The 288,358-nt window shown below is 38.1% G+C and overlaps 1 pseudogene; it reads right to left on the reverse strand.

The window, feature by feature from the left end:
* Window positions 1-38,689: 38,689 nt before the first annotated feature.
* Window positions 38,690-40,620, reverse strand: LOC123943676 (annotated as a pseudogene).
* Between the last annotated feature and the right edge of the window lie 247,738 nt (window positions 40,621-288,358).

Genomic DNA, 288,358 nt, shown 5'->3' on the forward strand with positions numbered 1-288,358 from the left:
GTACATAAATGAGTATTTATTTAGATTAAAAAAAGGAAGTCACAATGAATTACTAAAGTCACTTTTTTCTGAGATCCCCATAAACAGTCTATCAGAAATGAAACCTGGCTTCCCCCCTTCCTAGAGAACTCTTCAATGCCTTTAGAGAGCCAAGTTTGCGGGAAGGATGACGCTGGGGCTTCATTCACTTCAAGAAAAATCCACCTCTATACTTTTTGTATGATATAAAAGCATAGACACATAAATGCCTGTTGTTGGTGTAACAATTTCTTTACCTAAAATAAATGATCTTCATTTAATAATGAATAGCCAAACCAATAAATAGATCATTATTCCAGCAACTGAATCACACTTTTCCCTCATTACAGATGTGGCATCTGAAACTCAACCCTTTACCCCCATTCAGTATCTCCCAACATAGCTAGCTCCCCTTTTAGACTGTTCTGTCTTCACTGACACTACTGTCTCCTGAGCACCTGAATTATTGTCCGAACTTCCTGTTCTCCCTGCTTCCATCCTTGCCCCCATTTTTTGTTCTGGACAGAGTAGCCCCGATGTTCTTTTAGAATATAGATCATAGGGAGGGCACGTTTTGCATGGAGCACTGGGTGTTGTGCAAAAACAATGAATACTGTTACGCTGAAAAAATAAATAAATTTAAAAAAAAAAAGAATATAGATCATACTGCACCACTCCTGTCGGCACAATCCTCCAGTGGCTTCACATAGAACAGACCACAGTTTTGGCGCACCTGGGTGGCTCAATGGGTTATAGCCTCTGCCTTTGGCTCATGTCATGATCCCAGGATCCTGGGCTCAGGTCATGATCCCAGGATCCTGGAATCAAGCCCCGCCTCGGGCTCTTTGCTCAGCGGGGAGCCTGCTTCCCCCTCTCTATCTCTTTGCCTGCCTCTCTGCCCACTTGTGATCTCTGTCAAATAAATAAATAAAATCTTTGGAAAAAAAGAACAGACCACAGTTTTTACAGTGGCCTTGTTATGGCTCCAAGTGTTCAGTCTTCAAGAATTTGGTATGTGAAGCTTTCCTCTAGATGGCCACGTGTCTACTTCCTTTGTTTACATGGGCCCCAAGTAAAATGCAGTTTATGCAAGAAGCGTCTCCAGACCAAACCTCTTTATTCAAAACAGCTCTGCACTACCCCCATCTTTCAGTCCCTTCCTTTCCTGTCTTCTTATTAGTTACCATCAGGTAATACCCATTCATTTGTTGACTGTCTTTCCCACTGAACAGAAGCTTTGGGGAGCAGGGATGCCTCATTCTCTGAGGTAGCCAGTGCACATAAAGAGCGCTCTTGTAAATATTGATTGCATGTGAACTGATCGAATGAATGAGCAATCCAAGTTGGATTAGGTACTTTAATTTGTTTAAAGAAGGAGGCTTTTGAGGAAAGAGAGCATTTCCAGATATGCAAGGAAAGGTCAAAGAGACAAGAGAAGTGATTTACCTGGAAGGGAGAGATGAAGACAAACCGGTCACTGGTCAGGCAGCAAGAGACATGCCGGGAAGACAAAGGGACAAGGAAACAACTGCAGCTTATTTTTCTCTGGGGCATCAGGTTTATATGAGAAAACAATCTTAAAATGATTTTTCAACATGTTCCAGTTCAAGATGATGATGGCGGAGGATCCTGAACTTACCCCCAGTGAGAAGCAGGCTGGAGAGAGATTGGGCAGGGTCTTAAACGCCAACATAAGAAGGGTATATTTATCCAATCGTCAAGGATCGATTTGGAGATGTTTTAAAATGCCAATGATATAATCAGAAATGCCTCAGAAGAACTAATCCACAGTTGTGTAATAGACAAATTAAAGAGTGAAGCCATGAGAATTAGAAAGTGGGTTAGACCGTTATTTAAAACAAGAAGTTGCAAGGCTTTGATTTATCTGTAATTTTGAAGAGACTCAGTAGACTGAATGCAAGTATACACAATTAGTCATGTTTTTCCTGGCTACAGGTTAAAACTGCCTTGGAAACTTTCTTAACAATCCCATCCATGCCTGGACCACACCTCATTCAATTAAAGTAGAAGACCTCGTATAAGCCCCATATATTAAGATTTTTTTAAAGCTCCCCAATTGGTTCTAATATGCGGGCAGGATTGAGAATCACAACTAAGAGAGGAATTAATCTCATCACTGGGACAGTGATTCTCAAAGTGCTGGTCTTCTCAGTATCAACTGAGGATTTGCCAGAAATGCAGATTCCTGATTTGTTAGAATTAGAACCCACCCAGGCCTACTGAATCAAAAACTACAGGGCTGGGATCCAGCAGTCTGTTTCTTCACAAATCCCCCTAGTGATTCTGACACACAGTGGTGTTTGAAAACCCCTGGCCTGGGGTTGCCAGATTTAGCAAATAAAATTACAGTATGTCTCCTGGAGCATACTTGTACTAAAATATCATTTGTTGCTTAGCTGACATTCAAATTTCATTGGGCATCTTGTATTTTATCTGCCAATCCTAAACCTAGAATGACATTATTGCAGAAATTATATTTTTAAGCATAAATGCTTGAGGAAAAAAATGGCATCATCAACTAATTAAAGGAGGAGAGGTAACAGAAAGACTTGGCTCTGTTGAGAAGACCATGGATATGGTTGTAAACACCTTGGGATTAAGTTGTCTGGGGAAATCCAGGTGAATGTGTCACATAGAACATATTAGCATATTGGAAATAGGCAGATAGAAATGTTCATATAAATACTCTAAGGAAGGGAGTAATGAAGACAAGGTGTCAAAACCCTGAACTTTAGGGAAACATCTATTTAAGTGAGAGAAGAGAGATTATCAAGCCAATGAGATGAAGAAATCATGTCCTTTTTCATATATTTACCACCAATTTTTTTGGACGATCACTATACTATAGAATACTCATTAACTTTTCAATATATGCAAAGGGTGCTAGTAAGCCCTTTGAAGGCCGGGACCGGAGATCTCATACTTTACAAAAAATTACTCACCATACATACAAGCATATTAATATACACACAGGGTTGAGTCAGTGAGCTTTCAATTAACCTCTTTTAAGTGAATGACTGGATTAACAAGTGGGAATTAAATGAGAAAGAAAGCTGTTTGTGCCCTTACAATATAGCTGGAACAAAAATGTGCCCATCCCAGCAGTATATAATCAGTCTGTGTCAGGCTCAAAGAGCAGCCAGTAGTTTTGCTTCACTGTCTGAAAAAAGAGTCGGGAGAGGGAAGGTTAATGGTGTTCTTTCTATTTAGTACTTCAGGAAGTAACTAAAATAGCCTTACAAACAATGACACAGGATATTCGAATGGAGGCTCGGGTCTGAAAGGACATGAGAAAATTATAAAACCGCCAAGCTGGAAAAATGATGATATATGAAGAGTACTTAGTGCTTTATTTCCTGAATATCCTTGTGTTTTAATGGAATGTTTCTTTCTACACTAATCAATAATGCATTTTGGTGGAATGCTTTTGACTTGAAAATGCAGATGTACTTCTGGCAACCCAGCCTCCACTGGCCTTGTGGTAGGTCGTGTTATCATTAAAAAAGGAACTGGTTGTAAAAATAAGTCTTCATCTCAATGGAAGAATTTATTGCTCCAATAAAAGGAAAGGCCCCCAAGGTTTACGGACTCCACTTTACTGAAGAAAGAGAAAGTAAAGCTTAGGGATTTTTCTGTATTATATGACATGGTAGCAAACGTGGGCAGAGGTAGTGAATAATAGCTAAAGATATTAAAGGACGTTCAGCCCAAGGGGAAAAATACAGGATGGACATTTGGGTTGTTGAAATAAAAATGAACCTCATTTGGGAAGGTGCAAGTGAGAAGTAATTTGAGTCTATTTTACTCTATAGGATCTTAACGGGATATTTCTACTGCTCTAGTAAATCGTTTATTGAAACTGCCTCTTTGGGCAGTATGTTACTTTCCTATTGCTGCTGAAACAAATTGACATGAGCTGAGCGGCTTAAAACAACACAAATTTATTATTTGGCAGTTCTGAATGTCAGAATTCCAAAATGAGGCTTTGCTGGGCTAACATCAAAGTATTGGCCTGGGTGTGTTCCTTCTGGAAGCGCCAGGGGATAATCCAGATCCTTGCCTTTTCCAGTTTGTAGAAACTTTCTGAATTCCTTGGCTTGTGTTCCTTCCTCCATCTCCAGAATCAACAATGGCCAGGAGTGTCTGTCTCACATCGAATCTCTGAGACACCGCCTTCTTCTTGCACATAGAAAGACCCTGGTAACCTAGATGATGACATCATCTCCCCATCCCAAGGTCCTAAACTTAATCACATCTACAAAGTCTCTTTGGTCCTGTCAGAGAACATACTTACAGGTTCCTTGGATTAGTGCGTGGACATCTTGGGAGCCATTACTGTGCCTACCACAGAGAAGTGATATCTTTTGGCATTCCTGTTTGAATGTATACGTTCCTCAGTAAACAGATTCATAAGGAGTTGAGCATTGTGAGACTTTTCAGGTATGAATGATCATTTTAAAGTGTGTCTGTGTTCTTTCTGCTTTATGCCTCGTCAGCAGTCATAAAAATGACCATTAGTATTTAGGCAGTGATATTTCTATTTTCTCAAAGGGCAAGAGAGAAGCCATTTTAGTTCTTTTATAGATCTCAAGGCTATTGAAAAGTCACCAAGACTAAGACCTGATTATGTCCATAAAATATATTTCACATAAAGATGCGCCCGAAGAGGTGTGTAGTGGGAAGGGTAACATTGTATCTGGCCTTGTTTTATATTATCCTCACTCTCATGAAAAACAGGGGTGGGGGAAGTCTCAGAGAAGCAGAGCTGCTAAAAGAGAGAGAAGGTGAAACCATCCACGTTGTTGAAAGGAGATGAGATACTGTGAAATCAGTGATGATCACTGAAGCATCATCAACGTGGAGGGAAGGTCTGAGCACAATAATTAAACCGGGCTGGGTGCAGAGACTATAGCAGCATGTGTCCAATAAGAAACAAGGTATTAAGACTGCAGATGAATGCTTCGTTGGGAGGGAGGAAGAAAGCAGATGGTATTGGAGCAGTGGAGGAGAATTTGTGACTGGATCACTTAAGATAGAGCACCAAGCATCCAGGTCCTCTGCAGTTGTTAAACTAATAGATGAAATAAGCAATGATGATGGTCCTCTGATCAGGGAAAATGTCCAAGCTTTTGACTGGCAGAGTGTACCCAGACACTCAGGTGAGAATCGGGAGGTGTGTTAATAAAAGGAGCACACACAATAGAGAAGACAGGGGTATGAAGGGGAAAGAAACTCAGAAAGGAGGGCAACGGCCAATCGGTTCATCTGGGACCCAAGAGAACAGAATTGGCACAAAAGAAATGCAGCTACAACATGAAAAAGCATGAAGTTGTTAATAGTATCATAAAAGGAAATTAAAGGGGTCAAATCAATGCTTCAAGAGGCAACTTGATAGTAACAGCTCAGATCTTCATATGCGGGGCTCTGTTTTTGAAATAAAATCGGTTAAAACACTCGTAGATTATTCTGCAGGATCAGAGTGGGCTGGGATAGGTAGACCAAAGGCAGAATAAAAAGTGTAACATAGTGAAAACATTATCAGACATAAAACAAAAACAGAAAAGTTTTTTGTCTCATTTAAAAGGCCCCTGAGCAGCAGGGCAAAGTAGAATAACTGGGGGAAAAAAAATGTTTTTGTTCTCTGTAAAATGGAAAGGACTCGAACATGCTTTTGTCTGAGAAGCTATGTTAGTGTAATAATACAAATGTGCTCAGTCTTCTATTCCACAAAAACCAACTGAGGAGAAAATGCATTTATCCCAATTAGAATCTGCAGCAGTGTGGAAGAGAGAGGACATGCTGGCAGACGAACGCATGTCTCTGGAACCAGCAACCCCCATCTGTGTTTGCATAACACACTTTTTGGGTTTTTCAATTTTTGTGGATTTGGTTTATTGGATTGGGAACAATTTTACTTATGCAATAAATTTAATTATGCAATAAAACAAAGATGCAAGCAATACGAAAGTCCTTGAAACATTCCTTTTCACACCAAACACCCCAATCCTGTCATCCTTCCTCAAAGTAAACGTTCATAGGACTCTAGAATGTTTCCTTTTGGGTAATGATCTGCATATTCATATGAAATACATACACAAATACTTACGATGACAGTTAATGAACTTATGCTTATTCTACTTTCATTTTATTTAATAATATGTATTAAATACCTTTTTATCTCTCTCTCCGTCTTAAACCTTCTATGGTATTTCACAGTACCATAATCCATTTTTCTCTATTGATAGACATTATTTAGATTTTTCCAGTATTTTGTCATTATACAAGATATGCTTGCTATGAATGTTTTTTTATATGCACACACACATATATATTTATTTTTTTCTTTGAAGAGCAAATTGCTAGAAGTAGGAGTTTTATGTCAAAGGGTACACACATTTTCTTCTCCTGAAAAAAATGTTTCTCCAGTCATTCTCCAAAATAACAGTAGCAGTTTACATTTCTGCCAAAAGAAATTGAGCATGCCGTCCAAGTCCTTATGAACACTGAGTATCATTGATTTAATGATTTAAAATTTTCAAGTATATTACTAAAGATAGCAAGATATTTATAAATTATCTCACAATAAACAACATATGAAAAAAGTCAAATATAACTGATAAAAATGGTTTAATCATTAGATTTTTAATTTGTAATTACATAGTTATTAAAAGGGTTTAGTGTCTTTCCCAATGTTATTGACAATTTGTCTTTTGTTTTCTGGAAATTGCTTGCTTTATTTTTTACTGATTTTTCTACTAAATTATTTACATTTCTTTCTTAATTGGGAGTGTTTTAGTCAGTTTGGGCTGTCATAACAAAAGACCATAGTATGGGTAGCTTATAAGCTACAGAATTATTTCTCACCATTCTGGAGACCAGAAGTTCAAGACCAGGGTGCCAGCTTGGTCAGGCGAGACCCTCTTCCAGGTCACAGATTTCTCATTGTATCCTTCCATTTTTCATGGTGGAAGGGCAAGGGAGCTTGGTGGGACCTCTTTTTTTTTTTTTTTTTAAAGATTTATTTATTTGACAGATAGAGATTACAAGTAGGCAGAGAGGCAGGCAGAGAGAGAGAGAGGAGGAAGCAGGCTCCCAGCCAAGCAGAGAGCCCGATGCGGGGCTCGATCCCAGGACCCTGGGATCATGACCTGAGCTGAAGGCAGAGGCTTTAACCCGCTGAGCCACCCAGGCGCCCCTCTTTTTTTTTTTTTTTTTTTTAAGTTTTATTTATTTATTTGTCAGAGAGAAGGAGAGAGAGCGAGAGCACACAAGCAGGCAGAGAGGCAGGCAGAGGCAGAGAGAGAAGCGGGCTCCCCGCTGAGCAAGGAGAGCCCATGTGGGACTCGATCCCAGGACCCCCAGATCATGACCTGAGCTGAAGGCAGCCGCTTAACCCACTGAGCCACCCAGGCGTCCCTCCGTGGGGCCTCTTTTATAAGACCACTAATTCCATTCACGAGGGCTCCACCTCACCACCTAACCACCTCCCAGAGAGCCCACCTCCAAACACCATCACCTCCAGCATTAAGTTTTCCACACATCGATCTTGGTGGGACATATTCAGACCATATGGGGACCAATCTCAGTGAAATCTTTGCAGGATGTTTGTCACAATTATTTTATTCACTCTGTCACATCTTGCAGATATTTCCTTCCATTTTCAGCCCGTTTGCTACGTGTTTTTAATTAGTCCTGCATAGTGCACGTCATCAAATATTTTCCAGCATCTATCAGTTAATCGTATGAGTTTTTTCATTACCATCATACCAATCTTTCTCTCTTGAAATAAACCCACCTGTTTTAGTTATTATCGCCAAACAACAAAACATGCCAAATATAGTGGCAAAAACAAACAAAGAAGCATTTTATTGTACTCACGAATTCTGGGGTTTGGGCAGGATGTGGATGGGCAATTCCTTTGCTCCTCATGGCATCAGCTGGGTGGTCCTCAACTGGCAGATGGGCTGGTCGGGAGGTTCCCAAAAGGCTTCACTCCATATCCAATGACTAGAAGATGACAGGAAGGCTAAAGTTACTTGAGACTACTGACAGGGGTACCCACATACATGTTGTCTCTTCACCATGATAGTTGCAGAGTTGTTGGAATTTCTTACATGGCAATTGGCTTCCACCAGTGCAAACATCCCAACAGAAACAGGAAAAGCTACTTGCCTTTTTATGACCTAACTCTGAGAGTCAGACAGCTTCACTTTCACCGTACTGTACTGATGAAAACATTCATAAGCTCCTCTCACCCCTTTACTCCCTGATTCCAGTAAAGGAACATAAAACCCGATCCCTAGATGGAAGTCTTAAAGAAAGCGCAGACGTTTTTAACTGCCGTACTACCTGATCCTGATACAATTTTACTCTATTAGATTCATTTTGGTTATATATCACAAAATATTTTTGTGTCAGTGCTGCTTTGTAAAAATAGCACTTTAGCTGCTTATCTTGTGGCTTTATGGCAAGACCCAAACAGCTCAAAATGATCCAAGGTCATATACCCCTGATTCCTTGGTCTTTTTCTCCTCTCCGGGAGAAGCAAGGATTCTGTTCTGACTTGTCTTCCTCACTCCTACCTGGCTGGAAGCCACAGCAGCTCTAACACTCAGATCTGACCTGGCCATGTGTGCAGAAGCTCACAGTGCCCCTGGAGCTGCCAGAAGAAGCCATAAGAATGGAGTACTAAAAAGCCCCATGGAGGAAACTTTACCTAATGAGAGACAGGAGCGGGGAAGATAGATTAGTTGTCCCTGCTTCCCGCAAAGGATTTCTCTCAGACATAGTTTCATCCGGTCAGTGTAGGGACATTTCAGTGTGATCAAGCAGTTTTTTTTTTTATTTTATTTTATTTATTTATTTAGTTGACAGAGAGAGAGATCACAAATAGGCAGGCAGAGAGAGAGGAAGGGAAGCAGGCTCCCCGCTGAGCAGAGAGCCTGATGCGGGGCTCGATCCCAGGACCCTGAGATCATGACCTGAGCCAAAGGCAGAGGCTTTAACCCACTGAGCCACCCAGGCTCCCCCAAGCAATCAGTTTTGCTTTTGGTTTTTGATTTTGGGTTTTTGGTTTTCTTGGGGGGTTTTGTTTGTTTGTTTTTATAAGTATGGCAAGATTAGTACCATACACTCTGAATTTGCTTTCCCTCTTTCCCACATCCCTTTCCTTTTTTCCTCTACCTGGGATTCTCTGCTTTATATCCCTCAATAAAGCATTAGCACATAGATTTTCTGTAGGCTCTTATTTCTAAAGAATTCAAATTGAGACAGATTTTGCTACCATTATAAAAGTACACGGGGGAGTTTCCATTTTTTCATTTGCTCTGGAACAGTTAGAATAAAATAGAAATAGCTCCTCTACCATTTAAATTTGGGGAGAGAGTGCAATAATTGGTCTCCTCAGGTTTTAAATTCTTTGATCTGATTTTTGGCAATTTATATTTTTCTAGAAAATTGTCCTGAGACTTTCTGCAAGCAACTTGTTACCTGTTAAATATCTGGCTTTTGATAAACTTCTGGGGAAAAGAAAAAAAAAACATGGATTAATACTTATCTTGTCTCTATCATGAGTTAGTATGTCAAGTGGGACAAGTAAATGAACCAATTTATTGGTTGCAATTCATTCATCTGTAAAAATAAGAAATGTAGACTAGAATGTTGCTCTTTTCCTTTTGGCTCCCAAATCGTTGATGCTATATCACATTGGTTCCATGTTATGTGAGGAGCAATGTCAGAGATTCGCACACTGCATGCCAACATATAACAATTCATGTAACCAAGAGAAAACTAATTCATTTCTCAAAAAAACAAAAATAAAAATACTAAATGGAAACTGATTTAGTGATTATCAACCAGAAGAGACATTGAATTCCTAAGGGACGTATATCAGAACCTCACCATCAGATTTTGATAATATTCTTGACATAGCAACACTCCCCTATTAGAATCAGTGCCATGGGAGGACATTATGATCATTGCGAAGTCTCATTGCAAATGTGTTTTTATGAAGAAAAATGTTTGGAAACCTTTATCAGTAGTAATAATGAGGAGAGAGAGAGGGAAGGGGTGGAAATAATATTGATCAAATTAACAAATTATTATAAATAAATATTTATTAAATTAATATTAAATTAATAAAAATATCACGTTTGGGTCACCGTATTATTTATTTAATTCAAAAATAACCCCATGAAATGGATACTACCTGAAATGATCATTCTATTTTTATGATTCTAAAAATACAGATTTCCAGAAGTAGGAGAATAAGAGCAAGTTTTCAACACCAAACTGGAAATAAATTATACACACATACACACACACACACACACACACACACACACACACACGTATGTATATCTGACATTCAAAAGAGAAAAGAGTGTAAATTACATATTAAAACTTTCAACCAAATATAGTGCAAATTGCATTTGGAGACAGACTCTTAAAAAAGTCATCAAAAATGGAGGAAAAAAAATCAAAGATGAAAGTTATCAGAAAAATTTTTAAAAATAAAAGCATGTGTAATCTATAAAGCTTAAATGTATACAAACAGAAAAACAATAGGAATTATAATCCTACTAACCTCAAGGTAGATTAAAAATAAAAGCATTTAAGGGAAACAAAGAAGAGCATTCCATTGTAAAAAGTTTACTGTGAAAAAAAGAAATATCTAATTTTTATGAACAACATAAAACAGAAAGAAGTAAAAGTGAACTGTTAAAAATGCAAAGGGAGGGGATCCTGGGTGGCACAGTCCATTGAGCTGCCAACTCCTGGCTTCACTGGGGCTATGATCTTGGGAGTGATCTCCGGTCATGAGACCAAGCCCCGCTTCAGGCTTGGGCTCAGTACAGTCTGCTTAAGACTCTCTCTCCCTCTCCCCACTGCGTGCTCTCTCTCTCTCTAAAATAAATTAAAACATCTTTAAAAAAAAATACAAAAGGGAAACTGACAAAACCATAGCAGAGAGAGAGGCCCTTGCTTAACTATATGTCTTTATATATCAAGTTGTAGAAAACAAGTACATTTCTGATGTGAATAATACAGCTTCAATCCAAGTTGATCAAACTGAAAACTAAAGACACAGAGCATATTTGAAAGCTGTCAGGAAAAAAGGACATTATGTAAGAAATGTAAAGGACCAGGCATGAAGTTTGACATATAGAGTAGTAAAATATTGACTCTAAATAGGGTTCAGAGTGCATATTGTTAGGGTTTCTCACTCAGCAGAACTGACATTTTGGGTGGGATGACTCTTTGTTCATGGGTCTCTCCACTGGACTGTAGCATTCTTAGTATCATCCCTGAGCTCTATCAGCTAAATTTTTAACAACAAAAAATGTCTCCAGATAAAACCACGTATCTGGACCTGAGGGAGAGGTGAGGCTGGAAATCATCCTTGATGAGAACCACTGTCCTGTATACAGCAATGATTAGAGGTATAGAATCTATAAACAAATACGGACTGTTAAAATATATTCAATAACTCCAACAAAGTCTGGAAAGGAGAAATAGGCAGTCAAAAAATAAAAGGAAAATTGAAAATAAGTAGCAAGATGCTATATTTAAATTAAAACATCAATAATTATATCAAATATAAGTAAAATAACACAACAGAAATTGTCATTATTATACTGACAAAAATTAAGACCCAACTATATGGTTTCTATGTCAAATGCACTTCAAATATAACCCAAATAATTTTAAAATAAAACAATGGAAAAAAGATACCCCATGCAAACAATCAATATAGGAAAGCAGGAGTGATTATATTAATATCAAGCAAGGTGGACTTTAAGATAGTGAATAACAAGATAAAGAATAACTTTTAAAATGATAAAAAGAATAATAAATTACAATAGCCCTAAATATGTACACAACTAATAAGACAAAACCCTATAACAGAGACCATGCACTTAATAACACAAAATTCATGAAATGTAAACTCTATAATGATCATTTCTACCCCATCCTTTCACACTGCCTTGTACATAGTAAATGGTCATCAACACGTCTTGTTAATTTTTAATGTATCATAATTGATTTAACATTATCCTTCAGAGTAAAGTTGTTTCCAATCCTTATTTATTTATTTGACAGACAGAGATCACAAGTAGGCAGAGAGGCAGGCAGAGAGTGAGGGGGAAGCAGGCTCCCCACTGAGCAGAGAACCTGATGTGGGACTCGATCCCATGACACTGAGATCATGACCTGAGCCGAAGGCAGAGGCTTTAACCCACTGAGCCACCCAGGCACCCCAGTTGTTTCCAGTCTCAAGTAGGTTTGTTATAAGTGACTGCAGCATTCCTGGGGTGTCATTCCTCAAACTTTTGTTCTTGATCAACAGGTCTATTCTAGTATCTTTTATGCTATAAATATATATTTTTTAAAGATTTTATTTATTTATTTGACAGACAAAGATCACAAGTAGGCAGAGAGAGAGAGGAGGAAGCAGGCTCCCTGTGGAGCAGAGAGCCCGATGTGGGGCTTGATCCCAGGCCCTGGGATCATGACCTGAGCCGAAGGCAGAGGCTTTAACCCACTGAGCCACCCAGGCGCCCCTATGCTATAAATATTTAATTTGATCATAGAGTCTACACCTGCCTACTTCAGTGCATATTCTTTGAATGAAAGAAATCATGAGATTCTTCTAATTTTTTTTTTTTTTTAGATTACTCAGCAGCCCTTCCTTTTTTTCCTTATGTCCCCTTGACTTTTAAATGTACAGGATGGAAATAATCCTAAAAATGTTACTTATAAACTAACAAAATAGATTTTTGTTTTTCTTTAATATATTATGTGAAGGTCTTCAGAAAGCTAGAGGTAGTTTTTCATTCCCCACATATATAAATAAATATATAAACAAATGAATAAAAATTAGCAAACAGTTAGACATAAGATTGTTTTCTCTATATTACCATGCTATCCCAGTAATGGTAAGAAACCATTATGGCACTCAATAGAGCATTAGAGAAAGAACACTGGTCTTTCTGGAAATCCAAATTTCCAGAAAATCCAAATTTCAGCCCACTTCTGCCATTGCTAGTTTTGGAACTTTGAGCTATTTCCTAAGTATAACTCATTTTATATTTCCTATTTTTAAAAAATTGTTAGAACAGCTTATCCCCAAGGTTTATGGTGAGGATCAAAGAAGTTCCTGGATATAAACATAATTTGTGAATTTTCATCTGATTATAAAATGTCTTCATTTTTTAAAAATTCTGATTTTAAAAGTCAGAAAAACATTAGAGAATCTATATGTTTTAGGATTACTTTTCTGCATACATAACAAAAAATCCGACTAACAAGGGCTTACTAAACCGAGTTTTCTCATCCTCATACACCACCAGCCCATGAGTAGCCTTCTGCTGGCATTTCATGTGAGGCTAGGTAGGACAGAGGCTATTTCTCTGTACTCTGTCCCTCTCCGCCGACTGGCTTCCGGGCTCATGCTTGTGAAGGAAGGCTGCAGAATGGCTACAAAAGTCACATCACTACTGAAGGCAGGAGGGAAAGGCGAAAGGGGTAGGGCCAGCCCCTAACCCTTCTAAAAAAACAAAAGGCTTCCCTGTCACTCCTCTAGTGGATGCATTGGATTAGGTCCCAGTGATCACACTGGTGTCACACATCTCTAGAGGTATCTGCCGGAAGGTACTCTCCAGGTCCTGCATGTGGGCATGTCTCCAGCTCATTGCTGAGATTCTGTGAGCCAAGATGAAAGGCTGTTTAGGAGGCAACAGTGTCAGCCACAGGATCTCCAGGGTGAGAAACATCTCTCTTCAGACCCAATCTCACCACAAAATCCCCGCCCTCCCTCAAAAATCATTTTCTTAACCAGGATAAATTTTGAGCTTCATTGCCTACACTCTCTTCAGCTGACCTCCTTCTACCCTCTGGACTACTTACAAAACCTGAATGCTTTCAGGATTTTCAAATGTTCAACCAGCTAGTCTTCAAGTACTAAGTGGGTTTACTACTTAGTGGCATGAATGTCCTCATTGGATCATTTTATGGGACAGGCTCTAATCTAATATTTAGGTAAGGAGTAGAAAAATGTTCCTAATGTAAAAATCATGACAACCATATATAGTAATGCATGTCATCCTATAACATTTCTTAAAACTTCCTTCTCAGAATAATACACAGTTAATTTTATTATCATTAGAAACATGTGAAGCTTTAACCCATGCTTCAAGGGGTCTTGAGGACATCCTACACCCAGCCCCTGCTCCCTCACTTCTATGTCTTCACAGAGCTCAAACTAACTATTCTTCCTTTGGATACTTACTCTATCCTGGGTACTGAGCCAATATGCATAATTACTTTACCTCTTAGGACCTTAAGAACATGGAAAACTGTACAATACTTTTCATTTTATACAGAAAGAAATGTTTTAAAAGGCGAAGTTATTAGTAAACTGTTAAAGTTCAAGTAGTTTTATCAGTGAGAGTTACAAAGCTTTGTACAAAATTGTTGCAGGAATTATTACCCACTTTTTCCTGAATCTATGGCATTCCCTTGCTACCGTACACTCACATGAGGAAGAACACAGGTAAGATACATAGATCCAACTCCATCTTTTTTAATTTATTCTTTTCTTAAATACATCAGAAAGGTTTCTGTTTACAAAAATGCCATTTTACCTAATGTTAATGCATGCAAAGAGTTTAAAATATCTTTTAAGTAAGAGAAACAGGGAAACGGTAACAGAAATGCTTGTGACTATTCATACTTACTTACCATGACTAATATTATCATCAAATTCATTATCTCACAAATCAAAAATGAGAAAAATATTGAGAAATATTTTGACGTTGCTAGAGATTTTATGAAACGTTAAGAAATATCCTCAAGCCTCAGTAGCCAGGATTATGTTGTGAGAATTGTATTTTGTAAGTGAGTGTAAGTGAATATTTTATCTAAGGAGGCTAGTCAATAGCCAGACTTCTAAAAGCCAGAATGAAATCCCAAAGATTGAATACCTCCAAAACAGCTACAACTTCATTTTGCAAACCTTTTTTGTACATAGTCTAAAGCTCTGAAGAATAACAATACATTTTCAAACATGACAAGTACAATAAAATCCATTTAAAAAGAAAAGCAGAAGTAAGCAAAATTGGTTTCAGATGTGACTCCAAGGTGACTTGTGTAGCTAGTGAAAAGTGAACCAGCTTATTTGATACAAAAATCTGAGATGTGATATACTGCAAACAGCGTGCATTAGAGACTGTCCAATATAGCCAACTTGACCTTGCCACATGTCTTCATGGCCAAGTTTGGAGTTCACCACGCCCCCTCCCCTCCCCAGTTCAACCCCATTCTTCGACAGCGGCAGGACAGATGCAGAACTACAGCGGGTGAGATGCATTTATGAGACATTTATATGCCAAGGGAGACTCTGAAGTGGGAGACTGGGAAGGTAAGAAGCAATCTGGAGATGGAAGTAATTAAAAAATAATGCTGTTTTTCACTGAAAACCATAGAGAGAAATAAATGGCATAAGAGCTTCCACTTTTTAACTAAGGTGTTGTTTGCAAACTGGAGAACTGCTAAAATATTTACATCTTTAAGTGCATGTAGACAGATTTTTCTCCCTTTGCCACTGTCCCCAGAGAAGAAGAGAATATTCTGGAAGCACACTAATACAGATGATTTCAATTTCCAGAGGCTACCCCTGAGGATAACTCTGAAAGAGGTATGAGGTGGAATGAGGTAATCAAAAGTCATCTCTCCTCAGCCCCAACTATATAAAAAAAGAGACTTGGTGTGGCCTTTGACACAGAAAGATTCCTTTGCTACTGTTAGTGTCATCAGGAAGTAATATCTCATAAATACAGACAAACTGCTATGCAAGGACACTAAAAAAAAATTACTTGGTCCAATAAGCCTCAAATTAAATAGCAGAGGTATATTGGTTCTTCCAATGAGCTTAAGGTGATTGGACTGTTCATTCAGTCACTGAACCAATATATTTATTAGCAGCTGCTTTAAGTATAATTATCAATGAATATCTACTTTTAGTGATATATCATATATTAATTTTATCTGTATATATATATATATATACAAGCTATACATATAGATATATAAAGATATATATATATATATAACTTTTATATTCATACCCTTAAAAGGTACTCATTCTCTTCCAAATAAAAGGAGTTCTAGGGCCAGAATTCTGTCTCACTGTCTAGAAAATTAATTGTGTCCATGAGTGAGACACTAGCCAGTCCTGTGTGTGGAGTAACGGGTCCAGAAAACCAGACTTGATCCATGTGGGATTCTCAGACAGAGCTGCCCTCATCCTGACCCTCTTACACATTCACTTTCCACTGAAGCTGCCTGCAGACAAGTCCAAAAATTTCAGGCTCTGCCATTCTTCGGCATCATGTGACATATTCAGAAAGGACAGCACAGCAACTGCTGTTTTGTATTTACTAATGTCATGTTGTGGGTATGACCCAGATACCATCTATTAATGTCATAGTTCAAAGGAGAGGCATCAGCAAAGCATGATTTTACATTCTGCCTCTTAAATTAGTCCCCTCGTCCCTCCTATTTGCCAGACATTCTCTAATGACCTTGCTACCTGCTGATCTTCCAACAAGTAACTGCGTACCAAAAACTGATAAAGATGAACTTCTAATCATGATCAACATCCTCAAAAGCCTGTGGATGCAATTAGGTATCACATGGGGCTTGACAATATCCATCATCAAAACTGCCTTTTCACATATTTCTTTCTCTTGCAGTTTTCATATTTGTCCTAAATTCTTTATCATGAGAACTCCCTTATTTTCTAGCAATTGCTTTGGATCATTTTTTCCCCTTCCTAGCAGTACTCCTTACAATCTCTACATCCTGAAATTTTCCCTTCCATAGGATTATTTCCATACCGAAATGATAGCTCAACCGATAAACCTTGTCATCCATTTAAAACTGTGTTTACAATATAATAAATAAAACAAAAATTGCTTTGGCAGAAATCCCTGTTGGATGATTTTGTGCACCAATAATCCCATCTCCGCCATTTGCATGTAGACAGCTTCAGGTTCTCTCTTCTAGGTTCATCCAGTGTAGGTGAAACTAGGAATTGATTAGAGCATGTCTCTGGTTCCCCGTTATCTGATTGTAGCTTTTCATTGCCTTTGAGCTATTTTACAACTCTATAAATTGTAGATAACAGATAGCAATGGCAAAATAATCCTTGTCTATAGAAATGCAAATAAATTCTGTCTGGGGAAGTTCAGTTGACTTCTCTCTACCCCCCTGTGGAAAAGCCAGTTATTTATCTGTAAATTTATTTCAACATTGATCTACTTCATATAAATTTGTGCATCTTTGACTTTCTTGAACATCTGTCTGATTCCCTAATTAACAATCAGTTAAATAAAATATTTAACTAGTGTTCATGCTATGTCTGATTGAGACCAAAGTTTTACCTTTTTTGAAAAATAATTCCTTAACACTAGGATTCACAGGCCAACCAGCACAGTATAACTTGAAGCCACAGACTGTGAAGACACGAAGAAGAATACACTTATCTAAAATTTATTACCTTTGGTCTGTGTTCATGAAAATGACTGAAAACCCTTTAAAAAATTTTTATGTATAATTTACAAAGTGCACAGAGAGCCAATAACTCAAGATGTTGTCAATTAAAGAAGTTAAAATATAAAAGGTTGAAACATTAAAACAATGAAAATAAATTACCCAGCTCTGTCTTCTTTTCTTTTCTTCCTTTTTATATTCTCCAACCCTCAAGAATTAAAAAAAAAAAAAAATAAAAGAAATGGCCAGAGAATATTCCCTCCTGATTGTATTTAGAAAGAAATGCTAGATACAGGAATGTCCCTCAGTGTATAGCTTTTCAAACAAAAACATTCCATTCAGTTCCTCTGACTCCTTACTGAACCATAGCTGAATGTGATGCATACAGGTTCAGTCTGAGGATCCTGGTCATGGTGGTGTATGGCAGGTAGCACTGGCAGAGGTCAAGGGCTTCGGCTCCAGACAGTGGAAGTTCAGATTCTGGCTCCACGAATTATGTGTGAGTCTAGTCAACTCTTTTGATTCCTCTGAGCTTCAGGTAGTTCTTGTATAAAACTATAATAATAATAATAATGATGATGATGATGATACTGCTTTATAGAACTATCTGAGATTTAATTGAGAAACTACCTATGAAGCTCCAAAAACAAAGCCTGTCATGTGGTAGCCACTCAATAAACATTATTATTACTATTATTATTATTACTATTATAATTATTATTATCCTTTCTTTGATATGCTCCCAAAGAGTTGTTTTAATTTGTTTCTAAAAGCCAACATCACCCACGACATTTCAAAATCACCTAATGTAAAGGAAGTCCTATTATGTACCTACAAGAACACAAAGAAGTTTTATACACATAAAAACAAGAAATAAAGCCTCTAACACACACAAAAGAATAAATTAATTAAAATACTTTGTGTCATAATCTTAATGTCAGGTGAACATGTACATTGGCCATTATAGTGGACTTCTGTAACAACTACTCTGATAATTAAGGAGATATCAGCCAAATAGTAGACTAAAAAATCAGGCTAAATTTAACTTTGTCTTCCTAGACCTTTTATTATTTATTTTTTTAAAAGATTTTACTTATTTATTTGACAGAGAGAGAGATCACAAGTAGGCAGAGAGGCAGGCAGAGAGAGAGAGGGAAGCAGGCTTCCTGTGAAGCAGAGAGCCTGATGCGGGGCTCGATCCCAGGACCCTGAGACCATGACCTGAGCCAAAGGCAGAGGCTTAACCCACTGAGCCACCCAGGTGCCCCTTCCTAGACCTTTTAATCAAAAGTAATGTGTCCTCCCTATTTGGTTGATGTTCCACTGCACTTAAAAATAAATACATAAGTATGGGCACCTGGGTGGCTCAGTGGTTTAAGCCTCTGCCTTCGGCTCAGGTCATGATCTCAGGGTCCTGGGATCGAGTCCCGCATCGGGCTCACTGCTCGGCAGGGAGCCTGCTTCCCTCTCACTCTCTCTGCCTGCCTCTCTGCCTACTTGTGATCTCTCTCTGTCAAATAAACAAATAACAATCTTTAAAAAAAATAAATAAATAAATAAATACATAAGTAAATAAATATTTAAGCTTTATATTTTAAATATATATTAAATTTTATATACTATAAATATATACACACATGTGTATAGGCATATATGAATATATATATATATTTAGATGTATGTATATATATGTACATATATTTATATGTATATATGTATATAAACACCACTGGAAGCAGAATACCTGCTTCTTTGAATAATTAAAAAATTCAAAGAAAAGCTCAGTTTTATAGACAAGACATGGGGTCTAACCAACGGCATGATTTCTGGTCGATAACAAATTCACTCTATTTTAGTTACTCCATTGGTAATAAGCATTCTAAGATGGTCAATTCTTTTAATACGCAGTAAAGATAAATGAGACAAAATATGAAAAAAAATCTGTGATCAATTTGGAAGATAATGTGGTTATAAATCCAAGTTGGCACCACTCTGAAGAACACAAATTTAAGCACTTCGGATGCAATAACTAGATGTTTGATGCAGAAAAGACTCTTATTTCCCACCTGCTCTTTCATCCTATCCCCTTTCCAGGTGTCGCTGTATAATTTTTCTCACAACCAGGCAATTACATCCCCTGAATTGTGTGGTTCATCAGCTAACCATCTGCTTTCTAGAAGCAGTCATGTGCTGGGTTCACAATTTTCTTGATTCAAACCATGAGGAGGATATAGAAATCTCAGGTGCAATATTTGAGGCACTATTTATTCTGGAATAATGAGCTATAAAGATGAAGATTTTTTGACCAACCTTGACTTGCTGGCGAAGTCCTTAGGGCATTGGAGAACAGGGCTGGGGAGGCAAGGAAGGTAGAGATCATGGTCACTTAATATGTACATAGAAATATAAATAAATGTAAGTGACTATTTTTTTCTTGATTGCACTTCCTCCTAGCATCCCAAACTGAACAGGCTGTAAATGTATGCCTCCAGACACCCAGAGAAAAGCAGCAATCTTAATTAGCCAAATTAAAACAGTAAGACACATCCGATTATCCCTTTTTAGTCTAAACCAGCTTCTAAAATGACAACTGATGTGAAAATAATTAAAACAAGACAGACTGGAAAAAGAGGAGAAATAATGTATTTAGATTTTGAAGAGAAGTAATTAGTTTTGGCAGGTTATTTTTTTTATGTAAATTGAAAAATTAGGTCTCCTAGGCAGAGGCGATACATTCAAGTGTCTGCATTTCTGGCACAACACGGGAGAAGAAAAAGTTATAATGAAAAGCAACGAAGATGAATTTCAAGCAAGGAAAAGACTCCTTAAATTGTTACTTTTTTTAAAGGAAGACAGATTCCCAAAGAAAATAGAATTCGTAGAATCTGTCTCAATAGTTCGGTATTGCTGTGGAGGAGAAAACAATCTTACTAATTTCCTAAGGTTGTTTTTCCTCAATGCAGACACAGATTTTTTTTTTTTTTTAATTTAAACAGCTGTCTCTTCCTGTGTCGTTCTGTGTCAACATTCGTTAAGTTATTCTTCCTTCAAACTGTTATTTTTATGTAGCTTTACTTCTCCTTTTCTGCTGCTTCGTTTTCTAGAAACCTAGACCAGTCTTCACTTGATCTTGAACTTGTAATATGCTATCCATTAACTTCTCTTGCCTGGGTTCACCCACACACACGGGCTTCACCCATCACAGACAAAATGATGACTCCAAAATCTATGAACCTAGCATTGTCATCCACACTTAAATATACAGCTACCTATACTGTGCTGAAATATACAGCTCTTCTTGCTGCCTGAATTTACCCATCATTCCTGCGGAAACTATGTGGTACCCTGATAGAAGAATGAACAGGATACATAGGAGATAGGAAGAAGGAAATGGCAAATTCTACTTGATTTGCAGTGCAGATGGGCAGGAGGGGTGTTTGAGAAGAAAAGGTTTCTTTGTAAACAGCTGTTCTTCCAAGCCCCCATGCTCCAATAACCCCTACCACCTTAATAAAAGAGAATTATTTGGGGGATAAATGAAAAAAGAGTCCATTTACCAGCTTCCATGAACCACTAGTGGGATGAAGGTATGCACATAATATACACACACGTTTCTAGTTCAATAAAAACTAGTAATTAAAACCAAGCTACTCCTTTCCTAACAAAGTCTTTAGTTAATTAGATGATTCCCCAGATCTGTATCTAAAATATACACAGAAGTTTTAATGCATATGATGTTATTGAGAATCCTTGGCATTCTATGATTTATGTGTACAAACTGCCATATCCATTTACAACTCAAAGTAATTCAAGTTTATTGGTTTCAATCCAATATGTCTATCGGTTTCAAAATTTCATTGAAGAGTACCTCCAGAAATCTCACATTCTTCTATGATTCTCCATTTGCAATGGGGCAGGTCGGAAGAAAATGAATGAAAGTACTAAAAGAGACCTGTGGTCTGAGGCTGATGGACAAACATGCAATGTACTCGCTGCAGGGTCTTCCCTTCACAAAGGAAAACTGCATTTCCAGCATTCTTGGAGTTCGTCTGACGCTGTGTGACCGACAGTTCATCAGTGGGAATATGAGCCCAAAAAAGGCAGTTAAATGTTGGTGTGTTTCCTTCTTGATCGCCCTCTCATATCTGTACCCTGGAAGCCAACAGCTTGCACAGTGGAATTACAGAGCAGAAGGAGTTCAGACCCTGAGCCATAATTTAAGAGCTGCCAAGGAGGATCAGCTGACCCACGAGTCAGAAATAAATCATTCTTCTGATAAGCCACTGAAATCATGGAGACTTAGTTGTTGTCTCAGAATAGTTAACCTATCCTAACCAACACAATGTTGTAAGAAACTGATCCACCAATACTTTTCCTCCTAAGTGAAATGTAGAAGGAATATCAAAAGATTATCGATGTCTTGGGACACCTGGTGGCTCAGTTTGTTAAACATCTGCCTCTGGCTCAGGTCATGATCCCAGAGTCCTGGGATTGAGTCCAGCAACAGACTCCTTGCTCAGCAGGGGGGGCCTGCTTATCCTTCTGCCTGATGTCCCCCATGCTTGTGCTCTTTCTTTCTGACAAATAAATAAAATCTTAAAAAAGCAAAAACTACTGATATCTTATCAACTGCACATAGTTAATAAGAATGAAAATACTGTATAGAGTTAATATTTCTAACTAGGGCTCTGAGGACAAACGACCTAAGTCCAAAATCTGACTCTGTCTTTTATTAGATGGATGATCCTGGTCAAATTGCTTACCTTCCTTGTACCTCAATATCCTTATCTGTAAAATGGGGACATTATCACTATCTACCTCATATATTTCTATACAGACTAAATGAACTATTTCCCGGAAAGAATCTACCACAGTCCCTGGCACATAGCAAGCCCTATTGATAAATATTTACTGTTACTGTTACTCAGAGATAGACTCATCCACAGTTCTGAAGAAACATGCTTTCCAAATTTAAGTTACTATTTATACAATTGGCTAAATGTTTCAGGGTCCCTTTCAATAGTCTCTACACAGGATAGCTGGGAGGTACAGTCAGGCAAGAAAGGGGGTTTTCTTTTCCTGAGCCCTGAACCCTTCTGACAATGTCTGACTAGAGACCTTACCTAGGCAACTAATGCACTAGATAAATGGCGAGATCCTTCTAATGCCAATGAAGTTTTATAGACAACAACACTGCCTATTTACAACCTCAGTAAAACACTCTACAGTTTTACTGATGCCTCTTAATTTCTGTATTTGTGAAATGGCAGGGAATGAAATAACAGGAAAGGCAAAACACAACATCAGCAACAATAACACACACACACACACACACACACAAAAAACCCAAAACAAACAAACAAACAACAACAAAAAAAAACAATTCAAATGGCCACAAGGCTCATCTAATAAGAGCTTAGGAATAGAACATTTTCTTAAATTCTATACTGCACTACATGCAATTATATGAATTGCATGAACTGCATGAAAAAGAAATGCATCAAGAATTTCAGAGTCTGTATACACGTATTACCATGTTTATACACTTTTTAAAAAGGACAGATATTTACATGTATGGACATAAGAACACCTATTGCCAGGTAGTCCCTCATACCTTTAAGATACTCCTGGGCAAAAGAACCAAGCCGAGGCATATAAGAAACTACTTTTGCAGAAAGGAAACCATTTTTTCAAATATTTTTAAGGTAACTTGAACTTGTTTCCCTATTCTTTTCTATATATATATATATGTATATATATATACACACACATATATATATAATACCTCTTTTCCTAATTTTAAGCATAAACTGACCCTGAACTTAGCAAAATCTGACCTCCTAAAATATATCCATATTAATGATAATGGTGATGATGATGATGATGATGATGAGTTCAATAGTTAAAAAAAATGAATTGACTAGTAATTTACTATTTGCTAGATGATCTATTAAGAGTTTATACTTAATCTTCATTTAATCCTGATAATAATCCTGAAATAAAATATTATCATCATCATTTTATGGATAAGAAAGGTGTGATTTAGAGAAATTAATAAACATATTGAGGTCATACAACTAAAAGTCACACATGTCAGTTGTGGAACTCAAGCCCAGCTCTATTTTCTGTCTACTTAACCACCACAATATATTACCTTCTATTCCCTCGCTCTCCCATTCTCTCTCAGTTATAGCATATTTCTTAATGCATAACAGTTGTGGTATATCTAAATTATACAAAGTGTTCATGAATCACGTCTTCAGAAACATGCTATTTCTTAATTCAAGCAACAGCTCTTTTCACTGCTCTGTAAAAGAAATAAAGGTCACTCACCTCTCCTTGCCTCAGTTTTCTCATGTGTCAAATAGATAAATAATTACTTAATTTTTTTAAAGAGATTTTATTTATTTATTTGAGAGAGAGTGAGCGAGAGAGAGGGCAAGTAGGGGAAGGGGGAGGGACAAGCAGACTCTGCATTGAACACAGAACTGGGAGCCCAACACAGGGCTCAATCTCAGGACCCTGAGATCAGGACCCGAGCTGAAATCAGAGTTGGTGGCCCAACCAACTAAGGAACCCAGGTTCCTCCTTTAAAAAAAAAAAAAAAAGGAAAAAATAATTTATTTATTTAGTTAGTTACTTAATATTTTTAAAATTTCTTTAAGCATTATTAATCAACAGCAAATGATAGATTAGCTAGAGGCATGATCATTATCAGCATAGAAAATGATATCAGAGCAAAAGATACACTCATTAATTTAACAAATATTTATCCAATAGCACATACTGCCAGACACTATTTCAGATTCTGAGGTAACAAAAGTTGAGATTAGGGTAGTAGAAATGGACATGGATAAAAAGAAATAATGACTGGGCATTTTCTAAGTGAAGGTTTTCTTCGTCTATGAAATGGTGTTAGATCAGTGGTTCTGAGAACTGGTTTGTTTCAGAATTACCAGACCTAACAAATCAGATCCTCCATTAGTGAGGTCCTGAGTGTCTATGTTTTACTGATTCCAATGATTGTCAATTGATTCCCATGGCACATACTAATGTTTCAGATTCACCTGGCTGTAGGATTCTTTAGGGGCCTTCCAACCCTAATAATCTCTGCATTCTTTTCTAAAGATTTTATTTATTTATTGGACAGGGAGATATAACACAAGCAGGCAGAGCAGCAGGCAGAGGGAGAGGGAGAAGCAGGCTCCCCGCCAAGCAAGGAGTCCAATGTGGGGCTAGATCCCAGGACCCTGGGATCATGACCTGAGCCGAAGGCAGATGCCTAATTGACTGAGCCACCCAGGCATCCCTGATCTCTGCATTTTTGCTTCATGATTGATCCTGATTCTACCGCAAAGAAAGGGAAATCTCAATTTCCTACTTAACAGATCTATGAAATGACTCCAGTTTGCAGAAGTTCATTCTTGAATTTCATCCACAGAGACAGGATTTTAAGCTTTTTTAACCTTATTTTCTCTTTTTGATGTTTTATGTTTTTTTAAAAAAAATCCAGCACATCTATTTTTAATTTCTAATTACATCCACATCCCTACTGTCTTGTGATGCAGTTTTAATAATGCTAATTAATGACAATGCTAGAAAGTGAACTGTGTGTGCATATAGATAATTTATAACATTTGTTTTACAATGACCTGGTAAGGAACACACACACACATACACACACATACATGCACAATTTACTACAACTCCCACAACCTCTATTGCCAGCTCTACCTCTTCAGTATATATGATTGTCATAATAATTGTAGGCTCCCTTCCTCCCAATACGGATCATTCCTACAAACCTGGAATGAATTTAGCTTCATTGTCATTGACCTTACATATGATTGAGCACCATAATGCATAGGAAAGTATTCTGTAAACTGAAAGGCATCACATGGTGTACATTACTCTTATCTACAGTACAGATTAAAACTTTATTGACTGAACAAATTTTATAATTTTGAAGCTTTAAAGCTTTGGGGAAAAACAATCGTGAAAACCTTCGTATATGTAAGGACTATCTTTTTGAGGATATTTGTACAGTAAACAGTCTTGGAAGACAAAGTGTCTCTCTCTTGGACAGACTTATTTGCTATCCAGGGTAGTAGAGATGTTTCCCTCCAGACAAAAACTGGGTTTATTCATTAGCAATCCCTTATAAAATTGGGGCTCACTAACCTCAGGGCTCTTTATCTAGAATAATATGAGCCCACTGTGTGTGCACCATCAACCTAGGACCACCTTCTGTTGTCTCTGTTGAACTTGGAGGGGGTGAGAAGCAAGACTGATGTGAACATGGAGTTCACACTGCCTCATGCTGTGAGTAATAAAGTTCTCTGTCTCTGACCCAGAAAACTTGTGTCTTCTGCCAGCATTCACGAAATTATGCAAAGCAACAGTTTGTAGGCAGGGTAAAATCTCAGACTTTTCATACTACTTGACAGGATGTAGATGTATGATACTCTTACAGGACAAGGAAAGGATATTTAGCAAAAATAAAAAGTAATGCAATCTTCCAAAAAGTTTAACATCTTAAAATTATTCTTAAAAAAAAAATCACTGTGAAAATCTTCCTCTCTCTCCCTCTCATCTTCCATCCCTCTTTCCTCAGTCTCTCTATCTCTTTCCTTTCTCTCCTATCTCCATCCTCCCTCCTTCCTCTCTTTGCACTAAATTTTCTATGCCAGTTTAAGTTGGTTCTACAGTTCTAATATCTATCTGCATTAGCATGTTCACTGTTCCAGGAACAGCATGTCCCTGAAAATCTCTGCTGGATATAAAACTTTCAAGCATAACTAATATGACAGCGAAATGAATTTCATTTAAATGAACAATGCATTTCTTGGCCTTCATGGGTCAAGGTTACAGTGGAGGAAACTGACTTTGTTTACAATCATTTGTCATCCATCCACAAAAACCTAGTTAGCCTAGGATGTTTGTATGTACACAGGAATGCCTTTCTTTTTAAGAGCACACTGTCTTTGGAAAACAAACCAAACACTACAGAGATGACAATTTATAGTTCAGATCGACTACCTCCATTTGTTATTATAAATAGAAGGTGTAATAAAGTGATTACTCATTTCTTCTTAACATTTTAACCAAATCATTCTTAACATTTTAGCCAAATCAGATATACCAGAAAAATGAGCAGCAGTCCCCTAATCAAAGGGGATTGAGGATCTAAGTGAGACGTGACCTTACATTCTGGGGTTATTGACTAAACTATTGTTGACTCCCTGAGTGGGCACACTTCCTGCCTGACATAAAAATTTACTATACCATGCTGCTTCCCTGATAAGTGCCGTCTCTTGCCCCTGCAATGGTGCTGTTTCCTTATAAATCCTTGTTTCCTACATTTTCTGACAGTAGAAACTAAAGCTATGGAGTGTCACATATCAACCCCATCAGTCCATAGAACTGGTGTAGGAGCAGCAAATTACTACCAGAACTTATATTTCACTATTCATCTACCCATTACTCAATAGCATCCTGAGCCTCTTTGAAGGACCAGGCATTGTGCTAGGCTCAGACAAACAGGCAATTCAAAAATAAACACCAACAAGTTATACTCTGGGAAATCTGAAATTTTATTTTATTTTATTTTTAAAGATTTTATTTATTTATTTGAGAGAGACAGAGCACAAGCAGGGGAGAGGGGGAGAGGGAGAAGCAGGCTCTCCATGGAGCAGGGAAACAGACGTGGGGCTCAACCCCAGGACCCTGGGATCATCATCTGAGCTGAAGGCAGACACTTAGCTGACTGAGCAACCGAGGGCCCCCACTCTGGGAAATTTTAAAATGGTGTTCTAAAGAAATATGTGGGAGAATAAAAAAAGATAAAACAGTCATTTCTGGAGTGGTCTAGAAAGCTTTCATCAAAATTTGACAATTCATATGTCTACTCATGAACATCTGGGCATTTTTTTTTAGATGAATGAAAGTCATCAGGGCACTATAGCTAGAAGGAGCAACACACCAAGGTCCTTATGTCCTTATGCAAGGAAGTGCAATGTAATTTTGAAGGCAACTCTGATCAATAGTCAATAATGGTTTTGAAGCTGGAAAATTCCAGGATCAGATTTATTTATTAGAAGATTATTCTACTGATGGTATAGTGATTATTGGGAGGAACAAGACAGAAACCTGTGCAACATTTCAGAAGTTAGACAAGAGCCATGAGAATGTCTTCTTTGAAAGGTGTTGCGAAACAGAGTTCCTGTGATTGAACCTTATTGTGGGATGTGAGAGCAAAGACTCAAAAGTGTCTCCATGTGTATGAAGGAGAGTGAAAATACAAGGAGTTCAGTATTTATAGAGTGTACTACACTCCGGGGGGGGGGGTAATAAAACACTAGGCAGAGATAATTGGAAATGTGAGCATGGGGCTCAGGAGAATATTTGGGTTTGGAAATATTATGTGGATTTGTGTGTCATATGAAAAGGAGTCATAACCATTGATTTAAATGCTGTGCCTCAGGGAAATAACAGAAATTTGGAACAATATCGAACCCAGGATGGACTCCTAGGGAATGCAGATGTATAGTGAGAGAGCAGAAGAGGAGGTAGAACAAATGAAATAGAAAGATCAGTGGTTGGGGTGCCTGGGTGGCTCAGTGGATTAAAGCCTCTGCTTTTGACTCAGGTCATGATCCCAGGGTCCTGGGATCGAGCCCCGCATCAGGCTCTCTGCTCAGCGGGGAGCCTGTTTCCTCCTCGATCTCTCTGCCTGCCTCTCTGCCTACTTGTGATCTCTGTCTGTCAAATAAATAAATGAAATCTTAACAAAAAAAGAGAGAGAGAGAGAAAGAAAGATCAGTGGTTATGGATATAGAAAAACCGCCAGGAAGCCCAAGAAAAGAACTTCCAAAGAGTCGACTAAAATGGTCAAGTAGTATATGTCATTAGCTTGCCAATGAATGGGTCACTCATGACACTGATGAGAAGGTTTCAGGAGAATGGGGGGAAAGATACCAGTGTTTGCCTGGAAAGTAAATGGAGTCAAGAGAATAGAGCTACTGAATATTTCCTCTGTCACTGGCTGCCACAGGGGTGCTGCGCAATCATACAGGTTGCCATGGTCTGTGGGTAAACACAGCAATCACCTGCGTCCGTGGTCGCTCTTCTCCCCACCATCTCTTGTAGCACCACAGTCCAGGTCCATTCCTGGCAGTGGGGCAGGAGCAGAGAGAGAATGGGAAGAGGACCCCTCTATATGTATTTAATATTCACAATGGACCCCCAAGTTGGAATTTTAATGTTACCTCTGAATGAAAGTGTACTACAATCAAAGAGGTACTAACAGGACTGAAAGGAAAAAGATACTTTAAGACTGGGTTCCAATACTAGACCCCATTATCATGGCATACAATAAATTATTGCTTTTTGTAAAAATCAAGAGCGGATATCAGAATTACTTTTCTATTCCTATTAATATACCAAAAGTATTATTCATACTCTACATCTTTTGAAACTACATTTTGGCATTAAAAAAAAAATTTCTCTAGGATGATCAGAACCACCAAAGGGAAATGGAACGGGCCTCTCTTGCCTCTGAGAGATCCTGATGCCAATCTTCTAGTAATTTCCTCAGGTTTGGATGATTCTGTGCACCTCCACAGGCTTTTCTGCATTGACAGCCCAGTTGGCTACAAGCTCTGAATGACTGGGTTTCATTCCCTCTTCTCCTCTTCAGGTGGGCATCTTGGGTCATTGACCATTGTTTCTTCCAAGCAATGATGACTGACATTTCCACTAGAATTTTCCCCAGATGCACAGCTATCTCTTCAATTTGCTATATCCCACCTTCTCCCTCAGAGCCCTAAAATGAAGTCTACAAACTGGAAAGCGTGGCAGTTAAGAAGAATGTCTCTCTCTGTCCTTTGAGTTTACTCTCTCAGACAGGTAGCAAGGGCTCTACCACACTCCTCCCGCCACACACAGGATTCAGACATGGGTCCATGAAGGTTGGGCTGACAGGCAAATCTCATGGCAAACATCATGACATACTCAATGTTACCTGCTCTCTGAGAACTGAGGCTTTCCCACTGGGCCAAGAAGCTTTCTTGTTTGTCCCTTCTCTTGGTGTAATCCTCTTCCAAATAACTTCTTGACCCTTGGAATCACTCAGCCCTAAAGCCAGGGCTCCTGGATCAGTGTCATCAACACCCTCTCCTGCCCCTTGATCACACCTCGTCCCCTCACCACCATGCGGTTCACTATACAAATTACTACAGGAATTTATTGACCTCGTGCTATGTACCAGCACGGTCACAAGTGATTTATTTCTCTTATTTCATTTAATACCCACAAATAAAAACTTCTAAAATGTGCATGCCTCCATCTTTGCAGATGAGAAAACTAAGTTTCAGAAAATTATTTAACTTTGCCAGCACCATGCAAAACCAGACACTGAACCAGGGCCCACCTCTGCTGGGTTCCAAAGTCCAAGCCTTTGTCACCACGTCATTCTCTAAGTGTTAGGCACTGAGGGGCAAGCACAAGGCAGGTGCTCCATCCACGTCATTCTCCACTGCACCTGCGGTTCCTAGTACTAAGGACAGAGCTGATGGGGTAGAAGTGTCAACTGACATTTGTCAAATAAATGACAAACAGTGGAAAATAAATCTTCTCCTACAGCACCATTCATAACTGACTTTGGAATTGGCTTTGGGATGCAAATTCAGACATATTTATGAACATCTAGCCAATCAATTATTTAGTACTTATTCCATGTAATATACATAGCCTTATTCTGCTGGGCTTTATGAAAGAAACTAAGGCAGAGAAACGCAATCCCTACCCTTCTGGGTTTACTACTTTGTACAAAAGAAACAAACAAGTAAATAAACAAAACTCATGTGCATGGCCAGAGCTTCCCATTACCAAACCTCAACCAGAAGCTAGAGATCAGGGAGTTCTGAGATGCAATCAGAGGTCAGCCTCCAAAATGTAGAGCAGGGCAGAGCACTAGAGAATGAGCCTGGGAAGGAAGGGGAGAATAACCAGCACGCTACCATAAAAAACGGTCTGTACAATGAATACTGTGCTCTATCTAGTTCAAACCCCTTCCTTTTTGACTCCAAAGAATAGTTTATCCAAGCCAAACTATCTACTCTTGAAGTTCTGGTGGAGGAGCTCATAATTAGAGATCTCCACAGAGACCAGTATTCAAGACACTGCCAGTGTGCCTCACCTGGTTGGAAATGGCTGCAGAGATCCAAGTATACTCACCCAAGGTGCTGTCTTCCATTTGCCCATCCATGCCCTTGCATTTCTTCATTCTGCTCTACCCTGGGAAGCCAATGACCTACTTGTTGGTTGGTTCTGCAGATGAGCAGTACTCATAGGAGTTGGACAGAAAGAAAGAGGAAGGTGAATTCAGGGCATATCTATTACCCTAGCTCCCCCCCTCTCTTTTCTGTATCAGCTCCAATGGGGCTTCTGCTCCTTGTACAGAACGCTCTCTCTCTCTCTCTCTCTCAGCTGGCTGACTACGCCTTCATGGGTAGTATGTGTGTATTGCCCTGTTACTGTCTCCTGAGTATTGCTCACCAAGTGTTGCTTCCCTATTTTCTGTCAACATCTTCATAAATGGTCGTCTCAGTAAACTCTCACCAATAGACCCAGTCTGAGGCATAATCATCTGTTCCCTACTAGGACCCTGCCTGACTGACAAATCAATACTACAGATATACACATCATTGAGAGAAGGAAAAAGAAATAGTCTGCCCATGGGAAATGAAAAGAGACTTGTGGAAACTTGAGACGCTACCCTTTACAAAGCTGTATAATTTGTTTAATTAAGGTCTAAAGCCATAGAAACTATTAGATTCCAGATAAGTCCTCATGAGTAGTGTCATACCATGTGTAAACCAGAAATGAAATTCTCAATCATTCTCTCTTCCTTGACCTGGGATCCCATGCTTTCTCTTTTCTTATTTTCTAAAACAGGAGGGGAAAAGTCTTCACTTTCCTCAAGTGCCACTACAATCAGACAGTGAAAGGACTAATGAAAGCTTATGTACATAACGATCCACAATCTCCTTAGATTCTTTAATGGAAATCACATGCCATTCATGACACACAAGCACTCTCTTAAAAGCACTCTGGGGAGTTACTCATAAGAATGTTGTGGCCAGAAGGTGAAGGCTTATAAAGGCTTGTTGAGGTGCAAGTTGGAATATGTGAGATGCGTAGTTTGAGTTAGCAAAAAATATGGGAACTAGGGGATTGCCGTAATAAATCACCAAAAAGTAGAGGAAATGCTATAAAAATGATGGCCAAGTCAAGGGATATTCACTGTCCTCCAGGGTGTGGATTTCAAATTTTTCCCTGCAAATTCAGCAATTCTTAACATATTCTTTGATATGCTTATAATTATTTCTTTATTACACAGTCCATATATTTTATATTTAACCAGATGTTTTCTCCATCCAGAGACACAACTGTCTTCTACCTTTTCCCTCCCATGACTCAGTGGAATTCTGGCAGGTGAGCAAGGAAAGTTTGGCGCTTTCATCCTTGCACAACTATGCTAGCCACACCATAGTCAAGAGCCGAACACTCACTAATATATTATCTCCACATCTTAATTGAAACAATTTCTGTCTGGAGAAGTTTTGGGAAAAGTGCATTTAGGTGACACGTGTGTAAACACTGAGACCACTCTGAATGGGCAACTATTTTCATGGGGTGTGCGGGGGCAAGGCGTGTCTGGGGGTGTTTTGTTCCAACCATAGAAGAAACAGCTTCATGGTCAGTTATGGACTAGATACCTCTGAGGAATCTTTTAAGGCATTTTAACAGTTCAAAGCTCTGTTGAGATATGATTAACATGTCATCATTTGGACAAATAGGGGCAATACAGTCTCAAATTGGTTGAAGCAGGAAAACTGGAGTTTACTGAGTTTGCTTATTCAGATCACATTTATTTCTTCATGATGTTCTAACCTAATCACGCCAGGACTCACACTGACTAACGTCATTTGACTATGTCATATCTTAAATCCCAGGGCATGAAATTTTATCTCCAGTTTTAACATATTTTTAAATACTTTGTTTAAACCTATGAAGCCATGATCCTTATCTTATCCCCATTTGATAGTGTCACTCAGGCTAGGTAAATTGGCTAAGAACACACAGCTAGGAAAGTGGCAGAACAAAATTTAAAGCCAAGTTTCTCAAACCTAAGTTGTGGCCCATTTTTACCATGCAGGCAATTCCTACTTTCGGCCAAAGGGCTCCTCTTCTTGATGTACAATTTGGGGATGTCAAGCCACCCTGAACTTATATTTATATTTAAGTACTTAAATATAAGTACAACACAATTCATAGGCAAAGAACCTCCAAATATACAGGATATTCCTGGAAAGTGCTCTTTGAGTGAGATATAAAGAGATGCTTTTTGCTCTGTTTCATTTGCTCATTCTCTAACACAACTCAAAAGAAATTATTTTGGCCTACATCTCAATCTATTTGAAATAAAATAAAATATGTGTCTTATGCCTTAATTTGAGGAGGTATAAAAAATAAGAATATGGGATATAAGGCCCGGATGCACCCTCTTCACTATTTCAAAAGTTCAATTGGTCTCTTAGCTACTGTCCTCATCACATCGAAATGCCTTCTACAGAGATGGATGTTTCATCATGAAGTCTTCTATTGCTGGCTATGGCTTATCTTTATGAATCCCCTGGGCAAAATGCATTCTCCAAGTGCATCTTTCCTTCTAATTCTTCCCAGCAAATGTTATAAGTGGGTAGTTTTATCTGACCACTTGCCCCTAGAGTGTGATCATATTCTGCAATCTCTGAGTCCCAGAAGAACTCAGGAATCCCAACATTGAAATGGGCATTGGACCAAGGCAAAAAAGCAGCTGAGGTACTAGGGGAAAGAGACAAGATGGAAAGGGCCACTTTATGATGCTCAGCCCATATTTGAAACTTTTAGTGCTTCAGTGGGAATTTAAGTCCATCAGTGATTCTTCTGTCTATTTTCCTGGAGTGGTAAAAGAACAGGGAGGGTTCGGCCTCTCGCCACTTAAGGAAACTAACATCAACATGAAAAGGTATTAAAGCATCAAGAGGGAATGCAATAGTGTGATCCAGTCAAATTTTCAATTCTGCTTCAAATATTTAGTAACTTACACTGCAACATTCTAGAGAATGGATTACTTTACTTACAGATGAAAGCCACACTAAGGATGACAGATAAACAGAAACACAAAGTGAATTTCTGATCAAAACCCAATAGGGTGATATACACCCACAAATGAGTGGTGGAAAAGAAAAGTCAAAGGCCTCTTTGAAATAAGAACATATTAAATGTCAGTTGTTGATTTTTTTTTTTCTTTCCGCCTGGCGGTGTCTTCAAACAGCAAATGTTTAACCTCCAGTGCTAAAGATTCTTATTAATTCTCAGGACTTTGGAAAATAAAAATTCAACCCAGAAAAAAAAAATTCAACCCAGATCCAAGAGATGATAGACAAATGCCTTGAAATTAAAAGTGTTTGGGGGCATCCACTGACGAATCACACTTAAGATATCTATCAATAACTGCCACTGTAAAGAATATTGGAGAACACCAAAGCTGGCAAAAGACTTCCAGGCCCGTGTGCTTAAATATATTCAACATGGAAGCGAAAGATTGACAGACATGAATACTATCCAAGAAACTTTGTGAATATAAACTCTTTCAACAGTGTTACTTTTATTTCTGAAGCATTTCTGATTTCTGATTTCTCAGAAAACCACGATTTAAGAAGCTCCAATGTTATTGGTTCTGAGTCACACATCCAATAGGTATCATGAGCCATGAAAGTCAGTGGAATCTGCTTTCCACTTTAGCACATCTTCTTTCTAAACACCAGCTTTCTAAATAGAGTAAGTCTCAAGTGTTTTTTTTTTTCCTTCCTACCATGGTATTTACTTTTTAGGTGAATATAGTTTGGGTAGTACAACATAAGTGTACAAAACTAGAAAAAAGAAAGAACTGTGTTACTATTCTAAAGAGAATCCATATATTTCAACATATACCTCAAGTTCAGTTTTTCCAGTTAGTAAGACTAAATGATCAAAGTAAGGCCAAAGGAAAATGTTTCATGGGCACTTCTTTTTATATCCACAGTAGTCAAAGGAATATTTCTGGCATTTTTTTTTCCTGTTCTAAAAGTAATTCATGTTTAACTTTTTAAATTTGGAAAATAACATACAATCTATTGAAACAAATAATATAATCTATAAATGCATCACCTACTGATTGCTATTAATATGTGTTCTTCTTTACAATGTATTTTTTTTTTACATATATATTTAATTGGTATGCTATGCTTCACCAATTTGGAGTTCACAACCCTTTTTTTGTTTGTTTTTTAAGATTGTATTTATTTAGGGGCACCTGGGTGGCTCAGTGGGCTAAAGCCTCTGCCTTTGGCTCAGGTCATGATCCTGGGGTCCTGGGATGGAGACCCCCATTGGGCTCTCTGCTCAGCAGGGAACCTGCTTCCCTTCCTCTCTCTCTGCCTGCCTCTCTGCCTCCTTGTGATCTCTCTCTGTCTGTCAAATAAATAAATAAAATCTTAAAAAAAAAGATTTTATTTATTTACTATTTATTTGAGGGGGGAGGAGGAGGGGGAGAGGGAGAGAAAGAATCTCAAGCAAACTCCTCGCTGAGCACAGAGCCTAATGTGGGGCTCAATCTCACAATTCTGAGGTCATGACCTGAGCTGAAATCAAGAGTCAGACACTCAACTGACTTAGCCAACCTAGGTGCCCCTACAATCATTTTAACATGATGAAATTATGCACTCAGTCAACCTAGAGATTTGAAGCCCATTCCAGATTCTTTACTTTTCCTTAGATGCCACTCACATTCAGTAAGTCATCAAATACTGCAGATTAAATTGCTTTCAGTCAATTACAGCTCTTTTTTTCCCCTCTTTTAACCAGAATGCTACGGCCTTACCTCAAGCTGTATCATTGCTCATCTTGACTATGGAACTAAACCTAATTTAGATCACTAGTCTTGTTTTAAATTTCAACTCATCTTTCACATTATTTACCAAATTATTATTTTTAGTGCATCAAAGATTGTGTTATTCTCCTATTCCACTAATTTTGTGTTTTCCTGAAAAAGTGTTTAACTCCTTAATATGGTTTATAAAGTTATGCATCGTCATGGTTTCATCTAACCAATCTTTACTCTGGCTATATTTACTCATCCTTCCTTCCTACTATGTTCCAATTATTCTGAGCTGCTTCCATTTCTCCAAACCACCAGGGTAATCTGTGCCTTGCCTAATGCTTTTGATCAGTCTATTCCTCAATCAAGGATCATCATTTCCTTTCTGAAAACCTCTCTTATTCTTCCATCACTTTCCAAGTAGAAGAATCACACCTCCTTTATACGTCATGCTGTATGATTTTTCCCTCTATATAATCCTGCCTTCATCTTTTATGTGTTTCTCCTTCTCCTAAAAAAATGGCACTTCTTAATGTTAGAAACCATGTCTTATTCATCTTTGTGACCCCAGGATCTACAGTTCAAACCCCAGTACAAAAGAAATGTTCAAAAATTTCATAAATTAATGAACTGTAAGAATAAGTATTGCTCTGACTGTTCATAAATGTCAATCAAAAATTTAGGTTGAATATCATTTTAACCTAAATATATTATTTTAATTCCTATGCCATGCTCACGCCATATTTATCCATTTTTGACTTTGTTGAACAACCACAAATGAAGGGCAAATTCAGCCTATTTAAAATCCCCATGGAATGAGAATTCATAAAATGCTATAAAGAGATGAAACTCAGCAAACACCACAAAGCCATTATGAGAAAATTGTCATGCACTAAATCTGCTCAGGACTGTGGGATGCTTAACTGATAGTCACATTTGTTTTGGGATGTTTGCCTAGAAATGTTCTTTTAATAAATGTACTAAATAAGATGCATAATTTAGTTCCTTTTCTGTAGCCTGTTGGCCAACTGCCAACTCCAGCTCCTGCTCCGCCTCCCTCCTTCCCTCCTTCCTTGATCTCTTACCATCTCTTTCTTGGGTTTGACTCATCACCAAGGTTACCCGCTGGTCTAGTACAAACAATCTCATTAAAAAGCCATCACAGTTGTGTTTGATGGCTTCATCTCTTCCCCAATGGCTCAATTTATATCTTCCTTTGGAACAAGTAGAGAGCAAGTTCTCTCCAGGATGACTTCATCCAGCTGTACTGCATGCACACTGGCAGATAGTAAGATGAATGAGGACACTTGCCTTTATTGGGTAGATGAAAAGAAGACTAGCTTTCCTAGCCTTCCTCTACTTATCACCATGGAGTTTGCTAAGTTTCTACTTTCCTTTGGAGGCTATCCTGGTCAGTTCTCAAGGTTTCTTTTCTTGCTTTTATGTAGCCTCAAGAAAAACTCAATAAGCTGAGAATCAGAAGACCTTGCTTCAAACCTCAATAAGTTGAGAATCAGAAGACCTCGCTTCAAGATGAACCATTGAAAAATTATTCGGTATTTGGAGAGGGGTCAAGACACACATAGTCTAGGTCCAGTGGCAATATAGTCCCAAATCCTAGGTTTGTTAAGTTGCAGTCTGCCTTATGAGAGAAATTATCTATTTAGATGCTTCCATGACCAGGAGACAAAGCATAAACACATGGGGCACCTGGGTAGCTCAGTGGCTTAAAGCCTCTGTCTTCAGCTCAGATCATGATCCCAGGGTCCTGGGATGGAGCCCCGCATTGGGCTCTCTGCTCAGCAGGGAGCCTGCTTCCCTTCCTCTCTCTCTCTGCCTGCCTTTCTGCCAACTTGTGATCTCTGTCTGTCAAATAAATAAATTAAATATTTTTACAAAAGCATAAACTCGTGAACACAATATGTAAAGGCATTTCACAAACAAAGGGAAAGATAATGCGGGGAGAATAGGCCACAAGAGCAGCTTTGAGCTTCTCTGATTCAGTGACAAGAGGTCTATGATGGTGACACTCCTTGGAATTCCGGCTTGAAAGCTACAAGAAAAAATCCAACCCCGTGAAATCCCAGGCCATAAAACACAGCAGAATGGGAAACATCTGTTTTCTCACTGCAGAAACCTCCACAAGCTCTCCTTTCTTTTCCGTAGGGACCCTATCCTGCTCCCTGGTACCCAGGAATCTCTTGGTGGGTGACAGGAGAGGGCACCACAGCAACCTGGGCAGGTGGTCTACTGCACAAGAAGAGGGCGAGTAAAGCCAAGGAACAGTAATGCACCTCTCAACTGAGCTGGCTGGCATAAGGCAGCTTGCCTTTATGGGCACAAAACCATCAAGGGGATTTGGATGTGGGGACTTTACCACATGACTCTGGGTCAGAACATCTCTGATGGAAGAGAGGAAAAGCCCACCTTGGAGCGTTCCATGATCTCACTGAGTCCTGAGGCCTCCTCCAGCTCCATCTTTACCCCAGTGGCTGCTGATCGTTAGCATGATTCAGGAATGGAGAAGGAGCAGAAATGATAGCACTGCTCTGCCAGTACTCTATCATTGCTCCAGGAGAATTTACAGTGGGCAGAAAGCTGTATGACTGGCCAGTATCTGGTCCCAGGCTCAGGAAAGCCTGCCTGTTTTGGGAAAAGAGGGAGTATCATATTAGCTCCAAACTTCTATAGGGCAGCCACTTCCAACTGCACTTTCTCACCTAGGCCAAGGTCTGGTGTGAAAGCTTCAGGTTTCCCAGGAGAGTTCAGTGCTTTAACGGGAAACTGGTTAAAAACTGACCTGCAGGGGAAACTCAGGCATAAGGCTGATGACATACAGCCAAGAGAAGCTGGGAATGGGGAAAGCCATCCCCCAACCTAGCACCCTGTGCAGCCCCAAGTCCTCTCAAGATCCATCCTTTTCCCTCATCCTGACCTACAGGGCCCATTCCAAAGGGGAAGAGCAAGGGTCGATTTGTCTAGATCAATCAGATGCTATCTGTGGCCCACTCCTGCCTTAGGCCTACGAGTTCTCCAGGTATAAGAAAGGAGGAATAAGGAGCCCAGTGCAGACTGGGTCATGAGAAGCAAGACCACAGCTGACTCAGCCTCAGGTGCTGGACAGAAACACCTCTAGTTTTCCAAGGTGGTTAAGTCTTCCTAAAATGGCTGCTTTTGCATTGGAATCTAGCCCAGAGGTGATGCCATAGGCTTGGTGACTGGCTCTTGTATTTGAAGTCACTGACACGAACTTGATACTGTTCTATAGAGCTCAGGACTATCTTATACATCTTGCAGCTTATCTTATACATCTTCCCAGCTGATGAGTCAGGACAGCAGGCCAGCCAGCCACTCATAGTGTGCCACGAGTTTGAGCTTCGTTTCCTATTTCCTGTGTTTCTTGCCCACATAATGTCGTGGAGCCATGACAGAGTCTTTGAAAGTCTGCAGAAGCTGTAGAACTCGTCTTGGTCTATCACCTCTATTCTGGTGCAAGCCCCACACATTAACGACTGCTGCTTCAGCTTTAAGATCTTTGCGTGGATCTTCCCCCGGGCCACAACAGTGGATGAAAAGGTCGTGTTACAAATGGGGCAGCACTGGTTCTTTTCTTTGCTTCTGCTGGTCTTCTGATCTGCATATAGCTTCTTTGTTTCCCCCTTTAACATCTCCATTCCGTGGATTGTTAAGAAAGACATTCACTTTGTTGACAGGGTTTTGTTTTTGTTTTTGTTTTTTGTTTGTTTTTTGTTTTTGTTGTTGTTGTTGTTGTTGTTTTTTGTTTTTGTTTTTGTTTTTTTGCCTGGAAGTGTGCCAGCTTCTGGGATTCAGAAATGAGCAAGTCAAGAGACACGAGTTCTGAATCACGTGCTCCACTTTCTCCCTCCCCACTGACTGGGCCCAGGACACTGCTTCCTACAGGCGGTGCGCCCTCTAGCGGTTGACGTGCGGCCCATCCCCTTCCCGTCCTCGCTGCTCTGAGCTCTTGTATGCGTGGGCCCCCGGACCCCATGGTACACAACCAAGGACACTCCATCTTTCCCGTAAGCCTGAATCAACTGGCAGCCACTCATAAACCTTGGTCTCTACTTTCTGCGTCTTTAAAAGAAAAAAATTAATATATAATAAGCACTGCCTAACAGCACCCCCACCCAACACACCCAATCATTTGACCTCCTTACAAGATCAGTATGTCAGAATAACCTGAATTCTGTTCTTCTCCTTTCTAGTTGAGGATGTGCATATTCTTTGATTTTAGTAATATAAAAATTTCCTATCTTTTCATCCTGAATAACCCATTAAAATCCATTTTCCATAAAAATTAAGGGCTTGGAATGGTAGTCATAGTCCAGGGCTGGGATAACTTCTGGAGAATAATTCTTCGCATCTCTGCCAAACCAATCTCTTATTTGTTTAAGAGGATGGAGCTCAAGAGTCTGGAAATCTAGGAAGGCTGGCTAAAATAGTGATGCAAGATAAAAATCAGGTACATCTTTAATAAAAGCTAATATTAATAATTGTCGTTTGCAAAAAACACATTATCTGCCTTAGATAATTTAATTCGTCCAGCAAATCTATGAAGAAAAACTCTATTGTTTCCAGCATCTTGCAGCTGATGAACCTATATCAGAATAACTGTGGGGTCTTGGCCATGTTACTCAGCTTCTTCAAGTTCCAGAGATAGAACCCAAGCCCAGGTTTGTCTCCCTCAAAGCCCATTCTCTTAACCACAGCAACTTCTCTTATCCATACCTAAAACACATCTGGCTTTAACAACAGGGAGTACAGGAATAAAGACATACACTAACTTCAGAAACTGACCTGTAATGAACAGCATCATGTCAGTTCCTATTACTTGTTTCCCTTACATTTCTTCAGGACTGTGAATCTTTATATCCATCTTTACTCCCTGAACTGCAATTCAGCTTTGGCTTGCCATGATTTCTTTTCCAGCTGCTAACCTGTGCACTGCGGCACTGCACGCTGTCTGGCTGTCCCATGGAGAGGAGGCTGTGCAGAGCATGGCATCTGACAAAACGCAGGACGCTTTTCTGAATGAGCATTATTCATTTCTGTCAGTTAAATTCAAGGCAGCAGCCTGCGTTTCTCTCACTGGGCTGCTAAGAAGAACTGCAGAGCACGAGGAGACATTTTAAAAATCAAAATACTGTGCTGCATTCTCCCACATTGAGAAAGGCATGTCAGTTCATCTCAGGGAGTACTCTTGGGGCAGAAGTTTTGTAAACACCCTCCAGTAGCCCCTGGGTCCTAATTTAAAATATTTCTGTTCTATTTTATGCCAGCACTTGCTATTTGGTCTCTGAACCAAACCCATGGTTTCTATTCAGTAAGGAAGGGAGGGAGAGCATGGTCATTTTGTATTTATTCTTTCTTGAACAATAGACTCAACCTTAAAGTTTCCTCAAGTTGTATAAAGGTCACGGTAGAGCAGAGTTCTCCAAAATATGATTGTTTCTATTTATAAAATATTACTGTGTTACGCATTAAACCTATTTGTGTCCCTCACATTTCCATATGAATTTGAAGATCAGCTTTTCAAATTCTCCAAAAAAGAGAGTGCTTTGAATCTATAGATCAATTTGAGGAATGACATCATCTTTAAGATACTATCCTCTGTTCTACGAACATGGATGTCTTTCCATTCATTTATTCTTTTTAAATTTCATTCAACAATGTTTTATGGATTTTAATGTAAAAGTTTCACAGACTTCTGTTTACTTCATTCATATAGTTTATTCCACTTGACACTGTTGTAAGTAAATCCTTTTCTTATTTCATTTTTAGAATGTTCATGGTTAGTGTATAGAAATACTAAAACATTTTGTATATTGATCTTGTATCTTGAAACCTTATTGAAAATTTTTTTTTATTGATTCTGGTAGTTTTTCATGGATTCTTGAGGATTTTCTACATATAAAATCATCATTTAAGAATAGAGGATTCTCATTTCCAACCTAGATGCCTGCTTGCTCACTTGCTTGCTTGCTTGTTTTCTTCCTTTCTTTCTTCTTTCCTCCCTTCTGACCTTCCTTCCTTCCTTCCTTCCTTTCATCTAATTGGCATCTGAGATGAAAACAGTTTTAATTGTCCATATCCAATCTCTATGTTATTTACTTCTTTTTCTTTTCTAAATGCCCGGTTAGAATACGCAGTGAGAGCAGACATCTTGTCTTGTTTTGATCTGGCACAGAGAAAATACTCAGTCTTTTACCATTGAGTATGATGTCAGTTGTAGGTTTTCCTGGAAGTTCTCTTCTATTCCTAGGTCAATGACTGTTTTCATCATGAAACAGTGTTTGATTTTGTCAAGTTACTTTTCTACATTTATTGAAATTACCATGTAGTTTATGCCCTTTATTCTATTATGGTATATTATGCTGACTGTTTTTCACATGTTAAAACAATCTAACATTCCCTGAATAAATCTCACTTGGTCATTATATATATAATCCTTTTTGAATTCTGAAGGATTCAGTTAACTAGCATTTTGTTGCGGATTTTGTGTTGATATTTGTAATGGATACTGGTCTTTAGTTTTCTTTTTTTTATAATACCTTTGGTATTGGCATCAGAGTAATTGCTTTCTGATTTTTTTTTTTTTTGGGGGGGGGAAGAGTTTGTGAAGAATTGGCATTATTTGTTCTTTAAGTATTTGCCAGAATTCATCAGTGAATTCTAGACTTTTCCTCAGAGGAAGGTGTTAATGTACTAATTTTTACATTTGTTTTAGGGCTATTCGGATTTTCTATTCTTGAGTTTTAGTAGCTTGCATTTTCCTGGGGTTTTGCCCCTTTCATCTAAATTACCTAACCTGTTGATATTCAGTTGTTCATAGTGTCCTCTAATAATCATATTTATTTCTGTAAGGTAGGTAATGATGTTTTCTTCTTAATTCCTCACTTAACAACTTGAAACTTCTGCATTTTTTTCCTTGGTCTATCTGGGCTAGTCAATTTTGTTTATCCTTTCAAAGAAACAAATATGGGTTTTGTAGACTTTTTTCTATTCTCTATTTCATTTATTTCCACTCTAATATTAATTTCCTTCATTTTTTTTACTTTGGATTTAGTGTGTATTTTTTAAAGTTTCTTAATATTATGTCATTGATTTGAGGTCTTCCTTTTTGTTCTTTTTAATATAAGTGCTCATAGCTAAAAATCTTCCTTTGAGCACTTCTTCAAATTCATTCCATAACTTTTCATATCTTGTATTATCATTTTCTTTCATCTCAAAGTATTTTCTTACTCTACATACATTTCTCCTTGGACCCATTGCTATTTAGAAGTATGTTAATTTCCACATATTTATGAATTTTTAAAAAGTTTAATAATTTTGTTTTTAATTCTAAATTCAGCCCGTTGTGGTCAGAGAACACACTTTGTATGATTTCATGCCTTTTAAATTTATTCTGGCTTGTTCTTTGGCATAATATATGGTCTATCCTGGAGAATATTCCATGTGTACTTGAGAAGAATGTGTACTCTGTTGTTGGATGCAGTGTTCTATGTATGTCTGTTAAATTTAATTGGCTTGATGTGTTGTTCACATCTTTTATTTCCTCATTGATCTACTGGTTGTTCCATCAATTGTTGGAACAATTGTTGGAAATGGGTTATGAGTTCTACAACTCATGGGTTATTGAGTTCTACAACTATTATTGTTGAATTATTTGCTTATCCTTCAATTTTATTACTTTTTGCTTCATGCATTCTGGGGCTCCATTGTTGGGTGCATATATATTTATAATGCTATGTCTCCTTGATGGATTGACCCTTTTTTTCATTATAAACATCTTTTTTTAATCTCCAAGAATAATTTTTACCTTAAAGTCTTTTTAATGTAATTATTAGTGAGCCACTTTTGTTCTCTTTTGTTTACTATTTGCATAGTATATCTTTTTCCATCTTTGGGTTTTTTTTTTGTTGTTGTTTTGTTTTGTTTTGTTTTTAGGGAGAAAAAGAGAACATGCATGCACAAGTGGGGCTAGGGGAGGAGGAGACGGACACAGAGAGAGAATCTTAAGCAGGCTGTAAGCACAGCATGAAGCCCAACACAGGGCTCCATCTCACAACCCTGAGATCATGACTTGAGTTGAAATCAAGAGTTGAATACTTAACTAAGCCACCCAGATGCCCCTCCATCCTTGTAAGTTCAATCTCATCTTGTCCTCAAGCTTAAAGTATGGTTTTATAGATAGCATATTGTTGAATCATGTTTGTTGTAATATAATTCCATCAACTCTGCCTTTTGTTTCTCATTCCCCAGATTTACCTTTGAAAATTTTTGGCCATCTTCTTTGCCTCATCTACGGTGTTAAATGACTGCCACTGATGTGTGTGTGTGTGTGTGTGTGTGTGTGTGTGTGTGTGCGACAAATATCCTGCAGATAGAGCATTCCTCATCGAGTTCTGAGTCATAATGAATAAAGACAGATTCTGCCAATAAAGACAAGATCAGGAAGCTGCTAAAAAGATCAAGTAGTAAGAATTCTCTGGGGATGAAGCTTTTTGAGGCTCTCCAAATCCATTCTGCTCCCCCCAGTGACTGTTAAGCTGCTGATTTTCACATCTATTACAGTTCTCTAAGTTGCTATATTCAAGACCACCAGAGGGTAGCTATTTCCTTCTAACCCACTTCTTTTCTGGGGATGACTTAACCGACACTCATCCAAGTTGTATTCAAGTGACATGCGCTCTTACACTCTTCAAGTTCTGAATAAGGAATAATGGCTATTTTGGTTCTTGTCTTTAAGTTAGGCCTTGGATGTAGTTTAATTGTTTTACCTTAAAAGAAAGAAAACTTTTCTGCTGATTAGAAGGAAGGAAGGAAGGAAAGGAGGGAGGAAGGGAAGGGATGGGAAGGGAAGGGAAGGGAAGGGAAGGGAAGGGAAGGGAAGGGGGAAAGAATAATTACCTGAAGGAAAAATCTACCTATTTGTATATCATGCTCACTCAAGCTTCCATAAAAGAGCCTTTGCTATCTTTAGCCAAGTTAGATTTGCTGAATTCAACTTTTTTCTGTAAGCTATATAAATTCTTTATAAATTCTTGTCCATGGTCTTCTTAACAGCATGCACTCTAATTATTATGTCAGTAATGCACCTTTAGACTTTAAACTGGTTCTTCTGAATGTCCAGTGCTTAAAGGTGAAGAAATAACACTATATCCCAGAAAATTGTATATTTTATGCTCTCCTTTAAAAAATGAATAACTATCATTTAGTCTATTTTTAAGTGTAGTTCTCTCTACACCTATACTCTCTTCCAGTTTCATTGCTAAATGACCTACTATCACCTGAAGTTAAGAACTTTGGGAAATGCTATCTTGATAGCATTTTAAAACACCACAATGATGTTGAAAATAACTCAGCTTTTCTTAAAGTCAACTTAAATTCAAAACTTAAAGAAAATATATGGGTGCTTACTTTTGTTACTTGTACAGGTGCATAGCTTGTATAACATACAGTGTTAGAATCTCTGACTTAGTAGTGTATACGGCCATCTGAAATAGAACCACATTCCTTAGCTTCCTTGCAGCTAGTGACTTTGTGGAAAAGATCTGATCAAGAACTTATAAATGGAAGTGATATGTGTAATTTCTAGACAAAAACCTTACTGAGATGTGAAAGGAAGGTTAGCATAGTCATCCTTACTCTTTCCCACTGAATGGAATATAATATAAATCCTGGCGTTCTACAAGACAAATGATCTTGAGACAACCTTGAAAATATAATGCACACTTGCTTCAGAGTCAGAGAAGCTCAGATCCCTGACACCATGAACTTGCCATGACCACTCCCACCCAGCTGTCAACCTTAAGACTTTTACACAGCAGAGAATTAAATGCCTGCCTTATTTGAGGTTTTGAGTTATTGTTATTTGAGGTTTGAGTCACCCCCAGCTGAATCTAATCTTACCTCATAGAGCAGTTTTCAAGGCTTAAAACTTAACTTTCCTGAGCTAGGGAAGTTATTAAATACATCATAGAAATTCAATTAAGTTACTCATTGATGATCAGTACTACTTAATCAGAATGTGCTTGGAGGAAATCTCTCTGCAAAATGATAAAATTGATATTCTGAGATAGAACCGCTTCTCCAAACACTGCAGTACACTCACACTTACACTAGATAATTTCTTATAAAATGGAAACTGACCTTTATTCTGCCTTCAATCAGTTTTGCAAGGTTGTGAATATTCATGCACTAAGAATCTGCATCTCTTTTTTCCTGGTAATATTATTTATCCCTATTACATATTATTTTTCATTATAGAATCTAACAATCACAGTCTCTTGAAAGTCTCCTGATTTCCCTAGACAGCATTTGTACCACGTATCTGCATTTTCATAGTATTTTATAGCCAATTTCTATCATTGGGTTTGATACATTATTACATTATTTGATGTTTCTGCATCTGTCTTGTTTACTCTGCTCTAAACATCTCAAAAGTGACAGTGATCTAGCCATCTGTGATTTCAACACTTCACACAGAGCATAGAGTAGACTCTATTAGTTTTCGATCACTATATAGCTAGTTACCACAAACTTGGTGGCTTAAAACCATACCCATTTATTGTCTTTGAGGGTCACAGGTCCAGGTGGGTCTGACTAGGCTCTTTGCTTATGGTCTCATAGGCCAAAATCAAGGTGTCAGTCAGACCAAGCTCTGACCCAGAATCCCAATGCTGGTTCAAGTTGTTGTCAGCAACCTTGCATTAATAGGACTGATGGGACTTCATTTTCTTGCTGCCTATCACCAAGAATCCACTTTGAGCTTCCAGAAGCCCCCTATTTTTTTTTGTCATGTGGCCCCCTTGTATCCACAAGCAGCTATAGTGCGCCGAATCTTTATGCTTTGACTCTCTCTTTCCTTTCTACAATCTGCTAAAAAAAAAGCAAAAAACCTCTTCATTTTAAAAGACACTTGTAACTAAATTAGGCACACCCAGATATCCCCCTTTTGCCATATGATTTAACAAATAATCCTGGGGGTGATAATATCATTTTCATGGATTCCACTTACACTCAAAAGGGAGGTGATTATACAAATGAAGAGGCATTTGGGGGTTATTCATGTTTATCAGGTAAACATAAAAAAATGTATCAAATAAGAAAATGACCCCTACTTGTTGAATTTTATTAGCATGTAGATATTTAAACATAATTGGGGAGGGTATGTGCTATGGTGAGTGCTGTGAATTGTCTAAGACCGATGATTCACAGAACTGTACCCCTGAAACAAATAATACATTGTATGTTAATTTAAAAATAAATAAGCAGGGGTGCCTGGGTTGCTCAGGGGTTTAAAGCCTCTGCCTTCGACTCAAGTCATGATCCCAGGGTCCTGGGATGAGCCCTGCATAGGGGGTCTCTGCTCAGCAGGGAGCCTGCTTCCTCCTCTCTCTACCTGCCTCTTTGCCTACTTGTGATCTCTCTCCCTGTGTCAAATAAATAAAATCTTTAAAATAAATAAAAAATAAAAATAAATAAGCAAATAATCCCCCCAAAATAAATAAATAAATAAATAAAATGTAAATGTTTCAAACTTCGTGTTAATTTTTCATTCTCAAAGACCCCTAAGCACATGGGCATAATTTCATCTTACAGTACAACCAGTAATTTAATTATCAAAGCCTTAGGAGTTTGGGTGACAAGTCACTACTAACTGGATCAATAAAAAAGAAAAAAGAAACAACAGTAAGAAGAAACAAATCTAAGAATAAAGCATATAAAGTCCTATCAACCCCATTTCCTAGGGCAATGAATACTTAGCCACTACATTTGCAAATAACTAAAGGACAACATGACCTTTCGAGGACAATTAAGTCCTCCTCCAAAGAGACCTCTGTACCTACCTCTACAGAGAGCAGCTGGCACTTTTTCCTTAAGAGCCATAAACAAACCAACAAACAACAATGCCAAAACTATATATATAAAGAAAAATTAAAAATAGTAAAATGGTGGTGAATTATATAAATGCAATATGGCCTAGAAAGGTAATTTGGATGTGTCAAGATAATATCTGCATCGGAATGCAGTAAGAGCATTAACTGCTTTGCTGTGTCTGTGTATATCCAGAGTGGAAGAGAAGTGAAGCAAAGTCTGAGTGAACTTGGACCTCTTTCTGTTGAGGTCTGTCTGGTTCTCTGCTTCCCCCGTTCGTTCTCATCTACAGTTCTGCATAGCTGGACTTTCTGGCTTTGCTCTACTCTCCCAACATTCTGAGATGAAAATAAGTGCTATTTAACAATAAGCATCCTGCAACCCAGGACAATGGAACTGTTACAATTCCATTTTGTCTCTACACCGAACTTCTAGTCACCATGAACCTGTTTCCAGAGAAAAAGTACTTCCTAGCACCTTTGGTCCAGAGGCCAGGGATCAGTTACCTGTGGAAAGAACTCACCTACGTAAGCATCTCCATTCCTGATTCTGTAGGATCTGTTTCCCGTGTCTACACAGCGCCCACTTTGCAGGCCTATGCTGAGATGGCTCCGAATTCTAGTACAGTCATCATTAGAACTTGTCCCACCCTCAGGATGTCAAGCCTGCCTGTGAGTCATCCTGTGCTTAGTGATTTTCTGCCAATTCCACACACCTTCTTCCCTTTCTTTCCAACCTATTGAAATAGAACTCAAGTCTCAGATTATTACACTTGCTTTTCAGGTACAAAGTAGTATAGGTAATGCGACAATTCATACAACCTTTCAAGAATTTCTCCAGGTAAACTCGTTTATGGGATCCTTGGATATGGTCTATTCCCTCTTCAAGAAACAGAGAATTATTAAAAGATGGGAGGAAAACTATCTCATGCAGCAATATTAAGAAGTTTAGCTAAAATATAAATCCCTGTACACATATATAAAGCATGAAAATGTGTACTTTGCATATCTATAAAATCCATTTACCTTACCCACAAGAGCAAGCTGAGTATATGTGCTATTTAGTAACAGAATTCTGTGAAATGTGTCAGTGTTGGTTTTTCTGATGTATTCCACTGAAGGTACCTCCACCAGGGTCTGTGATTCCTTCCCTTCACCCACAGGAAGGCTGCCCTGAATCCTGAGAGCAGACAGAACATCTCTCTGAAACACTGCCCCCTCTGCTTACTGCCTGTCACCAGCCATTGGCTACTTCTGCTACAATCAGCTAAGATTTGTCATCTTCTAAAATTACAGTCTTACCCTCATAAGCTGCTGCTCAATCAGCTTTTGCAATGTTTGCCAATTCCATGGAGAAAAGATTAATTTGTGATTTTGCAGTTTCCACCATTTCCTTTCTCTCTCTCTCTCTTTGTTCAGTTTTTATTTATTTGAGAAAGGGAGCAAGAGCTTGTGAACCACAAGGGAGGGAGCAGGCGGTGAGACAGAGGGAGAGAAAGAGAGAGAATCTCAAGCAGACTCTGGATCAGTAGGGAACTGACCCAGGTCTTGATCCCAGGACCCATGAGATCACGACACAGATGAAATCAGGAGTTGGTCACTTAACTGAGCCAATCCAGGTGCCCTACCATTTCCCCCCTCTTTGTGGCCTGACTGGAAAGTCATCCCATCTTCTCACTAAGATGCTTAGATCGTCATCAGTCCTCTAAAACAATGAATCTTGGAACACCACATCAAAAACTCGTGATGTACTGTATGGTGACAAACATAACACAATAAAAATTAAATAAAGAAATAAATAAGTAAATAAATAAATAAAAATTCCTGTGCTAACCCAGCCCTTCATTTTCTTTCATCCCTCTAGGGTTGCCTTATACACTTGCCATCTTACATATCTAATGCATAGTTTGATTTTGCTTAATGTCTGCTAAGAATAGCCATGCCAAAAACCTAAGCAAAACAAAAACAAATGGATTGCTGAGGAGTCTTGATATGACTGGCAAGCATCGTTCCTATGTAAGTCACAAATGTGATTTTTTATCTCAATTACTATTGACTATAACTTGTGGTCATTTAATAGCTTTACCCCAACTCACATAGGTCGAGGCCATGAACCCAAAGACACTGTCCCCTGTGGAGATACCCACAGTCATCACTATAGCACATTCTAACTATTGTAATGACTCAGAAATAGGAAGTAAAGATGCTCAGCTCTATTAGAAAATTTTCTCTGGCATCTGGATGAGAATATGCTTCTTGGAGTCTTTCCCTCAAGATTCCTATTGTTTCCCACTGGAGACAGTCATTTGTAGACCTCTGTAATATTCTACATTTTATTTATGTTAGCATTTATTGCTATTACTTAAATCCTTTTAGGTCACCCTTAAACAATTTTTTCTGCCATAATATTTTTAATCCATTTGAGGATTAATGGATGGCTTTCACTCACGGTAGCCACATGTTAATTCTCCTAGATCTGTTCGTTATTTCTTTGATAACGATGTTCTGTCTTAATAAGTGAAAGAAGATCCCTCTAACTCAATCAAAACTTGACTGCATTTATTTTCATATTCCAAATACATTTCTTCTGTTTGGTCTTTAGGGGCCAGTTATTTTTGAGAACAGCAAGAAAAGAAAAATTCTTCCTATTTAAGTCACATCCAACTAACTAATGGGAATCCAAAGGGGAAATGGAGATTTGGCTTCTCTACTTTTTAAATTTAGCCTGATTAGGCAGAATGGAAAATAACTGGCTTGAGATGTATAAAAATATGTGTGGTTGAATGGAGATATTAACTTATTCCCTCCACATGGATCAGTTGCTTAGATAAGACTAAAATAAAAACATTTATCAAATAATATACTCTTATGCACAAGAACAAAAAGAACATTTATTTCTTAGGATCAGATGTCAAAGTTCAAAAGTGCATAGAGTATTGATAAATCCTAAGTTTCAAGTTTTACTCAGTCGAAAAAAATTAAAGAACGTTCTGAAATCAAATACGAACAAAAAAACTGAGAAACTGAGCAAAGTTTTAATAAGGTAAGCTTATACCAGTTCAAAGAATAACAGTATTCATTCTTTTTGCACAACACCCATCACTTTTAGTATGTATTATGTTATATACTCAAGTACTGGTGAAAATAATTCACAGCCATAAAACCTATTAAACCTTTCACTTACAAGGGCATCCTAGGGACAACTTTAAAAAAAGAAAACAGCAAATGCTTCATTTTATAAAAAATATTGTTGCAAGATTAGCAATAAATCCTGAATCAAAAATCCATGTTGGGTTATCAATAGTTGAAAAAGAATTTCAGTTTTCAACCTATAGACTCAGTCTAACCAATATGTATAAATCATTATATTCTTTTTCTAATTAATAAAGGTAAATACATGAGACTTTTAAATTTTTGCACACATTTCTCTAAAGCAGCCAGAAGATCCTGGGTAAACTGGCTCAGACTTTTAAAAGCATGTTAGTAACTCCATGTAATAATGTATACATGTATAAAGAAAACATGTTGCTTTTTCTAAATTTAGTATAATGAGAATTTCTAATTTAAAAAATATGACAAAAATATGAACCTGGAAGTGATTAAATAAAAATTGAAAGCAACCAAACTTTGTTAATAAAATTAATGTGATTAAGGTCATAATCTTTATGGACATAAGAATGTCTCTGAAATGATCTACTCTCCTCTAATTTAGAATAAATTCTACTATGTCTGGAGATATAGAGGGAGAGAGGGAGGGAGAGGGAGCACGTGCACAAGTGAGGGGTTTGGGCAGAGGGAGAGAGAGAAGCAGGCTCCCCATTAAGCAGTATCCCTTGCATACAGGAAACTCTTCTTCCCTTTCCTTTTTTTCTTTAAAGATTTTATTTATTTATTATTTGAGAGAGAGAGAGAGAGATTGAGAGAGCGTGTGGAAGGAGGGGCATTGGGGAAGCAGACTCCCTTGGAGCAGGGAGCCCAATGTGGGACTTGATCCCAGGACCCTGGGATAATGACCTGAGCCAAAGGCAGATGCTTAACTGACTGAGCCACCCAGGCACCCCCCATTATGGTAGCTTTTTTAAAGGTTAAGTGTACACCTAAAATCCAGCCATTCAATTCTGGGTATTACCCAACAGATAAGAAAAATATATGTCCACACAAAGACATATACCTAACATTCATACAACCTTAATTTATAATAACAAAAAACTGGAAAGAGTTTCCATGAAAAGGAGAGTGGGTAAACATAATTATATGGTTTCATCGAATAATACAATTTAAAAATAAAATGAGGGGCGCCTGGGTGGCTCAGTCAGTTAAAGTTCCACCTCTTAATTTCAGGTCAGATCATGATCTCAGGGTCATGAGAGCAAGCCCCATGCTGGACTCCATACTCAGCAGGGCCGGGGGGAGCTGGCTGTCTGCTTGAGATACTCTCTCTCCCTCTACCTCTGCCCCGACCCCCCCACTTGCATGAGCATGCCTGCTCTCTCTCTCTCTGTCACTAAAATAAATCTTTTTTTTTTTAACAATAAGTATATTTATTTATTTTTTATTTATTTTTTCAGCGTAACAGTATTCATTGTTTTTGCACAACACCCAGTGCTCCATGCAAAACGTGCCCTCCCTATTACCCACCACCTGTTCCCCCAACCTCCCACCCCTGACCCTTCAAAACCCTCAGGTTGTTTTTCAGAGTCCATAGTCTCTTATGGTTCGCCTCCCCTTCCAATTTTTCTTTTATAAACATATAATGTATTTTTATCCCCAGGGGTACAGGTCTGTGAATCGCCAGGTTTACACACTTCACAGCACTCATGATAGCACATACCCTCCCCAATTGAAATAAAAATAGAAAAAAAAATAAAAATAAAATGAACTACTCACATTTGTTAGGACATAGAAAAAATCTAAAAAAAAAAAAAAAATCTTCAAAAAAGAAAGAAGCCAGTTTAAAAAGAGAGCATACTTTATGATTCATTTATATAAAACTCTAGAGTATAAAAACTAATCTACAGAATGAGAAAGTAGGTTACACAGGTAAGGGGAGGAGAAGCCAAATGGAGGGATTGCAAAGGGCAAACAGTCATGAGGTAATAACTTGTGGGAGTGATGGATATGTTCAGTACCTTAATTGTGTTATTGGCTTGTGTGTATATCATATACATATATATATAATATATATATAATGTAAATAACATAAATATATAAAAGACTCATTAAATTATGTAACTTATTGTCAATTATATCTAAATAAAAATGTTCAAAAAATAATATATCAAAATTTGTGGAATACAGCTAACCCAGTCAGTGTTCAGAGGGAAATTTATGGCTTTCAATTTATATATTAGAAAAGAAGAGTGCTCTAAATCAATGATTGAAATTTCCATCTCACAAAATTAGGAAAACTAGAGCAAATTAAGATAGAAGGAAGGAAATAAGAAAGAGCAGAAATCATTGAACTAGAAAACAAAAACACAAATTATCAATAAATATTAGTAAGCAGAGTGGACACAATTAGGGTTTCTACAGATATTAAATAATTAAGGGAATATTTTGAATAACTTTATGGCAGTAAATTGGAAAATCCAGATACAAAAAATGGAAGACAGAATTACAAAAATGAATTCAGGAAAAAATAGTAAAGCTTAATAGCCTTAAATCAATTAAAGAAATTAAATTTGTAACTAAAATTTTCCCACAAATAAAACTCCTGATAAATATACCCTGATGGATATATAATGCACATTATATAATATAATCATATATTACACATATATCTTTTATATGTAAATAAAAATAGAGAAAGAAGAGAGAAGGAAAGAGTTGAGAGGAATAAAGAGGAAAAGAAAGGAAGGGATTATCATGTAATCACTTATTACGACTATTTATAAGCCAGAGCAGATAATAATGATGAAGCTGTGGTTCAGCCTAGCTCTGTTGCATTTCAGGACCCTGCTCCGTATCTTTATCACAATCACAAAAGCCTACCTGCAGCTAAACACATCAGTAAAAATGGCATTCTCGGGGCGCCTGGGTGGCTCAGTGGGTTAAGCCACTGCCTTCGGCTCAGGTCATGATCTCAGGGTCCTGGGATCGAGTCCCACATTGGGCTCTCTGCTTGGCGGGAAGCCTTCTTCCCCCTCTCTCTGTGCCTGCCTCTCTGCCTACTTGTGATCTCTGTCTGTCAAATAAATAAATAAAATCTTAAAAAAAAAAAAATGGCATTCTCTTATTTAAAATTCATCTAGAACCCTAAGCTCCCTCAGTTTAGAACCCAGATTGTCGGGTAGGTTTTTCCCTTCAGTTTCACTTAAATTATAGATCTATGTTTAATATAGTTAAGACTCCTGGGAGTGACATGAGACATTCATGGGCAAACCTCAACAAAGTCATAGATTATTTTTCAAATCAAGTAACTAAAAATTGCATCTAATTAGTTCAAAGTCTAATCAAGGTTTGCCAGTTTCAGGATGGGTTAAGAAAACCACACTAGTGCTCATGTTGGCAGTTGTCTCTTATAATTGCAGCCACACCCTCGGAATCGTGGCACTTTGCTTTCTTCACAGAAGACACCTTATGGAAACACCCATCCCTGCCCCCTCTCCTAGATACCCAGACTGCAAAGGAAAGGAACCCAGGATATGAATTATCTCACGAGCTCTCCTACTCTCAATTTAAAGGAACTTTACTGCTGCATTATTCCTTCAGTTTGATAAGCCAGATGGCTTTTCCAGATTATGTTATCACAAAATACAGGCTGCCAATTTTCCTATAAAATAACTGTCAACCTTTTAAATATGAAATATCAAAACCATTTTTTCAATGTTATAGCAAAATACAATATGCCAATTGGAGAGTAGGTGATGGAGCCCATTGTTTTATTCTTTATTGGTTGTAAATGAAGTGAATTGAAATGTATAAAAAGTGCTTATAAATACTGATGCTATTCAAATAAAAGATTTGTTTGGGTTTCCTTCTGTTGGTCTCATTGGTTATTAGGTTATAAAGTTATTAATAATTTTAGGTACCTCTATTTTTTTCACAAGAACTTTTATTAAAAGGCTTAGCTTTCGGGGCGCCTGGGTGGCTTAGTCAGTTGAGCGTCGGATGCTATTACTGCTTGGGTCATGATCTCAGGGTCTGGGATCAAGCTTCACGTAAAGCTTTGTGCTCCCATGCTTGTCCCTCTTCCTCTGCTCCTCCCCCCTGCTCCTTCTCTCTCTTTCTCTCATGAATAAAAATCTTTAAAAAAAAAATGCTTAGTTTTTTAAAAACATGTAAATGAGAAAGATAATTTTATTAACCCAGGCGGTGCAGTGTGGACTTATGAGAAGCTTCAGATTTGCTGCTATCCTCAAATGAGATATTTGTTTATTAGATTGAGATGCTTAGCTGAAAAGATGAGGGGAGCATATGCTGGATTAAGGTTTTTTAAAAACACAAAGACTATTTCAAGGAGAAAATAAACATTAGGGGCTGTTTTCATTATGTGAAGTTTTCTCTCCATTTCTGCTCTTCTAAAATCCATTTTATAGATTTTGTAATTTTTCAAGAGTTAAGACTTTGCAGCTTAATTTATGTGATTATCAAGAAAAACTAATTCAAAAAGTGGACAACTTTGTGGAAGTGACTTTATCAGGCTTCGAAAGCCAAAATTTAAAAGGAAAACTAATTTCATCACAAATATCCTTCAGTCAGCAAAAGCTCTGATTTAAAGTGGTCAGACTTCCTGAAACACTTCAGCAGTTAAAACCCCTGATTTATTTTGCATAATGGGAGGCTCAAGCAACAACCCCTTTCAACTGTCATCCAGAATATCAACCCCTTTTCAATTTTACTTAGTTGTTAGATGAGTATAGTACACACTGTGAAACTCTTGACTGACTATAGAAAATACTGGAAAACCTGACTTTGTGTTTCTCTAAACAAAGCCCTTTCTCATTTCTGAGCTGAGACAGGGCTGCGAATAGGTTTCTGGGTGAGGCCAATGGATGCCCCTTTTCTGAGGGTTTTTTGCAACCAATATCCGTTGCCCAAAATGTATTCAAATGATGAGTCCGAATATGCACATATTCTAAGTTGCTAAAAAAAAAAAAAAAAAAAAAAGAAAAGAAAAAGAAACTCCACTGTGAGTTTCTCAGAAATGCTAGTGTGCCCACTTTTCCTCATGCTTTCTCTCTCTAGTCTCTTCCTTCATCTCCCAGCCAGATTTCTGGCTACCCAGAGGATATATCTGAGGTTATTAGAGCTGAGACTGAAGAACTCACTCAAAGTCATTAGAAAAGAGTTATAGTTGCAGGCAAGACAAAGGAGCCTCTTTTTTGAAAAGCCTAAAACTGGCAGGCTAGTTTGGACCCTCAGGTCTACTGGTGGGAAACCCAATTGTGTGGCTCAGTCGTTAAGCGTCTGACTTTGGCTTGGGTCATGATCCCAGGGTCCTGGGATGGAGACCCACATCAGGCTCCCTGCTTGGCAGGAAGCCTGCTCCTCTTTCTTCCACTCCTTCTGCTTGTGCTGTGTCTCTCTTTGTCAAAGAAATAAATAAAATCTTTAAAATAAAAATAAAATGGGACATAAAGAAAAGGATCAGAAGTAGAATCTTTAAGGAGGCCCTTTCAAGCTAAACGAGACACAACACATAATCACTTACTTTGAAAACCATATTCATATTGACTGTCTATGTATTTGTATGTTACTATACATGTAGAAAAACATGAAAGAAGCACACCTGTTTATCATGTGAATTATTGAAACAATCCCTACGGTAAAAGAAAACAAATGCTTAAAATAATATAAATCAAAATATCTAATTTTTTAAATTAAAAAAATCACTTCAGATTTGCTTTTTAAAAATTTCTGTCTGAAGGTAGCGGGGTAGAGTAGGAGCAGAAATCTGAGTAAGTGCATACATTTGCATTTGAATGTTGCTAATCACCAGCTGGGTGAACTTGACTGAGTTAACTCCCCCTGAGCTTTGCTCATTTGTGAAATGATGGAATTGAGCCAGTAGTAACCAGTATGTTCTTCGCCACTGTCAAAAGAGATTTGGGTCTTGCATAAGCAAAATTAAAAATTTTACAGAGACATTTAAGGTTATTTCGTGTATCTAAATCATTATAAAGACACTGCCTTAGCCAACTCTATAAAAAAAGATCTGTCCTGTAAAACAGTAAACCTTGGGTTGGTGCTGATGAGGTCCACTCCAGGCTGTCTGCTTGCAGGGAGCAAGGAGCTTGTTGGACATTATTGTATCCCTAGAGTGTATTAGTGGCCCAATATTTGTTGCATAACTGATTAAGTCCTTAAATCGAAGCCTCTCATACTCAGTTAAGAGTTCTATTTTTATGAACTGGAGAATCACTTGGCATCATTAAAAAGGAAAAAAAAAAAAAAGCTAAAATAAATAAATAAAAAGAGACCTATTTCACTGGATTTTTGCTTTCTGTTTTCGCAGTCTTCAGAGAGCCCTGTTCTTCCCCGCTTCCAGTTAGGAAAAAACCTCTTTCCACTCTTCTTTAAAAAATATCTACTCAGGGGCATCTGGGTGGCTCCATGGGTTAAAGCCTCTGCCTTGGGCTCAGGTCATGATCCCAGGGTCCTGGGATTGAGCCCCAGGGAGCCTGCTTCCTCCCCTCTCTTTGCCTCCCTCTCTGCCTAGTTGTGATTTCTCTCTGTCAAATAAATATTAAAAAAATAATAATAATAAAATAATAAAAAAATAAAAATAAAAAATATCTACTCATTTTATAATTGCAACAGGGCACAGCAGTGCATGTGGCAACACTGATGGATGCATTTCTCACGTGAACTTGAAACCTGAAATGTATGTACCTGAACGACAGATTAATCAACACACGAGCATGGGCTGCTGTGTCTTACTGATTAATTATGCTGAATGATGGATACAGGTTTAATCACTTTACATGATAGATGTAGGGAGCCTGCAATGACAGTTACCATATAATTTCTCAGTAAACTGCTTTCTAACCACCTTACTGCAGAAATTTCCAGAAGTTGCCCTTCCAGAGAGGGGGAAAAGACATAGGATTTTCCATGCATCACTTTACATTTCTACTTATTTATCTTTAAGTTTGCTCTCTGACCAAAAATATCATATCTACAAAATACAATAATTATCCAGGAATTCCATTGTCTGGAAATCTGTCTCATCAACTAGAAAACATAATTTAAAAGGTTAGTAGGATTCAGAGTCAGGTTTATAATGTTAGGGAAAAAAACTCCTTCCTTAAGCTAGAAAACCAGTATCTCATGGCTAAAATTACATGTCTAAAATTGAAGAGGAAGAAACATACCTACGAATAACCTCTTCTCCTTTTAAGAAGAAAATGCTAGGTTGTTCACATTAAAAAAAAAAAAAATGGAAGAGCTTAGTGATCACTTCTTTAACTGAAAATAAAGAAAGAAACCAAAAAAAAAAAAGGATGAAAAGGATTTACTACATAATTAATATTTTCCTTCTAGACAATTCAGTAGACAGCCCTAAGGAGAAAATGAATAATATCTGGACCAATGAGACTTAACAAATGGGTAGCAACGTCTCCCACAGACACTGAAGTTAACTCCTCTTTCCCATTTCCTTTCACTGCATTTTGTACTTCTATAATAATTTATTACTAGCATAGTTTTTCACACTATGATAATTAATGTGAAAAATTTCTTAGTGTTAGGGAGGGACCTTGGCCTCTCCTTCATTAGAGGTAGTGGTGGCCAGGAAAACAGTGGCCATCATATCTCATTTAACACTGTTCTGCTCAACATATAAATAGTTCTCCAATGGCTGTAGATGCTCAATAAAATCTTACTGAATTAAGTGAAATAAATGTACAGATTCTGCAGAGAAAAGGTTAGTTTCCCCATTCCTAATCTCTATAATTCCTTTCAACTATATGTAAATTGCTTTAAACCTCAGCGCCACTCGGGTCCTGACTGACCCTGCACCCATAAAGGGCTTCTCTTGAATTTATGTCTATTTGAATTCCAAGAGTCCAGCCTTTGCTGTGAGTGCCACCGTATCTTCCAAGAGGCGCCCTCTCTTACTCCGTCCTTTTGTATAGGCCATTTGTGAGTCTCCTGCCCCATTTTTCCTTCATGACATTTTCTGTCTCCCCATGGGGCATTAGGCTGGGTCTGGTGACAGAGATGCATAAATGAAGGGGGCACTTTCTGGGGCTTATCTTCCTACCCATTTCCTTTCCGAAAGACCAGCCCTAGTCAAGAACCCGAATAAGTACACTGGCTGGGAAACTTCAGTTGAGGACACCTGCTGTTATTTTTATACCAAACCTTAAATTCTTTCCACCATTTGTTCTAAGTCCAAAGCATATTGAACTTGCTTCAACATGGGGAAGTGCCCACACTCAGCTTTACCAGGAAGCAGCCACCACGCAAGGGACTAAACCAAAGCATGACATTAAGTTCAACATTTGGTTTGAGACTTCAACAGATGTGTGAGCCAGGTTTCTGGGGTTGTCTTTGAAAGTTAGAAGAGTAGTGGTAGAGTTTCAGGTTGAAAGCTCTTTAGTGGTTATGAGATTATCAGGGTCACAAATAACTTGGGGGAGTCAAAGAATCTTGAGTTCCTTAGCCAATTTAACTCTTAACTCTCTAAACTCAGTTTCCTCCTCTGATAGAGATATTACCTGCTCTGTTGTAAGGTCTAAGTGGTGAATGGAGAAAGCATATAAAGGGCCTAGTACAGTACTTGGTTTGCTAATGCTTAACAAATATTAACTACATTTCATTTTCTCTTTTCATACGAGTAAACAGCAATTTACTAAAAAAAAATAAAATAAAATAAAAATAAATAAAGTAGGTTAGAGAAGTGGGCAGAGCCCTGGAAGTGACCACTGACCTAGGAGTTAGCCAGAATGATTGAATCAGTTCTACCCTAAATGGTGGTGATTCCAGTCATGAAGTGAGGAGAATTATAGGCCTTGTTCCCCTGACAGACTCTGAGTGTTGTGGTGACAAACCCAGACCTGTCGCCTTTTGCTAACTTTGCTGCTACAAGGTAAAAACTAGGCACACAGTGACAACAGCACTTACAGAGAGGCCAGCCCCAACACCTGCAGGACCCCGGTCAAGACTACAAATGGAAGCCCATGTATCTTATGTCTAAATATCAAAACATTACAGATAAAGCTATCATACCATTACATAAAATATGGCCCATTCTCTGACCTTACAAATATACCTGCATATAAGTAGGAAAGCCAGGTTTGAATTTACTATTCTTGGACACTTTGGGGTTTTCTGCTGGAATGTGATCCTAGGGGGAAAGCTACCTCCAAACCCTCATCTGGCCCAGCCTAGGTCTTTATAGTGAGGGTCTTGCTGCCTTCCACCTTTGTTAAAAGAAGCCCCTCATAAGCCCCTAGGGCATAAAGGTAAGCAAACTGGTGGCTTGGTCTGCTTTCAGGTGGAAAGGATTAAGGAGTAGGCTTATACAGGCCCTGGAAGCTGAGTCGTAGCCTTGTGGCATGGACAGTATTACTGGGTACTCAGAGTACAGTCTAAAAGGGGACAGGTTGTCAATAGTGAGGACATCCTTTTAGTCTTATGCTTTTCTGGTTTCAACGAAGGGAAGCTAGAATAGGGCCCTGTAAAGCCCAGAGCCTGAGAAAAGAGCCCTATACTGTGCAAGGCTAGGGGCAAAAAGCTTAAGTGATGAGATTCTTTCAGAAAAGAAGACCACTCCCTAAATGTAGGAGCCGCAACCTTGGGTTACAAAGCAGCATGAGTTTTGTCCATGAATATCTGATAATCAGTTGCTGATGTGTTATGACAGTGGCTCAGGGGAATTTTGCATTGGGAATTTTTAAAAAAATTTTTCTCTAAATTTCTGTTTTCTCATTCCCCACTTTCTTCTCTTTTTTTCCTGGCTTCTATGTGTATACACTATTGCTTTATTGTATGGAACTAGCTGGTTTTGTCACTCACGGGATAGGTATGTAGTCCTTGAGTTTATTTAATAGAAAAATGCACCTGTAACTTTTATTTAGGTAATTGAGCAATCTCTTTTTATGAAAAAGCCTTGACTTGTTCTTGAAAATGATACAACCCACCCAAGACTTTCTGACCACAGCTCTACCTACAAAAGACAGTAAGACTAACAGCTTGAAAATAAAGATTCAAACTTTTAAATCTGTATTCTATTCTATTTTCCACCTAGGGGAGCTTTCCAAAGCAAGTACAGAAAATTGGCTATCTATCCAGAATTGCTACATTTGGGGAAAAGTGTGAATGACAGGCAGTTACTTAGAAACTAAGGTTTTCATTATTCAGATTATTATGCCACTAAAATTAAGGTGGTAGTTCTTCATGATAAGTATAATCGCAGCAATTTTAAGTTGGTAGGACTTTAAAAATGATCAAAATCACTGTGGTGGGAGGTATATTTGAAAAAAAAAACGAACAGAAATTCAAGTGGTTTCGTTAGGTCCTAAGAAGAGAGAACTCAGGCCTCATTTCTAGCTAAGTGAATGTCATAATCAATTTGGGCTGCTATAACATTTTACCATAGAATGGGAAGTCCAAGGTCAAGGTGCCAGCAGATCCTGTGTCTGGTAAAGGCCCTCTTCCTGGTTTGCACATGGCCCCATTACTGTACCCTCACGTGGTAGAGAGAGGCTTCTCTCTCACATCTCTTCTTACAAGGGCACTAATCCCATTCGTGACAACTCCACCCACGTGACCTCATCACCTCCGAAAGGCCCCACCTCTTGATCCCATCGCAATAGAAATTAGGATTTCAGCATGTGAAGTTTGGAAGGATACACGTAGTTCCTAGACTTTCCCCTATCAGGAGATACTGAGTCTAGGACTGTGAATACAAAAGTGCATTTCTAGCTTTCCTTGAAAGACTTAAGATAAAGGTAAGAAATGGTGGTAAGGAAGGGAGGAACAGATAGAAGAACAGGAGCTTCCCTGTGCCCTGGAGTAGGAAGGGAAGAGACTCTCCTGGGTCAGACTCCTTCACAGAAGCTGCCACCTTTTCCAGAACCCAGTGCCTAGTCTGGAACCATTAATAGATTATCTTTCTAAAGAAACTGGTTGATCTAAAGATAGAACTAAAAGACGCAGAAAGTCATAGCAAAGAGCACACCATCCAGGGACTTGAAATATTAAACATCGAGCTTGAATTCAGTTTGAATCATCTCACCCACTTGTAAATTTTCATGAAGTACAGAACTCACACGGCACAGAGGAGTCAAAGTCTTTTCCTCCACAGAAATCACTTCCTGAGCAGCTCTTTGGGGAAAAGAGCTGGGTTAAATGAAACCAAATTCTTTGCATCTTTGATTTGAAGTGGATCTGACAATGACACACCAAGGAGGCATCGGCATCCATAGCCAGAGCTGGTGATGTTAAGCAGCAAGCCAGAGGCACAGAAATCTATAACAAGAGAGAATCAACCCAAATAGGATTAATTTAGGACTGTCAGTTGTGACTCTTGGGCCATTTGTATAAGGAGTACTGGCTGGGATTGCAAAATGGCCTTGAACTTGTTTTTAGTTGTCACTAGCTGTATGGACTTACCCCATAAATTTAGCACACAGGATGAATGATTGGAAAGAAACTGATAGAAGGTTAGTGATTCCCCAAGGAGGCAGGTTCCTCCTAAAACCATAAAGACATGCATTCCAAGGCATATGCTTGCAATATTAACTCACTTAGGATGGGATCTTCCATTTGCAGGGTGAAACTATTTGTCATGAATCAAATCCTGATTGGGCATCCCCTCAAGAGCAATTTGGGTATAATCCCTTGAGAAATAGGGAAGACAGCATCACTTCTGGAATAATGCTGGGAGTGGATTCTCTGTGATTCAACATGAGAAAAGCAAATAGGTTTTATATTAAAAAAAAAAAAGGAAAAAAATCTCTCCTAGAACTATAAAATACTAGAAGGAAAAGATCCTGGGGGTCATCTACTTTAATTTCCTTATTTTAGAGATGAGGAGCAAACCTCTAGAAAAATTAGAGGATAGAACCAAGATTACTGAGCTAATAAAGAAAGGTAATATGGAGTAGCGGCTTTACAAGGGTGTTCTAGCATCAGACTCCCTTGGTATAAATGCTGGCCCCACTGATTACTGGCTGTAACTCTGAGTGAATTACTTCAACTTTCTGCATGTCAGATTTCCTCTGTATAAAGGGGGGGTCATGGTTTCCACTATATTGAGATTACTATAAAGATTAAATGAAATATTTTGTATAAAATGGGTTGTATAGTTATAAGTCAGATGGTAAATAATCAGTAAATGTTAACTAATAAGAAGAATATGATGATGATGATAATAAATTCATCATTTTTGTTATGTGAAAAGATAAGAATTAGTCCAGGAATCTCCATGTGTGCTCTCTGATACTCACAGCAATTTCAGAGCCAAATTTAGTCAATTAGCCAACTACAGTCAAATGAAAGGCTACTGAAAGAGCCAACTGCACTATGGATAGAATAAAGACTCAAGTAGTTTTGGAAGAGTTGAAGAGAATGGGGTGGGTAAAAGGACAATTCAAGAACTTCAGTAACATGTGGAACCACTAAACCTGGAATGGATAAGGAATTTTGGACAGATGTCAGCCTTGGAGAGGGATCTAGTGAATTGTCACAAAACTGTCTTTCATTTCATTCTAGATAATATATTTATAAATACCCTCAGCATAGAAGACAATGCTTATCAGTTAGGGGGACAAAGTTAAATTGATAAGGTCAAATCTTAGCAGGGTATAACCAAAAGATAAATCTGGAAAGAAAACGTATAAACAGATACATTCAGATTTTTAAAAATCAACTACATAAACAAGAGACAACTGAGACATGTTTTAGCAATAACACATGTCAAACATTTATCAATTTTAGCTTCCATTAAACCCAAAATGATGCAAAACCCAAAGGGCAGCAAATTTGTTGACAACAAACACATGCATCCGAACACTGTGAGCAAACATTGTATCAGGAATTTGAAAGGCTGAATGTCTATTGCCTCTCTGGAATAATATCACAAAGTAGAAATCAAAGTCCTCAGGAAATAAATGGTGACGAAAGTGGCAGAAATGAAATAAAACCTGATAGATCTTTGAAAAGAAGGAAACAGAAAGAAAAATCAACGCAGTAAGAAAGATAGAAATGCGAGGAACATAAAAGTGAAACAAAACAAAACACAGAAGAAAATGCCAAGGCAAAGAGGAAAGAAATACAGCAAATGTACAAGAGAAACTGAAGAAAGAATAAACAAAAATGAGGGGCGCCTGGGTGGCTCAGTGGGTTAAAACCTCTGCCTTTGGTTCAGATCATGATCCCAGGGTCCGGGGATCAAGCCCCACATCGGGGTCTCTGCTCAGTGGGGAGTCTGCTTCCTCTTCTCTCTCTCTCTCTCTGCCTGTCTCTCTGCCTACTTGTGATCTCCGTCTGTCAAATAAATAAATAAAATCTTTTAAAAAAAGGAAGAATAAACAAAAATGAGCAAGAAAATGATAGAGAAGCATACAAAGGGAATTCCAGCTGCACCTACGTATGGTCTCGAAAGAAAGAATCAAGTTACTGGAAAAAACAGAGAGTCCTAATTCAAGAAATATTTTCTGAAGTAAAAATAAACTTGAATCTGAAAAGGCACATCTTTGTTAGAGAAATTGACCCAGAATAGTGGATTCCAAGATGTAGGGACTGAAAAGTGCAGAATCCTTTTTACAGCCTGAAATACAGATGAAAACATGAACTGATGGGAAAATCTGCAGCAACATTCAAACTTATAGGATTGTTAACCAAAATATAAAATTAACTTAAATAAAGAAAATATACTATGTTGAACAAGAGTGGTGAGAGTGGGCATCCTTGTCGTGTTCCTGATCTCAACGGGAAGGCTGCAAGCTTTTTCCCATTGAGGATGATATTTGCTGTGGGTCTTTCATAGATAGATTTTATGAAGTTCACAAATGTTCCCTCCATCCCTATACTTTGAAGCGTTTTCATCAGGAACGGATGCTGGATTTTGTCAAATGCTTTTTCTGCATCAATTGAGAGGACCATGTGGTTCTTCTCTCTTCTCTTATTGATTTGTTCTATCACATTGATTGATTTGCGAATGTTGAACCAACCTTGCAACCCACGGATGAATCCCACCTGGTCATGGTGGATAATCTTTTTAATGTGCTGCTGGATCCTGTTTGCTAGGATCTTGTTGAGAATCTTTGCATCCATATTCATCAGTGATATTGGTCTGAAATTCTCCTTTTTGGAAGGGTCTTTGCCTGGTTTGGGGATCAGGGTAATGCTGGCTTCATAAAAAGAGTCTGGAAGTTTTCCTTCTGCTTCAATTTTTTGGAACACCTTCAGGAGAATTGGTGTTATTTCTTCTTTGAAGAAATTTTCCATTGGTAGAATTGGTAGAATTCCCCAGGGAATCCGTCAGGTCCTGGGCTCTTGTTTTTTGGGAGGTTTTTGATCACTGCTTCAATCTCGTTACTAGATATCAGTCTATTCAGGTTGCAATGGCAATCAGACAACAAAGAGAAATAAAAGGTATCCAAATTGGCAAGGAAGAAGTCAAACTCTCTCTCTTCGCAGATGACATGATTCTTTATATGGAAAACCCAAAAGACTCCACCCCCAAACTACTAGAACTCATACAGCAATTCAGTAACGTGGCAGGATACAAAGTCAATGTACAGAAATCAGTGGCTTTCTTATACACCAACAATGAAAATACAGAAAGGGAAATTAGAGAATCAATTCCATTTACTATAGCACCAAGAACCATAAGATACCTGGGAATAAACCTAACCAAAGAGGTAAAGGACCTGTACTCGAGGAACTACAGAGCACTCATGAAAGAAATTCAAGAAGACACAAAAAGATGGAAGACTGTTCCATGCTCTTGGATTGGAAGAATAAACATTGTTAAAATGTCTATACTGCCTAGAGCAATCTATACTTTTAATGCCATTCCGATCAAAATTCCACCGGTATTTTTCAAAGAGCTGGAGCAAATAATCCTAAAATTTGTATGGAATCAGAAGAGACCCTGAATTGCTAAGGAAATGTTGAAAAACAAAAACAAAACTGGAGGCATCACGTTACCCGATTTCAAGCTTTACTACAAAGCTGTGATCACCAAGACAGCGTGGTACTGGCATAAAAACAGACACATAGACCAGTGGAACAGAGTGGAGAGCCTAGATATGGACCCTCAACTCTATGGTGAAATAATCTTCAACAAAACAAGTCAGGAAATGACAGATGCTGGCGAGGATGTGGAGAAAGGGGAACCCTCCTCCACTGTTGGTGGGAATGCAAGCTGGTGCAACCACTCTGGAAAACAGCATGGAGGTTCCTCAAAATGTTGAAAATAGAACTACTCTATGACCCAGCAATTGCACTACTGGGTATTTACCCTAAAGATACAAACATAGTGATCCGAAGGGGCACGTGTACCCGAATGTTTATAGCAGCAATGTCTACAATAGCCAGACTATGGAAAGAACCTAGATGTCCATCAACAGATGAATGGATCAAGAAGATGTGGTATATATACACAATGGAATACTATGCAGCCATCAAAAGAAATGAAATCATGCCATTTGCGACGACGTGGATGGAACTAGAGCGTATCATGCTTAGTGAAATAAGTCAATCAGAGAAAGACAACTATCATATGATCTCCCTGATATGAGGACATGGAGAAGCAACATGGGGGGGTAGGGGGATAGGAGAAGAGTAAATGAAACAAGATGGGATTGGGAGGGAGACAAACCATAAATGACTCTTAATCTCACAAAACAAACTGGGGGTTGCTGGGGGCAGGTGGGATTGGGAGAGGGGGAGCGGGCTATGGACATTGGGGAGGGGAGGCGAACCATAAGAGACTATGTACTCTGAAAAACAACCTGAGGGTTTTGAAGGGTCAGGGGTGGGAGGTTGGGGCAACCTGAGGGTTTTGAAGGGTCAGGGGTGGGAGGTTGGGGGAACAGGTGGTGGGTAATGGGGAGGGCACGTTTTGCATGGAGCACTGGGTGTTGTGCAAAAAGAATGAATACTGTTACACTGAAAAAAATAAATAAAATGAAAAAAAAAACAGGAAAAAAATATTCAATGGAAAAAAGACAGTCTCTTCAATAAATGGTGCTGGGAAAACTGGACAGCGATATGTAGAAGAATGAAACTCAACCATTCTCTTACACCGTACACAAAGATAAACTCGAAATGGATAAAAGACCTCAACGTGAGACAGGAATTTATCAGAATCCTAGAGGAGAACATAGGCAGTAACCTCTTCGATATCAGCCACAGCAACTTCTTTCAAGGTATGTCTCCAAAGGCCAAGGAAACAAAAGCGAAAATGAACTTTTGGAACTTCATCAAGATCAAAAGCTTCTGCACAGCAAAGGAAACAGTCAACAAAACAAAAAGGCAACCCACGGAATGGGAGAAGATATTTGCAAATGACAGTACAGACAAAAGGTTGATATCCAGGATCTATAAAGAACTTCTCAAACTCAACACACACAAAACAGATAATCATATCAAAAAATGGGCAGAAGATATGAACAGATACTTCTCCAATGAAGACATACAAATGGCTATCAGACACATGAAAAAATGTTCATCATCACTAGCCATCAGGGAGATTCAAATTAAAACCACATTGAGATACCACCTGTCACCAGTTAGAATGGCCAAAATTAGCAAGACAGGAAACAACGTGTGTTGGAGAGGATGTGGAGAAAGGGGAACTCTCTTACACTGTTGGTGGGAATGCAAGTTAGTGCAGCCACTTTGGAGAACAGTGTGGAGATTCCTGAAGAAATTAAGAATAGAGCTTCCCTATGACCCTGCAATTGCACTGCTGGGTATTAACCCCAAAGATACAGATGTAGTGAAAAGAAGGGCCATCTGTACCCAATGTTTATTGCAGCAATGGCCACGGTCGCCAAACTGTGGAAAGAACCAAGATGCCCTTCAACGGATGAAGGGATAAGGAAGATGTGGTACATATACACAATGGAGTATTATGCCTCCATCAGAAAGAATGAATACCCAACTTTTGTAGCAACATGGACGGGACTGGAAGAGATTATGCTGAGTGAAGTAAGTCAAGCAGAGAGAGTCAAGTATCATATGGTCTCACTTATTTGTGGAGCATAACAAATAACATGGAGGACATGGGGAGATGGAGAGGAGAGGGAGTTGAGGGAAACTGGAAGGGGAGATGAACCATGAGAGACTATGGACTCTGAAAAACAACCAGAGGGTTTTGAAGGGGCGGGGGGGGGGAGGTTGAGGAACCAGGTGGTGGGTAATAGGGAGGGCACGTACTGCATGGAGCACTGGGTGTGATGCCAAAACAATGAACACTGTTATGCTGTAAATAAACAAATAAAATATATATATATATAAACCAAGGAAATTGTATCAAGTCAAATAAATTTTTATCTATAAAAGAAACTACAGCCAAACTGTGTTGAATAAATGAGAACTGAGTAAAAATTGTTCCCGTGAGTGTTTCTGGGGAAATTACTGGAGGATAAAGTTCAGCCTTCAAAAATGACAGGGGCCCTGAGCAGCAGGACAGACAGGGAGGCAGAATATTGAATGGTTAGTCTCTGAGAGTCAAAGGATATCATTTAAAGCTGACGGATCAAATATTAGAAGTATAAGAGCATTTACCTCTACCATGACAATAATTAAAAAAGACTTTTAAAGTGACCAAAATTGAAGGAGAGAGGAGAGAAGAAAGGGGAAAGGGAGTGGAAATATGCTAATTGCCTCATCTCTCATAGAACAGAGATTCTTTTTTTTAAAGAATTAAGTTTGTTATATAACTTTATAATTTTAAAGGAATGCAACCTTGCCTAAACAAAAGATTTCCATACATAAACACACAGGAAAAATGAAGAAAATGAAACACCTAGGGAAACACACATACAAAATTAGGAATAAAAAATTCATAAAGTGTTTTCACAGAACTAATACAAATATATATCATTATTTTATTAAAGCAAAAAAGATTGGATTACAGATGCATTAAAATTTCAATTAATGAAACTAGAAGTATATTAATGATCTGGCCTTATTTTTTATTTGTATTTACTCCTTCTACCACTGGCTTCCTTGCTCTTATGGAACATGTTGTATCTCTTTCTACTGCTTCAAGGCCTCTGTACTTGCTATTTCTTTTGTTTTCCCTGGGATATTCCCATGACCAGCCAACTCAGATTTGTATTCTCTAGGTCTTTAGGTTCCATTTCCAGAGAGAGATTTTCTCAATACTCTGTGTGTGTGTGTGTGTGTGTGTGTGTGTGTGTGTGTGTCTGTGTGTGTCTGTGTCTGTGTGTCTGTACTTATATATATATATATACAGTATTGGTTTGTATATATACCTAAAAATATTCTGGAATATTTTTATTCCATATAAAATAAGAACTTAATAATAGTTATCTTAAAAAAAAAAAAGGAAACAGCTGTTGAGACACAATTATGGAGGGGGACTTTTTACTTTATATCTTTTATAGTTCAGATATTTGAATTATGTGGTAAAATGATCTATTTTTAAAAATGTTTTAGCATAATAATGCATTGTGACGAGAACCAAAAGAAAGGCACAGAACCCAAAGGAAAGTTGTTAAGAGAGGACTTTTTTTGGGTTAATATATATTTTTCTGTGAATTTTAAACTTAAAAAAAAACAAAAAATGGGATAAATCAGGAGAGTTGGGGGTGATGGATCTCCAGGTAGAAGGCAAGACAAAGACAATTTTCAATTCATGAGTCAGCACTGTATGTGCACAGAGGTATAAGTCACATAGTATAACTGAACCATAATGGGCAGGATGGTGTGGTCAGAGGTGAGGCTGAAGAAATAGCGGGGGTCAAGTATACACATCATGTTATCAGTCTTACATGTCATCCTGAGAGCAATAAGAAGCCACTAGAGAATTCTAAATAAAGCTTTAAAAATATCACTGCCGGGGCACCTGGGTGGCTCAGTGGATTGAGCCGCTGCCTTTGGCTCAGGTCATGATCTCAGGGTCCTGGGATCGAGCCCCACATCGGGCTCTCTGCTCAGCGGGGAGCCTGCTTCCCCCTCTCTCTCTGCCTGACTCTCTGCCTGCTTGTGATCTCTCTGTCAAATAAATAAATAAAATCTTAAAAAAAAATCACTGCCTACCAGAAGTTAGCTCAATTTTTATATAATTGATAACACCTATATTAGCTTATAATATAAAACCATAACATCAAATTGATAAAAAGTCTGTAATTAGTTTTGGCAAAATTGTGAAGAAATTCAAACTTCTATATTGTTGATCATTGTGCAAATTGGTCCAGACATTTCAAATAGCAATTAATCAATATTTATTTGTGCTGAAAATGGGCATTACATACATCCCAGTAATTCTGGATCCAAGTTTATACCAAAGGAAAACACTTATGTAAAACACAAGGAAGGAAGTATAGAAGATTGTTATAGGATGTTTGTAATAGCAAACCACAGATAGCATCTAAGTCTCCATAAACAAAAAAGTAAATAAATACAGTGTGGTATATTCATAAACTATTATTCACATTCAAAATGAGTAGTAAAAGATCACCTTATGGCACACACACACACATAAATCAATCAATAATTAAGTCAATCCAGGTAAATGGAGTCTAAATATCCTGTATTCCTATTATTGCTATAACTAATTATCATGAACTCAGTGGATTAAAACAATTAAAATGGAGTGCCTGGGTGGCTCAGTTGCTTAAGTGACTGCCCTGGACTCAGGTCATGATCCTGGAGTCCCAGGATCATGGTACTGCTCAGCACGGAGTCTACTCCTCCCTCTGACCGTCCCCTCTCTCATACTCTCTCTCTCTCTCTCTTCCTCTCAAATAAGTAAATAAATAAAAATCTTTAAAAAAAAACAATAAAAATGTATTATTTTATAGTTCTGGAGGTCAAAGTCTGAAAAGCCTCATTGGGCTAAAACTTTCCTTCTGGAGGCTCTAGTCAAGAATCTGTTTTTTCACTTTTTCCAGCTTCTTGGCTATCTACTTTCCTTGGCTTGTGACCGCTTCCTCCTGCTACAAAGTCAGCACTGACTGGCCAAGTCTTCCTCCACATGCCTCCCTCCAATACTGGCACTTCCGTTCCCCCCTTCCATCTTTTAAAGACCTTGGTGATTACACTGGGCCTATTTAGATAATCCAGGAAAATCTTCCTATTTAAGGTCAGCTGATTACTAACCTTAATTCCATCCATACTCTTAATTCCTTCTTTCGTATCATCCCATATTCACAGATTCTGGGGAAAAAGGATGGGAACATCTTTGGGGGCCATATTTGTATCCACCATATTCCTCTGACAACTGATGATTCCTTGTGCTCTGATTCTTCATCATGATCGAAGATTTGCTCAGTATCGTGGTGGGTAATAGTACACTGCTTCCTTATTTAGATACTACACAAAGTGAACTCTGGAAATCAGAGAGCACAGATTCAACAGGAATCCCACCAACATCATCAGTGAGCTATTGAAATTCAAAGTTTACTACTTTTGAACTCAAGGTTTATAGCATGTAACTGGGCTCAGTGAAGACCCAAAATAACCTTTTCGGGAACCTACACCTGAACTGGAAATGCGGTTGGTCAAAGTCAAAATAATATCCATAGACATGAGCAATTCATGCTGACCAGTGCAGATAAGACCCACTAAAATAGCACAAAAGGCCTTTCTGTCCTGAGTTTTCATGCAATTGAAGTCCAATGGCTAAAATCAAGTAGGCGAAGAAATCAATGCTTGCTCTTGATTTTCCAGACTTCTAACACTGAGATGATTTGGAGAGTTGTTGTTCCATCAAACCAATCATGAATAAATGACTGGACACTCATTTCCATTTAGAATGTCTGTTTAAATGCTGATTTGACCTCTAAGTGTACTGGGGGTTGAGTAATGTATGTAAAACTGTCATTAAAATTGCATATGAAGCACAAGTTAAAGCAAAGCTACTATATCTTTTTCTTCCCTGGAATCCTGAGAGGAAAGAAAGCAATGGCAGTCAATCATCAATAAGATGAGGCAGAACAAGGAAATTTTAATGTTCATTATAAAAATATCTGAGCCTCTCAATTTTGCTGAGAGAATTGGACCACCTCCTGCTAAAGCCCTTTATGGTATTTTTTAAAATACGATGGAAAATAACCCTCTTAAAACGAGACCACTGAATGCCATTCTGTTTTTGCACCGGAAATTAAGGGTGTAGAGTGTGTAATATAAATGTCTTCAGAGTTTCCCAAGAAACACTCAGTGAAAATCCTTTTAAATTTATTTGGCGGTTTACCTCCCACCCTAAGGGGTTGAAAATCTCAAGCACAGGAAGCAGTTACTGATTTGCTGGTTGATCTGCAGCCTTTTGTTTCAGTGACAGCTCATTTGACCCATTTCATTTCTCTAAATTGCTTTTTAATTTCCTGAGGACAGCAGCATTGTTGTAGTGTGTTTAGAGCATCATGTGTTTTAAAACACTGAACCCTCTCATTTTATTTCATAATTCATCTCAGTTGGAAAGGCAGGTTTCCTTTAGAGGAACAAGAGGTTTGGAGGGCCATGAGATCCAAGCCTAGTCCCTGCATTGCTGTTTGCCAGTCATGTGACCTTGGAAAATTCTCTTACCTTCTCTGGGCCCTGGCTTCCAGCATCTATTTCAACAAAGGACTGAACTCTATTTCCAAAGATCCTTTCTGTTCTAAAGTGTTATATCTATACATATTTTTTAAAGATTTATTTATTTGGCAGAGAGATCACAAGTAGGCAGAGAAGCAGGCAGAGAGAGAGGGGAAAGCAGGCTCCCTACTGAGCAGAGAGCCCCATGTGGGGCTCGATCCCAGGACCTCAAGATCATGAGCTGACTTGAAGGCAGTGGCTTAACCCACTGAGCCACCCAGGCGCCCTTAAAGTGTTATATTTTTTAAAGGTATTGATGAGGGAGCAGGAGGCTGGCTGAGGACAAAGCAAAAGCTGGCACCTTGCACCCCCTCTCCACCCGCTCCCCTCGGTAATATGTGTGACATTCTTCAAGCACACCTGACTGCTCTAAAAGAAAAACAAATAGTTAACTTGTAGAGATCACAATCCTGCAAGATAGGAGTCTCCCTTGGTTTACCAATGTCCTGGAGATTTACAACAAAGAAGCTATTTTAATAATAGCACAATTTCCAGAGGGAAATCACTCAGTTCCTCAAGCCCTAAATAAAGTTAAATTTCTTCTAAACCCAAATCTCACTAACAAGGACACTTGATAGGAGAAATGTGAAACTTTATTTCTAGATCTCCAAGATAGTGTTGAGAATCATTCCCAAGCATATGGCCCACTAATATACAACTAAAGGGTCTCACAAGAAGATTTTTACTACTAGTAATAAATAACCTTTCTCCAACAATAGTTAACCCCTCAAGATCCTGGAGACCTTGCTTCCAAAATTCCTTAGAGACTTATATCACCCCCTTTGTTCTCACCTACCCAATTCCTGTGTACATAATCAGCCATTCCTCAGGATAATGGGGCAGCAGCTCTTTCTGCCCATGGGTCCTGTCCCCGTGCTTTAATAAACCACCATTTTGCACCAAAAGATGTCTCAAGAATTCTTTCTTGGTCATCGGCTCCAGACCTCACTCCACTGAACCTCACCTAGGTTCAAGAACTTCATCAGTATCACTGATGTGTCCTTAGCACTAGTAAAAATATACAGTCTTTTTTTTATACAATAAAAAGATGTTTTTACTAATTTCAGGAACATTAGTTCATCCAGGCATAAATTTTTGAAACAAAATAGCATGTTTGGCCATTAAACAGCAAGTAATACAGTTCATTCTGTAAGACATGAAGTTTGCCTTTTAACCTGCTTATTATATAGCTCTCAGTAGAATATTCATTTAGACTCTGGGATGAATCCTAACCAAGCACTGGCTATAAAATTCCCTTTTTCCAGGGTGTCCCACTTCCTAAAATTTCCTCCCCTTCATCGTTATCTTTTCAAAGCTTGTCCATCCTTAAAGACCTAGAAGGAGTCCATCTGATCAGTAGGCTTGCAGGAATAGTCCAAAGTTTGTATATCCTGAGTCACTATAGAATTTGATTACAGCAGTGCTAACCAGAACCACAAGTATTTATCATCTTGTATGCTTGTGTACAAATTAAAAGATACAGAGGAAACAGAGAAGCATTAAACAAAACCACTGCTTTCAAAGAACTTATAGTTAACATAAAACAAAGCATATACAACTTAAAGGAACATGTTAGGTACAAAAATTACTTAATCATTTTAAGTTTATATATTGTTAATTATAAAATGAATGATAAGACATCCAGAAACTTTTTAGTTAGGTTTTTTTTTTTTTTTTTTGCCCTTGAACTATTTTACTTTTACAAATAAAGAAACTTACCAAGTACATATCCAACAGTTAGAAATGGTATGGTTGAAGTGAAGATAGGAAACCTATGTCTTTTCTCTATGTAGATCCCAAAACACATCCTTATAAATTTAACACTTTAAAGAAAATGATTTTAAAACCACAAGGCCACAGGGTTTGACATTGAAGGCATAAAAGAAACTCAAGCTGGGTAATGAGCCTTCCTAGAAAACTAAAACCGAACCCAGATTTTAAAAAGATGCAAGGATGTTGGGTAGATTAAGATAAACCTGTGGAATCCTTACAGGTTAATGGAAAGAGCACAAGGGAAGCATTGATGGGCCACTGCAAGAAGATTTGGAAATAGAAACAATTATAACGAGAGAAATACTTTGTGAAGTGTATTATCTTCCTTTTTCCATTTTAATGCATAAGACTTTGTCTTTAGTCATTTGGGATTACTTCTCTCTCTTGAGTGGTTGAGGGTTGAGGATGGAGGGACACAGAAGTAGAAAATTAAAACTTAGGGCAGAAACACAGAAAGAGTCTTTTGGGTTTTTAATATCAAAAGATTCATTATGAAATGAGATAACAGTCTTGAAAACTTAACTTTCAGAAGGAAAAATAATTAAGTGGCCTTAATGACCATTAACATATAAAAGGCACAGTTAGATCATAGAGTTTGGGGATGGGGCATTGTGTGTGTGTGTGTGTGTGTGTGTGTGTGTATGTGTGTGTGCTTGTTTCCCTCTCTCAGGAGGCTGTATAGGCCATATAGCTTTTCCCCATGCTGGGGGGTGGGGGGAGATGTTTGCCTGTCAGGTAGAAAAAGAACATAAAATGTCCAGATGAGTTTTGGTAGACCAAACCTGATCAGAGGTGATGGTTGCTCCTGGGTATAACATGGGACAGGCTGAACACCTAACTTCAGCTCAGAGTACAGAATGAGTGTGATGGGACCAAAGCTGACAAGTAGATAACTGTGACTGTCAACTCTGGCATCCTAGGGTCTGAGTACGATGCTTGGAAACCCAGAAGATCCTGGAGACTGGGATGGTACATGGTGTGCTCTGCAGAGGTCTTCACTGTGTAGGGACTTGCAGACTGATGGCTAATGCCTAGGACAGACTCAAGAGCTGTGTGTCCACAAACACTTGCAAAAGACTGAACAGGACCAGCTTAATTAAGGAGGGAACAATTAAGGGAGAATCCCAAACTAGCCATTGGACTTGCAGAGAAAGCAAGACCAGGAAACACTCTACAGATATCAACAATCTGTGGATTCCTACCTCCATAACCAGAACAAGGCTGTAATAAGCATTTTAACCCCAGAGCCACCAAAAGGAATGGAAAGGAGAGAACAAGCACTGTGTGAGGTTTCTTAGTCATCAAAAGAAATCTTGGAATTTGGGGAGAGTAAAATTAAACTTAGCCCGCCCACCCCCAGCAGAAGGTTTGTATGGGATCATATGGCTAGGTACACTCAGAGGAGCCATAGGGTCTGGGGAAAGGGGTGGGGCAAATGCAAGGAAGAAAAGATGAATTAGAGAAAAATGAAGTTATATTTGGGATTAGTCTCAGTGAAATAGAACCCTATCTATTTCCGACACACAAATCGGTTTGAAAACAATCAAGAATTCACATATGTAAATAACGACAGTGAAGACCAGAAAGACAGGCCAAGATAAGGAAAATTCCAAATCCAAGTGTTACACGTTTGAAATGATGTTCTTCTTCTATACTCCACAGTTCTCCACATCTTCTCTCCTCCCTGTCACAGACAGACAGGAAGGTAATTTTTCAGCTACTCTTATTATCTTTCTTCCAAGAATCCATGCAATCATTTTTTTTCCCTTTCCTTTGTCAAGTAAGTGGGCAATCAAATGAAGCATAAAACAAAGCAAAACAAATAAAAAGCAAAGACAAGTAAGAGGGGCAAGGTACAAGGAGCTGGGAAGGGTTTAAGCTAAGAAGCTAGCCTGGAACTCTTTCCTGGGTAGTGGGAGAGGACATGAGCCCTCTGGCCAAAGAACAAGGACTTTATTACTCACAGCAATAGCAGTAGCTATAGGATCAGAATTTTTACTGCTTCCCCAGGCCCAAATCCCAACAACGCAACACAGAGAGGGCCAGGTGGCACTTACTCTCATAATACATTGCATTACCAATTGCATTAAATAACCCCAAACTTACGGAATGCCCATCTTTTATACTGGAAAGAAAGCATGCCTGACTTCCGCCCCCAAAGAAAGTTATTATCTTTACTACATTATTCAGTAGAGAAACTTTCTCTTGGCTCTGAAGAGAGACCCTATTTCCACTTTCAATGTGTTCACTCCGCAAACATTCTTGGAAAGATAGTTTGGAACAGAGATATTCTGCTCAAAAGATGTACAGAAAAATGATAGACTTATGGAGAATTATCTCCCAACACAAGGCTGTGAGCCTTTACCCCTAATTATTTACCTTATCACATATGATTAAGATTATCATTTACCTCAGAAATGGGGGTTATTTAAAACATGTTATTTTTTTAAAAAAGATAAAAGAGTAATACTTGTCTTAGTTTGGGCTATGATATCAAGATATCATAGACTAGAATTAGGAGGAGTCAAGATGGTGGAGAAGTAGCAGGCTGAGACTACATCAGGTAGCAGGAAATCAGCTAGACAGCTTATCTAAACATTGCAAACACCTACAAATCCAATGGGAGAGCGAAGAGAAGAAGAACAGCAATTCTAGAAACAGAAAATCAACCATTTTCTGAAAGGTAGGACTGGCGGAGAAGTGAATCCAAAACTACGGGAAGATAGACCATGGAGGAAGGGCCGGCTCCCCGCAAGCGGCGGAGCAACGGAGCACAAAATCAGGACTTTTAAAAGTCTGTTCCACTGAGGGACATTGCTCCAGAGGCTAAACCGGGATGAAGCCCACGCAGGTTCAGCGTGGCCCCAGGTCCCGCAGGGTCACAGAAGGATCAGGGGTGTCAGACTGTTGCAGAGCTCGCAGGTATTAGAACAGGGAAGCTGGCTACAGAGACAGAGCCGAGGACTGAACTCTCAGCTCGGGGTTACCTTGAACTGGTGGCGGGCTGGGTGAGCTCGGAGCACAGCCAGAGGCCGGGGATACAGGAGTGATTGGGCGCTGTTCTCTGGGGGTGCACTGAGGAGTGGGGCCCCGGGCTCTCGGCTCCTCTGGACCAGAGACTGGGAGGCCTACATTTTCATTCCCATCCTCCAGAACTCTACAGAAAGCGTTCAGGGAACAAAAGCTCCCAAAAGTGAAACCGAGCGGATTACTTAGTCCAGCCGCTGGTAAGGGCGGTGCAATTCCGCCTCGGGCAAAGACACTTGAGAGTCACTCCAACAGGCCCCTCCCCCAGAAGATCAACAAAAAATCCAGCCAGGACAAAGTTCATCTACCAAGGAAAGCAGGTTCAATACCTAGAACAGCAGTGGAATTCCAGAGGAGGAGAAAGCAAAGCACAGAACTCATGGCTTTCTCTCCATGATTCGTTCATCTTGCGGTTAATTCAATTTTTTTTTAATTTTTTTTTCTTTCTTTTTTCTTCTTCTGCTATATTTTTTTGAACTTTTACCCTTTTCTTTTTTAATGTTTTTTGACTAGTTTATCTAATATATATATATATATATATATATATATATTCCTTCTTTTTTATATTTTTTCTTTATTTGTTTTCTTTTTTTAATTTTTTTCTTTTTTTTTCTTTCTGAACCTCTTTTTATCCCCTTCCCCCCCCCCCCACGATTTGGGGTCTCTTCTGATTTGTTTAAAGTACATTTTTCTGGGGTCTTTGCCACACTTTTAGTATTTTACTTGCTCCTTCATATCCTCTTATCTGGACAAAATGACAAGGCGGAAAAATTCACCACAAAAAAAAAGAACAAGAGGCAGTACTGAAGGCTAGGGACCTAATCAACACCAATATTCATAATGTCATATCTAGAATTCAGAATGATGATTCTGAAGGTTCTAGACGGGCTTGAAAAAGGCATGGAAGATATTAGAGAAACCCTCCCTGGAGATATAAAAGCCCTTTCTGGAGATATAAAAGAACTAAAATCTAACCAAGTTGAAATCAAAAATGCTATTAATGAGGTACAATAAAAAATGGAGGCTCTCACTGCTAGGATAAATGAGGCAGAAGAAAGAATTAGTGATATAGAAGACCAAATGACAGAGAACAAAGAAGCTGAGCAAAAGAGGGACAAACAGCTACTGGACCATGAGGGGAGAATTCGAGAGATAAGTGACACCATAAGACGAAACAACATTAGAATAATTGGGATTCCAGAAGAAGAAGAAAGAGAGGGGAGCAGAAGGTCTATTGGAGAGACTTATTGGAGAGAATTTCCCTAATATGGCAAAGGGAACAAGCATCAAAATCCAGGAGGTGCAGAGAACCCCCCTCAAAATCACAGGAATAGGTCCACACCCCGTCACATAATAGTAAAATTTCCAAGTCTTAGTGACAAAGAGAAAATCCTGAAAGCAGCCCGGGAAAAGAAGTCTGTAACATACAATGGTAAAAATATTAGATTGGCAGTAGACTTATCCACAGAGACTGGGCAGGCCAGAAAGAGCTGGCATGATATATTCAGAGCACTAAATGAGAAAAACATGCAGCCAAGAATACTATATCCAGCTAGGCTATCATTGAAAATAGAAGGAGAGATAAAAAGCTTCCAGGACAAACAAAAACTGAAAGAATTTGCAAACACCAAACCAGCTCTACAGGAAATATTGAAAGGGGTCCTCTAAGCAAAGAGAGAGCCTAAAAGTAGTAGATCAGAAAGGTACAGAGACAATATACAGTAACAGTCACCTTACAGGCAATATAATGGTGCTAAATTCATATCTCTCAATAGTTATCCTGAATGACAATGGGCTAAAGGCCCCAATCAAAAGACACAGGGTATCAAAATGGATAAAAAAACAAAACCCATCTATATGTTGCCTACAAGAAACTCATTTTAGACACGAAGACACCTCCAGATTTAAAGTGAGGGGGTGGAAAACAATTTACCATGCTAATGGGCATCAAAAGAAAGCTGGGGTGGCAATCCTTCTATCAGATCAATTAGATTTTAAGCCAAAGACTATAATAAGAGATGAGGAAGGACACTATATCCTACTCAAAGGGTCTGTCCAACAAGAAGATCTAACAATTTTAAATATCTATGCCCCTAACGTGGGAGCAGCCAACTATATCAACCAATTAATAACAAAATCAAAGAAACACATCAATAATAATACAATAATAGTAGGGGACTTGAACACTCCCCTCACTGAAATGGACAGATCATCCAAGCAAAAGATCAACAAGAAAATAAAGGCCTTAAATGACACACTGGACCAGATGGACATCACAGATATATCCAGAACATTTCATCCCAAAGCAACAGAATACACATTCTTCTCTAGTGCACATGGAACCTTCTCCAGAATAGATCACATCCTGGGTCACAAATCAGGTCTCAACAGGTATCAAAAGATTAGGATCATTCCCTGCATATTTTCAGACCACAATGCTCTGAAGCTAGAACTCAATCACAAGAGGAAAGCTGGAAAGAACCCAAATACATGGAGACTAAACAGCATCCTTCTAAAGAATGAATGGGTCAACCAGGAAATTAAAGAAGAATTGAAAAAATTCATGGAAACAAATGATAATGAAAACACAACGGTTCAAAATCTGTAGTACACAGCAAAGGCAGTCCTGAGAGGAAAATATATAGCGGTACAAGCCTTTCTCAAGCAACAAGAAAGGTCTCAAGTACACAACCTAACCCTACACCTAAAGGAGCTGGAGTAAGAATAAAAAAGAAACCCTAAACCCAGCAGGAGAAGAGAAATCATAAAGATCAGAGCAGAAATCAATGAAATAGAAACCAAAAAAAAAAAAAAAAAACAATAGAACAAATCAACAAAACTAGGAGCTGGTTTTTTGAAAGAATCAATAAGATTGATAAACCCCTGGCCAGACTTATCAAAAAGAAAAGAGAAAGGACCCAAATAAATAAAATCATGAATGAAAGAGGAGAGATCACAACTAACACCAAAGAAATACAGACAATTATAAGAACATACTATGAGCGACTCTACGCCAACAAATTTGACAATCTAGAAGAAATGGATGCATTCCTAGAGACATATAAACTACCACAACTGAACCAGGAAGAAATAGAAAACCTGAACAGGCCCATAACCAGTAAGGAGATTGAAACAGTCATCAAAAATCTCCAAACAAACAAAAGCCCAGGGCCAGACGGCTTCCCAGGGGAATTCTACCAAACATTTAAAGAAGAACTAATTCCTATTCTCCTGAAACTGTTCCAAAAAATAGAAATGGAAGGAAAACTTCCAAACTCATTTTATGAGGCCAGCATCACCTTGATCCCAAAACCAGACAAGGATCCCACCAAAAAAGAGAACTACAGACCAATATCCTTGATGAACACAGATGCAAAAATTCTCGCCAAAATACTAACCAATAGGATTCAACAGTACATTAAAAGGATTATTCACCATGACCATGTGGGATTTATTCCAGGGCTGCAAGGTTGGTTCAACATCCGCAAATCAATCAATGTGATAGAACACATTAATAAAAGAAAGAACAAGAACCATATGATACTCTCAATAGATGCTGAAAAAGCATTTGACAAAGTACAGCATCCCTTCCTGATCAAAACTCTTCAAAGTGTAGGGATAGAGGGCACACACCTCAATATTATCAAAGCCATCTATGAAAAACCCACCGCAAATATCATTCTCAATGGAGAAAAACTGAAAGCTTTTGTGTTAAGGTCAGGAACATGGCAGGGATGTCCATTATCACCACTGCTATTCAACATAGTACTAGAAGTCCTAGCCTCAGCCATCAGACAACAAAAGGAAGTTAAAGGCATCCAAATCAGCAAAGAAGAAGTCAAACTATCACTCTTCGCAGATGATATGATACTATATGTGGAAAACCCAAAAGACTCCACTCCAAAACTGCTAGAACTTGTACAGGAATTCAGTAAAGTGTCAGGATATAAAATCAATGCACAGAAATCAGTTGCATTTCTGTACACCAACAACAAGACAGAAGAAAGAGAAATTAAGGAGTCAATCCCATTTATAATTGCACCCAAAACTATAAGATACCTAGGAATAAACCTAACCAAAGAGGCTAAGAATCTATATGCAGAAAACTATAAAGTACTCATGAAAGAAATTGAGGAAGACACAAAGAAATGGAAAAATGCTCCATGCTCCTGGATTGGAAGAATAAATATTGTGAAAATGTCTATGCTACTTAAAGCAATCTACACATTTAATGCAATCCCTATCAAAATACCATCCATTTTTTTCAAAGAAATGGAACAAATAATCCTAAAATTTATATGGAACCAGAAAAGACCTCGAATAGCCAAAGGAATATTGAAAAAGAAAGCCAAAGTTGGTGGCATCACAATTCCGGCCTTCAAGCTCTATTACAAAGCTGTCATCATCAAGACAGCATGGTACTGGCACAAAAACAGATACATAGATCAATGGAACAGAATAGAGAGCCCAGAAATAGACCCTCAACTCTATGGTCAACTGATCTTTGACAAAGCAGGAAGGAATGTCCAATGGAAAAAAGACAGCCTCTTCAATAAGTGGTGCTGGGAAAATTGGACAGCTACATGCAGAAAAATGAAATTGGACCACTTCCTTACACCACACACGAAAATAGACTCCAAATGGATGAAGGACTTCAATGTGAGAAAGGAATCCATCAAAATCCTTGAGGAGAATGAAGGCAGCAACCTCTTCGACCTCAGCTGCAGGAACATCTTCCTAGGAACATCGGCAAAGGCAAGGGAAGCAAGGGCAAAAATGAACTATTGGGAGTTCATCAAAATCAAAACTTTTTGCACAGCAAAGGAAACAGTTAACAAAACCAAAAGACAACTGACAGAATGGGAGAAGACATTTGCAAACGACATATCAGATAAAGAGCTAGTGTCCAAAATCTATAAGGAACTTAGCAAACTCAACACCCAAAGAACAAACAATCCAATCAAGAAATGGGCAGAGGACATGAACAGACATTTCTGCAAAGAAGACATCCAGATGGCCAACAGACACATGAAAAAGTGCTCCACATCACTCGGCATCAGGGAAATACAAATCAAAACCACAATGAAATATCCCCTCACACCAGTCAGAATGGCTAAAATTAACAAGTCAGGAAATGACAGATGCTGGCGAGGATGTGGAGAAAGGGGAACCCTCCTACACTGTTGGTGGGAATGTAAGCTGGTGCAACCACTCTGGAAAACATCATGGAGGTTCCTCAAAATGTTGAAAATAGAACTACCCTATGACCCAGCAATTGCACTACTGGTTATTTACCCTAAAGATACAAATGTAGTGATACGAAGGGGCACGTGCACCCAAATCTTTATAGCAGCAATGTCTACAATAGCCAAACTATGGAAAGAACCTAAATGTCCATCAACAGATGAATGGATAAAGAAGATGTGGTATATATACACAATGGAATACTATGCAGCCATCAAAAGAAATGAAATATTGCCATTTGTGACAACGTGGATGGAACTAGAGGGTATCACGCTTAATGAAATAAGTCAATCAGAGAAAGACAACTATCATATGATCTCCCTGATATGAGGACATGGAGATGCAACATGGGGGGTTAGGGGGATAGGAGAAGAATAAATGAAACAAGATGGGATTGGGAGGGAGACAAACAATAAGTGACTCTTAATTTCACAAAACAAACTGAGGGTTGCTGGGGGGAGTGGGGGCTGGGAGAGGGGGAGGAGGGTTATGGACATTGGGGAGGGTATGTGCTATGGAGAGTGCTGTGAAGTGTGTAAACCTGGCGATTCACAGACCTGTACCCCTGGGGATAAAAATACATTATATGTTTATAAAAAAATAAGAAATAAATAAAAATTCAGAAAAAAAAGATATCATAGACTAGACTGCTTAACAAAGACACATTTAATTCTCATAATTCTGGACACTGGGAAGTCCAAGATCATGGTACCAGCAGATCCAGTCAGAGTCTGGTAAAGTCACTTTTACTGATTTTCAGACCAGGTTGCTATAGCCTCACATGGCAGAAAGCAGAGAGAGGGGAAGCAAGCTCATTTGTTCTGTCTCTTTCTTTCCCTCTCTTTCTCTCTTTCATGTGTCTCTTCTTCCAAGGGAGGCATTAATGCCATCATGAGGGCTCTATCCTCCTGAACTGCTTACTTCCCAAAGACTCCACCTCTTAACACCAACCCATTGAGAGTTAGGGTTTCAACACATGAACTTTAGAGGGACACAAGCATATAGTTCATAATATCATTGAAGTTTAAAAATTGGTTTAAAAAGTGTCATTTTAGGGGCACCTGGGTGGCTCAGTGGGTTAAAGGGTTAAAGCCTCTGCCTTCAGCTCGGGTCATGATCTCAGGGTCCTGGGATCGAGCCCCACATCAGGCTCTCTGCTCAGTGGGGAATCTGCTTTCTCCTCTCTCTCTGCCTACTTGTGCTCTCTGTCTGTCAAATAAATAAGTAAAATCTTTTTTTAAAAAAGTGACATTTCATTAATCCAGGTGAGAGGTATATTTAAATGCCATTCATTACATGACTTCTATTTTCTTAACTCTCTAACTAGAAGTTGGTTCTCTTCAGGATCCAGACTTATATATTATATGAGCTAACCATTTCCCACATCACTATCACAGGAGAAAGTGCAAAGTAGGCATGCAATATCCTTGCTGATACGGTAATTTATTAATACAGTAATAATTACCTCCGGTAATCCGGAGGTTGCTAAGAATAGTGGATACAGCTTCTAATGACTAGTCACAGTAGCACAGCATCAAAGACCTGAATTTGCCACAGTTCTTCATTACACATCTCATTCCCCAAGAAAACAATTATCTCTTTAATGCTACTTCCTTTTGGGGAATTTTCTTCATAAGCAAGTTACATTATACTTATAAAGAGCATTATCCAAGCTGTTTTGGCCCATACCTCTGAAAAGTCAGTTTATAAGAGAGGCAAGCTTTGGGGCCCCTGGGTGGCACAGATGTTTAGGCATCTGTCTTGGGCTCAGGTATGATCACAGGGTACTGGGATCGAGCCCCACACTGGGCTCCCTGCTCAGCAGGGAGCCTGCTTCTCCCTCTCTCTCTTCCACCCTGCTTGTGCTCTCTTGCTTTCTTTGTCAAATAAGTAAATAAAATTATTTTTTAAAAAATAAAAGAGTCAAGTTTCAAGTGTGTAGCAATGCTCTCTTTTTCATCAAGGACTTGGAAGCTGTACTTTTTTATGACTTGTGTTTTTATATCAATGGTAGCTACTGTGTAGCTGCTTTCTAATTGCAAAGGACCATTGCTAGAAATTGACCATTGATCAATTCTAATATTGATGCTTTCCACTCTTACTGGTGTCATCAATTTTTCTTTTAATTAATTATCAAAATAATGTTTGTTATAGGAAAATGCCTAAAGCAAAACCTGATTCCAGGTACCCATCAAAGGAGGAAACAAAACACTCGTTGTCCGCTGTGTGAACAATCTCTCTTTTAAGGTCAATGTGATGGATAAAACTGCAGTGTTTTTTGTGGTTCCTTTATTTACTAGAGTCAGTCTTTTTAGTTAGAAGAAAAATTACAGCATCTCTTCTTTAATTTTAGATGTTAACCTTTGCCAAATGATGACAGAAGTAATTAATAATAGTATCTTTGTCAAATTAGCTAATGAAGTTTATGCTGTACCTCTATGATCCTCTTTGATTTCTTCAAGGATTTTGGAATCTCAGAAAGTGCAAAAGGAATTTTCATGGGAGGAAACTGCCAAGCAGGGTCTAGGAGAAAGACTGAATGACTTCAGTAGAATCCATCCTGTATATTTCATGTGACATATGACTTTATGAATGATGATATCTCAGTACTTGAAGAGTACAGTCCACTCCATCATATTGGACTGATGCCTAGGCCAAGTGTTTTGTTTAGGTTTTGATTTTGGTTTTCCCTTTGGCCCTCCCTCTTTTAGAATCAGCCATTCATGTTCTAGTTTGCATTCAGATTTATTTCATTAAATTATTTAACAATTCATCATTTTTGGAGGTTTCTCCTCCTCCAAACATGGTAAGACATTTATGATTTCTCCGAGCTTTGTTTTCATTATACATTGTGACTTCCCTTGGTGAGTGCAACAGAGTGAAGACTGAATTATTACAACCTAGGTCCTGATCCAAAACCCCCTGTCAATGTGTCTTTCCTTACTAATAAAGACAACAGAAAATAAATAATCTTAAAATGTTTTTAAATCCCATTCTTGGAAATTTATCCTGGTGGATGTGAAAAAGCATTTTCTATGTCATTAGGATATTGTGTAAGTATATAAATGTGTGTGTGTGGGTGTGTGTCAGGGATAATTTAACACTGCAGATAAAAAACAATAAAACCTGTGCAAATGAATTGATTCAAATGAGATCTTATATAATGTGATTTTGTAGTACTGTTTTCTCTTCATATCAATTTCATCGCTGTTAATTCTTGTCTCCTGCTTTATTCTGGAAATATTACTGTTTCCTTCATGAGGAGTGAGAAGGAGTGTCCTCTTTGGTTCTTGTTCTCAATACATGAAATGCTTGCCATTATCAACACAATCTGGTACCACAGCCATTCTCACATTCCCAGACACCACTGTGCACAATTTATGAGGTTTACATAAAGGTTATGTGGGATAAATCACTGCCCTTTATCTTTGCCTGGTATTCCGTTTGCATTATTTATGAGCAAAGAACAATGCATCATGCCGGACTCCATGTTAGACTGCTATAATTCACCTGGTAAAACATTATTTTCCTGTAGATTCTGACGTGAGAGTACCAAGGCAACTTCCGCTTTTTGAGAAGAGCCATGCAGCATGTTTCAGATAATACATCAGAAAGACAGTGACAACACCTATTCATAATGATCAGCCAAGATGCGGCACAATCCACAGAGGAGTAAACTTTCCTAAGCCTGCAGTCTGCAAGAATGCCACTTATCTTGTCCACCCTCTGGACGCCATTAAGTCATGCATTCAACAACATTTTGTTGAGTGCTTACTATGTTCCAGATACTATCATAATTGTTCAGAATTCCCTAGTAAACAGAGAAACAAAAATTACGGTGTTGGCCCACGTTTCTCTACAAAAGGACCTGAGATAAGGGCTTGCATTCATGAAGTCAAATTTGGGAAGTGAACCCAAGTAACTGGAGTAGGGAGCTGGAAGAGCAACACATAGAAGGAGGGAAAGTTAATTTAAAATTGCACCATTGAACTGATTACCTCAGTGAACAACTGGAACACCATTCCACTGAGGGTCTTCTGAGAAGCCAAGTCTGAGAACCTCTGAATTATTCACCCAAGACATGGAAGAGCAATTTTAATCCCCAATCACAAGGTTGCCTCGTGGAAACCTAACTCTTCTGCCTGGGACACATGGCTGAACAGAGTCCCACAGGCATCCCATTTGGAAGTCGAGAAAATCGAGGGCCAAACACAGAAGATTTAGTTTGGAACGGAAGCAAGGTGCTGTCATACTATATCCGCCACATACACCTGTATGCCACAGCCATGGCTGGAACGAAAATCAATGCTGAAGAGATAGACGGTAGAATGCAAGAGACACCCGATGCAATCCCTGCACTTGAGGAGGTTATATTCAAATCAGTTGCATTCTATCCAACCAGATGCTTTACTTAGGGCTTCCTAAAGAAAAGAACATGATTAAATCAAAGCAGCTGCCCTCCCACCGTTGATCTAGAGTAATATATGGTTAAATCATCTAAATTCAATTTAGCTTCTATTAATTTAAGAGTCATCATATGAAAGAAATAGAAATATATAAAAGTTTACTCTATCACCAAATCTTATCATGGAGGACTAAAGTTTTAGAATAAGTATGTCTTAAAGAATCAACTATAGTACAGTCTTGTCTGAATTACTTTTGTTTTATTTTCTAGATTCTATAGGATGTAAATGTGGACTTACTAGTCAGTTTCAACTGAGTGCCTAAGATCATAGGTATCACTATCATCAAATCCAAAACACAAGGTCTTCAAGCAAAAGAAACAGTGCAGAGACAGCTTTCAACCCTTCCTTAAACATTCACATACACACTTTAACTATTATGGAAAAGCAGCAGATGAACTTTGAGAGTACTTTGGAAAAGCTGATAGGGCACTGTGACTTCTGCCCCAGCATGGGGAGGAAGCTGTAAGGTCTTTAACTTCTCAAAGCCTAAGAAAGGGTCTTCAGTGCTATGCCTTCGAGGGCTTTATCTATTTTCTATGTATCATGGAACTACAGTAGAAATGTGGGAGAAGACCTAAAAGGAGAGAGAGCATGGCTGCCTAGCTTCTCTGATAATGGAGATAAAATAGTGGAGAAAAAGAAATTAGGGATTTGGGTAAAAGCTCTATTCCTAGAATTGTCAGGGTATAGTCAGAGAAATGATAAATAATTGTTTGATTCTGTCCAAGAGAGTTGCCTGGATTGGGAAGGTGTCCTCAGCCAAAAGAATGTCTTGAGTCTGAATAAAAGTAATAAATCATCAACCAGAAGAGATATGCATAACCATATCAAGGGAAATACATTTAAAATCTTCCCATCAATGGAGGACAGGAGGAAGGATCTCTGGAAACTTTATAGAATTACTTCACAGAAGTATGGGTATTTTAAATATCTAACACATTTGTAGTTTGTCCACTTTGAAGAATCTAAAAGATGACAGGAAGAAGGATCTCTGGAAACTTTACAGAATCACTTCACAGAAGAATGAGCATTTTAAATATCTACCAAATTTGTAGTTTTTCTACTTCGAAGAATTTAAAAGACCTAACATCTAACAAGGATTCAGTAAAGTGCCACCATTCTAAATGGAACCAAAAAGGAATATCTTCCATACTTGGGTCACTCGGTAAAAGCAGGATAAAACAAGAACCCTACAGAGAGGAGGGAACAAAAGAGAGAAAGGGTTGGCAGAAAAACCAACTGGAAACACATTCAATGATTGACAGTACTTGGAATGAAAGGCAAGTCATTAGAAAATTTGTCTCGTGTTCACGATGTTAGTAGTATTAACTTTTGGTGATAAATATCTGATAAAGAACTCTACCTGTACATCTTCCAGATATCACAGGACAAAATGTCAAGATCTCATAATAAAAAGCAAGAAGGAAAGATGAAAATACCAAAGTATAATGCTGCATAAAATAGGAGGAGGCTTATAAGCTGGCAGACTTTATCACCCTAGGTCTAACCACCAAAGGGGGAATCTCATGTTCTAGAATCAACAGTCAACTCACCTTGAATTCTAGTATAAACCAAATGAAAGAATGCAAATCCTTAAAAATTCTATTCCCACCAATCTTTTTGTAGAATCTCTAAATTCGTAATGGGTGAAATGTAGTAAGATTGACCTTTTTTTCCTAAACATGAAAGTTATGCATGGAAGCAGCAATTTCAACTATTTTCAGCTGTTTCAGATGAAGATCTTACATCCCCTCCTTCATTATGCTGTCTGATCATATTTCTTCAATATCAAGAAAAGCTGGTGACCTAAGTGGATGATACACCATGACTGCCGATAAATGAAATCAAAGCAACCAGCTGAAAAATTAGAACTTAGGCAATCAACAATTTGCTTTTTCTTTGTGACATCAAGTGACTAATTTGTGTGATTTTTCTCTTAAATTACGGGGTGTGATGGATAGAGCCTGTGTGAACCAGAGAGTAGTATTGAATATACTCTAGGACATCAGGAGCAAATTGCATCCTGTTGTACAAATATAATCAAATAATCAGACAAATAAAGTCTTAGGAGATAGAATTATCTCTTATTTTATTCTGAAATATTTACCCAGATTTTACATATATCAGATGCTCCAAAATGCCAACTTAGGCATGTCACAAGATTTCACTAAAAACAACGTTTTCAGAAAGGAAACTGTTAGTAAACTTTAGTGGGGAAAGAATTTCCATTTTCCATTTGTTCTGAGAAGGCTTTGTTCTAGCGTTCAGAATATGATGGATGATTACCAGGCCTTCAAGTGAGCAGAGCCCCATGAACTTTAAGATTTGTCTTCCTTGGGGTGCCTGGGTGTCTCAGTTATAAAGCATCTGTTTTTGACTCAGGTGATGATCCAAGGGTCCTGGGTTCGAGCCTCGCATCAGGCTCCCTGCTCAGTGGGAAGCCTGCTTCTCACTCCCCCTACTTGTGTTCCCTCTCTCGCTGTGTCTCTGTCTGTCAAAATAAATAAAATCTTCAAAAAAGAAAAAAAAAAAAAGATGTGTCTCCCTTTTTCTAGAAGAGGGTTAGCAAAGATAAAGAGATGGAAAGTGTGATTTCACCTGCAGCTGAAGAAGAAAACTGGCTGGTTTTTTTTTTGTTGTTGTTGTTGTTTTCCTTCTAGGAGCATAAAAAAAAAAAAAAAACCTCACAAATCTTGATTATTTTATATTTGTCTTCTTTATTTTAATTTTAACTTGCTACTGTTCAATAAATAGCTTTCCTTTAAATTCATAGATTTCCATTGCAGTTTAACACTCTGTGTAGAGGCAATGTATAACAGAGCTAATTGATTAGTGCAATTTCAATTTACTTTAATATACCAAATCTCTGGTGTGAAATACCCATGGTTAATGATCAGCAACTAAACTGAGGTCATTGTAACTATTACCAACTCCCAAATTTAATTTTACATATGAGAAAGAGAGAAAGATCATTAAAGTGTGTGTTTCTCTCAATTTTAATATCCTCTTATGTAGATCATACAGTCTTTCATCACTTTGCTTGCTTCTTAGCTAGTGTTTTCCCTTATATGATTATTTATACAGGCTTTTAGAATTAAAACCTGTGTAATCAACATCATGAGCCTTTGTTCATAACATCTTGGCTTCTGATCCTTGCTTTCTATGATTTCTCAGGAAAGGTAGAACTTGTCCAAAAAACTCATGATTTTTTCAAGTCTTAATTGTGTTTCCATCCTGTCTACCATCCCTTTGGAAGCATAAGGCTACTTTTCCAGAAGTCACATCTTTCAAAAAAGCAATACCTGAGAGATAGGGGAGAAGAAGAAAAATCATTTGTTGTATCTTTCCAAGGTTCTCAACAGAGATTTGGGAAGCATCTTAACGATGATACGCAATAAATGCAAGAGCAGCAAACCCCATGGGGTTACCCATATTTCCTCCTACTTGAACTAGTAATCTCCTGGAAAACCACAAATAATAATGATGAGATCAGGAAAAACCTACTTAGCATTACTATGTGTCAGGTACCATGTTAAACCCACTATATACTTAACCTCATTGAATCTTTAGAAAGATCCCACACTGTTACAATATTGTAGCTTTATTAGTCTATGATTGACAATATTGAGGAAGTGCAGACAGGATAAGCAAAATCAGCTTGTTATATGGCTAAGTATTAATCAAGATTTGAACCCAGGACCAACTGGTCCCAAATCTCATTCAGCAGAAACTTTTAATACTTCACATCACATCCTTTTAGTTTCATCTGCTTCTGAGGTCTTTGGCCACTTTCCCTACTCCAGTCACCACTGTTGCAACCAACTCTGTTAATACTCACAAAATCCATGAGGGACACATTGATGAAGCCACATCTGATACACTCATTGTACACCCCTCACCTCCTGCCACGGAGGTTGATATTGGTGTTGAGACAACTGACCTACCCAGTAGTGTGGAAGTAGTTCATGCCCTGTGGGAAAGCCTTTGACTAGAAGATGGAAGCTGTGTGTAAGTTTTTCACACATTATCCTGCCCAAAGTCTCCCTTTAGAAGCATTTCAGAGCCTCTCAGAGGCTGTCCAAGTGAAATGTATAAAGTGAAATACTTATGAAAAAGAATTTAATACAAGGAATGAAAAGCTCTACAGCCGTTGGAAGAACTCGAATTCTAAGTAAGAAAATAATCACTGATAATCTCATCTCACAGCATCAAAGCAATGGTTCTCAAAAGCATGCCCAGAAACCACCACAAATCTCAAGAAGCTCTGGTCAGCTCCCATCAACTCTCAGTGTGCAACAGTGAGGTGGGAGGTTCTCACACCTCATACCTCCTACCCACCTGTAATACTGACTACCACATCCTCTAAAGAATAATAGTTTCCCCTCTTGCCTTCCTACCTAGAGCCTCTCACGAACAGAATTTAATTCAGAACTGTACAAGGAGGAGGATTCTGACTTAGGAGATCCTAAACCAGGGGAAGGTGAAGATGCTAAGTTGACCGTCAAGCACATAGGCATATGAAAATTCAACCCTGATATGGATCCTGATTGAACAACTGGTCAGCTTGGCATCTATAGGGAATATGGAAATAATACTAGATTTCCACAAATATTACTGAGCTTCTAAATCCACCCAGGAACATAACGAGATGGAAAAAAATTATTGCCAGAATTTCCTTTTGGAAACCTTTGTGCTTAGAAGAAATACTTTGATAAGTCCCTGAGGAAGGATGCTGAGACCAGTGGGTAACATGGTGACATAAGAAGACAGGATCACCAACTCTCTTCTAAGAAGCACAGATCTGGTTAAGAGCAGGGGTCCTGTCATGTTAAATGGGTTGGCAAGCTGATGCCATGTCACCAGAAGTCCTCCTCCTTTATAGTTTACTCACATGGTCTTTCCTCTAAATCAATGTTAAACAGATATTTAAGAATGTTCTTTTGAAACATCAGCAATCACTGCTCTGCATGAGGGATCCATGTGACTCAGTCCAACTCTACATTCATGTGAACATGATCAGTTAATAGTGTTCCAGTGAAGAAGCAGATGAGAGCCTTCGTTCCAGTCTACCGTGTTTATTAAGAAATTAGGCTCAAGACAAAGTCATTTTCTGAGGTCTAAGTGCCTTTTTAAACTTCAGTAACCAAGTATTCAGCCACAACATACTAGGAACTAATTGCTAATTCTGTATTTACTATCTTTATTTTAATTCAAGCTAATCTTATTTAGTGAATCTTTTCTCTGTTTATTTATACTGTGCCATAGCTATTAAGACCATTATATTGAGTTGATATGTAAGTAAAGTGATAAACTAGTTATAAGACCCTTGAGTATAAAATGTTTAGCTAAAGCAGATGAAACATTCCCAGTGACTGTTGCAAGATGTACTTCTGTTGGAAAAACAGTAACCATAACCACAAGGGCATATTTATTTAAACTTTATTATATAAAAAATCAGGTAAGTGTTTAGATGATTCTAATAAGGAACAAGTAAGAAATTATTATCATGATTCAGTTTGATCCATTTCGGCTTTAATATGTTACTAGTTGCAAGTAATTTGAATAATGTTCAGAAAGTTATTAAAGTAATAATGTGTATTAATAATGGTACATTTTTTCCTAAAATTATTTTATTTAACTATTTATTTAATTTTCTTCTGTAATAATTTTATGGACAGAGAGATCCAAATGACAACTGATAAAATTGATGACAACAAAATATTTTACATATTAAATTTGTATTTGAAACATAGTAAGGGGCTACTGAAGTGATAGAAGTAGCACCAGGGAACAGCAATTTCATCTAGATCTTGCTAGCTTTTCTATTTTTTTGCTATTCCTCCAAGGTGATCATCTATCAATTCTATAATTGCTGTAGCTCCACCACTACAGTTCCAAAAATTTCCATTTTTGATAACTGATGTGTAGTATGCCCTACAGCTTTTCTAAAGCAACAGTGATATTACTGAGTTTGAATTCTATTCTTAATGGATACCGAGTGATTGAGCTGGCTTAGGCATCAGGAACCAAACTGGGAGAAGTTGGATGAGTCGTCCAGCTCCCCAATTCCTTTTAGTCTTACCCTCATTTTCCTACAATAATGATTAAACACTCATGACAGCAAATACATTAATAGCTTAAGGTTAATTAACATATGTGTATCATTACTAACATCCCAGAATTTAATCAAAAGTATAGCTCCATCCTATTCATTATAGAAATTCTATCACTAGAAATACTTAAGTCCTTTGTAAAACTCAAACTAGAACTCCACAAAGTATGTTTAATCATACTATCAATTCCTGAAAAAGAAATTTAACTTTCCAAGGTATATTTCAGAAACTGCCATACCCTAGGCAAAATTATTCAGTAAACTATATCTAAGAGTCTGAGGTTTATCTATCTTTTGTTAAAACTAGCTGTTTATTCTGTCATGCTCATTAAAGTAAAAGCAGCTTGTAATAAATTGTCCACTATGTTTTCCCTAATCAGGCCATAAGTGATATTTGCATTTTAATGAGACCCCTTGGAAATCATAAAACAAAAGTTCAATACTTTACAAGAATATGTATTGTTAGTTATCATGTGGTCAAAGTGAGCTTGTAGGTACAAATGAATCCAGATATTAAAAGGGGAAAAGGGGTTATTGTTGTTATTTAAGTTATTTGCAAATAGCATGCATTATACCACAAATCTACAAGGAAGACTCATGTGATTTCATGTATATGACATTCTGCATCCCAAAGCTTTCATGTATATGTGATTTCATGTATACGTCATTCTGCATCCTAAAGCTTTTAACTCTACCTTCCAAAAAAAAATAAAAAGAAGGAAAAAATATACATATATGTGCCAGAATTTAATATGTATATTAAGATATGTAATAAATATTAATATATATTGATTAATACATATATATACATATGCATATATATGTATGCCAGAATTTAAATTCTAAGGTGATTTAAGTTCCGTAAGTATAGCACTACAACTTCTTTTAACATAGCAGGACAGGGCACCTCGATGGCTCAGTGGGTTAAGCCTCTGCCTTCAGCTCAGGTCATGATCTCAGTGTCCTGGGATGGAGTCCCACATCAGGCTCTCTGCTCAGCAGGGAGCCTGCTTCCTCCTCTCTCTCTGACTGCCTCTCTGCCTACTTGTGTTCTCTCTCCCTCTCTCTGTCAAATAAAATATTAAAAAAAAATAGCAGGACAGACACTCTAAAACACTTATCTCCTGAATAAGATATATAATTAAGTTATTGCTCACCTAGTAGGAAAAGAAATATACAGTGCAAAAAAAAAAAAAAAAAGTAAAATAAGAGATAGATTAAGAATTTAAGAATTCTGGGTTCAGACTGGAGCAAGGAAGGTAACACAAACCAATGGTGTCCAACAGTTAAATATTGATATCAAGTACTAGGCCTTGTGCCAAGCATAAATAGAAAGTGAACTATGATTCTATTACTAAGTTTAAGATTATTGGTGGGGCTACAGTGATCACAAGTCAGTAGTGTCTTCTGGCTGCCAGGAAAAGCAAATATAATTCCTCTCTGAAAGACAGAATCTTAACGTAGACCCTCACCATTTTCAGTTTAAACTCAGCCAAATGTTAACTCATCATCAATTATTCTTAAGTTTACAACCAAACAAGACACTGTGACAGGGAGTCTGCAAAAACAAACAAACAAACAAACAAACAAATGAAGACACTACAGATTCAGATGTCTAGAGGACTCAGATACTAAAAATATTAGATTTACGCTATGTGGGTCTAATAATTTATGACATATGTAATGAAATAAAAGAAGCCAGTCATATATTACAGAAAAATCTAAAGTTTTAGAAATGAAAATATAACAATTTCAAATTAAAACTCAGTGTGTAGAATAAGAGTATCCAAAGTAATAATTAGTGAATTAGAAAATAGATCTACCCATACTGACGCACAGAGATATGAGAAAATGGAAAACATAAAAGTTTAAGGGATATTGAGAATAGAAATAAATTTAAAACATGCCAAATCAGAGTCCCAAAAAAGAAAATAAGGTTTAGGCCATATTTGAATAAAGGTTGAAAATTGCCTAAAGCTGATAAAGTTGGAATCTACTAATAAAAACAATACAAATTAACATCACTTATAAAGTAGTAGGAAGATTAAAATACAAAAGTGATAAAAATAACTATACCTATAATAATTAGTTAAGGGACATACAAGATAAAAAGATATTAAATTTGACACTAAAATCATAAAATATATGTGTGGGGGGCAGTATAAAAGTGTGGAAACTTAGAGTTTGTTGAAACTTAAGCTGTTATCAAGGTCAAATGAACTGTGTAATAAAGTTGTTGTATAGAACCCACATGGTAATCACAAAGCAAAAACCTATAATAGATACACAAAAGATAATGAGAAAGGAATCTAAACATACCACTAAAGAAAGTCATCAACCTGCCAAAAAAAGAGAGCAAGATAAAAGGAAAGGGACGGAGAAAAGCTACAAATGGCCAGTAAACAATTAACAAAATGGCAATAAGTACATACTTATCAATAATTACTGTAAATGTAAATGGACTGAATTCTCCAATTAAGACACAGAGTGGCTGAATGGATTAAACAACAACAAACAAGCCCAAAAAAACAAACAAACAAACAAACAAAAAAAAAAACGAAAAAAACGAGACCCATCTATTTGCTGCCTATAAGAGACTCACTTCAGAAGTAAGGACCAACACAGACTGAAAATGAAGGAATGAAAAAAGATTCTATGCAAGTGGAAACCAAAAGAAAGTTTGGATAACTATACTTACATGAGACAAAACAGACTTTAAAACAAAGACTAATAAGAGACAAAGAAAAGCATTATGTAATAATAAAGGGGTCAATCCAACAAAAGGATGTAATATTTGTAACAATGTTTGCAACCAACTATAGAAGTGTTAGGGTCTGTGATCAAAGGAACGAGATTGACACAAAGTGAAAGTCAAGCAAAGTTTTATTTCACACCAAGCATTGAAAATCAAATCAACCAGTCAGGGCCGTCTCTTACAAAGAGGCGACGATGACCAGGACACAGACCCCAACTACTTCCCTTATCGGACGATTCCCCCAAGACTCCCGCTATCCTCTGACTCCCCCTACCCGACGACGGCCGCTACCCCATGGCTCCCCTACCCCACAAGGACACTCCAGGTGGCACTGCTCCCCAATGAGGCCTCTTCCCGATGATGATGCTCTGGCGGTGCTCCTCCCTGGCTGGCGAGGCCACTCCCCACCACCGACGCTCATGACGCTCCTGGCAAGGCCACTCCCGATGACTACGCTTCCCCTACAACGCTGCTCTCCACGATCCCACCACTCTCCAGGATCCGGAAGCTCCCGATGCTCCTGACGACCCCAACACTATCACTCCTACACTACTACTCCCCTGCCTCACAGACTAACCTTTATAGAAGTGGTTGAGCCCAGCCCACACAGGTGGCCAATGAGACTGCAACACACAGGGAAAACTGCACAGGCTCGCTTCGTCAGCTCCGTCAGCAATACAGGTGGCCAATTGAATTTCAATTTACCATAGTAAATATATGTGTGCCCCACTGATTGGATGTCTCCATCCAGCCTGGCCTGCCCCTAATCCGGGGCCTGCAACAAGTTCCTCCGGGAGGGGCAGGGTCAAACCAAGCCCACAACGGAATGGCTCTCTCTGGCCAACCAGGGCCCTACAGAAGCACATCAAAATATTAACATACTAAAAAGTTAAACTAGACAACATTACAATAATAGTAATAGAAGGAGACTTCAATGTCCCATTTACATCATTCAGGCAGCAAATCAGTAAGGAAATGTCAGTTTTTAATGACACCTTAGACCAGATGGACTTAATGAGTATATACAGAACATTCTATCCAAAAACAACAGAATACACATTCTTCTCAAGTGCATAAGGAACATTCTCTAGAATAGATCATATGTTAAGCCACAAAACTAGTCCTAATATATTTAAGATGATTGAAATCATATCAAACATTTTTCTAAAAATATGGTGTAAAACTAGAAATCTATTACATGAAAGTAAACTGGAAAATTTACAAATATGTGGAAATTAAATAACACACTACTGAATAACCAATAATTACTGAAGAAATCAAAAGAGAAATGACCAAAATACCTTGAGTCAAATGAAAATGGAAATACAACTTAAGTGGAAAACTTACAGGCTACAGCAAAAGCAGTTCCAAGAGGAAAGTTCATAGAGATGAGTATCAACATCAAGAAACAAGAAAAATCTCAAGGTCATCCTTTTTACCAACCTTTGTGGTCTGACCTATTTCAATCATTATGTGAGAGATAGAGATAAAAGGGTGCACATGAGACATGGTGCCTGCTCTGGCCACATTTTCTAACTGAAACTGCTGGCTTATCTCACACAGTATTCACCAAGAACAACTAAAGAATATCCAAAGGAACAATATTGAAAATATTTTTTAAATGAAGCATAAAGCTATAACCAGCAACTATTTTAAAGAAAGAGCAGTATGATAGACACCTTTTTGCTGAAAACTTTTAAATGTAGACAAAAATGGATAAATTCCTAGTAAAATACAACATACCAAAACTAAACTAGAAACAAGACAAAACCAAGACAGAAAACCTGAGTAGACTAAAGATATTTTAAAAAAAGAAAATTAAATCTTAGTTTATAGTTTAAAATTTATAGTTTAAAATAGTCCCTCCAAGAATACATCAGGGTAAGCTGAACTTACAAGGAATGTTTCATTCTAATTTATACAAATCCTCCCAGTCAACAGGAATCAAACAAAAATTACCTAAATATACATATGATCATGTTTTTTTTCCAGGATTACTCAATCCTCAGTCAAGTCCTACAGCCTCAATCCAGTCTTGGTTGGTTTACACTTCGAATTTATTCATTTCATCTGTAGGGATACTATGGAGAGTTAAGCTACATCCCACCTTGGGGATTCTAGAATATTTAGCTAAACCACTAGGAATTCAGAATAGAAGAAACAAGAATAATTAATATTGCACTGATAGTTCAGATGACTTTAGGACTCCTGAAATTTTAAAAATTTTAAAAATTAAGGGAACGATTTTCATATTATAAAATTCATATTGTAAAAATTAAGAACCATTTTCATATTATAAAATTCACCCAGTTGAATGACTTTTAGTAATTTATAATTGCGCAATCATCGGCAACCTTGGTTTGCAAACTCTAAGCTTCCCAGGTGAAATCTCAAACTGGCCCCATTTTCAGAAGGCAAAGAGACACAGAAGAAAAAGGCAGGCCCTCCAGATTGTGAAGTGGCCAGTTTAATAAGCAATGGAACTTACGTACGAGGCTTGTCTTGGGCACCTGCAAGATGAGCAGTTCTCCACACTCCAGCCAGAATCCTAGAAGTTTCTATGAAGCCGTACCTGGGTTTAGTCATAGACTGTTCAGGTGGTCTCAACAGCACATTGCTTTCTCGAAGTTGCATCCACGAAAACGGCGGGCTGCAGGAAGGATAAGCAGAATGCACATTTCAAAGACAAGGGAGGTGTGAGGAGCCTCCAATTACCCTACCCCATTGTGTGGGTCAACTAGTGGTCATGTGCTCTCATAACCTTCTCCAACAATGTAACAATCACAACACGGTTTTAGTGTATTTCCATCACCATCACTCGAAAGTGTTTTCTTTTTTTCTTTTCTTTTTTCTTCCTTTCCTTTCCTCTCTTTTTCTTTTTTTACTTTTTTTTTAACTTCAAAGTGTTTTCTTTTTTTTTTTTTAAGATTTTATTTATTCATTTGACAGAGAGAGAGATCACAAGTAGGCAGAGAGGCAGGCAGAGAGAGAGGAGGAAGCAGGCTCCCTGCGGAGCAGAGAGCCCAATGCGGGGCTCGATCCCAGGACCCTGAGATCATGACCTAAGCCGAAGGCAGCGGCTTAATCCACTAAGCCACCCAGGCGCCCCTTCAAAGTGTTTTCTTATGCCTATTTTAAAAAAGTCCCCACACACACTCCCACTCCCAGACCAGGTATCCACTTTTTTTATTTTTATTTTTTTTTTTTTCAGTAAAGAAGAGAGGGGTGGACTGAAACTATGTGAGCAGAGTTTTATCCTGAGAATGAGGGCTAGCTAGATAGCTCACATTTTCGTTCTATAAAAAGTGCACTTATGCCTGTTTTATTAGTCCTCTAACCTGAAAAACTTAAAAGACACTATTTTGCACATAATAGAAAAACCAGAAAAGAGCCTTAAGAACTGAGATTACAATGTAGCAGATAGAAACAAAATGTGAGATAAGCCAGCAGTTTCAGTTAGGAAATGTGGCCAGAGCAAGCACAGTGTCTCATGTGCACCCTTTTATCTCTATCTCTCACATAATGATTGAAATAGGTCAGACCACGAAGGTTGGTAAAAAGGATGACCTTGACCCAAATAGAGGTTATTTTCACCTCAGTTTACTATAAATCAGAAGGTAAGCAGTGCAAAGAGAAACTAGATAAAGACAAATATGAGTAAGTAGATACAAGTCACCTTGCCTCCTTAAGTCCTCAGTTGTGCTGGAAGATAGTGTAAAACGCAGGCGGGATGGAGGGTGGGAAAATGAGCCTGTTCAATACCATGGGCTCTCACCCTTGTATATGGTCAAGATGAGAAAAGGCCATTCTAACTTCTTTTTTTTTTTTTTAATTTTATTTATTTGTCAGAGAGAAAGAGACAGAGAGAGAGAGATCACAAGTAGGCAGAAAGGTAGGCAGAGGCAGAGGGAGAAGCAGGCCCCCTGCCGAGCAAGGAGCCCGATATGGGACGCTGGGATCATGACCTGAGCCGAAGGCAGCTGCTTAACCAACTGAGCCACTCAGGCGTCCTGGCCATTCTAACTTCTTATTTCATGTTCTGTCCTGTAAGAAATTCTCACTATGACATAGAAATGTACTTCTAAGTCTCCCACAGACCTAGTCATGGGGCACTACACTGGCTCACCCCTTTTTTCTGTTTGAGTAGAGTTAACAACGTTACATTAGTTTCAGGTGTTCAATATAGTGTTATGCTAGCCCTTTTTCTATGTGTTTTAAATTCAGTCTGTAACTAGCCATTCTCAAAAAAACAGTATATATATATATATATATTTGGCCCCATCTTTGCTCACAGTCCTCTAATGCTGGTATAAACCTCTCTCTCCTTTTAAATTTATTTATATGTTTCTCTTTACTCAAGGCACAGTTCATGCACTCTAACTTCTAATTGGAAACAACTGTTTCTTCTTCCCTCTTAGAATTTCAAATAAAGCTTCTACCTCCTTAAAAATATCCATTTAATCCATCTGCTAAAACAATTATTTGTAATTATTATATCCGTCCATCTACAATAGAAAATCCCTAAGGGTGCAAACCTCTGCCCCTGTGTAAAAGGGTGCACTTAAATGTAAGAAAATAATGAGTAAATTCACCCCGTATCAGCAGAGAGGTTTGGACCAGGTCTGAGGAAAGCAGCAGCAGTAGGGAAGGAATTCACATGGCATCTTAGATTTTTCCTTATCCTGAGCCTCTGCTCCAATCCTAGGAACAGGGCCTCAGACACGATCCCACTAATGTCCAGGTTCTCGGAGCCTCTGTCCCACCGTACTTCCCCTATCAATGAAACAATGAAAACCGATTTTGAACACGGGTAAAAACTCCATAAAGATGGATGGAGCACTTAACAAAGACCTCCAGTCTGTGTGTATGTGTGTGTGTGTGTGTGCGTGCGTGTTCCTTTTTCCCCAATTTTATTTTCATATATTTTCAATGTACAAAAAAACTCAAAGAATCCCTACAATGAACACTATAGTCTCAGAGCCCAAATGCACCAAGTATTACCATTATGTCAATATTTGTCTTCCTTTTTGTTTCCTTCCTTATCTTCCTTCTTTCCATCCTTCCTTTCTTCCTTCCTTTCTTCCTCTTCCCTTCCTTCCTGAGTTTCTCTTTTCTCCTTTACATTTGTTATGAAAACATGTAAAATATGTTTCAGATATCATTCCTCACTCCTAAATGGTTCAGTATCTCCTAAAAATAATATTATTATTCTCAATAACCACAATAATGTGTCACATCTAAGGAATATAATATGGACACATAACATTATATAATGTACTGACCATATATACACACCTTTCTCATTGTCCAAAAATGTAGTTTATGGCTTCTAGCTTTCTTTTTTCCTTTTTTTTTTAAGTCCAGGATTCAAACACAAATTGTGCATAACATTAAATTACCATGTTTCTCTAGCTGTCTCCCTAGACCTCTAGGTCTAGGACCTCCCTAACCTTTTATATAACATTAAGAACACAGGACCATTTTCTTACAAAATGTCCTACAATGTAAATTTATCTAATTTTTCCACATGAGGAAATTGGAGTTAAACAGTTTGGGTGAGAATAGATCCAAAGTATTTGCATGATATCATGAAAAGTATTCTCAATATATGAAAAGTATTTGCATGACAGATGTTAGTTTGAATAATCATTGACTGATGCTAAGTTAGATCATTTGAATAAGATAGCGTTTGCCTCTTTTCCTTTTGAATTAAACCCATGGTTTGGTACATCAAAACCTTGTGAATATCCTGTCACACAACTGCCTTTTACCCAGTAATTTCAATCTGTTAAGGATCCTTCCCTGAAATAATTATTAGAGTATTGTTTTCAAAATAATGATTTTTAACTCTATCATTTCTCCTACCTTAGATGGAATTAGCTGAAATTATTCTATGAAGAAGAGATATATTCTTCCCTTCTTTTTTGGTATCATGATGGACTCAAGGATTATTTCTTAATTTAATGAATTATAATCCGTTTGTAATTCTTTGCCATCATAATGTCTTTGGATGCTCAGGTTGTCCCAAATTTGGCCAGTGATTTCTCCTTTGAGCTGAATGTTGTTTTACATTTTTTTAAAAATATTTTATTTATTTATTTGACAGAGAGAGAGATCACAAATAGGCAGAGAGGCAGGCAGAGAGAACGAGAGAGGAAAGCAGGCTCCCTGCTGAGCAGAGAGCCCCATGCGGGACTTGATCCCAGGACTGTGAGACCATGACCTGAGCCGAAGGCAGCGGCTTAACCCACTGAGCCACCCAGGTGCCCCTACATTTTTTTTTCTATTAGTCTTTGAGCACTTCCTTAATTTTCAGCAGGAAATGATAATGAGCTCACCTCATATATCCCCTGCCATAGACATAACCAGCCATTTTCCAAGTGGCCCTTATTCCTTTTAGCTAAGAATGGCATTTAGAAATTGAGTTCTAGGAGGAGGAGTCAAGATGGCGGAGAAGTAGCAGCCTGAGACTACATCAGGTAGCAGGAGATCAGCTCGATAGCTTATCTAAACATTGCAAACACCTACAAATCCAACGGGAGAGCGAAGAGAAGAAGAACAGCAACTCTAGAAACAGAAAATCAACCACTTTCTGAAAGGTAGGACTGGTGGAGAAGTGAATCTAAACCGACGGGAAGATAGACCGCGGGGGGAGGGGCCGGCTCCCGGCAAGCGGCGGAGGAACGGAGCACAAAATCAGGATTTTTAAAAGTCTGTTCCACTGAGGGACATTGCTCCAGGGGCTAAACCGGGGTGAAGCCCACGCGGGGCCAGCGTGGCTCCAGGCCCCGCAGGGTCACAGAAGGATCGGGGGTGTCGGAGTGTCGGAGAGCTCGCAGCTATTAGAACGGAGAAGCCGGCTGCCAAGACAGAGCCGAGGACTGAACTCTCAGCTCGGGGTTACCTTGAACTGGTCGCGGGCTGGGTGAGCTCCGAGCGCGGCTAGAGGCTGGGGATACGGGAGTGATTGGGTGCTGTCCTCTGGGGGCGCACTGAGGAGTGGGGCCCCAGGCTCTCGGCTCCTCCGGGCCGGAGACTGGGAGGCCGCCATTTTCATTCCCGTCCTTCGGAACTCTACGGAAAGCGTTCAGGGAACAGAAGCTCCCAAAAGTGAACCCGAGCCGATTACTTAGTCCGGCCGCCGGTAAGGGCGGTGCAATCCCGCCTCGGGCAAAGACACTTGAGAGTCACTACAACAGGCCCCTCCCCCAGAAGATCAACAAAATATCCAGCCAGGACGAAGTTCATCTATCAAGGAGAAAGCAGATTCAATTCCTAAGACAGCAGAGCAATTCCAGAGGAGGAGAAAGCAAAGCACGGAACTCATGGCTTTCTCCCCATGATTCTTTAGTCTTGCGGCTACTTCAATTTTTTTTTTCTTTTTTCAATTTTTTATTTTTTTTTCTTTTTTCAATTTTTTTTTTCTTTTTTCTTTTTTCTTCTTCTGCTAAATTTTTTTAAAAACTTTTACCCTTTTCTTTTTTAACGTTTTTTGACTAGTTCATCTAAATATATATATTTTTTCATTCTTTTTTATATTTTTTTATTTGTTTTATTTTTTAAATTTTTTTCTTTTTCTTTTTTTTTTTCTTTTTTTTCAGAACCTGTTTTTTATCCCCTCCCCCCCCCACCACAATTTGGGGTCTCTTCTGATTTGGTTACAGCGCATTTTTCTGGGGTCTTTGCCACCCTATTAGTAGTTTATTTGCTCCTTCATATCCTCTTATCTGGACAAAATGACAAGGCGGAAAAAATCACCACAAACAAAAGAACAAGAGACAGTACCGAAGGCTAGGGACCTAATCAACACAGACATTGGTACTATGTCAGATCAAGAGTTCAGAATGACGATTCTGAACATTCTAGCCGGGCTCGAAAAAGGCATGGAAGATATTAGAGAAACCCTCTCTGGAGATATTAAAGCCCTTTCTGGAGAAATTAAAGAACTAAAGTCTAACCAAGATGAAATCAAAAAAGCTATTAATGAGGTGCAATCAAAAATGGAGGCTCTCACTGCTAGGATCAATGAGGCAGAAGAAAGAATTAGTGATATAGAAGACCAAATGACAGAGAATAAAGAAGCCGAGCAAAAGAGGGACAAACAGCTACTGGAACATGAGGGGAGAATTCGAGAGATAAGTGACACCATAAGACGAAACAACATTAGAATAATTGGGATTCCAGAAGAAGAAGAAACAGAGAGGGGAGCAGAGGGTCTATTGGAGAGAATCATTGGAGAGAATTTCCCTAATATGGCAAAGGGAACAAGCATTAAAATCCAGGAGATGCAGAGAACCCCCCTCAAAGTCAACAAGAATAGGTCCACACCCCGTCACCTAATAGTAAAATTTACAAGTCTTAGTGACAAAGAGAAAATCCTGAAAGCAGCCCGAGAAAAGAAATCAGTAACATACAATGGTAAAAATATTAGATTGGCGGCAGACTTATCCACAGAGACCTGGCAGGCCAGAAAGAGCTGGCATGATATATTCAGAGCTCTCAACGAGAAAAACATGCAGCCAAGAATACTCTATCCAGCTAGGCTATCATTGAAAATAGAAGGAGAGATCAAAAGCTTCCAGGACAAACAAAAACTGAAAGAATTTGCAAACACCAAACCAGCTCTCCAGGAAATATTGAAAGGGGTCCTCTAAGCAAAGAGAGAGCCTAAAAGTAGTAGATCAGAAAGGTACAGAGACAATATACAGTAACAGTCACCTTACAGGCTACTAATGGCACTAAATTCATATCTCTCAATAGTTACCCTGAATGTTAATGGGCTAAATGCCCCAATCAAAAGACACAGGGTATCAGAATGGATAAAAAAACAAAACCCATCAGTATGTTGCCTACAAGAAACTCATTTTAGACGCGAAGACACCTCCAGATTTAAAGTGAGGGGGTGGAAAACAATTTACCATGCTAATGGGCATCAGAAGAAAGCTGGGGTGGCAATCCTTATATCAGATCAATTAGATTTTAAGCCAAAGACTATAATAAGAGATGAGGAAGGACACTATATCCTACTCAAAGGGTCTGTCCAACAAGAAGATCTAACAATTTTAAATATCTATGCCCCTAACGTGGGAGCAGCCAACTATATCAACCAATTAATAACAAAATCAAAGAAACACATCAATAATAATACAATAATAGTAGGGGACTTTAACACGCCCCTCACTGAAATGGACAGATCATCCAAGCAAAAGATCAACAAGGAAATAAAGGCCTTAAATGACACACTGGACCAGATGGACATCACAGATATATTCAGAACATTTCATCCCAAAGCAACAGAATACACATTCTTCTCTAGTGCACATGGAACCTTCTCCAGAATAGATCACATCCTGGGTCACAAATCAGGTCTCAACCGGTATCAAAAGATTAGGATTATTCCCTGCATATTTTCAGACCACAATGCTCTGAAGCTAGAACTCAATCACAAGAGGAAAGCTGGAAAGAACCCAAATACATGGAGACTAAACAGCATCCTTCTAAAGAATGAATGGGTCAACCAGGAAATTAAAGAAGAATTGAAAAAATTCATGGAAACAAATGATAATGAAAACACAACAGTTCAAAATCTGTGGGACACAGCAAAGGCAGTCCTGAGAGGAAAATATATAGCGGTACAAGCCTTTCTCAAGAAACAAGAAAGGTCTCAAGTACACAACCTAACCCTACGTGTAAAGGAGCTGGAGAAAGAACAAGAAAAAAACCCTAAACCCAGCAGGAGAAGAGAAATCATAAAGATCAGAGCAGAAATCAATGAAATAGAAACCAAAAAAACAATAGAAAAAATCAATGAAACTAGGAGCTGGTTCTTTGAAAGAATCAATAGGATTGATAAACCCCTGGCCAGACTCATCAAAAAGAAAAGAGAAAGGACCCAAATCAATAAAATCATGAATGAAAGAGGAGAGATCACAACTAACACCAAAGAAATACAGACAATTATAAGAACATACTATGAGCAACTCTACGCCAACAAATTGGCCAATCTGGAAGAAATGGATGCATTCCTAGAGACATATAAACTACCACAACTGAACCAGGAAGAAATAGAAAACCTGAACAGGCCCATAACCAGTAAGGAGATTGAAACAGTCATCAAAAATCTCCAAACAAACAAAAGCCCAGGGCCAGACGGCTTCCCAGGGGAATTCTACCAAACATTTAAAGAAGAACTCATTCCTATTCTCCTGAAACTGTTCCAAAAAATAGAAATGGAAGGAAAACTTCCAAACTCATTCTATGAGGCCAGCATCACCTTGATCCCAAAACCAGACAAGGATCCCACCAAAAAAGAGAACTACAGACCAATATCCTTGATGAACACAGACGCAAAAATTCTCGCCAAAATACTAGCCAATAGGATTCAACAGTACATTAAAAGGATTATTCACCACGATCAAGTGGGATTTATTCCAGGGCTGCAGGGTTGGTTCAACATCCGCAAATCAATCAATGTGATAGAACACATTAATAAAAGAAAGAACAAGAACCATATGATACTCTCAATAGATGCTGAAAAAGCATTTGACAAAGTACAGCATCCCTTCCTGATCAAAACTCTTCAAAGTGTAGGGATAGAGGGCACATACCTCAATATTATCAAAGCCATCTATGAAAAACCCACCGCAAATATCATTCTCAATGGAGAAAAACTGAAAGCTTTTCCATTAAGGTCAGGAACACGGCCGGGATGTCCATTATCACCACTGCTATTCAACATAGTATTAGAAGTCCTAGCCTCAGCAATCAGACAACAAAAAGAAATTAAAGGCATCCAAATTGGTAAAGAAGAAGTCAAACTATCACTCTTCGCAGATGATATGATACTATATGTGGAAAACCCAAAAGATTCCACTCCAAAAGGGCTAGAACTTGTCCAGGAATTCAGTAAAGTGTCAGGATATAAAATCAATGCACAGAAATCAGTTGCATTTCTGTACACCAACAACAAGACTGAAGAAAGAGAAATTAAGGAGTCAATCCCATTCACAATTGTACCCAAAACTATAAGATACCTAGGAATAAACCTAACCAAAGAGACTAAGAATCTATACACAGAAAACTATAAAGTACTCATGAAAGAAATTGAGGAAGACACAAAAAAATGGAAAAATGTTCCATGCTCCTGGATTGGAAGAATAAATATTGTGAAAATGTCTATGCTACCTAAAGCAATCTACACATTTAATGCAATCCCTATCAAAATACCATCCATTTTTTTCAAAGAAATGGAACAAATAATCCTAAAATTTATATGGAACCAGAAAAGACCTCGAATAGCCAAAGGAATATTGAAGAACAAAGTCAAAGTTGGTGGCATCACAATTCCGGACTTCAAGCTCTATTACAAAGCTGTCATCATCAAGACAGCATGGTACTGGCACAAAAACAGACACATAGACCAGTGGAACAGAATAGAGAGCCCAGAAATCGACCCTCAACTCTATGGTCAACTAATCTTCGACAAAGCAGGAAAGAATGTCCAATGGAAAAAAGACAGCCTCTTCAATAAATGGTGCTGGGAAAATTGGACAGCCACATGCAGAAAAATGAAATTGGACTACTTCCTTACACCACACACGAAAATAGACTCCAAATGGATGAAGGACCTCAATGTGAGAAAGGAATCCATCAAAATCCTTGAGGAGAACGCAGGCAGCAACCTCTTCGACCTCAGCCGCAGCAACATCTTCCTAGGAACAACGGCAAAGGCAAGGGAAGCAAGGGCGAAAATGAACTATTGGGATTTCATCAAGATCAAAAGCTTTTGCACAGCAAAGGAAACAGTTAACAAAACCAAAAGACAGCTGACAGAATGGGAGAAGATATTTGCAAACGACATATCAGATAAAGGGCTAGTATCCAAAATCTATAAGGAACTTAGCAAACTCAACACCCAAAGAACAAACAATCCAATCAAGAAATGGGCAGAGGACATGAACAGACATTTCTGCAAAGAAGACATCCAGATGGCCAACAGACACATGAAAAAGTGCTCCACGTCACTCGGCATCAGGGAAATACAAATCAAAACCACAATGAGATATCACCTCACACCAGTCAGAATGGCTAAAATTAACAAGTCAGGAAATGACAGATGCTGGAGAGGATGTGGAGAAAGGGGAACCCTCCTCCACTGTTGGTGGGAATGCAAGCTGGTGCAACCACTCTGGAAAACAGCATGGAGGTTCCTCAAAATGTTGAAAATAGAACTACCCTATGACCCAGCAATTGCACTACTGGGTATTTACCCTAAAGATACAAACATAGTGATCCGAAGGGGCACGTGTACCCGAATGTTTATAGCAGCAATGTCTACAATAGCCAGACTATGGAAAGAACCTAGATGTCCATCAACAGATGAATGGATCAAGAAGATGTGGTATATATACACAATGGAATACTATGCAGCCATCAAAAGAAATGAAATCTTGCCATTTGCGACGACGTGGATGGAACTAGAGCGTATCATGCTTAGTGAAATAAGTCAATCGGAGAAAGACAACTATCATATGATCTCCCTGATATGAGGACATGGAGAAGCAACATGGGGGGGTAGGGGGATAGGAGAAGAATAAATGAAACAAGATGGGATTGGGAGGGAGACAAACCATAAATGACTCTTAATCTCACAAAACAAACTGGGGGTTGCTGGGGGGAGGTGGGATTGGGAGAGGGGGTGCGGGCTATGGACATTGGGGAGGGGAGGCGAACCATAAGAGACTATGGACTCTGAAAAACAACCTGAGGGTTTTGAAGGGTCAGGGGTGGGAGGTTGGGGGAACAGGTGGTGGGTGATGGGGAGGGCACGTTTTGCATGGAGCACTGGGTGTTGTGCAAAAAGAATGAATACTGTTACGCTGAAAAAAAAATAAATAAATAACAAACTGCCTAAAAAAAAAAAAAAGAAATTGAGTTCTAGGTGCTAAGTGTGTTTGTTAGAACTGGGGTGTCATTGCTTCTAGACCTTTTCAGTTGATGGATAGATAAATAGATTATAGATGGATAACTAGATAGATAGATAGGTAGACTTAGATTTATATGTAATGTAATGAGTTTATACTAATTTCATCAATCTAACTTCAAGACCATAGGGTTCTTTCTCTCTTTCTCCTATTCCATATTTGTATTTCCTTTACCCAGTGAGAAACCTAATTCCAAAGAACATCAATATGTTTCCCTATTTGTTCTGCCCAATACAAACAAAATGGTTTTATAACTAAACATCAGCCTCATTACCAACACGAAGTTGAATAAAGAAGCTTCAGGAGTTCTTTGTAATGTTTTATATCTTTAGAATAAAACCCACTAATGGTAAAGGGTAAATATACTGTGTTCAAAAGTTATTTGAATTAATTGTTGTTGTTGTTGAGTGTTTATAGTCTATTGATATAGTTAGGTTTGTTTGTGTTTATATTCAACTTTGGGGTGTGATTTTTTTATTCTTTTGAATTTAATTTGTAAAGATGCAAAATATTTACATAGTTCAAGAGTCAAAACTCTTGAAAAATGTATAGTCGATGATATCTCACTACCATCTTTATCCCTTTTATTCCAGTTCCATTCATTCCTCATAAGTATCATTTTCAATTGCTTCCTTTTATCCTTAAGTTTTGGGCTTCTTTTCTCTAAGTAAGCAATACTGTGGTCGTGTCCAATATGCTCACTCATGCTCTCTTCACCTCAGGATTTTGGTTGGAATCAGCAAAGCATGTCACTGGCAGGAGCTGTGTGTGGGAGGGAGGAGCATGAGGTTGAGGTGTTGATTCCCCTGGCACCCTTTCTAGGAGCTCACAGTAAGTCTGCTGGGTCAGATCTAGAGTTCCTCCAGGAAACTGTTCCCCTCCCTTATCTTTTCAGTCCTAGAGGTGTGAATAATCACGGCTGTTACCAGCTCCAGGGTGAACTCACCATCCCTGTGGGTTTCCTGTATGCTAACCATAGCTTTGTGAATATTCCCTGTGTTAAACTCCCTGCAAATTAATCAATTAGAGGGCACCATCTGTTTCCTAGAGGGACCCTGACTGACACTGTTAATTGTGTCATTCTGGTGTTCTTTTCATATATGCAGGAATGTTAACCCAAGGCCAAACGAACCTGCCCTTTTGTTACTTAAAGCAAAAAGATTTGTAATTAAGTCTTCTCTTAAAAAGAATTAAGTTTATAGTGAACAATGAACTGAGGCTTTGTCTCATTAAGATGGCTGATTTTTAGTGATGGGAGGGCCACAGGGCTACATAGAACCATGAAGCCTCATCACTGTAGTGCTCCAGTCAGCCCGCTCAGTAAGAATCTGCCAGGGCAAGTCCAACACCGACTTGCTAAAAAGGCAGTATCCCTTCTCAAAGACCGCTCATGCTTCTCTTCCTTATAAATCAAGTCAAATATGTAGCTGACAAGTTAAAAAAAATTAATTAATCATTCCCATATCTCGTCAAACTTAGTCTTAACACCAGGACAGGAGAACACATAGTCTCTAAAAAGAATATACACAATATTAGCTCACATTCTATTGTTGCCTTAAGCCTTAATTGCAAGTGTTCATTTTTGCACACCGGTGTATTAAATAAGAAGCTACTGAGAAGAACAGATCTTTCTCTCGACTAAACGGCCACTCTACCATGTTTTATCATTTCTTAGGTTTATTTTTTCTTAGACTTGCATCCTGTCCTTCATTGTTGATATTGTGGTTTTCTCCCCAAAATTATTGTAACACTTCTTTTGAAGAGCAGCCATGTGGCTCAGAGTGGGAGGCTGGCTTTGCTCTTTCTCTCAGTTCCAGAGGGATAGCTAGTCAGGGTAATTCCATTCTTTCTGCCACAGTCATTGTCTCAGGCATGACATTGTCAGGGCTTGACACTATTCTGACAGAAGAAATTGATTGGTTCAGACATGGCCAAATAAGAAACAAGCTCTCTCTGTGCACCGAATGTGAATGAGGAAGCACACCACCAGCACCAAACTGGGAGAAGCAGCCTGAGGATGAAACCAAACACAGTGCCGTGGAGCTAAAGGTTTCTAGAATTGACATCCGGATTTAACCATGACTGAAGGCCACCATACCACTGGTTTTTTTTTCTAGTTGCATAATTCAATAAATTGTTTTGTATCATTTAAGCTAGACTTGTACTGTTTGCTTTCAAAGTCACTGATAGACCTTTCTGGAAATTAACCAGAACTCCATTATCTATCCTGTTTGTTAGTCTTAGCATCATTTCTCCCTGCATTGAATATCTAGTTTGGCTTTCTAGTTGCTGTAAATTGTAGAGAAGAATAGTCAAATTTGAAAATTAAGTCTTACTTATACCAAACATCTAGGATTATAGGATGAAGTCTAAGAGTTACTTTATATTATTCCTATGAAATAGTATGTAAGCTTTGTGATAACGAATTTTCTCACTTAGAGCTCATTTTTGCACACTTCATATATATGTTCACGAAGGGTGAACTGCTGGACACTTAATTCCTAGATCAATGGGATGTACTTGTGCCTATTGATCCCTGCAAGAGTACATGTATGTGTGTGGTTTGTGGAGACCCTTCTTCCTGCCATTATTCAGGGAACTAGAATAAATACAGTGGATTATTCCTTAAATGGTAGACATTATTCTTTTTTGGCACTTATTTGTTATTCATTGGATTCATTAGAAAGTCTGAGGCTAAAACAGTTGGAATAGCAAAAATTATAAATTTACAGCATATTGCTGAATTTTGATGCAGCGATTCTTCTTTCAGGCATCATGTATTATGTCAGAACATTGTGTTAATAAATTAACAACACCAGAAAAAAATAAGAACAGAAAAAGCTTGTCATCTTGGGCATTATAATTCTTGATTCCTCAAAGCCTGACATCCAAAATACAACAATAGGAAAAGCCTGAGTTATAATGTCACCAACTCAAAGATGGCTCCAGAGAAGAGTTTCTTGCGATTTGAGATGTCAGCGTCCATCAGTAACAGCTTTGCTCATCAACCAAAACTGCCAACTTCACTGACACAGTTTAATTTTCCTGAACAGTATTCAACTCGATTCCTTCTGCTGCTTCCCCTATAACATATGCTCACTCTACGATTTGTTCTTCTTGTTGTCTTTATAATCCTAAACTGTTTTGCCCTGGTAGTATCCTTTTAGATTTACCCATCTTATCTTTTAGGGTAGATATTTTGAGAGAGGGAACAATGTCTCTTTTTGCTTCTGGCACCAGTGCTGGGGATTCTAATGTATAACTATATCCGATGACTCTCTGCTGCTGGGAACACTGTAGGATTACACTTCCCTGGCCCCATACAGTTGTGGCTGCTCATGTGAATATGTATATTTGATATAATGTGATTCAAAGTAATGTTGGCCACTTCTTGACTGAGACAGTGAAAAAAAATCTATATGCAATTCCCTAGTTTCTCTTTCCTCACTGCAGTGAGCCCGGAAACAGTGTATCCAGGTGAGGTGTTATAACCACAAGATAGTAGAACTGCTAGCCCCTTGGACCTCCAAGGTGCCCTTGGACCTGAATAAGGCCTCCTTATCTTGTATGCTATGAATGCCATGTAAATCTCTGTCTTGTTAAGTCACTAAGATTTGGAGTTTATTCTCCCAACACAAGAGTAGATTATCTTTATTAATGAAATCATGTATATGATAAATAATTATTAAATTTCTGGTATTTAATTGGCTTTTAATCAAATCAGCCCTAATTACTTGCTAGCTGTCATTTTGAGCTCTTCTCTTAAATGGCTAAGCTATCAGGACAGCATATTTATTTTTCCTTTTCCTTCAGGATATGTGCAACAATTTGTCCTGGGTGAAGGGATTCTTTGAAAAACTATTGGAAGTTCTTAAAATGGGGAAAATAAATAACTAAATAAGTTCTTAAACTGGGATCAAATGACATTTCAGACACCTTGAGACCTGAGTCTGTTGTCTTCTATGGGCTTCTACATCTGTTCAGTCTGATGAGAATAACAGTTCCTTAGCATTTTATCACATTTTTAAGTGTCCAGAACCACAAATAGATAAGAACTCCTAGATTAAGTGAGACCTAGAATTTCTATAAAGCAAGACCTTTACTTGGTATATATAGCACAATTAAGAAAGCTGACAGGGCATTATGTTCTTAGTCTAATGCTCTCTCATAAACATATAAAATAGCTAATTAAACTAACCAGCTATTTCCTCATGTCTCGAAATTTTATTTAAAGTGCTTTCTGGGGGTGCCTGGGTGGCTCACTGGGTTAAAGCCTCTGCCTTCGGCTCAGGTCATGATCCTAGGGTCCTGGGATCAAGCCCCGCATTGGGCTCTCTGCTCAGCAGGGAGACTGCTTCCCTTCCTCATTCTCTGCCTGCCTCCCTGCCTACTTGAGATCTCTGTCTGTCAAATAAATAAATAAATAAAATCTTTAAAAAAAAAAATAAATACATAAAGGGCTTTCTGAATTACTGTGTCTTAAACTTTAAACTACTTGTTTTCATCTCATTTAAATTGATGAAAAAAAAACACAAACAAGAAAAATCTTTAAATCACTCATTTTGTAACAAAAGATCATGGCCTATGGTCAAATTGTTCTATCATTGGACCCATATTTGAATAGTTTATACCGCCTTGATGAAGTAAACTCTCATGTTAACACCTAACCATTAAGAGAAGGATACCCCCACCCTTGTAATTTCTACACAGTATGAGTCTCTTAGTAATCCCTTTCAACTATTTCTAAAAAGTACTCAGTTATTGATAGGTTGTTGATTCACATCACCCAATGAATGTACCCCTTACCTCAACTTCCAGAAAGATTTGAAGATCATAATTCTACAACACACTCAAAGGGGATGGTGCCAGGAACTCCTCAACTGCTGTGATGTTGAAGCCAACCATTCACTGAATATTCTAAGCAATAAATATATCAGCTTTTCTGAGCCACTCCTTCTTAGTATCCTGTCTTTCTTCTCTACCCAGAGCATGGGTTATAAACAAAAACAAGCAAATAAGAAGCAAAAAACAAAACTTCTATCTCTTGATCATTGGTTCAAGCACACATATCCTCGCCTCAATTCATGAAAACCTGTTACTATTCATCTACATTTTTCTTCCTCTAGACTTCATAAAATAGATGAACAATTAGTCACAAATATTGTGCTATGCAAAGTAAATGTTTTATTTTCTTCTCATATCAGTGAAGTTGCTTGTTGATCCCTAGAGTTAATTAATATATCAAGATTTACAATATAGTTACTCTTATGTGTCTGTGCCTTGGATCATATAGAGATGCCAAGTCATTAAAAATAAAAATCATGTTATACTTTTATGTGTGACTCTTATAAATTCCTAGTGCATTACTATGAGCATAGCATGTCCTTGGTAAACACGTCCTGAATTATAATTACAGACTGGATGAGTGGATGGATAGATAGATAGATAGATAGATAGACAGACAGACAGATGGATAAATGTCACAGAATCGGTGGAAATAAGACAAGAAAGCAGGGTATTGTAATACAAAAAACATTTGAGTCTAGGTGGCTAATCCCAGATTTCCCATTAACGAGCATTGACTAGCCCAGAAATCTTAGACAAGTTAGTCACCCACTGTGGACAACAGATTCTTCATCTATAAAATAAAGATGCTGAGGTTATGTGGTCTTTTGTCCCCTCTTTACTATTAAAAATCTATGATGGATAATTACCCAACCAAGCTTGGTACTGTAGTATTTCAAGTCTCTCTCCCTTTCTTTTCATCAGTGGCCTTAAATATCTTTAAGTAACTGTCCATTTTTCTTTCACCAATAATCCTACACAGACTGAAACAGAAACCCTACAGAGGAAGATTAAGGAACAGTCCATAACTTTGATCTTTAGTCTTTAGGTATAAAACAGCCCAAGGATAAGAAACAAAGAAAAGCAATGTCAGACTAGGCAGACTTGAGGGGGAAAAAAAATGGATGATCTGCAGGGGGGGAAATCTGGGTTAACAATTTTGCAGAGAGTTTTTGAACAAAAAGTTGGGGCTTTGAAGTGAAGGAAGTTTTAAGGAAGAGGAAGTTGATGATTCACCAAATGACAGAAAAATGTGATAAGATAGGCTAGATGTGCCTGTGTATTGGAGAGTCTGTAACTGGAAAAAGACACTGAAAAGCCATGTATAGAATACATTAAATTGTTTTCATTTTCATATAGCATGGAAGAATTCTTTGCCTGATACTGTCGCCGTGATGGAGGCAGTAGGGAGTGGTGGATAACAACAGCATTGGTCTGGGATTCGGACTAATTTACCCCTTGGATGACTTTCTAGAAAGTACCCCAGTCCTCAGTCCCCTCGTCGATAGTAAATATGGCTACTGCATGGGACCATGATGAGGATTAAATGAGGGAAAGCTTCGATAGTCCCAGCTCAGTGTCTGGCACAAGTAAGTGCTTAGTCATTATTAGCATCAGCCATGAAGAAGTAATTAAAATATCCTATTCTTTGAAGACTTTTGTTCTGGTTGAGTATGGCTAAATCAGAGTGAGGTTGGATAGAGATGTACCAAAACCAGCCCAGGAAAGCTAGCATGAGTGTTGCTAGTAAAGAGCTGTCGAGTTATAGGAGTAAGGGAGCAAGTTTGCAGATGTTCCCTGGGGATGAATTTGCATCCAAGCTAGGAAGGAAAAGCAGTTTTGGAACTAGCGAGAGTTGAACAGCTAGGTTCTAAACTAGGTAATTACACAAAGAAAACTCCCAGTTGTGTTTGGTCATTACTCTGCTTGTCAAGCAGTAAACCACTGTTTGTTTGAATCCAGTTTTCAATACCACAGAAAAAGTCATCAATAGCTCTGGTTAGTTTTTATAGGTTAAGCATCGAGAACATTTGATCTTATCTCTCAATTCTGTTTCTCTCTTTTAGCATTTACAGGTTTAAGAGAGAAAGTGTATGTGGCTGGCGGAAGAGGGGGGTTTTTAAAAGACCTTTTCCAGACAACCAGAAACTGAAACACAAATCTAATTGATAATTTTAATTATCCCCCTCAAAATTTAAAAATACACATTGAAAAATGTTTCATTAGTTGGTATTTTAACTAAGACAATGATTTACATGTTAATGACCAAGTGGGAACCCAGAAAATTTAAAACCCTTGTGCTGCATTTTAAATGTTAAAGCTATATATATTTAAATTTTCAACATGAGGCAGTGTAATTTCAATTCCACTCAGAATATGGTGAGGGAAAAGAAAAAGTAAATATATAAGTAATAACACATCTAATTAAAGCATCTTTTCTCCACTAAAGGCACATTTTTGGCACAGATAGGATATTAGATTTGACGCTGTTCCTTAATGTGTATATAGGAGGAAAATATATAATTTTCAGGATTTGTATAGGAGTCCTTAGAGTGATGTGGTTTCTAAAACACATTTGTATCTTATTTACTCATCTTTTCCTATTGCCTTACACTTCAAAATGCACATTTTCTGACTCCTAATTGTATATCTCCACAAATGTCAGACTCAAGAGGGAACAATGTATCATTCAATGTAAGAGATAAACAGAGATGCATTCAAAAAGCATTTGAAACCTTGAAGAGAAGAAATGTTCTCTCTTATTTTCATGTTTCTAAATTCTGGTTTCACTGGAGCAAATGCCAGGAAATGAGCAGAAATTAAAATCTCCTGATTTTATTTTCTTAAATTTGTCTTTGTTGCTTCTGCTCTGTCATATACTACTTGTATGAAAAGCACACATGTATTCAAAACAGATATTCATGTTTAGTATGTTGGTGGAGAATTCTGTTTTCATAATGACTATTGTGATTTTTTTTCAAACATTAAGCTCTTAACAAACATGGTAAATGACAGAATACAAATCCATTTATTTTGTTTTCAGAATTTTGTTTCTTGAGTGGAACAAATGAAAAGCTTAGCCAAATTGATTTTATTTTGATTAATTAATACATGTAGATGAATTGTCTTTCTCATGTTACCGGTCTTTGGAACAGCTGGATCAACACATTTACAGTGTTAGGAGACATCATTGACTTTGGCATTGGGAAAACAAGGAAGATGAAAAACTAAAACAAAACACCTCAATTTCACAGAATTATAAAATTTTCATTAATAACTTCACAACCCAGGAGACACTAATTAAAGATCATTATAAGAAGAGACAGCATAAAATAACGTTTAGAAAGATATGGTAGGTGTTCGCTTTGGCAGCACATATACTAAAAAGATATGGTAGGAACATCATGGAGAAAGCAAGTTCAAAAATGAACTAATTAGAACTATGGAAAGTAGTAGGAATCTCTTTAAGTATAAAATTATTACAGATAAATGGCATAAATAGTTATTACTCTTTTTTCTTAATACATTCTCCATCTCATCTTACCTTCTTTGTTTGAGCGAATACAGAAATAAAATGTTGCAAAATAATAAATAACACATTTTAGAAGGTGTAAATTCTTAGTAGACTTTTCTTTCTTTTTCTTTTTTTAAAGATTTATTTATTTATCTGACAGACAGAGATCACAAGCAGGCAGAGAGGCAGTCAGAGAGAGAGGAGGAAGCAGGCCTCCTGCTGAGCAGAGAGCCCGACGTGGGGCTCCATCCCAGGACCCTAGGGCTCCATCCCAGGACCCTGGGATCATGACCTGAGCCGAAGGCAGAGGCTTTAACCCACTGAGCCACCTAGGCACCCCTCTTAGTAGACTTTTCTTAAGAGTACATTTTTTTCATAGTTTGCATAGAAAAAAAAATTTCATTACAATTTTTGCCAGGTAAAAAATCATTTAAAAAATACTAACATTTTTCACATTCCCATCGTTTTCTCTCTCTTTCCTACTGGTCATTCTCTGTTTTTGGTTTGTTTGTTGTTCATTTGTTATTTTTTGGGTTTTTGTAGTTTCAAGTTTTTATTTAAATTCCAATTAGTTAACATACCGTGTATGTTAATGTATGTTACTATTCGTTTCAGGTATAGGATATAATGATTCATCACACACATATAACACCTAGTGCTCATCACAAGTGCCCTCTTTAATATCCATCCCCCACTTAACCCATCCCCCTGCCCACCTTCCCTCCAGCAACACAACCCTTAGTTTGTTCTCTGCTTTATAGTTTGCCTCTCTCTTTCTTTTCGTCCCCCTGTGTTTATTTGTTCTTTTTCTTCATTCTCTGTTCATTTGTTGTCTCTCTCTTTTACTCCTCTCTCTCTCCACTTTCTGTTTGATTTCAGAGTTGACTTAGGGAGATATTTCTAAAAAAATTGATTAGTTATTCACATGACTAGGTATGTAAAAATGTTTTTTTAAAAAAAGCTTTTAAATGCTAAATAGTACTATACTAAGAGTGATACAAGTAAAGTCCAACTGAAAACATAAGTGGCAAAGTGTAAAGTTTGGCCACCCTATATGACTTTTAGACAGTATTTATGTTATTCTAAAATTTAACTATTTATATAGGTCATCTTGTATATTAATTTTGCTCTCTCCCACTAAAATAGTTAAGAGCAGATGATTCTGAAGAAAGATACTTTTCACCCTGTGTAAGTTTCTAAATTTTATAAGCAGAGTTTCTTTCAGCAGAGCCTCTGGGCAATAATATGAGCATAATACGAGCTTTCTTCTTCTCTTTCTCTCTCTATATCTTTTGAGAGAGAAGGAACATGAGTGGTGGATGAGGGGCAGTGGTAGAGAGAGTAGCAGACTCCCCACTAAGCAGGAAGTCTAACACAGGCTCAATCCCAAGACCTGAAATCAAAATCTGAACTGAAGGCAGATGCTTAACTGCCTGAGCCACCCAGGCGCCCTATTTATATTTTTAATGACTCCTATTAATTCATATCTCCAAATTACAGTTCTTTGATTGAAATTTTTGTCATATCTTAAGGTTCTTTGTACTGGCAATTTGTTCCTAAGGACCCCTCAACTTTAATTTGCTTGCTATCTCACTGGATAATAAGTATTGTGTAATACTAAATAGATAGCGTTTCAGACACTCAGAGCCTTCAGAAAGAAACTCTCTTAAAGCTTGCTTAGATAAATGAAGATTCGCTGAAATTTAGAACAACTTCATTCTCAGGATTAAAACATAATGTTCAAAAAAAGTTGACTAAGCTCCACTTCATAAATTACATAAAGTTGGTGAAAGAATAGGATATATGAAATGATAAAGAGGTTCCCTAGAATTTTTGTCACTGATGTCTTGTTAAATAACTTTGAGCCATACCCAAGTGTGGTAATCATTTTGAAAATATTTAATTAACTGTTTTCAGTCTTCTTATTCAAAACTCCAAGTGTTTTTTGAAGTCAGCTTGCCATTATTGGTCTCCAAAATAGCAATGTTATACTTCTATTTCTTATCTTAAAGTTGTCTTATTTTTAACCATCTAGCCATATTCAGTGCTTTATAACAGGATTAAAGGAGTTAACATTTATCAAGTCCCTGCTATATGCCTGGCTCTAACTAGTTACTTTAAAAATGGTATAAAATTAAATCCTAAAAATCAGAGCTCTACTTCCGGCAGTGGAATCATGAAGGAGTCAGGCAATTCTCTTAAGCAGAAAACAAGTTTAAAATGGATTGAAATTGCTCAAAATAATCACTTCAAGAACTGGAAATGACCAAAGATAGACAACAACTTGAGAAGTGTTCATTCATCAAAGTGTTTATTCATCAACAACTGCTGTTTCATTGATTAAGAAAGTTGAATTTTTAGTCTCTCCATAATGGATTGTTCTCAATTCCAACTTAGAGGATAAAAATCACAGCATCACTTGCCAGGAGTAAAAGTTTGTTTCAAGGAGCAAAAGACAACAACTAGAAACCAAAGCAGAGGAGTTTGTAATCAAAGTATTCATCATAGAAAGGCCGAGTTAAGTTCTGCATACATCCCTGGATGACTTCTAAACTATGAATGCAAACAGGACAAACAAAGAGAGCCCAGTGAAAATTAGAGCCTTGAAGAAATTTGAAAAATTGCTGCATCTTGAATGCATTCTTCAATCCACAGCTCAAGGAGCAGCAGATAGAAGATTTTATTGGCTTAAAAAAAGATTTATTGGCTTTTGTTGTCTGAGAATAGCCTCTGTCTAAATCATTGGCTGACTTGTGAACTACACAGGCAAAAAGTAGACCCCTAGGGACCAAGGTTAAAGAGAATGAGCAGAGACTTCAGTGGATACACACCACAGAAAAGACAGATTTTACATTTGAGGACCAAGAAAGTTAATTACCTACTAAAAGAAACAAACAAAACCAGCAACTCCCAGAACAAATAGAATTAAGAGTCACTGCAATTAATTATCTAGTGTCTGGCTTTCAACCAAAAATTACTGGACATGCAAATAAACCGATAAACATGACTCATAAGCAAAAAGGGAAAAAAGAGTCCACATTTTGGATACAATAGACAAAAACTTCAGAGAAATTATTATAAATTAAGTATGTTCCAAATTTAAAGGAAAATTTGTCCAAGGAATTAAAGGAAAATGTGCTAATAAGTGCACACATAGATGTTTCAAGAGAAAATAAGAGAATTTCTTTAAAAACAAGTAGGAATTCTAAAACTGAAAATATAATAACAAAAGGTAAAAATTCACTAGGTCAGTTCAACAACAGGACTGAGATGACAGAAAAAAATTATTTCTGAACTTGAAGATCTATCAAAAGAAATTATCCAGTTTGAAGTATAGAGGGGAAAAAATTAGAAAAAAAAGAACAGTCATCTAAAACAGAAGCTACTTCTTTCATAGGATCCCTCAAACTGAAAATCTTTAGCTAGAATCAATATTTATTTAGCTAAATGTTTACCCAGAGGAAGAAGAAATGAGTGAAATTCATTACCATTATTAGGAACTTAAAAGGGGACATCAACACACAGCCTATGGGTATTAAGAAGAGAAGGGAATATTACAAATACTTCAGGCCAAAAATTCCTTTACTTTATATGAAAACAACAAAATCTTTGAAGGACAAAAATTATGAATATTAACTCAACAAAAATAGACAATTTGAATATTACTATATTAATTAAATAAATAAAATTAATTATTTAAAATCCTCCCTAAAAAAAAAAATATAGGTTCAGATAGCTTCACTAGTGAATTCTGTCAGTTACAGGAGAAATTACGCCAATACTGATCAAACTTTCACAAAAATAAGGAAGTAATATTTCTGAATGTTATGGAGATAATATTGCATTGACATATAATATATATAATAGTGTTATAATATTATGTACACTACATTGATAGCCAAGTCATACAAAGACATCATATGAAAACTACAGAATGATATACTTTATGAGCATAGATATGAAAATCCTTAACAAAATATTAGCCAATCAAATTCAGCAATATATACAAAAGAGAATGCATCAGGATAAAGAGATGTTTTTCCCAGGATGCCAGTTTGTTTCAAATTCTAAAATTGATCACTGTAATCCATCATATCAAAAGATACTCACCCAAGAATTACTTTCTCTTTCATACTTCAACTCATTTTATTTTCAGTTTTCTATGTAATTGTACTTATTTTATAAAAGAAGGATCAGAGATCAAGAGGGATTCGATAATTGACCAAATGTCACATATCATATAAAAGGGAATAAGAATTTTAGCTCAGTGCTGCCAGACCTTTTCTTTTCACTGTGGACTCTACCTCCTGCTGCTGACCTGTAATAATATAAAAAATATACATGGACAGACGAGAAGGTCTTGAGAGTCCCTTAAATAAATTGTTTGTGCTGTCTCCGGTAGTACCTTTGCCAACATCCTTTATATTCTGGGAAATAAACACTTAATCCGAAGTAGTATCTTCCATGCTGCTGGAACCATAATAACTGCTTTGTTTCCCTCACAAAGCACCAGATGCCCAGACACCGGTCTCAGTACTAGTTTTGTAACCTGTGAATATGAAACATCAAATACACAAAAGTTTTCTGTGTTCCATTTGGTTAAGAAAAGGCTGTCACCCTATCTGAGGTACAAGGAAAAATGCACAGGCAAAAGGTTTGAGTCCTCCTCAAAAGATGCTTTCTTTTTTTCCATAAGTAAAAGCAGCATGGCAGCTCCAATGAGTTTGTACCTGTAATTAAAACCTGTAACATGAGATAATAAAATGTCTTTTGTATATTAATAGCCATACATGGTCTTGCATTGAACCTACAAGATCTTTTGAAGCACTTAAATAAATATGTCATGGAGCAAAAAAACAATCCACTGTGTGAGAGCATTTGAGACCTGATAGTAAACTCTATGGGAATTCAGATAAAGTTCATTCTTTAAAAATGCTTTTAAAAGACCTTTTAAAAAGGTATTCACATTGAAATGCACAAATTCTTCTTTAATATTTAAAAAAGTTGTTAACACAGAGCTTTCAGATGTAGACATCCAGACTCTAAATAACATCGCTCCATTCTCTGGCACCCATTTCAAGTCTATTCTCAGTTCCTTTCCTGGATTCCACATGGACCTTCAAACTTTCTTCCATCAATATCATTATGTAGTTAATATCTAGAAAAATAAGTAACTATAACTATCAAGTCTGTTTACAAGATCAGACACTTTCAATTGAATAATAAAACACACACACACAGAGAAAGAGAGTATATATATATGTTTCCTTTACTGGACCTTCCTACTGCTGGATTTTTCTGTCCCTGGGTTTTCATACTAGAATCTTTTTCTTCCTCCTTAATGACTAGTGTAGGGTTATGTCTTGAAAGGATGCCCAGGTATAGATCTAACAGTGATGAAGTTCAACACAGTGGGATAAGATATAAAGGAAGAACTTATATGGGTAAAGTTGTCTCAAGTCTGAGAATTGATATCTAAATTAGTTGATTAGAAATAGAGCTGAATGCTTAAAGAATCATCTGGATTTCTCATTAAAAAATGTATGTTCTCTGCTTCTGCACACAAATGAATTCTATATTTTTAGAAGAACCTATATTTTTAAGAAATATTCCCAATGATTTGGATACATATAATGTCTGATGATCTTTGGCACCAGACTATAACTTGGAGAAGGTTTCAGCCTTTTATAGTGGTTAGACTTTCCTAGGGTGTTCTTAGAGAGACTATAATTGCTGGCCACAAGGCAGCAACTAATTAAAAGATATGGTCCTGTGGATAGTACATGTCAGGATACAGAACCTTCTAGAAACAAATCTTAGAAGGACAGTTTAGTATTACTTAGGCTATGAATTACCAAAGGAACCACAACTATTAGGTACTCTGTCCTCATCTCCAAACAAGGCCTTCCTAAAAACAAACAAACAAACAAAAAAACCTTTACACAATTCTCCATTCTTAACTGATGATACTCTGCAAGCCTTTTACTCTCAGAAAACCTCTCTAAAAGCCCAATACAGTCACATATTGTAATTCTTTAAAAACCAGCTCAAGAATTATCTATTATAACCTTCTTTAAACATAGTATGGCAGTTGATTAGGATGTATTAAGACGTCTTAAACTGAAAGTTACAGAAACCCAAACTTGACAAGCTCAAACTGTAAAGTTAGGAAAGATGCCAAGCAAACAGAACCAAAGACTGGGAGTTTAAAAAAAAAGGTACTGATCTGACTTCCTTCAGCTTGGATATTCTAATACCGCCAAACAGGGAAAGGGGAGGACAATTCCGAGGAAAAATTTTTTATTTTTTGTGCTTATAATAAATTCATAAATATATGAAGTAGATTGTCTTTATCTATATTAGTCTATATCATTTATTTTTTTAAGATTTATTTATTTATTCGAGAGAGAAATAGACAGAAAGAGCATGGGAAGAAGAGGGAGAAAGAATCCCAAGGGGACTCTACACTGAGTGCAGAGCCCGAGGCAGGGCTTGATCTCATGACCCTGAAATCTCCTTGAGATCACAACCTGAGCCAAAACCAAGAGCTGGATGCTTAACCAACTGCACCATCCAGGCACATGCAAGCTCTATCATTTCTTCCCATAGTTATCATAATCTCTATTACACTAATCTCATCTCATAACACTGATTCCTTCATTCATTTTTTTCTAGTTTATGTTAATGTGTGGCTTGAGATAAAAAAGAGGTTCTGCATGTACCACATAGCCCCAGAGCTGTAATGAATGAAGAGAGTATGTGGGGTGAGATTGGCTCATCTCAAGTGCAACATTTTCCCATTCAGTTAATGGTGAGGTTGAGTCTAGTACTTACCAGCTCCTCAGACGCCATGTCACATCAGTGCAGAAAGCCTCCATCTGGTCTGAGCTATGCTGTCATATTTCATGTAAGCCATTCCTTTCTATTCTGCAAATATTCCAATAAAGGTGTCAGACTCAGTTAGGGAAATCAAGTATAAGCATAGATCATCAATGCAAATATAAAATCAAATCAGTGTTAGGTCTTCAATACATTAAACTCCTGTCGAGTCTAATTACAGCTCCCTCCAACATCCTTTCATTGGAGAACACTTGGTATTATGGGAAAGGTAACAAGGATCTTGGTGCAGACGTTGCAATTCCCAAGGACAAAGGGTTGAGACTTTTATCAGTGCTTATATGAAATGGTAGCATCTGCTTCCTAAGCAAATCCACTCACTTATTTAAGACCTTCTTTAATATTTAGAAGTGTTTTTTTTTTTTTCAAAACTATCAGAGCTATGCATTTTAATGTGAGCTAAGCAGAATATTAGAAATGACTATCCAAGTGACTACTAGTATGGTTCTACTCTTCTATTCTTCAAACATATCAAACCAAGAACTATATTTTAGTTTTATTATTTAAAAAAAAAAAAAAACTTCCTGGTATAGTAGTCTCATCTTTAATCACTAGTACTCCTAAACTTTTTCTAGTTAGTTTGACTATTTCCAATCTTGTCATAAGAGATGTTTAGCTTTTTTCTTCTTTCTCTTCTTTTATTTAAACCAACTTATGGATTCAGAACCCTTATTAGTGATGTATCAACACTAGAAAATCCTAGCTTATAAGAGCAAGTTGTTAAATACTTAAGAATTCTTTTAAGCCAGTTTTAAAACCATAGGTAGCTAGAATTGGCTATGGTCAGAGTATTTACACAAGGGAAATTGAAAAGGACAATAAATCAAAACTCTTTCCCCCCCTAGAAAGTTGGTTCATAAGCAAATTAATGGCTATAGTAGAAAATTATAATACCAACCACAACCACATTATCTTCTCAACTTTAAGAAGCTGTCCCATTGATAATTTCTATTGAGAGAAATCTCTGTAGGTACTTCTGTAAGCCCTGGAGGGCAAGTTCTGTTTTATATAATATTATCTCCTCCTCTCCAAAGCTTCAGACACTTGCGCCACCATAGCTGGTAACAAAGTTAAGTACAACCAGTATTTCAACAATACAATAACTTATATGGTGGTATAATATGAAAAGATCCTCAGAATGTGTGATCGTAAGTAAGTAGATGAACCAAATTCTCTTTTGTTTTGTCATAGACAAAAGAATTACATAGTAGAAGGGAAAGAATTAGACTGAAGCCATACAGACAAATGGAGAATAAAGAAGAGAAATAATGATATAATAGCTTTAAGTGATATAATAGCTTTACAGAGCCAAAGAAAAGAAAAAGAAAGAGAAGAAGGGAAGGGAAGGGAAGAGAAGAGAAGAAAAGAGAAGAGAAAAGAAAAGAAGAAAAAAGACAAGAGAAGAAAAAGTTCCACATCTAAAGAGAGATTTGTGCTCACCTATCTTGCATTCAGAACCAATTTCTAACACATGATATTATGAGACTTGCTGCCATTTCTGAGATTCCAAACTCCCTTAATGCCATCTGTATCCTTACTAATAGCCCTCAGGATGTTCATTCACTTTTATGGGTATTTCTCTCTTGCAACCACCAATTAACAAAAAACCTACTCATAATCTACACTACTTACTGGGTAATATATTACAGATTACCCAATAAGGATAATAGATTAGAGATTTTTTATTTATAGCTCTAGAAACTGGGCCTTAGGCTTATAGTTCTCACAACTTTACCACCAGTGGCTGGATATCCTGCCTAGTAATCCAATTCCCTGCAATTTGGGGGCCCCAGTCCTATATCTTTCAATGATAAAAATGGGATTTGCCTAGGAGGTAAATCCTGGTGGAGGAGTGGGGGACCCCCTTTCAAACAGTCCCCTGAATTTACCTCGAAATCTAACCAAGTCACTCTGAAAATCCACAAAATCAGTCTGAGGTGTAAGATTGTACACCTCTGGATCTCTATAGGGGCAGAGAATCATCATTCAAGAGGTACAAAATAGGGAGTTGTGACTGCACAACAGATATCTGAGAATAAACTGAAGGGGGAGGGAGCCACTAGAAGCTAGCCATTGGAAAGTAATAGCGTCCTGCGCCTGTGCACCAGCAATAGCTTATAGTGGCAGTGGGATGGGAAGGGACTATTAACAGTGCTCAAACAGAACACAGTGGTTTAAGGGGCAAATGCTGAGACTGGGTGTCCACAGGCACGGACCTAGCCTGCGGTCCTGGGACCAGCCACAGCAGCCACCAGCTTCTGAGAGGACCCAGAGCAAACTTGAGCCTGTGGTCCTGGGGCTGGTGGTGGCCGCTGCCTCTGCCAATGGCCACTCCTGAAAGGATCCAGCTTGGACTTGTGTCCACAGGCACAGGAATGGCAGCCACAGGGACAGGGCTTGCCCCGACCGGGATTGCCTGTGGTTTTGATGGCACAGGAGTGCAGAGACAAGTGGAGTCCAGGGTCCACAGCTGAGAGGATTGCCAGGGGCATGCACCACCTGTGGGAGGCAGCGTTTTTTCAGTGGTACTTACAGAAGGGGAGACCTGTGTGTTCAGGAGGATTCAGAGAGGAGCACACTGTGGCTTCTCTCTAAGGTGGAGGTCTGGGTGCAGACAGTTTGTTTTGCTCTGACCCTCCAAAAAGTCTCAAAAAGCAGCCAGAGATCAAAAGCCTCCAGAGAACAAAAATGAAAAAACTGATTTCCATGGAGCCCAGCCCCTGGATAGGGAACAGAACAATTCCACGCAAGCAGGATTGACTAAAAAACAACGTGGCAGGCCCCTTCCCCAGAAGACAAGCTGAAAGAACAAGAGGACAACAACTCCAGGTCCTCATAAAACTGTAAAAGCCCAGAACCAGGGGAAAACAGTGTATTAAGCTCCTGGTGTTGCTCCAGGGCCTGTGTATTTCTTAGATACAACTTTTCTCTCTCTTTCTCTTTTTTAAATTCTTTCTCATTTTTCTTCTGTTTTTAGGTTTACCTAGTTATCACTTCAACTAGATGTTTAGTATAACATATTTCATGTAATTTTTTAACCTGAATCTTTCACACACGTACTTTATATAGATAGATATAGATATAGATATAGATATAGATATAGATATAGATATAACCTTCAATGTAATTCAAAACTACCTTAATTTCCCTGTATCTCTGGGAAGTAGAGTTCTCTAACAAAATACACCCAGGAAGAACTGAAATACATTTCCTCGCCCATATCAAGGGATTATAGCCACCTTCCCACACATCCCCCCCCCTTTTTTATTTAGGATTCCTTTTGTTTCTTCCAGAAAGAACTGAAATACCCTTCCTCGCCCACATCAAGGAATTATAGCCAACTTCCCATAAGCCCCCCTTTTTATTTTGGGTTCCTTTTTGTTTGTTTGTTTTTGTGGGTTTTTTGGGTCAGTCTTTTTGTTTGTTTGTGTTTGTACTTTATAAATCTTACTCTTAGGTTTCATTTTGGCTATTTTTTGTGTGTTTCTTTTGTTTTGTTTTGGGGGGTTTTTTGTTTTTTGTTTGTTTGTTTGTTTATTTGTTTGTTTGTTTTTGGTGGTGACTTCCAATTGCTCTCAATCTTCCCAGGGTGCACCTTGCCTGAATTGTGGTTGATAGTTTTGGCTGTACATCCCCTCAACCACAACTCAACAGAATGACTAGGAAGAGGAACTCTCAACAAAAAAAAAGACCCAGAGACAGAGGCCTCTCCCACAGATCTAATAGATATGGATATACACAAGATATCAGAAATAGGCTTTGGGGTAGTAGGTATGAAGACTATAGTCAGGCTGGAGAAAACTATTAATAGCAACATGGATTCCCTACAGGCAGATATGAGAGCTTATCTGGCAGAACTCAAAAATGCTATTAATGAGATCCAATCTAATCCAGATACTCTAACAGTCAGGGTAAACAAGGCAGAAGAATAAATTAGTGATCTAAAAGACAAACTGATAAAAAAAAAAGAGGGAACAGGAAGAGGCCTGGAACAAAAGCTTATAATGCATGAAAACAGAATTAGAAAAATAAATGATGCCATGACACTTTCCAATGTCAGAATTATTGAGAACCCTGAGGGGGTGGAGAGAGGGAGAGAGGACTAGAAGATATATTTGAGCAAATTGTAGCCAAGAACTTCCTTGGCTGGGGGAATGAAAAAAGCATCCCTATCCTATAGGCAGAGAGGATCCCTCCCAAGATCAAGGAGACCAGACCAATGCCCTAGCATGTTAATAGTAAAACTTGCAAATCTTAGAAATAATAAAATCATTTTAAGGGCAATTAGGGGGAAGAAATTCCTTATGTACAGAGGAAGGAACATCAGCATAAGGTCAAATCTATCCATAGGGACCTGGCAAGCCAGGACAAGACATATTCAGTGTACTAAATAAGATGACTATGCAGCCAAGAATTCTTTATCTGGCAAGACTGTCATTCAGAAAGGACAAAGTGATAAAGAGCTTCCAGGACTGGCAGAGACTAAAAGAATATATGACCACTAAGCTGGTGCTGCAAGAAATATTGGAGGGGGGGGATTTCTATAAAGGGAGAAAGACCCCAAGAGTGATATAGAAAAGAAATATACAGAGACAATATACAGAAACAAGAACTCCACAAGCAACATGGTGACAATAAAATCTTATATTTCAATAATCACTCTCAAGGTGAATGGTCTAAATGCTCCAATAAAATGGCACAGGGTTGCAGATTGCATAAAACGACAGGACCCATCCATATGTTGTCTACAAGAGACCCATTTGGGACCTAAGGATACATCCAGACTGAAAGTGAAGGGATGGAGAGGCAACTTTCATGCCAATGGACCTCAAAAGAAAGCTGGGGTAGCAATTCTCATATCAGACAAATTGGATTTTAAGCTACAGACTGTAGTTAGAGATACATAAGGACACTATATCATTCTTAAAGGGCCTTTCCAAAAAGAAGATCTAACAATTGTAAATATCTATGACCCCAACAGGGAAGCAACCAACTACATAAGCCAACTGTTAACCAAAATAAAGAGATATATTGATAATAATATATTAATAGTAGGAGACCTCAACACTCCACTCTCAGCAATAGATAGATAACCTAAGCAGAAAATCAACAAAGAAGAGCTTTGAATGACACATTGGACCAGATGGAACTCTTAGATATATACAGAACATTCCACCCTAAAACAGAATTTTCATTCTGTTATTGAACAGAATACTCATTCTGTTCTCAGATGCACATGGAACTTTCTCCAGAACAGACCACATACTGGGTCAAAAATCAGGTCTCAACCAATACCAAAAGATTGAGATTATTCCCTGAATATTCTCAGACCACAATTATTTGAAACTGGAACTCAATCACAAGAAAATGTATGGGAGAAATTCAAACACTTGGAAGCTAAAGGCCATCCTGTTTAAGAATGTTTGGGTCAACCAGGAAATCAAAGAATTTAAAAGATTCATGGAAACCAGTGAGAATAAAGACACATTGGTTCAAAACCTATGGCATATGGCAAAGGTGGTCCTAAGGGGGGAATACATAGTCATCCAAACCTTACTCAAAAAATCAGAAAAATCCCAAATACATAAACTAGCTTTACACCTTAAAGATCTGTAGAATCAACAACAAATTAAATCTAACCCACATATGAGAAGGGAAATTATTAAGATTAGAGCAGAGATCAGTGAATTAGAAACCAGAAATACAGTAGAACACATCAATGAAACTAGAAGCTGATTCTCTGAGAGAATTAATAAGATCAATAAACCACTGGCCAGACCCAAATTAATAAAATTATGAATGAAAGGGGAGAGATCATGACTAACACCAAAGAAATAAAAACAATTATCAGAAATTATCAACAGCTATACGCCAATAAATTAAGCCACCTGGAATAAATGGATGCATTCCTGAAAAACTATAAACTACCAAGACTGGAACAGGAAGAAATTGACAACCTTAATAGACCAAAACCAGTAACAAGATTGAAGCAGTGACCAAAAATCTCCCAAAAATAAATAAATAAATAAATAAATAAAAATAACAAGAATCCAGGGCCTAATGGATTCCCTGGGAATAAGACCAAACTTTCAAAGAAGAAATAATACCTATTCTCCTGAAGCTCTTTCAAAAAATAGAAACAGAAGGAAAACTTCCAGATTCTATGAAGCCAGCACTACCTTGATCCCAAAACCAGGCAAAGACCCCACAAGAAAGGAGAATTTCAGACCAATATCCCTGATGAATATGAATGCCAAAATTCTCAATAAGATCCTAGCTAATAGGATCCAACAGTACATTAAAAATATTATCCACCATAACCAGGTAGAATTTATTCTTGGGATGCAAGTTTGGTTCAACATTTGCAAATCAATCAATGTGATAGAAAACATAAATAAGATAAGATAGAAGAGTCACATGGTCTTCTCAACTGATACAGAAAAAACATTTGACAAAATACAGCATCTTTTCCTGATTAAAACTCTTCAAAGTATAGGGATAGAGGGTACATTCCTCAATTTCATAAAATCCATCTATGGAAAACCCACAGTGAATATCATTCTTAATGGGGAAAAGCTGAGAGCCTTTCCCTTGATATCAGGAAGACAACAAGGATGCCCACTCTCACCACTATTGTTCAACATAGTACTAGAAGTCCTAGCAACAGCAATCAGAAACAAAAAGAAATAAAAGGTATTCACATTGGTAAAAAAGAATTCAAACTCTTTCTCTTCACAGATGACACAATACGTTATGTGGAAAACCCAAAAGACTCCACCCCCAAATTACTAGATCTCATACAGCAATTCAGTAATGTGGCATGATACAAAATCAATGCACAGAAATCACTTGCTTCCTTATATACAAACAATTTAACTGTAGAAAGAAAATTAGAGAATCGATTCCATTTACAGTAGCACCAAAAACCATAAGATACCTTGGAATAAACCTAAGGTAAAAGATCTATACTCTAGGAACTACAGAACACTCATGAAAGAAATGAAGAAGACAGAAAAAGATGGAAAAATATTCCATGCTTATGGATTGGAAGAATAAACAGTATTAAAATGTCTATGCTTCCCAAAGAAATCTATACTTTCAATGCCATCCCAATCAAAATACCAACAGCATTTTTCAAAATGCTGGAACAAATAATCCTAAAATTTATATAGAACCAGAAAAGACCCCAAATCACCAAGGAAATGTTGAAAAAAAGGAAAACAAAGCTATGGCATTATGTTGCCTGATTTCAAGCTGTATTTCAAAGCTGTGATTACCAAGACAGCATGGTACTGGCACCAAAACAAACACAAAGACCAATGGAACAGAATAGAGTCCAGATATGGACCCTCAATTCTGTAGTCAAATACTCTTCGACAGAGTGGGAAAAAATATCCAATGGAAAAAAAAAGACATCCTCTTCAATAAATGGTGCTGGAAAAATTGGAAAGCTATATACAGAAGAATGAAACTCAACCATTCCCTTACATCATACACAAAGATAAATCAGAAAGGATGTAAGATCTCAATGTGAGACAGGAATCCATCAAAAACCTAGAGGAGAACATAGGCAGTACCTCTTCGACATTGGCCACAGCAATTTCTTTCAAGACACATCTCCAAAGGCAAGGGAAACAAAAGCAAAAATGAACTTTTGGGATTTCATCAAGATAAAAAGCTTCTGCATAGCAAAAGAAACAGTCAACAAAAAACAAAGAGGCAACCCACAGAATGGGAGAAGATATTTGTAAATCACACTACAGGCAAAAGACTGATATCGAAAATCTATAAGGAACTTCTCAAACTCAACACCCAAAAAACAAATAGTCAACGGAGGCGTCCAGATGGCGGAGAAGTAGCAGCCTGAGACTGCATCAGGTAGCAGGAGATCAGCTCGATAGCTTATCTAAACATTGCAAACACCTACAAATCCAACGGGAGAGTGAAGAGAAGAAGAACAGCAACTCTAGAAACAGAAAATCAACCACTTTCTGAAAGGTAGGACTGGCGGAGAAGTGAATCTAAAACGATGGGAAGATAGACCGCGGGGGGAGGGGCCAGCTCCCGGCAAGCGGTGGAGGAACGGAGCACAAAATCAGGACTTTTAAAAGTCTGTTCCACTGAGGGACATTGCTCCAGAGGCTAAACCAGGGTGAAGCCCACGCGGGGTCAGCGTGGCGCCAGGCCTCGCTGGGTCACAGAAGGATCGGGGGTGTCAGAGTGTCGCAGAGCTCGCAGGTATTAGAACGGAGAAGCCAGCTGCAGAGACAGAGGCGAGGACTGAACTCTCAGCTCGGGGTTACCTTGAACTGGTCGCGGGCTGGGTGAGCTCGGAGTGCGGCTAGAGGCTGGGGATACGGGAGTGATTGGGTGCTGTCCTCTGGGGGCGCACTGAGGAGTGGGGCTCCAGGCTCTCGGCTCCTCCGGGCCAGAGACTGGGAGGCCGCCATTTTCATTCCCGTCCTCCGGAACTCTACGGAAAGCGTTCAGGGAACAGAAGCTCCCAAAAGCGAACCCGAGCCGATTACTTAGTCTGGCCGCCGGTAAGGGCGGTGCAATCCCGCCTCGGGCAAAGACACTTGAGAGTCACTACAACAGGCCCCTCCCCCAGAAGATCAACAAAATATCCAGCCAGGATGAAGTTCATCTATCAAGGAGAAAGCTGGTTCAATTCCTAAGACAGCAGAGCAATTCCAGAGGAGGAGAAAGCAAAGCACAGAACTCATGGCTTTCTCCCCATGATTCTTTAGTCTTGCGGCTACTTCAATTTTTTTTTCATTTTTCAATTTTTTTTCTTTTTTCTTTTTTCTTCTTCTGCTAAATTTTTTAAAACTTTTACCCTTTTCTTTTTTAACGTTTTTTGACTAGTTCATCTAAATATATATATTTTTTTCTTTCTTTTTTATATTTTTTTATTTGTTTTATTTTTTAAATTTTTTTCTTTTTTTTCCCTTTTTTTTTTCTTTTTTTTTCAGAACCTGTTTTTATCCCCTTTCTCCCCCCCACAATTTGGGGTCTCTTCTCATTTGGTTACAGCGCATTTTTCCGGGGTCTTTGCCACCCTTTTAGTAGTTTATTTGCTCCTTCATATCCTCTTATCTGGACAAAATGACAAGGCGGAAAAAATCACCACAAACAAAAGAACAAGAGACAGTACCGAAGGCTAGGGACCTAATCAACACAGACATTGGTGATATGTCAGATCAAGAGTTCAGAATGACGATTCTGAACATTCTAGCTGGGCTCGAAAAAGGCATGGAAGATATTAGAGAAACCCTCTCTGGAGATATTAAAGCCCTTTCTGGAGAAATTAAAGAACTAAAATCTAACCAAGTGGAAATCAAAAAAGCTATTAATGAGGTGCAATCAAAAATGGAGGCTCTCACTGCTAGGATAAGTGAGGCAGAAGAAAGAATTAGTGATATAGAAGACCAAATGACAGAGAATACGGAAGCCGAGCAAAAGAGGGACAAACAGCTACTGGACCATGAGGGGAGAATTCGAGAGAGAAGTGACACCATAAGACGAAACAACATTAGAATAATTGGGATTCCAGAAGAAGAAGAAACAGAGAGGGGACCAGAAGGTCTATTGGAGAGAATCATTGGAGAGAATTTCCCTAATATGGCAAAGGGAACAAGCATCAAAATCCAGGAGATGCAGAGAACCCCCCTCAAAGTCAACAAGAATAGGTCCACACCCCGTCACCTAATAGTAAAATTTACAAGTCTTAGTGACAAAGAGAAAATCCTGAAAGCAGCCCGAGAAAAGAAGTCTGTAACATACAATGGTAAAAATATTAGATTGGCGGCAGACTTACCCACAGAGACCTGGCAGGCCAGAAAGAGCTGGCATGATATATTCAGAGCACTCAACGAGAAAAACATGCAGCCAAGAATACTCTATCCAGCTAGGCTATCATTGAAAATAGAAGGAGAGATCAAAAGCTTCCAGGACAAACAAAAACTGAAAGAATTTGCAAACACCAAACCAGCTCTCCCGGAAATATTGAAAGGGGTCCTCTAAGCAAAGAGAGAGCCTAAAAGTAGTAGATCAGAAAGGTACAGAGACAATATACAGTAACAGTCACCTTACAGGCTAATAATGGCACTAAATTCATATCTCTCAATAGTTACCCTGAATGTTAATGGGCTAAATGCCCCAATCAAAAGACACAGGGTATCAGAATGGATAAAAAAACAAAACCCATCAGTATGTTGCCTACAAGAAACTCATTTTAGACGCGAAGACACCTCCAGATTTAAAGTGAGGGGGTGGAAAACAATTTACCATGCTAATGGGCATCAGAAGAAAGCTGGGGTGGCAATCCTTATATCAGATCAATTAGATTTTAAGCCAAAGACTATAATAAGAGATGAGGAAGGACACTATATACTACTCAAAGGGTCTGTCCAACAAGAAGATCTAACAATTTTAAATATCTATGCCCCTAACGTGGGAGCAGCCAACTATATAAACCAATTAATAACAAAATCAAAGAAACACATCAATAATAATACAATAATAGTAGGGGACTTGAACACTCCCCTCACTGAAATGGACAGATCATCCAAGCAAAAGATCAACAAGAAAATAAAGGCCTTAAATGACACACTGGACCAGATGGACATCACAGATATATCCAGAACATTTCATCCCAAAGCAACAGAATACACATTCTTCTCTAGTGCACATGGAACCTTCTCCAGAATAGATCACATCCTGGGTCACAAATCAGGTCTCAACCGGTATCAAAAGATTAGGATTATTCCCTGCATATTTTCAGACCACAATGCTCTGAAACTAGAACTCAATCACAAGAGGAAAACTGGAAAGAACCCAAATACTTGGAGACTAAACAGCATCCTTCTAAAGAATGAATGGGTCAACCAGGAAATTAAAGAAGAATTGAAAAAATTCATGGAAACAAATGATAATGAAAACACAACAGTTCAAAATCTGTGGGACACAGCAAAGGCAGTCCTGAGAGGAAAATATATAGCGGTACAAGCCTTTCTCAAGAAACAAGAAAGGTCTCAAGTACACAACCTAACCCTACACGTAAAAGAGCTGGAGAAAGAACAAGAAAGAAACCCTAAACCCAGCAGGAGAAGAGAAATCATAAAGATCAGAGCAGAAATCAATGAAATAGAAACAAAAAAAAAATAGAAAAAAATCAATGAAACTAGGAGCTGGTTCTTTGAAAGAATCAATAAGATTGATAAACCCCTGGCCAGACTCATCAAAAAGAAAAGAGAAAGGACCCAAATAAATAAAATCATGAATGAAAGAGGAGAGATCACAACTAACACCAAAGAAATACAGACAGTTATAAGAACATACTATGAGCAACTCTACGCCAACAAATTTGACAACCTGGAAGAAATGGATGCATTCCTAGAGACATATAAACTACCACAACTGAACCAGGAAGAAATAGAAAACCTGAACAGGCCCATAACCAGTAAGGAGATTGAAACAGTCATCAAAAATCTCCAAACAAACAAAAGCCCAGGGCCAGACGGCTTCCCAGGGGAATTCTACCAAACATTTAAAGAAGAACTAATTCCTATTCTCCTGAAACTGTTCCAAAAAATAGAAATGGAAGGAAAACTTCCAAACTCATTTTATGAGGCCAGCATCACCTTGATCCCAAAACCAGACAAGGATCCCACCAAAAAAGAGAACTACAGACCAATATCCTTGATGAACACAGATGCAAAAATTCTCGCCAAAATACTAGCCAATAGGATTCAACAGTACATTAAAAGGATTATTCACCACGATCAAGTGGGATTTATTCCAGGGCTGCAAGGTTGGTTCAACATCCGCAAATCAATCAATGTGATAGAACACATTAATAAAAGAAAGAACAAGAACCATATGATACTCTCAATAGATGCTGAAAAAGCATTTGACAAAGTACAGCATCCCTTCCTGATCAAAACTCTTCAAAGTGTAGGGATAGAGGGCACACACCTCAATATTATCAAAGCCATCTATGAAAAACCCACCGCAAATATCATTCTCAATGGAGAAAAACTGAAAGCTTTTGCGTTAAGGTCAGGAACATGGCAGGGATGTCCATTATCACCACTGCTATTCAACATAGTACTAGAAGTCCTAGCCTCAGCCATCAGACAACAAAAGGAAGTTAAAGGCATCCAAATCAGCAAAGAAGAAGTCAAACTATCACTCTTCGCAGATGATATGATACTATATGTGGAAAACCCAAAAGACTCCACTCCAAAACTGCTAGAACTTGTACAGGAATTCAATAAAGTGTCAGGATATAAAATCAATGCACAGAAATCAGTTGCATTTCTGTACACCAACAACAAGACAGAAGAAAGAGAAATTAAGGAGTCAATCCCATTTATAATTGCACCCAAAACTATAAGATACCTAGGAATAAACCTAACCAAAGAGGCTAAGATTCTATATGCAGAAAACTATAAAGTACTCATGAAAGAAATTGAGGAAGACACAAAGAAATGGAAAAATGCTCCATGCTCCTGGATTGGAAGAATAAATATTGTGAAAATGTCTATGCTACCTAAAGCAATCTACACATTTAATGCAATCCCTATCAAAATACCATCCATTTTTTTCAAAGAAATGGAACAAATAATCCTAAAATTTATATGGAACCAGAAAAGACCTCGAATAGCCATAGGAATATTGAAAAAGAAAGCCAAAGTTGGTGGCATCACAATTCCGGACTTCAAGCTCTATTACAAAGCTGTCATCATCAAGACAGCATGGTACTGGCACAAAAACAGACACATAGATCAGTGGAACAGAATAGAGAGCCCAGAAATCGACCCTCAACTCTATGGTCAACTAATCTTCGACAAAGCAGGAAAGAATGTCCAATGGAAAAAAGACAGCCTCTTCAATAAATGGTGCTGGGAAAATTGGACAGCCACATGCAGAAAAATGAAATTGGACCACCTCCTTACACCACACACGAAAATAGACTCCAAATGGATGAAGGACCTCAATGTGAGAAAGGAATCCATCAAAATCCTTGAGGAGAATGCAGGCAGCAACCTCTTCGACCTCAGCCGTAGCAACATCTTCTTAGGAACAACAGCAAAGGCAAGGGAAGCAAGGGCAAAAATGAACTATTGGGATTTCATCAAGATCAAAATCTTTTGCACAGCAAAGGAAACAGTTAACAAAACCAAAAGACAACTGACAGAATGGGAGAAGATATTTGCAAACGACATATCAGATAAAGGGCTAGTATCCAAAATCTATAAGGAACTTAGCAAACTCAACACCCAAAGAACAAACAATCCAATCAAGAAATGGGCAGAGGACATGAATAGACATTTCTGCAAAGAAGACATCCAGATGGCCAACAGACACATGAAAAAGTGCTCCACGTCACTCGGCATCAGGGAAATACAAATCAAAACCACAATGAGATATCACCTCACACCAGTCAGAATGGCTAAAATTAACAAGTCAGGAAATGACAGATGCTGGCGAGGATGTGGAGAAAGGGGAACCCTCCTCCACTGTTGGTGGGAATGCAAGCTGGTGCAACCACTCTGGAAAACAGCATGGAGGTTCCTCAAAATGTTGAAAATAGAACTACTCTATGACCCAGCAATTGCACTACTGGGTATTTACCCTAAAGATACAAACATAGTGATCCGAAGGGGCACGTGTACCCGAATGTTTATAGCAGCAATGTCTACAATAGCCAAACTATGGAAAGAACCTAGATGTCCATCAACAGATGAATGGATAAAGAAGAAGTGGTATATATACACAATGGAATACTATGCAGCCATCAAAAGAAATGAAATCATGCCATTTGCGACGACGTGGATGGAACTAGAGGGTATCATGCTTAGTGAAATAAGTCAATCAGAGAAAGACAACTATCATATGATCTCCCTGATATGAGGACATGGAGAAGCAACATGCGGGGATAGGGGGATAGGAGAAGAATAAATGAAACAAGATGGGATTGGGAGGGAGACAAACCATAAATGACTCTTAATCTCACAAAACAAACTGGGGGTTGCTGGGGGGAGGTGGGATTGGGAGAGGGGGAGGGGGCTATGGACATTGGGGAGGCTAAGTGCTATCGTGAGTGCTGTGAAGTGTGTAAACCTGGCGATTCACAGACCTGTACCCCTGGGGATAAAAATACATTATATGTTTATTAAAAAAAAAAAAATTGGAAGGGGAGGCGAACCATAAGAGACTATGGACTCTGAAAAACAACCTGAGGGTTTTGAAGGGTCAGGGGTGGGAGGTTGGGGGAACAGGTGGTGAGTAACGGGGAGGGCACGTTTTGCATGGAGCACTGGGTGTTGTGCAAAAAGAATGAATACTGTTACGCTGAAAAAATAAATAAAATGGAAAAAAAAAAACAAATAGTCAAGTCAAAAAATGAGCAGAAGACATGAATAGGCACTTCTCAAAAGAAGACATACAAGTGGCTAATAGACACATGAAAAAATGTTCATCATCATTAGGGATCATCATCATCATTTGAATCAGGGAAATTCAAATCAAAACCACAATGAGATATCACCTTACACCAGTTAGAATGGCAAAAATTGACAAGGCAAGAAACAACAAATGCTGGAGAGGTTGTGGAGAAAAGGGAACCCTCTTACACTGTTGGTGGGAATGCAAGTTGGTGCAGCCGCTTTGGAAAACAATGTGGAGATGGACTTTAAGAAACAAACTGAGGGTTTTGGAGGGGATGGGGATGGGGAGTTGAGGGAACCTAGTGGTGGGTAATATGGAGGACACGTATTGCATGGAGCACTGGGCATGGTGCATAAACGATGAATTTTGGAACACTGAAAAGAAATAAAAACAAAAATAAAATAAAATAGAAATAGAGGTACCCTATGACCCAGCAATTGCACTACTAGGTATTTACCCCAAAGATACAGGTGTAGTGAAAAAAGGGCCATATGCACCCCAATGTTCATAGCAGCAATGGCCACAATAACTAAACTGTGGAAAGAGCCAAGAGGCCCTTCAACAGATGAATGGATAAAGAAGATGCAGTCCATATACACAATGGAACATTACTCTGCCATCAGAAGGGATGAATACCCAACTTTTGCATCAATATGGATGGGATTGGGAGAGATTATGCTAAGAGAAATAAGCAGAGAAGGTCAATTATCATATGGTTTCACTTATTTGTGGAACATAAGGAATAGCATGGAGGATGTTAGGAGAAGGAAGGGAAAAATGGAGGGAGAAGAGGACAGGGAGATGAACCATGAGGGACTATGGACTCTAAGAAACTGAGGGTTTTAGAAGGGAGGGGGTGGGGGGGGGTGAGCCAGGCAATGGGTATTAAGGAGGCATGGATTGCATGGAGCACTGTATGTTATATGCAAACAATTGATCATGGAATACTACATCAAAAACTAATGATGTACTGTATGTTGACTAGCATAACATAATAAAAACAATAATTAATTAAAACATTTTTTAAATGATAAAAATATCCAACACCTAGTGTGAAATATCCTATGCCAACTGGCTTTTCTATATGATCTTCAGTGATCATTTGCTTCATTTTTGCATTTTAAGATTCATTAGACTGAACAACTTTAATATCCATGCATGCGTTTCATAAGGTTCAAGAAAGTATTTCAAAAATGTTACATATATGTTGAATGTAAGCATTTCTGAGACAGAAATTTCCAGAACTTTCAAAAGATTCTCAGGGGCATTTATGACCTTGCAAAAAGTTTGAGTAATTGCCATGGATTTTATGTTTTTATCAGACTTTGTACTCATTAAGGTAAAGCTAAGTTTGACATTATCAAGTAATGTCAAACAATAAGGGATTACTTATTGTCCATGTAACAGTATGGGACAAATGAGCAGATTGTCCGGGAAGACTTGATGCCACCATCCAAAGATACAGGTTGATGGAAGCTTCTCCATCTTTAACACATGTCTTCCAATGTTTCCCTATACCTCATCTCTAGTTCAATCAGCCATCATGAGAACAAACAAGGAAGACATGTGTTAAACCAAAGATCATAAACCAAGTCTGTCAATGGTATATATGTATTGTCATATATCATGGTCCAGAACTTCGTTATATGCCATATGGGTTTTGGACACCTAACACCTAATCTAGCTTGAGTAACTGTATTTATGCTTTCCTTCACTTTACGTTTGGATGGTTCACCCAATTTAATCAAGTTTATGGAATCAATTCACTGTATTCTCTACAATAAAAAACCTCTTGACCTTGGTGAATGTTTCCTTTTTCAGACTTTGTCAAGTTATATTGACGTGTTTCAATTCCTAATCTAGACATTCAATCTCACCTTCTCACAGTCATTGAGACTCCTCAAAAATATAAATCACCTCAACTTGTTCTACTTAATTCAAAACTTGGTTAATATCACATCTACTCCTATATAGTAATAGTCATAGCTCCCATTAAATTTTAATTTTAAATACTGCTAAATAAATTATCAATGATTGGGTTATTATGAAGCCCAAGTCAATGAACTGTGGAGCAGACACTCCTTCATCATGCTCATGGTTGACTTATGGAAGTTTCATATAGAGAACAACAGCAAATTCCCATACCCTTCTTTATCCTACTCAAGAAAGTATGCAACAGCCCTTTCATCTCCATGGTGGCCCACTAGATGGCATATAACTCTTGTATCAGTCAAATTCATGAGTTCAAGAGAAGAGTAGAATTACAAAGTATTAGGCATCTGAGCTATGTCTTACGTAGAAAAGAGTATTGTTATGAATGAATATCTGGGACATAATCATTCTGAGGACTGGAGTACAGAGAGTGGTGTTGTAGAAAAATTTGTAAAATCACAAGTATTTGAGGTTTATTCATTTTCACACAAATGCCATGTGCATTGCATATGGGCTGGATTTGTTGAAATGAAGAGCAGATCAATAGTAATCTAGCTGGTAAAATACTCTGGCAACAACTTTCAATCTAGTTTATGTTGTTGTGAGAAAAGCAACAGTGGTAACATTTCATTTCTTTTTAAATATTGCTTACCTGAGGCCTTTCACAAATTTAGATTGGCTTTCTCCCAGCCCAATCACATACAACAGATTGATTCGAAACATTTATTCCCAAAGTGGCCAAAGTCTAACTTGGGATAACAGAATAAGATTCATCAGTAAATTTCACCATTAACCATGTTAGTTTGCTAATATAATAAGCAGGATTAGTCCCACCCTTAGAGAGCTGTTCTCAACATCAGATTCAGAATATTTAAACTGAAAAATCATGTAATCTAACTGCATCTCTTGAAGTGAGTTCAAGGGAATGGTTCAAAGCCAAGGAGTGAACAGTGGAATCAAGATTGTAACCCAGTGGTCTTTCCGCCTTGTCACTTGAGCCTTTTTTCAAAAGACTATATACTTGTATAATTTTGGGTTCTGTGAAACTGTTATAGAATGCAGGTTGGGTTTATTGTAAAGTGTGCATTAGTCTCTATTCACCTAGAAAACTCACGTGTCAGGAGTGCATGGCAGAAAACAACCAGTGTTTGACTACGAATACAAAACCACTACCTAAACCATAATGGCAGTTGTTTTCGCCTGCAAACATTTTTCTTTTTTTAATCACCAAAAGGAGAAAAGGGATTCTGCTGGTTAACAAACTAACTTTCTTTCTTTCTTTCTTTCTTTTTTTCTTTCTTTCCTTCCTTCCTTCCTTCCTTCCTTCCTTCCTTCCTTCCTTCCTTCCTTCCTTTTTTTCCTTTTTGGAGAATTGGGAGAGAAAAGGCACAACATGGCTCATTTCTCTGGGCTCTGATATCCCCTTTGAACTCAACAGGGTAAAAGTGAAATTATTTACTGAAAGTTTCCCTGAGGCTAAAAAACTGGCATTGCTTCCAAATCCAGCCTTTTATGGCTGCAAAAATTAGCACAAACAACATCCATATTCATTAGCTGCCTAGAGTATGAGCACATATGATAAGACTTTAAGGCAATCTCGCCACAGAGGTCAGAAAATGTAAAGAAAGAGAAAAAAATAATGTGTGTGGGGTTCAAAAGCTCTCTTTAATATGCATCAGACAGTTTTACGTAATGCAAGTCACTATAGGAATCTGCTATTTAGCAGTGATGGGTCATGCACGAGCTGGGTTTCTCCTGATCCCCTGTTGGGCTGGCAGCATATGCTTGGTATCAGTCAGCTGCCAACATGTGAAGGATGCTAACAGATTTCCCTATAATGAGCTCACTGGACTGGAGCACTAGTTAAAGGAGAAGGTCAAAGATTCATGTTTATTTAGCTTCCTTCAACACGTCCATGTCTTCCTCAGATTTGCAAGAAACTAGCTCTATCTTGCTTACTACAGTTTCATGCTAAATTAGCCTACTTGTCAAATGGATCAAGGTAAAAAGGTCATAGCAGCCAATATATATATATATATATATATATATATATATATATATATATATATATATATATATAAAATAGAGAGAACAAAATAGAGAAAATTCTACCAGCTACATACATTAGCACAAGTCCCCATTTTTCAGCCTTTAATGAAGTGAGGATGAGCCTTAAGGATATTATACTCTGAGAAAGTGAACATTATATTAAGACTAAAATATTCCCCAAAGGCGTAACTTCCATGTTCAGCCTACAAGCACATTATGCCCTTAAGCACATCATTATTCTTCACAAGTAAATAACGTGAGATGAGCTCATGGACATTTCCAAGTGGAAACGTTTTTGTTGAACTAAAAGATAGCTCACCCAAGATACAAAAAGGAGAAGACACAATGTTAAAAATCTGAATAAATATAACATACCAGGGTGAATTTTTCTAAATCTTCATCTAACACACTCTTAATCCAGTGTTAAATTATTAATGCCCTGCCTCAAATACATTTTCTCGACAGCCCTGCCCCCTCATTGCATGTACAAAAAAAATTTTTTTTCTAAAAGGTCACTACAGAATTCCCCTCTTTTGATGCACCTTCCTTTTGATACTGTACTATACATGGCTTTTCCTACAACAGTCAGAGTCTTGGCAGACAGAGAACAGTACCCAAATTGTCCAAGAGACCTAACAGTACATTTGCAAAGATGTGAGAAAGGTTAATGAACCCAAAAAAGGATGTTAAGGAGCCAGAGATTAGTAAAAGTGAGGTATCACTAGCACTCAAATGAACAAAACAGCAAAGGAAGCAAAGAACATTATAAGAGCATTGAGCATGGAGAGCTCAGGAAATGGAGAAGGGGTTATCGTACAAAAACTGTAGTTACAGGAGGAAAAATATCTCTAGAAAGCACACTCCAGGTCATGAGGGAGAAGGAAGAAAAAGCCCCAATCTTTTTCACCTCTCACCTTCTAATTTCCTACTGGTGACTCGGTTTGGCCAAGCCCAACTGAAAGCCGAAAGACAAGATGACTCAGGACCTAGGGTCAACCTCTGGGTGAAGTCAGCAGGGAGGGCAGACATGGGAAGGGAGTGGGTGGATTTGGGGAGGACAGTAGCAAAGGGGATGAATACTTGGCTTACCTTCCTTGTGGGATCCTTGAGGTCAAACTGTGTTTTCTTGTCTTCGGGTGCTCCACATTTAGCAGTGTTGAGTGAATGGCACTTGCTCAACAACCACTGAACAAGTGACCAATGGAACTTGACAGGGTAAAGACTTTTATTTCATGTCAATTTCATTCTTCCACTCTACCATTGTGATCAATGCTAACTTGTTCAACTTGTGGTGCATCCGTCAGACAAGGGGGATCCCTTACAAGACCTTGAGCCTTAGGCTCATGTCATCTTACAATTTAGCCCTGAGTTGATCCTCTTTCTCTTCAAGGCAGCTTCCCTACTTTTAGTATCAAAGTATCCAGTGGCTCTCACGTGCCCCCTCTGGCAACATTCCTGTAATTCTCAGCATTCTGTAGTGATACTTGGAATAGAGAGAGTAGAATATCAGTGACTCACATAGCTCACTGAAAACTGTTCTCTAAACAACATTTAATATTGTTTATATAGCATAGAAACAGTCATCACTTTTCTCACCCTAAAATAAAGATCCTCACTGCATGACTACTCCCTATGTGATGGGTAAGGTGACACAAATCTCCTTTCCTTCTCTTCCCTCCTTTCTCAGTGGTATCGTGATTTTTGTAATTAAATCATCTTTTGGAGGTTGAGCTGCAGATTCACTCAACTTTTCAAATTGTGACCCATTAGAAGGTAGTAAAATCAATTAAGTTGACTGTGACCTGCATTCTTTAATGGATAAAGTAGGAGGAGATAGAAATGAATACAATAGAATAAAATAGGCAAAATAGAGTGTATTGCAGAACATAAGGTAGCTATGGTCTTTATGAACTACATGTATGTGTCTGTGTGTATACATGTATATTGTGTTGTGGAATGTATTTCACAATGCTGTATCTTTATATGTTATGGTAAAAAGATGTTTGAAAACCACTGTGCTATCTGGGTTTTCATTTCAAAATCATTCACATCACAAAAGGGTCATTTCTGAAATGGAATGAAATGGAAATCTCACTAATATATCCTGTTTGGATTTTTTTTCTTTCCTTATTTTACATACCTCCATTCAGTTTATACATAATTAATTTGATTAATAACACTTCCTGCTGCTAATGATGCCTTTCCTTAATGTGCCATCATCAGTATTTAAGATTTTCTATAATTCCCCCTAATATGTGTTGAAGGTAGGGTTTTTTTTAAAGATTTTACATATTTATTAATTTTTGAGAGAAAGAGAGATGGTGAATGGGGGAAAGGGCAGAGGAAGAGGGAGTGGGGGAGAATGTCAAGCAGCCTCTGCACTGAGTGTGGAGCCTGGTGCGGCCTCATTCTCACAACCCTGAGATCAAGACCTGAACCGAAATCAAGAATTGAATGTTCAACTGACTAAGCCACCCAAGCACCCTCATTGAAGGTAGTTTTTAAAATTTCAGCTGTGTTGCCTCAATCTCTTCAAACGTTAAGAGAATTTCTGTTTCCAACCTCAGTTTTGTATTCTGCTTTCTTCCCCTGTAGCTACATTCCTAGGAAGTAAGGTGGAAGGGAATAGAGATGACCTCTCACAGACCACAGAAGAAGACTTTGTAATAACGAAGAAACTAAACTGACTGCCCAAATTCCACCTTTCCTTCCCTAAAAGTATTGTGAGCCCAAGATCATTGGATGTGGCTGCTAATCTTACAGAAATTTATATGTAAAACTACGTATGCTAAGTAAATACAAAAACATTAGAAATTACATTTGTGTTTCGTAATGGGCAAGTTACTCAGATTCCTAAACTATGAAATCAAGTATCATAACACTGTTGAAATCAAGTATGTAACACTTGATTTTTTACTTCAACACTATGAAATCAAGTATGTAACACTGTTACCGTTTGCTGCCTGAAAATCAATACTCAAGAGATAAATGATGGTGGGAAAGGAAAAGTTGCTTTATTCAGGAAGTTGGCAACCTGGGAAATTGGTGGACTAATATCTCAAAGACCATCCACCTTTTCCAGGCAAAGCTAGAAGGTTTTAAAGGGGATGGATGCAGGGCGCCTGGATGGTTCAATGGGTTAACCCTCTGCCTTCGGCTCAGGTTATCATCCCAGGGTCCTGGGATGGAGCTCTGCATTGGACTCTCAGCAGGGAGCCTGCTTCCCCCGCTCTCTCTTCCTGCCTCTCTGCCTACTTGTAATCTCTCTCTGTAAAATAAATAAATAAAATCTTTAAAAAGGGTGGGGGGGGATGAGAAACGGTGGGAGAAGCAGGTGCTCAGTCTGAACAGACTTATTAGCATCAGGGCAGCTGTTTTCAAATGTGGGAAGCCCTTCCTTATCTTCTGGAAAATTCTGATCTTTCACTCCTCAAGGCCAGAGATCTGCAAAATCTCCAGTAAAGTAGGTTGGTTCTGCTACAAACGAAGGGACATGGGTCAGGAAGCAAGGATTGAATAAGCTTAAGCCAAGTTAACCCTTAAGACTGGTTGGAGTGCTATTACAATACCTACAATTAAATTAATTAATATAAATAATAAATTGCTTAGTAGCTCAGAGTAGTACTAACAAATAAATGGTATCAATCATTGACAGAATCCTACTACATTTAGATTTGAATTAATTTTGGAATTTAACACCTGAGGTTAGACTCGTCCGGATCTGCAGATTAAGTCATAAGCCTAGATCTGAAAATCACTTTGGAAAAGATATCTCGATAATCATGTCCCTTCTCTCTCTCTCTATTCTAAAAGATTTTATTCATTTATTTGAGAGAAAGGGAGAGAGTGAGCAAGAGCAAGAGAGAGAGAGAGAAGGAGCTGGGAAAGGGAAGGACAGAGAGGAAAAAGCAGACTCCTCACTGAGCAGAGAGCCGGACATGGGGCTTGATCCAGGGACTCCCCAACCTGAGCCAAAGGCAGACGCTTACCTGATTGAATCACCCAGGCACCCCTCATGTCACTTCTCTTTAAAACCAAGGTTTTCATCCTGTATCCATGAGTGAGGGGGCTATGAGAATATAACTCTCTGATCTTCAGTGACAGGAAGCTGTCGATGTATAGCCCGGGCTGTTACCCTCTGACTGCCATTAAGATTTTGTCACAAAGTTCATGCACACAACAGGCTGCTCCCAGTCAAGGACTTGGGAGACCAAGGCACATCTGTCAAGGACAGGGAGACTAAGACTTTCTGTTTCCAGACGATGAGGGATTCTTCTGATGGGTAACCATTTGAAGGAACCCCAACAGCCCGATAAACCCTCTTAGAACCACATCACAGTCCAAGATGGTTATACCCAACCTTCCTTCCTCCTGTCTTTCCCTCACCTGAGACAGATCCGCATTGTGGTCTGATAGCTCCCTCAGTTTCCTCCAGTTCCCTTTGTTGTTCATGGACCTCACCCCTAATAAGTCTCTATCTCTGGAGAGTCCAGATTGCTAACATAATAACCCATAATTTGTGTGTAACATTTTGTGTGTGGGAATATATATCTTTTTTTCATAATAAGAATATCTATCAGTTTCATCAACTTTTTAAATGGGTCTGTGACCCAAAAATATTAAAAACTACTGCCTCTTCAAGTTCTGTTCAAATGATATAATACCATCTCTAGTACCCCAAAGATAAAATAGTGCTTAAGAAAGACCGGTATAGAATGTACCATAGGCTTAATGGTTCTTGTGACATCATTTTGATATTTCTATTCTTCTCTATTTGATATTTCTATTTTTTATTTATATTATTTATTTTTTATTTTATATTTCTATCTTCATTTTGATATTTCTATTCTATATTTGACATCATATTTGATATTTCTATTCATATTGGCAACATATGTGAAATGATATTATTTGGACTATTGCTACCTGTCTTTGTCTTGACCTCCTTTGACTGAAACAGCCCATCCTTTTACATGTTCTGCTAACCCATAGCCATTTGATTCTTACTTTATATCTCTGAACATAAATTTTCTTCCCCAAGTTACTGCTTTATATGACATGTGACCCACACTTTAGTATTCACACTCTTAATATTCTGAATCTATCAAATGTGGTGTTTGAAAAGCATTGGCTTAGAAAAACTAAAACTTAATTATGAAAACTCTTTAACACTTTGGAGACCTTTGAAAGTGATTCTTTGAGTTGCATTGGAAAAATCATTAAAATTTGAAGTCAATTAAAATTAATTTTTTACATATGCAGAGTGTCCAAAACTTTAAGTCGTAAAAACTCTAAGTGCACATTTTGCATTTTTAATGCTGCTAGAATCCCAAAGGATTGGAACTCACAAAACAGAGACTTGCATTCAATTATAGTAAACTTTCTATTTCAGATCTCATGCTAATAATCACCAATGAGAAGGCAGGACTGACTTCAAAACTAATCCTCTTTCTTCCATTCTTACTCTTGCAATGATGCCTGATGATGTACAAATTCTTAATTTTTAAATTTTATTTACTTTTTCCAGCTTTATTGGGAAAAACTTATTTATTTATACATTTATACTTATGTAAGTGACATACAACACTGTGTGTAAGTTTATGGTGTACAACGTGTTGATTTGATATGCTTATTTATTACAAAATGATTACCACTATAGCATAGCTAACACTTCCACCCATCCCATAATTATCATTTCCTTTTTGTGGTAAGAACGTTTAAGAACTACTCTCTTAGCAACATTCAAGTATATAACACAAGCATTTTTATTCAAATTAGTCAAACCAGAACCAACAAAGAGCAAACAATAGGTCACTCATTTCTTCTACCCCCAGCCCATACTTTTGACAACCACCAATCTATTCTCTGTATCTAGGAGCTTGGTTTTTCGTTTGTTTTTTAGATTATATCTATAAATAAGATCATATGGCATTTATCTTTCTCTGACTTATTTCACTTAGCATAATGCTCTAAGTTCTATCCTTCTTGCAACAAATCACAAGATTTCATTCTTTTTTACGACTGAATAAAATTCCATTATATATGTGTGTATTACATATATATACATGTGTGTGTATGTGTGTGAATATATGTACATATTATACGTATATATGAAATATTTATCCAATTATCCATTAATGACACAGGTTTTTTCTGTATCTTGGCTATTGTAAATAGCTGCAATGAGCACGGGGTGCATGTATCTTTTTATTTTTTTTTAAGATTCTTTTTTTTTTTTATTTATTTGACAGACAGAGATCACAAGCAGGCAGAGAGGCAGACAGAGAGAGAGGAGGAAGTAGGCTCCCTGCGAAGCAGAGAGCCCGATGTGGGGCTCGAACCCAGGATCCTGGGATCATGACCTGAGCTGAAGGCAGAGGCTTTAACCCACTGAGCCACCCAGGCGCCCCGCATGTATCTTTTTAAATTAGTATTTTTGTTTTCTTTGGATAAACACCCAAAAGTAGAATTGCTGGATTATATGGTACTTCTATTTTTAATTTTGGAGAACTCTCATTCCATTTTTCCTCAGTGACTGCACCAATTTATTGCCCCATCAAGAATGCACAAAGTTTTCTTCTCCTCTGCATTCTTGGCAACACTTATTATTTCCTGTTTTTTTGATAATAGCTATTTCAAAGGCTATCTCATCATGGTTTTGACTTGCATTTCCTTGATTAATGATGTTGAGCTTCTTTTCATGTACCTGTTGACAATCTGTATGTCTTCTCTGGAAAAAAATCTATCCAGATGTTCTGCCCATTTTTTAATTGGGTTGTTTATATTTTGCTGTTGAATAGTGTAAATTCTTTATTTTAGATATTAACCCTTAATCAGATATACGATATGCAACTATTTCCTCTCTTTCAGTAGGTTGCCTTTTCATTCAGTTAATATTTTTTTCCTGTACTGAAACTTTTCTAGTTTGATGTAGTCCTTATAATACAGTATTATTACCTATAATCACCATTCTCTACATTAGATCCCCAGAACTTGTTAATCTTATAACTTTGTACCCTTTGACCAATATTGATGATTTATATTTTAATGCTTCTATTTAAGCATATAGTCTTTAATCTTCCCTTTTGAGTCAAACAGGTAACTTATTCATCTCTTCCCATTTACTCTACTTAAGCACAGTTTGGTCTCCTGTGATTGCTTGTAAACCCAATCAATATCTGGCTCCTTAAGATTCTATGATCAAAGTCCTGAGACACCATGCTAATCTTTTATCTATAAACAGACCTTGGTCATTTTGTCTCTCTAATTGCTGAGAGAACTTGACTGCAGCTTGGCATTACACTTTCCATCAGGCCTGGTTTGGGGCTCCCCTCGCAAAGATTTAATCACACCGCTGCCAATTGTGTTAACCTGACATAGTTGTTCCTTTTAAAATAAATTCCTCTAATTTACAAGGGAAAGGGCCTTGTAGTGGTATAGTTTCTGACTATGTCTCTATCCTGGAGGTAGAAGCCTTGATTCCAGGCAAGTGGTGAAAACCTATTTCAGCCCCATAGGTCAAATGAATATGTACATTAGTTTTCTGGAGGTGTTCTTCCTTCAAAATCAGTCTCCACCACCTCTCAGTTCTAAACTATACAATCTGCTGAGAATAGAAGTAATAGGTAACCCTTCTGTTTGAGAAGGTAGTCTAAGAACAAGAAACAGACTCTCATCTCGATAGCCATGTTAAGCCTACTTATTTCTCCCATTTGGCCCCTACATAAAGATATGGAAGGGATAAAAGCAGTTTTATAGATACTTGTTTTTAGTTAATGCTTTTAAAATTAAATGTAACAGAGTAGTGAGTTGTTACCAGCAAATGTCCAAAGGCTGAGAGGTGAAGAAAGAAGTGGTATGATTATTACAGTCAATGGTGAATTCAAGTGTGACAGCGAAAGCAAACCCAGCTCCTACCTTTGTCAAGGGAAAAGAATTCCCAGAAGTAACAACCATCAAATGACCATGCTCCAGAATGACTGATGACTTAGACTTATTTTCCTATTAGGAGATAACACAAGTATTTGGGAAAGTTTAATTTACTTTCTTTGTGATGGGGCATGGCAAACGTAAGATACTTAACATCATTTCACACACTGTAATTACTTACATAATATTAGATTCTCCTTCCTCATTTTTTCATTCTTTCCACTCTCTCCAAAGTAACTTGAAAGTCATAAACCAGATGAGGGCAGGGATCTTGTCTGATTTTGTTCACCAGTGTGTCTCCAATGCATAAATTCATATACGTATTAGTTAAGGAAAGGATTTGTACCAGTCATCTCTACTGACTATTTGCTCTTTTGGCTTTGTCCTAAGCCTGGATGAGGTGAGGGTCATGGTGCATTTGACAATGTCCTTGCTTATAAAAAGTTTACAATATAGTGGCAGAAATAGGGATATACAAGCATAGCTACTATGCAGTGTTAAATTATTATAATAATGGAGAAATGTAGTATGCAAAATAAATCTAAAGTCGTCCTATTAAAGAAAGAAGATATTGAATCCAGAGATCCCTCTGAATTATAAAAAGATTCCATTGAACTTAAAGACCAAGTATGAAACACTAATTGCTTTGTTTTTTCTTGTTGTACATCTGTGTAAGAGATACAGACAAGAGAGATAAAACCATTCTGATGTTTCCATATCTGAGAGTAGAAGTATTTTTTGAGCATCAGTCCAAGAAATATCAAGGCTTTTAGTCAAAATGAGGGTGGTCACAGAAGACAGCAAGAAAGGAACAAAAATGGATGCAGAGAAACTTGAGTACTTAGGTGTGAAACTCTGGCCTAAAGGGAGAAGACCATGAGTCTTCATGCCTTGGACTAGATGCTTATTTTCAGATGAGAAGAGATTTGGGCTTGGCTTGAGTCAATAAATGAAATAACACATAGCTGAATAAATGGCATTAAAAATGGTCAAAATTGATAGTTCACATCAAATTTCAGCTTTTGAAAAAATTCAAAGAGCGAGAGGATTGTGTCTTGTATCAGTCTCCAAAAACTTGCAAATGTCATTTCTCAGTGAATAGTTGTTGAGTGAGTGAACATAAATTGATGAAACATGATAAAAGAGATAATTCACATAGGTTATAGCTTTCCCATGTAAGTTCAAGGATAATAGCATGGATTCATAGGATAAGCATGGATTTGAAACAATACATTTCTGGATCTGAAACTTGAATATACCTTTTACTACATGTGTAACCTTGGAAAATTACACTTAAGCTTCTGAGATTCAGTTTCCTCATTTGTGAAACTTGGATGATAGAGTAATTCATGGGATTGTTACAAGGATTAAGTGAAATTACATATATATATATATAATTTTTATATTTATATGTACATTTATATATGCATTTATACATATATAATATATATACATACATATGTATATAAATATATATAAAGCTTTTGTATGTGTTTCATACACATTAATTAAATATTGGATATTGTTGCATACTCTAATTTAAAATTTTTATTTTAGCTGCCTCTTAAAGCCTTCAATTAGAAAATAAGCAAAACATGCATAAAACTTTAGAGGTGTAAGTAAGAAAATAAGAGTACCTGGAAAATGATCTGCAAATGATGTTAATAAGATAAATAGAAACTTTTCATATGGTAATGAGGAGTAAGGGTCTGGATTTGAATGTAGCAGTCTTCATTGCAATTTGATGGAATTCACTTTACATTATGGAGATGTCAGTGGAAGCACCTAAATTAAATCACCCCAAACTGTGAAGCTGTGGGTTCCTGTCATCCAAACTGGTCTTCAGGGGCTCTTCTAACCAAATCAGCTAAGTCAAAAGCTACTTTTGCCTTTTTTTCTTGGGACTCGCAAAGATCATCAGCACTAGATTGATTGTGGCCTATGGGAAGTCATGTAGCTTGACATTCAGAATCCCCAGCTGTTCGAACATCAAGGTCAGGGAGACCTTGCTTGAATGAGATATTTAGTCCTGAGAACATGCTGCCAGTCCTGAAATTTTCTTGAGGACCGAGGTAGAGCATTTCCCTTGAGGATATTTGCATGGTTTGCTTGTGTAGTCTGACAGGAAAAATCAACTGAGAATGAGGATCACCTATGCTTAATTTACCCAATTACTGAAAGGAAAATGTGTTCCGGTGCTGCAGTAAACTTACTGCAGGATAAAAAAATGTGCTTTTAGGCACCTCCCAGTATATAATATTGAAAAACTGTAATAAATTTTTCTGAAAAGATTGGCAATAAGATGTGGAGTGGAAATTTTAATTAAGAATTGAACATTTTGAAAAGCAAAGTTTTCACTGAGAAGAGTCTCTTGACAAATACTACACTTCAATAGAAGCACTTTCCTTTGAGTTTCTATAAACATTATTGCTCATCTATGTCTATTTCTATCATTTTAAAATAGTCATGTATTGCCTTTAATTGTACTTTATTTCACTTTCACTTTTTTGGAATTGACTAATACAGATGGCTTGATCTCTCAGAGGTCATACAACAAACATTTATTAAGTCCCTACTATGTGTAGAAAGTACCCATAGTACTCGAGAAGATAGCAGAATGTAGTAACAGAAAGTGCCCACTCTAAAAACCAAGGACCTTGAATTTAAAATCAGCTTCTATAGTCACAGCCTTATAACCTGTAGCCATTTTACTTCAGCTCCCTAAACCTTGGTTTCCTTATATGCATACTGGTACTAGTGGTGGTTTATGAACAGAGTTACTTGGAGAGTTCAGTAAATATTCAGAGCCCAGACACTTCCTAACACAGAATATGTACTCAATAAATGCAAGCTCCTCCCTAAGTCCTATGTGTCATGTGCTGGAGAACTACATGATAAATGTGTCATACTCCCAGGGGCAGGGATAACAATTATATTTATAACTCAAAACTGCACTAGCATATTAATCATTCTAAAGGCAACCCTGCTTACTTAGGCTCCGAGATTCTACCAAGAAGCACTAAGTGAGACCTGATATTTCCAGAGCTATATTATATCTCATTGGGGATAATTTCTAAAGATAGGTAAGGAATCTTGGCACCAGTAAATCTAAATACATTCATAGATTTGTCTTCAGCTTGTTTTATGTGTACTCTTCAATATAAAGCACTTTATAGTTTATAAATGAGCACAATTAATTCACACACCCCAAGGTGGTTTTGATTTGCTTGCATTTAAAAAGGAACACTCTATCAAATGATGGAGTTTATCCTTTTAATAATTAGGAAGAGTTCCATTAAATTCTACCAAGGCCATTCTTTCAACTTAAAGGTCGCAATCTCTATTCAAAAAAAAAATGTTTTTTAATTACCTTCTTAACCCCTCTCAATTCTACTATGATTTAGAACTGATTGTAATTTGCCTCCTTCTGGGCCATTCTTGGCCTGATACCCATAGCTCTGCATGCTTCCTCTCCTGTCTTAACTGTCTTCTCAAAATTAGAAATTTGTTAACACCTTACTCTTCACTTGTTTCTCAAAGTCCTTCTGGTGAAAAGAATGATATACATTAGACATCCCAAAGTTGCAGGAGGATTATGCTATTTTGCACAACATTTTGCACTCTTCTTTAATTACAAACATATTAGATTATCAGTAAATACTATTGGCTGAGAAGTTTTTGTTGCGTTAAGAGTTAGAATTAAGAAGTGACAGATGCTCCCTTACCGTACACTTGTAGGAATACAACTCTTAGAATCCTGTGGATCCAGCTTGAACGTGGACTAAATGGGCAGGAGAGGAGTGTATGAAAGTACCCAGGCCACCATTGTGGTTTCTTATCTAGAAAACACTACAGACAAGTCATGAATATCCAAGGTCTCTGCCCCTTTCAGTTCTACCTGGCTCCATTTTCACTCCTGGTTTTACTCTTTCCTAAATTTGGAAATTCCGTAGGCAACTACTTTTTTTTTTTTTAAAGATTTCACCCATTCATTTGACAGAGATCACAAGCAGGAAGAGAAGCAGGCAGAGAGGAGGAAGGAGGCAGAGAGAGAGGAGGAAGCAGGCTCCCTGATGAGCTCCTGAGAGCCAGATGTGGGCCTCAATCCCAGGACCCCAGGATCATGACCTGAGCCAAAGGCAGAGGCTTTAACCCACTGAGCCACCCAGGTGCCCCCGTAGACAAATACTTTATTCATTTTCTGAAATACAACTATTATCCTTGTGTCTGGATAAATTCTCTGGGGAAATTACCTTAAGCCCTTTGGTCTTTTCCTGAGAGAGATGAAATTACACTACCCTTTCTTCCAGCTCTCAAGTCCCCAGGAAAATGTTATTCTTCTATAGGGCAGTAACAATGACTAAGATGGTTAATAAAACATTGCTGACATGGACGGTGAGTGAGTATCATAGCAGAGAAATTGGGGATCGGATTCTGGACTCAGCCTTCCTGGAATCGAATCCCAGATTTACTACTTTCTAGCTGTGGAAACACGAGGGAAGTACTCAAAAATCCCTGAGCTTCCTTCTCATCTGTAATAGATGGATAACGGTACCTATCTCATAGGGGTTATTAGATGAGTAAAATAAATAACCTGTTGTATTGCAATTTGAAGCATAATCAGAGCCAGTAAACATTCATAAATTATTGTTATAGAAAGATGCCTTGATTTAATTTTGACTGGATTATAACAGAAACCAGATCACCCAAGCAATAGAACTCACAGTAAAAAAAATCCCATGAGACATGGGTCTGTGCAGAACCAAACTAATATGTCTCATCAGAAAAAAACACTTCTTTTGTCTTTTAAGACTAGCACGCAGATCTTGGGATTAAAGAAAAAGAAAGAAGCAAGAGTAAAAGAACACAAAGCTGACATGATCTGTCATGGTAGAGGCTTCCTCTGATGCAAGCATCAAGCTGTAATCAAAAAGCTAAATGAGCAGTGTTGTTGGAAGGAATGGGAAGAAATGATGAGCACTCACTAAGGGAAATTCCTGCTAGGGGCTGTTGAAAATTCATCTTTGAGAAAATGAAGCAAAAAAAAAAAAAAAGAAAAAGAAAAAAAGAAAAAGAAAAAGAAAGAAAGAAAAGAAAAGAAAAAGATTATGCCAAGTCTTTTTAATTGATGAATAATTTATGGATGATCAGCAGGAACATCCATCCAAGAAGCTGATTAAATGCAAAGTGTTTTGATAAGCAGAGCTACCACCACAGGCCTCCTAGGAAAAGGAAGCATTTGCAGCAATCAATGCCAGTCTATATATTGATGGGTGTTGCCCAGTCTCTTTCTAGCAGCCTATTTCCCCACACCATCCACCTTTATCACTGGCAGGAAAAGTTACCTCCTCTGTGAGTTTCATTCTCCTGTCAAAATGATGGAGGTTAAATGTGGATAAGAAAGGCAATTAAAATAGATCTGTCACAAGTATGCTATCCAAGTGTGCCATCCTGATTTCCTTCTCTAGTGTGAACTGCTACCGAAGGATGATAATTGAAATTTGTCAGTGTTGACAGCTGATGACTAATATGGAGATTTTCATTACATATCCCTCCTGGAATGAAAAAGAGATGAGTGCATATTAAATTCCAGATGGAGGCATCCATGGGACAGAAAAATGCAGACACCACTCAAGCCAGTCATGTAATGACTATTTGAGAGAACCCTAAGACCCTCTGAAATTAATCTGTATGGAAACAGAGATGGCATCTTCTGACTGTGTAGTCATTTTCAATGTTACTGTTATCCTCACAGCCCATTCATGTTACTATCACCTGGAAACCCAAACCACTAACCTTTGGCAGAGTCAGTTTGAAAGGGTGTAGAAAAGTTTGAAAACACTGTGATTTTAAAATATAGAAACCAGGAGTCTTTTCTGTTATTCTCTGTTATTCTTTGTTTTGTAAGTGATTTTCCTATTTATTAGAATCACTAGAAGAAATCTCATTAATTATATAATTCTTCCAAAAGATACCAAGAAGTCACCTTTAGTTAAAATTTTGCCAAGTTTTGTTATTGATCAAGAATGAATATTCATGGGATGCCCAGGTGGCTCTGCCTTCGGCTCAGGTCATGATCCCAGGGTCCTGGGATGGAACCCCACGTTGGGCTCTCTGCTCTGCAGGGAGCCTGCTTCCTTCCTCCTCTCTCTCTCTGCCTGCCTCTCTTGTGATCTCTGTCTGTCAAATAAATAAATAAAATCTTAAAAAAAAATGAATATTCATTTAAATGGTTTTCAGGTGTGTGAGACAGGAAACAAAATTGCTCTAAGACTATGGTGCAATGTTGCAGTTAATTATTATTGCATAACAAACTACCCCAAAATCAGTGGATGAAAATGACTTGTTGACACACACGTCTGTGGGTTAGGAATTTGGGCAGGGCTCAGATGGGTAATTCTTCAGTTCTATGTGAGTCCGACTGAGTTACTTCTACAGTAACCAGCTGGCAGATGGCCTGGTCTGGAGCTTCAAAGATGATTTTACCTGTATTTATGGTTATATTAACTGTATTTTCTTATTTTCTGTATTCCTGATGCTCTGGAGGCATCTGGCCCCTCACTGACCTGGGAGAGATTGTCCCTCCCAAGACTAGCCAATTCTTAGAGATAACAAACTACTCCCTGCAAGATGACACTTCGTGTGCAACCAAAGTCTGTATGCCCCACCAGTCAATGGGGGAATCCCATTTATTGGGCTTTCATAGAGTATTTACACTCAGAACCAACATTCTCCTGTCTTAATCACCTCACAGCCAGGAGCCAGGCAAGTTGGGTCAGCCCTTATACCTGAAGTCCACTGAGATTACTCAAATTAACTAATTTCTCTGCTTTTCTTACATCTCCTATTACTTTTTGGAAAAGAAGAGAGAGGAGTCTCAGAAAGGAAGAAAAACACAAAGAAGAAGAGGAAGAAGTAGCAGCAGCAGCAGCAGCAGGAGGGAAAGGGGGCAGAGAAGGAGGAGAAGAAGGAGAAAAAGAAGGAGAGGAAGAAGAAGAAGAGGAGAAGAAGAAGGGGGAAGAGAAGGGGAGAAAAAAAGGAAGAGAAGAAAGTAGATAATAAAATAAAAGTGAAGTAAAGTAAATAAATAATAAAGGCCTTGCTCGTGCTTTCCCCTCATTCCTCTTTACCAATCCCAATGCTTCCCATTGTGGCCCTGCATGGCATGGCAGACCCCCTCCTCTCAGGAACTGAGAGACAAACTATCTTTTCAAAGATTTTTTATTTATTTATTTGACAGAGAGAGAGAAATCACAAGTAGGAAGGGAGGCAGGCAGAGAGAGGAGAAGCAGGCTCCCCGCTGAGCAGAGTGTCTGATGCAGGGCTTGATCCCAGGACCCTAAGATCATGACCTGAACTGAAGGAAGAGGCTTAACCCACTGAGGCACCCAGGCACCCCTGACGAACAATCTTTTAAATGGCAGTTAACTTCTGATCCTTTGGCCTCACTGTACTTGAATAATAATAAGACCCACACTGAAATTTAAAAACAAAAAAACGAAAAAAATCCCTAATGCCTCATATCAGGGAGATCATATGATAGTTGTCTTACTCTGATTGAGAGGAAGTGGAGATGCAACATGGGGGGTTAGGGGGATTGGAGAAGAATAAATGAAACAAGATGGGATTGGGAGGGAGACAAACCATAAGTGACTCTTAATCTCACAAAACAGACTGAGGGTTGCTGGGGGGGGGGGGGTTGGGAGAGGGGGAGTGGGGTTATGGACATTGGGGAGGGTATGTGCTACGGTGAGTGCTGTGAAGTGTGTAAACCTGGAGATTCACAGACCTGTACCCCTGGGGATAAAAATACATTATATGTTTATAAAAAAATAAGGAATAAATAAAAAATTTAAAAAAAAATCCCTAATGCCTTGGCATAGATGACTGGAAGGCTGGGCTCTGCTGAAACTATCATGTGAAATACCTACATGTGATCTCGAAGTAGTCAGTTTAGGGTTTTTTTTTTTTTTAAGATTTATTTATTTATTTGAGAATGAGAGTATGAGCAGGTGGAGGGGCACAGGGAGAAGGAGAGAGAAAATCTGGATCAGACTCCCCACTGAGCACAGAGCCCAATATGGGGCTCAGTCTCATGACCCTGAGATCATGACCTAAGTCGAAATCACCAGTAGGTTGCTTAGCCAGTTGAGCTACCCAGGTGCCCCAAAATGGTCAGACTTCTTATTCAGTAGCTCCAGGTCCCCAGAAAGAATATTCCAAGAGTTCTAGACAGAAGCTGTAAGGCTTCTTAATGACCTTGTTATATTCTCTAAACTGGTTAAGTCAGTAGGTAAGCTCAGACTCCATGAGATGAATTAGCCTCCATCTCTCAAAAAGCAGGGTAATAAAGAATTTTCAACCATTTTTTTTAAGAGTTTGCAACCATCTTTAATCTACTACAAACAAGTTTACCTCAGTCAAGCCTTTACAGATCCCTAATTGAAGATCAGTGCTGATGGTAATTCTAACAGAATTCTAAGGAAAGTTGTTTCCTAATTTTGTGATCTCCCGGGGATTAGACAGCCTTGTCTAAGGGTGCTACCTAGGATTTCTGCATGATTTCAGGCTGAGTTGTATCTGATTAGTATAGTCACTAGTGCAAAAGGAAGCAATGAAAACAGCAGTGGTTGGAGGGCTCCCCTTCAGGAGATAAGCTTTGTCACATGCCTGTGGTAAGAGCGATACAAATAAATATCTCTCCTGATTTCATGGAGGGAGGCATGACATTATGATGATTATAAAGATCTAGGAGATAGAAATAGATGTGTGCAAATGCCCCTAATGAGGCATTAGTGTTAGAATTGTATCCCATTTGTTTTCCAAACCACATGCTTTCTAAACATGTATTTGCATTTGGATATAATGAGTATAATTTGCTCTTACTGACCAAAATTACTTCATATGTGAAAATGCTGAAGCTTTAAAGTGAATAACTCAGATGATCAATCACCAGCATGCTAATGACCCCCAATTTAACCAGGAGTGCTTTCCTCCCCACCCTCCCTCAGACCAGGCAGCTAAGAGCTGAGCCCTATGCCAAGAGAGCATTTAGAGTTCTTGGGTTCACTCAATCTCCGATGGAAATGTTGTCACCACCAAAGAAGAATGGAGAAAAATGCTAAAGAATACATGTTTTACTCTCCTCAGCCTCAACCGTGACAAAAGGGCATTTATGTGCCATGAAGCATTTTTTTAAATGCTGTGCCTATTTATTTTGTATCACCATGTGGTAAAATATGAATATACCCAGAATCTAATTACAGAAAGAATATTACACAAGCAACTTCCTTACATTTCACCAAAAAAGAGCCGTCATGCAGCTGGACCACATTCAAAAGTCATTGCTTTCCTATCACCAGACAATTGTGCTATTTTACATAATCAGTATTCAGGGGATGGTATTTTGCTAATAGGCAAAATCCTACAATGACAATTTAAATGGTTTGAAACATGCACAAGATAATTTAGAGTCACATCTCTGCCAATTGCTAAACAAGTACAGCAGGAATGTGGGCTCTCTATATGCATCCTGAGTGCTGATGGGGGAACAGGCTGTCCTGTTTGATCAAGGAAGCTTTGCTCACATCAAGCCAGGAGCTCAAGCCAGCTAATGTCATCATTTCAGACTCTTACTCAGGGAGATTAAGTGTCTTCACTGGATAACTCCATTGCTCACTATGGGCAGGAACATAGAACAGGCAGATGATTTTTAGTGGTTAAGAGTGCAAACTCAGGCTACTTAAAAAAAAAAAAAAAAAAAAGTGAGCTTGGTTTGAGTCCCAGCTCTGCTGCTAACCAGTTCTATGTGCTTGGATAAGTAAGTTGGTCTCTTTTGCACTAATTCTTTATCTTTTAAAAAACTAAAAACAGAACTTACCTCCTAGAGCTGTAAAGGTTATTGAAATATTATGTGTAAAACAGCACAAAAATCTGACAAATAACAAGTGTTCCATAAAACTTAACATCTGCTGTTTAAAATGGAAAATTAATATAATTTGGAAATGATAAGCCCCACATGAATGGGTTTAGGCTGTCAATGAATCTCCAGAAAATGTGACAGAATTCTGAATTTTTCTGGGAAGAGTTTTCACGGCTTTCATCAAAGTCTCAGATAGACTTCTAACAAGAACAAAAGGTAATAATCACTATCTTATATATTTTCAAGTATAGAAAAGTTACATTTATGAACCATCAACAAATATTCTTGACATTTTACTAAGTTTCAGGCACCACGCTAAGTTCTGAGGCTGTGAGGAGTCTAAGTGCCTCTCCTTAGGGAGGTGGGTGTGGAGGGAGGGAGAACAGATATTGGTGACTAATCCACCAATATACGCGAAATGTGATAAGTACTATGAAAATGAAGACCAGGGCACATAAAGTAGGGGCAAGTAGTCTAGATCATTTTTAGACGGTTGTGCACAAACCTAAGAGTTGAGTAAATTCGGCTCCTGATGGACAAGGGCTCCTGATTGGACACTTGACCAAGGGGGATTACAGCTGGTGGCTGCCCACCTGGGCCACGTGGCTGGAGCTGAGTGTTCTCAGTGTTAACTGCTGTACCCCATTCCCTGCCCCAACCCTGCCCCCAAAGGACTTCACCCTGCCAGGAGTGGCAAGACTCACAATCCACAAAATTTCACCACCCTAGAGACCCTATGCCTCAAATTCCACTCAGTCATTAAACAAATATTTACTCAGCCCCTATTATGTGGCAGTTACTTTTCAGGGCACCTTGAGATAGAGAGATAAACAAGATAACTGAACGTGATTACAAGTGAATGCTACCGAAAGTAAATTTGAAGTGCTAAGCCATATTACTTAGGGAAAGGTCACCTCAACTGGGGAGACTTGCCTGAGGGAAGAACCAGTCCATTGGCCTTTTTCAAGCTCATTGTATTGGTTTCTTATGGCTGCCATAATATATTACCACAAATTTAGTGCCTTAAACAATTTGTTCTTCTTTGTTCTCTGTGTGTTAGCTTCCTGGAGCAGCTTCAATAAAGTACCACAAACCTGGCGCTTGAAAAGGACAGTTGGTCATTTTCTCACAGTTCTGGAGGCCAGAAATCTGAAATCAGTTTTTCCATACCAAAATCAAGGTGTCAGCAGAGCTATGCTCCCTCCAAATGCTCTAGGGGAGAGCTCAGTCCTTCTTTCTTTTAACTTCTGGTGGCTGATGGCATTCCTTGGCTTGTGGCTGCATTCCTGCAATCTCTGCCTCTCTGCTCACATTGCCTTTTGTCTGTCTCTAATTTCCCTGTTTCTCTCTCATAAGAATACATGTGATTGCATTTAGGAACCACATGGAATAATCCAAAATCCTTAACTTAATCCCATCTGCAAAGCCCTTATTTGTCAGATCAAGTACCATTCACAGATTCCAGGGATTAGGTCCAGGATGTCTCTGGGAGAGAAGGAGAAGGGCTTTATTCAGCCAATCACACTCAATTATTTTTATTTTGGTATTAGTATTTGGTATATGCAGAGATTCCTATTTTGAATGAGAAAAATTTAGCATACGCTTTACTCAGGATTTTGGAAAAATAATATAGGCAGTCACTAACAAAGAACAGGGGGTCTTAATCCAGATCAGTTGGGTGGGATGGAGATCTGAGGCATTCATTAGTTACCCTAAGCCATAGTTTCATTATTTTGAGACACAAGCTCCCTTCTGGGGATTGTGTTGTTATATTTGAAATATAAGAGATCACACTTGCAAAGCACTATCTACACAATAAATATTTGAATTTTCCCATAAAACATCACAAAGTAAGATTCTGTTCTATATCTGCATTTCAGGTCCATTCTGAGCACTAAATGATTGAAAGTTCCCAGTTAAGTCCATTTTTCTCGCACTAATTTGAGTTGCGAGTATTAGCATGAACTACTTTTCTCTTCACAGTCTAAAAAATAATTTCCCATTGTCTATTTCCCTTTTTAGTTCATCTTTCTCTCCTTTATTCTCCCCAGCTGACACATTATGTCCTAGCTTTGTCCCAAGAACTGCATAATCGAGTTTCCAGTTTGCCTTACACCCAAAGGGTTGAATGAGAATGCAACCTAATTACGTGTTTGTTTGCTGAATAATATTTATATACCTATTTATCAAGCATTACAAAATTTTCATGAACAAAATCAATTATTTAGAGCCTTAAAGAGACCAGAATTTATCTTTCTACTTTCTATATTAACAAGTGAGAAAAAGTCTCCCTAACTCTCAGACACTTGCTTAAAAAAAAAAAGTTTGAAATAATTTAGTAAACATTGCGTGTGCGTATATGTGTGTGTGTGTATATGTGTGTGTGTGTGCCTTTAAGTTGGCACAGGTCCATCCCATCTCTTACAATAACCAATCCTGTATTTGCATTTATGTTTGACAAAAAACAATCCATCATTTAGCCATAACAGACATTGCTAGTCAATCACTGATGCATTCTCTTTAGCTGAGATCTGGTTTTAGAGCCCTTTGGAATGGGACACCCTGGAGTCACCAATTTGTCAGAGCTGACAGCTGAAGGGAAACTCTTTACCATCCTTGGATAAACTCAACCATCTTGACTTCACTCTGCATCAGAAATGTGGTCATAATTTACTCATGTCAATGCCATATGCAGTACATTCACATCTCATGGTAATTTCACAGAGAACTTATGTTTTTAAGTATACTTTTATTAAAAATATAACCCTATATGCTACTTTATTCAACAAGTCACTTTTCTTGATTAACTTTTAAGAGTAGTAATAGCCAAAAATCACAGGAAGGAAAAGTCATGTTCTATGTTCCTTTGGCATACATGTTTTTTCCTCTTCCTTTATACTCTGGAACTTTCTCTTTTTCTCCCAGAAGAAGAACAACAACAAAAAGATAATAATAAATATGCATTATTTTAAAATAATATGTAGCATTTAAAATCTTCTGCTCAACAGTTCGAGATGTTGAATGTCTAACAAAAAATGAAAACATGTTTTGAAGTTCTTTATAGTCATGAATTAATGATATTGTTTATCTCATCACCACAAGAAATCCAATAGGTCTTGAGGTGAAAGACAAAGCTCTCCTATGGGAAGGCAGATGACTGACACCTCAGAGGACTATAGGAAATTAAAAATTTCACAGACAAAAATGGCAACTTGTTTTAAAACTTCAATGTTAATTCCCTTCCAAGTGAGTCACAAGAAAGTGACTGAAGGCTGAAAGTGACAGAAACTGAAATATTATATGTAAAACACAAACCAAAATCACTTTCCTAAACAGTAACGATATACCTGAGACTACTCCTTCCTTTGACTATGATTTGTACTTTCTTCGGAGGAGGTCATGTTGGGTCCATTGTCAAAGGAGTGAGACTTTAAATAAGTCTAATAAAGCAAAGCTTTATTTCGTGCCAAACATCGAGAATCAAACCAACCCTTCGGGGCTGTGCCTCTTACAAGAGAGGGCAAACTCTCTCTGCCTTACAGACTAGCTTTTAAAGGCAAAGGCCATGTGGTTGGGCCTGGCCATACACAGGTGGCCAATGAGATTGTAACACACAGAGAAAGCTACACAGTCATGCTAGGTCACACATAAGTGACCAATTGAATCAATTGAATTACAATTTACCCATAGTAGATATTTGAACTAGCCTATCACCTTGGTCAGAATTGGCACCCAAAAGGCACCCAAAGAGCAGGGCCTGTACTCCTTGGTAGCTAGGGAGACAGTATGCTACCCCACTGATTGGATATCTCCACCTGGCCTGACCCGCGCCTATATTTGGGCTTTGTTACCTGGGACTGGTTTCTGGGACTTGTTTTTAAGTAGGTCCCCTGGGGGGAAGAAGGGCAGGGACAGTTTAAGTTTTACTGCATAAACAACAAAATCACCATTTAACCAGATGGCATCGCTGTGGCTAAATATGCCCTTACAGTCATTGAAAGGACATATCCTGTGAGCTAGACCAGGGCAATGGGAGGCTCCTCACCCCATCTCCCACCCTTAGAAGGAACACTCTGTGGTTCTCACAGTGGGAGGCATTTTCCAGGATGCAGTCTTGAAAGAGCTATGTGTTGCTGAGACCATCTGGACTATGTGACAACTCAGGTAATGCCTTCATCTAAACTTTTAAGATTCTGGCAGGCAGGTGAGATCTATTGTTTTGCAGCTGCTCCAAACAAGCCTCATAAAAATTCAAACTTTGGTAAGTTCCCTTGCTTATTAAACCTGTCATCCAGGAACCGGAAGTGGCCGGCCCCTTTCTTTCAATTTGCACTCTGTGTAGGGGGGCCAGTTATGAACAAAAGGCTTTGCAATCAAAACAGCTCTGAGCTCAAATTCTGTCCCCATATCCAATTAACGGGTAATTTTAAACAAGTCTCTGTGTTTTTCTGAGCTCCTGTTCTGCTCATTTAGAAGAGGGAAAATGTGGTATTGTTAAATTAGTCTTTACCCCAGAGCTGTCAGATAAAATACAAGACACCTAAATTTGAATTTTAGGTGATCAGATAATTTTTTTAATGCTTCATACTTACACTAAAAGATTATTTGGTGTTTATCTGAAATTCAAGTGTATCTGGGCATCCTGTATTTTTATTTGCTATATCTGGCAACCTTATTTTTTCTTACTATTGTCTTTCTCAGCAACCTGCAGTTTTCCTTCACAGTGATTACATTGCAGTTCTGTTTATTTATGTAACATATCCCTGTTCCACTGGACTGTAAAGCTCCAATGGGTAGGATCTAGTTGTTTCTCTTCTACAAACCCAGCAAGAAGTACAATGTCCAGCGTGAGCAATGATAAAAACAATCTGAAACAGTAGAATTAATGAATGCATAGATATTCCCATGTAGGGAGGCATGAGTTTGAGTCCCAAAATTTATAAATTGCAATGTTATTTATTATTATTTTATTATTATTTATCTCTAAAATTAGTGCTTAGACTATACAATCCCCACAGATTACCTTGAAGTGAAACTTCTTTGCTGGTGTGCTTTTCAATAAAGCAACTGAACTGCTCAGTAGGGCTTTCAGTGTAATGATTTCTAAAATTCTGAAAAACTTCGACAGGGATTATCTGAGTGGCTCAGTGAGTTAAGCCTCTGCCTTCAGCTCAAGTCATGATCTCAGGGTCCTGGGATCGAGCCCCACATCGGGCTCTCTGCTCAGTGGGGAGCCTGCTTCCTCCTCTCTCTCTCTGCCTGCCTCTCTGCCTACTTGTGGTCTCTGTCTGTCAAATAAATAAATAAAATCTTAAAAGAGAGAGAGAGATGAAATACTTCGACATAATCATAATGAGAGATAGGATTATTTGGCCAACTACCATATCCTAGATACTTTAATTATATGACCTCTTGTCCTTGGATAGCCTTTCATTGTAAGTACTAGATCCGTTTTGAGGAGAGAAAATTAAAATCCAAACATTTGTCCCAGATCACAGAGAGACAGAGGCGGCTCTGGATTGTTTTAGTCAACCTCCATTTAGCCCTATAAAGCTCATATGAAATTTTCTCAGATCCCCTTCAAGCTAAGGTTCTAGATGTGAGTTAGCCTCTACTCACTACATATACTCCTGCAAAATTTGGACAATGGCAGGGAGGCAGAGGTGAACTTATTGTGGTTCATGGCTTTTGTGCTGGCAAGCAAGACCATGAAAACGTGAAGCTTTACTTCCACAGCAGCCCAGTGTCATTGCGCAGTCTCTGGGGTGGTGGGAAGCAGCTTCCAGGGCAGTGCCCAAAGAGGCCGCTTGCTTCCAGCACAGCTCCGGAGCAGCATCAAAGGTAGTGCTATCCTAGGGAAGCAGCTCTCTAGAGCTCTTGGAGTCACTCCAAGGGTGTAGCCTACAACCTGTTTCTCCAGCCATTCCAATGATTTTATAAGCATCTACTTCCTCCATTAAACCCCCCTGTGCTTTAGATATCTATGGTAGATTCTATTTCCTGCACTGAATCCTGATGGATACAGTAAGCCAAAAACAGAACTCAAATTTGATTCCAGGTTTATTTGGTTCTAACTCTTGCTTTTTCCACCAGGCCATGCTCTATGTCATTTTTACTTTGAAAAGACAATGTTTTAAAATGTTAATTTTTAAAAGAGATAATATATTCCTTACTTCTATAAGGGTTGATGGAAAAGTCTATTGTATAGACAGGTTCTAAAAAGAAGGATTGTAATAAAGAATCTGACTCTGTTTCTTGATGTTAGATTGTTGACGGCTTTTTTTTTTTAAGATTTTACTTTTTTTTTTTTTTTGGACACAGAGAGAGAGATTGATCACAGGTAGGCAGAGAGGCAGGCAGAGAGAGGGGAGAAAGCAGGCTCCCTGCTGAGTAGAGAGCCCAACACGGGGCTCAATCCCAAGACCCCGAGATCATGACCTGAGCCAAAGGCAGAGGCTTAATCCACTGAGCCGCCCCTTGCTGATAGCTTTTAAGCCTCCCCTCTCCCTTCTCCTCTGGCCCCATCAAGAGAAGCTGATACTAAAGCTGAGGCATTCCCTCTTTGGTTCTGGTGGGAAGTTCAAACCACTAGCAAGAGCCCTTACTCTGGCCCTACCCTTCTAATTACAGTGAAAAATCAGACTGTTCTCCTTTGCTTGTTCTCTCAAGCCATTTTGGACCAGCTTGGGGTCCTGCCTGGAACTCTTCAGAAAGTCCCATTTTGTTGGTAATAAACATTTTCATATCGTCTTGGTGTATATGTGGCATTGTCATCCTGCCATCCAACTCAAATTTTGGATGGGGTCCACCCTGTTTTTACAAAGTGACCACAACAATGGCTATCAGTGTTTCTCTTAGGTCAAATTGCTATAACAAATTACCACACACTGGGTGGCTAAAACAACGGAAGTTTAATTCCTCACAGTTGCAGAGGCTGGGAAGTACAAGATCCAGGTGCTGGCTAATCTTGTGTCTGGTGAAGGCCCTCTTCTGGTTTGCAGGACCTACTTGTTGCGTTTTCACGTGAGAGAGAGAAAAGTCGTCTCTCTCGGGTCTCCTCTTATAAAGGCACTAATTCTGTTCGCGATGACTCCACCCTCATGACCTAATCACCTCCCAGAGGCCCCGCCTCCAAATACCTTCACACTGGAGGTTAGGACTTCGACATACGGATTTCGGAAGGGAAGGTACACAAACATTCAGCCCGTGCAGTGTTATAGCACTCCAAGAAATAATTTAAGGAGAAAATGCAAAAGAAACCAAGAAAAAGAAAAAAACAAGAATATCCGCTCTAACTCGAGGTAAAGCTGACTCACAGATAAAATTTCTTGTGGACAAAACTGCTTTATTTGAAGAATTCTTGCCATATTATGTGAAATAATCTATGCATTAAAAACTTTTATGTGAAATCCAATTGTGATTCATTCTAATAGCTTCAATAGAAATGCAATTATTTCCCACATCCAAGCATTTTCAGAAACAGCCATTGTGTTAAAGAGCAGTTTTAATACACAAGCAATATGAGGTTGTTAAATATTTTAACTACTGAGTGGGTGACTAAGAATTAATATTTCAGGATTAAAATTCATCGATTATTGAATTTCTGCTATCTAGTCAGTATAAATCAATGATTAATGTGATTTCCGTGGAACATCTTTTAGTTAAAAACTTGATAAATAGAACAGCCTAAACAGGAGCAAAAATACCACTTAGTGTTTCAAAGTGGCTTTGAAAGAAGAAAGCATCTCTCCATCTGAGTGCTATTTATGTTTCAACAAAATGAAACAAAATCACAGAATTTTAGATGTAGGAAGATCTTAAAGCCTTAACTACAAAAGAGGAAATGATTCGTGTAAGTTAGGAGTCCAGTGGCCTATGGGGGATAGGGCTGGTACTGTATGGGCACCAGATTTTACCACAATGAGTTCAATACACTTACCCCTTAAATACTTCCATAGGAGTTCTAATGGGTTGCAAACAGTCATGATGCTAGAAAACAAATTTTTGGAATCTTTTAATATAAAGTCTATCAGATAGCTCCATTTCTCCTGGTCAAAAAACAAACAAACAAACAAACAAAAAAGATGCTCATATACGCTCATCAGCTTGTACACAGGATTGCCATCAACTATATAGCACCTTTGGGCCAATGGAAAAAGGCATCCCCTCTGGGCGGATGTAGCAGGATGCAAATGAGCCATATTGTCAGCTCCCAGGGGCCCCTCCATGGGTGTGTCTGTGCGCAGTACAAAGTGCTCTCATCCCAGTGTGTATGCGCTCACTCTTTCCCCAAATCTTCCCCTCCCTCTCCTTCCCACCCGCCATCTTTCCTGCATCATTTTTAGTTTAGTATAGCAGTGTTTGGGTTTTCAGTTTGAGCCTTTGTTCTACACACTGTGCGAGACAATATGCAGTGGGGATTTGCAGCATGGGCTCCAGAACCAGACGTACTAGGTTTGACTCCCATCCCTGCCATTTACTAGGTGTGAACTTTGTCAATTTTCTCAACCTTGCCCAGCACTTTTTCTTTCTTTTTTTTTCCTTTTCATTTATTTATTTTTTAAAGTTTTTTGTTATTCATTTATGTGAGAGAGAGAGAGCATGAGCAGGTGGGAGGGGTAGAGGGAGAGGGATAAGCAGACTCCTCGCTGAGCAGGGAGCCCAACGTAGGGTTCGATTCCAGGACCCTGGGATCACGAGCAAAGCAGAAGGCAAACGCTTAACCGACTGAGCCCCCCAGGTGCCTCTGGCCCTGTTTTCTTAATTACAAAATAGTGATAATGATATCACTCTCCTTATGGAGTGTTGTGAAGAGTTAATACATGTAAAACGTTTTAAACAGTCCCTGATGCACAGTAATATCTACAGAAATGCTTCCTAAGCCTGAATTGCCTGTGGAAGTCCCAGTAAGAATCAGGTAGGATGTTTACTCTATGACATGTGGACATGGCAAACACACTACTAAGAACTTCATGATTTAAGAGTCTGTTCCTGCACTGGCCAGAATGCAGGGAAACAATCCAGAATACAGGGAAGCAATAAGAACATGAACCCTAATGTTCAAAGGGCCATAGGAGGCTGGGAAGACAGGAAGCTGTTCCAGAGAGGAGGAGGGATGTCCTGACACAGGTTTCAAAATCATGGGGCTTTGTGAGGAAGTTCAGTACTTGTGAGTCATATGGACAATAGGTTCCTGTAGTCAGCAGAATAATGCACTCCCTCTCCCCAAAAAAGGTCCACATCCTACTCCCAGACCTGTAAGCGTTGTTATTTTTTATGGCAGAATGAATTTGCAGTGTTGATTAAGTTAAATATTTTGAGATGGGGAGATGAACCTGTATTATCTGCATGGTCCAAATGTAATCACAAGAGTTCTTATAAGGGAAAGAGGGAAGCGGAGAAGTTGGAGTTGCCATGCTGCTGGCTTTGAAGATGAAAGAAGAGTTGAGAAACTGGAAGAGGTAAGGAAACAGATTCATCTTAAGAGCCCACATAGAAAGAATGCAACCTTTTCAATACCTTGATTTTTGCCCCATGAGGTATGTATTGGACTTCTGACCTATTGAATTGTAAGATAATACCTCTGCCGTTTTAAGTCAGTAATTTGTTACAGCAGCAATAGGAAATGAGTAGAGCTTCCTAGTGCTTCTATACCCTGTGACTTTTTTCTGTTTTACCAAGAAACACAGTTAGGTACCATCATATATATGGCTACCATGAAGATGCGACAAAATCAAGATGCCAGGCTTTGTGAAGGCCATCAATGTTTGCCCGCCCAGCACTTCTTTCATGGATACATATCTAATTTCTGGTCCCCTCTCCTAAACAATCAAGAAAAGATTTTGTCTCATTTTCAAAATTTGGTTGAGATTTACCTATATGTGTTTTCTGTGAGGTATCTGAATTCCTAGGATATTTTTCTCATACTTTAGAAGAAAAGCTCTGCTTCCTACTAATAGAAAAAGAAGAATACATAATTTGAAATCAAGGGATTCTTCTCTTAACTCTGTAGTCAGTCATTCAAGGACAAGGTTATCCGGAATAAATTGCCTTTACCTCATACCAGGTGTCTGTGATGACGGGTTCAGATGGTGTTGACAGTTTTGAAATCATCAACTTTCTTCCCATCACTCTGTTAATCTTGTCCCAATAGTTTGTGAACTAAATTAATCTCATCTCAGTTCTCAACCCAACATAGCAAGATGCTTGGTACTGAGGATATATTTTCATTGTTCCCTTCCCCTTTATGCATATGTCTGTCTTTACCCAATTTCCTCATCTCTGAGCTACACAGCAGGTGAGTGATCAATGGTTATCGCCTTCTGCTCTAGCCAAGCATTTCCTGACCTGCACTTCATCGATTTCTGAAACATAAGGCTCTTTCAAAGAAGGAGTAAAGAGACTAAGCATATGTGATGGGAGATAACTTGAATCTGAGAAATGCACACAGAGGTCCTCACCCCAGAGGAGAAAACCCAGGTTTTCTATCCTATAACCTAGTGAACGTTAGCTACTGCATGATGATTTCATTCAATTCAATCCAACAAACATTGATTGAGACCTTACTCTGGGCAAAGAATAATAATTAAGTCACACATTGGGCATTAGGGAAACTGCTGACATTTGTGTTGATGATAGATACTAAAGAATTAACACAATTAGAGGGGAAAACCTAAAAAAAATTGCCATGGTGGTATAAGAGAAATACTAATTACAGTAATTTATGGGAACTGCTTATCACTAATGCCTAATTATTATGCAGCAAAATCATGAGTATGCATGCCATTAAATGTGTGTTATGAGGGGCTTTGGTGTGTGTTGTATTAGATTCGATTAAAACAATGAAATATAAACATGCATGCTCAGTCCTCATAATGTGTTACCATGCAGTAATTTGTCATCTGCTCCCAATTTTTAAAAATTAGAGAAAAGTGCTTAGCCCGTGAATAATATAACTTGTTTCTTTTATACCAGGGAAGCTATAAATTGATTAGTGCACTTGATTTTCTAAATGACTTCCCTATTACTGCCATCAAGAATTGTAGTATATTTTATGTTTTTTTCTCCCAGGCTTTCTTATAAGTAATTTTAATTTTTCTTTTCCAGCATTCTATTCTAGAATAAATGGAACTCTGAGATATTCGTTATCTTGATAGTCTGCAGAGAGAATGAGATAGATAGAATGAGTGTGACCAGCTCTGTGTGGTCTGACCAGTCCATCTAGCTGTTTGCAGATTACTTATCAATCCAGACAAGCAGCTCGGGTCCCAATTACTTCAGGTTCAGTTAAAATAACAGAGTAAGACAGTATTAGTGCTAACATGGGTAACATGGACAAGGTCACATTTATGTGCCAACCTGAAAATTCAATGAAACCTTCTGGCATAAAAGGATTTAGAAATAAAGGACAGCCCCAATGTCACGAGACTGTCTTCTGTCTCAATTTATTCATTCTTTCAACCAAAAATTATTAGAGATCTGTTAGTGTCAAGCACTGTGCTACACACTGGAAAGACAGACGTTTATGAGACTGAATCCCCCCACCCCTGAGGAAACTCATAGTCTCGTAGTAGCGGTTTCTTTGAGGTCTACAGAACTGTAGTATCAAAGATGCTGGAGCTTCTTCTGTGTCCATGACCCTAGTTATATAAATGAGAAAGTAAGTATGAGTCATTAACTTCCTAAGGCCATAATAGAAAGTAAATCCAGATACATTACAGCTGGATGAATAGATACCTGCCCCGTCTTTTCATCCCATCTCCATTATTTTAAAACCATACCCAGCCTCAGGGGCCAGAAGGAAACTATTCTGTGCATCCACTAGCTTTCTTTTCTGTTCCACTGTCTACCCTCATGCTTGTAGGTCTTACTGGGGCCACTTCTATCCATCCTCACATCATCCATCTGGTTTTGCTGCACAGCAACAGAGTATCCACAACATTGTACCACGAGGAACATACTTAAAATTTGTGTTTACATTTCCTCAACCATAAAATGATAATAATAATGTGCACATATGTATCACATATAATCAAATAATATAAATGACCAAAGCCAGTGTTTTACATCTGTTAGTGTGTTAGGATGTTAGTAAGTATCTGTATGCTACTGGAATGAATCCCAAGCCAACCTAAAACTTGGGCCTACTGATAGATGCTTCTGATAAATTGACCTTTGACTCACCAAAGAAACTCAGAAAATTTGTCATAATCACCAATGGGTAGACTGCAGACATGTGAACTGAGACTTCAAAAGAGTGTAGAGGATCTACAAACATGTAAAAAAGATCAACAAAAATGGCAAATGGGTCTTATGGTCTTCATTTTCTGCATTAGTTGTGCATTTGCTATATTCCCTGTCATTAAATGAGGCTTTACAAACTTAAACGTATTAGAAGCTTTTCATCAATCACATTACTGTGTTGTAACAAATGTGCATCTATTATCATCTACCACCTCTCCCTGAAAATGGCATTCTACCTACTTTTCCTCCTCTCAATTTTTTAGGAAAGATAAATAATCTTTTTTTTTCAAGTCTAAAACTTTGACTTGTTTTTCTCTCAATCCCTTCTCTTTAGAATGTTAGTGTCTTATATCTTTGTTCTTTTCTTCTCTGTTGGATCCTCTCTATCAGGCCACAGATTCTTCATCATTATTTAATATTTTCAACTTTATATGCATCACGAAATGCCCAATTGGTGATTTCTAACTTGCAAGCAAGAATATCTTCTAGGAAGATATTTTTTATTCCCAAATGGACAGAAATCCTTGAGATAATATATCAACCCCCCTAAAACTTTTGTAAGGCTCTTCAACCACATATAGCATGAAGTTTCTAGGGTAGTTGAGCTTCCTTAGTAAGGGGTGTATGGTTATTGACTTTGATTATTGTGAATAGTGGGTATTCAATGAAATTGTCATATGAATCAACTTGCAATCACGCTTCACTACAAATAAAAAGAGTGGGTGGTTTTGATTTGATAATGACAGCCCCTCCAAAGGTTTTCCCTTTCCCCCAACTAAACTGACCCACTCTTTTGGGTCTTCAGGAAAAAGACAAAGACAAACCCCAGCATTTATTTCCAACTGAAGGAAAAAACTTTGTTTCTCCTTTTGGCTCCTTTCCACCATCAATACTTCACTCTGACACAAGGTGAGTGCAGTCATAATTTGTGCCCTTTTCTGTACGTATGCTTTATTTCAATTAAAACTTCATCAAAGTAAAAAAGTACCAAAACACCAAAGTATAAATCAAAACCAAAATTTAGAACACAAATTATCAAGATTTAAGATGGGACCTTGGCTATATATTATTTTCATTAAGTTCAGTTAGCCGTTGTTAGTACATAATTAGTTTTTTGAGGCAAATACACAGCTGTAAATGCTTTATTTTTAAGGAAGAAAGAATAAACTAAGTATTTCATGTAAGAGGTTCTGAAAAGAAAATACCAAACAGAATAATCTAGCAAAAAGAGAAGGAAGGAATTTATAAAATATTGGCATATGAATTAGGAAACTACAAGAAAGATAGCCAAAATATTTATCTCAAATTGATTTCCTTAAAAAAACAAAAACACAGATAAACCATTCTCTGGCCTAATGAAGATAAAAGAGAGGAAATGAAGAAATGATAACAACAAAAAATTAGAAATCAGGAATGATTTTAAGAGATAAGATGAGTATTTTAAATCACACACAAAATATATGTGTATTTACAACTGAATTATTTACAATGATGGAAACATGGAAGCAATTTAAATTTCCACTAAGAGGGTATTGACCATATAATGTTCCTATTTTTGATGTAATAACTTTTATTCAATATTATGCAAATATTGAACAGATTTACATAGATAAAGGTTTGTTTTTTTTTAATTTGTCCACAAGACTTTTATAAGTGTTATACAACAAAATGTTAGCTTTATATCTCTGGGCAGTGGTATTATCTATGAAATACTACTTCTTAATGAGATTATTACTATATTATTATGTATTTAATTTAATTTTAATTTAATTATTTAATGAAATAACATGTTTATTTTTTATAGTCAACAATTTCATTCCAGTATTTTTTATGTGTCAGACTCAGTGCCAGGTAGGTAAAGAAAGAAGAAAAATCCCTGCTTTCATTTTAGTGATTATCTGCTTTTCGAATTAGACATTAATCACACAACCACATAAACTAACTGCAATGCATGGAAGAGCTATTTATAGTGTCGTTTGGGAACATATAAGAAGTACCTAACAATCCAGCACGCAGTTAATGCTCAGTGCATGTGTGTGTTGTTTTTTCTTCCTCTCTTTCAGATATCCAACCTACTGCTCTTTTCAGGAGTTAAATTTCTTCTCAAAGGAATCCTGAATAGACATATTACAGCTTCCTAAAGTAATTATAAAAAATAATAAAACCAGGGAATAATAAAACCAGTTTCAACTCAAGACATTGGGGTAATCTGGCCCATTGTGTGTCAATAACATCCAGTCTCTAAATCCCAGCCATGTAGGCTTGCTAAAATTCCCAGCTCAGTAGAATGAGTAATAAGGTACCTGTTCCTGGTACCTCATTATCAGTCAAAAATAGGTCAAAGCACCAGGCTAATGAAAATGTAAATATGGCTTCCAAATCTGTGTCACAGGCTGGTTTAGGCTGTTCCTGACCACTCACTTGGACCAACATCACCACAAAGGTTGGGGTAGGCGCATTGGTCATAGGTAGGATCACTAAGGGGAGTCTGTATATGCCATAGCACTTTTCGTGATACTTCATAATTCCCTTCATAGTACTTAGCATTATGTGGAATTATGTAAGCCTTAGGTTTGCTCCTGTGATTATTTGATCATTCCTTAGTCACCTTGTTTGAACTGTCTGCATATTATGTTTCATAACTGATTTTTTTTCTTGTTTCCTCTATAGCTGAGGGTCAGAAAGAATAGGGAGAGAAGAAGACAGTGGGTTCTAGCAAGGAACTCTCTATGTTCACTTCCTTGTGAAGTCCTGGAAAAAAGAAAAAGATCCCCAAGAGTAAGAAGATTATACAGCTACTTTAGATTGTGGGGTCAGGAATACCTAAAGGGTGACATTTAAGCTAAATGTCCATTAGAAGCCATCATACATCCCCTGAGAAAGCCAGTTCCTGGCAGCGGAAATAGTGCATGGAAAGACCCAAGGGTGGTGAATGGACTCGATTTGTTATAGGAACCTAAGGGGGACCGCAGAAAATGGGAGTTTAGAGAGTGAAGGGAAAATTGATATTAAGTGAGTTCAAAGAAATTATCAGTAGATACATCATATAGGGTTTTATAAAGTTGGGAAAGAAATTCATTGTTTGCTTTGTGCTAAATACAATGAAAAGTCCTACACTATTTTTCATCAAGAGAATGATATAGTCCTATATTTCCAAGAATCACTTTTGCTGCTGTGCAAAGAATGATTCATGGAAGGGTCAAAGTAGTAATGAGGAAATCAGTCAGGAGATTCTTGTATTTGTCAGGGACAGAGGAGATGGTTTTGAGCCAGCCAGGGTGGCAGTAGCAGAAATGGAGACAAGCAGAGAGTTTGGGATATGTTTTGTAAGAAAAGTCAGCAATATTTACGAATGACTTTGAGAAGGAAGATATAGATAGAAATAGATTTAAAAAATAACACCTAGATTTCAGTCTCTGAATCTGGATACCACTGGAGCCGTTTGCAGAAGGGTAGAAAAAGAAGGAAAGAAGGAGTTGGTTTGGATGGACAAACCATGAGTTCATTTTTAGTTTGAAATGCCTGGCAGGAATCCAAATGATGACATCAAACCTGAGTTGATTTGAAATATATGGAATTAAGATTTTAGTCTGGGTTTAAAGGACTAGGAAATACATTGCCTCTTTGAAAAAATTTCACGTGTTTTTGCTCTAGTCTATTCCTTTGTATTTTATTGCTTAATCCCAGAGAATAGAAGTATCTTCTCTCTTACTCTCATGGATCAAAGAGATCCTTTATTTGGGGCACCTGGGTGGCTCAGCTGGCTAAATGTCCAACTCTTGGTTTCAGTTCAGGTCTTGATCTCAGGGTCCTGAGATGGGGCCCCTGTCAAGATTAGAGCTTGGCGAGGAGCCTGCTTGCCCCTCTCCCTCTGCTCCTCCCTCCCCCATAAGTAGATAAAATCTTTTAAAAGAGAGAGAGAGAGAAATCCTTTATTCTAGCCCCCTAATAGAAACATGAGACCATAATCTCCATAATCACTACACATGATGAACCTTAAAAACTTGTGCTTGACTGATAAGGTTTCTATGTTGAAATACCTAAATGGTAACAACCAGTAAGATATATATATATGTATGTATACATATATATATGACATATATACACACATAGATATACATATACGTATACATATATATGCTTCTTTTTTTTAAATGGCATATTCAAAGTGCTCATTCATGGTGAGTCGCTGAGAGCAATTGCTTCATAAATAGGAACATGGCTATTTTAGTCCAATTTAAAATAAAAAGATGTTAGGAACTTATATTTGTAGCTGGCCTCCATCTTCTGCATGATCATGGTCAAGTTATTACAACATCCCAGTTTCTTCTACCATAAAATGAAAGTCCCCAACAAGATAACCGCCAGGTCCCTTCCATTCACAAAATTAAATGTAAAAGAAATTCACAGTTCTCCCAGCACCAGGCATCCTTAAATGTGCCTCATAAATAATAATAATAATGTTTCACAGAGTGTATGGCATGAAGTAAGGATTGTTTGCAAAATGCAATTTAAACAGATCGCATTTTATGGCTTGCCATTTACCGTAGTAGTAAATAGCAAATAGGCAGTTGTGCCTATGTGTATTTGCTGATCTGTCAGACATTGGAAATAAGGCCAGTGCATTAGCCCTTATAAACCAGAGCACGCATTCATTCTCTGGGAGAGGCATTAAGTTTTTATTGAAAACGACAAACCACTGCAGCTGGGGTGAACCACAGAGGGGGCTCCTCCATTATCATTTAACATATGCATACACGTTTTTCAGAGTGAGTGCCAGGGTTTTCTTAGCCTTGTTCAGCCATGTGTTGGAGTTGGCATCCCCAACTATTTCAATGATTTTAAAGACTACCATTTTCTCATCACATTTTATCTATCCACGTCGGATTTCACGAGCTCTAATTATGTGACTTCCTTCTTCGTGATTCTTTTACCTCAATGTCTCAAATATGATTTGGTTCCATAGTTTCTCCAACGTTCTTTCCAGGCCCCAGGTGGCTATTTCTTCACAGCTAAAATCTGCTAATGCTCTTAAGATAACGTCCTTCACCCTTGGAAATAGAAAAAGAAGAGCAATAATCACTGATTCTCAGTATGAAATCCCTAGACATTGTATGCCTTCTTTCTTTTAAATGCCTTACATCCTTTTATTTTTTATGAAGTAAAAAGCACCTGGCTCTCAGTATTAGCTCTCTTATAGATGCTTGAAATCATCAAAATTCTATGTGATTTCTGTAGTTATTACGGATCCATGAGTTGGGATTGGATCTACTGTATCCTCATCTATTTTATTCTTGTAATGAGTTTACGATTGGTACAGCGCATTGTAACTCAGTTGCTGCATTACACGTTGCCTGAAAATGAGAAACCCTTATCTGAGCTACATTACAGAAATTGCAGAAAAATTCATTCAGAGTCTTCATACAGATCAGAAATCATTAGGATTTAAAGATTAAGTCTGACCTGGTACAGAGGTTTTACAATTTAGGGGCAGCTGATCAGATGACTGAATTGTTTGCTAATATTTTAATCCATACCTTAGAAGCACCATTTACAGTTCAAAGGATACAACTGGTTAATTCTGACAATATTCTGTTCAATAAGTCCCCAGAACAGTGTAGAATTTAATGTAGAGTCCAACCAAATTTTCATATGTCCTGTATAGAATGAAATATGTAGTGTTTAGGTTCAGGAGAATTGATAGAAAATTCTGGTTGGGAGATGGTTCTATTTGTTTTTGAGTGAAAATGATAAGGCACTTTCTCCTCAGATATTTGTAGATTAGTACGGGTACAAAACTCTCCCAAGGTCACATCTACACCTTGAAGGTTACTCTGTAGTCTAGCACGATTTTACAAGATTGCATTGTATAACTTACTGTCTCACAATAAATGGAGATTGATGGGGGAGAAAAGTGCCATTTAATAGGAACTAAATCCAGAAGCTGATTCCACAAACATAGCATATAATCACAGAAACTCAATTTTGGATTATTCAGAGTAACATCTGAATAAAACCAACTGTTCCTCTTTTCCAGAACGGGTTGGGTTACCCAATATTATTAACACTTCAGAGTCATCATGGTTAAAACGTAATTTAGAGCAAAATTTAAGTCATAATCATGGTTCATGACAAGAACATAGATAAATGAGAAGCTTCCTTCCTTTTTTCTATTTACAGATCCACTGAATCCAGTTCACGCAAGAAGTTCCGTTCAAGGCCTGTGGTCTCTGCCATTCCAGGCCAAGGGTCACCTCTCCCCCTCTCTTATCCCAAACCAAGCACAATGTTACACTTCTGTTGTGACTTTCCCAGTAATGGCAAGTGCGGCATTGATTGTCTTACCTGGAGAAAGTCTTATATTTTAATATACAGTGCATTCTTGAAATGCTGCCATTTAGTGGTTGCTAGTCTAAGGGAAAAACAATAACCTTGCAGATTTTGAAGTAAGGTTCTATTTACAGGAAAATAGGACTTTTTACAAATTCCTTATTGAAAATATACAGGCTTATTGATGTTGTTGCTGTTGTTTTTCTTAGCTTATCCAATCTCTAGAATTATTTCAAATGTTAGCAACCTGAATTTTCATTTGCTATAGACCAAACAAATTAATTTTATGTATTTTGGAAAGCTAACTTTTTTAGCTAAACTGGGTTGACGCTGAGTGCAAGGAGAAATTAGTTCTAATATTTGGAAGAAGATATTAAGACTGAAAAAATTGCAAGGGATTGAGCATGGATTAAGGCTGGAGATGGGAGGCTGTTTTTTTGTTTTGTTTTTCACATAGTCCACAGATAACAAAATGTAATCAGAGGAAAGAGAATGGCAATCTTCTTCAAACAAAGGGTTCTCTGGTGAGCTCTAATCCTATCAAGAGGTAGGCAGAACTATGAACTTCCCTTTGCATTTAGATCCCTAGGATGATGTTTTGATACAAATCCGTGTGACTGATCAAGTCACCTGAGGTCCCAAGCTTCATAAAGCCGGGAATAATAAATCATTGTTGGGAGACAGTGCTCCATGGTCTTTCATATTTCTACATGTCTTGTGAATCAAGGTCCTGACAACATTTTGTTCAAAATGAGCTTTTCAAAAATGTTTGCATAGAAAACAACCTTGGAAGATAACATAGAGCCAGCCTTTTACTGTCCGGAATAACAATCATAATGTCTCCCTCCAGGGCAAAAATTTGACAGGTTTACTTAGAGCTCCTTTCAAAGATTGAGCTTTCCTAAGCTTGGGATTTCCGTCCTCTAATATTAACCAAGAGTTACTTGGCCCTCCTTGCTCTGCCCTGAAGAAATCTAGGCTCACAGAACCAGAGTAAACGCTGACGCTGGCTTTTGCTGTGTCTGTAGTAAGCAGTTTGTTGTCTCTGATCCAGGAATCTGTATCTTCCACCATCAATCTGTGTTATGCTAACTTGTTAGTTGGCAAATGGAATAAAATCTCAGTCTCTTCACGCTTCCTGACATATATTTCATACTGTGGTTATGGGAATCAAATTACACAATGCATTTATAAACTTCAGCTCTGTGTTTGGAAAAAAAAAGCTTTCAAAATTTTTAGCTACAATATTATTAATTATTACTCGGACTAGTTTAATAACATCTCCTATACATTTATCATTAAGCCTCATCTTTCAAAACTGGATTCAATTATAATTTTCTAGGATTCCATATCATTTAGCTTTTTATTTTCTTTCATAATTGAATTAAATTTAATGAACATTAAAATGGATTAAAAGTTTCACTCTTAATATGCTTAATATTTCCATCTTTTTAGCACTTTCAATTTTCTACTCATTTCAAAAGACAAGACATTATATTAAATAGTCAAATAATTGCACAAACATTGTTATACAAAGATATTAATAATGCCAAAATCAAACAGTTGGCAGACATCCCAAGCCTGAGAAAATGGCAAATATTTGCCAACCGATGTCTGAAAGCATATTCAGTATGAGGAGGGTCCGTGAGGAATGGGATTGATTATTTTAAGGCTATATGTCCTGTGTGGACAGGATAGAAATTTAAAGTCTCAAAATTTCAGGGTCGCCTGGGTGGCTGAGTCAGATGAGCATCTGACCCTTGATTCCTGCTGAGGTCGTGATCTCAGGGTTGTGAGATCAAACCCTGCCTCAGGCTCTGCACTCAGTGTGGAGTCTGCTTGGGATTTTCTCTCTGTCTGCTCCTCCCTCTGCTCACGTACTCTCTCTTTCTCTCTCAAATAAATAAATAAATAAAAATAAAATCTTTTAAAAAATAATAAAACACAAACTCAAAATTTGAAATATCGACTCAGTTTTCCAGCTACGAATCTATATCTTTCATTTTTTTTTAAGATTTTATTTATTTATTTGACAGAGGGAGATCACAAGTAGGCAGAGAGGCAGGCAGAGAGAGAGGAGGAAGCAGGCTCCCTGCTGAGCAGAGAGCCCGACGCGGGACTCGATCCCAGAACCCTGGGATCATGACCTGAGCCGAAGGCAGTGGCTTAAACCACTGAGCCACCCAGGCGCCCCTATATCTTTCATTTTATAAGCTTTTCCTATGTCTACCTGTGGCCAAACCACCAATCAGGAAAATGAAAGAAGTTAGTCAAGCTAAAATTAATACAAAAACAAATGACCAAACAATTAACATTAAAAATAAAGATTTATTAATGATATCAATTTTCTGAGGTTTGGGTTTGTAGTATACTTCTTTTTTCAGTTTAAACTATGTATAAATGCTTCACAGATGAGGAAAACAGACATTCGAATTTTAGTGTGGTATCCAAAGCACCAGCAAGGATAAAAGTATGCTCAGTGTATCTGTATGTATATTTGAGAAAGAGGTATATGTACAAGCTTGTGTATTTATGAAAATGAAGGAATTTTGTAACAGTGAAGATTTCCCCCACATACGCTAACAAAAACAAAATTAATCTAGAGCAATTTTCATATGTTAATTTATTTGGCAATCTATAAATGGATCCCAAATGTAAAGTCAGCCAAGTATTAATGAAGAACCAGAGACTATATTCCACAAAGTCTTTTTTATCACTGTAAAGTTAACAATGACAGTTCTAAAAAATAATTGGAAAGGCATTACTGGAGTTAAAGCAAAAGAATAATAAATTTGGGTATATAGATGTATGACAGACCATTTAAATATTCTTGAAGCAGAATGAATTCACAATCTGCTAAAATATTAGAATCATTATTGTAGTGTACATTTAAAATACTTAAAATATTTCCCTCTTTTAAAATGTAGATTTTAGGGTCACCTGGGTGGCACAGTCGGTTAGGCAGCTGACTCCTGATTTTGGCTTAGGTCCTGATTTTGGGCTGTAAGATGGGGCCCCATGTCATGCTCTGCTCAGCCTGGAGTCTGGCTAAGATGTTCTCCCCCTCTCCTTGTGCCCCTACCCCACTCTCTCTCTCAAATAAATAAATAAATCTTAAAAATAAAATGTAGATTTTATTATTATTCAGGTCTGGCAGGCCAACAGATCAGGGGATAACTGCTATTGAAAGGAGAGTTGGTTGTACTTAACAGATCCCAAAAGGAGGGGGCAGGATACTTCATGGTCGAGCCACACAGGGAAGTGGCAGTGTTAGTAGGGAGGCAGAGGAAATAAGGAAAAATGTTGGCGTTTATTGTAGTTTCTGGGAAGAAACAGCAAAGTAGACTAAGCAGAGTCAGAATTGCCTAGTTTGAATAATTTCAGTGGGCTCTGGGGCAGAGGAGCTGTCCCTAACTGTCTGGTATATGTGTTATTATAGTTAAATGGTATTAATATAGGTATTCTTCAGTATCCATGTAAAAGCCTCACAAAACAAATAAAATGAATAATGAAAGCAGAGTGTCTTATGGGAGATAAAATTCATTACCAAATTAAAGGTTTATTCCACATCAACAAAAAATTCCCTAACCATTAAAACGAACATAAGTTTTTAAAATGACATAAGGAATTTTACATTCTTAATATTTAACTATATCCAAGCTTTTAGCTAGAAGTAATTATATACAAATACACTTCCTGTTTTGTGTGCTGTTCACACAAAAAGAAAATTTAAAACTCTTATTCAAAGTTTACATGAAATTCTCTCACCACGGCTAGGTATCTAACTGTTCCTTACCAAAGTCGGCAATTAGGTTGTTATTACATTCTTCACATTACTTGAGTTTTCAAAGTAAGAGAAGTATATAGACTAAGAGAAGGGAAAATAATTAAAATATGTAGCTGACCCTCGAGCACTGCTGGGGTTAGAAGTATCGACCCCCCTCCACAATTGGAAAACCTGCACATAACTTTTGACTCCCCCAAAACTTAACTAGTAATAACTTACTATTGACTTAAAGCCTTACCTATAACATAAATAGTCATGTAACACATATTTTGTATGTCATATATATTATTTACTGAATTCTTACAATGAAGTAAGCTAGAGAAAAAAATGTTATTAAGAAAATCATAAGAGGGGCGCCTGGGTGGCTCAGTGGATTAAGCCGCTGCCTTCGGCTCAGGTCATGATCTCAGGGTCCTGGGATCGAGCCCCGCATCGGGGTCTCTGCTCAGCAGGGAGCCTGCTTCCTCCTCTCTCTCTGCCTGCCCCTCTGCCTACTTGTGATCTCTCTCTCTCTCTGTCAAATAAATAAAATAAAATCTTTAAAAAAAAAAGAAAATCATAAGAAAAAGAAAATATATTTATAATACTATACTATAAAAAATCCTCATATAAGAGGACCTGTGCAGTTCAAACCCATGTTGTTCAAAGATCAACTGTATAACAATAGTGAAGAGAATTTTAAAATTCCAAATAGAAATTATCAACATGTTGCATTAAATTTTATTTCAAAGAATGTATGTACATATTCTAGACTATAGTATAATAATGGTCCAAAATGGAATTATGAAGTATCCATATTTATCTTTAAAAACTTATCTTAAACAATCATAATTCAAAAGTCAGTTGAAGTTTCAAAACTACAAGGAAAATATACAGTAGGAAAATTCATCCCATTAAGATTAAGAAAGATTGGGGGCGCCTGGGTGGCTCAGTGGGTTAAGCCGCTGCCTTCGGCTCAGGTCATGATCTCAGGGTCCTGGGATCGAGTCCCGCATCAGGCTCTCTGCTCAGCAGCAAGCCTGCTTTCCTCTCTCTCTCTGCCTGCCTCTCTGTCTACTTGTGCTCTCTCTCTGTCAAATAAATGGATAAAATCTTTAAAAAAAAAAAAAGATTAAGAAAGATTGAAGAATTCTTTAAGTATTTACAAACTCGGGCTTAAAGACCTGCATAACAAGACTAGTCTTTTACTAACACTGTTCATCGTTAGAATCCCTTACAGTATGATCTAGTTAATAAGCATAAACAAATCTTGCTGTGTCCTTCAAGGCTCTCAAGTGCCCTTTCTGTGGTTGGAGCCTAATTAAATCCAAATGTACTTGTTTCTCTTTTATAACAAATTAGCAACAATTATTTAAAACGTATAAAATTTTAGGGAGCATGTCATCTGAACAATTTTAAGTCCCATGAAATTTTGGGGGTTTAAGATTTTTTCCTAAAACTACCTAAATACTTTATTCTTCTCCCTAAGTTTTCCTAACTAACTTCTGTTACCTCGACAGTTGATAACCTAAACTTCTTATTTGACTTATGTAGAAGGGAAGTTAGAGAAGGTACAGCTCACACAGAGATTTTAATCTACAGCAAATAAAAAATGTTACGAGATATATATATTTTTAAATTTTGATTTAAAAATATTCAATGACTATTACACCTCCCAATTAATGATCTGGCCCAAATATTAAATAACTAACCATCTTGAGGGGAAAACAGTTTACTTAGTTTATCCTTTTTTTTTCTTTTAGAAGAGTCGGCTCATGTTTCCCTAGGCTACATTTTTTATTTGTTTATTTTGAATTTTATTCAATATCTCTCTAAGCTTCTGTTTTCTCAGTCAACGATCTGATACAATAAGTAGATTAGAGTGAGAAAATGTCTGTCCCAGAGAGATAGGAAAATTGTCTAGCAGAATATTAACGAATCCTAGTTCCAAGCATAGCCATCGTAGTCATTGGTCTAAATTAACAACTTAGAAAAGTGGGAAGAAATTATAAGTGAGACGACAGACTGGGATTTCAATATGCCCTTTCCCATCTCTGTGATTACTAGTAGAACCTTTGCCTTTCCCCAGAATCATTGCATGATATTTCTGAGGTGATATGTATTCAAGTGGCCAAAGGCGTTGTAGGCAGAAATACAGAAGCTTGTACTAATCAAGAAAAAAGGAGATAAGAAACAATAATCAACATAAAAAAATCAACAAAGAAATCATTACCAATGCCATCTTTGTTCCACGTTCTAAACAAGGAAAGAAAAAAAAGCATCTTTGCAGACAAAGGAGCTTAACAAGTCTTACTCTTCTCTTACGAAAGTGTACCAATGACTAGGTAGTGAATTCTTTGTTCTCTACACAGGACTTCATTCCCAAAGAAATCAAGAAAGGATCTCAGAATACTTTTGCTATTTATTCCACCAAAATGTTACTTTTGGCCTCACTAGTCATTTTAGCTAGGAGAAGCATTTGATGATATTTAGCATAGTGTTCTGGCTTCAGTAAAGAAAAAATCTAAAACTCATACTTTACAGGGGTTTCTTCAAGGACCACCCTTGCTCTCTCATCCTCGCTCTTAGGGCTTTATAATTTTTGCTTAATCCAGGAAAATTCTATGTCAGAGCACAAGTTGAAACTAGCAAGGACCTCCAGTTTGACTCCAGTATCAGTTCCTTGCCTCACTAACAGGAATTCAGTTGTTTGGGGGCACCTGGGTGGCTCAGTGGGTTAAGGTCAGGTCATGATCCCAGGGTCCTGGGATCGAGCCCCATATCGGGCTCCCTGCTCAGCGGTGAGCCTGCTTCTTCCTCTCTTTCTGCCCGCCTCTCTGTCTACTTGTGATCTCTGTCAGATAAATAAATAAAATCTTTAAAAAAAAAAAAAAGGAATTCAGTTGTTTTTTTTTGTGTGTGTGTTTTTGTTTGTTTCTTGAGATAGGAATTTCATTTTAGGGAAACACTAAAGTGTTTTATTATGTTTCCTTATTGTGATTCATATTTCTCCCTTTCTCAAAGGATTTCAAAAATTCAGTCAAATTTTCCTTTCTGGTAGAGCTGTCCTGGCTGCTGAAATGGAAACCAAAGAAGTTGTGTACAATATATAAATTGAAAAGAATTTCTTTTTTGTTTTGTTTTGCCAGATAGATAGGTTTTTAATCCTCACTCCACAAAATGTTGCCTGTGGTATCCTAAAAAAGTTATTATATCTAGAAGACTTTATTTTCTCATGTGTGAAATGGAATAATAATAATTAGATTACAGTGACTGAGAATTAAAAGAGATGACAGAAACATAGTGCTTATCACATCTCTAACCATACTGAGTACTCATAAAACATTGTAGCTGTTTTTATTGTCAGTGGTTGTGGTTCTGTCATAAGAGCTGGTTCTTATTTCTCAAGAGATGCAAATTCCCTTTAAAATATAGGACAAACAATAAAAAAATTAATCAAAAATTATTTTGTCAGGCTATGTGTTTAGATAAATTCAAATAGAAAGAGAATATATGGATCCAGTGATGGTCATAGATGGAATGAAGGATCAAACTGAACTTTGAAGGGCAAATGTCCCACTTATTTGGTCAACCAGATGGGACTATAGGAAACAAAGTTGCAGCAAAGGCTTTAAAGTTAAGATGGAGAAATACTAAAAGAATTTTAATTTTTTTAAAGACAAATAAAACTTGTGGTTAACTTGAATGTGAAGCTATTGAGTGAGGACTTTATCCTGACACAATGAGTAGTCACTTGAGAATATATATATATAGATATTATATAGAAGTGTGTGTGTATGAATAGTAACTTGAGAATGTATATATATTAAAGATCTATCTCATCTATCTATCATCTATATGTTTGTATATATTTAACCATGAAAGCAACAGTATGGGATCGGCATTTTAGAAAGGTAATTCTAAAACCTTGCATAGAAAGAAATAAAAGAGAGAATGAAGAAAGAAAGAATGACATGAGTTGAGGACTATTTGGAAGAGGATGGAAGCTGTGGGAATAGGAAACAAAGAACTAGATGTACAAGATGTTTCAAAGGATGGATCAGCATAAATTACTGCAGTAAATATCTAAAATTAAAAGATTGAATATTTCCACTGAGGCATCTTCTTTTATATTTTCATTCACACAGCTCTGGCTTCTCACCCTTACTTGACCTGTCTCTTTGGAGAAGAAAGAGAATAATAAACCACCTCATCATTTATGTCTCAAGTCTATATCTACATCCTTGGCTCTCAAAATATAAAGGCCACATTTATAAATCAAGGGAGAAAGAAAACGTAGTAAAGTGTGGGTATACGTGCTTTTCAACTTGAGTTGAATCAATGATAAGATGTAGTAGTTCTGTCATAAGCAGTTATAAAAACAGAAGGTTTGAAGGTGGGAATAGTTCACTGTTCAACCACCGTATCTGGGACAACAGACCCATTAGCCTTCTAATCATATAAAACAATTAATGCATTTAATATAACTCTTTCCAGAAATGGGCTTGAAATATACGACCTGGCTTATAAGACAGAGTGCCGATGAATTTATTAGAATTTTGTTAAATTCCCATTTATAATTTTGATAAAAAGTAAACATTTCATTAGCAGAAAAGCCATTTCTTCAAGTAAAGTGTCACATGAAAGCTTTGTTCAAAAAAGCAAGGCTGTTCTAGTGAAATCAGAAAGATGGTTTCAAAGTCCTGATAATAATCCTCCCCTATCACAACTGTAGGAATAGACCACAGCCTCTGCAGGACACAGTTTGAAAGCCACTGCCTCAACGGATTGGAGGTATTGGTTGTTGAGCCAATATTTATAACAGGGTTGAGGATGAGGTTCTAAAATGGAAGCATCCCCCCTACCAAATCAATTTTATGGTTAAAATATGATTGTAGACTCACTTTTATGAATAGTCTGAGCTCACCAGGGTGCTGAACAAAAAGGTCCGGTGCAACATGAAAAAAAAAAAAAGAAAATCACTCACTTTCTCACTTGAGTGAACTTGGGTGTGAACAGTTTAAATCATTTTTTTAAAAAATTTTATTTATTTATTTGACAGAGAGAGATCACAAGTAGACAGAGAGGCAGGCAGAGAGAGAGAGAGAGAGGGAAGCAGGCTCCCCGCTGAGCAGAGAGCCTGATGCGGGACTCAATCCCAGGACCTCGAGATCATGACCCGAGCTGAAGGCAGCGGCCCAACCCACTGAGCCACCCAGGTGCCCTAAATCATTTTAAAACCTGAATTTGGTTTGGGGTCATATACAAGCAGCATCCTGTAAACTACACTATTCATTCACATAATGATAGGTTAGCAAATATGCCTCCCATATTCAAGGCTAGGTAAGAGAGAACAGTAAGAGGAGCATCTGGGTGGCTCAGTTGGTTGAGCATAGGACTTGATATCAGCTCACGTCATGATCTCAGGGTTATGGGATTGAACCCTGTGTCAGGCTCTGCACTGGACTTGGAGTCTGCTTGGGATTCTTTCTCTTCCTCTCTCTCTGCTGCCCCCTCCCCCATTAAAAAACATAAAAGAGTGACAGAATGGTAAGAAAGACAAATGAGAAAGATGAGAAAAAGTAAGAGAAAGTAACATTTCATAGAAACATGCTGTTTAAATAATGATTTTCAATGCATATTTTTACACAATCTTTTTAGCACACTCAGGGAGTAAACAACATTATTATTTCCATTTTATAGGCAAAGAACCTGAAAACTAAGAGAGGAAATAAACTTTCTAAACTTAGAGAGAAAACAAAATTTGCCTATGATCACGTGAATAGAAAGTGACAAGACCATGCCTCACTCAGAGCTTCATTCTGAGTTCTGAAGAGAAGAGAAAAATGAGAAAGGAAGATGCAAAAAGGAAAGGCACCTAAAGGATGCTTCATGAAATAAAAGATTCATAAATGAGACATCATTAAAATTAAACTCTTCAGATCTGTGGAAGACTATTAAGAGAATAAAAAGGAAAAGGACTTACAGAAAACATTTGCCAAATTATCAGATAAAAGATTAATATCCAAAATATACAAAGAATTCCTACAACTCACCAATAAGAAAACCAGCCAACCCAATTTAAAAATAGCCAAAAGATCTGAACAGGCACCTCACCAAAAAAGATACACAGATGGCATATGAAAACATCCTCAATATCATGTTATTAGGGAATTACTAATTAAAACAATGAAATACCACTACACACCTATTAGAATGGCTAAAATTCAAAACACTGACAACCCCAAATGTTGATAAGGATGTAAAACAACAGGAAATATCATTCATTGTTGATGAGAATACAAAATTGTACAGTCACTTTGAAGATAGTTTGGAAGTTTCTTACAAAGTTAAGCATAGTTTTACCATAAAATTAAGTAATCATACTCCTTGGTATTTACCCATATTAAGTGAAAAGATATGTCCACACGAAATCCTGCACATGGATGTTCATAAAAGCTTTATTCAAGTTGGCCAAACTTGAAATTACCCTTGGGGTGCCTGGGTGGCTCAGTGGATTAAGCCTCTGCTTTTGGCTCAGGTCACCATCTCAGGGTCCTGGGATCAAGTCCCCACATCGCGCTCTCTGCTCAGCAGGGAACCTGCTTCCCACCCTTCTCTCTCTCTGCCTGACTCTCTGCCTACTTGTGATCTCTGTCAATTAAATAAATAAAATCTTAAAAAAAAAAAAAGGGTGCCTGGGTGGCTCAGTGGGTTGGGCCGCTGCCTTCGGCTCAGGTCATGATCTCGGGGTCCTGAGATCGAGTCCCGCATCAGGCTCTCTGCTCGGCAGGGAGCCTGCTTCCCTCTCTCTCTCTCTGCCTGCCTCTCTGTCAGCTTGTGATCTCTCTCTGTCAAATAAATAAATAAAATCTTAAAAAAAAAAAAAAACTTGAAATTACCCAAAATGTCCTCCAATTAGTGAATGGATAAACTGAATACTGTTGACCCTTCAGCAACACAGGTTTGAACTGCATGGGTCCACTTATATGTGGACTTTTTTCAATAAATACACTACAGTACTATACTGTATTTTCTCATTCTTATGATTTTCTTTTTTAAAGATTTTATTTATTTATTTGAGAGAGAAAGATAGCAAGAGAGAGCACAAGCAGGAAGGAGAGGGAGAAACAGGCTCCCTGGGGCTCCACAGGACCCTGAGATCACAATCATAACCAAAGAGCTGCTTAACCAAATGAACCATGCAGGTGCCCCTCTTACAATTTTCTTAACAAAATTTTTTCTCTAGCTTACTTTAAGATTACAGTATATAATACATATAACATATAACATAGAAAATTTGTGTTAATTGACCATTTACATTATTGGTGAGGCTTCTGTAGGCTATTAGCAGTTAAGTTTTGGGGGAGTCAAAAATTATATATAGTCGGAGAAAAATTATATATAGTCGGAGAGCCGACTCCCCTGCTGCTCAAGGGTCAAATGTACATTCATGCAATGGGATATTATTCTGCAACAAAATGGAATGAACTATCAAGTCACAAAAAGAAATGAAGGAGTATCACATTGGTGAAGTGAAAGAAGCCAGTCTGAAAGGGCTGTATTCTGTATGAGTCCAAACATATAACATTTTGAAAAAGAGAGTAAAAAGTTATTGCTGCCAGAATTTCTAAGAGTGAGACAGGGAGGGATGAGTAGGTTGAGCACAGGGAATTGTAGAGCGATGAAATTATTCTGTGTGATACTGTAATGAGGGCTGCATGGTCTTACACATTTATCATAGACCATAAGATGTACGTAGTCTTAAACATTATCATAGCCCATAAGATGTACAACACCAAGAGTGAACTTTAGTGTAAACTATGTGCTTTATTTAGTTAATGAAAAGAAAAAGAGAGAGAGAGAGAGAAAAGAAAGAGAGAATAAGAAGGAAAAGAAGGAAGTTGGAACAAATCCAAAGAAGCAATGGCTAAAGGCATCCACGCTGACCACATATATTTCTTGGCATTAGCTTAGTGACTCTCATTATATTTGCTCAATTAACTATTGTCATGTAATACATTTTTTCATATTTCCCCTTTCCTGTTCATAAATCTTTATACCGAGTCTTCTGCAAATTAATCTTAACCCACCTCTGAGTCAACCCTTGTGTCAACAAATCAGATGATGAGGCAGATTATTCTTTATTATAAGGACTTAATGATCTCCCACTTAATTAACTTATATTTTTCATAAATAATGATTTATCTATTAGCTCTCCCTTAAAAAGGATAATATACACACAGACTCAAGAGGCATATATACATACACAACATAAACACACACACACACAAATGCATACACCCAACAAGAACCAGTCTTTTGCTTTTTACTATAAAATCCTGACTAAACATGACAGCAAAGTCTCTAGAGAACTTTACCCAAGCAACAGGAAAAGCATGAAAATCCTAAAATTTCAAAATATATAAATTAGGAAGAAACAGATGGCAAGTTAATAATCATGACATGATTATCACAAACATGTCTAAAAATAAATTGAAAATCTGAGTAAGGAAAGACTGCATTCTGGGGAATTTTCAAATAAGCAACTAGCCCTTGAACTTAATTCTCAGTTTCACGGGACTCCAAATAATTGAATAAACAATAAATGACTTGGGGAGAATTAAGGGAGAGACAAGATTTCACACAACCTATCCAGAGAATGGAGGAGGGGAAGAGGGAGTTAAGGATGAAGGTGAGAGATTAATATTCAGTCTTATTTTTATTGCAAACATCGACAGGAAGATAATGAATTCTGGGCCCAGCTCCTGAGATGCAGGTTACCTCCATCCAGGCGAAGAAGGCATGAATAATTAATAATCCACTTCAAAGTTCACAACCCCCATCTCCTCCCCAAGGTAGTCATCAAGAGAGGCAACAGCCAGCTAATGGGAAGATTGCTTAGTACATCTCATGCAAATTGAAGCTCCTCTGCCTCCAGGTTTTCTGTCCTTTGCCAGCTCCGGAAGCAGCTGGTTCCTCGAACTCCAGTAGAGAACATTTAGCCCCTTTCAAACACAAATCAGCCACCCCACCCTAGCTTCTTTAAAGGTTCAAAACGTCATAGGGGTCTGGCCATCAATCAGGGATGGTATTTTTTTCCTCAGTCTCACTGTATAGGAATGTATTTCCGCTAGGAACCAAGTCTCTCACCCAAACTACAGAGCTCTGTATACTTGAGGACCCAGTTTATTTTTCAACTAAATCCAAGCAGGGGAGTCATTGTTTTTTAGGCGGAAACATCTTAAAAACCAGCTTTCTTCCCTCATGACCCAGCAAATATCAGGCTAAGTGCATTTGCTGATTTTCATCCATCTTCAAGTTTTTCTATCAAATCTAACAGCATAGTTTCAAACTTGGGTGTTCATAGAAGTAGTTTTAGAAAATTTATTAAAAATGGGGCTCCTGGAGGCGCCTGGGTGGCTCAGCGGGTTAAGCCACTGCCTTCGGCTCAGGTCATGATCTCAGGGTCCTGGGATCGAGTCCCGCATCGGGCTCTCTGCTCAGCAGCGAGCCTGCTTCCCTCTCTCTCTCTCTGCCTGACTCTCTATCTACTTGTGATCTCTCTCTGTCAAATAAATAAATAAAATCTTTAAAAAAAAAAAATGGGGCTCCTGGATCCCATCCCTGGAAGTTCTGAATAAGTAAGTCTTAAGTGGGGCTGAAAAGTCTGTATGATTACTATTGTATCATGACTATCTGTATCATTACCGTTACTGCATTATAGTGATACGGAAAGTCTTGAACTAGATCTTAACAAACACTGAGGAACACACAATTGACACATATTTAGCACCCATGAAACAAATACTTCCAGTTTAGACTTTTTCATCAAGCCTCAACTGCAAATGTTACATGTGACATATTTATGACACCAGATTAAAACACATGCACAGTATAAGCAAAGCCGGCTTGCTTATGCTAATGCGTTGCACACCTCAAGATGGCTTTGTTCCGTCCGCTTATTCTTTTTGAAATGATCCTCACAAAATTGCTTCCTGTCCCTTCCCCCCAAAAAGGAGGGAAAAAAATTCCCTGGAAAACTGTCATCAAATGAATGAGAAAACTTTAGGGATTGTTGGAAATGTAGAGATGCATAACAACAAGATGGAAGAACAATCCAGAGCGATCGTGATGAACCCTCGGAAGCACCTCTATAACGTTCTCAGCATTTGTCGGTGATAAATAAGAGAATAAGGAAACTTGCACACACACACCCAGACACATTCATACACACTCATATTCAACCCCCCCAAAAGAGATAATATAAACAAGTCAGTCTCTTGGAACACCAGTTTCTCTTCTACAAGGTAAATTGTTAGGACTAAATTCTCTGCGGCACAAATATCTGTGACTACATTTGCCAAAAATTTTGCTGACCTTCACAACGGTGTCTGTGAAAGTGTTATTCATTTTACCTCACTACTAAAGTACCAACTATTTTTCTTTTAAATTTCTGACTTACTTCTCCTTCAAGTCTTTCTTTTCTTTTTGCGTTTCTAAACTGCTCATCCATATTTACATATGGCTCACTTACGGTATCTGTGAGAAAACGTCTTCTATACTTATATTAGCTAGGCTTCCAAAAGTAAGTTGTAAAACTTAAAGAGGGTATCTTGAAGAGAGTTGAATAAACCAAACTATTTTAAAAGTGAGAGAATTTGTAAGGAAATCTTAAAGGGTGGTGCTGTACACTTTGGAGAACAGTGTGGAGACTCCTCAAGAAATTAAAAACAGAGCTTCCCTATGACGCTGCAATTGCACTGCTGGGTATTTACCCCAAAGATACAGATGTAGTGAAAAGAAGAGCCATCTGTACCCAATGTTTATTGCAGCAATGGCCACGGTCGCCAAACTGTGGAAAGAACCAAGATGCCCTTCAACGGACGAATGGGTAAGGAAGATGTGGTCCATATACACGATGGAGTATTATGCCTCCATCAGAAAGGATGAATACCCAACTTTTGTAGCAACATGGATGGGACTGGAAGAGATTATGCTGAGTGAAATAAGTCAAGCAGAGAGAGTCAAGTATCATATGGTTTCACTTATTTGTGGAGCATAACAGAGAACATGGAGGACATGGGAAGATGGAGAGGAGAAGGGAGTTGAGGGACACTGGAGGGGGAGATGAACCATGAGAGACTATGGACTCTGAAAACAACCAGAGGGTTTTGAAGGGGCAGGGGGTGGGAGGTTGGGAAACCAGGTGGTGGGTAATAGGGAGGGCACATACTGCATGGAGCACTGGGTGTGGTGCAAAAACAATGAATACTGTTATGCTGAAAATAAATTTTAAAAAATTAAATAAAAAGAAGGGGTGGTGCTGTACTCTGGACAAGTACCTGCAGAGAAGCTGTCAGCCTCTCTAGCACTGAAGGGACAGGGCCATGGGCAGGGGAACAAGACCTGCTGCCAGGACCTTTACCCTTTGGTGGAGGGAGGCAACCAACCCATGGCAACTCTGCAGAAAGGGAGTCAGGGAACTAAATTCCCCACCTCATTTTCCTCCTTCCTTTCACCCACCAGCTAGTGCTTTCCATCACCCAAACCAAATCAGAAGTCAGAGGGTGAGAGAGACCTTTGATAAAATCCATAAATATTAGCTTCCTGGCACACAGAGCAGGGTGAGAAAGCATAAAGAATGATTCTAGAGGGCGCCTGGGTGGCTCAGTGGATTAAGCCACTGCCTTCGGCTCAGGTCATGATCTCAGGGTCCTGGGATCGAGCCCCGCATCGGGTTCTCTGCTCCGCGGGGAGCCTGCTTCCTCCTCTCTCTCTGCCTGCCTCTCTGCCTACTTGTGATCTCTCTCTCTGTCAAATAAATAAATAAAATCTTTTAAAAAAAAAAAAAGAATGATTCTAGAAGGAAAAACAAAAAAAGAAAAAACTTCCAGCACAATTCCCCTTATTTTGTCCATAGAAATCAATGGTAACACAACGTGACATTTCTTCAAATTCCCACTGGCTTAGCAATTCTCCTGCTCACCTGCAAACCTGTTGAAGTTTAGAGTTAAAATTCATTTTGTCTTATGAATGTTATTTATCTTGTTTCATGTCACCTCAGAATTAGGACTTGGCTGCTTTCCCTTGATTTCCATAAAGCAGTCCTTGCATGAGTCCTGTGTGCATAGAGCAGACTTTACTAAATGGTTGGGGAAGTAGGGAGGTATAGACCACAACAATGCAACAAATGTTGAACGTCCATGTTCTCCAAAGACTCTCACTCCTTCCCACTCCTTTAGGCTTTTGAACCCTTCTCCCACTGATGATCAAATCCTAAATAAAGATCCATCTTGAAAAGTCACTGAAGAAATCTTAGAAATCACATGGTTCTCAAGCCCCCACCTCTCACCAAACCCTATGTGTCTCACTTGCTCTGTTTCTTTCCCCTTTCCACATTGTCCTATAATTTCTTTAATTACCGTCTCACTGATCTTCTAGACTTCAGAGGCTCTTTTGAGGATTGAGTCATTATCACATCTGGATCTCCAGGGTCTGCCATCATTTTTTAATAAAGTAGACACTCAGTTAATGCCTTTTGAATAAATGTGTGACCTCCCAGGATATGACATCCCCCATGCCCATGTGTATCTAGGTGCACACACACACATACACACACACACACACACACACACACACACACCCCTTTCATCATATAGAAGTTTCTAAGACTAGGCTCTGAGAAAAATAACATGCCTCAGAACCCCAAAACAAGAATATAGGTATCCTACCTCCTCAGATTAATATTCCCCACAATATTCTGCTACTCCAGCTGTTTACATGTAATTGTGTTCAATGAATTTTCTTATCCTAGCTCTGCTATAAAACATCTCTACAGTTTTTTTTCAACAAATTACATTTAAGAGGAACAAGTTATAGAAAGAAATTTACTGTTGATAGGAAAGTTTCCTGCACCAACATCCTAGCATTTTCAACATATGTAAGTTCACTGTATTTACAATATTAATTTATTTAAAATGCTGAGTAGGATCAATCCTTGGAATCAGCACTAAACAAGAAGAGGAAAGAAATTAACATGCAGTGATGGCTATTTTGACCTCAAAGGATAGTTCATCTCTAACATTCAGCCTAACACTCTGTACCCAAAGCTTTTCTCTGGTTAAGCAGAAAAAAACAAAAACAGAAATAAAATAAAACAAAACAAAAAATCCAGTACTTGCTGATGGTATATTTTGTTTTCCTATGCAAAGCTATGAAGGAAATTTTTAAAATATTTCAAAACATCCTACTACAAATCTGTTAACTTTTTGTAAGAGATTATTTTGTTCTTCTTTCATCAGAGAATGCTACTTAAGATTTCATTATCACTGATCATCTTTCCATGACTCATTAATTAGTTTCACATCCAAAATTAACGGAATATTTTTGCTCAACTATTCATGTTGCTAAAAACCTGACAAAGTGAAAACACAGTATCACCTTCTAGAAGTCTCTGTGCCTCTGCATGGACTTCATTCCCAGATACCCCCTAGGATCTACCAATTGTGGAAAGAGAAACTTGCCCTCTGTGCGACATCCTGAAAAGCCTTTGTCCCCATACCACATTCTGCAAATGCTTCCACTACCCATAGTTTCCATTGGCTACTCTTTTTTAATGACTTCTATGGACAAATTAAGGCAATATTTTTATGATAAAGCTATTCCAGAAATGCATTTTTCAAATAACTAACTGATTTGTCTGTACAAGTGTTCCACTGGTTTATATTTGATAGTATAAAAACAAATTTTTTAACTACTTTGTTTTGTCACATCTGTTAACTTGTTTCTTCCTTTGATCTCAATCTTGTATGTAAAGAAATGATTCAAATACAGTAGGTTTGTTTCCAAACTTACTAATCATAATCTCCTAGATGGGAGGCAGGCAACTGGCATGTTTTAAAGGACTTCTGATAATTTTGACAATTAGATAGGTTTCAGAAGACTCCATGATGCCCAAGAATGGATCCAGATAGAAACCGGAATTGACCATAAAATACTTGTGTGCATTCGTTAATGCATTTTTTTTTCTGGAAAGATGATGTCTTTCCCTTTTTAAATCCTCAAAGTTATCTTTAAGAGTGGGACAGACACACAATGAAAATAATGCATATACTGAAAGCTTTGGGATATTTTAGGATCTCAAGTCTCTTGACATGAGGTCAAAACAGAATCACCTTTTGGGGCGCCTGGGTGGCTCAGTGGGTTAAGCCTCTGCCTTCGGCTCAGGTCATGATCCCAGAGTCCTGGGATCGAGCCCCGCAGTCCTGGGATCGAGCCCCGCGTCGGGCTCTCTGCTCAGCGGGGAGCCTGCTTCCCTTTCTCTCTCTCTGCCTACTTGTGATCTCTGTCAAATAAATAAATAATCTTTAAAAAAAACCAGAATCACCTTTTTAAAATTCTGTTCTCTGTTTATTAAGAAGAATTATAGTTCCAGAAGTCTGGGTCTAAAGAGCCAAATAGAATGATTCCTACTCCATGCCAAAAAAGTACTTCTAGATTTTCCTATTAACTTACATGTCTTCCTTTATTGACCCGCCCCCCAAAATTCTGCAGTATCATTTATTCCTTTTACATCAGTATATCCTCTAGATCATAAAATTCCTTCCATAGTCACCTTTCTCTCATCATTTACCCCAGATTACTGTGCACAGTTAAGCAGGTTGGCCATTTCCAAACAAACTGGGCAATAAGATATATGGCTCTGTGCATCAATCCTGGGCAGCATCTACCCAGAGGAGGTGTCTTTTCTTCAAGTCACATAAAAGTGGTGTATAAGCTGACCATAGCCCTCCTTTTCCCACTCTTTTTTCTTCCTGCTAGGAAGAATAGCATATGCAGATCCAAAAATAGGAAGTCATACATAACTTGTACCCTTTCATCCCATAGTCTTGGTCCTTCTTGAGTCTTCTAAAGAGTAGAAATGTTTTAAGTCTGTTTCTGCCTGTATGCATTAACCACATTAAAGACAAGTCAGAGTTGAGATAATGACAATAAAATCTTCCTACTTAATAATCAGCAGCTTATATGGTATGTTATGACTTTTGATAAGTATTTTGATAAATTTTTATTTGATTCCATTTATTCATCTGCAAAATTAGAGTAGAAGCTTTACTCATTGGGCAATTGGAAGTTGGGGAATCTCAAGAGAAATTATACTGGGAATATTTTGTAAAATCATATAATGACACAAACATAAAATGGCATTAATGTTATGATTATCATTAAAAATTGCTATTGGCAAAGAGAATAGTACTTAGGACTATGAGAATAAGTCATGTCTCTGACTTCAAAGAGCTTATAACTCAGTGAAGGATCTAAGACAGTATATACAAACAAATTACTATATATTATAATGGAATATTAAGTTCCAATTAGGTCAAATGAACAAGGGAAGCAAAAATATTATCATTCAATCAACGTAGTCCAGGATAACTCTTGGAAGGTAGAAGGCAAACTATACTTTAAAAGATGGTTAGGAGTTGAGTAGAAGGTATGGTGGGAAGGCCTGAGAAATGCTACTTTTAATTAACGCTCTTTCTTTTTCTAAGGAGTGTTCCAAATTTTAGCAAACTTCGAATCCCCCCAGCCAAAGTCATTAAAAGCATAGCAGAATGAAAAAACCAACCAGAGGCAGATCAGGATTCATAAGAGAAAGACAATTGGGGGAAATTAAAGGTCAAATCAGCTTAGAACTCCATTTATTGTGTAAGAATGCCCATTGCCTTGTCATTTCCACCTTGCTGGTGGTACAGGATACATTTAAAAGTTTGGCCTAAAAGTAATCAATTTGGTAAAAGAGATATTTTCTAAATCCAACTGTCCTTTGGGCCTGGAATACAGAGATTTGTTTCCAAATTTTAAGTCCTCTTTTAGAGAACTCAGAGCTTTGAAGGGATGTCCTCAGGGAAATTCTCTGTGGAGAAGAGATTCCTTTTCTTGTGCAGTTTTCAATTTATGCCTCAGATCTGGGCATGTTTATGAGGTCCAACTCAGATGTTGGCTTATTAAACTCAGGCTTTCCAAGATAAGAGCCTAATTCATGTGAGTTGGGCCAAACATAAAATAAAACAGCTTTCCATTCAGGTAGGCACAGAGATCGTGAAGAATTTGAAAAACTCTTATTAATCCCCCAAAATTCATATAAAACAAGCCACACTGCAACATTTCTATTTGCCCATATTTTTAGGCATATATGATATAATTCATGGCGGGTGAATTTTTGGCTGAGTCAATGACTACCCTTTAAGCAAAAGCAGGAAATGAACACAAGAACACGGTTAGTCACCGTAGTCCTCTTGTTCTTTCTGATGATTGCCCTGTAATTGGTCATCCGATGTCTCGTGGGAACTTCTGAAAGAATAAATATCAAAAATATTTGTCAAATGAGTGAATGAATGAATGAATGAATTGATAAGGCATAAAATTATATAAAGCATTTAAATGTAAAGACATACGGTTACCAAATAGGACTTTCATTAGTGTTGGCAACAACAGCAGGGAACTCATCATCTATTGAGAGCTTCCTATATGTCAGGCACTTACATCACTTACATCGTTGCTCTCAGTAATGAACATTCATCACAACAATCCCTTGAGGTAAGTTCTATTATTATGCCTATTTTATAGATGAAGACACTGAGGCTTAGTAACATGTCAAAGGTCATGCAGCATCAAAATAGCCAGATGAGAATTCAGAACAAAATCCATCAAATTAAAGAGCTGAGCTCTTAACTTCTGTAGAGTTTCTATCCTTATCACAATTTCAGACTTCTCAGTTAGATTTTTGGAAGTAGAGAAAAAGTGACAGAAAAGAAGAACTTGAACTGTTTGGGTGATGGGATGCAGATTATAAAAAAATCTGCATAAGAACTTGCATTGTAAACTTAGGTAAATACATAAAACAATTAGCTTATATGGTATGGAAGCAAACCATAATTTGTGTGTACATTTTCTGTGCAACATGTTACTCTGTTAGTTTCAGTCCAGTTTGAAGTATATTTTTTTCCAGTTTCCTCAGTTATGGTTGCAATCAATAAAAATAATAGTTACAATTTTTAACAAATTCACAGATTCCACAGGGGTTTACACTTTCATATTGTTAAATAAGATGAAAAAAAAAAATACCTGGAGATCACAACCTAAGCATCCTCACAGTCACATGGTGATATGACTTGGTAGCCTGGGTTATCCCTACTTCTTGCACTGGGGACATCTATGGTCACAAATTATTTCTAGGCAATAAAGGAACTTTAATCACTTGTCTTCATGCTATCCTATTAGGTCTATATTCTAGAAGCTTCATCCTAATATTTTCATTCACTATTTATTTCCTTGATGGATACTCACTTTATTTATCCACAAATAATTGAACCAGGTATTTTCCTAGTAGAAGGAAATCCTTATCCAGAATTCAACTAAATTAACTTGGAATATTATCTAACCAACTGAGTTTCTGTTCGTCAGCTATAAAACAAAATAGATTTAACAAATTAAAAAGGGAAGGAGTATAATAAAAATATCTGTCCAACTGTCTTCTCCGTCCTGAAGTGATTACATCAAAACTATAGGAAGATAATATGAAACCATTAGCTGTTATGTTAAGGAGATATAGACACTCTCAGGTAGAGAAAGACTTCTATTAACTATTTTCCAAAATTTTAGGGGACTAGGTGATAAAACACTCCTGTTTTTTCCTGGAATTATTTCCCCCCATTACCCATAGCCAAGCAACACCCAACAGTGATTTAGGTCACTACCAGGTGATGTGAAATAAGCATGTGCAGCAGTGTCTGCAGTTGGCCATGATCCTAAAATGCATTTTCTTCCTTGTCTAACTCTTAATTTTTTTAGGTGCTATTTTATTGTATGTTACAGGGTATAGCACAGTATTTCTATTACAGCTGAATTCACTGCCTCTACTAAACATGTCTAGACGGAGCAGCTAACAGAAGATAGGTACAGAGAAAAAAACTATTTAAAGCTGGAAATTTTGAAAAATGGAAAAAATACCTCAGTGTTTTCCCATAAAAGGATTTTTCTCTTCATAAATCATTTTCATTTTGTTGCCATAAATTACTGTTTACCTGTACTCTCACCAATAAAATACAGTTGTCGTTTCCATTATTGTTAATAAATACCCAATTATAAAGGATGTTATTTAAAATAAAATAATAATAATAATAAAATACATAACTTTATTTATCAGCTCATTTTAGAGATGAAGAATTTTGTGCCAAACCAGTGTTTAAAACAATATCCGCATGACTTTAAAACCTGAGTTCATTTCATTTCTGCTACCATATGTCCTAAGCATACTATTGCATATAACAATTTGTGAGAATATTTTATCATGAAATTATTAGTATTTGGTTAATTACATAATTTTAAGTTTGCTACATTCTTTAGGATGATTTTTTTTTATTCTTCAGGATTTAATTTTGATGGGAGTGTACCTCAGAAATTACAATATAAAATCTGATTTACAAACCTTTGAGTTAAGTGAAATGCATTTATCATTGAATTTTATTTTTCTATGATATATCAACATGCAAAATGAAGACTTTGTCTTTTAAAGATGTGTTGCCTAGTGAGAATCTCATAAGTCTTGGAAAAATGAAATCTTGCCCCAGCCTGAAAGTATCTCTGTAGTGAGATCAGAGTGAAATAGAAAAAAAAAATAGATTTCTTTCATGAACAATATGTTTCATCAGAAGAACAAAAAAAACAGAGCTCTAAATGCTGGGTTTTCTGCTTCCCGAGATGTGTAAGATTGTCAGAGGCTGACAAGTTCTGATGTTCTCTTTCTGAATTTTAACCTTCTGACATATTCTTACACCATACCACACTCCAGACATTCGAGGAATATGGCAAGAGAAATGACATTTATTGATTGCCCTCTGTATGGAACAGAGTGAAGACTTTACATATATTACCCTGTATGATCCTCACAAGATCAGTTGTCAGTTTACGGAAAATGTTATGGTATCTCTCTCCACTACAACCTAAAAAGAAGGAAAATAAGATTATCCATTTTAGTATTATATCAACACGTAAGATATGCAATGACATTTTATTTTTTATAATTTTTTAATTCAATTAGCCAACAGATAGTACGTCATTAGTTTCAGATACAGTGTTCAATAATTTAGCAGTTGCGTAAAACACCCAGTGCTCATCACTTCATGTTGCAATGACACTTTACAGAAACTATAGAGGTTCTGTCCCAACAAGACTTGATACTGGCAAGAATGAAAGCATCAGCATATCCCCCAAACAGACAGAGGGATGGTCACTCATGTGAGAAGAATCACAGGGATTAATTTGGCAGTGATCATCCAGATACAGACTACAAGAGAAAGATCTTTATAAAACATGCACAGCTATCCTTGTTCCATTGACAAGGCCTTCCCTAAAAGGAAGGTAGATAATGAGATGCTAGCCCAAGGAATCCAAATGCTCTAGTCTCCAAGGAATGTCTCAGGATGTCTTATCCCCTCGCCATTCAGCAAGCAATTAATCTAAGTGCCTTTGTTCAGAGTCAGTGTTCTACAAGCAACCTTCAGTTATGACTTGTCTTTCCAGATTTGTCTGCTGGAGGGTGGAAAACAGGCTGCTGTGGAACCGCTGAAGATTCCCATTGATGTGACAGAATTTTATTTTTTAATTACAAATCAATAAGCTGACATTCTGACTGTGTACTGGTTTACTAAGCTTGTCTGCCTGTAGGGAGAAAATGGTCTGGACAGAAAGACATGCCTTCTAGTCAGTGGGAGAGTTAGATCACACATGGAAAATTGATAAGTCATCACTGTGATTTTATGCTTCCGTCTCATATCTTGGTTCATATGCATGCCTCCCTAGAAGGGATGTGGTAGCTAAGAATTGCATTCTGAGAGCGCAACCTGCCAGCTGAGTCGTGGACCTTGGTACATTCACTAAGAGTGTCCTATGACTGCCTTATCAGATTACCACAAACTTGGTGGATTAAAACAATGATTTAATCTCCTACAGTTCTGCAGGTCAGAAATCTGGAATCCATTTCACTGCACCAAACCCAAGGTGTCATCTGAGTCATGCTCCCGTGGGGGCTCTAGGGAGAAATCTGTTTCTTCACCTTTTCCAGCTTCCAAAGCTCCTTGCTTTGCATGTTCTGACTCCTGGCACCTTTCTCCATCTTCAAAGCCAGCAAGGCAGCTTCCTGATTCAGCAGTCACATCACCTTATTCTTCTGTGTTAAATTTCCCTCTGCCTCCCTCTTATAAGGACACTTGCAACAATATTTATGTCCCACCCAGATAAACTCAACTCAAGCTATTTAATTCAATCACATCTCTTCTTTATATTTAAGGTAACATTTACAAGTTCCAGGTACTCCCCAAACCTGGACATCTTTGGGGGTCATTTTCAGCCTAATACAACATCTTTTCAAGGAGTGAGTTGCATACACAACTCTGTATGTGTATGCAGAGTGTGTATGTATTTCTGTATTTGCTGGGTGGCTATTTAGACATTTTCTTTGAAAATAGACAACCATTTTTACCAATAAGGGTTCCATCAACAAATAGGATTCATCCCAGATAGTTCAAATGAATGCATGGAAAACAGGACTAAGAGATTCAACAAGGCATGTGAGGCACTCAGAGATTAGCAACAGTAGGAAACATTTACTTGGTTTCCTCACATATTGGGCACAAATGGAAAACATTACTGGAGCCAGGTGACAATAGGAACCCCAAGAAGTATCCACCTGGCAAGAGCTGTAGTCACCACCAGGACAAAGACACTTCAGGAACTGGAGGGAGTGAGGAAGAAATATCTGAACTTTTCTCCCCTGCCATTGGTATCTCCCATTGGCCAATCTAAGCCTGACATCAGCCAGCAGGGGAGCTCAAGGGAAACAGTCATAGTCATCAGTCTCTGAGGCAAAGGGAAGGACAGAGAAAGGTGGGAAATTGATATTGGGCAGGTAGGGAGGAAGGGGAGCTAGCACACATATTAATCCTACAGTACCTGTAAAAAAAAAAAAATGAGTTTCAGAAAAATGGGAAATTTAACAAAAGTAACGTAACATGTGGTTGACCTAAAATTTGAGCCTACATCTGTCTGAGACTTGCAAGTTATTTTTCTCTCCCATTTCTCAAATATCTCTCACAGCTTGCTACTTTATAGCATTCAGAGTGTAAGTTTGCCTCACTTTGTATATCTGGCTCTGAATTGCTTAACAACAGTCAGGCATTACGGAGTCATTTCTGATTTTCATAACCATTCAACATACAAAATTATATTATCTTCTCATTTATAATCTCAAATTGGTTTGAGTGTCCCTCCCACTGTGTCTCTCCCCCCAGCATTATTTCTCTAGCTTGAAGAAAAAAAGTCTTGATTATGTTCAATTATTCACCCTCACGGCAAAGTCTGAATCAAGAATAATTAAATTCTATATTTCCCACCCCCAATTCCATCCTCGAAACAGTTTAAGTTTCTTCTGTGATGGGTCTCAGTTTTAAGAATGTTCTTGCACACTCACCATTGTGAGAATATTGAATTATATGCAGAGTTTACAAATAGATCCATTATACATGATGTTCCTGCATGATTTCCAGATTTTACATTTCTCTGGAAAAAATTATTTTAACTGGCATCTTCTTCCAAGCCAAGTTGATGCACTCAGTACAATCTCCTTCAGAGCACCTCCCTCTCCTTGTCTACACTGAGCCCACTTCTTATCCACTCACTGGAGCACCCTCCCCATCTTTTCATGGGCACCTTTGGCTCAGGACAGCTGCTTTATACATCACACTCACGGCCGTTCCAGAAGGTCTGCATTGAGCGGCACTGCATCTGCCACTTTGGAAATTAGATTCTGTCTCCAAATGCCATGCACTGTTAACAAAACACCTTTCCCCTTGCCCTTCTCCTGACACTGCCTTGTAGCCAGAAACTCCCAGAAGGGAAGCAGAGAGGAGCAATCAATAGCATCTCTAAACAGAAGATGCCATTGGCAAGGAGGTAGCTCTCAGCCACCACAGTGAACCGCAGGCCTCTGATTAAGACACCCGTGAGAGCCTGATTGATCTGCCTGTTCGCACGGCATGCACACCAGCTACCTACCCTCCCTCTCTTTGCTGCTTCATTCCCTCACAGAATGGAGAGCTCTTGGAAAGGAAAGTGGTGCTCCAGTCTGTAAGAGCTTAAAGGGAATTAATGACAGCTGATCATTCTCCTTGAATTCAGATTCTTTAATCAATTAGGAGATATTTCATAAAAATGGCCAATGGAAGTGAAAAATCCCAGTGGGACCACACTAAAAGTTCCTTGTGACCTGCCTCATTAGAGACAGCAAGCTCCCAAAGATCTGTTTGTGCAACTTGATGCACTCCAGCTTTGGACCACACTGGTGTTTTTCAAACACCAGCCACCTGTAGGTTACAGTCAAATGAGCTTCACAGCATTTTTACACACAGTCAAACCTTGGAAAAATGAAGTTGAGTCGTAGATTGGGTGAATTTACTTAGAACCTCCCCAACACAGGAAACATTCAAGATAATTTCATTTTCTGAGGGTCCAGGTGCCTATTAAATATGTACATAAATATGTAATACCTAACACATGTATAACATGTACATACATAAATGGAAAAACAAGGTTTACAAAGTTGTAAAAACTTGTAATACATGAACAGGCTCTATATTTTTACTTTATATACTGTAATCTGTTTAGGTATAGTACCTATGTATACTGTATATTTATACCCTACCTATGCAGTATATATTGTGCTGATTTGTTTTATAGCAGTACAATATTGTGCTTACTGTATGTCAGTCATGGGATCAGTCACTGTGAGAGGGAAAGATAATAACTGGTATTCACATCCTAATATGTCCAAACATTTTATATACCATTAAACGTCCCTAAAACTCTGTAGTGTGAATATCACCGGCCCTATTTTGCTGAAGAAATTAACATTTACAGAAGTCAAGTAGCCTGTCCTAGTTTGTGCCACTAGTGAACAGCAGAGCTGGGATTAGAACGTTATCATGTATTCCTTGACAGGGAGACAAAGAAGGATAGCCACGGTCCCTGGCATCTGTAATTTATAATTATACTCTGGAAAGAAGTCATCTGTAGGTAAAAGGTCAGGCGATAATACAAAAGCACATAAGAAATGTCCGGGGTCATAAAAATGAAAAATTCCAAAAAAAATGGTATAAACAGTAAGTACTTGGAGTTCAGCAGAGAGAGAACTTCCTTTCTCTCAACTGCTTGCAGCCATGCTGTCTGAAATCCTCTTCCCCACTTGTTCTCCTTCCTGCGTGTTTATACCCACCACAAAGCCCTGGGCAATTGTTCTTCCCCATCATCTTGTCATTTACTCAAGTTTATTATATACTTGGCCTCTGACGGTTCCTAAGAACTCAGTACTTCCAATCTGCCTCAGACCATATTTTCTTTCATTTCACTGAACTCTTTCCAACAGTCATATCTTTCTGGAACTGTGCCTCTTTACCAAGCAAAGGAGCATAGCAGTTCGAGTGAAGCCAGGAGTTGCCTGCAACAAGACTCCGAGTTCTATATCTCCTTCTGAACCTCATGAAGGGGGTATTTAATCACAAAAATCCTTCTCAGGGAAATCAGAGCTGAGATTGCACAAACTACTTGCTGATCTGTAATGGATAAAAGGCATGGTGGGAAGAAAGAGCTTTAGTAAGAGGAAACATTGAAACTTGACAAGTGTCTGTAGAGTGTTTAGGAAGCCCTTCAGTCATTTCAGTCATGGCTAGTTTTTAAGGTAGTATTTCAGTAAGTTGCTTGCTCCATCTGAGAAGAAAATCTAGCTCCTACACAGGTTAGTTCTGGAACAGAGATTACAGAGTAGGATAGAAATCACTCCAGTCCTACCTGCCTTATGAAAGAAAGAAAGAGAAAAAATAAGATCTTCTTATAATTAGAAAAATTGATTTTACTACATTTCTACTATTAAAAATTTATTTATACCCTTCTTTCTTTCAAAAGAGGGTTTCAGCATTTTGTATTATATACATGTAAATCCAAAAATGTAATGATGTGTAAATACTATGACTGACCATTGAATCTAGTTCTGAGTTTCCTAGTGGCCAAAGAAAGGGGGGAAAAGAGTATAGAATAGAGGTTTACTCTGTCATTATTTGATGATAAAGGAACCAGTATCTTCATGAATGACTAATTTTTGCTGTTTCTATATTTCAAATACTTATTCATTTATTTTATTCTTACTGGCGTATTCAGGATTTCTCCTATTTGAATAAGTTTTAGAAAATGATAGCTTTCTTTTTTTTTAATTTTTATTTATTTTTTTGAATTTCTTTCCAGTGTTCCAGAATTCATTGTTTATGCACCACACCCATTGCTCCATGCAATATGTGTCCTCCATAATACCCACCACCAGGCTTACCCTACCTCCCACCCGCTTCCCCTCCAAAACCCTCAGTTTGTTTCTCAGAGTCCACAGTCTCTCGTGGTTCGTCTCCCGCTCCAGTTTCCCCCAACTCACTTATCTCCATGTCCACATGTCCTCCATGTTATTCCTTATGCTCCACAAATAAACAAAACCATATGATAATTGACTCTCTCTGCTTGACTTATTTCACTCAGTATAATCTCTTCCACTCCTGTCTATGTTGATACAACACTTTCAGTAATAGACAGATCATTCAAACAGAAAATCAATAAACAAGAGCATTGAATGACACATTGGACCAGATGGACCTCATATATACATACAGGACATACCACCCTAAAACAACAGAATACTTATTCTTCTCAAGTGCACATAGAACTTTCTCTAGAACAGACCACATACTGGGTCACAAATCAGGACTCAACTGATACCAAAAGATTGAGATTATTCCCTGCACATTCTCAGACCACAGTGCTTTGAAATTGGAACTCAACCACAAGAAAAAGTTTGGAAGGAATTCAAACACTTGGAAGCTAAAGACCACCTTGCTTAAGAATGTTTGGATCAACCAGGAAATCAAAGAAGAACTTAAAAAATTCATGGAAACTAATGAGAATGAAGACACTTTGGTCCAAAACCTATGGGATACAGCAAAGGTGGTCCTAAGGGGGAAATACATAGCCATCCAAGCCTCCCTCAAAAAAATGGAAAAATCCAGAATACACCAGCTGTCTTTACACCTTTAAGAACTGGAGAATCAATAGCAAATTAAGCCAACCCCACACACAAGAAGGGAAATAATCAAGATTCGAGCAAAGATCAATGAGATAGAAACTAGAGATACAGTAGAATGCATCAACAAAACTAGAACATGGTTTTTCACAAGAACCAGTAAGATCAATAAACCATTGGCCAAACTAATCAAAAAGAAAAGAGAGAGGACCCAAATTAATAAAATTATGAATGAAAAGGGAGAGATCATGACTAACATCAAGGAAATAGAAGCAATCATCAGAAATTATCAACAGTTATATGCCCATAAGTTAAGCAACCTAGACGAAATGGATGCATTCCTGGAAACCCTATAAACTTCCAAAACTGAATCAGAGAAGAAATTGACAATTTGAATGGACCAATATCTAGTAATGAGATTGAAGTAGTGATCAAAAACCTCCCAAAAAACAGAGCCCAGAACCTGTTGGATTCTCTGGGGAATTCTACCAAACTTTCAAAGAAGATATAATACCTATTCTCTTGAAGCTGTTTATGAAGCCAGCATTACCCTGATCCCCAAACCAGGCAAAGACCCCACCAAAAAGGAGAATTTCAGACCAATATCCCTGATGAATATGGATGCTAAGATTCTTAACAAGAGCCTAGCTAATAGGATCCAACGATACATTAAAGAGATTATCCACCATGACCAGGTGGAATTTATCCATGGGAGGCAAAAGTGGTTCAACATTCTATTCTCTAATTTAATCGTAATGATAGCCAGAGCTAACTGGTACTTATTCTCTGCTAGACACAATTTTAAGGGTTTATATATATTAACCAATTTAATATTAATAATAATTTTGGATATACATGCTATTGTTATCCCAATTTTACACAAGTAAATCAAAGTCCAGAGGATTAATTGATTTGTCCAAGGCCACCTAACTAGTAAGTAATATTACTGTAACTCAAACCTAAGCTTGCTTCTAGGATTCAAACTCTCAACCATGAGAATACTAGACCTTAATTTAATTCTCTCTAGTGAAATATTAGAAGGAAGAGGATGAAGTTATCAAATGAGGGTCACTAAGACAAGAATTGCCAAACTTGGGATTCAGATATAGTACAAACCAGTTCCAAAGTTCACATCTGTTCCCTGCATTCTGCTGTGGTCCCTAGAATCATGGAATCCCACAGGTCTTTAGGCATAGGGTATTCAATAATTCAGATCACGTGCCTTACAGGTGTTCTTATATTGACCCTTGATAAATATTAAAGGTATTGCATTAAAATTTCACTCATTAAAGGCATTTCTATAATAAGTTAAACCAAGAAGATTCAGGAATGGTACTTTCTTGTGATCTAATTTGATTCCAAGAATTTACTTAGTCTGAAGAAGTAGGTGAAAAGAAAATCCCTTATCAGCTTTTTAGGCAACACTTTTTCTCTTCGTGTTTTAGTAGAAGCCGAATATTAGCAAGGGAAAGGAGATTCACATGCTGTGGCTATCTGATCAGATAGAGAGAATATTCACATTCTTTCATGACAGTTGAAGATTTTTTTTAAAGATTTTATTTATTTATTTGAGAAAGAGAGAATGAGAAGAGAGAGCATGAGATGTGGATGGGTCAGAGAGAGAAGCAGACTTCCCGCTGAGCAGGGAGCCCAGTGCGGGACTGGATCCCAGTGCGGGACTGGATCCCAGGACTCCAAGATCATACCTGAGCTGAAGGCAGTGGCTTAACCATTTGAGCCACCCAGGGGCCTGAGAGTGGAAGATTTTTATCTGAAATTGACCTAGTAGGAAGTCAGATTAATTAGAACAAATAGGTACTTTGGGGGAAAATATTTGCTACGCATCAAAAATTCAGGTACTACCCACATGTTTCTACATTGCTCTTGGTTACTTGAGGCCATAGGATAAGTTTTGGCCAATGTGCCATGAGTGGGAGAGATGTGTATCACTTCTAGACCAGAGCACAGAAGGGCCAATGTGTGTTTTTTGGCTTTGCTCTAGTAATACTGGTGGCTCCTGTCCATACAAGCTGTCAGAACCTTCCATTAGCCTGAGTCTTTGAGCAGCTATCTGGAAAACAGCTCCCTACCAACCTGCGTTGGACATACAGAATGAGACAGAAATAAACCTTGGCTGTTGTTAGGTCACGGATATTTCAAGGTTAATTTGTTTTTGCAGCAAAATCTATTCTATCCTGACTAATATAGCACCTCAATATTCCATGGAGAGGGACTGCATCTAAAAAAACATAAATTATCCTGGAATTTCCTAAAGATATAATATTTTGTTTAAAGACATATTTAACTTTCTATCAAAATCACTTCATTTCTACATATGATATTACATTCACAAAATGGAGCACTGTTTTCCAAAGGAATAAATGTACCCTATTTTCAAACTCCAGGCTTTTATTTGCTACACTTTGCTTTTTGTCCTCTAGTCATGATTTATTCTATGTATTGAGTACCTGCATCTGTGATATATCTTTCTTTAAAATCAAGTTCCTAGGCTTTTTCTCCCCCCAGATCTAGTCATTTGTTGTTCTGTCATTTTAAAAGTGTTAAAAATCTCAGTTCCAATCTACAGCTTGTCATAACATTAGCCAACTCCATGAGCATGCCTTTGGAGTAGGTATAGTTAAAATATTAAATAATAGCCTGGGTAATTATACCCATGGGAACTGTCCTATATCTCAACCACCAGGTGGCAATTTCATCACATTATATGTCCCATTAGGTAAGCAATGGCCTAAATGGTGTGAAAATGTGATTTTTTTTTTCCTCTGCAAGTTTGTGCTTTAAGGAAAGGCTGAGAGACACCAGGAATGGAGCTCAGGACTATATGTAAAGGTGGATGGAAGCCGCCATTCTCTGGAAAGTGAGACATCATTGTTTGCTATGTGTCTGTGGTTGTACAAAGTGTACTGCAGAGAAATGATGTGAAGAGTAGTTTTAGGGTGCCACAGACATTCTCTGTCACTTTACTATTAGAAGTCAAATTATTTCTTGGGAAACCATAGACTCTGGATTAACCCCTTTTCCTCAAATAAGACTTTGAGTTTGGAATACAACATTTTCACTGTCTTTCTGCTCTTAATAAATATCCACTCAGTGGCCCAGAATTTTAGTGCATCAGAATCATGTGGAGAGCTGGGTCCCACCCGAGTTTCTATTTGGTACATATGGACTTGAGCCTGATAATTTATATTCCTAACAAGCCCCAGGTAATGTTGATGCTGTTTATTCAGTAAACATACTTTAAGAACCATTGCTTGACTATGTGCCAAGTTCTGGGATAAATCTTGGAGAAACAACAGTGAAAGCAATGTAGTTGCTGCCTAACAGAAGCCCTCACTAATTGTAAAAATCAACTGACAATACTTCAGCCTTTTGAGTTTCACCTTTCTTGTCTGGAAGTGAGGATAATATCACCTAACTCACAGGTTTTCTATAAGATTGGATAAAATAAAACATATGCAAAGATTTTTCCCAGTATTTAAAAAACAGAAAGCACTCAGTATATGAGAGCTCAATTTCACAATTTCTGTGCACCCTTAGGAGGAAGAGAGACAGATAAGCAGGTAGCTTAATCCAGTGACAGAAGGACTAGTGTCTCACCCACTTCTACCTTTTAGCTGAAGTAATCACACATCAAGAAGCCCTTTTCAACAATTCCTCCTCCTCTTCCCACTGAAGGCAGATAAAAAAAGGAATCTGTTTAATATTAGTAGTTGTATTATTCAGTATTCTTTCATATATGAGTGATAAAAAATCAACTTACACAAGCATAGGCAAAAAACAAAGAACATTGGCTCATGGAACTAAGTCTAGAGGCAGAAATGATTTAAGGCTCTACTAAATCCAGATGTTCTCTTGATGTCTCTCTTTCTACCCCTGCCACACCCCCATTTCTCTCTTTTTTCCCATTGCCAGATAATTTCACACTGTTTTCTTCTTTGTGGTCATGATGTTTATACAATCTCTTTCTATAATATGATGACCATAGATGAACCCTGCTTGAATTATTTGCTCATCTGTAATGGCTTGAGTGGTGGCCCATTTGGGGGGATACGTCTACCCAGAATTTATGAGTGTAAACTCATTTTGAAAAGGATTTTTGCAGATGTAATTAAGTTAATGATCTCTAGATGAAATCATCTTGTATTAACTGGTTCAGTCCCAACTCCAATGATAATTGTCCTTATGAGATACCGAAAAGAAGAAGACCCTCAGAAAAGGTTGGTGTGAAGATGGAGGTAGAAATTAGAGTGATGTGTCCACAAACCAAGGAACAACAAGGATTGCCAACAATCACCAGAAGCTAGGAAAAAAGAATAAAACGGATCCTCCTTCAGAGTGTCTGGAAGGAACTAACCCCGCTACAGCTTAATTTGGGTCTTCAGAACTGAGAGAGATGACATTTTTATTATTTAAGAAGTAATTTCTATAACAATTAATTTATCTTCCTATTGTTATGTGGTGAATTTTTTTTTTATGGCAATTCAAAAAAACTAACACATCATCCTTTGGATTAATTCCTGAGGATTTCCGGTCAGCCAGGTCTCAGTCTCTTGCTCAAACCTTCAAGCACAGGGCATAGACAAAATTGTTATTGACAGCCTCACCAGACTTCACAGGATGAGGTGGAGCATTTCTCCAGGACACCTGATGGTGGTGATGGTGATTGATGATGATGATGATGATAACTCTCAGGAGATGCTTGCTATATTTCCGACACCACTAAATGCCCACACATTACTGCATTTGATTTGTAAAACAACTTGGGAAGTAGGTATTTTCAGCCCCATTTTATAGATAGGTAAACCAAGAATCAGAGGTTAAATAACATATGCTGAATTAATGATGGAACTAAAATTTGAAATTTTTTTTTTTAAATTTTGAAACCTGTTTTGACAACCATGCTAAATGTCTCCTGCCATTCTCATCCCTCAACTTAGTCATAGAACAAATAAGCATTTCTAGGATTTGGACCTAGTTGTGTGTGACTTCATTGTCTTCACTCTTTGGGAAGGCAACTTGTCAGCCCCATGGGCTTCCATATTTGGTAGGAAGCAGTGTTCAGAATACTAAATCCTCTTTTAAAACAATTACTAGAATTCAATTTGGTAATACCTCCCTTAGTGTTATCGCAAGTTGCCCAAGAAGGATCTTAAGATCACAGCCTCCTCTCAAACACTTTTATATTGATGAGGTCCTGGGTAATTTGCCTAGGGCATTGTCCCCTTCTAGGAAAGAGCTTTCTATTCCAAAATGCATGCTCTTTTTACAACATCATTCCACTATGTGCGAAAGAAAGTAAAGGACACTACTTTAACTCTTTAATAGACGGAGTTGAGTATGGATAGTCTGATTGCTTAGCAAGGCGGCATGGCATACAGGCTGGCAGCGTAGCTTAATAATTTAAAGTAAGGCCATGGAATCAGACTGCCTAACTGCAGATGCTGACTTGACTTCTTAGCTTTATGACATTAGACAAATTTTTTAACCTTCTGTGTTTGGTTTGTCCATTTGCAAAATGGGGAAAATAATAGTAATAATAAGAAAGCTGTTATGAGAATTAAAGCATTAACATATTTACAGTATTTAGAACTGTGCCTGGCATATAGTAAGTGCTATACATGTTTATAAAATTAAATTAAATTAAATCATATCTATTTCAAAAATAAAGATAGTTCTTTCTATCACAATAGGAAACCGTAATGCTTACTTAAAAATGGCTGGAAAATGGGGTGCCTGGGTGGCTCAGTGGATTAAGCCGCTGCCTTCGGCTCAGGTCATGATCTCAGGGTCCTGGGATCGAGCCCCACATCGGGCTCTCTGCTCCGTGGGGAGCCTGCTTCCTCCTCTCTCTCTGCCTGCCTCTCTGCCTACTTGTGATCTCTCTCTGTCAAATAAATAAATAAAATCTTTAAAAAAAATGGCTGGAAAATTATGCTAAGATGAAGTTTTAACCCTTAAGATGGATTGGATTGTATAGGTTCATTTAGGATCTTTTCCTTCTTATGAAAGTTATCAGAACATGTGGCCTGACCTCTTGGCACTTCTGCAAGGTATTGTCCATCCCCCTATCATATACATTCTCCACTCTAATAGGGATATGGTTGAGTTAACAGGTTCCCTTGCCCTCTGGCTTCTGGTTTGGTTGAACCATCTTTAGGAGATTATAAAGCAGGAGACAGTATGATCGGGTTTTTTTCCTTCCCTGGCTTGCATTTTCTCTTTGTTTGGCCCACACTTTGTAAATAGCTATTTTATTAATCCTTCTGCATTTACCCAGTTTGAATGAGCCATCTATTTTCTTCCAGGACTCGAAGACATCTCTACAGCAGAAATGTACTCTCATTACTCATTCCTCATAATTAAGTCCTACAATGCTAAGATTGCTCTCAAAGTAGAGTTATTTAAATCCCAGGTCTACCAGCTTAAATGAAGCAACCCCAAAGTCAAAATGGATTTTCTTAGCTTCATCACTTAGCAAACAAATCGATGGAAAAGGCTATTCCCTTGGCATAACCAAGGTGGGGTGTCCATGTTTTGTGTATTAGGGCCAGAAACTTCAGAACATTTAAACTAGTCTTCACCAATCACGCACCCCTTGGCCCTACTCACTTCTAAAAGGTAAAACGTAAATGATAATAGAATGAAAATCCAAATATCACTTCCCTACTTTAAAATGTAAATTTTTTGAGCCAGTGGAAGAAAAACACAATTTCACAACTATCATATGATCTCCCTGATATGAGGACATGAAGACACAATTTCAAAGGGCAAAGAAAGCATAAAACAATACCTTTATGAGATGTAACACTGCCCAATAGTATATTATGGACCTATGTGAACCTTTGATCAATCATGTTAACTTTTTTTTTCCTTTGAAAAAAGAGAGAATTCATGACACGAGTGTTGTAAATGTAGGGAAGGGTAGCACAACAAGGACGCATATATATCATGCCTGGAATAATCATGACCTCACTGAGCTCTAGAATGATAAGGAAAAGGGACTTGAATATCATCTACTCCAGAATCCAATCCCCTTTTTATGTGCAGACCACCAGTGTTTGCCAAGATATCAGTTCATTATTTTCAGAAAAGAGTTGCACAGTCAAACAAGTCAGAGAAACACTAAACTAAGCAAATTAAATTAACTAAATTAAATGTTCTTATTAAGAGAATTCTCAGAGTTTTTGCTATATTTGAAACATGCATTATAAATTTCTAAGAAGAAGCTGTACTATATGTGCATTCCCTCCTTACTTTATCTGTTTCATAAAACACGGTTCTAGTCCAATTGCTCACTTTACAGATAAGAAAACTAAAGCACAAAGAGGTTAAGTTGGCCAGGATAACACTGAAATGGCAACAGAGTCTGAAATCTTCGGGCTTTGATCACAGTGGTGGCTTCTGCCATTTTTTATGCTTCTTTGGGATTTTATATTTACATATATATGTATATACACACACATACACATGCATATACACACATATATATGTATTTGAAAAGCAGTAGAGAAATTACTCTGTCAAATACCATTCTTCAACCTAAAGAAAATGGGGTTTTAAGAATTTACCTAATATTAACAAATGCTCTCCATTCCACAAACAAATACACATAGGGAGTAGGCACCATGTCATCTTTATCTTGCAGACTGAGATTTGGAAAAGGCATATGATCTCCCTCAAGGTCATTTATTGGTAAATGGTAAAACAAGAATTTAGATCGATAAGTCAAAGGCTTCTCTTTGCAGGGCTTCCTACCAGAATGAATCCATGAATATATGGCTTATTTCCTGGGACAGTGCCATGAAGGGACTCCTCATGTTCACAGCACTTCTCAACTAACCAGAGTTGGGAATGCCAGTGTCCAAGAGCCTCTGCCAGGACAACAAACTTGAAATTTAAGAGAAAATGAAAACATATAAGGAGAAAAATCTCAGGAGGGGGTCTTTTAAAACAACATAGAAAGGGAATTGGGACAAAGAAAGAGCAAAGGTTATTGCTTGGCACAAGGTAAGGATGATGATAGCTCACATTTATTGAATGCTTATTATTTTCCAGGCACTGTTGTAAGTATTCTATGATTATTACAAAATTAACTTTCACAACTATGACATGAGGTATACACTATTATTCTTCCCATTTTACATACAAGAAGCTGAGGCTCTATGAGATTAACTAACTTATTTAATTAATACTTAGAAAAGAATATTTTATTTGATCTGTATTCTCAACCACATTTCCAGAGAAGTCAGCATTTCATGCTGCCAAGACAACTGGCAGTTCTAAAAGACATTTCTAAAAGACCTGCTGGGCTGGAAATAATTGAAGCCAGACCCTGCACCCTCATCCTTTTTCTTAGCTGCATTACATTTAGCTAGCTGGAGAACAATTATCTTAGTCCCTGTCTTTTCTGTGCTCTAAAATGTCACATTAAAGAGTAACCATCCATCAGTTAGCCATATGGTATTTAATTAGTAACTCAGTTTAATCCATATGAAAGTCCTGAAAGAGTCCACTAACCTGGGGAAAAGTGTATGTTGAATTTGAAAGATGGTTTGGGATATTCAAACTAGTGATCCAAACACAAACCTAGGTGATGGTAGTTCATTCCCATCTTCCTCGTCCCATCTAAACTCAGGAGCCATGTGATGACCTTCTGACTGCTAAAAAAGAAATTGAGAGTGTCTAGTTTAACAAGTCTCTAGGCGTAATACAATTTGTGGTTGCTATTATAATGTGTATCTAAAATGAGAGTCAAATTAAATTTAAAAATGGGGCGGGGGAGTTGGGTGCCTGGGTGGCTAGGTCGTTAAATGTCTGCTTTGTCTCAGATCCTAATCTCAGGATCCTGGAATCAAGCTCCACATCAGGCTCCCTGTGGAGTGGGAAACCTGTTTCTCCCTCTCCACTCCCCTGGTTGTGTTCCCTCTCTCGCTGTGTCTCTGTCAAATACATACATACATATGATACATACAAACATATATACATGCATGCATGCATGCATACATACATAAAATGAGAGTCAACTTGATGTATAAGAAGGAACATGGACCTGGAAGTTGCAAAAACATGGATCAAATTTGAATATGACTGCAAGGACTTGTCAGTTTCCAATGATCCCCACCCCATTCTATTCTCCATTCTTCCCTGACCTGCTCTGTGCCCTGAGAGGCTGGCTCTGGCAGTTCCCTTGACTGCTGGCAGCCAGTTGGGTTCAACCAGTAGGAGGCACCTGCAGGAGATAAGAAGGCAGGAAGTACGGGTTGAGTATCTTTTCTCTTTTTTCACTCTACAGCTCTGGCAGGAGCTGTGAGCCTCTACTACTTTAGTTCCCACCAGTTCTCATTGGGTTTTGGAAATACTATTTCCTTCTTTGGTTCCTCCAGATCTGTGGGGTTTTAATGGCTTCCTTTAAGCTGCTTGTCTCTGAATACCTCATCATCCCCTTTTTATTACCTTTACCATACTCACACTTCTATATGGAGATTATCATTACATCATCTTCCTTTGAAACATCTGGGAAGGACTGTTTTCCTGTCAGTATCCTATCTAGCACAGCTACTCACTGGTCAGCCATATAATCTCAATGCTTCACCTTTCTTTAGTCTCCATTTGATCAGCTGCAAAAAGGATGTAATATTTACTTTGCAGTGTTCTTGTAAAATATGTTATCTACAAGAAAAACCAGCATATCAGCGGGATAAATTTGATTAAGGAGGTGGTGGAGATTTTTTTTTTTTTCAGCACGAATATCAACATAACACACAAGCAAGAGTAACTCTACACTTCTGGTTAATAATGACAGAAGAACTACTGTATCAGATGAGGAAAATTAGGCACAGAGAAAGAAGCTATTGTCTGTGGACACACACCTATACACCTATGTCAGTGGCAGAGCTGAGATCTGACCAGGTTAATGGCATCCACTGTGGGCACGTATTGTCTGCTATGAGCATTCTTGGACATGTGTCTTCTGGTACAAACACACAAGAATTTGTCTAGGTAAAATACCCAACTGTGGAATTGCTGGGTCTTTGACGTGCTCATATTCAACTTAGTGGATATTACTGGATGGTCTTCCAGAGTGCTTGAACCAGTTGATATTTGCAGTCAACGAGAGCATTTTAGATTCTTTTGGTTATGAGGGGGAAAAAATATGTATGTTAAGTTCATGGCTTACATTAGGAGTATTATATAGGGCAACAGAAGTTCTAAAAATGCAAACTCCAACATGTTGTTACATGGCCTACACTGTATATTATATTTAAATTCTTATCAGCCTACGATGTTCATGATTATGCAGATTCCTTATTTCATCCTCCCATTTATTTTTCAGGACTTTGGTCATGGTTTAGTCATCTGCATTAGATCAGTGGAGATGAAAAATGAATACGTGAAATGAAATATAACTCAAAAAAATTTACTGAACATGAACCCCCATGTCATTTATTGTTTTCAGCCCAAAGGACACAATGATAGGAATGAAGCGGGTCTCTATATTCACAGTACCTAAAGCTAGTGAGGGTCAACTACAATTTTTGATTTAGTTTTTTTTCTTTTAATGCAAAATTTAAATTTACACAAAATGAGATGCATTTATATAAAGCATATATTTGTTCTTTTAATAAATGCATACATCTATGTAACCCAAAGCTCTATCATAATATCAACCTAAAAAGTTTTCTCTTGTGCATTCCCAAGCAATTTCTGCCTCCTGCTCCAACTGTTCTGATTTCTTTCATCATAGATTAATTTCGCTTATACCCTTGCATGTAAAATGTCATTATTCTCCAGTTGCTTCAAAATTTCCCCTTTATCTTTGGCTTTCAGCAGTTTGATTGTGCTATGCTCTTGTTTTTGCTATTTTGTTATTACCCACAGGTCCCCAAGGCTCTGTTCACTTTTTTCAATCTTATTTTCTCTGTTCAGATTAGTCTTCTATTGAGTTAAAGTTCACTGATGACTTTCCCTATCATCTCTATTCTGCCAATAAGCCTATCTAGGGAATTTTAATTTTGGTATTTTTATTTTTCAGTTCTAAAATTTTCATTTACTTCTATTTCTCTACTGAGATTTCCCATGTTTCCATTTATTACCAGCTTACTTTCCTTGACTTCATTGAGTATAACTACAATAACTGTTTTAAAATCTTTGCTCATTCCCACATCTGAATCATCTCATGGTTGGTCTCAGTTAAATTCCTTTTCTTTCAAGACTGGTTCTCCATATATCAAGTGATTTTGAATTTTATCCCAGACATTACAGATGCTATGTCATAGAAAGCCTAGACCCTATCATTCCTCAAAAGAGTATTGATACCTTAGTTTTTATAGGCAATTAACTTGCTTATGCACCCAATATGCAAATTCTTTTTTGGGTAGAAGCTCAATTTCAGTTCACATCTTTTATCACTAGCTGTGAAGATTTGAGTCTTCTCTGCCCTTGCATGGATCAGGAGGTCAGCCAGAGACTTAAACTGTATTTTTATTTTGATTGTTTGGATTGATTGATTGGGAGCATGCACATGCATGCATGTGGGGCAGGTGTGGGTGCAGAGGAAGAAGGAGAGAGAGAATCTTAAGCAGACTTCAGGCTCAGGGAAAAGGCCCATGCAGTGCTTGATCTCACAACCCTGAGCTCACAACCTGAGCTGAAATGAAGAGTCAGACATTTAACTGACTGAGCCACCAAAGCACCCCTTAAACTGTATTTTTATATAGAATTTGAAGCTCCTCATCTTGGATTCTCTCCATCATAATAGTCTCCTACTCTTTTTCATGGCCATTCTCCTCAAATTCGTTTTCTTCTCTTCAGACCAGCTTGAGATTTTCTGAGTTTTGACCATCTTATGCAGTGCTGACTTTGGCCTTTTCTCAGGAAAAAAGCCATCAAGGCAGGAAACTCATCTGGATCTATACACTTTTAGCAAGTTTTAAGTCTTCCACCAGCATATGACTTTTTTTTTACTCTTTTATTGTATCTTGTCTGAAGTTTAAGGAGGGTTGGTGTGACAAGAAATTCTACTGATAAAATGTAAGCCTGAAATACAATTGACTTGTGCTTTGGTACAAAAAGGGAAAGTATAAGAAGTAAACAAGAATACCTGGGTGGTTAGTACATGTAACATAAACTAGTGAGCTCAACAGACCCTTCTGTAGGAAGCATTATCTAAGCTGAAATTGCAAAGATATGTAGGAATTACCAAAGGCAGGAAAAGCTTGGCTTTAGAAGGAATATTTCAGATTAAAAAAAAATAATAATCCTCAATGCAAGTCTTATTGGTATGAGAGATACCACTAAGTTTTAATAAGAGAAAATTCATTGCCTTTTAGAATATAAAGTTTGAGGTTTGGAGTATAAATCCAGCTACACTGGGTTTAAGAGACTTAGATCTATAAAGTTTTTAAACATCTTTTTATCTAGAAAAAAATTACAGTACAACAGTAGCTTATTCTCAGAGAAATGATAATGAAAATACATAGCTTGATTAAAAAAATTAAGCTGACACTTGTGTGTGTTATTAAAAATAAACTTTTTAAAAGCATTTGTAATATGAACACTTAAAAAACAAACATTTATAAAAAATCAAGTTCCTCCCATGAACTTACTTATATTGTTACAATTCAGGTAAGGTAAATATAGACATCAAAGTAACATTACTACAGCTGTTGGTACTATAGAAGTTACTCTATAGAGCAAGTTAGAGCAAGAAAATTGACCTGTCATTTTCTAACTAGATATTCAAAAATGAAAGTATCTCAGTTGTGTTGTCATATCAACAGCAATGGTACAAAATCAGTCATAAGTGAATACTTCTTACCTGCTGATCTATTTTTGGCTTGGCGCTTTCAGGTTTTCTTTGCTCTGCATACCTTATTAATAACAAATTCTTTACAGATTAGAACCTAATTCTAGCTGTGCCAGATTTGACAAATATGGAATATAACAGAGTTCTCTTCTCTTCCTCCATTAGATGAGTGTCCAAGAAGCTCATCATTTAAAAATGTTTTTTATAATAGATTCCAAAGAATTTACTAACAATTGTCTACACGAACACTAATAGCCATCAATAGTTGAATTCTCAAAAAAGAATAGGACACTTGACTTCGGCTCAAATGAGAGCAAGCGGCATGATTTATCATGATGTTCCTTAGTGGTAAACCCAGAGAAAGAATGACCTTCAACAAAACAGCTCTTTATTAATGAAAAAAAAAAAAGACTATACTGAACAATGTCATCTTAAGTCATAGAAGCCAACATCTATCAGAATTAAAAAGTAGTATAGTGTTTACACTTACTCAAGTGGAAGAAAATATCAATGCCTTCTGGCATACTTAATATTCTCTTTCTCTTTGCTAGTATAAATGCATCATGTGTATGTTTGTGGTTGGGCCCAGCCTGATACTAAGCATTTCTGACTAATGACATTAACCAATATCTGGAGTTTGGGGGGGCGGGGGCTGTGGCATGGCAGGTGTGTATTTTTGCAGGAGGAATGGACGGACCATGAGGAGAACACTCATTTTAAGAAAAGGCAAAGTCTGGAAGGCAAGAAGACAAGCAAAATTGAGGATACAATGATATCTTTTATCCAAATTTATCTTACAGATCAGTCCCCAAGGACTGACCCTTCCAAACCTGTAAGAGAAGGTTGCAAGCAATAGAACCTGAAAAATCTAGGTCTATTTGCAAAACGCAGGATGAGACAGCCTACATGCTTCCAGCATACTGGGACTCCAGAATGGAGTGCAGCCTTGGAGAAGAAGGGTGCTATCCCATCAATGTACCAGATACTTGACAAAACTACCACAATACCTTTTGCCCCAGCACCAGCAACCACCAGCTGAGGCAATGACCGAAATAAGGAGGGGCCTCCTAGAGCCCAGCAGGAATTGCAGATTCAGCCCACAAAGTGAGGAAGCTGAAGACCATAACGTCATCATGGGAAAGACTTTTTTTTTTTAATATTTTATTTATTTGACAGAGAGAAATCACAACTAGAAAGAGAGGCAGGCAGAGAGAGAGGAGGAAGCAGGCTCGCTGCGCAGCAGAGAGCCCGATGTGGGGCTTGATCCCAGGACACTGGGATCATGACCTGAGCCGAAGGCAGAGGCTTTAACCCACTGAGCCACCCAGGTGCCCCCATGGGAAAGACTTCTTAATGAGCATAGAGTGACATGCCCTGGTGACGTCCAGAAATAATGGAGAGATTTCTCAGGGCCATGAAGCCTCACTGAGTAGATATTGACAAGTATTCTTTAGTGACCAATGATGGTGCATCAGACACTGTGTGTGTTGCTTTTCTCACATTCACTCAATCCCCACACCAACCCCATAAAGTAAGTCCTAGGAGCACCACTATGCCCCATGGGAACATACTTAGACTCAACAACTGTAATCCCACTTCTACCTTAAACCTTTTTGTGGCCTGAAGAAACAGATATGTGATCAACTTTTAATCAAAGAAGTATTTCAAAATCTGCATCTTCAACATACTGGAATCTTTCATGAGTATGTTAAATTGACATTTTCTTAGTACAAATCTATGTGCAAAAATAGATAAATAAATTCAACTGTCTGGTACTAGAAATGAGTTCTTGTTTCTGTGGTATCTATTTTGCTGGGAAAGGCTCTGAACACTTTGCCAGATGTCTCCAATGTCCTGCTCACTCCCAAGTCATTGTACTCAAATGCTTCAGTTTCATTGCCTGTCACACTACCCTTACTGATGCTAAAATTCTACTCAAAATACAGCACTGTATTTTGCTGAGGTCTGGACCCTTCCTTAGAATTATAAAAAGAATAAAATTATATAAAGAAAAAAATAAGCCAAATGCTCAAAGTAAGGAAATAACTAAATTTCAAGAAATGTCATGTCAGGATATTGGATTGACACTTAGAAAAGGCCAATTGGAGAACTGATAAATATTTAGTATAAAATGACTGTACCATCTTTTGGCTTCCATATGCTTTTTTAAATCTTAACATGTTGTGTCCATTTACAGTGCATCACGTGTTTTTGCATAATTATCTCATGTGATTCTTAGAATATTTGAAGTTAAGTCAGGTGTTTGTTAGAGAAGTAGTAAAATAGAATGGGGTCAGAATATCTGGTTGAAAACTTGATTTTACCACTTATTATCTATACAACTGTAGCCAGGTACTGAACTTAAAATGGTTTAACTTCCGATTTTTCAACTTTATGATGGTGCAAAAACAACACACATTCTGTAGAAACCATACTCTGAATTTTAATTTTTGATCTTTTCCTGGGCTAACAATATGTGATATGATCTTATCTCATGATGCTGGGCAGTGGTAGTGAGCCACAGCACCCAAATAGCCATGCAATCACCAGGATAAACAACCAGTACACATACAACCAGTCTGTATCCACATAACCATTCTGTGTTTCAATTTCAGTATAGTATTCAATAAATTACTGGAGATAACCAACACTTTATTATAAAATAAGCATTGTGTTAGCTGGTTTTGTCCAACTGTATGCTAATGTAAGTCTGTTTAAGGTAGACTAGGCTAAGCTATGACATTTGGTAGTTTAGGTGCATTAAGTGCATTTTCAACTTACAACATTTTCAATTTATGTGGTCTTATCAAGATATAATGCCATTGTAAGTAGAGGAAGATCTGTTACATCATCTCCTTGGGAGCCAGTTTCTTCATCTATAAAATGGATGACAAAAAAATAGCACCTACCTCTATTGGGGCATAAATAGATGTGATCATGTTTATGAAGCACCTGGCACATAATAAACACTTACTCCATGACAGGCACAATACTTAGTTCTCTACAGGTATCTATTAATTCAGTACTTACAATGAAGTAGATATTATTATCCATGTTTCACAATTCAGAAAACCAAGGTATAATAAGCAAGACGTATAACTTGCCCAATGGTACACTTTCTTTCAGAGTGTTACATCTTTCATTCTCTTTTCTTCTTATTAGAACCATTCCCTTGTTCATAGATAAAGAGGCTAAACTTATACAAATAACCTGCCCACATTATTTTATTAGACAATGATAGACCTGGAACTTCTATCCATATTTTTTGCCCTACTCATGTGATGAACAAAAGGAATCATAGAATCATGTCATGTATTACAAGATGTATAAGAACTCCATAATTTTGTGCTACCACTTATTGGAATATTAATATAAATGTGACTTGCATGAAATAGAGTTTTTCAAATAAAATGAAAGCCTTTCAGAAAATGACTATTAGAAAACAAGCTGACTAATACAAAACCTTTTAATATACCCCCCAAGAAGTCATTTAAAAATCAGGGCTCATGGAGTGACTAAATAATTCACCTGTTTATGGATGGTTCTTAACATGAATTTATGTTATGGGCAATTGCTCAATTTTTTTTTCTCTTAAAAAAAATCTCATAACTTGATGAATGGAAATAAGATAGCCGAGGAATGAAGAGGCATTAATGAAGCAATTATTCTGTGCCCACCCATACACAAATCACTGAAGGATACCAGCAGTGATAGTAAATGGAACAAAAACACCAATATTGACCTAGTATCAACTAGTGTCAACAAAAAAATCCACATTCGTTTTATAAATATGATATGAACATACAGTTACAAAGTAGAGTGTGCCACTAAGCCCAATATCATAATCAAGACCATATCAAAATCAAATCAAAGCATCATCATTCCTTAAAGATGCTCTAACACTTTCTGATTTGTTTTACTTTGTTTTTGTTTTATTTTTGCCTTTACTCAACTCCTCCTCTTTGTTTAGTGTTTAAATTATTTATGAACTGAGCCTTTGGTTCCTTGGCCCTTGTCACCATGACCACTGGCACAGAAGAACAAAGGTGTGCCCAAGTTAATCCCTGGGTTCCAGGTACACCTAGTTTCCAGGTACCTCACTTCTATTGTGCAGCAGAAATCCTAGCTCCTCATAGTAATGAAGATTGATTGCTCCCTTAAGTTCAGTGCTTCTTTCTTTCTTCACTGGTCCATTAGCATGACAAACCTGAAGAAATCAACTGTGAATCACACCTGAAAGTTTAGCAGATAGATCCTTTACTCTTTCCTGATGGAACTGTTCCAACCTAGAACCTTGAAATCTCTATTAGAACAGAGGCTTATGTTGCAGAGTGGTAAGTACAAATTTCTTTTACCAACTAGGTCTCTGTAAGTTATGGTAAAAAGGATCAGTTCTGCTTCATCCCTTGGTTCTTGGATCCACATACTTTAGCCTTTGAAGACACAGTACTATATACTGCTCATTGATTCAGCTCATGCACTGCACTGTGGAGGTCAGAATCCCCAAACCACAAGATGTTATTTTTGACCTGGTATGGGAGCCAAGACTTAACAGGCAATCCACCATCATTTTATTGGACCAGTTTTGGGTAACAGGGTACATGATAGCTAGCATCTCCTCTTTCTTTGCCATCAAATGGGTTCTTCAGTCGAAGGCAATGTTGTTCTTAGATCAGACATTCTGTATGTCTTCTGAAAAGATACGAGTTGAGGAACTGGAGGTAGTGAAGGCAAATACAAATGCAGAAGATGTACACTCTGGAAGGGAAGAACTTCTGCATCTCTAAGAAACACAGGAACATGGAAACAAGGAAAATGTGTCTATTGACCCCTCTGTCTGAGGGCATTAACTCCTCCGTGCTTCCGGCTTGGGTATTGAGCTATACATATAAATGTACAGGGTCTCCAAACCTCTGCATCAGCAGAAGACAAGAAGTTTGCAGCATGAGCTGCACGGAGCACCATCAGGTTGGATCTGCATGTGTCTGTGAGAGCCCACAGATTGCTGATTGACTTAGCAATGGCTAGAATAAGATGGGAGTGAGTCAAAATGATCTCAGGTGGCACATAGTAGAAGGACTCTTTTTTTTTTTACTGTTCTAAATAAACTTTATTTTTTTTATTTTTAGTGTAACAGTATTCATTGTTTTTGCACCACACCCAGTGCTCCATGCAATACGTGCCCTCCCTATTACCCACCACCCGGTTCCCCAACCTCCCATCCCCCACCCCTTCAAAATCCTCAGGTTGTTTTTCAGAGTCCGTAGTCTCTCATGGTTCATCTCCCCTTACAATTTCCCTCAACTCCCTTCTCTTCTCCATCTCCCCATGTCTTCCATGTTATTTGTTATGCTCCACAAATAAGTGAAACCATATGATACTTGACTCTCTCTGCTTGACTTATTTCGCTCAGCATAATCTCTTCCAGTCCTGTCCATGTTGCTACAAAAGTTGGGTATTCATCCTTTCTGATGGAGGCATAATACTCCATTGTGTATATGGACCACATCTTCCTTATCCATTCATCCGTTGAAGGGCATCTTGGTTCTTTCCACAGTTTGGCGACTGTGGCCATTGCTGCTATAAATATTGGGGTACAGATGGCTCTTCTTTTCACTACATCTGTATCTTTGGGGTAAATACCCAGCAGTGCAATTGCAGGGTCATTGGGAAGCTCTATTTTTAATTTCTTGAGGAATCTCCACACTGTTCTCCAAAGTGACTGCACCAACTTGCATTCCCACCAACAGTGTAAGAGGGTTCCCCTTTCTCCACATCCTCTCCAACACACGTTGTTTCCTGTCTTGCTAATTTTGGCCATTCTAATTGGTGTAAGGTGATATCTACTATAGCACCAAGAACCATAAGATACCTGGGAATAAACCTAACCAAAGAGGTAAAGGATCTGTACTCAAGGCACTACAGAACACTTATGAAAGAAATTGAAGAAGACACAAAAAGATGGAAGACCATTCCATGACCTTGGATCAGAAGAATAAACATTGTTAAAATGTCTATACTGCCTAGAGCAATCTATACTTTTAATGCCATTCTGATCAAAATTCCACCAGTATTTTTCAGAGCTGGAGCAAATAATCCTAAAATTTGTATGGAATCAGAAGAGAACCTGAATTGCTAAGGAAATGTTGAAAAACAAAAACAAAACTGCTGGCATCATGTTACCTGATTTCAAGCTTTACTACAAAGCTGTGATCACCAAGCCAGCATGGTACTGGCATAAAAACAGACACATAGACCAGTGGAACAGAGTGGAGAGCCCAGATATGGACCCTCAACTCTATGGTCAAATAATCTTCGACAAAACTGGAAAAAATATACAATGGAAAAAAGACAGTCTCTTCAATAAATGGTGCTGGGAAAACGGGACAGCTATATGTAGAAGAATAAAACTCGACCATTCTCTTACACCATACACAAAGATAAACTTGAAATGGATAAAAGACCTCACCATGAAACAGGAATCCATCAGAACATAGGCAGTAACCTCTTCGATATCAGCCACAGCAACTTCTTTCAAGATATGTCTCCAAAGGCAAAGGAAACAAAAGTGAAAATGAACTTTTGGGACTTCATCAAGATCAAAAGCTTCTGCACAGCAAAGGAAACAGTCAACAAAACAAAAAGGCAACCCACAGAATGGGAGAAGATATTTGCAAATGACAGTACAGACAAAAGATTGATATCCAGGGTCTGTAAAGAACTCAAACTCAACACACACAAAACAGATAATCATATCAAAAAATGGGCAGAAGATATGAACAGATACTTCTCCAATGAAGACGTACAAATGGCTATCAGACACATGAAAAAATGCTCATCATCACTAGCCATCAGGGAGATTCAAATTAAAACCACATTAAGAAGGACTCCTTTTTAAAGAATGGTGTAACTTTAAAAATTATTGTTATCCATCATGTAGTTATAGGACTCATGAACAGGCGCCATCTTAGAGTAATAGCAAGTATTTGCATTACACTTTTTATTTGCCAGATATCCTAAGGGTTTTATGATGGTGAATCATTTGCACCCACCACCAACATACAAGACAAGATAATCATGCAACTGAGGAAACTGAGGCACAGAGTAGTTGTGTAAATTACCTAAGGAAACAATACTTGTAAGTGAAACAGTCAAGATTGAGCCCAGATTTCTATACTGCCTAAAACATAAGTGGTTTTGCAGTCACTTTAAAATAAGAGAAGAGATAAACTGTGTAGGCAACTAGGGGTCTGGGACTAGTTTGGAGGTGGGGCGGTCCTGAGGGTGAAGAGGGATATGAAAGATTTTTATCCCATGTCTCCTGGGGCTAATCACCTGGAAGTGACTATATATAGCACATGGCCCGTGGTACTGTAGCCCTTGAATTACTGTGCTGAGACCTGTTTAAAGTATTAGGTAAATGCCTCCCAACAATGATTAAAAAACAAAAAAAAAAAACAAAAAACAAAACTGCAGCCTGTAATGCCCAGAGCATTTCGTGCCACAGATACCTTTGTCCTTCTGCTGACAGAATAATATTTTTTAGTGCAGAAAATGCAACTGATTATCACAAAGGAAAACAAATTAGTTAAGAACATTTTTAAAGGAACAAATCTGTGATATAATACATGTCTTCTATGTCATGCACTAAAAACTAAGATCTTGCTGGAGTAACTATTACAATTTCAAGAGTATCTTTGAAGGATATACAACAATTGTGATAAGAAATATTTGTGGTTTCTCTTGATGACCAAGTCACAGATACTGCTAAAATTACTAATGTTTGTGGCTTATACTCAGAAGAAAATGATAAATGTCACCTAGAAGTTTGTAGAAATAAAGCTATACTTTTCCCCATTCAAATTAATCACCCTCACCCCGAATTCTTTGATACACACTTTGCAGATTCATGGAATCCCTGGAAAGGGACAAGAGCCTGGAAACATCCAGTGGAGGAATAACAGGGAGTGATTTCCCTTTTTGAAACATATTTCAATGTCCTTATGTTGCTTCACTAACCTACTGGATACCTAAGTGGGTAAAGAGTGGTGAACAAACAGTGGTTCCTGCCTTATGTAATTCCAGATAAGCTCACGTGTGTGTGTGTGTGTGTGTGTGTGTGTGGGTGTGGGTGTGTGTGTGTGTTGGGTCGAGACTACATACATTAACAATTTCTTATGACAAATTATGCCTAAACTAATTTATGACAAACTAAAGAGAACCTACTTGTTATGATACAGACTATCGTATGAACAATGCTGGTATTCAATTACTGCCTAAATTAATTTAGCAGAAAAGTTAAGAAGGGATAATCCAAACAAATTTTCAATTTCTTTTTCCCTTTTAATCTTCACACACTCTTCATTACAATAGGAGGAGTTTTAAAAAATAAAAGCATTAAAATTCAGTTTTTTTCAAGAACCATAAAGGTAACAGAAAGGTCAAGAGGGTTCAGGAAATGAGATGTCAATGTTAAATTAGTGTATTTCACGCACATTTTGAACTTTCAAAATAGACACGCTCACATTCACCTAGAAATACAGAAATAGATCTGTAGTTGATCTGTATTCACTATAAATACAGAAAAGATCTAAAGATGAATATGAAATACTTTTGTATTGGCTGCCATATGAGGCATACCAAGCCTTACTCTTTCTATGGGAGTAAGTGAGAAATGAGTTGATGTAGGGTACAGAGTGGGAATCAGAAATCTTAGTCCTGAATGCTAAGCACTTCATCTAAACAACCAGTAAGTCTATGGAGGTTGCACAAAACACTGATTTTATATTTGGTGTTTGAAGCCTTGACATTGCTAGAAATTAACAATGATTGCAAAAACTAGAAAGTAATAGATTAATTATCATTGTAATGACATATAAAATTAAGTTATAAAATGACTTTAATAAATCAAAGAGGAATGAAAAAAGTGTAAAAGAGTATTGTGAAATTGTGTTTTCATTAAGTTTGCCAGAGGATCCAGCCTACCAATAAGATTATCAGATGACTATTATTCAAGGTCATTCCTATATAGAGAAGGTTATAGAAACTTTTTGTGACAGAAAACCTTCCAATAACTGCAGTTTATTCCCCCTAATAAACCCTGTATTAAGGAGTATTGACTGACAAAACACTAGGCCCTTCCAACAAGATCCAAAGCTAAATAACTACATGCTTCACAGTTACTCAAAACTACAAAGAGTTGCCAAATTTACTTTTCTTATTGAAAGTCTGCTCTGTGACAAGTACTATGCCAAGTGCTGGGACTACAGTCCTGAGAAAAACAGACACTATCCCAGATTTCTTGGAGCCAAGATATCAGGCAAGTAATCACTGTAAAATGTGATGCATGTTATGATGGGAAAAGTCCAGTTAGCTGTGGGAGCACAAAGAAGAGACACTGAACCTCGTGCAGGGTGTCCAGGAACTATATATATATATATATATATATATATATGGGCGAACTGGTGAGATGAAAGGGAAGAGTGTGGATACAGAAAGTCATCCAAGGAGAAGGACTCTGGTCACGAGGATTTGTGGGACTCAAGGGGTCATGGTATTTTTAAGGAGCTGAAAGTCAGGAGTAGCTGGAACATGGAATAAGAGGAGAGGAAAATGAACAAGGTGAGACTGGGAAAGCCTACAGTTGCCACACCATAGGCCACCTTGTAGGCCTTTGTTGAATTGAATTGTGTACCTCCCAAAAGGCATGATGAAGTCCCAATCCCCAGTACCTGTGAATGTGACCTGATTTGGAAATAGGATCTTACAGGTTTATTCCATTTAAGATGAGGTCGTACTGAATCAGGGTATGTCCTAATGCAATGTTCTCAGTTTTCTTTTCTTTTCTTTATTTTAAAGATTATGTTTTGTTGTTGTTGTTATTGTTACTGTTGTAGTTGTTTTGGTTTGGTTTGGTTTTTTGTTGTTTTTTTTTTTGTTGTTGTTTTTGCTGACATCGTAGGGAATTATTCTATTGTTCCATTGGCCAAATATGGTGGGGGGGAGTCAACGTATTCAACGTATTCAGACGTTGAATACAACTCAACTAAATATTAAAAACATCTCTTAGCATTTATAACACATTGTACTCAGTATCACCCATGGTGCTGAAAGAAAAGATATTTTTTCTAGGTTACATAAATTCTTGATTTTCATCTTCTGAGATGGTACAATGGCTACAGAGGACTCATAAAATCATAGGTGTCTTAATTTTACACACAGACAGTGGCATGAAACTGAAAGCTTTAGTTCAGCCACTCTTGTAAATATATTCCTATAGAAATCCCCCAGACTAACATTAGACTGATGCTTAAAGATTATGTTTTTAAGTAGCCTCTATACCTAACATGGGGCTCAAACTCACAGCCCCAAGATCAAGAGTCACAACACCAAGATCAAGAGCCAATTCACCAACTGAGCCAGCCACACATCCCTGTGGTTGGTCTTCAGATAAGAGGAGAATGCCATCTGAAGACATGGAGATCAAGAGCCAATCCACCAACTGAGCCAGCCACACACCCCTGTGGTTGGTCTTCATATAAGAGGAGAATGCCATCTGAAGACATAGAGACCCACAGAGAGAGGACTGGTATGTGAAGACAGAGGTGATGCAGATGTGCTGTTGCAAGCCAAAGAAAGCCTGGGGTATCAATCAGAAGCTAGAAGAAGCAAGGAAGGATGCCCCTCCCCAAAGAAGGCCTTCAGTGGACCTTGACTTTAGACTTCAGGACTCCAAACTTGAAAGAATACATTCCTTTCATTTTAAGCCACCCCAGTTTGTAGTAATTTGTCATGGCAACCCCTAGGAAACTGTTAACTTAGGAGTTTTGACTCTTCCTCTGGCCAGAGGAGCGCCACTGGCAAGATTTGATTAGGGGAGCAATCTCATCGATTTTCAGTTTAAAAGAATGACTCTGACGACACTGGAAAATACAGAGTGGCAGGAGAGCAAGACTGGTTGAAGAGAAACCGGAGGCAGTAGCAGTAAAACTGGACGTTATGCTGCCAGGAATCACACCCAATTATATCCCATTAGAGTTGTTCTAGCAAAAACACTATGGCTTCCACTGCTTGGCAGCAATACTATGGCTCAAATGATGCTCCAAACTGGAGAGCAAAACCTCCAGGACTTTCCACCATGCTAACCCAAAGATGGGAGTCTGCACATGCTATTTCCTCAGGTTGCCCTTTGGTAGGGATGAGGATATCTCTGTAAAGCAACTCAGTGATAAAGGAAGTGGTGACAGCAAATTCTAGCTTCCACTTTGGTATAACAGTATCATAATAAAGGAATTTTTCAGGCCAGAGAAGAGAAATCAGAAGATGCTGAGTAGCCTTGCATGATAATGCCCACAATGCTCAGCAAATGGAATTATCAAACCATAACCCTTAAATCAGAAATCTGAGATTCATACTTAATTTATCCCTTCTCTTATCCCCATAGCCAATTAATCTTCAAATTATATTGATTTTACAAGCTTAATGTCTCAGAGCCGATCATATTTTTGTCTCCTGCACCCCCGCTCTTTCAATGTAATTGGGTATTATTCCTGGTTGCATCACTTCTGAGACTGGTTCTCCTACAACCTGGAGAGTCTGTGAGCTAACTACAATTTAACTAATATCTTCTTGTTAAGCCAGTCAGAGAAGATTTTGTTGTTTACAATCAAGAATCCTGACTTCTATATCAAGAAAAAAAAATTGGAAGATGATCAGGTTTGGTGAAAAGGGACTGTTAGATAATAAGTTGTCACAACAGGTTATGTCCATAAACAAAGAGAACTTGTATTTTCCAGGATTGTATGTAATGGATCCAGAAAAGTGGAATATCTTGGCAGCATTTTAATGCAACAACATCTAATTCATTTTCTTATCCAAACTGGCCTTCAATAATAAATTTATCACCAAGCAAATGCATGAAATGTGTAGTATTTTGTGGGCTTCTTTTGTATGTATGAACTACTAAAGATAAAATTATAGAATTTATAGATAGGTATAGGAAACAAATAATGACCTAATACATTTTATCAGAATTCTCCATGGGATGAAACCTGTCCTTGTATTATGAACTTATTTTTCAAGTCAAGTCATTTGTGGTAGAAAATGAGATACTGAAGATATTAATTAACAGAAAGAAAAGATTACTAAGCTAATCTACATCCAAAATGAGTGGGAATTGGATGTGTGCTAATAGGAAAGCATAAGAGAGAGGGAGGGCTAAGAGAAAGGAGGAGAAAACTAAGAGGGGGAGATGAATTAAGGAGAAGCAAATTTTTGACAGGCTAGAGTCCATATTGGTAGATATGGCTACAAGATATTAAAAGATTGATGCCTATTACTCAATTTTTAATTTGCTTACGTGTTACACCATAACTTTGGCAGCATCCCCAATTCTAATGAAGTCTACTACACACATAAAGCCTTGGGTGACTTTTTAGTTTTTGTGGTAATCAAGGAAATGAATGAGTATCCTATTTGGCTTATTATGGTAGAGAACACAGAATCTGTGCAGTGGTCCATATCAATAACTGATTCTCAGAAATAGGTCAGAAAAAGAAGTCCTTAGAGATTTGGCCTCTGCCTACCTATCTAACGTCATGCTCCTTGTCCTTCACAAGCCTCCAGCTACATTAACCTGGTCTCTGCTCTTAAAAAAAAAAAAAAAAAAAAAGTATATATTTATTTGAGAGAGAGCACACAGAGGGAGAGGGAGAAACAGACTCCCCACTGAGCAGGGATCCCAATGTGGCACTCAGTTCTAGGACCCTGGGATCGTGACCCAAGTCAAAGGCAGACGCTTAACCAGTTGAGTCACCAAGGCACCCTGGTCTCTGTTTTTCAAATAGCTTCAACCATCTCTAACTTCACAGATTTTTATCTACCCATCACCTATTGAGAACTTCCTTTCTCTATTCTCTTGGTGGATGCTTATCCTCCAAGAGAGGTTAAATCTTTCTTTCTTAAGAAAACTTTTAGAGTATTTCCTCCCCAATATGCTCATGCAGAATAATGTATGTTTTCCTTCATAGTACTTACCTTGCAGGATCATTTTTTGGGTTTAAAGGAGATAACTCTAGGGGCACCTGGGTGGTTCAGTGGGTTAAGCCGCTGCCTTCGGCTCAGGTCATGATCTCAGGTCCTGGGATCGAGTCCCACATCGGGCTCTCTGCTCGGCAGGGAGCCTGCTTCCCTCTCTCTCTCTCTGCCTGCCTCTCTATCTGCCTGTGATCTCTCTCTGTCAAATAAATAAATAAAATCTTAAAAAAAAAAAAAAGAATGCTATAAAGGAGATAACTCTAGAAGGCTCCACCTATATAATAGACACTCAAAATTTTGTAACCGCTGATTAACATTATCATAATCAAAATTGATCTCACTTTTGCTGTTGGCTTCATCTCTCTTAGGGAGAAACAATCCAGCTGGCATGCACATGTAACTCAAGATGGCACCCCTTTTCATTCCTGAATCTGCTCTATCTCTAGAACGTTTTGAGGATCAACAACTGGGATAAGGGAGATGCAGTGTTGAAAGAATTTGGGCATTGAAAGGCTATCTTTATTCAGACAAAGAATCAGATGTATTCAAGATTGGTCAGTCTAATTGACCATGGTGTTCCTACAAAATTCTTTGGTAATGGCAATTTGGAAACTTAAGTCCTGTCTTTTGGAAATGGGGTCCAGCACTTCCTGGGAATTTAAAAGAGTCTAATATTTAATGATTTATGCTGAATTTAGCAATCTGAGGAAGAAAAGGGCACACTCACTCTGATAGGAGCATCGCTTAACAAAAGTGCAAAGCTAACAATTAACTCAGATTTAGTCAATTCTTTCCCAGAATATTTGCATTACCATTGCCTTAAAGAGAGAGTTCCGCTGCCAGTTATTTTTTCCATTGTCAATTACTTAAAGTAATTACAACATGTACTAATATAATGGTATATTAATATTGTTTCACAAGATAGAAGGAAAAAAAGAACAGTCACTCCATTTTGTTATGTGCTATCCTGTAACTGGTGAATGATAAATGTTAATATGCAACTGTTGTTCCTAATTAACATACGTAAAGCTCTCTGAAACCCATTTGGCAGTCCTTCAAATGTGCCTCTAAAAGTTTGTCTTCCCTAAGACACAAAACAGTGAAGAAAGACTTGTTTGATAGCAGGGCTCCATCATGGGAAAGCTCAAAAGAAAACAATAAAAGGTTTTTCTAACTGCTCACTCTTCCAGTCAGTCTCCCATAAGAAACACTTCTCATCAGCCTGTCAACTGAACAGATTCTGAACACAAGGCGCAGAGAAAGGGTGGGGAAGGGGAAAACCTCTTCCAGATTGCCTACTTAAGAGTCTCTAGCAACCATCACACATGTTGCCCAGACACCAAGAAAAAGATAAAAGAACATGTATTTCTTTGAAGATTATAAATCATAATCACTATTGTTGGACATTATCAGAGGTAAGAATCGCTTTTTAAAAAATGTGTAGGCATTAATCATTGTATAAAACACTCAAAACACCTCCCTCCTCATAACCCTCCGAAACAGTGCCTTCACTTACATAAGATGGAAGAAAGAACAGATTGAAATGTCTCCTGGTCCCATCCCACCCCACCACCATCTCCTGCACTGACTTTCAGGGACTGAACTGCACTGACTATTCAGGGAACCACTGATCAGAGGGAAAGTTATTTACTTTGGGCACATCACTGGAGCTTCCCACACAAGAACTGTTTGCTACAAACTGTCATCATTGCACAGCTTGCTTCTGAGATCCAGGGCTGATGAGAATTAAGAGTGCTTGATTTGGTAGAATTATCTCTGTGTCTAATTTTGGAAGAGTTAGGTAATCTGATAAAGAGATTCATTTCTGCAAGGGAAAAGGCATGTTGGTTGTGCAGCATGATACACAAGTAGTTTCCAAAGCTTCATTGGCATAGAACCCCTTGGTAAAAGGATTTTTTTTCTCACCATAGCACGGACTCTCCCCAGTGTCCATCACCCAGCCACCCTGTCCAACAACCCTCAGTTTGTTTTTTGAGATTAAGAGTCTCTTATGGTTTGTCTCCCTCTCTGGTTTTATCTTGTATCATTTTTCCCTCCCTTCCCCTATGATCCTCTGTCTTGTTTCTCAAATTCCTCATATAGGTGAGGTCATATGATAATTGTCTTTCTCTGATTCACTTATTTCGCTTAGCATAATACTCTCTAGTTCCATCCACATCATTGTAAATTGTTTGTTTTTTAACTTTGAAAAATTTTTTATATTTAATTATTTTTATTGTGGTAAAACACATATAAAACTTGCCATGTTCACCATTTCAAAATGCACAATTCAGTGCCATTAATAACACTCCCAATGTCATTAACATTCACAATAGTGGTGCAATCATCACCACTATTTGCAAAACTTTTCCATTGCCCCAAATAAAAAATAACTGCTTGATACTCCTCCCTTTCATTTCCTGGTAGCCTCTAAGCTACTTTCTGTCTCTATGAATTTACATACTCTAGTTATTTTATAGAGATGGAGTTGACCAACATTTGTCCATTTTCACTTAGCATAATGTTTTCAAGGTTCATCCGTGTTGTAGCATGTGTTCTTTTTATGTCTGAATAGTATTCCTTTGCATGCATATGCCACATTTTGTTTATCCATTTATCTGTTGATGAACACTTGGGTTATTTCTACTTTTTAGTTATTGTGAATAATGCTTCAGGGATTATTGGTATACAAGTATTTGTTTGGAGTATACACCTAGGAGTGGCATTGATAGGTCATACACTAATTTTATGTTTAACTTCTCAACTACCAAACTGTTTTCCACAGCAGCTGCATCCTTTTCGTTCTGTTTGTCTATCTGTTGTTTGTTTTCTGTGGAAGCTTAATGTGTAAAACACATAAAGGCAGAGGGATTCTGGCAGAAGCTTCTTGAGTTAGCCTCTGAGGAAGTACCTGGAAGGTTTGGCTTGGGCAAACAACTTTTTTTTTTTAAGATTTTTTTATATTGTTTATTTATTTGACATAGAGAGACAGTGAAAGAGGGAACACAAGCAGGGGGAGTGAGAGAGGGAGAAGCAGGTTTTCTGCTGAGCAGAGAGCCAAATATGGGGCTCATTCCCAGGACCCTGGGATCATGACCTGAGCCGAAGGCAGATGCTTAATGACTAAGTCACCCAGGTGCCCTCTGCAAACAACTTTTAAAAGCCCTTCACTCCTGGGGCTCCTGGGTGACTCAGTCAGTTAAGTGTCTGCCTTCAGCTCAGGTCATAAGCTCAGAGTCCTGGGATCAAGTACAACATTAGGCTCCCTGCTCAGTGGGGAAGTGCCTGCTTCTTCCTCTTCCTCTGCTGCTCCTTCTGCTTGTGTTTTCTCTCACTCTCTCTCCCACTCTCTGTCAAATAAATAAATAAAATCTTTTAAAAAAAGCCCTCCACTCCTTCTTTCAGTAGGTGATGGTAGAGATACCTGAGAACAGAGCAAATTCTTCCAGGTCACACAGCTAATGATTAGTGCTCATGGTGGGAATCGAACCTTGATTGCTGAATATAAGCTAGGTTACAGTCCCTGTTGGTTGCATCTGGATACACTGGACTTTTCTTCTTTAAATTTTTTGTTTTTTTACTTTCCCAAAGAAAAATATCTTAAGATTTTAAAGTGAATATTTCACGATCTTTCCAATATATACTCTAAGGTGAAGACAAGGGAATATGATGAAGAGTGCTTGTGCAACCGCCCACATCTGTGCATTGGGTTTACAAGAACTTAGTTATTCAGATATAGATAGCAATTTCCTCCTTTTCTATTATAAATGCTGAATATGTACCAACTGAAGTTTGTACAATAATCTTAAAGGAGAAGAAAGGGTAGCTTCACACTCACAAACCAGAACCAAAATCCTTCTCTATGTCATTACTCTTGCTACTTAACTTGTTCTAAGTTCATGAGGCAGGACCTCTCCATGTTCTGATAATAGGACCTGAGACAGAAGAGGGCCCTCTTATTGATTCACAGCCTCCTAAATAGGCAGACAACATTTTGGTTTATCTGATTTATTATATCTATTGTATCAACAGAAGTAGGAACTCTAAAATTATCCACATTGTGTTTACCATTAATTTCACAACATTTTCAGTCTAGATGTTACATGTTCAGTTGAGGATACAGTTGTTGTTATAAACAATGTCCAATATGTCAGGACTTAACACAAGACAGATCATTTCACTCTCAGATCACGGTCCATACAGGAGAACAATGGGGTGGTATCTGAACCATGTAGTTATTTAGTGACCCAAGGTCTGGAAGTGGTTCTGACGTTCCATTTACTATTTTATCTTTGGATTTGGCTAGCTGGTGAGAGGAGAGATTGAGCATGGAAGATAGTATGTTAGTTTTCTAGGGTGGCTGTAACAAAGAACCACGGACTTGGTGGCAAAAAACAATCCCTTTTATTCTCTCATAGTTCTGGAGGCTAGAAGTCGAAAATCAAAGTGTTGGCAGAGCCATGTTTCCCCTGAATCATGTAAGGTAGAATTCTTCCTTTCTTCGTCCAGCTTCTGAGAGCCCCATGCACTCATTGGTTTGCAGCTGCAACCCTTCAGTATCTGCCTCCCCAGTCCAAAGGCACTCTTCCTCCACCTCTGCCTTCACATGGTGTCTTGCTCTGTTCTGACTGCTGTAAAAAAAATTCCACAGACTGAGTGGCTTAGAAACAGCAGAAATCTATTGCTCATGGTTCTGGACCCTGGAAATCCATGATCAGGTGTCAAGAAGAGCCCTCTTCCAGGTTGCAGGCTACCAAGTCTTCATTGTATCCTCACATGGCATTAGGGGCCAGAGATACTTTCTGGGCTTCTTTTAAAAGGGCAGTAATTCTATTCAGCAGGGCCCTACCCTTATCACTGAAATCATCTCCCAAAGGCCCCACCTCCCAATACCATCATTTTGGGTCTTAAGATTTCAACAGATAAATTTGGGCCAGGTGGGGGAACAATAAATATTCAGCTCATAGCACATGGCATTCCCCTCTTCTTATCAGGACACCAGTCATACTGGATTACAGAGCTAACCTGCTCCATTATGACATCTTAACTTAATTAATTATATCTGAAGTGTCTGTATTTCCAAGTAAGATCACAATCTGAGGTATTTGGAGTTAGGACTGTCAACATAGCTTATTTTGGAGGGGGGCAGTGGGCTGTGGGAAAATTCAACCTATATGGATGGAGAATTCTGTATGAGCCAGCCCTGGAAATAGTATATTTTACCCCTATTGCCATTTCATTGACTAGAACTCAATTATATGGGCCCACTGATCTGAAATTGTGTTTGAGAACTATAATGTAGCCACAGGGTCTGGTGAATACATAACACTGTGCCACAGAGGGTAACTATGCAACCCAAGTAATTCAATTCTCCACCTTCCAATGGTGAGAAATACTCAAAACATGGTTGTTAATTACTTTTAAGTTATATCAAATACATCTTTGTAAAGATCACTGACCTATTTTCATTTAAAATGAAATGTTCTATATTCTTAGTTAAAATAGAATCAGAGTAGAATTTTAGAAAAGAAGGTTAAGGAAGAACATGAGACAGAAAAAGGAATGTGGCATTATTTCCTATTTCATATGCTTCTGTACTACTCAACTTAGACTGGAGAAAAAATACAAATGGTGCTTTTATTCATTTGTTTACTTTTAAATGTGTTTAACTCAGTCTTTTATTTCTACTTTAAATAAAAGGGGAGACTTCTGAGTTGTTTAAAGGACCTTGAAGAAACTTGTTTTGAAGATTTTGTTTCTTCATCCTGTCAAGATGTGGCTAGGTAAAATAATAAGAAAAGTCGGTGTACATCAGACCCTATCTGTAGTCAAGTGCAGCTCAAAATGTTATAGAAGTTCTAAGTCCGTTTACTGAGTGTGGTCGACTGTTAGTTTTCTTCCCAATGTCTGTATTCAGAGAAACAAATTTTGATGGAGTAAAACCATGTCTAGCTCTGGGAGATAAATAATGAATAATGGGAAGAAATTCAAGAATCAAGCATGTTTAGTCAATCATGGCAAACCTGTTTGCATCAGGCAGTATTGATTTAGGTAAGTCATGTGACCCAGTTCTGGAAAATAAAATGTAAGGTAAACTTCCCCAGAGGAGCCTCTGGAAAATATTTTTAATGATGAGAGAAGTATGCAGAGAAAGTTTTTTTTTTTTTTCCCTTTTCCATTCCCACTTCTTGTTTAGAATGCCGTCACATAAAGGAAGACTTGTGCTTGGAGCTGCAGTGACCATCTTGCAACTAAGAGAAGAATCGTCATTAATACACTAAGAATGGTAGTGTGGCAAAATTGAACAATTTCATTTTCTGTCACAGAATAACTCTTTGACTTCCTGCCTCCAGAACAATTGTTAAGTACAAATATAAATATCCAGGTGGGATGAGCTGATTTTATTCAGGTGATCTGTTACTTGTCGAACACATCCTAACTGATACAATATGCATATGCCTAAGGATTCAACTATCTTCCAGGGACCCCATCAGCTAAATTCAAGAGGTCTCTAATCTTCACGTTCAGCTCCTCTTCTTAGTCTGTCCTGATAAGAGAAAAAAATAATATCTGATTCAACACCCTGTAGACTAGCAAGAGAAGATGGCTGTATTCACGGTTACCCATATAACAGATGAGTTTTGATTATTATTCATCTTTGCTCCAAGTCTCATTCTTTCTGCATTAAATAAGGTGTGGGCACAGTTTTCTCCACTGACTATGTAAACTCCATTCTGGATTTGCAGTTGGCCCTAGCCCAACCATAAATGGCTGAGATTCTGATATGCTGTTTAGTCCTTCCCAGAGCCTTCCTCTAGGCATGAATCTTCTTACCTCAACTCACACCTGGAGACCTGCTTTTACTAACGTGGTGATTTCAAACCTTAGACTCCATCATTTAATACGCTTCTTCCTGCAGTTCTCCTGTTGTTGTTTCCTGGAGTGAATTCCCAATATTGCTTTCTACCAGAACCATATCAAAATTTGACACACTCTTTGTAGAGCTTTGTCCAATGGTCCTTGCTGGTTCTAGCCTAGCCACAAGGTTAGTCTCTGCAGCTCTCCCATGTATCCTGCATCTCTCCTTTTCCCTGCTGATCCATGCTGCTGATGCCCCTGGATGTCTCCTTCCCAGATGACATCATCTGGAGACAGCAAAGAGCTGCAGTACAAACAGCCCAGGACCAGGAGTTATTCAATCTGAAATATAGAGTTCTGCCCCATACTGTCTGTGTGACCATGAGCAAATCACTTAATGTCTCTGGGCCCTGGCTTTGTCATCTGTAAAATGAAGGGGTTGAACCTAAGATCTCTCTCCCTGATCTAAAACTTGAAAATGAAAAGGAAAGCTTTAAACTAGTTTGACCATAGTCATTTATTTTCACAGTGGGAGTCTTTAAAAAGTCTTTAAAAAGTTTGCCTTTTGCTTGAAGTTTCTTCCATTTTTCTGATTTTCTTTTCCTTCTGGATAACTCTGATTGTCCTCTTAAAGGCTATTCTCTATTTCTATGATAATGTCCTAAAACACTATGAAATATGAAATCTATGAAATATCTAGGCTTCTTACCAAAACAAGCTATAAAGGGCCATTCCTAAGAGGATTCTCTTTCTCCCTCTTTCTGTGGAAATAAACATGATGAAGATTTTGAATATTAGTTAAGGGCAAGCCTTCTCATTATGCCGTCAGTCTAAGAAAAACTCTGCAGAAAAAAACAAAGAAAAAACAACTCCAGGGACCTGAATTAATAGAAGTGAGTGTCATAATAGATTAATTGCATCTGAGAAGGTTTTTCTGATTAGTTCATCCCACTGTGATTTTCCAGTTCTTTGTCCACTTATTACATTCTAATCTGTACCAAACAAACAATCTAGCATTTGTATTTTCCTCTAGCTTTTTCTGTATTCTTTATATAGATATATAAATATAACTGTCTCAAAACCTTTGTGGAATTGGAGCAGATAATGGATAAGTAGATTAAAATTATCTGCCAATGGGGTAATAGCTTTAGTGCTCATAACATAAAAAGAATATACATAAACTAATCTAGATCTAAATGTTCTTCTCTGTAAAGGTGCTGGTGGGAAGAAGTGGGTGGAAGGAAGGAGGTGGCATAATACTAAGGTTTTCTAGGGGCTAATGAGTCAGCTCTGATACTCAAACTGAAAAGGCCACCCCTTCAGCTGCCTCTAAACCACACCCACAGAACTCTCTCCTGGGACTATATGTGCAGGAGGGGAAGGTGGGTGTTCAGCTTCAGCAACTCCAAGGTCTAGTACAGTCAACTCCTACAGCCTTAGCTTGGGAAGAGTGTCAGATAAGAAGCAGCAGGAAGGATGGGTGTGATTCATTCCACTTCATAAGTCATTCCTGTCCTCTAAGTATCAAATGCTGACCAACAACAAATTATTCAATAAATATGTATTGAACACTTAATCTATATAAGGCAACACATTATGTCCTGTGAGGAATATAACACACAGAGAGATATGGTTCTTGACCTTAAGAAATAGTTTAAGATTCCAGCCATGTTTAAGAAAAGACACCGTCATGGATGCTCTTTGTGCCAAAGGTTGAACAAGGGACATGGTCATGGGTGATTGTTTGTATATAATCCCCATCAATCCTATACTCCCATCCCCAGCTTCACTCACCCATCTATCTGGGGACAGAACTCATCCTCATACCCCTTCTGGGCTCTGAAAGAACAATAGTAGTTAAGCTGTGGATAAGAATAGAGCCTGTATTAGAATTCAAAACGCTCAGGAGTTAGCTAAAGGAAGGAAGTAATCTCAGTGGAAGGAAACTGATGTTTGGCTTATAGATCATTTATGCTTGGACTGGACGAGGAAGGGACAGCTTATACCCCACCTCTTTCACCTCAAGGGCTTGATGGGACCAGAAGAGTTTCCTCCAATTTTAACCGGGAAAAAAATAAGTAAAACCTAATAATTGATAGAGCGAGTCAGGGAGCTTTAAAACTCAGTCCAGTCACTTTTCTAGAAACTTACAAATGTCTTCCAGTTGACCCAGAGGAAAACTCCCAAGTCCTGCAAGACCCTAACATAACCTGGGTCCCACTCACTATTCTGTCTCATCTCTTGCCACTCTCCTTCCAGCTCTCTCAGTTTCAGGAACAAGAACTCCCATCCCAGCTCTTCCTCAGACAGATCAATGTTACTCCCACCCAAGAGTCTTTGCATTTGCTGCCCCTCTCCTGAAGAGCCTTTGCCTTAAATCACTCATTCTCTTGTTGTCATTCAGTTTTTTTATTTAATTTATTTTCAATGTACCAGAAATCATTGTTTATGCACCAGACCCAGTGCTCCATGCAATATGTGCCCTCCATAATACCACCACCTGGATCCCCCAACCTCTCACCCCCCGCCCCTTCAAAACCCTCAGATTGTTTTTCAGAGTCCATAGTCTCTCATGGTTCTTCTCCCCTTCCAATTTCCCTCAACTCCCTTCTTGTCTCCATCTCCCATGTCCTCCATGTTATTTCTTATGCTCCACAAATAAGTGAAATCATATGATAATTGACTCTCTCTGCTTGACTTATTTCACTCAGCATAATCTCTTCCAGTCCTGTCCATGTTGCTACAAAAGTTGGGTATTCATCTTTTCTGATGGAGGCATAATACTCCATCATGTATATGGACCACATCTTCCTTATTCATTCATCCATTGAAGGGCATCTTGGTTCTTTCCACAGTTTGGCGACCGTGGCCATTGCTGCTATAAACATTGGGGTACAGATGGCTCTTCTTTTCACTACATCTGTATCTTTGGGGTAAATACCCAGCAGTGCAATTGCAGGGTCAAAGGGAAGCTCTATTTCTAATTTCTTGAGGAATCTCCACACTGTTTTCCAAAGTGGCTGCACCAACTTGCATTCCAACCAACAGTGTAAGAGGGTTCCCCTTTCTCCACATCCTCTCCAACACACATTGTTTCCTCTCTTGCTAATTTTGGCCATTCTAACTGGTGTAAGGTGGTATCTCAATGTGGTTTCAATTTGAATCTCCCTGATGGCTAGTGATGATGAACAGTTTTTCATATTTGAAGAATACACAAAAAGATGGAAGACTATTCCATGCTCTTGGGTCAGAAGAATAAACATTGTTAAAATGTCTATAGTGCCTAGAGCAATCTATACTTTTAATAACATTCTGATCAAAATTCCCCTGGTAGTTTTCAAAGAGATGGAGCAAATAATCTTAAAATTTGTATGGAATTGGAAGAGACCCCGAATTCCTAAGGAAATGTTGAAAAAGAAAAACAAAACTGGCAGCATCACATTGCCTGATTTCAAGCTTTACTACAAAGCTGTGATCACCAAGACAGCATGGTACTGGCATAAAAACAGACACATAGACCAGTGGAACAGAGTAGAGAGCCCAGATATGGACCCTCAACTCTATGGTCAAATAATCTTCGACAAAACTGGAAAAAATATACAATGGAAGAAGACAGTCTCTTCAATAAGTGGTGCTGGGAAAATTGGACAGCTATATGTAGAAGAATAAAACTCGACCATTCTCTTACACCTTACACAAAGATAAACTTGAAATGGATAAAAGACCTCAACGTGAGACAGGAATCCATTAGAATTCTAGAGGAGAACATAGGCAGTAACCTCTTCAATATCAGCTACAACAACTTCTTTCAAGATATGTCTCCAAAGGCAAAGGAAACAAAAGTGAAAATGAACTTTAGGGACTTCATCAAGATCAAAAGCTTCTGCACAGCAGAGAAAACAGTCAACAAAACAAAGAGGTAACCCACGGAATGGGAGAAGATATTTGCAAATGACAGTACAGACAAAAGGCTGATATCCAGGATTTATAAAGAACTTCTCAAACTCAACATACAAAACAGCTCATCATATCAAAAAATGGGCAGAAGACATGAAGAGGCACTTCTCCAATGAAAACATACAAATGGCTATCAGGCAAGTGTCATTCAAATTTTTGCTCAAACATACCCTTCAGAGAGTATGGCTCAATGGCCCCAGGAGGTAAAATGGGACTGCCCAGTCATTTGTTTCCTTTTTTGACCACTGTATTACTTCCTTGATGAGCTGTAATAAACCACCATAAACTGGGTGTTTGAAAACAATAACATTTCCTCTCACAGTTCTGGAGGCCAGAAATCTGAAATCAGTTTCACTGGGTTGAAATCCAAGATGCCAGCAAGGCCATGTTCCCTCCAGAGACCCTAAAGGAGAATCCATTGCTTGCTTTTTCCAGCTTCTGGTGGCTCCTGCCACCCCTTAGCTTGTAGCTGTATTACTCCAAACTCTGTCTTCTCATGGTCTTTTCCCAGTCTGTCTGTGAAATCCTCTCTGTCTCTCTAAGGACACTTGTGACGGCATGCATGGTCTACTCAGATAATCCAGGATAGACTCCCCATCTTAAGATCTTTAACTTAATGACACCAGTGAAGTCCTTTTTCTTTTTTTTTTTTAATTTTAAATTTATTTATTTTTTCAGCGTAACAGTATTCATTGTTTTTGCACAACACCCAGTGTTCCATGCAAAACATGCCCTCCCTATTACCCACCACCTGTTCCCCCAACCTCCCACCCCTGACTCTTCAAAACCCTCAGGTTGTTTTTCAGAGTCCATAGTCTCTTATGGTTCGCCTCCCCTTCCAATTTTTTTTTTATAAACATATAATGTATTTTTATCCCCAGGGGTACAAGTCTGTGAATCGCCAGGTTTACACACTTCACAGCACTCACGATAGCACATACCCTCCCCAATGTCCATAACCCCCTCCCCCTCTCCCAATCCCACCTCCCCCCAGCAACCCCCAGTTTGTTTTGTGAGATTAAGAGTCATTTATGGTTTGTCTCCCTCCCAACCCCATCTTGTTTCATTTATGCTTCTCCTATCTCCCTAACCCCCCATGTTGCTTGAAATAAGGTAACATTTACCAATTCCAGGGATTAGGACTGAAAGCTTTGGGACCATTTTTTAACCAAGCATATCCCATTTTATTTTTTGTGACCATACATTTAATTACCTCATATGTTACTTATTTGTCATCTATTTATTGATCTGATATACCTATCATATCTCCAACATAACTAAATACATCTTTGTTGGAATGCATGCAGAGACTCTCTCATGGCCAACCAGAGGGAGCAGATATGTTCAAAGAGATGACTGAAGAATAGAGCAGAGAGTTGGTGCTCTTGTCCATCAGAGCTTTCATATGCTGCAGAAACTCCAAACAGCCAGTATGCATGTCTCTGTACCTGGAGGGTCTTTTTTCCAGAACTACGGAAAAAACATGCTTTCTAAGCATAGAAAACCAGAAGATGCAGGGATATGGCACACCCTCTACCAGGTCCCTTTACCAGGCACCCTCAGGTTTCAGTGTATAAATACCCTAGTTCCCCTGATCCTCAGATGAGTAATTCTGAGTGTGTCATTGGCATCATTTTTCAGAGCTTTCCCATGGAACTTAATCTCAGTCATGCACTGTTCTAGTTAGCCTAATAGCACACCACTGATTGATGTTTCTCCTTAGTGTATCACTTCCTCACTTCCTACAGGTGCTCCTTTGAGCTCCCAAATAAACTATCAGCACTCTGCCCTGTATCTCAGGGCCCCCTCCTGAGTGAACCCAAACTTAAACAAGGTTAAAAATAAAGACTCTGAAAAACAACCAGAGGGTTTTGAAGGGGCGGGGGGGTGGGAGGTTGAGGAACCAGGTGGTGGGTAATAGGGAGGGCACGTACTGCATGGAGCACTGGGTGTGGTGCAAAAACAATGAACACTGTTACCTTGAAAATAAACAAATAAAAATAAATAAATAAATAAATAAATAAGAGTTGCTTTGTGCCAGTCTTGAAACTCCCAGTCAGTGCCTGATTATTTAATAAAGAGTTTTCAGCAATGAACCCCACCTTTAAGAACTGTGAGTGAAACAAACAGCTTATCCATTCAGGATAACCCTAGTCCTAGGGTGCCTGGGTGGCTCAGTCATTAAGCATCTTCCTTTGGCCTGGGTCATGATCCCACGGTCCTGGGATCCAGCACCACATCGGGCTCCCTGCTCAGTGGGAGGCCTACCTCTTCCTCTCCCAGTCCCCGTGCTTATGTTCCCTCTCTTGCTGTCTCTCCCAGTCAAATTTAAAAAAAAAAAATTAAAAAATAAAAAATAATAATTTAATAATTAATAATAATAATAATCTTTTTTAAAAAAGGATAACCCTAGTTCTGATTACACTGTGCCACTTATTTGACTAAGACAAGTATCCCCTACTGTTGGTAGGAATGCAAATTGGTGCAGCCACTGGAGAAGACAGTACGGAGGTTCCTCAAAAATTTTAAAATAAAACTATCCTACAATCCACTAACCATACTACAGAGTGTTTACCCCAAAAATACCTATTTTGAAGGGATATATCCACTCCTATATTTACTGAAGTATTATTTACGGTAACCAAACTATGAAAGCAGCCCAAGTGTCTATCAATACATGAATGGATAAAGAAGATGTGATATATATATATATATATAGTGGAATATTATTCGGCCATAAAAAAGAATGAAATCTTTTCATTTGCAACAACATGGATAGGTCGAGAGAGTATAATGCTAAGTGAAATAAGCCAGTCAGAGAAAGACAGATGCCATATGATTTCACTCCTATGTGGAATTTAAGAAGCAAAGCAAACAAAAGGGGAATAAAAGAGAGATGACCCAAAAATCAAACTCCTAGCTATAGAGAATAAATTGGTGGTTACCAGAGGTGGGTAGGGGGATGGCTGAAATAGGTGAAGGGGATAAAGAACACACTTTTTCCAATGAGCACTGGGTAACTATGGAAATGTTGGATCACTATATTGTACAACTGAAACTAATAGAACATAGAGCACTGCCTGTTAACTACACTGGAATTAAATTTTTTTTAAAACATACAAGTGTTTGCTAAACCTGTATTAAATTAAGTCTTCATTCAAGATAGTACAAAGGATTGGAGTATCTGTCAAATCAGGCTCCCAAGAATCAGAGATTATCTTCCAATATTGAGCTATATTAATAATCCAAGAATACAAATTATCATAAAACACAGGAACAGAGGGAAAAATCTGGGACCATAAATGCACAGAAGGACACACTGCAGCTCATATTTAACATAAGGTCTCTAAGTGATGCCCACAGGAGCATCACTTATAAAAAGGGAGCTTGTTTGGTCATGATACATTTGCATTTTATATTTTAGTTATTATATAGCTTTCATGACATTTTCCTGTAAGTCATTCTTTTTTTTTATGATTTTATTTATTTATTTGACAGAGATCACAAGTAGGCAGAGAGGCAGGCAGAGAGAGAGAGAGGAGGAAGCAGGCTCCCTGCCGAGCAGAGAACCAGATTCGGGGCTCGATCCCAGGACCCTGGGATCATGACCTGAGCCAAAGGCAGAGGCTTAACCTACTGAGCCACCCAGGTGCCCCCCTGTAAGTCATTCTTTATGAATCAATAGATTCTAGGTTTATTTATTATAGCCTTATGTAGATCAGGTACATCCTTTTAAAAGGATTCCATAGATGAAGATTTTCCTGCTAGCAAACACCATGTATGTTTGCCAAAAGATCTATTAGCATATTTACAAAAAGATTTGACCAGAGAATCATTCTTTCTTGAGGCATCACCCTGTAAAGGGAGGAAATACATTCTAGACCTACTGGTAGATCTTTCTTCCCTAACAGCTAAATTAACATGTTAGGATAATATGGAATGAACCTCAAAAGGTTAATAGACACAATGATTCACTTTGAAGAGACTGCCCTCCCCACAAAAAAAGAGACTGCCCATCTTAATTACCCCTTCTTTCACAAAGGCATATCTTTCGGCAAACATTAGCTATTAGTGCCATTATTTTCAATAAAATTTTGTAAGAAATTTCCATAACTTGTTAGCAAAGCCTAGACTTTCTTATGCAATCTTTTGAAACATGTGACTGAATACAGGGGCTCTAGAAATGATATCTCAATAAGAATAATGAAGTTCAGGGGCGCCTGGGTGGCTCAGTGGGTTAAAGCCTCTGCCTTCGGCTCAGGTCATGATCCCAGGGTCCTGGGATCAAGCCCCATATCGGGCTCTCTGCTCAGCAGGGAGCCTGCTTCCTCCTCTCTCTCTGACTGCCTCTCTGCCTACTCTCTCTCTGTCAAATAAATAAAATCTTAAAAAAAAAAAAAAAGAATGAAGTTCAAGCCTCTAGTGAAGCTATGGTAGATAACAATTACATCGAGCTTGTTTGAAATATAAATAATCCAAGGATAAGAGATTATCAGTCTGTCAGAAGTCTTCATCTGTTTTTTAACCAAAAGTCAGCAGTTAATGGGAAAAACAGGATGGTGAGCCTAACTCTTCTCTTTCTGGGGGAAGGAAATGAGGAAGAGGACAGAGAAAAGGCATAAAATTTTTTAGTTGCTAAAGGATGGCAAATTGTGTCTGAAATACTCAATTTTAGCACAATTTCTGAGGATAAGAATTTCTTTCTTCATATATATTTTTTTCTTCCTCTATCTATTTTAAAGCAGAGGGGAAAACCTAGAGGAAATAAAAATAAGAAATGAGCCAAAAAACAAATTATACAACTTTGTTTCTCCAACTATATGTTGTTCTTTACCATATGAATTTTGAACTCCTAAATTAGGGCTCAATGACTCAAAAACATCTCTTCTGCTTCCAACTGTATCTATTTTATTTTAGATAAGACCAGGCGTAGGCACTTGGGTCTAAAATGGGACAAGATGCATATAATCCTCTGTTTTCTCATCTATCTTTATACAGGAAGCTGCAGCCACAACAGAAAGGCTCCCAACACCATCTCAATTAATCCAAAGGGCTGACTTTCATCTATAGATCAAGGACTGAATGTGCCACAAGAGGCTCCTTTACCCCTTGTGGAGAAAAGAGTTCTTTCTGGTTCTTTTTGAAGTTTAAGAAACAAAAGAAAAACAAAAAGGTTCTAAGTGTTAGGTTGCTATTTACAGGGAAAAGTGATACCAGTTTTCAAGGAGACAAGTCATAAAAAGGTTTATTAAAAAAAATGGAGAGTGGATTTCCCAGCATTCAAACAGTCCATTCTGTGTATTTTTTTTTTCCTTTCGTTGTTCCAGCACAGTAGGTTTCCTGGGATTTCTAGACTCTTACACACACTTCCAAACCACCTAGGTAGGAAGGATTTGGGACCTGTTTATTTTAGAGTGGAATAAAGGATATTTTTATTCTCCCAGGGATACATACAATTTTAAATTTTCTTTTACATTATAAACAGAAAAATCTTATCCACTTTTTTGTCAATGTAATTTTTGTAAAAAAAAAAATACAAGAAATAAAACAGTATATATCAGCCAGAAAGTGACCATGATTATTAGGCAATTCTTCATATTCATAATGAGATCAATCAGAGTTTTGATGCTGTTATTTGTAGTATTTACTTACTAGCAATATAAATCAAATGATCAAATACATACTTATAACTTTTAGGGTCTTAATTTAATTATGTATTTTTTTTAATATTTTATTTATTTATTTGACAGAGAGGTCACAAGTAGACAGAGAGGCAGGCAAAGAGAGAGGGAGAAACAGGCTCCCCACCGAGCAGAGAGCCTGATGCGGGACTCGATCCCAGGACCCTGAGATCATGACCTGAGCCAAAGGCAGAGGCTTAAACCACTGAGCCACCCAGGCGCCCTTTAATTATGTATTATTTAAATCACATTATATGAACATGGAAAAGTTATATTTTTCTATCTCACATTCCTTGAAATAATTTTAACTGAGCTCCTCACGTCCTCCTCTCACACCATGTCCTGGCACACATCATCTTCACTTCCACTGAGTTGCTTCAGGTTAAATATTTTGAAATGTTTGTGATGTTCACTACATATTTTATCCTAAGCTAAAAATACCCATTCATATAAATCAGTATTTTTTTATCCACTCACGAGTAATATATTCACAATGCAAAAAACAAAACACTAAAACTTACTCTATTATTTTTAAAGTGTTTTCTACGCTTATGTACTGTTTACCATGTCACTCTACTCTGGCAATTGCAAAGATGACTAAAAATAATTACTAAATCTGAGGTCTCTTTCTTTACCTTCATTTCTACCAGTTTTATCCAGTGACCTTTACCAGGGTCCAAAACTAGCTTTGATTGATGTCATTTCAAGCAAACTTGCTTACCCAACGTTAACTTCTGGTTAAAAAAAAAAAAAAAAAAATGAAAAGTGAAAGAGCATGGATGACAAAGACGCTCTCTCTATATATATATTTTTTTTTTCCAAAATAAGGCAACTAGCTCATTACTGAAAACAATCATGTAAGAGAGAAAAGTTCAACCACAAGAAAATCACTGATAACATCTTTATATCCTTTCTCTTAATAATACATTGTTTTACATATTAGTTTCACACTATAAGCAATTTTGTATCCTTCCTTTCTCTTACCTACCTAAGCATTTCTCCATATCATTTAGTATTCATCTTAAACATCATTTTAACGGCTGCACAATGGCTTCCACATTGTAGATACACCATAATTTACTCAACATTTCCCCTCTTGATGGATGTTTAGATTTTTTTCAATGTTTTATTAGTATGAACAGTGCTTCAAAGAAAATCATTGTGCATAAATCTTTGTCTGCATTGCTGATTATTATAGCAGATCCCTGGAAGAGGAATTACTAGGTAAAACAATATGTAAAACTTTGAAGCTTTTGAAACAGAAACTTTAGAATACATTGCCTTCCTAACACACTAATTTTCCACTTTTAGCAGGGACAAGTTATCCATACTTACCAGTATGGATAATTTTGTATCTGATTTTATTAATTTGATAACTGCAAGTATTATTATCGCTTCATTTTTAATTATAAACAAAGCTAAACATTTATACACCTTGGCTAGCTGTTATATTTTTGTGACTTTTTCCACCTTCTCTCTTTTGCTTATGAAGTATCTACTGCTTTCCTTATCAGTCTGTGTGAACTTTGTAAATGTTTACAATATTAATAATTTAAAATCAGATTTGTTGAACTCACACCTTAGTCAGTTTTAATAATTTTTCATCATTTCTACGATCAGAAATTTTTAGATTTTTTTTTATGTAGCAAAGCCTATTTTATTTATTTGTTTCACATATAATTCTTCAAGCCATCCATGGCAGATAAACCTTAAGGTGGCCCCATAACCTCTATCTTCAGACAAGAACCCAGCTCTGAAGGACAATTCACTTGCAGCCTTGCAGGGGACCCAGGTAAGCCATGCTCAAAATCCCTCATATAGAAGCTATGAGATAGCAAAAGTTTGTTATTTTAGGCCTCCAAGTTTGTGTTTATGTGTTATACCGATAGAAAGCTAATACATATTTTGGTATCAACACTGGGTTGCTCAAGTAACAAATATATAAAAGTATGGAAGTATCTTTAGAAGCTAACATAAGGGAGAGACTAGAAGAATTCTGAGAAGCATGATAGAGAAAACCTAAGTGGCCTTGAATAGACTGTTAATAAAAACTTGGACTTGGATTTCCTTCTTTTTTAAGGCCAAATAAGATTCCTCTGTGTGTGTGTGTGTGTGTGTGTGTGTGTGTGGTGAAATAATCACCACAATCAAGCTAATTAACATATCCATCACTTCCCATAATTGTCGTTGTGTGTGTGTGCTTGTGGGTGGTGAGAGCATTTAAGATCTACCTTCTTAGCAAATTTCAAGTACACAATCCAGTATTGCTAACTATACTCCACTGCTGTACATTAGATCTCCAGAACTTACTCATTTTGCATAACTGAAACTGTACCTGTTGACCAACATCTCCCCATTTCCCCTTCCTCTAACCCCTGGCAACCACTCTTTTACTCTCTTCTTCTCTGAGTTTGACTATTTTAGATTCCACATATAAGTGAGATCATGCAGTATTTGCCTTTCTGTGTCTGGCTTATTTCAGTTAGCATAACATCAGTAATCCCACCTCTGGGTATAGATCCGAAAGAAATGAAATCAGTATCTAGAAGAGATATCTGCACTTCCATTGTTCATTGCCACATTATTCACAATAGTAAAGATACAGAAACAACCTAAATGTCTGTTGATGGATGAATAAAGGAAATGTGAGCTATATATACATATATATTTACACACAATATTGTCTCTTGAAGAGGGCAGATAATTTGTCTATAGTGTTGCAAGTCCACAGACAGAGAACTGTGCCTTAGGAGCTACAATGAACAGATCACACATGGAAATCTCATCCACACTTGATTTATGTGATAAAAGTTTGTTTTACTCTAAACAAATGCTTTAACGGAATGAGACTTCTTGGAAATTTAGGAGAGGATGCATGTATTTTGCATATGGGAGGAACATGAATCACTGGAGGCCAGAGGACCGACTGAGCTAGATAGTTTTGGTTTTTTGGTTTTTTAAGGTTTTATATATTTATTTGACAGAGATCACAAGTAGGCAGAGAGGCAGACAGAGAGAGAGGAAGGGAAGCAGGCTCCCTGCTGCAGAGAGCCTGATACGGAGCTCTATCCCAGGATCCTGGAATCATGACCTGAGCCGAAGGCAGAGGCTTTAACCCACTGAGCCCCCTAGGCACCCACTAGACAGTTTTTAAAGTGGTCCCGATAATCTCTAGCTTTTGGTGCTCATAACCTAGTATAATCGCCTACCCTTGAATGTGGGCGGGATCTATAACCTGCTTCTAGTCAATAAAATATGGCTGAATTGATGGACTGTCACTCCCATGACTATGTTACATTATATAAGACTCACTTTAGTATCTTCCTATTGCTGGCTTTGGAGAAGCAATCTGCCATGAATCCTATAGCTCCAAGAATATAAATTCTGCCACCAGCCTCTGGATATTGGAATATTGACACTTTCCCAGTTGAGCCTCCAGAAGAGAATCCAATCCCAGCAGACATCTTGAAGGCAGCCTTACAGAAGACACACCCCATGTTGGGTTCAGACTCCTGACCACAGAAACTATGGTGTAGTAAATGTGTGTAGTTTTAATCCACTGAATTCATATTAATTTTATATGCAACATAGAAAACTAACACACTATCCATAATGTATTTTGGTATAAGATATAAAAATGAGAATTCAAAATAATTTTATTTCCAAATGACAACCATGACTTCGGCAGGACATTCTAGAGATATTGGAGACAAAGAAGATATTTTGAGATAGAAAGTAGAATCTGGAGCCCTCAAAATCACACCAAGCAACTGTTTGCCTTTCTACTTAAGGTTTCTCCTTAAGTAGTCTACAATATCTTAGCAGTCAAGCAATCAGAAATATTTTTTGAGAACGCAATGCACTTAGGTAGAGCATGTTGGCAAGATATCACTGAGGTACAAATGAACTTTTCTAAATACATATAGCCTAGTCAAGGGTACCCGGCATAAAGATACGATTCAAAAGATGCCAATTCCTCTCTGATTCTAAAGAAATAAGTGATTTATTTTACCTGGGCTGGGAAAGGAAGACTTCATGACACAGGCGACCGCTGCCTTGGACCGTGAGTCTTGTTATGTTGGGCAGTTATTGGTAGATGAATGGGGGGAAAGAGCATGGCAGATCTATGTGGAGTACGGTGAAAACACATTTGGAGGGACACCTGGGTGGCTCAGTGGGTTAAGCTGCTGCCTTCGGCTCAGGTCATGATCTCAGGGTCCTGGGATCGAGTCCCGCATCGGGCTCTCTGCTCAGCAGGGAGCCTGCTTCCCTCTCTCTCTCTCTCTCTGCCTGCCTCTCTGCCTACTTGTGATCTCTCTCTGTCAAATAAATTAAAAAAAAAAAAAAAAAAACACATTTGGACCATGGTGCAGAGAGAAGTTTAAATAAGACGAAGTAGTTCTGTAAAGAATAAAAAAGGATAAAGTGAGAAAGGGTAGGTTGGACCCAGACAGTGGAGTGTCTTAAATGCCAAGTTAAGAACTTTGAACTTTATCCTGAAGGCAGGCAATAAAACGTCATTTAAACCTGATTAACAGACGATTCAGAGTATAAAACCCATAGTAGCTTCTGTACTTAGTTACAACCGGTTAACCACTTCTCAAGTCAGTTAAAATCTGAAATTGAGAACGTGATGTAACTCAGTAAGCAAAAATGATAGCCACACATTCTTCTTCTAGTCTGTAAATTTGTAAAAGTATTGCTCACACTAGTCCTAATGAACTTCTAATGAATAGAACTAGTGTGGCAAAGGGGGAAATATTCACATTTAGAGATAGGAGACCTGGGTTAGCCTCTGAAATTGCCATTTGCTACCTAATGTCACTGATTAAACCACTTAATCTTCTTCAGCCTTCATAATTTTATCTGTCAATAAAAGATGATGGTAATTATCTGCCCTACAGACCTCATAGTTTTATTAAAAATTAAATGGTATTTGAGAAAAACCTAATTTTTGAGGGGCTCTATTCATCAAAAGAAAATTTTTTATGGATTAAAACTGAGTCGAGGGGCACCTGGCTGGCTCAGTCGGTTAAGCAGCTGCCTTCGGCTCAGGTCACGATCCCAGGGTCCTGGGATCGCCCCACATTGGGTCCCTGCTCAGTGGAGAGCCTGCTTCTCCTTCTCCCTCTGCCTGCTGCCCTGTGCCTACTTGTACCCTTTATCTCTCTGTCAAACAAATAAAACCTCACTAAAAAAAAAAAAAAATGAGTTGAGATAATTGACAAAAATTTAAATGAGTTAAGTCGTTTGAAGCCCAAGAGATTTGTATAAGTCAGCAAGTACCTTGTGAAGAGGCAAATAAAGAGGAAACCCTAGAGTATTTGTAACTCCAGCTCCCACAAAAGAATAGGGAGTCAGAAGACCATTTGGAGTTCAACCTAGTTAAGCAGAGGACCTGACAAAGACTGAACTGTGGTCTGAATATAGACTACTATGTTAACTAACATTATAATGAGAAAAATTATGTACAAAGGACCAACACATGGTCCAGCTACTGCTCCTGGGGATAAAACCTGGATGCAACATTGCAAGGAAGCAAAAACCTGAGGGATCAGAGTGGGCGAGTCAACATAAATGCCAACAAAATAGTGTTTGGCATAACCCCAAAATGGAATACCATAAAAGGTTATTGTAGACATGAAGAAGAATTATTGATTTTTTTGGTATATTATTAAAGGAACATTGCAGATAGCATCATGCATACAAATACACATGCACACACACACGTACACACAAATACAAGGGAGGACAAAGAGACAGAAAATACACAACAAAATATTGATGAAAAACATTGACAAAAACTATTTATGGGTGGTGAAATTTGGAGGTTGTTTCCTCTCATTTATTTGTGATTTATTTGTAATTCCTCTACATTGGAGAAGTGCTATGTATGTGGTAAAGTTATAATTTTTAATTGGATGATATAATGCATCGCAAAATACTGTGTAAGTGGTAAAGTGCCATTCAGATGTGTTGTTATTAATCACCACTCTAACTTTTTCTGCCCAGCTGCTTCTGTGATTTCAACATAAATCATATCAGTGGGAGACAGATTATATAGTCTTTGGAATAATACAGAACTAAGGGTCAAATCTTAGCTTCCCCTCTTGGTAGTTGGATGACGTTGGGCAAACTAATTAACCTCGGTATGTCTTAGATATTTTAAAGGGAAAATGGGTATAGTGCCACCATCAAAGAATTGCTGTGAAGATTAAAAAATTCATGGAAATAAGAAGCTTATCCTAGATGAAAATAATAAATCAATGCAGATTAGCCGCATTTATCACTGCTCTCTACATTCAATAAACATTTGCTGAGTTCCTACTCAGTGTCAGGGAAGAAGCTCTAGCCTGGAGAAGCTCACAGTCCTGGGAGAAAACATTGTTTAAAAAGATGTTATTTATTTATTTATTTACTTACTTACTTACTTATTTATTTGAGAGGGAGAGTACGTGGGGGAGAAGGAGAGGGAAAAGGAGAGAGACAATCTGAAGCAAATTCCCCACCGAGTGCAGAGCCCAATGTGGGACAGGATCTCACAACCCTGAAATCATGACCTCAGCCAAAATCAAGAATTGGGTGCTTAATGGACTGAGCCACCCAAGTGCCCCTGGGGAGAAAAATTTTTGAGGCTATTCTGTAGTATCTCTTATATAGAATAAATATAGTATAACAATTCAATGAATAATTTTGATAAATGAAAATATATATGTAATCCCGTAAGAGTGGGAAAGAAGTGGCACATACTTATGACTAAGGATAGGTAGAGAGTTCCCCAGTGCAGATGACTCCTGAGCTTAGTCTTAAAAGATGAGTGGTTGCTTAAAAGGCAAGGGGGTGGAGGGGGGGCGGAATTATAGGTAGAGGCGAACGGACTCAAACCAGAGACACAAAAAATTCTTGCCATATTCCCGGAACTGGAAGTGGTTTTATAGGGCTAGGAAATGCAAAAAAATACATTATTTTTCAAACATTATTATCTCTTTGTTTTACACCAAACCCATGTGGAGTCCAGAAATGCAGTTGGAAGATTCAAACATGACCAAGTTAATTTAGTGTGCAGTGATGCACAAGGAAATACCATTTCACAATTAAATCTATAAATTAAGCAGCAAAATCTTAGAAAGGAGCGGAGGTTTTAAAATAACGTTTCACATATAAAATTAAGGAAAATAATTTGACCTTGGGAACAAACCAAATGTTATTTTCTCTGTTTTCATTATTTCTATGTAGTATTTCTATAATTACACTGTCAAATGATATTAATATTGATGACTTTGGAGACCCCCTCATGCCCACCCTCTTGGCCCCTAGAAGAATACACAAAGTAAACACAAAAATATTTAGAATCCATATTTACTTTGCCTTTAAAAAGAAACACAATCCAACATAAGGTTTGACTATTTTAGAGGGCATTGGAATGTTTCTATCAACACTTAGTTTTTATAAAAAGGAGGAAGTATTGGACACAAAGAATCCAGTAAGTGAGATGAGTTTTTGTAAGTGAAGTGTAACTCTTCTACCAGAGAGACTAAACCAATGGACTGAAGGTAGACCACCTCGGCTGCCATCACTTAATCCAGCGTGGTGTTCAAACGACACAAGAGGGGAATTGAAGGGAAAAGTTGAATACATTTGCTTTAGGTAATGAGCATCCTGCATTTGAAGTAGTCCAACTAATTAGAATTCAGCAGTGCTTAGCAGACAGTAGAAATTATCTAAGCTAGACTCTGGAAACTGTATTGAATATCATGTCGTACTTGATGCTAAGCAAGGGGAAACTATAGAGACAAGACAACAGCAAAAATAGTTTATTCCTTTTTTTTTAAGATTTTATTTATTTATTTGACAGACAGAGATCACAAGTAGGCAAGAGGCAGGCAGAGAGATAGGAGGAAGCAGGCTCCCCACTGAGCAGAAAGCCCGATGCAGGACTGGATCCCAGGACCCTGAGATCATGACCTAAGCGGAAGGCAGAGGCTTTAACCCACTGAGCCACCCAGGTGCCCCAGTTCATTCCTTTTTTAAGTCACCAGACATAGAACATAGGAATTACCATACAAATCAGGTGCATTCATTGGCTCTCTAAAGCTTAAAAGACAAAATTACAGGATGGAGGAAGGCAGGAAGGAATATGCTGATTGAATTGACATAAACGACATTAGGGAATGACATATGGAATTTAGAGATGGAAAGGTGGCTTAGAAATCATCCAGCCCAAATCGTTAACAGTCTTTCAATGTGATACCAGTGCCTTGTCTGTACTTGCCAACTCCCCAGGCTCAGCTCTTGTACTTGTCCTGTTGTTCCTGCCACATTGGCCTTTGCACATGTGTTTCTTCTTTCTGGAAGGTCCTTTTTTCCAATATTCACCTGCAACCTTTTCAATTTTTCCCAAAGTTCTTCTCTGAGTTCCACTTCTAAATCCATGTCATATTGCCTGCCCCACTATACGCTCTCATTTATAGCATTATTTCTCCTTTCCAGCAGGTGTCACAGTATTATATTTATTTGTGAGTTTGGAAAGTTCTGTCTCCCTCTCTGGATGATAAGCTTCATGTGAGCAACAACTAAGTCTATCTTGTTTAACTTGTATCCCCCAGTGAATGACTCATAATAAGCTTTTTTAAAATTAATGAATGCAACTTTTTCTCCAATCACAAGAAAATATTTAAATATCCCAGAAGTTTTTGTTTACATCATTGTAAGTATTATTTCTAACTAAAATACCTTCCCTAGTTTTCACTGGCTAATTTCTGTCCATCCCTCAAGATGAATCTGAACACCTTCTTTGGAAATACTTCCTCAACCCTAGTCTAGTAGAGATTAGTAACTAGAAGTCATGTGTTCCCAAAGTCTTCAAAGTTTAAAAAAGCTAATATCACACAGCCAGATAGAGGCATCTAGGGGCACCTGGGTGGCTCAGTGGCTTAAAGCCTCTGCCTTCAGCTCAGGTCATGATCTCAAGGTCCTGGGATCCAGCCCTGCATCGGGCTCTCTGCTCAGCAGGGAGCCTGCTTCCTCCTCTCTCTCTGCCTGCCTCTCTGCCTACTTGTGATCTCTGTCTGCCAAATAAATAAATAAAATCTAAAAAAAAAAAAAAAAAAAACAGTTCAAATTCCATTGACCAAAATTATACCTTTTTTTTTTTTTTTTCCAATTCAAAACACATATATTGCAATCCTACTACACACCAAGACTGTGCTGGGGGTTGAAGATGCAAAGATGAATTATAACCAAGTCCTGTTACCAGTGTGGTTTAAGACAATGACATTAAACACCCACACCAAAACTGGTGTCTCACCTAAACCTCCAGGAGCAAGACTGCCAGGTGCATTACTTTTGAAGTGACTGCAAATTTGAGTACGGTCTGTGCAAAACAGAGAGTCTAGGCTGGGTTCAAGAAACAGCAGTTGTGGGCTAGGCAGTGTGGTCACTAACTTCCCATCTCCCCTTGGGTACCTTCTCTTCAGCACTCTGCACTTCAGTTCCCTCATCCGTAAACAATATTCTGAGTTAAATTTCTCTATTTAGCATCTATAGACTCTCCAGAAACCTTAACAGTCCTTGAGAGCCTGACTCAGATTCTCAAAGCCTCAGACAGGAGCATTTTGGGAAAGAGAATAAAAACAAACCATCTGAGGTCTCCATTATCCCAATGGAAATAACACAAAACAATAAGCCCCATAGTCCAATTACATCCAGCAGGATGTTTCCTGCTTAAGTCAGTACCTGCTAATCATATGGCTAAGCTGTCACACAAAGTGATACATGCAAAAAAACAGCCTTCTGGGGAAAGAGCCAAAAATCCTCTTTTCCTAGCCAAAGAAATCAAAAGAAGTGATTGCCTCATTCAACTCCCAGGGCCCTAGTGAGAAGGAATTGTTTCAAGCTAGGTAAACAATTCTGTCTTCATCTATGCATGTTCTCAAGGACATTCCATGGCTTATGAAAAAGGCCCACAAAAACCTAGGGACACCATTAGCTCTGAGAGGTATCTCTTGCTTAATTCACTGCTCTTCAAGACTGAAATCAAACAAAACATTTCCCCGACCCCCATCCTCATTTGTACCACATGCCCTTACTCTGTGCTCCCAGAATCCAGATGTAAGCCATTATCACAGCACTAATAATTCATTAGTTTCTTTCATGTCTGTTATCCTAGCTGTCTGGTTAGCTCCTTGAGTACAGAGACTATGTCTAACTTGTCCTTTATTGAATCACCCATGACACAGTGCCTGACATAGAATTCAAAAACTATATTAAACAAGTGAGTTGCATATTTACCTGTCTATTCCATTGGACTATAAGCTTTCCAAAAACAAAGTTTATGTCATTCATTTTTATATCACTGTTACTTAACTTAGATGCTGGCTCGCTGTCAAGATAGGCTTGTTGAGCAAGTGAATGCACACTAAAGGGTTAGAAGGACCCTTCCCACATGCTGCCTCCCATCTTCAGGTTGAGCAAATTTCTTTTTTTTATATATATATTTTATTTATTTATTTGACAGAGAGAGGTCACAGTAGGCAGAGAGGCAGGCAGAGAGAGAGGGAGAAACAGGCTCCCCACTGAGCAGAGAGCCCGATGCGGGGCTCTATCCCAGGACCCTGAGATCATGACCTGAGCCGAAGGCAGAGGCTTAAACCATTGAACCACCCAGGCACCCCTGAGCAAATTTCTTTAATAACGGTTCATTATGAAGATATCCATTGATGCTCCTCTGTATGGAAGCTTTTACACACACATATATCAGGCTGAAAAATCTCCGATCCTGCATGTTGTGGCATATCCTATATCCTCCCGTAACCACCTTCTATATCTTCCCAATGTAGCAGAGATTTTAATGCCCTGAAGTTCGAAAATCCTGAGTTCTAGTCCCAGTTTTACTACCAAACTCTGTGAACTTGGCATGTCATTCAGCCTCATCTAGACTTAGCTCACTAATCTATAAAATAAAAGGGTTAACTAAAATAAAAGGATTAACTGAATCTCCAAGGCTTCATCCAAGAAAGTTAACATGTTGTGAAGCTCTATCATAAGTTAAGCCCATGACCATATAATTATAATTAAACACCTGTTCTGGATCACTCATCCCTTCTTACTTCTTTTCCATAGCATCAACTATTCAGAAGCAAAGAACTACATATTTCAGGTTATTATTAGAGCCTTGAACTCAAAAGGCTTATCAGCATGCTTCCCTATTCTTGAAGAGGCCCCCTTCCTATATGGACTGACCAGAACAGCATGTGATATTAATAAGAAAGATCTCCGAATTCATAGTTTATATGATGTCAGTTAAGACATACTCAGCTTTTAAAAGCTAAAACCTGAGGTCTATTGACGTCTACTACTGTCATCCAATTCAAATATTGCCCTGATGACTTCAGAAGACTTCCTATTTCTTGTCAATAAGATTCTCTTATGCACTGTGTAGTCTTTGGTCTGTTCCTATTTAAGTCAGGGATACAGCATGCATGCACTCTTTTGAGAGTCTTTACTCCTTTTTCTCAAAAACAAAAACAAAACAAAAACAAAACAGCCAAGTGATACCTTGAAAATACAACTAATTTCCCAGAGCTACATAGTGGACCTCAGCTGAAATGAGCAACAAACAGCATTCTAGATGGCTCATTTTTACCTAAAGTCACCACCTCTATGGTACAAAAATCACCTATTTAATTGCAGGCCCTAATAATTAGGAAAAGTATACCCATTCAAGATAATCATTGTGGATAAGACCTAAGCATAGACTGAGAATAAGTATATTTTCAGTTAACAGGGGCTGATAGGCACCTGCCTCCTTCTTTTCATATACACACACGCATACACATACACACACACAAATTCTGTACCCAGTCATGCACAAGAGAAGGGAAATGATTTTGAATACTACTTTAAAAACAAGTGGATAGAGAGGTTGTTTATCAATTCTACAACCTTTAGATGAGGACTGGAGGTGAATGTTTTTTCCAGCATAAGCATTTCCTCAAAACATGCTCATCTCAGCAAGCAGATATAAATTGAAAGTTAACTCCTAAAAGCAAAATGGTTCACTGGTTCGGTTCAGACGTTGAAGGAAGAGTACCACTTCTTGGATAGTACAATATTTTACAAGTGATTCAGAAGACAAACTTCAAGGTATGGGCCAAGGGTAACCAGTGTGCTACAGCTGGGTCTCTCACAGAAGTGATGTGTTCATTCTGTTTGAGGTTAAAATGGATAATTTGACAAATAATCTCCCTTATTGGCCACTCATCTGAAATAGAGCTTCCTAAATTTTAATGTCCAGGTGATTCACCTAGCATCTGGTTATAATGAAGATTTGGATTCTGCAGGTCTGTGCCAGACCCTGAAATTCTGTATTTCTAACAAGCCCCCAAGTGATGTTGATGCTACTGTTCCTTGGGCCACAGTTGAGTAGCAAAGATCTCAAACAGACCAATCATCCTTCTAATTCCAGTGATAATTTTGCTTCCCTTTTACAGTGACAAGACAAAGGAAGGATTTGGTAGATAGAAGGCTTTTTGTTCTCTGAAGATAGACTTCAAACAAAGGGTCTCTTCTATAATCATTTCCTGTCCTCATTTGGTTATGATGATCAGAACATTATTGGTCGATAAATCATGGGTCCCTGCGGTTGTACAGTCAAAACACATGGTGAAAATATTAAGGATTAACAAATATTTAGAATTACAGATCTCAGAGCAGGGAAGGCATTCAATGTTGGTTCAATCAAATCCCAAGTATCTCTACTGGGCTCCCAGAGTCGGGAAGAATTCATCCATGCCTCACTCTTACTCGTGCAGAGCAAAGACTGGAGCCCAACTGTCCTTACACCTGCAAGAAAGTGTTTGGTTTACTTTTGAGTTTACATTACTACTACTACTACTACTACTACTACTACTACTAACCACCACTACTGAAAAGCATAGAGGGCACAATAGCCATTCAGTTATTCCATTTCTTTTCCCTACAATTTATCAGCATTCTTTGAGATACAGTTGCAATAAACACACCTATTCCCAATTTACAAACTGAAGAATTCAAAACAGTGGCAAAATAAGCAAAAAATTTGCTTGAGAAGACACACACACACAGAAATACATGGGCAAAACTACAATGAGGTTTTTCTCAAATGGCATCCTGATCTATCATTAAGCCAAGTTTCTCCTCGTTTTACGTTTTATATAAACAAAATGTGACTGATAAAACAATGTGTTGTGTTATTATTTTTCTCCGTTTCCTTTCTTTCTGAGTTTGCCCACATGCAAGCATTGATCTTCTTCTCATCCAGTGTTATATTGTGTTATTTTGCTTTCATCCAAACAATTAGTTGCAGCTCAGAAGATATAATTCTAGCAACACATCACAGAGAATCCTGTTTCCTGCCTGCTTTAATGAAGTCAGGCATCACGGGAAACTGGAACACCAGGGGAAAAGAACACGTTGTAAAGTATAATTGCTTTCAAGAAGAAAGACCTTCCCCTGTGGATCCATTTTGGATTAACCATTGTAGAATTGTTTTTCTTTTTTTTTCTTTCCTTTTTTATTTTCTGGCCCTTCTTTAAGGATATTACATGCAGTGCCCTAGGTTGAGGTGCCAGGTTTGTCCAGCTTCCAGGAATGTTAATGCAGAAGATAAACTGAGATCAAAGATTAATTTCCAGCTTGTACCCTTCATCCCAAGAATGCTTTTCAGATACCATTCTTGCTAGTGTTTTGATGTTGCCTCTTTAAAGTTGTCTTTAGGCTGCACCCCCCCAACTTTGACCCCGCCCACCCACTCAAATCCCACTCCTTCCAACCCTGTCAGCCTTCTCCGAGTGTGTCAGGCTTGTTCCTGCTGGGAGCCGTTCACCTTCACCGCTGCTTCTGCCAAGGATGTTCTTAAGACTCATTGTTGCTTGCCTGGCTCCTTAGAGGCGCCTTCTCCAAACCCTCAATGTAAGGGCACCCCGGCGACTCATTCACAGTTCTCTGCTTTTATTCTCTTCAGAGCATTCATCACTCAACACCTAATACTTCTGTGATTGGTTGAGTTTGCTGTTCATTCCAATAAAAATAGGAGCTCCATGAGACCAGGGACGTTTTCAACTGTGATTGTCGCTGCATTGTGATCACACCTTGGCACACAGTAGGTGCATAATAAATTTTGACAAATGAAACATACCTTGGCACACAGTAGGTGCATAATAAATTTTGCTGAATGAACAAGCAAAATAAATCAATTGTAAGGTACATGTTTAAAATCACAGAATCTGGGGCGCCTGGGTGGCTCAGTGGTTTAAGCCACTGCCTTCGGCTCAGGTCATGATCTCAGGGTCCTGGGATCGAGTTCCGCATTGGGCTCTCTGCTCGGCAGGGAGCCTGCTTCCCTCTCACTCTCTCTGCTTGCCTCTCTGCCTACTTGTGATCTCTCTCTGTCAAATAAATAAATAAAATCTTTTTAAAAAATAAAATAAAATAAAATCACAGAATCTTAGAGCAGCAAAAGAACTAAAAGTTGATATCACCTAGCCACTTAAGCTCCAGAAGTATAAGGTGAACTCCAGAATTTCAAACACCATTTTGGAGAAGGATCTCAGAGCGTCTGCAGCAGAGAGTTGTCATTCGTTGATTTTTTCAGCAAACAGTGGTCTGGTGACAGACACAGTACTGGCTTCTTAGGAATCAAATGAGGGAAAAGAAACATATCATCTTTCCCATGATGACTCTTAAGCCGAAATGTGGAGAAAAGGGCAAGAGGAACCAACACTGGAATGGGTTGCCTCCAGAGTCCCAGAGGTAAAGGAAATTATACAGCCATTTAAAACATAGAATATAAAATATAAAAGTGTAGGAAATAGGTGGTGTCAATTACGAACCATTGATTGGATTTCCATTGTTCTGTGATTTGGAAAAACATAAAGCTATCAAAACGGAAACTAAAATAAAAATGAACTCTCAGTGCCATCTCTCGGAGAAACTTCCCACCACCTCGGTTGAGTAGGACCCTTCCCACTCAGGAACTCACTATGATCATGATTGCCCCAGAATTCACAAGGGCCACATGAAAAATCCTATCTGCAAGACAAACAACGAGACTAGAATTTTATTCTTCTGAAAATGATTATTAAGGGGTTCCTAGGGGACAGAAGATAAACCAAACTATGTAAAAGAAAGTTTTATCATTAAGAAGGTGTAGCAAACCCTCAGTCAGCACTATTGAAGTGGCAAATTTCTAGGGACCCATGTATAAAAAGTATTATGCAATAGATAATTACACTCCAGTGGATGTAATTTAATTGTAACACAATTAGTGGCAGGAAAATTAAAAAAAAAAAACTATTTCACACAAGCATTAAAATCTGCCAACTTAAACAAATCTTGCTCATTGGCACAGCAGAATCTTAATCATACAGTCTTGATTTCGGTCCCTCTTCGAAACCACAAGTATGGCCTCTTAATTATTATCAATGACTCGGGGGATAGAATGGGTAGGTTTGGCTGCAAAACCTACCAAAAATTGTATATTTATAATAAATTTAGAGACTGATGTTTAATCTAGATTATTCTAGACAAATCTACTTGACTTTTCTGAGGATATAAATGGAAAAAGAAAAGAATATTACCAATGTCCATAGCCCATTGGTAATATTCTTTTCTTTTTCCATTTATATCCTCAGAAAAGTCAAGTAGATTTGTCTAGAATAATCTAGATTAAACATCAGTCTCTAAATTTATTATAAATATACAATTGGGGAGGGGAGGCGAACCATAAGAGACTATGGACTCTGAAAAACAACCTGAGGGTTTTGAAGGGTCAGGGGTGGGAGGTTGGGGGAACAGGTGGTGGGTGATGGGGAGGGCACGTTTTGCATGGAGCACTGGGTGTTGTGCAAAAAGAATGAATACTGTTACGCTGAAAAAATTAATAAAAAGGGAAAAAAAAAAAAGAATATTACCGCTTCAATTACTCAAGTCTCAAGAGAATTTCATTTTCTAATTGAATGTTAAAAAATGTTTCATCCACCCTATAAATCCAGGAGTCATTGGCCTTGGTTTCAGGAGCCACAAAGCCAAAATAAACAAAAGAGAACAGTTTCTTCTCTCTAGCTGTGTCTGTATAATACCAAATTGACCAACAGCTTCAAAAATAATCAGTCAATAATATGAAAAAGTCAAGCTGCTCTTAGTCCTACAGACTCAGGAATTGAAGATTGAGCAAATCTTTCCCACCAGTGTTAGGTCAAGTGTACACTTTCCATAGAGCTTCTATCAATTTCAAAGGCCTGAATCATAACAGCACAGCTCAACCCAGGATAGCATATTCAATTCTTTACGCTCAGAGTAGTCTTCTCAATACAATGTAGCTCATTGGTTTCCCACCATTTACACCGGGAATGGCAAATTTTCTGCCAAGGACCAGATTGTAAAAATGTATACTTTGAGGGGCACATATGATCCGTCACATATTTTTCTCTCTTTTTTTTTTTTTTTTTTTTGGTTTTGTATGTATGTGCGTGTGTGGGGGTTTTTTGTTGCTGGTGGTGGTGCTTTTGACAACTGTCTAAAAATGCAAAAAAACTATACTTTGCCCATTAGCCATACAAAAACAAGGCACAGGCCAGAGTTTGCCAGTCCCTGCCTTTCACTCAACATCAACATGTATTAGGTATGTAGAGTCCAAATAAAAAGTGAAAGAAAAGACTTTTTCTTTTGTTTTCAAGACCATCCTTATAAGGAAATTTACTTAGCTATTTGAGCAGGCATAATTTTAAAACCTATATCACACTCATATCTTTTCACTACTGCTTTACTAGTTCAAGTAGCACTAGCTGATATTTAAAAAAAAAAAAAAAAGCACCCAAATCTTAACTAGGGAAGACAAGTTTGTTTTTCACCCCATTAGGAGGATGAGCAGGGATTATCTCCTATATACAATCATGCAGGAACCCGAGGTGACAGAGCGTCAACTAGTATTAATACAGGGCTCCCAAGGTCAGCAGTGATGATGCTAACATTATCCAGCTAGTGGACAGGGAACAAGAAGGAGCAAAGAGTACGTATACCCTTGTATAAACCGTGTCAACCTAGAATTGACACACCAATTTTCTTCCCCATTTCCTTGGTTAGAGCCAGTCTCATGGCCACACTTAGATGCAAGCATAAGTGAGAAACATGGGTGGTTTTCTGGCAAAAACCCTATACTACAGAATGTGAGCACAAATCTTGTTGGAGCGAGAGTTCTCTGCCCCACTTGGGACTTCTAATTGCTTCCAATTGCCCTTCAACAAATTATAACCCAAGTATTTGCAACTGCTTCCAGGGATAGGCACAGGCCAAAAATAAGGAAGCCATTGTTCAATACTTGCTTGATCAAAGCAGACCTCCGCCACAGATCCATAATTAAACAGTATTCCTGACAGCAAGGCTTCCCTGAAAACTCAGATTTTTATAGGATACAAAACAAACATGAAGATGTGGTCACAGAGTAAATGCAGAATATGACGGAGCTAGGATACTAAATAAAGTTTTTCCCCGTAAGTGGAGGGAAATCCCCTCCCAGCTCAAAGATGGGATGTGGGCTGGAGAACCCACATCTTGGGTTCTCCACATCTTGGGTAAACCAAGACCCACGTCTTGGTTTAGCAGAACCAAGACGAGGGTTAAAGGTGCTTCTGTTTTCAAGTGGGCTCTGCACCCGTGGTATTTGGCCTAGAGCAGGGAGGCTGGCCAACCTGCGGCAGCAGAAGTAGAGCTGAAGGAAGCTGTGAAAGGGTGGGACAGAGAGAGGAACTGAGGAGCTTCTCCCATGTCTCCTTGGACAACTGTTCTGTGGCTTTCAGCAGATTCATCAGTTTCCACACATCCCAGGGAGGAATAAATAAGAGCTAGAAATCTACTGGGTGCTGGGACAAAGAAGCCGTAGAGATCTATGAAAGTGGATCCTGAGGAGCAGCTATCAGGACCTATCATGGGCCAACTAAGAGCAGTTTCCTTACCAGCAGTGGCCAGCAAGCATCTAGATGCTCCTGTACTAAGCACAGATGCCACTCCCCTCCAGGAGGATGGGCCATGGCTTTCCCGGGCACCCCATGGCTGAGAAGAGAAGGACAGAAGTGAGATAGCAAAGCCTGAGACATGGAGTCCCTCCTCCAGAGTGAGGAAGCTTCAAACTAGGCAGTGGCTGAAATAATGATGCTGACATTTGACTGCAAATTCAAGCAAATGCATGGAATATTCTAGAAGACCATAAAACAGGTTGTGCTCTAGGCAACATGGTGGTACCTGAGAACAAAATGGAGGTGAGTTATAGAAAATGAAAACGTTATAGTTCTCTGCCCCTGAGTGGCGATGCGAGAATTTATCCCTGATCCACCATGTTTATTTTTGTTAAATCGTCTTTTTCCCCCTCAAGCTGAAGGCAATAGGGCAAAACACTGTTACCAACAACAGGAAAGAGGATCTAAAGTATGATCTCACGATGTTAGACATGAAAGTATTCTTCATGATAATGTGAGACTGGTGCGGTTGTTATAAACACTACCTTCAGTGTTGGACAGACCTTGGAGCCACAGAACCTCCAATGGCTTATGTAGACATCCTGCCTCAGCTTCCTCCCTTATGGAACACAAATAACCTGTACTTCACAAGGTTACTGTCAGTTAAATAAAGATGTCTATGTAACACACTTACCACAGGACCCGGCCCATGATAAATGCCCAAAAGATGATCGCTGGGGACAGGTCAGCCCCTACGTGTTCAGATAAGGAAATACTGAGCCAACTGGTTCAGTGGTTCACCAAAAACCAACATCTAATATTAAAAGCATTAATTATATTACTCAGGTTTATACAGAGTATTCATTTTCAGAAAGTAGGTCTGAGTCCTATGTCATAATTGTTTGTCATATTTTTTTCCTGTCAGGACCATCCCCAGGGGCAGAAAATCCAATTCATGACCGATAACTGGCAAAGAGAGGCAATGGCAGCATACACAGCCCGTGGATGTGTTTCAAGTTTAAGGCCAAGGTAAAGCTCTAACACTGTATTTGCTACGGAAGGATTTCTTTCAAAAATGAACAAATAAAAAACTACTTCTGTTGACATTCTGGAAGTTTTCCTGTTGATTACACCAAGTATGAGTGAGCTGAATGTTCAAGGCCAAATTGATCTTCAGTCCTAGGCAAAAACTGCACGTTCTCAGAGATACAGTTAAGCAGTAGTAGCGGCAGGCAGCTGGAGAGAGTGCAAGTAGTAACAGCTAACATGTATTACCTAGCATCTTCCATGTGGCAGCACTGTGGGAAGCATTTCACCACACAGAAGTTCCTTTTGTATTTGAAACAATGCTCTACCTGTCCTGTTACAATGTCTGCTTTCGGACGAGAAGGCTCTGAGAGGTAGTCAACTTACGCAGCAGATGAGAAGCCAGGATCTCAACCAGGAGCTCACTCAAACTAGTCTTAATTTCCTTTTTGTTCAGCTTCTAGGACATTTTCTCTATACTTCCCAAGTGCAGAAAATGATGACATTCTGGGGGCACCCGGATGCGTCAGTCAGTTGAGGGCCCAACTCTTGGTTTCCGCTCAGGTCTTGATCTCAGGGTTGCGAGATCAAGCCCCGTGTGCACTCTCTCTCTCTCTCTCTCTCTCCCCCTCCAAAATAAATAAATAAATCTTTTTTAAAGGAAGCATTCTGTTTCCTCCTTCTTTGAGGTATCATTTATTCTGTCTTTTAATTTAATGCTTATTTCTGGGTGAACAAAGATGAACTATAACCACCTCTAAGCCATAAAAACATGGTTACTCTTGTCCATGGTGACCATAAAGTCCAACCTCCTTGACAAGTAGCCTGGGCACAGCCTCACAACCTGGCAATAGCAATGGAGCTAGGAACCCAAGCTGTCACTCTACCATCAAAGACCTCACACTTGACCACTGTTTCTAGGTTGTTTTTGTAATCACAGCAGCAGCCACAATAAGAGAAATTCACGGGATGTGATGAGCACTGGGTGGTCTATGCAACGGATGAATTCGTGAACTCTACATCTGAAACTAATGGTGTATTACATGCTGGCTAATTGAATTTTAATTAAAAAAGAGAGAGAAACTCACAGATCTCTGATGTTCAGTCCTAACTCTGGAGTCTTTGTCAAATCAACTTCTCTGAAATCTCTATCTGCTCATTGGCAAAATGGGACTTAGAACCCGTGCAAGCTTTTTAAAGATTCAGTGTGGAATATTTGTGAAATGCCATGGCATAGAAAGAATGGATTGTCCCAAATGTCAGCCGAAGTACCAAACCCATTAGGATAGGTTGCCAAAAAAACATTTGGTGAGGGATGATGTTATCTCCTGATGCAGGATTTAGTTCCAAAATAAATGGCAAGATTAAAATAAGAGATTTTTGGTTAAAAGTCTCTGCATTAAACATGTCATTGACCTGTTCTTGAAGTGCTCTTAAAGCATCATTTCCTTTGGTTCCAGGGTCTGGAAATATTCTTCACGGTAACAAAGTACAGGTAATGATACCAGCCCCCTTTCCATTCCTCAGAGCCTTTTTCATTTGCTCTCTTCCTCCTGAAATGACTTTTCTTCTTTTTTCCATTTGCTCTCAATCGTTGGATGATGAGCTTTTGCCATTGATGACCTCCAGCCACCTCTTCGTAGTCAAAACAAGATTGCTCTTCTCCACAGTGAATCAACTTCTCATCCTCCAGAACATTTTCTTCTCAGCATCTTTCAAGTGCCCCCACCCTTCTTAGGATGGATATCTATAACTCTCAGGTTGAGGGTAAATGGAAAGAATTAATCAGAGTCCTGGACACTTAAAACTGGAAGAATTCTTGGCTCTCACCAGCCTTACCCTCTCAATTCACATTCAGCTGACAGTGAATTAACAGGTACTACGCTAGATGTTTCATGACATTAACTCATTTAATTTCATATAATACTCACAAAAATCCTGTAAGATCTCCATTTTAGAGAAAATGAAACAAAACGTGGAAATGCTATTTGCTTGCTAATCGTTGAGCAGAACCAACAGTGCATCTACCTTGAAGGCCTTTCTCCCTTAGGTCAGGGAACCAGTTTGTTCAAACTCGGAGCAATGACAGTTCTGTGTCCGTAATACACACAGCACATCGCCCGGAACAACGAACCGACAGCAACCCGAAAATTAAACTGACACTGAGACTCAATGCCAAAGGTAATACCCTTCAGAAAGAAAATTCTAATGAAAAGATAAACACAGAGCCAAAACAATGCTTTTGTTGCACAGGGTTTACATGATGGTTGTGCCTCACTTCTGACAGTGAAGGGTGGTTAAGAAATGTTTCTCTCCCGATTTTCTGAAAAAAGAATCCACCCAAAGTTGGATTTTCTTGTTTCGATGGTGCGAAAGATGAGATCAAGAACAGAGACTGATAAATAATTTATGAACAAGACTGCTTCACTGATCAGATTGGGTGATGAAAACTTCTTTGAAAACCCATGAGGAACATTCTTAACGGAAATTATTTGCACTTCTCGTGGGTCGTAGGCGTCTTTTTCTTTCCCCCAGCTATTAGTTTGATTTTGGCTTGACAGTCACCACTGTGCAGAAATGTAGCAGCAAACACAATGAAAAGCCTTTCCACATGATTATTTTCGAAAGTAATAAGACATGTGTGACCTGGAAAATCAGCCCCTCCAACGCGTCAGGTAAGGAGCGTGGATGATTGTATTTTTAAAAACTGCCTCCAGCTTCACACCGCGGAGGAGGAGCTCAGAAGCAAAACTCCGGGAGTCTAGGGTGGACTTTTGCTGCCATCTACTGGTCGGCGATGGAAGAACATGTTTCTAGATTCTCTCAAAAGGTAAGGGGATTAAAAGTTGGGGGTTGGGAGAACATATTCTTTTTCTTAGGTAAGAAATTCCCAGTGGAGAGGAATTTCTATCGCCAGTCATGGAGCCATATGTACCTTGTGCTAAAGAATGTATTACTAGCAGCCCTCAACCTATAATCTAAGGACTCTACCTATAAGAAGAGATGCCACTCTTCCCTTGTTTCTTCTGCCATAGCATGCCTGAATGAAGCTCAGTTCACAGTCATTCTATTGAAGCTTCAAACTGGGAAGAACCGTAATAGTTTGGCTACTGCTACGGGCTTAGGTTGTCAGAGCAAACTAACAATTACTACCTGACCAAAACTTCAGGGAAGTTACTAAACCTCTTTGAACATTATCTTCCTTTTACAGAAAGTAGGAAACAAATATTATGATTGTCACTGCATAATGCTATTGCTCATCTTTTAGCCAATGTTCATCTATTGAGATGCTGGCATGAGGATTAAATGCGATAATATGCATAAAGTTCCTTGCAAATTGCCTGACACACAAGCCCTCAATAAAAGCTATTACCCCTTTTTAACATGATTGCTACTGACTCTCCTTCCTGTGAGAGTGATTAACAACGCCAGTTTGTGGTACTGAAGGGGAAACTACTCAGAACAGCTCTCCTGGGTCATAAGTTTCTCTGAGAAATTAGAGATCCACTTTTTTGTGCCTCAGGGAAGACCATGACAAGAAGGAAGCGTGGCACCTCTAAGAGACAAAGCCAGCTGAACAGATCAGAACTTTTCCGCACTAACTCAGTCCAGATGAATAGCAAATTATATGCCAATCCCAGTCCAGTTATCATAACAACCTGAAAGCTGGTGAAATGATTTCCTAAGGGTGAGAACTTTGGAAGAATGAGTGTACGTGGAGATTTTAAATGATGATACTCAGATCCTTTCATTTAATCCCCCATATGTGTTTTTTGAGCAACACTTATGATTTGGACAGATATGTAGATCCAGGGAAAACTGAGAGTTATGTTCTTAGGGGGTAGAGGGTAAACAGAAATAGAAAAAGGACCACTTCCTACCTTTGTCCCCAGATGATAGCCATAAGCATGTGATAGTCTTAATTACTTCATGCAATTACTCTCTTAGCCTTATCATTATCACCATTAAGATTTGGGGAGATAGGGGTGCCTGGGTGGCTCAGTGGGTTAAAGCCTCTGCCTATGGCTCAGGTCATGATCTCAGGGTCCTGGGATCTAGCCTGCCTCGGGATCTCTGCTCAGCAGGGAGCCTACTTTCTCCTCTTTCTCTCTGCCTGCCTCTCTGCCTACTTGTCATCTCTTATAAATAAATAAATAAATAAATAAATAAATAAATAAATAAAGAAATATCTTTTTTAAAAAAAGATTTGGGGAGATAATCACGTCATATGCGTAAGTCTTCCAACATGCTCACTGTGAGTATCTTTTAATAAGCTTCAGGAATTTGTTGAAAAGGGTAACAATTGTGCAGGATGTTATGTAGGTCACAAAATTTAATCCTGAATATGTAGCTAGTCCCTACCTCTTAAGAATTTCATTTAAATCAGAGACCACATCATTGCTCAAAAAGTTAAGGGGTGGAGAGAAAAACAGGGCAACACAAAATGGCTTACAGAGGGAGATGCATGTAACAAAGTCAAATTAAAGGACAGATTCTGAAACTGGGCTGCCTGGGTTTGGGTCCAAGCTCTGGATGCATAAACTGTGGGCAGGCAGCAAAATGTTTCTGTTCCCCTATTTCCTCACCTGTAAAGTAAAGGTAAAAGCAGTGCCTCCTTTATGGAACTGTCTTGAGGATTAAGTGACTTTAATATATGCAAATCCCCCAGAACAGTGCCTGATGTATAGTAAGCACCATGGGTTAGTTACTATTACAGAAGCCAAGAACATTTGGAATAAACAGTTTTACAAGAGAAGAGAAGGGAAGAGGAGAGGAGGGGAGGGAGAAATTTGTCCTTTAGAATTTTTCTTTATGCTGGTGATCTCCAAAGCTTGCTTCTTTTCTCCTCCTTCTTCTTCTTCTTCTTCTTCTTCTTCTTCTTCTTCTTCTTCTTCTTCTTCTTCTTCTTCTTCTTTTAGCAGTAGAATTATGTTTCAAAAATAAAATCATACCAAGTCCAAATATATAAAAGATGAAAGCAGAACTGAGCTGGCTGGAGCAGGTGGCAGCCAGGCCATCCAGACATCCCTTGAGGGACTCCTGAGACTCCACAGATGAACCAAGAGAAGCCCCACAGAACAAAACAAAACAGTGAAAAAACCATTGATTTCACTATTTGCATTTCCCAGCACAAACTTTTTGTGGACTAGGCTTGATGGGAGCAAACAGAACCATAAACACCAATGAAGAAATCTGTAGGACCTCTCCTTGTGCCCAGACAGGCATCCCACTGCAGGAACCAGTTCTTAGGCTGAAAAAACTATGTACAAACAGCCCTGTGAGCTCCCAGGAAGTTGTAAGGCTAAGTTCTCCTCCTCCATAACTCTGTTTTTATCAGCTGTTCATCTCCTGGGTCCCCATAGCACCAGAGGGGAATGAGACATCTGGAAGTTTATTGAACATTGCATGATGAAGCCAATCAACCCAGCCCAGGTAGTTAGGACACATTCCACAGGTCTTGGCATTCAGTGTTGGTTAATAAAGCCTCAGTTATGTGCAGTGAAGTCGAGTCTGATATCCAACCAATAATACATGTCTTAGGATGACAAGCTCAGTCCCTAATCAATTGTTTTTCATTATGCTGATTACAGTCTTAAGAAAATGATGCTTCTGCTCAGGCTGGAGTTGGTGGTGGTAATGGTGATGCCCTCTATAAAGTGTGGCTCTGAACTTAAGCCAGCAACATTAGTGTTATTTCAGAATTTGGTGAAGAATTATTTTAGTTTCATCACTTATATAGTAGGTCCTTTGACTATGCCAATAATATATTAAGTGGTTTCTCATGTATGTTTTATTTTTTAAGTTTGTAAAGATCAAAATTTTTTTGCCTCTTTTTATTATTGATACATAGTTGGCCTACAATGTTATATTGGCTTCAGGTGTACAACATAGTTAGTCATCAAGTCTGTATATTACTCAGTGCTCACCCTGGTTAAATATAGTGATCATCTGTCACCATACATCATTTTTTATAATATCTATAGAAGATGAGTCTCAATCGCAGATGTTCATTTTCATGGTTTATTCAATACAGAGAGTATGTGGAAGTTTTAGAATATATTCCAACCTATATTTCTGTTTTTATTGAGGCCTCAAGAAGTTTTTCTAATTGTACATGTTCTATTATGTTTATTATCTCACTTGTCATTAGTGATGCTTCACTAAAAATTTTCTAATTACCTTTTAATATATTTATATATAATATATATTTAATATATTTATACTTACAAATTTATAAATAAATTTATAATATATTTATATTTATTATATATTAACATATAATATATAATATTTATATATAATTTATATATATTTATATTACCTTTTAATATATTTCTAATTCCCTTTTAATATATCCCAGAGTTCAAATCTTTTAAAAATGCTATTTTAATTAAAATAGTTGAATTTTTTAGAAGAGACTTTCTGTCATCTGTCACAATGTTTCTGTAATATATATGCAAATCCTCAAAAATTATTATTTTCCAATGTTCATGCATCAGTCCAATGGTTTTCTATTTGCTGTCTAAAAAAGGTAAATAGTATATGAAATAATCTTTGACCCCTCACATAAGAAGATGAGGTAGAAGAATAATAATTGGATGGTTGGCTGGGAAAATGTAACCTTACAAAGAATAGACCAGTAATATGAAATCTAAAATCCCTCCACCATATTCAACATACATAGATATGAATCAATAAGCCTGGGAGAAAAGTATTTACTTAGATTCCTTTTGTTTGTTTTAAGTTTTTATTTAAACAACAGTTAGTTGACGTATGGTGCAATATTAGTTTCAGGTGTACAATGCACTATTCAAGACTTCTACACATCATGTGGTACTCATCACACGTGTGCACCTAATCCCCATCTCCTATTAAGCCCATCCCCCACCCACCTCCCCTCCACTAACCATCAGTTTGTTCTCTATACTTAAGAATCTGTTCCTTGGTTTGCCTTTCTCTCTCTTTTTTTCCTTACCCTTTGCTCATTTGTTTTGTTTCTTAAATTCCACATATGAATGAAACCATATGCTATTTGTCTTTCTCTGACTGACTTTGATTTTGTAGTGACAATTCATCACTTACTTTGGCTACTAAGTGTCGGAACCCCTTTTTAAGTTTAGAGAATTCCACAGTTTATCATTAAGCTGTGTGGACAACAAAGACCACCTTTAGAAAACAGCAATGACAGCTGGTCGCTTTCCTAGCATCCTTTCCTCCTAGGATTCAGAAGCTGAGGAGCTCTTCTAATCAAAGTCACCCAACCTTGACTTTGACCCTGTGACTGGTGATACGAGAGAGCAGGGGTGAAGAGCTCTCTCTTTGCTTGTGGCAGCAAGGTTGCGGCGGATGCAGGGTTGAACATCCGACCCAAAATTAGTATTCATGCCAACTCCAGAATCCTGTGGTCAGCAGCAGAAGCCACAGTTGCTCCAGCAGGTACGTTTTGAGCCATGCTTTTTTCAGAAAGTTTATTCTAAGGTTTATTCTTCTGTTCTCTCAGTAGATCTGTGGACTACATGATAATCTTAAACTCCATTTTGCTTCATTTACGAGACACGGCTTCCCTTGATCATGACCAAGAACTATGAATTAATAACTCAAGACCTTTGAGCCATAAGTAAACTAGCATTTACTTATATACCACCCCAACTTCTCAATCGGACTTAGTTCTACTGAGTCAACACAACTTAGCTCCTTACACATTAGAACGTAGTCTTCCTTTTTAAAATATCCCATACTCAAATACCACAATGCCACCTACCTCTGTGTACTCAATCAAAACTGGCCAATTGATTGAATAATTGGTGAAGACAAAAAGGAGGAAAATAATTTCCTGCTCTCTCTTTGCCATGTCACTCGTGGGGTTGTTTCAAGGTCCTTTTCAACCCACTGGGCAAAAATAGAAGGTAAGTACTGTTTTAAAATTAGGTTAACTAAGCCCACAATTGGATAAGGTTATCAGTCTTCCTCAGAGTTTTCAGACTAAAAGTAAAATATTCAAAAAGAAACTAATGTGGCAATTTATGTATTGCACAGTGCATTAATAAAAATCAGTTGTTCATACAGAAAGTCTAGATGTCTTTGATTTTCATCACCAACATTAGGTTTTCTGAGGCTCCAAATTTGAAAATGAAAACATTCACATTAGGTCACCTACAAGTCACTGGAAAGAAACTTCCAAAAGTTTCTTTTGGAAAAGGAGAGGCCCCAGACTACTTTAATGATATCATTAAATAAAATCATCCATCAAACCTTGAATCAAGAATTGGGAAGTGTTGAAGGGTCTGGTAGGAGGTGTTCAACAAGTATTTGTTCAATAACTGAATGAATTAAATTAAATATCAGAATATTACATAAATAAGAGTGTTAAGGTGAGGACCAAATCCAGATAAACAATCTTCCATACCCACCCTGTGAAACTTCCTCAGTCATCTTGCTCCATTCCATCTGCCATTCCTGGTCTTTCTCTCCTTTCCCCATCCCCAAATTATCGGTAGTATGTAATCTTGTAGTTCCCACGCAAATCCAAAAACTGTAATGGCTATTATCCACTGACTTTGAAACAGGTTGTGACCTATAGAGGGTAGATTCTCCAACACTGTTTTCTAAGTGTTCTAATTTAACTTTTACTAATATCCCAACCCTCATTGCCAGACAATTATGACAATCATTCTGCACATGTGGGAGTCAAGACGTTTGTTAATTCCCACTGCCATTCAGCCCCTCTGCTGGGTGCCTTTGTGCAGTGAACAAACCACACAACAGTGTGCAGTGGCCTTCTTCATTCTCCTCTTAATCCTGCTCTAGGGGCACCTGGGTGGCTCAGTGGGTTAAGCCTCTGCCTTCAGGTCAGGTCATGATCTCAGGGTCCTGGGATCAAGCCCTGCATCATAGGGCTCTCTGCTCAAAGGGGAGCCTGCTTCCCTTCTTCTCTCTGCCTGCCTCTCTGCCTACTTCTGATCTCTCTCTCTGTGTCAAATAAATAAATAAAATCTTTTTAAAAATCCTGCTCTATTTTTCTTTACAGTACTGTTACTATTTGACATACTATATTCTAGTTTATTCATTTCTCATCTGTTTCTCCCATTCAAATAGCAGGTTCAAGAGGGGATGAACTTTGTCTCTTTTTTTCGTTGCTATATACCTATATGACAAAATAGTCTCTGGCACGTGGTAAGTGCTCAATAAATATTGGTTGAATAAATGAATTAATTAAATCATTCTTTAAAATACTCCATAAATAATAGTGTGGTAAGGGTCGAATCCAGATAGTCTTCTATACTTGCCCTTTGAAATTGTCAGCCATTTTGTTCCCTTCCATCTGTCATTTGCTCTTTCTCTCCTCCTCCTATCCCCAAATAGTGACAATGTGATGTTGCAGTCCCCATGCAAATCCAAAAACTGCAACGGTTTTTATCCATTGGCTTTGAAACAGGTTACAGCTTGTGGAGAATAGATTCTTCAATCTATTTTTATCTATATTAAAACCAGTTTAGGGGCGCCTGGGTGGCTCAGTGGGTTAAAGTCTCTGCCTTCGGCTCAGGTCATGATCCCAGGGTCCTGGGATCGAGCCCCACATCGGGCTCTCTGCTTGGCAGGGAGCCTGCTTCCTCCTTTCTCTCTGCCTGCCTCTCTACCTACTTGTGATCTCTGTCTGTCAAACAAATAAATAAAAAAATCTTAAAAAAAAAAAACAAAAAAAAAAAAAAAACAGTTTACCCTAGCATTGCTCTGCCTTTCAAAGAATGGTTTGCAAATAAATGTCTCTCTTGTGCTGGGGCTATGGAGCCATAGGTTGAATGGAGGATGGTCTGCGAAGGCTCAGTTCTATGAACTAATTGGGTCAGAGTGAGGAGAGCAAGCTCCACCTCCCATAGTCAACCAAACAATGATAAATGTTGCATTTTATTTTCCAAAATATCATCTTTCAAGAAATCAGTCAAACAAGTAAAAATTGGATATCTCAGCATAAATAATACTTTATCTCCACTTGTCATTGATACTTGCTGCTGACAAATTGGTATAAATATTGAAGTGCTAAAAAAATGTGGAGTCATTGTGCTGAAAATAGTGAATACATTGTTGAAGACATGAAATGAGTTTGGTCTTAACATGAGGAGAGACACTATCTCATAGTGATGGGGCTTTTCACATCTGTTGTTATGGTTCCAAACTTCTTTGGAAGAGGGGGAAGAAGAAAAATAGATATGAGGCAAGCAACATACAGGTTTCTTCCCGCTTCCTTATTCTTTTGAATCCAGGATATTGGATTTGGCTCTGAGGAGAAACTCTCTCATTTGCAGAATTTATATAAGATTCTCTGAGAGGGAACTCTTGGTATATAAGAAGCTTTGTGGTCAGAAAGACGTAGGTTCCCATCCTGCTTCTTGGACAGTATAACTACTTTGTGCCTCAGTTGTCTTACCTGACAAATAGGTAAAAATGATACTACTTTAGGAGTTTGTTTTAAGAAATAAATAAGATAAAATATTAAAAAGCATAATACCTAGTACATACTAAGCATTCAACAAACATTAGCTATTACTGATATTGTTTTTATCCCTCCAAAACATATGCCAGACTGCCCCCAAGCTCTCTGGTTATTTTGCTGCTGCTTTAAGATCTGAGTCATATGAAATTTGACTCTAATTCAGCTGTATTTCCTAAATTAACCATCTTATGTAATTAGCATCTCCTGATTTGTGTGTCTGGGTGGTTTTTTTTCCCCATAATTATCTTTTCTTTTCCCTCTTAAACAACATTGCCACCCACGTAGTTTTTCAAATTACAGCTTTCATAGCTTTAGCTTATAAAACTGCTCAAATGGCCATCTTTTATTTCTTTCTTTCTCAATCACAGTACATCAAAAAACAACAACAACAACAAAAAACCTTGGGGAGGGACTGTCTGTTCCTCAGTCATATGTGAAGGTCCATCCCAGACAGACGGGGTAAAGAATCAGTTTGATGCGGGGTTTGCCACAACAGTGAAGTGACCCCACTTCCCCCTCACTCCCAGCTACTTCCTCAATTTTTCTCAATCAGAGCTTTAATTTCAAAAGTTATGCTGACCTTTGAATTAAAGGAAGGTGAAAGAGATATGGCTCCAACCCACTCATTCTCCACCCACGAACACCAAGGCCCACCAGGTGCTCTGCAGATTTAGAGACCATTTAGACTGTAGAATATGAGATACCAAAAACTCAGAAATGAATGCAGCTCATTCTTCCATAACCCTACGGGTCCCTGCCAGGTTCATCCTGGCAGATGGAGCATAAAAGAGAAGGCAAACTTTCTTCATAACAGAAATTTACATTTATAATTAGTCCCAAAGAGCATACCCAGCAAGCACAGAACAGTACTACATGTTTTCACTTCGTTTTTTGCATCATCGTTTCCCTTCTCTGCTTCAATCCAGCTTTATTTTAACAAAAGAAGATCTTAATGCTGAAATGTACTAAGAAAATGTATTTCACTCCAGATGAAAGTCAGTGAGCTAGCTGGACCTTTCATCAGTTGTATAGCTATCCCACCGAGTAACAAGTTTAATGGATGACACAGGAATGTTTCAGCAGATAGATTATCCTAAAACATTACCATGTCTAGTGCATATCAACATAACTTTCTCAAGCTGTGAAATTAATGAAGAGCTGCAGAGTTCCCTACCTCCATGTCTTTTTTTAAAAGATGACCCCAAAAGAGGACTCCACACACAGCTCTTCTCTTGTGTGGTGGTTAGGCCTTATAATTTAGAAGCTGCTATTTTCCCTGGTGGGGTGGGGTGGGGTGGGAGGAGTCTGTCTCAATCTCTTGAACTGAATGACCATTCACTTTAATGAAACCAACAGGCATGAATGTCAAAGTCTTCTTCTATATACTACCACATATGAATTATTGAACCCAAGAAACTGCCTGAGGTTGGGAAATTTTAAGTATTTCAGTTATAAGAAATAGAAATATTTTTCATAAAATTTTACTGAAACATTAGCCTATAATCTGGGACTGAGTAATCATGTCAGAGAAATTATCTCACGTAATGACCCCAGGAGACTCTAAGAAAGTCCTGAGACTTCCCCATTTCCTCAAGTGAGGAATCTGAGTCTTGAGAGGTATATCCCAATGCTAAATAGCATGTTTCAAAGTAAACGAGGAAAACTGTAATCAGATCTGATTCCAAAGCCCATTTGCTTCACTTCACCACCATGCTAAATTTGTTAAAAGGGGAAAAATAAAAACAATTAAACATGTAAAGCTTGGCTCATCATCAGTTAAGAGAGTATAACAATAAAAAGCATCCACAAATATTTCTAAGGTACGAACAGCAAGGGGAGAATTAATGTGAAAGAAAAGGGATAACGGAGATGTGATGGAATGGAATCAGACAAGGATGAAGTCTATCTCTATCAACTGCCCCATCCCTTCGTGTGAAAAATAACCATACTGAGAACAGAATAAAGGACTCTTTGTTTCCCTATACAGAAGACAAAGCATCTGAAGCTGAGTGTTGTAGCTGCCACTCTCTTCCTGTTTCCCTGCTTGAGGGTCCAATTAAAATAGAAAAAGGCTGGAGTTTGTGTTTTTCGGTTACCAATAGCTATATATTATTCACTTTGATTTCTCTAGGTATAAAGACAGTTGGGCTTGTGGGAGGAAAGAAGCAAAGAGACCAGTGACTGCCATCTGCTCAGATCATAAGGGCAGCCTGTCAACAGAGTGCTTAATAAAGCCATTTCTTTCAAGAATACTTATCAACTACAGGGGCTGCAGGCCACTGAACCCTGTGCAGAGTCGGCGATGGAGTTTCTTCGCACTGCTCCCTCTCCACAAATATCAGTGTCACAGTTTCCAGTGTTATTCAGAAGACACAAAACACCTGTTATTAAAAGCAAATAATTCCACCAAATAGCTGGAGACGTTGAAGTGTCTCAGCACTCAGTGAATATCCAAGTAAGTCAACATTTGCGTCATTCAATTGATTGTAAAGAGCTAAGCAAAGGTAAGGTGGGATTGGGATACAGATTGCTCTTATGTATTATATTGTGATATGTTCTTGACAACTGGATAATAGTTGTATCGATACTTTGTATTGAATTCATAGTTTTCAGATAATAACATGATAAAGTGCCCCCCAAATTTTCTCAAAGGTCGTAAGACTGGGAAGTAGTATAGTCTACACTCAGTGTGGCTTTTTTTATTCCCATTCCAGAAATTTCTACACTGTATCATAGATCCCTAATTTTGGTTATTTTTTATTGTTACATGGATATCTTCAAGCACAATTATGCTTGAAGGAGGGTGGAAGAATATGCCACCTCATAATCCACTGTTTTGGCATAAGGGTTATTTTGAGCTGAAGGCAATTGAGATACAAGAAAAACTCTCTGTCCTCTTCCTATTTGCCTAAAACAGGACATAAATCTGTAAAGGTGTCCTCCTCTTCTCTCTCTACTAGGAAGAACAGAAGTTAATTACAGGAAACAAATCTAGATCCTCATCAGCACAAAGAGTGGATCGAAGGGATCTGCATAACTAGTCCTTAACTTTACTAACTAGTCCTTAACTTCCATTAGTTATGCCCAAATATTTCCCTTCCCACAGTTTGCTGCCTCTAGAAACCTAAAATCCTTTTCCTTTGTCTTGCCAATTCTCTACAGATTTATTGTCCTTGTTAAGATGCTGTATAAGCCCAAGTTCTATCCACCTCTTTGAGTTATTCATCACAGTTTTCTCCCATAGATGTGTGCTGTACACATTAATAAACTGTGGGTTTTTTCCTCTTATTAATCTGCCTTCAATTAGTCTACTTTACATGGCCCCAGCTAATAAACCCAAAATAAGTAGGGGGAAAAGGAAGTATTTCATCCCCTACTTTGACATAGTTTATATCAGGAATATTAAGATAATCTTCCTGATGCACTTTCTGGTGTTAGTTTATTAACTGAATGAGAACAACAACCTTAGATCTTCAATTTTACCAACCTGCTATTTTTGAATTGGTTCGTGTATGCTTATAAATGCCAACACATCATTTATCAAATCATTTTTTGTACCTCTAAACCAAGAATTTCTTCATATCTGCCTGGAACAAATAGTTGAATTCCCCCATTCTCTCAAAATCTGAAAAAGAAAATGCAAAATAATATCCTGGAGTGGAAGAATGTCCTAAAAAACTAACACCTAATTTCTTTAGCCATAACTCAGTGTCTTTGAATATGTTGTTTTATGGGCCTATGATAATCTCATTGTATTAGAACCTGTCTAGAGTCTATATACTTTATTAAAGCCAAGCCCCCAATCTACCTTTTCTGTCCAGGTGAGTACTGACACTCTGAAAACTAGAATAGCCCAAATGTCTGAGCCAAAACTCCCTTTTTTTTTTTTTTTTTTTTTTTTTTGCAAATTACTCACATGTGTCCCAAACTGTTGGTGAGCTGGTGTTGAATGGCTCTTGGATTTCTTTGTGTAGTTAGTCCCTACACTCCAAGCCATTGACTTATGGGAAGTGTGGTGTGAAGCTTGCTTTTCCAGTTGGAACTCTCTTTTCAATTCCAACTTTAGTCAGTGGTGATTGAATGTCATCACCTATAGATTGATTTTTGATCCTAAAATGTCACAGAGCATTCATCTTAGAATGGTTCCCAGGAGGTAACCATCAGAATCTCAGAAACCACTACCAGCAACATGGTTCATCAATCAATATATGCAATATTTTCTTTAAAACTCTGAAACAAATCCAAGTTTTCCCAAACCTCAAGCCAAGTCCAGACGCATGGAAAATGTTAGCTATTTTTTTTCCTTATAATTGGCTCTGTTTCATGCATACTTTGCAAAAATTTAGGTTTTCAGGTAAATAATGTATATGGTGGTTTCATTTGGTGGAAACCAAAAAACCAGGTGAAAACACGAGAGTCGTGGCTGTCTTTTTCTTTTCCATTCATAGATGTGTTCAAATCCAGATGATTCTGGTGTATGATTTTGTAGAGAAAACAAAGTGTTCAAATAACTAGAAACTCCCAGCATTCCTAAAACTCAGTCAACTACTATGAAAAAGCCAAAACTGGGAAACTGTGAGATTCTTAATAAAGGAATTGAGGTGATTTTTGTTTAGTTAAAAAAGGAAAGCATAAAAACATATACAAATAAGATTAAGCATTTTATTTTACCTTAAATAAATAAATAAGCACATGCTCAGCAATCTTTCATTAAGGGTCAAGGCCTTTTCCATGAGGCTGTGTCCAATAATTGAAATTTAACTCACCTTTCTTGCATTAAACCATATGTAGCATCATCTAAAATGCTGAGTTTTAATTTCTTTAAAAAGAAAAAGAAAATGTACGCAGGTAAAGAACAATCTGAATTAAGATCCTTTTAGATTTTTTTTTCCAGTCTTTTTTTTTTAAACATTTTTTTTAATTTTATTTTTAAGTACTCTCTACACCCAGTGTGGACCTCAAGCTCACAATTTGAGATCAAGAGTCTCATGCTCTATCAACTAAGTCAGTCAGGCACCCCTCTCCAGTCATTTTAAAAGCTCTCACCAACACTTCATTTGACTTAAAATGTTTTAACAATTCATTTTTTTTTAAAGATTTTATTTATTTATTTTACAGACAGAGATCTCAAGTAGGCAGAGAGGCAGGCAGAGAGAGAGAGGGGGAAGCAGGGTCCCTGCTGAGCAGAGAGCTGAATGTGGGGCTCAATCCCAGAACCCTGGGATCATGACCTGAGCCAAAGGCAGAGGCTTTAACCCACTGAGCCACCCAGGCAGCCCTTAACAATTCATTTTCACCAAGTTTTTAAAAAGTGTTCAACTTAGTTATGTAGAAACAAGTTTTTCTCTAACATGATTCATTGACTACTATAACAGAGTAAATGATGTAATTCAAATAATGGGTACAGCTGACACAAGTATGGAAACAAAGACACTGACTCTAAACTATATAACTCAAGCAGTGGGAGCAACTGGTAGGTTTAACTTGGAGAAAAGTTCAGTATACTGAGCCATCGATTATATGTTCATATCTGTCAGCTATTGCTATGATAATGCTTCAGTAACAAACATACAACCCTAATGTCATGCAACAAATATGTACATTTCTCGCTCACAAGTTTCTGGGTCATTTGGGGTTCAGCTGAACTGGGCTCCAGGTTAGGATAAGGCCTGCTCAGTGTTATCTCAGTCTGTATCCCAGCCTAAAACGGTAGTAGATACCTGGGATTCATTTCTTTCATGTGCCAGGTACTCTGGAGAGATGAAAAAAAAATGAGTAAAGAATTATCTTTGTCCTTGAAGAATTAATGAATTATCTATGCTGAGAGATAAAGAATAGTTTAGACTAGGCAGTGAAAAAGAAAAAATTTGGCTCTTTGACTTTTAATGCCCTTATAAAATAATGGATTTACCTTCCTCAGTATGGTTCGGCAAATATTAATAATAAAGCCAGCTAACATAGGCTGATTATTGTTAGCAGCAAATAATTACCCATTGCCTTTAACATGCATTGCCTCAGACTGTCACACTGGATATGTTAAGTGTAAGAAAGCAAAGGAATATAATGTGTCCATTAAAACTAGGACACTGTGATGCTCTTCAGAAGAAGACACCTAGATAACAGCCAGTCAATAAACAGGCAACCGTTTGATGAAAGGGAAAAGTTTCCACAGTAAGAGAACACGGGATACTTGAATTTCTTTTACTATAAGCAGACAAATATTAAGCATACGTAAGGAGGTTTTATAGGGTAGAGGAAAGAACACTGCATCATCTAAGTTTCTTCCATTTTTATCTCCTTAAATTAGGTTAGAATTTAGACACACAGTGGGATGTCTGGGTGGCTAAGTTAGTTAAGCATCCAACTCTTGGTTTCAGCTCAGGTCATAATTTTAAGGTTGTGAAATCCAACCCTATGTTAAGCCCCATGTAGACCACCCAGTGGAGCACCATGTGGGGTTCCCCACTTGGCAGGGAGTCTGTTTGAAGATTCTCTCCCTCTGTCTCACCCTCCAAATGGTGCATATACATGTATTCTCTCTCTCGCTCTCAAATAAATAAAGCTTAAAAAAAAAAAAAAAACAAAACATAGACAGGAAGGAGACTAAATATAGATTCCAGTGCTTGCTCTGTAACTAATTAGCAGTGTGGTCTTTGGCGAATCACCTAGTGCCTCTAGAGTATTTCTTCCTTAGAAACCTTCTCTGAATACTCTTCCTCTCCCAAAACTGGGATAGATGAGACTACTTTATTCCTTTGTATCTTAATCTTATCTTTATTACCTTGCCTACTAAACTGTTTTATAATTACTATGGATTATTTTTGCCTCTTGCACTACCCTCACCTTGATATCAGAGTTGGTGTCTTACACATTTTCTTAAATATTTATTTATTTATTTGAGAGAGAGAAAGAGAGAGGGGAAAGAGGAGTAGAGGGAGAGAGGAGCCCAAAGCAGACTCCCTGCTGAGCATGGAGCCCATCGAAGGACTGGATCCCAGGACCTTACGATCATGACCCAAGCTGAAACCAAGAGTCAGCTGTCTGACTGACTGGGCCACCCAGGTGCCATGTCTTATGCATTTTTCTAGAATAAATCTAAGAAGAAAATAAAACTTTTTGGGAACGGATCTAAAGCACTCACACTCTACCATAGGCCCCTCAGAAATTGTGTGAAAGTCTGTAAAGTTCACTTTGGCTGAGGAAATCCCAACATTTCCCTGAGAATAAACCCCACTCACTCTCTGCCCCATACAGTATAATAATTTCTACTGTAGACCCAAGTCCAAATTCAACAGAGTAGGTTCATATTTTATTCTTCAACATTGTATTTAAATTGTGGCCTGGTTATATGACTTGGAAAATAAAACTTGGGCCTTTTATCTGCATCTTTTGGATGTTGACAATTTTAAAAAGTGCACAAAGATGAAAATCTTAGTGTTTCCTGGATTCACGATAATTCTCTCCTTAAAAACAGTCTTTTTAACGGCCACTATTATGACCTAGAGAAAATAATTGAATGTGAGCTTTAGAAGAAAGTTGAGGTTTGATTCAATCTAAGAGGGTTTTTTATTTTATTTTATAATTTGAGAAAATTGAGATCCTGAGAGATAAATTAACTTGCACAAAGTTACCATGAGTCTCCTAAATGACAGGCCTAGACTTTGAAAGTCTAATATGTATTTTAAAAAGAAGAAGATTAAAAAGAAAAAATGACTCAGTGTCTTACTTCCTTCAATGCCACGTATATTACTTCTTTTTATTTTCCATTCTGACAACTCTTCGTGAACATTCTTCAATCCAGAATTTTCTACATTTAATTATGAAGAGCTGCACAATGATGGGCAAGACATTAGGCCTTTCTGGTTTCAATTCTAATGACAGGCTTAATTTATATGATATTCCAGATCCTTTCTACCTATCCTCTGTACAATAGAGAGATTAGATCGGGATTTGGGAATACTTGTTACAAAATGGGACCATGGCATTGTTACAAAATGCCAGAGCTGGGGACATAATAGTTGCACTCAACCTTGATTGAGGTCTGCATTGATGTATCACAAAGGGGCTACCAAAAGCTGAAAGCTCTTATAAATAGGGTGAGATTATTTAAATTAAGGCAGGAAATTGACTTTCAGAGAAAAAGAAAGGGGGAACACTACATATATAAAAATATATATTCATATTTTTTATAGTAATTCATTTTCAAAACTCTCATATTGATCTTGATTTATTTTGTTATAATATCCATTGAGGGGAATTTGTAATAAAATGGGGAAGAAATCACATATCTGGTGAGAGTTTAATTTGCTGGGTTTGTTCTGGTAATGTAATAAAAGTCTTATAGATGACTACCTTTGATCTATATTTGATCAGGAATTTATCCCAAAGAAAAAGACTCAGATACAAGAATATTCAGAATGACATTGTGAAAAACTGGAAATGTTCTACATGACCAAAAGGAGTACCAATAATTTAGTATTTAGCAATTACCACCAGGCTTTTTGAAACCCTGAGAAGCATTCACTCTGTTACTTGACACTTGCATCTTACCATCTGGGCCATAAAAATATTCAAGATAGAAGAGATTTTTGTCAGCATCCTCTCCAAAGTTCTCACTTGAGAAACAGAAAAGCAAAGACCAAGACATTAAGTGAGTCCCCGACACAAGCAGCCATTTATAGTCACCATAGTTTCTCCTTACATAGCACAAGAGGGATGGTTCTCCAGCTTCTTGTCTAGTAAACAGTAATCAGATTTTACCCTTTTATATCATAATTTTATTACTCTGGAAATTACCCAGTTTGTACTGGCAAAATTTCTTGTATTAGGTCCATTCCCAGAAGGAGAATTATTGTCACCCACGTGTTCAAAGAGTTAATCCACTTTCTA

This window comes from Meles meles, chromosome 6, assembly GCF_922984935.1.
Source record: "Meles meles chromosome 6, mMelMel3.1 paternal haplotype, whole genome shotgun sequence".
Lineage (NCBI taxonomy): Eukaryota > Metazoa > Chordata > Mammalia > Carnivora > Mustelidae > Meles > Meles meles.